Genomic DNA, 232,213 nt, shown 5'->3' on the forward strand with positions numbered 1-232,213 from the left:
AGTGAGCAAAAAGTGGATCAGTGAGATGAATGACAAGGACTGTTGGCTTCCATCCCACCCACCTCCAGTCTAGGAGGCTGTTGTAGGTTTAAAGATCACTAGCAATGGGGGTCCATCCCTTGGGCACAATAACTTATAAAGGAATATACAGAACTAGCAATGCACCCCAGTCCTTCACAGCCCAACTTGTGACCCAGGGGCAATCCCTCCAGGACTCACCTCCCTCTGTTTATACCCTCTTGCTCCTCCCCCAGAGAAGCAATGTGACTGGTGCCTCCCCAGCTTTCATCAAAATCTACCAGTCCCCTCCACTTAAACCTCAAATCCTTGAGATTATCTGAAATTGTCTCTGTAGAGAATGTAAGAGTGGGACAATCTGGTTTAATTCTTATAGAAATCACTGCAACCCTGGACAGGGTGAATTATCTAACTCAATACTGTAAGGTACATAGAATTGGGGCTAGTGATTAATGATACACTTATGCTTAAGTGCCGACAGTACTTGGGTGAGCATTTGAGATCTTCACACAAGGAGTACCATTACTGCAGTGCAAGTCCTTCAGCATATATACTCTCCCTGTCTCAATATGTATGTTTTCCTTGTTTTAGTTTTTATATCAGTTGAGATTTGTTCTATTGTATTGACTGCCTATAACTAGGAGCACTGGGTCTCAGAAAATAGTGATTTTTACATTTCTTCTTTTTTTTCTATGAATAGAAAATGTAATTTTATTTTATAACAGTTTAATTTCTTTTTTATTTATACACAGATAAATTTATTTATTTTATTTTTCTATTTACATTGTTTTAATTTATATTAAATAAAGGTTCATGTATTTCATATACACAGATTTAGGAATATAGTGATACTTCCCACCCTACCTTCCCTCCAGCCCATACTCCCACCCTCCTTCCCTTTCTTACTCTTTCTTTAATTTTCACATTTCTGATATTCATGGTAAGATGAGATTTGATGTTAGAGATTTGAAACAAATGATGTATGGAAAGAGAATGTGGAAATAGACACTGGTTGCTTTACCTTTTTAAAAAATTATTTAAGCATTTTGATCACTTTTTATATTTGCACACAGAAAATTTACTTTTGGGGGGTATACAGTTTCTGTGTAATACTTTGTAATTTATAAATACTGTGTAATTTCTGTGTAATACTTTGTGTTTTAACACATATGAGATGGACTTAACCACCACCCCGAAGTGGCTACAGAACAGTGCTATTACCTGAAAAATTTCCTTTCTGCTGCCCACTGATTATCAAACACACTCTTATTGCAAACCCTAGCAGCCACTGGTCTCTCTATCCCAATAGATTTTCCTTCTGCAGAATGTCACAAAAAGGAAACCATACAAGGTGTAACTTTTGGAGAACACTGGCTTCTTTCACTTAGTAACATGCATTTGAGATTTATCTGTTTTGCACCCATTAGTAGCTGTGGTACAGACGCACTGCAGTTTGTTTATTCATTTATTCTTGAGAAGCATATGAACTGTTTCCAGTTTAGGGTGATAATAAATAGTGATGCTATACACATTCATGCACAGGTTTTTGCATGAAGTATGGTTTCATTTCTCTAGGGTAATACCCAGGAGATAGTAAGAGGCCAATTTTCTAAGTATAGGTTTCACTTTCTATGAAATTGTCCCGTTGTCCAGAATGACTGTACAATTTTCTGTTTCTACCAACTCTATATGACAGCTCCAGTTGCTCTGCATTCTTGCTAGCGTATGGGACTGTCATGAGTGCATATTTTAGCCATCCTCTAGGCATATTGTGCTAAATCTCTTTTAATCTACATTTGTCTACTGAGTAACGTTGAGCGTACTTTCCATATGCTTGCAAGAATTTGCCATAGGTTTACCATGTTGGTAAGGAATCTGTCCAGATCTTTCATCTGTTGTTTTATTTGGATTATTTCTCTTCTTATTTTTAGGTTGTGAAAATTCCTTACAAATCCTGGTGACAAAACCTCCATTTCTTCCTCTTCTCAATTTTTGGAAGAGATTGTACAGAGTTAATGTTATTCTTTCTTATTTGTGTGATGGAGTTCATTACGAGCTTTTCAACTATGAGTTTAGTGTCTTTAATAAATATAGGACTATTCAGAGTATCTGCTGCTTCTTGAGTGATTTTTGTTAATTTCTGCCTTTCAAGATTTAGTCCACTTCATCTAAGTAGTCTCATGTATGTACAGAGTTGTTTGTGGTATTCTCTTATTGTCTTTTGTACCTGTGGAGTTTGTGGGGGTATCTCATCTGTCAAACCTTACATATTGGTAACACTTATCTCTCTCTCTCTCTCTAAATTTGAGTTTTTCAATTTTAGTGACCTTTTACAAAAACCAGTCCTGGTTTCATTGTCTTTTTTTCTCTGTTTTCTCTTTTTTAAGTTCCATTAATTTCTATTTTTTCATTATCATTTTATTCCTTTTGTTGCTTTGTGGTTTTTTTTCTAGTTTCTTAAGATGAAAGTTGGGGCCAGTGCTGTAGCGCAGTGTGTTAAAGTGGGTTTGAGTCCTGGCTGCTCCACTGCTGATCCAGCTCTCTGCTATGACCTAGGAAAGCAGTAGAAGATGGCCAAGTGTTTGGGCCCCTGTACCAGCGTGGGAGACCCAGCAGAAGCTCCTGGCTTCGGATCAGTGCAGCTACAGCCATTGTGGCCATTTGGGGAATGAACAGAAGATAGAAGACCTCTCTCTCTGCCTCTGCCTCTCTGTAACTCTGCCTTTCAAATCAATAAATAAGTCTTTAAAAAAAAATAAGATGAAAGCTTGGACTATTGATTTGAGATATTTATTCTTTTCTTTTTTTAAAGATTTATTTTTTAGATAAATCTTTATTTTTATTTTTATTTTTTGACAGGCAGAGTTAGACAGTGAGAGAGAGAGAGAGAGACAGAGAGAAAGGTCTTCTTTTTTCCATTGGTTCACCCCCCAAATGGCTGCTACGGCAGGCGTGCTGCGCCGATCCAAAGCCAGAAGCCAGGTGCTTCCTCCTCGTCTCCCATGCAGGTGCAGGGCCCAAGCACTTGGGCCATCCTCCACTGCCTTCCTGGGCCACAGCAGAGAGCTGGCCTGGAAGAGGAGCAACTGGGACAGAATCCGGAGCCCCAACCGGGACTAGAACCCCGGGTGCTGGCGCCATAGGCAGAGGATTAGCCAAGTAAGCCGCTGTGCCGGCCTAAAGATTTATTTTTACTTATTTGAAAGACAGAGTTACAGAGAGAGAGGGGAAGAGACAGAAGTGGGTGGGGGAGAGAGAGAGAGAGAGAGAGATCGATCTTCCATCAACTGGTTCATTCTCAAATTGGCCGCAACAGCTGGGGCTGGACCAGGCCGAAGCCAGGAGCCTGGAACTCCATCTGGGTGGCAGAGGCTCGAACACTCTAGCATTCCTCTGCTGCTTTCCTAGGCACGTTAGCAGAAAGTAAGCAACCAGGACTCATATGGCATGCTTGTGTCACGGGCAGCAGCTTAACCTATTGTGCCACAACGCCAGCCCTTTATATTTTTGTTTTGTTGTAAGATTAGTTTTATTTATTTGAAAGTCGGAGTTAGAGAGTTTTCTTTTCTAAAGTAAGTGCTTCATGTATAAACTTACCTGCAGGCCCTGCTTTAACTGCATCACGTACATTTTGATCGGCTTGTGTTTAATTACATTCAGTTCAAAATTTTTCCACTGTCCCTGAGACTTCCTTGTTGATCAGTCAGTGTCTTACAGGGTATTGTGTAAGTCCCACATATTTAGTTTTCTGGATATCTTTGGTTATTGAGCTAATTGATTCCATCATGTCAGGGAATCATACTTTGTATGATTTTGTTCTTTTAAATTTAATAAGATTTGTTCTGTGACCTAGAATATGGTCTGTTTTGGTGAAGACTCCATATACACTTAAAAATATTGGATATTACATTGTTGTCTGGATGGGATATTCCATAAATTTTAATTAAATCAAGTTGGAAGAGTATTGTTACATTTTCTTCTCATTGTTTTGTTGCCTACTTGAGCTCTCAATTACTGAGAGAATGAAGTCTCTATCTATAATTGTCTATTTTTCTTTCTCCTTTTGGTCCCTTCAACTTTTGTTTCATTTACTGGGGCTGTGTTATTAGTTATATGTGCATTAAAGTCTGCTATATCTTCTCAGGGTATTGACTCTTATTATATAATACCCTTCTTTATCCCTGCTCCTTTTCTTGTCCTGAAGTCTGTTTTGTCCTATGTTAACAAACACTGTCGTTCTTTTCACTTGTGACTACATGGCAGGGCTAGCCCTCCCACCTTTTAACTTTTGATTTTTTGACATTACTGTGCTTGAAGTGAGTTCTGTAACAGCGTATTATTGGGTCTTGAGTCTTATTTTTTTTTTTAAAGATTTTATTTATTTATTTGAGAGGTAGAGTTACAGCGAGAGGGAGAGACAGAGAGAAAGGTCTTCCTTTCATTGGTTCACTCCCCAAGTGGCCACAATGGCCGGAGCTGTGCTGATCTGAAGCCAGGAGCCAGGTGTTTCTTCCTGGTCTCTCATGCAGGTGCAGGGGTCCAAACACTTGGGCCATCTTCTACTGCTTTCCCAGGTCATAGCAGGGAGCTGGATTGGAAGAGGAGCAGCAGGGACTAGAACCGGCGGCCATATGGGATGCCTGCACCACAGGCGGAGGATTAACCCACTGCACCATGGTGCCAGCCCCGGGTTTTGAGTCTTTTTTTTTTAAATCTCATCTTTTAATTGATGTGTTTAAATCGCTTAAATTTTCACAATTATTGAAAAGGTTAAATTTAGGCTTAGCATTTTATTGTTAGTTTTCTATTTGTTCTCTTTTTCCTCCATTTTCTACCTTTTGGATTATTTGAATAAGTTGTTTAAACTTATCTACTGGCTAATTTTCTTTTTACTGTAGCTTTTTGTATAACTTATTAGTTATTTCTTTAAGAGTTACAATGTACATCAACTTTTTTCAATGCACTTATAGTGAATATTGATCACTTCAAGGAAGTGTATAAACCTTACAACTATTGTCCTTTCTGCTTCAATTGCCATATCATTTAATCTAAATATATCAAAACCTTATTATATATGTGATTATTTTGCTTTCAACAACCTTATGAAAACACAGGTATTACACAACTTTGCATGTCATCCTTTTATCAGGCTTATGCTAATCTTCTCCTTGTGGTTCCAATTTAGTATAGGTGCTGCCAAAGAAAGCAGTGAATATGCTTTTGAACTGCTATCCCAGTAAAAATTTATCCAAATCTTGTACCATTTTTGTGAAAGTGTGGGCTGAAATTAGTAGTACAGTGTTTTTCTCTGAACGAAGCTAGGATTGATTCTACTTATGCCTTGATATTAGAAAGTAGAAAAATAAGTCCTTTTATCTTAATCTAAAGCATCACATGAAATTAAAAACTAGAAATGTCCATAGAAATAGTTGATAACCAAAGCGAACTCTTACTTTTTTTTTGTCAACATGAAGGTTTATAACATCAAAGCTACAGGTTTATAATATCTAAAGGGATGTCCAAGTGGGAGAGATTTTCTAGAAACTATAATTACAGGTGAACTGTCCCATATCATGATAAACAGTAGGTTTTGGAGAAGAGAAAATGAAAATTAACCCTGCCAGGTTTGGGATTAAGGAGAGGAAGGTTATACCACACATTGTTTAGATCATTGCCAAGAAAATAATCATTAAAAATAAAACCTCAGGGGCATTTCATGCATGAATTTTATTTACTTTGGCCACATTGTTATTAAGATGTTGTGCACACTCCAGTGCATGGAAGTGGTGAGCTGATGCATCACACAGTGATGGCACCTGTCTCCGGCTGTAACCTTGGTCCTTCCCCAGAGTATGCAGTCATTGGCTCAGGAAGTACAGCTGTGAAGGTGACTGTTTATCTAAAGGCTTTAGTGATGTAAGCCTGAAACCAAGGGGGAGGAGAGCAATTAAGCCTCACTTTGATTAAGCTGTTGTGTACTAAGTACAAGTAGGGCTTGGTGACTGTTTTCTTGGGTGAGAAGGAGACATTTGCATTTGGAGTCAGTAGGCAAACAGCCTGCTATAAAGAGGGGTCAGGTACCTTGCCACCTTCGTCTGACCCTGCAGGAAGGTTACACGCCTGTGCCTTTTGCTCCGTAAAGCCTTTCCCTCATTCCACATCAACCTTGGGAAATAGTTGTCTACCAGCTAGTACTTACATTGCCAATTCATGTGTCTGCTTTAGTTGTCCTTTCTTGTGACTGTCATCCTGAAACAAACTGTGAGACCAGGATCACATCTTTGTGTCACCAAAGTGACTCGGACAAGTCTGCATTACATTTGAGAAGCAGTCAGTAAAGTAATCCAGAGCACAGGCTCAGTCTCTCTAGGTTCAAATCCTGACATCACCATCCTAGCAGGAGGACGGGAGAGTTGAAATACTCCAGTCTTCTGCTTCCTCATTCGTAACACTGGGCTCATGTCACTATTTGTAAGAGCCAAACAAGTTAGCAATTTTACCTGGCACCTAATTGTACTACCACTTTTTTTTATTAAGTAATTCATTTTTTCTTAGAAAACTGTGGAAAAATAAATATTGATAAGTAAGGAAAGGTAATGCACCGACAGGATTAACTAAGGAAAAGGCAAGGAAAATGAGAAGTTGACAAAATTTGGGGTGCAAAAGACTTAGTAAGTATTTTTAACTATTTATTTTAATTTTATTTATTTATACATAAAGAATGGGAGTGTATTTTGGTGCAACCACTACAGAAAACTAGCCACAGTGTTTATTAAGGACACTCTCTTACTCTATGATTCCACGTCTATGCACAAGAGAAAAATGTCCATGTTTCCAACCAAAAGGTGTTTAACAGAGGTATCCACGGTAGGTCCATCAAGAGAACAGATAGAGACGTTGTGTCAATGCACCACAGAACACACAGACCTCACAAACACAGCGATGAGCAAACGAAACAGACATCAGGTTCCAGGCACAACTACCCTATGGTTTTATTAATCAGAACTGGTTACCCTGGTGGAGGAGACGGAAGCAGAGAGGAGTGAGCAGGCAGAACTTGTGAGGGCTAGTGCCAATTGCAGGTGTGGGCTCAGACTATATTAATTCACTGAACACCTCTGGAGCATGCATTGTGCATGTGTATAAAACTCCTTTAAAGAAAGAGAGCAGAAATGAAATCATATTGGAAATTAAAGAAGGAAGAAGAAAATGAAAGAAGGCGGGCGGGGTGGGGTGGGGTGGGGGAAGGGGGCCAGAGGCTGAAAAGCAGGATCCTTGGCTCCTGCTGCACCTGCCAGGTTGGTCCACCCCTTTGCCTTATAGGCAACCCCTGTCTTGCCCTGCTGTTCCTCCTCTGTGCCCCACTATTCGCTTAGCTGGAGGATGGCAAAAACCCTGTGTTCCGCGATGTCTTCCTTCTGCCCTGCTGTCCTTGCCCTTCTCGCCTATGAGCATCCCTAAGGCTGGGACACTTTTCCAAGTGGGAACAGCAATGGAGTAACTTGGAAGAGCTAACATTTCATCAAAGAAACATCAGTATTGGAAGTCACCTTTTCCTCTCCCCTCCCCTCCTTTCCCCTCCTCTCCTCTCCCTCCTCTTCCTCTCTCTCTGTCTCCCCTATCTCACCCAGCATGCCTTCTTGGCCTTGGTGGTGGTGCCTGAGCCAGCCCTGACCACGCCTCCCACCCTGCCAGGCCGTGGGGCGTGGGCCAGGTCCTGACCGAGGCCGGAGCTCGCGGGGTGTCCCCACGCAGTCCCCGCCCGGCCTGACCCCGCCCCGCGGCCGCAGGCTATTTTGGGCGCGTTGGCGGCAGCGGGATCGCTGACAGCCTCGGATACTGTGACACCTCTCGGCGGCCCGGCACTTGTTGCTTCCAGGACCTGTTGTCATCCCTTAACCTCCTTCCTTCCCCCGTGCCCCCGGCCCCTCCTGACTCCTCTGCTGCTCCCGTAATCACTTGGGACACCGTTGCCCCAGTTCGAGAAATACACGATTTAAAAGAAAAGAAAAGAAAAACCTGCCCTGCGGAGCCCCGCCGTGCAGGAGCCGGAGCTCAGAGGGCTGGCCCCTGCGCTGCAGAGGTGGCGCCTCCGCGGCCCGGGACGGTGGCCCCGGGCGCCAACAGCACGATGGACTCGGCGACAGCTAACGGGGACGACAGGGACCCCGAGATCGAGCTCTTCGTGAAGGTAGGTCGGCGTCCGGGTGCCGCCGCACCTGCAGTGCCTGGGGCCGGACTCACGTGCCCCGGCGCCGATCGCTGTGGGACTCGGGCTGGGGGCCTTTCTGGGGGCCAGGACCTCGTTCCGGGAGCTCCAGGGCAGCATGGAGCGAGGGACAATCTGACAGGTGGAGGGCTGCTGGGAAAGGTGGCCCGCGGATTTGTCAAATCTGCAGCAGGAACGTCGGTCGCCGCTGGGGTCGGGAGCGCTGCCGCTGTGCACCTGGGGCTGGTCCAGGAGGACGTCTTGGGGTGTAGGGAGACAGCAGGAGCCCGGAAGGACGAGTGAACCTTTCTTCCAAAATGCCAGGAGTTAAGAGGGAAGGAAATCTTGGGGCGGTTATCTCCGGCAAAGAAAAAGACACACATTTCTTAAAATCCTCTTTCTTTCTTTTGCTCAAGAGTTACCGAAACGCACACAGGTGTTTTCTTACTTTGTGGCTTGCAAAGCAGAAAACAAACCCTCCACCCCCCGACGTTATTAGCCGGTCGTAATGACCGTGATGCAGGTAGTGTTGCGGATGCGAAGTAATTGGAACGAGAGAGCGAGGTACCTCCCAGGTCACCTGACACAGCCTGGAGCTGAAGGAAAAGTGTGCACGTTAAGTGGCCTTGCTCCCCCGGGCAGGCACAAGCTGACATGAAAGCGGCTACACTGCGTTCGCTGCGGGTAGGGGGAAGCTCGGCGGGCGAGCCAGGCGGCGCTCCCCGCGCGCCGGTGTAATGAGAAGGAAACATTAGATCAGTGCTCGGTGCCCACACGGCAGAGGCAGGGAAACCTGAGGCCAGCGGGGACTCGCCTCTAGGGCAGCCGAGAAAGAGCAGGGAGACCTGGGGAGGGGCGGCGGCAGGCTGCGGGAGTGCCCGCGCCTTTCACAAAGGGGCGAGGGCGAGGGGGATACTTCAATGCAAAGTTTCCCTCGAAATATGCAGAAGGCAGAGAAGGGAAGAATCCTTGGTATCTGTCAGGGATCTCAGGGCTGAATTTAAAAGTCCGTAGACTGGGCAACAGGTTATTTTGTCCAAATGATCCCTATCTACATGCTAATTAAAAAAGACTTTTTTTTTTTTCCTTCAAAACCTATTAATGTCTCCAAAAGCATGGATAACTGTCTTCTGGTCTTCTGTGTCTCCTAAAAATAACTGTAAAGTCCATCGCGACTGATTCTCTGCTTGGAAAGGGTCCTGTGTCCTCTCTCCCGGCCGACCCCAGAGGTTTGATAGAATCCCTCTGCTGAGTTTACCATCTTATTTGTATTTCAACATGACACCTGTCATTCAGTGACGCTTGCTCTTTTCAGCCCATGGGCTCTCTCACAGTAGCTGCTGTACCCCCGTTAGGTTTCTGGGACCCCTCTGGGCAGGACATCCACGTTCCCTGGCAGGACATAGACAAGGCCATATCCTCCCGGAGGCTGAGCAGAGTGGGGTGGTGGGGGCTGTGCCCAGTGCTCTGAACCCCCGTGTCTGGGCTTGCAGGTTGGAGAGTGAATAGGAAGAGCTTTAACAAAGCGATGAGTCTTGCTGCTGTCCTTGAAGAAAGCTGTTCTAGGACTTACTCAGATTCCCCAGGACTGCTTGCAAGGTGTCAGGTTCCTGGGAGCTGTTTGAAACATAAAGTGGTTTTTCAGAACCGCAGGAGCCCTGGGCCCTATGCCTAGGTATGGAGACCACTTCTACCTGCACCTTCAGGCTGGTGGCTTCGGAGATTTTCTCCAGTTATATGTAAAGCTCAGGGCACAGCTTCCAGTGCCCCTTTGCAAAGAATTCTAAAACGCTCGTGTTGTCTGTTCTCTCTCCTCTCTCCCTCTCTGTCTCTGCCTCTCTCTCTCAAGGAAAGAATTCATGACAGCCAGGCAGCAAGCCTCCATGCCTAGCTCAGAAACCAAATTGATGTGGGGAACAGAAAAAATCAGATAAGAAAGCTATTTAGATGCTCCCCCTACCCCAGCTGCACTTCTTGAGCTGCTTGTTAGTTGGCATTTACAGGGACAAGCAAAGACTTGAACATACTGTGATAGAAAGGTGCCACCAGGCCTTGAACTCTGTCATTTTAAGGAAGCAAATGTCCTGATTTACAGAATCAGATTTCTAAAGTTGGAGGTTCTCAAAGCTATAGGATTCCCATAAGAAGAAAAGCCTTCTGTTGATGGTGTCAGGTGACTGAGGTGCTTTTGCAAGGCTGGGCGGGTCGGTTTCTATGAAGCTTTCCAGGCAGAGCAGACTCCACCCAGAGTTAGGATGTTGGCCATTTTCAACACCCCCTCGAAAGGCCCTCCCAACCTTACCTGTCCACCGGGTCTGGCATTCCACACGGAGGTCAGCCAGTGAATTTCAAGGCCACGGGACTCTTTGCACCTGTGGATAAATAGACATTGTCTCTAACCACAGCTGCTGCCATTGCTGCTAACCATCATCATCTCCGTCATGAATGGCAGCATTATAGGACTTAAGAAGCACCTTCAAATGCCTTCTCCCACTCAGTCCTCAGCACCCTTGCTTATGAGGGTTGGTTCAATCGTGAAAAATAGAAATACACCTGATTCACAGTGACCTCGTGCAAGTCTAGGCTGGCGGCGCACCTGGTGAGTGGCAGTTTGCTCTCCTTGGAATAGTCCAGGGAAATACGGATGCTGGTGAAGCCCAATTTGTGGCTGGCTAACACCTGTGTTCAGAGAGGGCCTGAGAACTGTCCAGAGTGAGATAGCAGCCTTCAGACCCAGTCCTCAAATCCAGCAGGGTAGGATCTGAATCTCTTGCTCTTTTCCAAGCTCCCATTTGTCAGACATTTGTGTCTAATTTTACTCGTGAGACCCTCCTGTGCCATCCATGATGATGCTGATTTACAACGTACAGGTCCATGCTAATGTGCTCATCCCTGCTAAGCCCTCCAAGTCTTCCCCTTCTAGGGAACATTTAAGAGTTTGTTTCCCCAGGTGTTTAGTTTCTTTATCCATTGTCAAACAGGTCAGCCCTACCCTGATTCTGTAGGTCGGGCAGAGGTTTGGAGACACAGGATTGAATTCAAGTCTTGCTGCTGCCTCTAATTAGCTGAAGGACAAAAAAATTTCACTTCTATGAGCCTCAATCGCTCCTCTTAATGCAAGAGACTACTTAATGCAAGGGTCAAAGCCAAGACACTTCTGAGAGAAAAAGAGGATGCTACCAGCAATTCGTCTGGGATAACAGGTGGAACCCAGGGGTCTTCAACAAGTTCATAGAAAACATGTACTATGAAAAAACTATGCATGGATTTAAAAAAAATGTTGCACCAAAATAAACTAACCTTTCAGTTTCATTTTGCATGTGCTTTTCAAAATGCTCTCTTATATGGGGCAAATGGGAAGACGTGATCACTGTGGTTGTGAAAACATGATCACCAATAGACTTGCGAGGAGTCAACTGCAAGCTACAGGTAAAAGCACTTTGTAAAGTGAAAATGGCTATAAACACATTGACTTTGGCCATGATATGAGTTCCCCCGGAAGAGAGAACCTTGCTGAATCCGCAGGTCCCTGATTCACGTTAGGGAACAAAAGCCTGGCACCTTCCTCTCTGGCAGGGCTATTTTGAGAAGACATGAGATCATATGTAGCTTGGACTCTGATCAGACATGGAGGACAAAAGTTTATAGGATTGCCAAAGGCAGTGCGGGTGGTTTATTGAAGGGAGGAAAGAACAAGGAAGTCAAAGCAAAACAGAAATCAGTGTGGACAGACAAGCCCAGGAAGTGCTGAGTGTGTTAGATCAAGACATTCATCCCATCTGGATTGCCTCCTCCAGCCCCAGTCCTGCCTTGAGATTTCAGTATCTGTGGCCGACACACATGCTTCAAATGTTTCTTGGGGACAGGCACTTGGGTTTCTTTCTTTTTTTATAGAAAGCTTTTATTCAATAAATATAAATTTCATAAGTACAACTTTTGGATTATAGCAGTTCTTCCCCCCCACCCATACTCCCACCCCCAAACCATCCCACCTTCTATTCCCTCTCCAACCCCATCCTTCATTAAGATTTATTTTTAATTATCTTTATATACAGACGATCAACTCTATGCTAAGTAAAGATTTCAACAGTTTGCACCCACACAGACACACAAAGTATAAAATACTGTTTGAAGACTAGTTTTACTATTAATTCTCATAGTACAACACATTAAGGACAGAGGTCTTACATGGGGAGCAAGTGCACAGTGACTCTTGTTGTTGATTTAACAATTGACATTCTTATTTATGACGTCAGTAATCACCCGAGGCTCTTGTCATGAGCTGCCAAGGCTATGGAAGCCTCTTGAGTCCACAAAGTGGAAGTTCTCCCCTCCCTTCAGAGAAAGGTACCTCCTTCTTTGATGGCTACTTCTTTCCACCAGGATCTCACTCATGGAGATCCTTCATGTAGGTCATTTTTTGCCACAGTGTCTTGGCTTTCCATACCAGAAATGCTCTCATGGGCTTTTTAGCCAGATCCGAAGGGCACTTGGGTTTCAACAGAAACAAGTGGTTCTCTAACTTGGCTCCATACATGAATCCTTTAGGGGGATTTTAAAGCTTGCAGCACCAGGCTGCTTCTGAGGCCAATGACATCAGTCTCTAGTCTCTGTGGGTAGGACCCATAATCAGTATTTTCATCCCTATCCCCCATGACTCCAGCTTGTATACTGGTAGAGAACCTCTGAGTCATGACAAGAGGTGTGCCCAATAGTGGGCAGCATCTGACACCGTGGAAATAGGTGGGCTTGCTAGTGTGGGTTGATGTCTAGAATTTCCAGGGGCATCGTAGTCAGGAGTGTTATTGACAGAGAGTTTGTATCCAGACAGTGCTTGGTTAACAAATGCTGACAGACTATTAAGCCCTCTCCACAGAACTCCAGAACAATCAGTGCATGGGATTGATCTAGTCAAACAATCATCAATTCAGTGTAGGAGAAATAAAACAGAATCCTGCTGACTGTCTGATGGAAATGGCTCGTTGTTTCATTTCTGGAGTGACCTGAAAGGCTCTGACAATGGGGCAGGATGCAGTCAAGTTATGGCAACCCGTGGTGGGACCCTATGACTTCCAGAACAGACAAGATCCGACCTTGTGATGCTCCTGCTATGGCCCAAAGCTGCTCTGCTGGCTTGGTCACCTTGGCTAGCTCACCTAAGCACAGTGTTAGCAGTATGTTGAAGTTCTTTTTATCGCATTAAACTCCTCTGTTTTTCTTTATATATCTATGCTTTGATTGTGGTCAATAATCCAATAGCCAAATTCACATGCAATGTGCTGGCGAGTGCCTCTTTTGTGGGTATCACCCATGGGTGTTAGCGTTAAGAGTGGATGAAGTACATCTCAGATGCCATGGCAGGGGCTGGGAGCTTGATGGCTGTGAGTCTGCACATGCTGAAGTTGTTGACAGCAATGTCAGCTCTTGCCTACCTGCTGACTTGTGTTGTCTCTCTGGGTTTTATTGACTGCCTCCAGCTGGGGGCAGAGTCCATCAATTTAGACAGTAGGCCAAAAACTTTTCACACTTGGGTCCATTGAGTTGCCAGGTGCTGGGCCTGTGTCAGTGGTCGCAGAAGTGGGGTGGAAGAGTGACACTCTGGGGGGCAGGTTCACTAGCTATGTGTTCTGGACTGGCTATTTGTCCTCTTTGGGTCACAGTTTTATTACCAATGCAATGCTAAAATGAGTAGTCCATAGGTCACCAAATGAGCTGTGTATGATTCTAGGGTGTATGCAAGGCCTCCTCTGCAGGCCCTGTGTAGCCCAACTTGTGAAAGTGAAACCGTTAGACTTTCCTCCCTTGGTATGTACTGGAAGTCTCAGGCTCAGTCCTATCTGCTACTGGCTCCTTGCTGGAGTCAGGTGCAGACCAATGGCAGCTAGATCTCATCACCTCTGACTGGGCAGCCATTCTATGAACTGGAGGCCACCAGAGGCCACTGTTTAAAATAATGTGGTTGACCTGACCACAGGGTGCAGACCCCATGGCCACTGTTGGACTCTTCAAGTTCCAGGGAAGCCTGTTCCTTCTATCCATTGCTCTCTCACGTAAGGCAGCTCCCACATAGCTGCGTTCCCAAGGCTTCTGGTACCTGGGTGCATCAAGATGCTGGGGTCACTGTTCTGGTCTCCCCATGCAGCCTTATGGAGATATTATTTCTGGGCTTCATTTCCCTCCCTGCCACTGGGTTCTGGGGAAGAGGAGCAGTCTCTCAGGCTCAACTGAAAGGTACCTAAAATATTGACCCCTGGATGAAAAAGAAGGCTCTAGAGTGTAGTTGAAACTTGCCCTTCCCCCTCTCCAACAACCTTCCAGCATGGCATAGTCAAAGATACTCTCATAGAAAATGCACACAGACACACATTTACATGTATTATCTATGTGAATTGTAGGGAAACTGTAACTGGCCTCACTATCTGGTTCTACTAAAGCTATTACACAAAGGATATTCTCAGTTGTCTTTGCCCTCAAGACTGGAGGGACAGAGAATGCTGAAAAACAAGTGGTAGAGCATGAGTGTTCTCAAGACAGGGTATGTGTGAGGGATATATAGAAGGGTCTCTCCTGCCAGAATGATCTCACGCTACTTGTGGTCTGAGGGGTCAGCCCCAATTATGGGGACAGCTCCTCTGCCAGTCCCCTGAAAGACAACTGCATAGGGAAACCATATTTTCCTTCAGTGACTATCTTGGTTTTGGCTGTGAAATTCTTTAAAATAAATGAGATAGATGGTCTGCTGATGGAATGGAAATGAATCCTTCTCAGTGAAAAGACATAGAATTGTTCATTCTAGAAGTACTCCTCCACTCTGTGGGCCTGGGAAGACTATGAGTGGTAGTTATTTTAGCACTTGCAGGACACAGTGGCACAGCTCATGGTTCTCAGCCTTCAGTGATTGAAAGTCTATAAATCTTCACATGCTCTTGCCCAGAACTTGCCCCCAGAAATCAGATTTCAGAGGTTGAGTTGGGGCCCAGGCATCAGTATTCTGAAAAAGCAAACCTGGGGTGATTCTAAGGTTCATCAAAGACAGAGAACCCAGACCATGGCTAAACAAGGCTGGACTCCCCTGGAGGGCATAGTAGGGCAACACGCAGCTCAGTCCCCACTTGGCACATGAGCTCTGCAAGATGAAGGAGGCTGAAGCAGACACATTTTTTTTAAGGTTTTTTAATTTTTTTTTTATTTTTTGACAGGCAGAGTGGACAGTGAGAGAGACATAGAGAAAGGTCTTCCTTTGCCATTGGTTCACCCTCTAATGGCCGCTGCAGCCAGCATGCTGTGGCCAGCGCACCGCACTGATCCAATGGCAGGAGCCAGGTACTTTATCCTGGTCTCCCATGGGGTGCAGGGCCCAAGGACTTGGGCCATCCTCCACTGCACTCCCTGGCCAAGGCAGAGAGCTGGCCTGGAAGAGGGGCAACTGGGACAGAATCTGGCACCCCGACCGGGATTAGAACCCGGTGTGCCGGTGCCGCAAGGCAGAGGATTAGCCCAGTGAGCCGCGGCACCAGCCAGCAGACACATTTAATAGCAGGAATCACTCAGATTGATCTCCAATAAACCAGGGAAAGGGAAAGGGGTGTTTTTGACTTTTCTTTTGTAATTGCCTTCTCTTCCTTTGTAATTTCCTTCTCTTCCTTTGTAATTTTGTAAAAATTTGTTTTATTTATTTGAAGGGAGAGAGGGAAAAATGAAAAAGAGAGAGAGAAAAAGAGAAACACTCCCATCTGCTATCCACTTCCCAAATTCCCACAACAATTCCCAGTGGTACTAGGCTAAACCCACGAGCCGAGAACTCAATCTAGGTCTCCTACATTGTTGGCAGGGACTCAGTACTTGAGCTATCACTTGGTGTGGAGCCAGGATTTGAACCCAGACACTCCAGTATCAGAATGTTGGGATCTCAATTAGTGTCGTAGCTGCTAAACCAAATTCCTACCCCTCTTTTGTAATTTTTTTAAAAAGCCATACTTGGGTACATAAACAAGTTTGTGGAAAATGATGCAAAAGAATTTGAAGAACATGTGTAATTTTTTTCATAACATACAATTTCCTTGAACTTTTTGAAATTCCCTTGTTTAGCAGTGACAATTTTTCAAGCTAGGCACAAAGGAGTTATGAGTAAGATAAAGAAGTAGGGAAGTCAGGGCATTGAAAACAATCATTCAGTCAATTAACCAATTAACAGAAAGGTTTATGGGGCACTTACCCTGTGCCAGATTCTATGAAAGCTGTAGGAGCATGGGGGTGATCAAAGTAGACGATGGGTTCCAGCATCCCTTGAGAATGCAAACAAATATCAGTGACATATGAGTGACAGGAAGGGAAATGAAGGATGCAGATGGAGGGACCAGTGTGACCCAAATGAGGGCTACAGTTCTAGTTTGGGGGAGGTGGGACCTATTTTTTGCCTCAAAGAGTGATCAGGAGTCATAGATGTGTCTAGGAGTAGGTAACCATGTGGGTTCCAGCAAAGGTATGTTGGTGAGGATTTAAAGGCCCATGGGTGAACAAGGCTGGCTGAAGTGAATAGCCTATAGAATGGAGCAGCTAGAAATAGGACAAAAAAAAAAAGTAGTAGGAGGGGGTATTCATTGGCAGGTGAGTGACTGCTGCTTCCTTGCTAGGAATGGGGGGTAACCAGAGCTGTCTACACAGGGTAGGAGACTGATTTGCTCTGTGCCCCATGCTGGGTTGCCTGGGAGGATCAATGAACACAAAATAAGACTTGGGTTCCAAGCTCTGCTCTGCCACACATGGGTTGTGTGACTTTTCTTAAGGCCATGTTTTCTTTTCCATAAAATGGGATCAGCAATCATAAGGTCATAGGATTTCTGTTTTGCAAAACCTCTAGCTGCCATCTGATCAGATGCCCTGTGATCAGATAAATTCATCATCTAGCATTTTGGTATACCTGGTATGGGAACTCAAGGAAGAGAAGTGAGATAGAACACAGGCTGCTGCTGTTTCTGTTGTTGCCATTGTGGTCAAGTTCACTGTGACCACATTAGAGCAAGGATGGCCTTGAGGAGGAGGCCAAGGAGGAAATTCCAGGGGTCCTGTCCAGAGGCAATAGGAGTCCAAACTAGGTTTAGAAGGCAGAATGTGCGGAAGAGTGATGTAAATACAAAATTGGATCCACACCCTGGGAGAAATCTATGCAAATGTGTGAAGAATGCCAAAGTTTAAGTTTCAGTAGCTCACCTCTGGAACAGTAAATGGATTGAGTTTCAAGGTTCTTGATAAAGTGTATTGAGCTTCAAGGTTCTTTTAAGCCTATTAGTCTATGATAGAAATAGAACTGTGAGGAACTAGTGATCCCTCAATACTTTCAGGGGAGTGGTTTCAAGACTCACTTGGATAACAAAATAATGGATGCTCAAGTCCCATATATAAACACCATAGTATTTTGCATATAATCTATGAAATCCTCCAATATACATTAAAATATCTCCAGATTACTACAATACCTAAGATAACAAATATGCAACATAAGTAATTGTTTAGGGAACAAGAAAAAAAAGTATGCACCTGTTAAGTACAGATGCATTGTTTTTCAAATATTTGTGATCCATGGTTGGCACAACCCATGGATGTGGAGCACAGGAGTGACCATAATCTGATTTTTGAGCTGTTTAGTTGGAAGTACCGCCAAGCCAATCAAGTGCAGGTTTAGAGTGCTGGAGAGTCATCCCTGAGAGTCAGTCAGGCTAGGGGTACAGATGTGAAATTCTTCTTAGAGGCTCAGTTGAAGCAGTAAGTTCCCCAGAGGAGGGAACACAGAGAAGGAGTAAAGAAAGACTATGCCGTAAGAAAAGCCCACTTGAGAGAGAGAGAAACGGGGCACAAGAGGAGTCAGCAAGCATGGTGAAGCCATGAGAGCTAGGAAACCAATGTGATATCTGTAGTGAAGCAAGCTGTGTGAACAATGTTTCAGGGACAAGAAATGCCAGAATGTGCTCCAGAGAACTAAAGGTTCTGCTTGGTTTTGGTAAAGAAGGTGAGAGGGGATGCTGGGAAGACTAACAGAAATACAAGTCAGGCTTCTATCTTCATACATCTGGGCTGCTAGGACAAACTGCCATAAATGAGGTGGTTTAAAAACAACTTATTTTTCATTGTTCTGGGGACCAGAAAGCCTCAGATCAAGACAGCAGCAGATTCAGTGTGGGTCATTTGCTGTGTGTCCTCACACAGTGGAAGGGGAGGACTCTGGTCTCTTCACTCCTTAACCGGGCACTGAACCCATCAGGAGCCCCTCCTCTCCAGAACCTAATCACCTCCCAAAGGCTCCACCCTCTAATACCATGACACTGGTGGATGACCTCTAACACCATGACCTGGGAGGATGCAAACGTGTGAACCATAGCAGGCGTAGACTCTGATGGCAAACTGAGCAATCTGAACTTTTATTTGAAATTTTATTTATAATATATAATTTCATGTTCTCCTTGTGGAATAATCGTATTTTGAAATAGAGGAAAGTGATTAATTATGTAAGCTGGGTGTCTGAAGTGAGAGGTCTTTGCCATGTGTCTTGGGTCACCCACAGGCTGCAACATAGAGAAGTTTGGTGCTGGTTACCCTGCAGCCTGTAACAACTTCTATGGACCTTAAGGTGATGCTTTTCAGTACTGTTTATCATTATCCCCTGCTAAGAGGAAAAGGAACAAGTGTTAGACTGGAGAAAGAGAGGAGAAAAGCTGGAGGAGGGGAGGATTGCGGTGAATGGAGTCCAACTGGGAACCCATTACCTAGAATGGAGAGGAAGTAAAAACCATGCCCCAGTTTTGCTCTAAAAATTCAATTTGGGAGGTTGTCATGGCAACAGATGGAGGTTTCTTGATTCAGTCCAAGGCCCCTCTCCCCTCAATGCACACTTCTGCTTCCAGATACTGACAGAGAGCAAAGGCCCAGCAAACAGCACATAAAGGGCAGGGTCAGTCTCACCTGCCTTGGTTGAGCTCTGTTACATTTTATAGGCATAGCAAGAAATAGAGGGCTCATAGTGTCCTTGGGATTGGACTCAGAAACCAAAGGTGCCGTAGGTCTGTGACTCCTTACTGTAAATGCCTCAGGATGGTCTTGTGGGGTTACAGTCCTGCCCTCAGGACTCTGGGAGAAGGGAAATGCAGGGTGAGAATTGTGTGGTCTCTCCTCGTGCACGTGCTTCTGGATAATAGCAGGGATCTGATGTGTCTTGCAGAGCTGCTTTGAGGGTCAAAGAAGACAGGAAACATAAGCTGGAGCTTTCACTGTTCAAGCATCATATTGAACAGTGTCAGCCAACTGCGGATACAGCCACCAACCAGCTTGTTCACACAGTCGCTCGATACAGTGCATAGGAAGCAATCTTCCCAACTCAGGCTCTTTCTGCTCTACAGTTCTGCCACTCCCTGGGGCTTCCAACTCCTCTAGTGGACTCTGCCTTCAGCCAGCACAGGGAAGGGACTGAAGGGGGAGGATCACCCAAGAGTTCTACATGGTGCCTGTCTGGAAGTGGCCACATCACTTCTGCCTACTTTCCATAGCATAGAATTCAACCCAGTGGCCATTCCTAAGTGCAAGACAGGCTAGAAAGGGTCATTAGCTGTGTTGTCAGGACAAAAGGGGAGCAGATCTGGAGAATAACAATCATCTCTACTAGAGGAGTTATTTATTCCCTTATTTCTTATCACTACATCACCACAGATGGAATCCCCTTCCGCCAAAAGGCATCCTAGTTGCAGCCTCTCTCACCTCCTGTCCATCATGGTTAACATTATCTCCCTAGAATACCCTCTTTATCACACTGGTGCCTCTATCTGCTAGATCAAGTTCAACTACTTCTACGTAATACTGAAGATACTCCAACTAGACCTTCATTCATTTTCCCAGCCTTATTTCCTATATCCCTTAAAATGGTTCCTTGTGTGTCCATAGAGTTTTTGAAGCATTTTTGAATTGCTTATCTTTTGAAGAAGGAAGATATTTAATCCTTACCACATTCAAGATGGCATGCTAGGGGCCACATCCTGGTCTTTTCTGCCCAAGCTGAGAGGGAAACCCAGAGATCCTGAGTCTAGACCTGGGCACTCTCTCCCAGGACAGAGTGTCCCAGCCTTGCATGGCCCATGAGAACCTCCTGGGGAATTTTTAAAATTCTGGCTCACTTGTATGCATCAGGATCTTCAGGGAAGAGAATCTCAGATATTTGTAATTTATCAAGTGCTACAGGTGATTCTGCTGCAGTCTAGTTGGGGGAACATTGCCCATAATCTATCCAGGGTCCATGGGGTGTCCTGAACCAGAGAAGTGAACCTATTGGTGGAACTTTAAAGGACTATGACACTCAAACATAGAGGAATTTGGTCAGAGGTCTTGTGGGCTGCTCTCATCCCAATGTGCACAGCATTCCAGTCATCTTAAATACTTAAGTACATCTTAAATTACAGTCATCTTAAATACACACATTGACCCTTGACTGTCCCGTGGCTGTAGAATTGTAGAAATAGTTGTGAACTTGGGTTAGTTGATTGGTTTGTTTTTCTCCTAAATGTTGAGAAATCTATTGGAGGGATGGAAGAAGAAAAAAGGATTTGGGAGACACTGAAGAACGAGAGTGGCTTATGACACAGAAAAACCACTCTTCATTCTCCATTCTGAGTCTGTCTTTACTTTCAGAAGTCAGAGAATCCATTAGGAAACTGAATGATGAAGCAGCGGTTGTGTGCTATTCTGAACATCTTACTTAAATTAAATGCCCGAGTTCCATGGAGTTGGTCTTGGTATTATTCCCAAATTATAGATGAGGAAACTGAAGCGGAGATGGACTAAGACCACCGAGCTAGGACATCGTAGAGCCAGGCTTCACCCTTTGTCCCCAGCACTGGGCATTGTGCTGTCTGCTCCCTCACTTCACACGACCCTCCCAGCTTCACAAAGAAAGAGTGCTTTGCTGAAGCAAGAGATACTTTCTCCAATTTCCAGCTACAGTGAGATGACTAAGGTATTGCCCTTCCTTGGTTCTACATAGGTCACAGTGAAGGGTTCAAGGTCAAGTTCATGTCTTTCCAGTTAGGCAAATGGTCCAATTCCTGGATAGGATAAGTTAGTGTCACCTAAAGATCTAGTCTCCTTCGCATTTCTCATGAATTCCTGCCAATTGATTAATTCCATTACTTTAAGGAAGGCTCTCCAAAGGTCCTTTTTAAAATATAAATACATTACTCCAAATGGACTACATCTGCACCTGTAGCCCGGCTGACACATTAGCTGGATTACTTTATTAAGTCAGTAGACAGAAAGAAGAGGATCAGAGGGAGTATGTAGAGAGAGGTCAGGAGGACTTATGTGCACACTGGCATACCATATACAGACATACGTGTGTGTGTGTGTGTGTGTGTGTGTGTGTAGCTGATGATCAATTTCTGTCAGGGCATGGAGGAAAAGACAGAATTGGCTACCAAATCAGATTTTGTCCCTTGCCAATTTACCTAATTGCTTGGCATTGGCCAAAGTGCCTCAGTCTGGATTCCAGGGCAAGCTTTGAAACTCATATTTGCAAGGATGAAGCCCTTGACTTGAAAGAAATCTTATGTTTATTCCAGTTGACCCCTTCTCTCCATTTTTTAAGAACTAGACACATTTACAGGTGCATGGTAGAGCTACACAATAGAAATATTAAATAAAATGTAGGCAATAATTTAGGGTACTAGTAAGGAAGAAAATAACAATAAATCAAAAGAAATTTACCAATGTTATCTGTGGGATGCTAGAGATTCCATTGAGTCCTCCTGGGATTTCAGCAGCTTCTTGCCTTCTCAAAAGCCAGACAGGTTAGGCTATTACAATGCCACATGGCAGGTTGAAGTCTGGGATGAGAATAGTCCACTGGCTGCAGTTCATTCTATGGACACTCAGCCTCACTGATGCTAGACCTTTCTGAACAGCCTCATGGTCAAAGATAGCAAAATCAGGAAAAGCATTATAATAAATGCAATTTACTGAGCATCTACTAGGCACAAGACATTGTACAAGGCTCTGAACTTACCCCCGCATCCCCAGTCCTTTACAACAATGCCATGGAGTAAGAATATTATAACTGTTTTACAGATGAGCAATCTGAGCTCTTAAGGATCAGGTGTTTTGCTCGGGCTCCCATAGGAAATGGTAGAGTTGAGATTCAAAGTCAGGTCTCTGTGACTCACAAAGATCTTTTAATGTATGTTTTTTTTAAATATTTATTTATTTTATTTGAAAGTCAGAGTTACACAGAGAGAGAAGGAGAGGCAGAGAGAGAGAGAAGTCTTCCATTTTCTGGTTCACTCCCCAGGTGGCCACAACAGCTGTAGCTGCACTGATACGATGCCAGGAGCCAGGAGCTTCTTCCGGGTCTCCCATATGGGTGCAGGGGCCCAAGGACTTGGGCCATCTTCTACTTCTTTCCCAGGCCATAGCAGAGAGCTGGATCAGAAGTGGAGCAGCCGGGACTTGAACCAGCACCCATATGGGGTGCCAGCACTGCAGGCAGCGGCTTTACCTACTATGCCACAGTGCCGCCCCCTTTTAATGTATGTTAATAATTAAATGTAATATAGTTAAATTCAAGGTTCTTGAAATACATTTTTGTATGTGCAGATGTTTATTGAGACCCAACAGATGCCAGGCCCTAGGTCTGGTAGGGGAATGAGGAGCTGTACAAAGTAGATATAATTGGGCCTGGAGGAACTTACATCCTGGATCCAGAGAGGGCAGTGCAGCCATTGGACGTTTGCAGGGTCTGTGACCTCAAGGCAAGTCCAAGGATAAGGGGACTCAAAGTAAGGCAACCTCAGGATTACTAAGCAGAGTCTTGCAGTATAGGAAGACTAGGAATTAGGATTCACTTCAAGGGTTGGAAGAGAAGGGAGCACCCAAGCTAAGCACAGGCAAAGAAAGGACAGAAGTCAACTCCCTCTTCTCCATCCTCCCCCACAGACCTGCTGCCAATGCAGATTCCAGAGCTGGTGGCGAGTGGATCCCTGGTTCTCCAACCCTAGTGAGACCCCAGGAGCTTCCCTTGACACCCACCTCCCGCAGGAGACGGAAGACACTGCTAGAGAAAACTCAGAGACCAGCCTTTCTTGGCTCTCTCCCACTTAAGTCAGCCTGAAGGATGAAGCTTATTTTGACTTCTGCTTATCAGAGACTGTTCCCCATCTCTGTGTCAAGACTTACTGTAAATGAGGGTGAGGCACCTTTTATTCCAGAGAGGGAGACAGACAGCTGGTGGTGGAAATGCCTGGTAGTGAGCACTGTGGAGGGACGGATATACAGACAGCAATCAGCTGCGGAGGGGGATATCAGTGCACCTAGTGGGTGACAGGCTTGTCACATTGGAGAAGGATTGTCAACATGGAGCTGCAGAAAGAGGGCAGGGCTGGAAGATGAAGACCCAAGGGCTGAATCCTAATTTCCTTCATTTAGGTCCAAGGAAGCAGAATGGCCAACTAACTACACATGGCTAATTTGAATTTACACATCACATGGGTTCTCTCCTTGTGCTGGCTATTTCCTACAAAGAGCCTGTGTGGCATCTTTTTATTATATTATAGTTTCTCTCTCTCTCTCTCTCTCTCTCTCTCTCTCTCTCACACACACACACACACACACACACACACAATGTCTCCTGGTATTTGAGGTCCAAGACTGAAAAGCCCTCAGCTACACAATATTTGGCACACACCATTTACCCAACAACTGGTACTGCCATGTAAACTGGTACTCATCTTTGCATTTATTCTATATCCATCAGCTGTTGTGCAACTCAATGGCGTTCTGGAAACTTGGTTTTTGGTTCTGCTATTTTGGTCTGATATCACGGGTTTCTTCATCTCTAAAATAAAAGGCTGTGATGAAATGGTGTCTGAAGTGCTTTCCAGTTGGTTCTTTCTTCTCTTGGGTGCTGAGCTCCATACAAGGCTCTGTGGTAGGTTCCAAATTGGCTCTGTTCCCAGAGAGTTTAGGACATAACACGGGAAGGAGAGTTGTGCTCCCATAGCCTAGGTTGCTCAGCAAATGTACCCTGCAGGGGGTAACATGGTAAATATTTTGGGCTTTGTAGGCCAGCCAGGCTCCGTTAGAGCTACCCAACTCTGTCACTGCTGCATAAAAGCAGCCACCAACAATCACATATGAACAAGCAGTCACACCTGCCTTCTAAGACCCACTGAACTGAAGGCAGTGTGGTGCCCAGAGCTGAAAATGATGGTGGGGTCAAAAGTGCTGCCTTCCTTGGAGGTGGCCATCTTCTCCTGTCACCAACACCTCTGCAAGGCACTGAGGTCTGGCGACCCCACGGTTGAGTTGCAACATGAAGCATCCTGAATTTCTTGGAGGATGTTCCTCTGTGAATTCAACTTATGAATATCCCGTTCTGCATGTGATGAAACAGTCACAAGGGGAGGGGGTGGGAGATGTGTGGCCAGGCCCAGGCCCGCAGAAAGGTTTCTGCAGTGGCCTCAGTACATTGTGTGGGAGAGCCACATGTGGACAGAGCTCGGGCCCAGATTCTCCTGCCACAGCACTTCTTCTCCTGCACTGGGGTGTTGTCAATCAAACAATGCTGATGGCATTTCTTGTTTGACCTGGCTCCCACCAGGCCAGGTGCTGCTGACACCTGGTGCTTCTCTGGGCAGTGCCTGACATCTGTGTCTCGGGACAGGCAAATGAGTTTGCCTGGGGACATGACCCTGGAAAAAATAAAAATATAAGGATTGCTTCATTTCCCAAGGAATTTTTCACACTAAGTGTGATAGACAAGCCACTGAAACAGGCAGGCCAATCTGTGAGGCTTACACCATTGCTCCAGAAGACAGATTGCCTGAGAAGGGAGAATGTTGTCCCACAAAGCCACATAGTCCTAATGGTAAACACTTAGGCTGGTTTCTACCTTTGCCCTGCACCCTTGACCAAGGCCCTTGGCCTCTCTGGGGAATTTTTCAACTATGACACAGATGGAGCTACATTCCTGGGTCTGCTGGAACTGAGCTCCTATTCAAATTGTGTAAATTCATGGAATCCACTTATGGTCTCTGGCTTTTGTTGATTTATCTTGCTTAACTCTCACATTAACCAGTTCCACTCTGTGTGTGTGTGTGTGTGTGTGTGCTTGCATGTACACATGTATACACCAATGTCTTCATAATCAAGGCCTTGTTTTTTTTTAAAAAAAAATTTATTTTATTTATTTGAAAGACAAAGTTACAGAGAGAGGTAGAGCCAGAGAGAGGTCTTCCATCCACTGGTTCACTCCCCAAATGACCACAATGACTAGAGCTGTGCTGATCCGAAGCCAGGAGCTTCTTTCGGGTCTCCTATGCAGGAGCAGGGGCCCAAGGACTTGGGACGTCTTCCACTGCTTTCCCAGGCCATAGCAGAGAGCTGGATGGGAAGTGGAGTAGCTGGGACTAGGGATGCCAGTGTTGCAGGCCGGGCTTATAACCCACTGTGCCATGACTCCGGCCCCTAAGGCCTTATTTTTCAATAGTCTCAGATGCCAGGATCTGGCAGGAGACTAGCTCTTATGCTAACAGGTTAAAAGCCACTTTTGTCTTTGAACCAGATGTTTATATTTTAGGAATATTTTCAGGTTATTTCAATATTGACATACTAGGGGTTTTCAAAAAGTTCATGGAAAACATGTATTATGATAAAACTATGCATGGACTTCAATATTTTTTTTTTGGCCCCAAAGTAAACCTATGCTTCAATTCCACTTTTTTCTGCTAACTTTTTGGAGTCCCCTCATGTTGTAGATGTTTGTCATACTTCGCGTCAAGCCAGCACCACATCCACCCAGCCATTCTGAGGGGACAGCATCATCAAGGCAGAGGCCAGGAAATGTCTTTCTAGCCCCACTTCTTTTCTGCTTAAATTAGAGTGGGTTTTGTGGTGGGCAACAAAGAGTCCTGATCATGATTTCTTTAGGAAAAATTATAAACAGAAACTTTTTCGAAATCATACATATCCTATGATACGAATTATAATACATAGATTGAGTGCTTAGAAATATCCTATTAAAATATTCAACAGCAAGTGCTTGGGCTCCTGCACCCGCATGGGAGACCAGGAGGAAGCAGGAGACCTGGCTCCTGGCTTCGGGTCGGTGTAGCGCCAGCCATGGCGGCCATTTGGGGAGTGAACCAACGGAAGGAAGACCTTTCTCTCTGTCTCTCTCTCTCACTGTCTATAACTCCATCTGTCAAATAAATAAAATTAAAAAAAATATTCAATAGCAAGCATTTATTTTATGCCTCCAGTAAATTCCTTGGGATGCTTTTAATTGGGAAGACAAAGCTACAGATCCAGTATTGTATGTAGGACTTGTTATGAGCACAGAGCCATCTGGTTTGCTGGGTCAGCTAGGGTAAAGCAAATCATGTTGAATTCTTTTAACTCTTTTTCTATCTTGTCTTGTGCCCCCATAGTTTTTTTTTTTTTTTTTTCATAACATGCATTTTCCCTGAATTGTTTGTAGACCATTTGTATGCATGGATTTCAAAGTACATTTGCACTAAAATAGGCTTAGTTTTCCTTTCCATTTTCCACAAACTTTTTGAAGTACCCTCATAAACCTACAGCTGATGTATTTGTGCTGACATAAACATACACACATATTTTCACATCACACAGATGAGAGAGACTCAAAAGTTCATGGCAAATAGATATGTAAGAAAATGAGATACACATCTCACCTTTTGTGCAGCAAAATAAGCCTATCTTGGGGCCGGCTCTGTGGTGCTGCGGGTTAAAGCCCTGACCTGAAGTACCGGCATCCCATATGGGCACCAGTTCTAGTCCCGGCTGCTCCTCCTCTGATCCAGCTCTCTGTTATAGCCTGGGAAAGCAGTAGAAGATAGCCCAAGTCTTTGGGCCCCTGTGCCCATGTGGGAGGCCCAGAAGAGGCTCCTGGATCCTGGCTTCTGATCAGCACAGCTCAAACCACTGCGGCCATCTGGGGAGTGAACCAGCAGATGGAAGACTTCTCTCTCTGGCTCTACCTCTCTCTGTAACTCTGTCTTTCAAATAATTTTTAAAAAATCTTTAAAAAAATAAACCTATCTTTTAATTCCACTTTTTTTGTCAATAATTTTTTGAAGTGCCCTGGTACATGGGTATTTTTCAGGCATAAGCGTATGCAATGCTAGGGTTCCCCAGAAAGTGGAATTGATGGCAGGTCAGAGCTGAATCCTGTGCTTTTTCTGGAATCTTCTACAAGTAAAAATCACCTCCACTTTCCTATTCTCGTTAAAAATCACAGACACACACACACACCACAATACACACATTCACACACTATACAACACACATACACACACACACACATTATGAAGTGCTGTTGTCATCGTGACTCACAGATACTTGCAGTAGCATCACACAGTCTGCAGGCAGAGGCAACCCTTATTTGCTGCTGCTCTCTGGAGAGGCTGCCTGTTAGAAAAGAGCCAGGTCAACAATGCATTTCACCAGATGTCTGCTGCGCACCTCCTTGGTGCATGGTGTTGCAGTATATCCCATGGTGTGGGATGTGGGGGATGCAATGATACCTGCAGGTTCTGTCCTTGCCGATGAAGGATCATGGGTGCCCTGAACAGCCAGGGAAGGGGAAGGGCTTGCTTCTCAACTTCTGGAACTCTTCATACATTGCAACCCCTTGTCTACCTTATTCTGATGCCCTTCCTTCCTCTTGTTAATTATTTTGCTAGGGTCATACCTTGTGTCAGTTCTGAATGCCCTGAAAACCTTTTTTGGTATGTACAAAATTCGTAACATAAAAGTAAAGTCTAATGTAAAAAAGAAATCTTTTTAAAAATTCTGTTTCAGCTAACACGTGGTTTTAACCAGGCTGTCAAGAATCACTGTTGAGTTCCTTGCCCTGCGTCTCTTGAAGCCCCTTTCCCATGATGCTGAGCCTCTGCTGACCTACACCCCTCTGGTCACCTTGAGGCTGTGCCCAGCCCCCCTTAAAGAGCATCCTGGGAGTTCTCCCTGCCTCGTGCCAGTCCTGGCCCTACCCTGGACCAATGAAACGAGCATCTCTGGGGTTGGGGGTTGAGCTTCAGAATTTCTTCCAAGCTTCCCAGTGGTTCCAACATGCATTGCAGTTTATCCCACTGAGTCTCCAGAGTGACTGCCTCTGTAGAGCTCCTGACAGTTACAAGCCCCTGAGTTCCACACAGGAACTTGGCCGTGGGAAAGGAAACCTCCACTTCCTACTACCTTAACACCAGCTGTGAATGTCAGTCTCTGGCTTCCAGATGTGCCAATTTCTTTGCTTGAAATGTTCATCTCCTCTTCCTTCACCCTCTTGGAAACCAGCTCAGGATTTTGCAGTTTTACAGAAATCTCTTCCTGCTTGGTGCATACAATTTTTCTGAATCCCATGCCTCTGTGTTAATGAACAGAATTTGGATTTGCAATACTAACTTAATGTCGGATTAAAATAAGACTGATTTCAGAGATGCAAAGCGAAAACAGAATTTTATCAAATGGCGTATCTATGGCTTGGGGACTTGATTCTTCATCATCGTACTTTCATAGGCGTGAAGCCTCTGGAGCCTGCTGCAGGGCCGGGCACAGGGGGGAGGGATGCGTACAGAGATGCACTCCTGAAGGTGGGGCCGGGGGGAGCATTCACAGTGGCAAAATTGAGCATGCCTGGAGCCCTTCATATGGGCCAAGCAGCTGCCATGTGTCCTGCAGAGGGCACAGGATGAAGAATGTGGTCCCTGCCAAGCGTGAGCTGGTGCCCTATGCAGTATGGAGGCAGGCAGACAGCAATCTCAGTACCTCCCTTACAGCCTTGTTGGGAAGCGTACATGAGTTAAGAAATGCAAAGTGCTTCAGTCAGTGACTGGTCTCTGCTAAGTATGCAATAGGTGCCAATTGTTTTCATTTCTTGGCTTTGTGCATGGCCCCATACTATTCTCTTGTCTACAAAGCTCTATAGCATTACTTACTTGACACTTATGGTTTTATTCATTGAACAAGCAGGTATCCCAGTATTTCATCTATGTCAACACAGGTTCACCAAGCACTTTCAACGTCCCAGGCTGTGGCTTGTCTGCCCTCAGTCAGACTTTACTTCCTCACGCTGATTGGTGGAGAGTAGCCAGGGCTAAGCTCAAGTCCAGTGGAGCCACTGCAGGGATTCACATGAGGAGCTACCACTGAGAGTCAAGGAGATGGAGGAAGCTCCATAGAGGTCTGGCATTTGATGAAGAACCTTGAAAAGAGCAGGACTGGCAAGCCAAATGGGCCACACTTTTTATCCTTATGCCTAGAGCTGTGTTCAAGCCTCACTCGCACTGTCATTTTCCCTCCACCTTGGCAAGTCACACTTTCAGGACAGGGAAACTGAGGCTTCGACAGGTAAGGTCACCAATATTGTGGTTTGAAGGTGTCCTCTCCAAAATTCAGGCACTGCCAAATTGATTTTTAATAAGCGATGGAGTCTTCAGGAGATAGTTAGGGCCACGAGGGCTTTTCCTTCATGAATGGGATTAAGGTCCTTATACAAGAGGCTTCACGCTGAATTTGCTCTTCCCTTTTCTGCCGTGTGAGGACACAGGGCTCCTCCCCTTCAGTGGACACAGCACACAGACTCATCCAGGCAGCAGACAACAGCTCTCACCAGACAACCGAATCTTCTGGTGCCTTGATCTTGGAATTTCCAGCTCCAGGACTGTGAGAAATAAAACCCCATAATTTCTACATGACCTAGTCTCAGGGTTTTTGTTTGCTTGCTTATTTGTTCAGGATAGCAGCACAAAGTAGACTAAGTTTCCCAAACTCAGAATCTTGGAGCTGGTAGGACATGGTCAGGCAGGGAGCAGTGGGGAGTACAGAACTACAGTTAAAGGGAGCAACAGGTAATAAGACAGAAAGTGAAAGTGTGGAGCACCTGCAGAGGTCCAGTGAGACGCCCATTTTTGCTGTGCCCCAGGAAGAATGGAAAGGGGTAAGAATTACACTTGGAAAGGTTGGTGCCTAGATAATACTCAAATTACCTAACATTTGGCACCAATTGTAGTGCTGGGACAAGGTCTGGAGGCCCTAGGTCAGGCCTGCCAGTAATTCACTAATGCTGGGTTCTGTGGAAATCCAGAGGGTGCCGAGAATGGGGCAGCCAGGTGGCGTGAGGTGTTCTAGGACAGTTACTGCCCAACCAGTGCAGATATTTCAATACTAGAACCACTGCCACAACCCCGGGTAACAGCTCTGCTTGTAATCAAATCATGAGGTTCCTTGAATGTAAAGTAGAGGACTTGGCATTTTCTTCATAGGCATTGAGAAGCAGTGTTATCAGTCCTGGCCTTGAAGTTATTATGATTGTTAATTATTTTTGTTATGATCATAAAGTGTTTTGATTTTGAGTTTACTCAAAATTTCTTTGAAAGAAGACAGAACATATTAAATCAACAAGTAAAGACTAATTGCTTTAAAGTCTCCTGAAATCATCACTTAAGTAACTTTATTATTGAGGCCCAAGAACTGTGGAACCCTCTGTGAAAGTCAGTGCTGTTTGCAGACTGCATTAAGAGGCCTCCCTAAAGGGCCAGAGATCCTCCCTCTTCCTTTTCATTCTAACTTGCAAAAGCCTGTTTTTACAGTGATGAATTTATGTTTCCTTGCCCCATCTCTCTGAGACAAATAAAGCTAATGCTGTTGTACCCATTTTGCAGTTGTGAAAAACTGAAACATCAGCCACCGCCACCACATACAAAAATAAACACAGCTGACAATAAAAGACCAGACCCACTTTGCAGAATAACTCAGCAGCCAGTGTCAGGTGGCTTCTGCACAATCTCACAGAGATCTGGGCGTGATCACAGTGCCACGGTTAGGTGGGGTTCTGGAATGCTGTACAAGACAGATAGCTGGAGAAGCTTCCTTTCCCTTCCCTCAACCTCACATTCAACAGTTCTATAAATGGAGTACAGACAAACCTCATCTTCCTTCAATCTAAGCCTGTCTCAAGGAAGTGATTTCCGGAAGTAGAGGTGTATTAACTTTCTATTGCCATGTAACCACTTACTATAAATTTAACAGCTTAAAACAGACATGTTCATTATCTCACAGCATCTATATAGGTCAGAGGTCTTACAGTGGTTTAGCTGGGTCCTCTGCTCAGTGTCTGAGACTGCAATCAAGGTGTTGGCCGGGACTGCATTCTCATCCGGAGCTCAGAGTCCTCCTTCAGGCTCTGGTGGATTCAGCTCCTTACAGCTGTACAATTGAGGCCCTTAGCTCCTAGAGAGCCTGCCCCCTCCCACCCCAGTTCCCTGCCCCCAGTTCTGTCTCTACAGGCAGTTCACGTCACAGCAACTTCCTCGAGACCAGCAAGAGAATCGCTTCTTTCACAAGTTTTCACCCAATTAAATCAGACCATCCAGGATAGCTTCTTTTTTGGTTGACTCAAGTCAATTGATTTGGGACCTTGGTTGCATTGGTATAATTCCTTCACTTTTTTGTGTTCAATTAGCTAGAAACAAGTCATAAATTCCATCTACACACAAGGAGGCGTGGCTTATAAAATGCATGGACTCCAGAAGGGAGGAGCCACAAAGAGTCCTCTTAGGGTCTGTCTGCCACAAGTGGGTTGAGCTAACTCTCCTCCATGCACTCTGACAGCAGCCACTTTATCTTCCCAATGACTGCTTGAAGAGGAAGCTCTATAGGCCCATTGCACTAAAAATCAATCTGATTCTTTTTTCCAGGGTCACACAATTAGTAGGGACAGAATCTAGTTTGGAATCCAGGTTTGCATGATATCAAACCCATCAACCTATGATCCATGTGCCCCTTAAGGGAGCTGAGAGCCTTAAATACTCCTAGGATACAATTGTCTTAGAAACTCAAGTTTTATTTCCACCTTTCTGGATGCTCACCAACATTTATATGTCTGTCCAAGCTCAGATTAAGAGCACAGCCCTGGCCTTGGGCTTGGCATAGTAAGTGTTTTGAGGGAAATCAAATACTCTTATTATACATCAGGAAAGTTTTCACATGTGTTCACTTATAACCCAGTCTGCAGTGTGAATGCTTTTATTCAAATGTTTGCTACAAGAAACTGCACCTGCAGGCTCAGGGAGGTCATACAACACCATGCGTCTATTGTTGTTGGGAGTTCTACGGGAGATCCACCATCTTTTTATCACACATATTTCCATGGGTGCCCACTGGGCAATTCAAAGGGTTTTCTAGAACAAAAAGAAAAAAAGTTAGTCATGATAGAGGATTCTTGTCATTTGCTTTAGTCAGTTATATTTTTAAGTTGTCTCTTGAACTTGTTGATCTGTTGCTGGAATGGAAACTAGTGAGTTAAACATGAATGGAAACCACTTTAAAAAATAATAGCAGGACACTGGTGCTGCCTACAGTGAAACAAAGGTGAGATGTGTAGATGAGTGCAGAGAATCTACCCTGCTTCTTCTTTTTTTTTTTTAATCTGAATAACACCTTTCATTTGTAAAACACACTATAGCTTACAAAGACTATTTGACTAATGATGTAATTTAATTGCCCTCACAACTCTGTTCATATCCCTACTTTACAGATGAGGGAAAGGATTGCAAAGAGAGGCTCTGTGTCTTGTCCAAATTTGCACAGTTGGCAAGACGAAGAGCGGGGTCTTGTCATGGATGTTTGTCTCCATGCTCTGGCTCTTCACTTTCCTCTCCTGAATAGAGATGGACAGATATGTGGAGATGTCATTGGAGAGATCTCATGAGGTGAGATGAACCCCAGCACTGACCCACAGAAATGCCCGAGAGTTGACCCCAAAGTTCCATCTCATTATCCTGTTGGTAAAATTCCTCAAACCAGTAGCCCAAGGCTTGTACTTTAGCTATTGCCCCCTTCTAAAGGGTAGATGTGAGTTGTCCCGCACTCTGTTAGGGAATCTTGGAGTCTTGAACAGAATGCTTAGTTTGCTCTAGTCAATTTCATGTAAATTTTAATATCCCCTATTTACAAAACAGAACCAGGATGGAGGATCCTTTTAGAAAGGAAGATGGTCCTTTCTTTTTATGCCTTTCAAATGAAACTCTACTACCTGACTTAGTGTTTGTTGATGTTTGTGTGTAATGTGAAGGTTGTACCAAGATATTTCTCAAATGGTCAAATGAAGACAGAAAAAGTGGTGAATATAGGAAATTATTCCCAGTGATCTACGTTCTAATCTGGGATTCTCCTTAATGCTTTTACCAAAATATCAAAACAGCCCTGACTTTTGCCAGCCAAATTGATTCCTTCTTTACAGAGTTAGTATCAGGAATTAGGTTATTTATAGAACAAGACAGCCTTTACAGGACACTGGGGGTTACTTGTAGGAGAAGCCAGAAGAGAGTGTCTGAGGTCTTAGTGATGACAATTTGGAAAAGGTATAAAGCTTGCCCTAACAACACCTGGAAAACATCAGTGGGGGTGGAGAGAGTGTTCAGTATCAAAGCCAATCATGTTGTAAGCCTCTACCCACTGTGCTGACAAGAGCGAAACAAGATTCAAATGGATGTCAAGTGCAGCCTAGAAGGGCAGACCAAATCCACACATCAGCACTTCCAGGCTGCAGGGTAGTTCTACCCAAGTGAGCCTGTGATTCATGCTGCTACCTGGGAGGGGGAGAGCTTCAGACACTCAATACTGACCTTTTGTATTAAGGACCAAGGCCTCCTAGACAAAGATTGGCCTTTATCTTTCTCCCCAAGTCATTGCCTCCCACCCCACCCCAGCCCCAGCAGCTTCAGCAACACTGAACCTGCCAGAGGTCAGAGACTGGGTCAGAGCCTTGACCTGGAAAGGTCCTGTCCCCCTGCTGTGTACGTGCTATTAGCTAAGTGAACACCACACAGTTGAAGGGAATGAACTTGAGAAGTCAGTGACAGGCTCTCAAATGCTATAGCTTGAGTCCACACTCTTTGCTCATGTTGCAATAAATGTGACAGTTTGTTCTGAACAGAACACTGCGAGTATGGCTGATTGTGGATGCAACCTGTGGATTTAATCAGCCACCTCTGCAGAAGTCAGGGAGTGAGAGAATTATATGCGATTTGGCTGCAAACATGCACTATTCTTCAAGGGAAGGGAAGATTGTCACCAACAGAGATTCAGAGACCAGCAGATCTCCCTGCTCAGTTTCTAAGAGGTGGGCCTTGTCTCAGATTGAACAAGAGAGATAACCTCCAACCAGAGGTGTCAGGGGTGGGGTCACCATGTGAAGCATTGGGGCCAGGGCTTCCCAGAGCCTGTGAAATGGAACCCAAGCCTTGGAAGTGAGACCTCTACCTGACAGCCATGGATGCCAAACTGCTGCCCCAATGGACTCAGAAAGTAGGATATCAAACCATAATGACTACTCTCCAATGTAATTCTGATAGAATTGCCTTGCTAGGTTTTGGACTTGCTTGAGGTGTGTCACCCCTTTCTTCTTTTCTGTCTCTCCCTTTTGGAACGTCTAGCCTATCCTGCCCCACCACTGTATTTTGGAAAAACATAACTTGTTTGATTGCACAGGTGTACTGCCAGGGAGGAATTTTGCCTCGGGATGAATTATCTCAGGTCTCACTCTTACCTGATTTAGATGATATTTGGCTATGACTACTTTAGACTTTAGAATTGAAGACTTTTGAGGTTGTTGGGGGCAAATTGAACATATTTTTAATATAAAAAATGTGAATCTGGGGAGGATGAGATGTCTAAGGACTGAATTGTGCCTTTCTTCCCAAATGCATTGGTTGAAGCCTTGCTCCTCCGTGTGACTGCTTTGGAAATAGAGCCTTCAGGAGACAAGGCTAAATGAGAGTGTAAAAGTGGAGTCATAATCCCATAGGAGTGGTTATATTATAAGGAAAGGAAGAGGAAGACACTTAGAGAGAGATTTGCCATGTGAGACATAGACAGAAGGTGACCATCTACTCACCAGGAAGGACTGGCAACCAAATTGGCCAACACCTTGATCTTGAATTTCCCAGGCTCTAGAACTGCAAAAAATAAAATTTTGTTGTTTGAGCCACACAGTCTGCGGTATTTTGTATGGCAGCTGAGTGGACTGATATTCTTTTAAGACCTCACTGTTGTGATTATAACAAATGGATCTTATAGGTTCCTTACAGGTTAATTCTTACCGTCAGCCAATGAATTAATACACATATTCTCAGTTTCACCTGTGCCAAGCTACTATAGGGAATACAGAGGCATACACAACATGTTCCTTTCTTCAACAGAGACTTGTTTAGCAGAGGAGGGAAAGCACACACACACACACACACACACACACATCAACCAGTTTCTCACAGCAAAGGGCAGCCGAAGAGAGCCCTGGAAGTTGAATTCAGAAGAAGGAGCAATGACTTCTGGCAGAGGAGTTATCAGGAAAGGTTTTATGGAGTGAGAAGTGATGTTAGTGCATGTCTCCAGGAAGCAAACGTTTTGCAAAGCTTCCCACATCCCAACTAAGTTAATGGGGTCAAATGCTTGGGTTAAGTCCACAGCATCACTCATGTTGCTATTCTTAGCACCTTCCACTGGTTACCAATGGAAGAGGATCAGATCTCATCCTGACTCTCACATGAGACACAACCACCACTAATACACATGAGTAGTTCATAGAAAGTGACTCAGGTTAATGCCATCCCAGAGTCGTGCATGAATAATATGTCTCCAGCATCGTCTGCCCTCAACCAAGCCTCCTTCACGTTGGGCAAGGTCACAGGCACTGCCTCTTCGTAATCTAAGCAATGAAGTCCTTCCACAAGTGCTGAGCTACTGCTGCAGTACTGTGGATTGTAGTGAAGATCACATGTTTACCAGGCTCTTTACCTGGTGACTGAACAGAGGGGGAAACTCACCTCTAAACACCAGACAGGATCTCACAGTTTCATTGAACCCAGTCATTTTCAAATACTTCTTGAAGACAAGTAATTTTGTGTATGTAAAAATAAATCATGTAGGGGACCTCATTATGGAACCAAAGAAATAAAGAGGAGCTGCTCTGTCTCTGCCTCCATCCTAACCCACAGTGGCCCCTAAGGAACCTGCACAGAAACAGTGGGGCTCCAGGGACCTGGTCCAAAACCCCAATTCAAACTCACCTTTCTTATTTGAAGATACTACTGCCCTCTATTTTTAGGCAGCAAAGACTTTTCATCATAACTCATGCTGGCAGGATTTTTACTTTCCTGTGGTCACAGCTACTCAAAGACCAAGATGGGGGGCTGGCGCTGTGGCGTAGTGGGTAAAGCTGCTGCCTGCAGCACTGGCATCCCATATAGGTACCAGTTTGAGACCAGGCTGCTCCACTTCTGATCCAGCTCTCTGCTATGGCCTGGGAAAGCAGTAGAAGCTGGCCCAAATCCTTGGGCCCCTGCACCCATGTGGGAGACCCAGAAGAAGCTCCTGGCTTTGGGTCTTCCTAGCTCTGGTCATTGCAGCCATTTGGGGAGTGAACCAGCAGATGGAAGATCTTTCTCTCTCTCTCTCTGTCTCTCTGTAACTCTGCTACTCAAATGAATAAATCTTAAAAAAAGAAGGCCAAGATGGAACTAGAACTGGGTTTCCTGATGCCCAGTCTTGTTCAATGGCTCCTGAGGATTCCAACAACCTTGCATTCCTGTCACAGGAAATATTCCAGTGACAGTGGAGAAGTCATTGATGAAGTGCTAGAATCTCAGTAGAACCCACTGGTACCTCAAACTGGGCATGTGGAAGAGAGTTCAGTAAAGGAATCATTTGTAAAATTATGAGCTGGATTCAGAGGCCCCAACAAGACATAGTTGAGAAATGTGCCTGGGACAGTCACAGCAAGAATCCTTTACAAACCCTAGATTTGAACCTTTACCTCAGCCCAACAAGAGTCCCTGGAAAGAGGGTGGTTTTTGGTAGAGAGAAGCAGTCAACCCAGGGTGACCTGACAGGAATGGACCCAGGGCAATAAACACCCTGACTTCACGCCTCTTCAAACCTCTGATCTCTAGGGTAGACATTTAGCCTAGGGGTTAAGACACTGCTTAAGGTGCTCCCATCCTATATCAGAGTACCTGGGTCCAATACCCAGCTCTGGATCCTGACTCCAGTTTCCTGCTAATGCTTGAGACTTGATGATGGTTCAAGTGATTGGATTCCTGCACCCACATGGGGAGCCTGGATTGAGGTCCTGGCTCTGAGGGAGTGAATCAGTAAGTAGAAGCTTTCTCTATCTTCTCTCTCTCTTTGTCTATCTCTAATTAATTAATTATCAACAACAACAAAAGACTCCTGATGCTTCTTCAGCACCTCTCCCTGGTCTACCTCATCCTTAGAGGTCAGGGAGCTCTTTGGGACCATCCCCATTGTCAACCTCCCAGACGCCAGAGCAGAGTGGGACAGTGGAGAACGGTTTGCAGGGACAAAGATCTGCCTTGCAGGCAGGAGTCACATCACTGGTGTTGCAGAGAGCTTGTTGAAACACCATGTTTGAGGGGAGTCTACTTTTCCCAGAGAAGTAGCTATTGGAAGAAAGAAATGAGTCACATATATGCATTTTCTGCTCTGCTATACTAAGTGGTATAATAACTTTCAGATTCTACTCTGAACATTTTAACATGTAAGATTAAACTCTTCAGTTTCTGCTCTAGGTGGAAGGAGTTGTCTCATCATCTGCCTCCTGTTTGTCTTTCTGGGCCCATCTCTCACCATTCCTTACCTCACTGCCCAAGTGAGAGCCACGGTGAACAAACAGGGCTCCCAAAAGGGCCAGGCTCTCTTTCTGTCATGTGTTTTTCTCTCTCTACCTTGAATATCCCCCTTTATCTCCTCTTGTCTGAACTTACAGAAAACATTTCAGCCCTTCCCTCTAGCCTGCCAAAGCTGGGCTGGTGTCTCCTTGGCTGTTCTTCCACTGTCCAGTTCACAGCATCATCATCACTCAGATTTCATTACCTTCCAAGGGCATACAGAATGTTCTGTGTCTTCTCCCTGAGGAAGTGATGGGGTCAAGGATGGCCATTATTGATCTTGTTTCCCTGGTACAAAGATAGTGCCTGGCACAGAGCTACCCAATGGATGTTTGTAGACAGAAAGAAGGATTTCTTGAGCCCCAGTCTTCTCACCTTTGAAAAGAAAACTTTGGGCCTGGTGTTCTGGTGCAGTGGTTAAGTTGCCATTTGTAGTACTGGCATCCCATTTTGGATTACTGGTTTGAGTCCTGGCTGTTCTGCTTCCAATCCAGGCCCCAGCTAATGCATCTGGAAGGCAGTGGATGAGGGTCTGGTAACTAGGTGCCTGCCACCCCTGTGGAAGACTAGATGGGGTTCCAGGCTCCTGGCCTCAGCCTGGCACAGACCCAGCTGTTGTGGCTGTTTGGGGAGTGAACCAGCAGATGGAAGATCTCTTTCTCTTTCCATCTCTTCCTCTTTCTGTGTCATGCTGCCTTTCAAATGAATAAAACAAATTTTTAAAGAAAAGAAAGCATCATGGAAAACTCAATGAATTCTTCATGAATGGTTTTTAGTGGATGGCTATAATGTGGGGACTCACCTAATGATGTTTTCACTCTAAAGTCTTCTCCTAGAAGTCCATCTCGTGAGTAACCAACCCCAGTGAAGGCAGCAAGCCCAGGCTGGCCTCTCCAGGCAGGAGAGGCATGCTCACAGGAGGAGCATTCTGGCAATGTGTCACTTGGAAATATCTGGGCTTTGTGACCTGGTGTATGAAGCAGTTGTACCACATTATCTAGGCTCTCAAAACAAAATTGTGCGGTGGGGGCAGTTAGGACAAAGTCATTGACCTCATTTTACTGATAGAGAAAGCTTGATGCTCCCCAAAGCCACGTGTACCTTGTCCTTAAGTGACCTAGCCACTCACAGGTCGATGTGCTGAGCCTCCTGACCTTCCGCCTGACAGTTATGCCAGTCTAGCAAGCAACGCAGGTGACAGGACACCTGAAGACCATAAACTCCCAGCCCAGGGTGAGTAAGCGCTTCAGATTAATTCAGTTAAATCCTTGCATCTGGAACACATGGTGATTTAAGTTTCCATCTTGGTTGTTAACCCCAACACCCTGCGCACAGCCTTGTCACTGCTTGAATCCCTTGTCTTAGGAGAGAATACTATATTCTGTGTAATGGCTCCTCTGATGCTTTGTTTTTTGAATGCCAAATCCCTTTTTCAATCTGGTTGTTGTGGGGCAGGGTGGTGGGGGCTTGAGTTCAATTTTCCTGCTGCTTTTCCCTTTTCTTTACTATCCACTAGCTTCTTTTCAACCTTCTCTCTCTCTCTCTCTCTCTCTCTCTCTCTCTCTTTTTTTTTTTTGACAGGCAGAGTGGACAGTGAGAGAGAGAGAGAGAGAGACAGAGAGAAAGGTCTTCCTTTTTCCATTGGTTCACCCCTCAATGGCCGCTGCGGCCGGTGCGCTGCAGCCGGCGCACCACGCTGATCCAAAGCTAGGAGCCAGGTGTTTCTCCTGGTCTCCCGTGCAGGTGCAGGGCCCAAGCACTTGGGCCATCCTCCACTGCACTCCCAGGCCATAGCAGAGAGCTGGCCTGGAAGAGGGGCAACCGGGACAGAATCCAGCGCCCCGACCAGGACTAGAACCCGGTGTGCCAGCACTGTAGGTGGAGGATTAGCCTATTGAGCAGCGGCACCAGCCTTAACCTTCTCTCTCTCTCTCTCTTTTTTTTTTTTTTTTTTTTTTTTTTTTTTTTTTTTTTTTGACAGGCAGAGTGGACAGTGAGAGAGAGAGACAGAGAGAAAGGTCTTCCTTTGCCGTTGGTTCACCCTCCAATGCGCGGCTGGCACGCTGCAGCCAGCGCACCGCGCTGATCCGATGGCAGAAGCCAGGTACTTCTCCTGGTCTCCCATGGGGTGCAGGGCCCAAGGACTTGGGCCATCCTCCACTGTACTCCCGGGCCACAGCAGAGAGCTGGCCTGGAAAAGGGGCAACCGGGACAGAATCCAGCACCCCGACCGGGACTAGAACCCGGTGCCGCAAGGTGGAGGATTAGCCTAGTGAGCCGCAGCACCGGCCCTTAACCTTCTCTTTGAATAGTTTCTTGAATGAGTCAGTTCTCTTCATCTCTGTGAATAGATATGTTCATCCCAGACAAGTGTTTTGAAGTCCTACCATATGCCAGGCAGTATAGTAGATGCTGAGATTACGGCACTGAACAGAAATAGACAAATCCTCTGCCTTACCAGTCTTGTATTTGAGTAGATGAAGCACACAGGTGTAAAGAAACAAGTACCATGCATTTATATAAAGTGCTATTAAGGAAATAAGTAGGGAGCTAACTTAAGTGAGAGAAAGGGATAAAGCCCTGTCTGAAAAAAGGTGCTCTGTTTTAATCCACAAAGCAAGACATAGAATTTACCAGGTGCTAAGTGAATATTTGATGAATGAATGCATGTGTGCATAAGTTAAAACGAATGAGGGAAGGAAGGAGTCTGTATTCTCTTCTTCACCTGATATTCCCCTGATTACCCAACTTGTCTTTTGCTCTTACCAGCCAGTCCATACCTAATACTTCCATTGAGCCTCTTCCGCCCTTGATCCCCATGTACCTAGCAATCCCAGAGGTGAGCTGTGATGTACACAGCTGGGCTGAGCCCAGAGGAGGTCCACGTTCACTCTTCCTTTAGGTTGTGACAGCCTGCTCTCCGCAGTGCTACCCGGTGTGCCAAGTGCTGCTCTTCATGTCTTGACTCTTCCATGTTGACGTTACTCACCCAGCCCCAACCACCATTCAGGAGTGTAGGAACATTATACTTTCAGTGGCACTTTTGATGACTCTGTGCAAGACAGCACACACCCCATCCCAGAATGTCTGAGGGTACTTCAAAAAGCTCATGGAAAATGGAATTAAAAGACAAGTTTATTTTGCTCCAAAAAGCTTGAAAGCCATACATAGTTTTAATAATAGGCATTTCCATGAACTTTTGGAAGCCTTCATGTGTGGGTTTTTATGGCTTCATAGTAAGAATATTAACAAAGTCCTGCCCAGCCACTCCCCCCACATCTTCACTTGCTATGCTGCTGCATGAATTTTGAATTTGGTGAGATCAGGTTGTGAAAAAGTCCAGGTCTGAGGATTTAACAGATTTGAGGATTATGGACTCTCATTGAAACATGCTTCAAGGAAACACTGCTCCTCTATTTTGCTGGTATTCCATTTCCCTCCATGTCCCAGACTTTGCAGATTTATCCCTGTGCAGCTCATAAAAATAGCCAGCCAGTTCCAGTAATTTACCTTCTGCCAGGGTCATTTCTCACCTTTACCACGGCTTATTTCATTTCTGGATTTATCATTATTCTTTACAGCTCTTAAAAATTCCAACTGCATGTCATTTAGACTGGCTTCCAGATAAGAGATAAAAGTGTCAGTCAGTACTAAAAGCTAATTGTTGACTTCTTAAATGTCGCTTATTGAAGCCACTCATCTGTGTAGCCAAGCAATCTGAGACAGACTTGACCTCTGTCTTTATCTCCATGTGTGGAATGTTTCATTAGTCATAGAGCTCATATATTTGTAAAATCTATAATGTCATGAACTGATCCATGCTTAGCGATGAACGAGCTCAGTTCATAAGGAAACCGAGTTCCAAGTAAGAGCAGAGCAAGAAGGAGCTGCCAGACGGATGGGATGGAGTCAGGGAAAGAACAAGTGCACTTGTGTGGTTTGTTGTCTGTGTTTCTTCCACTGTCCAAACTACCGGCTCTGCAGCCTCTTTCCGCCTCAGCTTTGCCATCTCCCAGGATCCCAAGAGCAAAGCCTCAGAGGCATCCTTGCGTATTCCCTGTCTTTGGTCAGGCAGAGGAACTTCCTTCAGAGTGGTCTGCTGGGCTACACCCACAAGCTCAACAGAATTATGAAAGTGCATAGTTTTCCTCCCACTGAGGCCTGATTGCCACTAAGTAATCAGGAAAGCCCACATTGTACTTCATTGAGTGTCAACTGCTTATGGGAAAGGAATGCTGTGCATTGAGTGATAAGCATCTCATCAGATTTGCCAAGTCCTTGAACTTCTCCCTGGTTACTAACTATAAGTCTTGGATGGTGGGGGTGGGGTATCTGGTGTGGAGATTAAGATGTACCTTGGGATGGACACATTCCATATCAGAGTGCTAGGTACATGAATGTGAAGCTAATTATTTAATTTTGTTTGTATTGCATGCCTTACTTACTTTTGGCTACCTAGTTTCTAAAATGCTCAGAGCACCAGAAATTTTAGAATTTATACAGGATAAGAAAGGTCTATCTTTCCAATAAATAACCACATATAAAATGAAATAGCAATAAAATATAAAATGACAATAAAGACCATGTGAAACCATGATGTGCTTCAAATGATGAAGAAAGGTAAGCACAAAAGTTATAGAATTCTACTTCAGAGAGTGAATTCCCTATCCTGAATTGCTTAGAAAAAAAATTGGCTTTATCTATTCATACAAAGTTATTCTTGCTTTGTGAAAAATGTGAACATACAAATAAATATAAAGAATATAACTCATAATTCACCATCTAAAGATAATTTCTGAAAACTTTTTTTATTTCTTTCTTTCCATTGTTTTTTAATTGCTGGGGTAATACAACTTGCATGTATTTTTTCCCAGCATTTTATCACTAGCATTTTCCCTTAACCTTAAATACTCTTTTGTATGTGGTGCTGGGTGCTGAAGCCATTTCTCACATGGTGTTTTATGAGAACTGTAGGGGAAACACTCAGGGATATTAGGAGCAACATCATCAAAGCTTTTTTTTTTTAAGTTTACTTATTTATATATTTATTTGAAAGGCAGAAGGATGGTGAGGGAGGAGGAGAGAGAATCTCCCATCTGCCGGATCACTCCCCAAATTTCCTGCAACATCACATTGAAGCCAGGAGTGAGGAACTCAATCTGGGTCTCCCACATGGGTGGGAGCACTTGGGTAGCTTCTGGTGTCTCCCAGGTGCATTGGCAGGAAGCTGATTATAAGTGGATGCAGGACTTGATCTCAGGTCTTCAAATATGGGATGCTGGCATCACAAGGGGCAACTTAACTCAATGCACAGCAATACCTGTCCCCAGCAATCATTTTATAATAGAAAATTCACGAGAAAACTAGGATGATTCTTTCATCTAGTGATGCTTAGGGAAAAATTGAGGTCTTGACATTAAAATGTAATCTAGAGAGGATGATTTTCATAGGTGTGTGTCTTCCGTGGTGGGAGTGTCTAATCATCAGGAACCCAATGTGATTCATGATAAGGAAGAAGATCAGACAGTGTGTAGAACCCTGGTTGCCTTTAGTCTGCTGCAAATAACACTTCACAGAGATGGACTCTTGATTCAAAGTGATTTTAAAATTTTGAGCTACCAGGGAGTCTGTTCAGCTAGTTCAGTCTTTAGGTATTGAATAATGCCTTGGACGACTAGGAAAGAGATTTTTCTTAGAGAGTCTCTCTTCCACTCAGGGGGTCACTTTGAACTGGAAGAAGAGGAGGAAATTCTCCTGCCCTGACTCTGAGGTTTGGTCTCTTGTCAGTCCATATAATATTTTACATTTGTCCTGGTCCTCACATACTGTGGGATGTGAAGAGCGTATTCTAATTGTATCATGAATAAGGAAACCAAGGCTCCGAGGAGGTAAATGACATGTCCAAGGTCATATTCCAAAGAGTGATGGAATCAGGGCTAGAAATTGCGTTTTCTAGCCTAGTCCAGGGCTTGCTCCACTCTGTTCTATGTCTTCTTCAGACCCTGGCTGTTAGGCTTCATTGAAAGGCTGATCCACAGCCATCTCATAATCATTTTCAACCCCCAGCATCAACAAAGAGATTCTCAAAGTGTAGACTGAAGACTGGAATTATCAGCATCACCTGAGAATAGTTAAAATGAACAATCTTAGCTCCCACCCAAGGCCTGCTGTGTTTGAAGAAACCTTCCAGATAACTCCAATGCATGTTGAAGTTTGAGAACCACTGCTCTAGAAATTCAGTTCTCAATAAATGTCAATGAATACATCTTAGGATTCCCATGAGTTTCTCTAGAGTATTTAAAACAGTTAAGAACTAGCAATGACTGCTCATAAATTGTTGCTCATTAACCAATCCCCCTTTGGAGGGAGGAATATTTTATCACACAGTTAGTAAGAGGCCCAACACTGTTCTTATACATGAAAAGCAAAGAGAGAAGGCATCACCTGCAGAGACAGTATTGATGGACGTGTCAGACCAGCTATGCAATCATAGTATCAGTAATGTTTATTGAGCTGCTGCTTTGTGCCAAAAACTATTGCTGGATATTCTACATTAACTATCTCATTTAATGAGATATATATGATGTTGCTTTTCCATCTTACAGATGAGCAAACCAAGGCCCTGAAACTTGCTTAAGATTACAAAGCAAGTAAGTGGTAAAACCAAGTATGATTCTAAAGCCCAGGACCTCACCTGCTTTTGTCTCTTCTCTCCTCTGCTGTTTCTTCCAGAGGACAGCATGAGCACCATGGCAAGCCACAGGGGACAATGTGGAGGGGGGACTTGCTAGGCCTCCCTTACACTTGAAACAGAGTTGAGCACACTGTTGATGATTAACATTTGTCAAGTGAATGGGCGAAATGTACTCTACACAATTAATTCTGGTAGAAGTAGCCAGGAGAGGCTCGCCAGGTAGGGTGTCGACTGAGCTGGTATTTGAAAGTAGGGACAGACGGAAAATGGAATCCGAAAGAGGGAAATGGCACAGACAAAAGTGCAGATAGAGCAAATCTGAGCCCTGTCAGAGGTGGGCAAGCCAGTGCCTGGAGAGGAAGGGACGCAAAGGAAGAGATCCTGAAAGGGGAATTTTGATCCAATTGGAAAGAGAAAATGGGTATCCCTGAGGACCAACTCAAGGAGTTTGGATTTTATCATATTGTCTGTGAAAGGTCATTGAAAGATCAGAGCCTGGGCTGGAAAGGGCCAAAAACACAATCCAGACCCCTCCATCCTATTTGTTCAGTGCTTTGCATTTGACACAATGACAGAGAGAAGTTGTTTGCTGGGACAGAAACAAAGAAAATCATCTTTCCAAAAAGTCACATAGACGTTTTGATTCATTACAACTTGCACAAAGCAATAATTGCAACATGCTTGTCATTGAAGCTTGTGTTGTCATTTGAGAAAGTGAAGTTTCTGGTTCACCCTAGGAAGCCAGAAGTGCTGTCAGTGGAAACAGGGGTACAAAATCCTAGAGGCCACCGAGTCAAAAGCAAAGATGGAGAAGTTGTCACAATTCCTGTTATTCAGGCTAGAATGAAAGTGACTACTCAATCTGTGTACTTAACATAAACGTGTATTGCAAATGTTTATTACAAATCATCACATGGCTTAAACAAAGCACTGAACGGATGAATTTCCTCTTGGGAAACGTGGACAGCCCTGTGTGATCTACGTGGCCCATTCAGCAGTGGAAAGTCCAGTGAATGTGAGAATGCGATACATACATTGCACACACATGAACTCCAGCCCCAGAGAGAATCAACAGTATAACTTGTCTGTTGTTATTGGTGTTTTCCTGCCTTGCTGCCTCTTATCTGTTCTAGCTATGTTTGGAAAACAATAGGTCTCAGACATTGCAATGTCCATCATACATTTAAATATAATATAAGCAGAGTCTGGAGTGATTATTAATGCTGAGAATCTCTAGCCTTGATCAAATAAAGGGTGAAATCAAAGTGGCATGAACCAAAAGTACTAAGAGATGGTCATTTGAGATTTCCAGGTGGATTTGAAGTGAATGAGCTCTATTTATGCAGTGTAAATATCCATATTTAAGTGGCCTTTCAAACCCTTTTCTGAAAGTAGGAAAGGACGAGTATAGAGTGACCAACTCATCCCAGTTTGCTAGGACTTCCCCAGTTTTAAACCCTGACAGCCCTAGAATCCCCTCAGTGTTGGGCAAGCTGGGATGGTTGGGCATCATATGCATTCAACAAATGAATAAACAAGCAGATGAAAGTAAATAAATAAATCCAGAGAGGAAATGATGAAAGTGAAAGGAGCTTTTCCCAATATGCAAACCAGTAGTAAGCACTGATTCCCTAGATAAACTGGGACTTGTACTGACCATTGATTCTCTTCTGCCTTGAATAAAATATTACACAAATGCCTTTCAACTTTTGATGACGAACACACTGACAACTCCATTGAAAGTATTGTAGGCTGAAAATGCACTGAAAACACCTAAACTACTGAACATCATAGCTTAGCCTAGCCTACCTAAGACATACTCAGAACATTTACATTAGCCTACAATTGGGTAAAATCATGTAATATGAAGCCCTTTTCTTTTTTTTAAACTTTATTTAATGAATATAAATTTCCAAAGTACAGAATATTGATTACAATGGCTTCCCCCTCATAATGTCCCTCCAACCTGCAACCCTCCCCTTATCCACTCCCTCTCCCCTTCCATTCACATCAAGATTCATTTTAATATGAAGCCCTTTTCAAAGTAAAGTATTGAATGGATCATGTAATTTATTAATATTGCACTGAAAGTGAAAAACAGAATGGTTGTGTGGGGTGCACTTTTGTATCACAAAGTAAAAAAATCATAAGTCAAACATAGTAAGTTGAAGTCCTTCGGTATTATTTATTATTATGTTAATCTTCATATTTTTAAATATTTATTGATTTGAAAGGCAGAGTTACAGAAAGAAAAAGGGAGGAAGGGAGGAAGAGATAGGTAGATAGATAGATAGGTCTTTTCATCCACTGGTTCACTCCCCCAAATAGCTTCAATGGGTAGGGCTGTGCCTTCTTGAAACCAAAAGCCTAGAACTCTACCTGGGTCTCCCACATGGGTGATAGGGGCCCAAGCACTTGGGCCATCTTCCTCAGCCAGCCCAGGCACATTAGCAGGAAGCTGGATTGGAAGCGGAGCACCCAGGACTAAAATGGGTGCCCATATAGGATGCTGGCAACGTATATGGGATGCTTAACCCACTGCACCACAACATCGGGTCCTAATGTATACTATCCATGGCAATTAGATGCTGTAACCATTTCAAGTGTCAGAGCCCTTCCCATGCACAGAGTCTCATTTTACCTTCACTGCCACTCTGAGTGATGGGCAGAACAAGTGCTAGAGGCCCAGAGAGGAACAGACCCCATGCCTCAGGGAAGCATCTAGAACTGGCCCAGGGCTTCAGATGCCCAGTCTTTTGGTTTTTCCAACACTGCCCTTTGTGACATTCAGATTCTGATCCTTAGCCTACATAACACAAAGAGTTAATTTGTGATTACAACATGTGTTACCCAAAGGCCTTTAAGCGCATTTTAGCTTTATTGTACACCTTCCAAGTGAGGATACCGAATGGTACTGTAACTCCATTTCATAGTAAGAGAAGTAAGAGAAGTGAGGGCTCCAACTAATTTGGTTCCAGTTGCACAGCACTTGCAACTTTGAGACTGACAGTCAAAATATTCTCTGTTCTTTGGCATTTAAAGTTTGAGGATTTGTAGCACCTTTGAATGCATTGTTAAAAATCAGAAATGTCTAGGTTGATTAGGACCTACACAAAAGCAAATATTGGGGCCAGCCTGTGGTGCAGTGGGTTAAGCTCTCATCTGTCGGCTGCTCCACTTCTGATACAGCTCTCTGCTATTGTGCCTGGGAAAGCAGCGAAAGATGGCCCAAAAGCCTGGATCTCTGCCTCCCACATGGGAGACTCAGATGAAGCTCCTGGCTCCTGGCTTCAACCAGCCCAGCCCTAACTGTTGCAGCCATTTGGAGAGTGAACCAGCAGATAGAGGGTCTCTCTGTCTCTCCCTCTCATTCTGTAAGTCTACATTTCAAATAAATAATAAACAATTTAAAAAAAAAGCAAATATTTACTTGCCCAAGAGAGAATCACAATGATAATGTATTTGCAATTTTTAAACAAAGTAAAATAAAGGGGAAGGCAGCAAAGAGAGAGAAAACAGGAAGGGGAAACCCCTGTGATGTCCCCTGGGATGCTTTCACTGTTACCTCCAAAGGGGTCTGACTTAGAACTTGAGAGTGACCACGAATGTAAACCATCACTAGTCCCTGGCACACTGATGTCGCCTCCCCATGTGTGTGTTGGACTTGTCCTGCCAACCTCACACATGTGCATTTTAACTTCAACAAAAGCACAATTCCAGCACGTGACAGGAGCCAGGTAGGCATCATTTAGGAGGTGGCTACTCATCAGCAGCTAAGTTACTTTCTATTTTGGTACAAGTATTTCTTTTACTTTAGTCTTTGTTCTCCTGTATCTGCTACACAACAGGCCAGTGGGCTCGAGCTTACTAACATCTTAGATCCACAGGTCAGGCTTGTGTCTCCCAGAGCTACACCCTTGCTCTCCACCAAGTTCTAAGTCAGAGAGTTTGAAGGCACAAGAACAAGTACCCTAGGGAAGATCACAGGGATTTTCCTTTCCCTGTTTTCTCTCACTTTCGTCCCTTTCCTTTTATTTCACTTTATTTAAAATTATAAAACATTGTGACAAGTTGAATGCTAGATAAATACATTCAAATGTATTTGAAACAGCTCATAGGAAAATGAAATTAAAAGGTACTTTATTTTGGTGCAAAAACTTCGGTACAAAAAAAAGCCATGCATACAAGAAGTCTTCAAGAAATTTATGGAAAATGGGTTATTATGAAAAAAATGATGCATGGATTTCAGCAAGTTCTGCACCAAAACAAACTTGCCTTTTCTTTTTTTAGAAATTTGTTTATTTTTATTTGAAACTCAGAGAGAGATAGAGATAGAGATGATAGAGATAGATGGCAATGGCGAGAGAGAGAGACAGAGAGAGACAGAGAGAGAGAGATCTTCTATCGATTCACTCAACAAATGCTCAGAACAGTGGGGCTGGGCCAGACAAAAGTCAGAAACCCAGAACTCCATCTGTTTCTCAATGTGGGTGGCAGGAACCCAAGTACTTGAGCTATAATCTACTGCCTCCCAGTGTGCACATTAGCAGGAAGCTGGATTGGAAGTGGAAGCAGGACTTGAATGGAGGCATTCTAATATGGGTGCTGGTATCCCAAGTTGGTTTAACCCACTGCACCACAATGCCCACCCTAAACTTATCTTTGAATTCCATTTTCCCACAAACTTTTTGAAGCACCCTCATAGTTCCACAATATTTTACCTGTAATCCTGACATTCAAAACTACTCTGAAATTGGAATGTTCTTTCATAAATTTGTAGAGATTCATTTGGAGGCAAAATTAACCTGAACTTTTGGAGGTACAGAGTAGTCTCTTAAGTGTCGAGGTGAGAGAAGAGGGAATGGTAATGGACTTGACTGCCAGGTACCCCAGAGCCTGCTGCAGATGGGGGTGGAATTTCACATTTATATACGCAGCTGAATTTTGAAATGTATCTGGTCAAAAGGATTTCAGACATTTCTTTGCCTGAAACTACATAAAGAGAATATTAAGACTGTCCCTTAGAATCCTCAGCTTATCCAGCTATCATTCTCTCTACCACACACATACACATACATACACACACACATACAGATTCATGAACACATCAGGATTTCATTTTTAAATTATATTCACTGTTTTATGACTTACTTTGTTTTCTGAACATGATATTTTTTCCAAATAATATATAAGAAGGCAACTCATTATTTTTAATGGTTGTATGCTATTCTGTGATATGGCTGTAAGTTACTGCAGTCAACAGTTCTGCTATCAATGGACCTCTTGTTTATCATGTTTTGCTTTTTAGGCTCAAATATTAGTGATTATAAAAGAGAATGTTATTTACAGGGTTTAACATACATATGTAGGTGTGCTTAATGTGTGTGTGTGTGTGTGTGTGTGTTGGTTGGATGGCAAAGAAAAGTTTTCTCCCCATTACGTAAGTAGAAACCCTGACCCAGAGGACATTTATTTGAAAAAAGAAAAAGCTGAGGCAATGTATCAGCTGTCTTATTAAGCTGCAACATGCAGGCTTTCTCTGCACTGCAGTTTATGGGCAGGTAGCCTGCCAAGGCCCAGCGCTGCACAGCTGTGGGCACCAGGAACTCCCAGGCAGGTGACTTCAGCAGGCAGAGGTGAGGACCTGCTTGAGATGAACACGCTCAGTGACTCCAGGCTCGGCCAGCTTCAAACAGACCAGCAAAGTCATGGAATTTCAATAAATAATTTAACCTCAGCTCCGGTGTCAGCACCGTGTTCACTTTCAGCACCGGGCTGCCATTGTTATTTGCAAGCAGGTCCCTCCTCCACACGAGTAATGGGCCCTTGGCTGAGATTCCCTGACATTTATTTCTAGAATGCAGTGAGGCCAGATTGCTAGGTATAAGAGAAAAGATTTTTTTTTTCTAAATGGGAGTTATGTGAAATCCAGATGTGGAAAGATGCAATTTTTTAATAGAAAAGCTACATATCACTGATCTAGTGCATTTGTTATAAAGAAATTTGCACTGTTGCTAGAAGAGGTCTTTGTCTCCAAAAAGTTGGAAAGCCCAGTCTTCTCAATCCCTGGTAGGCATTCATCACTTAGAGACCTGGTAAAAATGCAGACTGTGATTCAGTGAGCATGAGGCGGGCTTGGGAGTCTACATTTCTAAGATGCTCCTATGGAATGCTGATGTCAAGGCTGTAGACAACCCAGAATTTCCTCCTCTTAAGAGGGCCGTGGCTGGAAGTTTTGGGGAAGACAGAAAGTTCTTAATGGCACTCAGTTGAGGTGTGCATTCATGTTCATTTTCTTAAGAGGGCTTTAGTGATGCAGAACATCGTGTTCCAGCTACGATTTTCAGTCTGCTGGTGAAGGACTGGGTATGGAGGTTGTAGGTGCTATTATTGTGCCTCATCCTTTCAGAGTACTTGCAGGTGCATTATCTCCTTTGATCCTCGCAGAGGAACTTGTGAAGCAGGCGGGCAGCTGTTATTATCCCCAGTTACAGATGAGGGAGAGAGCTTGGAGGCCAGTTCATGCCATTTATATTTTCCGGGTTTTTTTTTTTTTAAGTTATTTTCCAGCTGAAAGGATAGAGACAAGAAATGCCTTGCTAAGGGACAGTTACTTAACCACAATGCCATAGAGTGAAAGTCCCTGATGATTACACACTCCAGTTACCTTAAATCCCCAAGACCTTGCTTGTCCTCAGTCCCATGGTATGTCTCTGAGGCTGGGGTCTTTGCATGCAAGCTACACTTTGAACAACTAGAATGGATATGTTCCAGCCAGCCCTGAATGCTGTCACAAACTAAAAAGAGAAAAATCAAACAGCATCTGTTTTATGACTTAGTAGAAAGAAATCATGTTAAAGAAAGGCGTTTCAAGCATTATTTGGGAGAGCATAAGAGAAAGTGATGCTTCTCATATTAGCTTTGTCTCATTTCTTCTAAGTCTTCAGCACACCTCTTCTCTCTGGGTAAGCTGTCTACAGAACCCCATGAAAGGTCAGCATTATAAATAAAACATGCTATCACCAAATGATGTTCTCATTCTTTCTCACTGATCCCTGTTGAGACCTCAGAATGTTCTCCATGATGCTTCCATTAGGCTCATCCAATAGTTGAGAGGTAAAGCACAAGTTGCCATTCTTTTATCAAACGCTAATTGGAAGGGACTAGCCCTAAACATAGATAGCATCTGGCTGCTATTCATGTTTGAAGGCCATTGCATAGCATCATCTGTGCTAAACATAGCCCAACAATAGTGGGCTTCCTTCCTTAGCTGGATCGTGTGAGCAAAGGGACTTTGGGTCATCCTGCCTTACAATGGTAGGGATCGTCCTGGGGTGGGGACAAGATGAACACAGTAACATTTTTCATGAACAGGCACAGCTACTCTATTTGGTTGCCTCTATCTAAATGGAGTAACAAGTCCATGCTTTGATGACTAGCAACAGTTACACACACTTCTACTAGACCCAGGATGCAGCCATTTCTGGTAGAGCGGGAAATGCATTTTCCCCTCTTCTACTTTGCCAGTAAACCTTGATTTGGTACTCCCATCCTAATATGAGTATCCACGGAGTGGATCCCTCAAATCAAGGTTTACTAGTGCTTGTGAATTTGAGTAGCTTGAAAACATCATAGCAAATTCTGAGCCTCCTGGAAAGGTCCCGAAAGATGGGATAGAACAGCTCTTGTACCTCATCTGACTTGAAGTTGACTCAAGGGTACAGCTGTGTATCTTTATAGCAGCCACTTTCAGCTTTTTTCTCCTAGACATGAAGTGGAGAATTTGTGTTAGCACTCTTCAGAAGCAACAACCACTTCTAACTTTCCTGTGTCTGATTAAGATCGCTGGACAAGTGAGCAGACAGCCAGTTGGCAGAGTTAGGCATAGCCAGTTGTCCCTTCGTTCTACAGGTGAGGATGTGGAAGGCCAGATGGAGGCAATGACTTGTTCAGGGGTCTGTTTATTCTGCAGAGTAACAGGGAACTGCGTGCAAGTCTTCTGACTCCCACTGGTCAGGCAGAAAGCAGGTGGGCACTCTGTGTCTTGTTCCTGCAGAGAAGCTTGTGGTGGGTTCAAGAAAATTTGCTCTTCTGAGAAGAAACACTGACTCCTTCCTCTTAGATTGTGGCTTCCTGGGTGATGGCCTGGCCTATTGTGTGTGTGGTATAATTACTGGGGTAGGTTTATTTCTTTATTGAGGTGCAATAAATAGAACATTTCCTGCCTTAGTCTGCCATTTGGAAAAGGTTTTCATTTCCTCTTTTGGCTTAGGGGATTACAAAAGACAGACTCCTTTTCAATTATAGCTCAGCTTGAACTTGGACATATATCCCAGCTGAAAGCAAGTTCAGATTGACTTTTTCAAGGCAGAGAAAAAAACTGGTTCTCCTTGGCTTGGTTCCCATGTCTATAACTGGGAGGCTATTTTTCAAAGCTCCTTTCTCAAGCAGAAGATATAACCATCTGGGACCACAGTCTTCATGGTGAATTCCATAAGAACTCAAAGGAAATTAGTTGAGTGGGCTCATGTGACAGGCGCACATGGTTGATATGAACATTTCTCTATTACACGATGGTATAAAGGCTTTTCCTAGACCATGGCCTTTAGCGTCCTGGTTGGGGATGTTGAGAAGGAGGAAGGGTGGGTCTAGGGAGCAGAAGCACTGGGAAGACAGTCGACATGCTGAGTGCTTCTCTTGGCCAGGCACTGTTCTCCATCTTACTTGTGTCTCACCCTCCACTTACCTGTGGGGGGAAGCACAGTGTGGAGAGGAGTGGCCCAGACCTCTTCTGCCCTCCCCCAACCCCACCCCCAGGACCCCAGGAGTTGCAATGTCTCTGCTTCTTGTCTTTACCTTGGGTGAGTCCACCACGTTAGAACAGATGTGGATTAGAATCCACGCCCACCTATGACCAAAATATATTTTCCTGTGTCTTTCAACAGAGTGACAGGTAAGCAAGAATTAGCAGAAGTCTCTACAGTTGGCTTGTGGAGGAACTCAGTTCTGTCTCTCATATCTTCTTTGGTGGTGTCTAAATTATATACACTGATGATTTTGACGGAGACTTCAGCCATCTCCATTCAAGTGCAAATGCCACCCCTACCCATTAGTCATCTGTGTGACCTTGGAAAAGTCATCTGAACTTTTTGAAACTCAGCTGACCCAGTCGAAAAAATGAAGGGGTTGGATGAAGCTGGGGGATCTGGGAGACAGGGAAAGCCCTCCAAAAAGCATGTTTCTGCAACTGCTTTTTTAAGAAATATGCCCAAACCCTACTGAAAGGTGTTGGAGGCAACACGTGAGAAATCAAAGCCTTGAGGCAGCTGCTGAAGGTGTCACAGGTGGTTCTTGCTTTGTGGCCTCATTTTCCCTCCAATCTAAAGTGCTGGCCCCAGCCCCACAGGTCCTCCTGCCTGCCCACAAGCTTCCTAATCCCCACTGCAAACTTGTGTTCAGCCCATGCCATGAGCCAGGCAAGATGCTGCGTGCTGGGGGCTATGCTGGTTTAGGGATTTTCCACATAGCCATGGAATTCTCACAGGCAAAGAAAAGACTGAGTAACATCTACCTTCTTCCAGTCACATTTTATTTATTGATTGATTGATTGACAGGCAGAATTAGACAGTGAGAGAGAGAGAGACAGAGAGAAAAGTCTTCCTTCTGTTGGTTCACCCCCAAAATGGTTGTTACGGCCGGCACTGCACCGATCCAAAGCCAGAAGCCAGGTGCTTCCTCCTGGTCTCCCATGTGGGTGCAAGGCCCAAGCACTTGGGCCATCCTCCACTGCCCTCCCGGGCCACAGCAGAGAGCTGGACTGGAAGAGGGGCAACTGGGACAGAATCCGGCACCCCAACCAGGTCTAGAACCCGGTGTGCCAGCGCCGCAAGGCGGAGGATTAGCCTAGTGAGCCACGGCACCGGCCTTCCAGCCACATTTTAGGAACATTTTGGAATGTCTTTCAAGACCATCCCTTCTAATTCACCTACTTTAGAAATAAAAAGTTAAGGCCCAGAGAGGAGAAATTACTTGTCCAAGACCACATAACTTTTGCCAAAACGAGGTCTGGAATGTAGGACTCCCAACCCTCCACTTTTTGTTACACTGCCCTGTCTTACTTAAAGCGTTACCCAGACACTCAATTCATAGAACACCTTGCTTCTGCAAACATTCTAAGACCTTGTTGCATGAGTCTAGAGAAGCATAACTATTCCACATTCCTGGCATTCAGATTGAAGAACCTTCCTAGAGTCTCCCCACTCCCAGTTAATTAAAAATAAATGTGTTGTTGGTTGAAGTCTTTGCAGTATTTTAAACAGAAGATTTTAAATGGAAATTAAAGCAGTTTTGTGATCGGAAGTACCCCCTCCCCAGCCTGGGACACCCCTTGTATAAGCTTGGCATTGTGAGTTGCAAGAGGTACCAAGTCGGCTGCATCTCTCAAGAGATATTTTATGAGTTATGAAAATCTCTAAGCCTGGTTTCTCAAGACCTCCAGGAAGCTACTATTGCTTTTTCCCCTCCTTTCCCAATCCCTCACTCAGCTTCCGGAAGTGCCAGAAATCGCCCCAGGCAAGCTTCATCCCCTTTGTTTGCATCTGGACTATAACAAATAAAACTACCCTAGGAGGAGTAGGAGTTTAACAGCTCTCCACAGTTCTTATTCAAATGTGAATGCTTTCAGAGCTGGCATTCAGAAATGCCAATAGGGAGAGATCATGTTAGCCAAGGGCGACCAAGAGGGTTAGAGACCTTGAGGATGGGAGTAGTAGGCCCAGAGGACATGGGGCCCCCAGACGATGGACACTTGGCTGCTCTGTGGCTTTGTGTGTGACTAAGCTGGAGTCCTCAGAATAGAGGAAGAAAGGGGACTATAGAATTCCTAGCAGATTTTCCTGATAAAAACAAGGGACAAGACCAATTGCTTGTCCTTCCCTATACCTCCACATTGTGTAATCCAGCCTCTAGGCATATGCTAAGTGTGCTGCTGCTTCTGCCTGGATTTAATCATTTTTTTTTTAACCTTGAAATCTCATATAAGCATCATTGCTTCCCGCAAACATTCCCTGAACCCTCAAATGGGCTCCTTCACATGCCTCCCCTACCCATGTGCTGTCATTATCGCCCCTCAATTATGATCTGATCATCACCTCTCTACCTTCTGCTGCCTCCGTGCTATGTCTGCTTCTCTAGACAGGAGCCATCAGCACTACATCCACAGTCTTGGCACCAGGCAAGCTCTGGCTGAAGACACTCATTGGCTGTGTGAGTTGGCGTTAAAGCCTCCTAGTATTCTACATAGCCAGGAAAGCCACACACAGGACTTTTTTTGGGGGGGGGGGGGGAGTGGGGCTTCATGTTAGAAGCAGGCAAGTTTCTAGCTGTTGGTGGCCAGAAGAAAGTGACTGAGAGAGAAGATGTGGTTGACAGCTTATCACTCTACTCACCCTGTGAGAGCCTGAGTTTAGTGGCTGGGATTTTAGTACCTAATCTCAGTGTTCTCTGTCACTCTCAGGGAAGAGCTGAAGAGCTATGTGGGGGTGGCGGTAAGAGGGCTCCACCACAAAAATACCAGGTGGTAAGAGAAGCTTGTGGCATTGTTTAAGGATGCATTGCCTTGAGGGTTTCCAGATGTCTTTACCCAAAATATGTTCTCCCTTCTCTGAACATCTCAAAATTCCTTTCAGGGCCTATGCAGGAACTGAAAGGGGTGAACAGCAGCACAGAAGTAGGGTTGGAGGAAGGAGGGGACCAGGATATGAGGGAGCTCCTAGAGTCTCTGATTCTGTGAATCTACAGTGGGCTCAGGGAACTCTTCTCTTGGCTTGCTCATTTGGTTTTAAGGGTTTCTTGGGTGATTCTATTGTACGTTCCCAGTTGTGAGTACCACTAGGTCAGAAGTTGTCAGTCTTGGCTGAACATGACTATCACCTAGGGAGTGGACGCTTGAGTCCTATTTCAGACTAATTAAATCAGAATGTCCAAGAGTGGGACCTGGGCATTGCATTTTTAAATGAATATTAGGGTAGATTTTTTGAGCTCTAGAAACATACTTGATGGACAAAATGTACTGATTTTACCAAAAATATTAATGCTGTAATTTGATGACATTGATTAACACATATCATGATTCCAATTTTCTTTTAGTGGCATAGCTTCTAATCTCTCACATTTGTGAGTTGGGGGTTGATGAGTCTTAACTGAGTCCAGCGGGGGGATAGCATGACAGATTTTATGGTTTCTCTACAGTCTTATCAGATTATCCTATATATATATATATATATGTATATGTATATATGTAACCTTATAGTATATTCAAATCTCAGCATTTAGATGTCCAGAGCAGTGGGAGGATGAACAATAATTGAAGAGTCTCAGCTATCACAGAACCAATCCTTTGTAGGAGAAGCAGAATTCAATGCCCAGATACCCACGTGTGGCATGAAGATTGTAAGCATTGCAGGCACATTCCATGAATGCAGTCGAAGCAGATTCATGATCAAAAGTGGAGCTGATCTCTATAGCATCTTGGGTAACAAATAAGTAGTATGTCGAGGGAAGGAAGTAAAACTTCACAGTGGCCTCATTAAGTAGAAAATATGATTCCTGCATTAGGGTTGGAATTCTCTTGGGAAGGTTTACGTGAGAAGGTTTCTTCTCCAAATTAAACCCATGTGACTATAGATTTGTATCATTTTTTGGTTTCCTGTGCTTTGGTACATTGCTGGGGTAGAATTCCAGCTTTCAGTTTTCCTGATTCGAGCATTGAGAGCCATAATCAGGCCTAAAGAACTGCATGATTGCCCCTTATATATTTGTGACCAGGTTCCCAAATGTTGAGAGAGTACACTAGGCTTCAAAAGAGGTCTGCCAGAAATCGTTCACAGGCCTAGCGCCTCTGCTTCATGCATCTGTCTTCCTTGGGTTTCAACTCTTCTCATCCTTAGTCCCTGAAATCCTTGGAAAGAATGTGATTGGTGGGAAAATGTTGTCCTTCACAGCAACTCAGTGGCCTCATTAAAGAGCAGACCTGCAGGTACCTACAGCTGTACCAACAGCTAACCAAACATGAGTCACTCGTCCCCTCCCCCTTCACGGGGAATGCATGAGTGACCCAGGTTAAGAACACTCTTCTCTGGTCAGTGGCCTGTGGCTCTCGTTCTTCCTGTGTTCGTTTTCTCCATTGAACTTATGGCTTCACTCATAAAACTGTGGGTGCCAAGGTTGAACTTTCGTGCCCTCAGAAAGAGTTTTCATAAGGCCATGGCATTTCAGGCAAAGGAAGGTTCCACAAACTCTTCCTAAATGTTTGTCTTTGGTGGTTAGGATGCAAACTGTAAATTTATAAAGCAAACACTGTATGTTTTACATGTGTCACCGTGCAGTGGTATAACAGCCCTGCAAAGCAGATATTTCTACCTCTAATTGGAAGATAAAGAGCCTGAAGTTAGGCGGATGTGGGAGTTATCTGCTGAGTAACAAACTATCCCAAAATGGAGTAGCTTTAAACAATGGCAGCATTTATTTTGCCCATGAACATTCAGTTTTGCCAGGGCTTGGTGGAAATGGCTAAGTTTATCTCCCTATGTGTATCTGGGACATGAAAGCTGGTGTTGGGGAGAGCAGCAGGAATCATCTGAAGACTTTCTTTTTTGCATATCTGTGGTTGATGCCACCTGCCAGCTGAGAACTTAGCTGAGACTGTCAGCCAAAGCACCCCACAGTGCCTCTTCCTGTGCTCAGGGATTCCTCACAACATGGTGGTTAGGTTCTCAGGGCAAGCATCCCAAAGGGGAGCCAGGCAGAAGCCGCCACATCCTTTATGACTCGGTGTCAGAAGTCACATGCTTTGTCATCTCTGCCACATTCTAGTCTTCTAGACAGCCTCAAAGACTCTTCTCAATGCCAAGAAGAGAAATAGGGCCTCTGTCTCTGGTTGGGGATGTGAGATAGTTCTGGAGAGTATATAGGACTGGAAATAGTGCTGTCACCATTTGGGGAAAATGACATCTGCCACTCATTCCTGGTTGGTGACAGGCAGGGATTTGAGCCCAGATCGGCATGACTCTGTTCCATGCCCTTGACACTGTGCCACTGAATTCCTGATGCTGAGGATTCAAGCCTACCTCTTGTGCAGTGGAGTTCAGCTATTCAGTGTTACACCTGGGCTTCTGAGCCAACAGAGCCAAACTTAGAAGCTTTGGCCTTTAGGGCCTCCCAAGGCAAAACATAAGTTTATGATATTAGAGTATGAGAGCCATTTGCCTTTCAAAGTGCGATGGGAGCACTTGGAAGCCGCAAAAAGGCAATGAAACTCGTATTTCTTGAGCATCTACTGGGTTCTGAGAGCCCCACAAAATAAGAAAAACAAAATAAGTCAGCAAGTCACATGCATGCTAATGAAGCTTACCAACTAGATTGTTAGTAGGACCAATCTTTTGGTATTAAAAACAGTAAAAACAAGGAATATTATCTGACTTTTACTTGATACTCCTTAAGTATCTAGTAACTCACAAAATATCTCATTGAAATGAGAAACTCCAGGGGCTGGCTCCATGGCTCACTTGGCTAATCCTCCGCCTGCAGCACCAGCATCCCATATGGGCGCCGGGTTCTAGTCCCGGTTGCTTCTCCTCCAGTCCAGCTCTCTGCTGTGTCCTGGGAAGGCAGTGGAGGATGGCCCAAGCACTTGGGCCCTGCACCCATGTGGGAGACCAGGAGGAAGCACCTGGCTCCTGGCTTCAGATCGGCGCAGCACCACCATAGCAGCCATTTGGGGGAGTGAACCAACAGAAGGAAGACCTTTCTCTCTGTCTCTCTCTCTCACTGTCTATCTCTATCTGTCAAAAAAAATAAATAAATGAAACAAAAACAAAACAAAAAAGACTAAAGAGCAACAAATCATTATTTCTTTTCCATGCAATACAGCAATATAAAAAAATGAAATGAGAAACTCCAAAATAATATGTGATGTTGAGTGAGATAAAATGGGAAACGCAATTAATCTGGAGGACTGGGCAAGCAAGCCTTGCAACCTCTCAACCTTCTTCCTTCCTTCTTTCTTTCCTCAGTCTCTCTCTCTCTCTCTCTCTCTCTCTCCCTCTCTCTCTCTCTCTAAGCTCAGGGCAAATCACATGGCCTAGGGTCTAGAAGCCACCATTATTCCTGATGTGGGGGAATGTCATCATATTCTCAGGGGCAGATGAGGTCCCCAAAGGCACCAGGCCTGGAAGGAGAGGAGCAGTGAGCTGGAGAGCTGAGCAGGCAAAAGCCAGGGAGAGGAGGGTGTCAAGGAAACAGTGGAGAGGGCCACAGGCAGCATCCACTGCATAATTTGCAGGACCCCCTACAAAATGAATAGCAGGGGCCCTTTACTCAGAAATGACTAGGAAAGCCTAGACAGCAATAGAAGAGCATGGAGCCCATCCGGGAGCAGTGCTGAGTATGCGCCCCACACAACTGTGCAGAGTGTGTGTCCAGGAGGCTGTCCCCTGCCATGTGAAAGCCACCACGTGGCAAGGAGGCTAAGAAGCTTCATTTTAAAAGTAAGGGATAGGGGCTGGCGCCATGGCTCACTTGGTTAATCCTCCGCTTGTGGCGCCGACATCCCGTACGGGCACCGGGTTCTAGTCCCGGTTGCTGTTCTTCCAGTCCAGCTCTCTGCTGTGGCCCAGGAGGGCAGTGGAGGATGGCCCAAGTGCTTGGGCCCCTGCACTCACATGGGAGACCAGGAGGAAGCACCTGGCTCCTGGCTTTGGATCAGCGTAGCTCTGGCTGCTGGGAGTGAAACAATGGAAGGAAGACCTTTTTCTCTGTCTCACTCTCTAAGTCTATCTGTCAAATAAATTAAAAAAAAAAAAAAAAGTAAGGGATGAAGAAAAGGTCCAGTTATGAAACATCAGGTGGGATGAAAATACAAAGAGAAAAAAAATACAAGACTGGCTTAGCCTACAGAGATTCTGAAAGAGAATAATTTCAGAAGAGGTTTCTACACAGACGCAGGATTGGCAAGAGGTTTAAAAGAGACCCATTCACTCATTCAAAGAGGCAGACATGAAAGACGAGGGGGAAAGCCACGTGGGAGTGGAAAGAAGGGACTGGGGGAAGGGGCCTGGTGCTGAGTTGGAAAGGGCAGGGTTTTCCCAGAGAGCGTGAGTGAGGGCGGAGGGCGAGTGGAGTCACAGAGGCAGGGTAACAGGAAGCCCAAGGAGGCCTGAGCACAGCTGTGTGATGCACACATAAAGCTGCAGGCAGCCAAGGGCCCAAAGCCACTGACAGACCAGCCTGCTTTCTCAGGGCCAAAATGCAACCCTTCTGCTTCTGAGAATTAAGCCAGTAGTCTTTGGGTATCAGGGTGCAACCTACAAGTTCTTGTCAGGGCCTAGGCAACAGCTACATCCAGTTGTTTATGAAAACATCAGGTAAGCTAAGTGCTGGCAACAGACGATGTCACCTGTCTCAAGTACTGCTTTCACATTCACCTTGGGATGATGGCTTATTCCATGTGTCAACTTGCCTGGGCCAAAGGGTCCATATAGTTGGTCAAAAATTATTCTGGACGTTTATGTGAAGGTGTTTTTTTGGACGATGTTAACATTTAAATGGGATGGACTGTAAGTAAAGTGGAATATCGTCCATAATGTGGTGGGCCTCATAGAACAAAGGTTGACCTTTGCGGAAGACAGAATTCTGCTGGCAGGTGGCCCTGGTACTCCCAGGTCAGTCTTCCCTGAGTCTTCAGCCTGCCGGTCTGCCCAGCAGATTTTGGACCAATCAAGCATCCACAACTGCGTGAGCCATTTTCCTTAAGACGAATATCTATCTATATCTATATCTATATCTATATCTATATCTATATCTATATCTATCTAATATTTCTACCTGTATAGGTAGAGTATCCCTAATCCAAAAGTCTAAAAGTGTCCCAATTCTGAAACTTTTCGAATGCTGGCAAGTGTAAAATTCCACACTTGCCTCCACGTGCCTGGTTGCAGCCAAAATGAAAGTACATAAAAATACTGTATAAAATTACTTTCAGCTTCTGTGTGTGTAAGTGGCACATGAAATATAGATGAATTTACTGTTTAGACTTGGGACCCTTCCCCAAGATACCTCATTATGCACTCGTGAAAAATTCCAAAATTCAAAAAAATGCAAAATCGGAAATACTTCTGGTCCCTAGCACTTTGAATAAACTCTGCTCAATCTGTGTGTGTGTGTGTTTATACATATATATGGATTTAGACATAGATATAGCTATTACAGGAAATGCCTGTCCCTCTTGCTATTCATCTATCCATCTTCTATCTATCTATGTTGTCTTTCCCATTTCACTGGAGAACCATGACTAATATACTCGGAATGTTTCATATCACGTACGGGCAGCAGTCTGTATAGTTGATTCAGCCTTGATGCTCAGATTTAGATAAATGCTGACAAACCCCTGAAGCCTCAAATGTACCCTATTTTGCCACTTATTTATTAAATGAAAAACACCTGAGTGACCCTAATGAGTGAGGCTTATTGAGACTGTGGAGAAAAGGAATGTTGACTTCTTCAAGGCAGACCTTCTTATCTTCTTGTGGGCCACAAATCACCCAAACACATCCTTGCTAATGGGAGGCTTACTAACCAAATGATTGGAAGGACAGATTATTTGATATTAAAAAATAATCATAATAAGGAATATTGTCTGAATTACATTCATAAGAGTGGGCAGCTCCAAATATTGTCTGTTTAAAGAAAAATTCTCTTTCATGTGATACAAACACAGTTCAGCACTGTGAGTTATCTTATATTCAGGTAGACTTTACCAGATTGACACTATTTGCTATAAGATAGCAACAGCCTGTGTAATGATCTAGGAATTCGGAATTTTATCCCCAATTGTCCATGGGACCAGGCTGTGCAGCCATCGGTCAATCATTTAACTTTCCTAGCCCATTTCCTTAGCAGTAAAAAGAAACCTGGACGATATCATCCCAAGGGCAGTTCTAACCCCACTGTTGTAGAACTTCTATCTGTAAACTCAATTGCTTAATCACTGGACTCTTCAGGACCAGGAGTCATGGCCCAAAGCAATAAAAGTTGCTCTGTGCTGTAAATGGGGACTGACTGAGCTTGCTGGAGAAAAGTGAGGCTTCTTTCTTAAAACCTTATCGATGACTTAACTTTGCCAAGTGCTTTAAAGAATCAAGATGATAAAAATCTTGATTTTGAAATATCAGCCATCTAAGCATCTGTATGGTAGTCTGGATCCCATCAGGAGAGTAACACCAAGCAGTGGATTAAATACAAGTTTAACATAAGGAACTAACTATGATAAGAGACTAAGCACACATGTAAGGAAACTCTCTCTATGGCACCCCAGGGTTATGGCAGGGAAGCCAAGGCAGAGAGCAGGCAGTCAGCAAGGGTGGCCCAGCTGTGCAGTAGGACACAGGTGTCAATGGGACAGGAGGCCTGCAGGCCACATGGGCTTGCAGAGGGAGTGGCAGATCTTGTGGACACCTTGGCCACAGGCAGGCTGCATGGGGAGGCTTTGGCTTCTGTGTTGAGAGAGCTTTGGAAAGGTGATTCGCCAAGCTGAGGCTGCAAGTTCAGAGAGGGACTGTATGCTGGACCTGCAGTAGAGACCTCTCTTGGCCGTCCTCATACCCACACTGCTCATCCCCAGCTACTCTTCCTCCACCAATGTCCTTTCAGGGCTCTCTACTGAGAAAGCCAAACTTGGATCACTTAAAGGGGAAATACTTTTATGTTGTGATTATTTTTTAACTTTAATTAATTTATTTCAGAGGCAGAGAGACAGGGAGAAGCAAAGAAGTCTGCCATCTGCTGATTCACTCCCCAAATGCCTACAACTGCTGAGACAGGGCCAAGCCAAAATTGGGAACCAGGAACTCAATTCAGGCCTCCTATATGGGTGGCAGGGACCCAATTATTTGAGCCAATAATATTGCCTCCCAGGCTCTGTATGAAAAGGAAGCTGAAGTCAGGAGCTAGAGGTAGGTGTCAGGCAATCCACCATGGGATTTAAGCATCTTAAACAGTATCTTAACCAATTGGCCAAATACTTACCTAAGGAGATATATATTTTTTAATTTTTGTTCATCTATTTTCAGCTATTTGAAAGGCAGAATGAAAGAGAGAGAGAGAGAGAGAGAGATCCTCCATTGACTTTCCAGATACCTGCAGCAGCCCCGGAGCTGAAGCCAGGAACCCAGAACTCTAACCAGGTCTTCCATGTGGGTAACAGGGACCCAAGCACTTGAGCCACCATCTGCTGCCTGCCAGGATGCATTAGCTGGAAGCTGGATCAGAAGCAGAGTAGCAGACTCAACAGAACCCTTAGATATGGGATGCAGGTGTCTCAGCAGCAGCTTATCCTGCTGGCTGCACCACAGCACCCACCCCCAGAGGAGACATTTGTAAAGACATGCTCCCCGTTCTCACAAAGCCTGCATTGAAGAGTGAATTTGGAGCTGAGAGGCGATAGATCATTAACTGACACAAGCTTAAATGTCACCTGATTATTTCCTGCTATTCCTTCTTGGATCTTCTTGGAGTAAGTCTTCCCTCTTCCAGACCTGGGGACCTTCCCATGGCTTTTGGCCAATTATCAGCTTCCCCTCATGGTCTGGAAACCAAGCTCTGCATGCCGAGTTTCATCAGGGGATGTCTTAAACCAACAGTTCTCCCATGTTTTTCTTGGATCTCAGGGGGCCCCAAGAGGCTTTCAAGGGTTCTCAGAGGTCACAATTATTTTCAAAGCACAATTAAGATCGTGTGCTTCTGTCTCTGGGGTTGGCATTTCATGGATAAAACAGCTGATATTTCAGCACAAATCCAGGCAATGTAGAAAGGGCACCAGTAGTCATCATGTAAAAAAAAAAAGTCAGCCTAGGCTATAAATGCCCCTGATGAAGCAGTAAAAATTATATAATGTAATTAAATCCTAACCCTTGCATACATGTCTGTCAAATATTCTTGCTGATGGAATGGGAAATGCACACAAGCTCTTCGGCTGTATTCCAAAGTACAATGGTTGTTGAAGAAAAAAGCGCTGTGCAGCCCAGCTGTCCACTGAACCGGCTGCTTCCTTCACAGAGCACGGTTCTTATCTGAAAGAGCACCTGACAGAGAGACACGCTATGGCCACTGAGACTTAGTACTTGTCAGACACCAACTGGAAAATCAGTGAAATAAGCTTGTCATTTCAAGGACATTACTTGGAAGTATTTATTACCAATGATAAAATGCAAGCTTTCAAAAGGAAATTGGAATTTTGGAAAGCATATATCTGCCACCATTAGTTTTCTTATATTTAAGTTTTTCTTATGATATTGGTGGTGATGCTAATCAATGAAATTGCACACACACACACATACACACACATTACAATGAAATGTGTAGCACTGTGAAAATCTGCATAACTCAATGAAACACTATTTTCCAGATGAAAAATTCATATGTTACAAAAATCATTCCTGGGAAAAACAAGTACAAGTTTGGTAGGTTAGTTTTAGTGGGACAGAAAAAATTGCATGTACATGGTTTCAAATTGTTCTTATGTATCCACCTTTAAGAAACTGCTACTTGTTGAGTTTCGATGTGCTGTTAAAGAACAACATCTAGGCTGGTGCCACGGCTCACTAGGCTAATCCTCTGCCTGCAGCAACGGCACTCCGGATTCTAGTCCTGGTTGGGGCGCTGGATTCTATCCCGGTTGCTCCTCTTCCTGGCCAGCTCTCTGCTGTGGCCCGGGAAGGCAGTGGAGGATGGCCTAAGTACTTGGGCCCTGCACCCACATGGGAGACCAGGATGAAACACCTGGCTCCTGGCTTCAGGTCGTCGCAGCGCACGGGCCGTGGCGGCCATCTGGGGGGGTGAACCAATGGAAGGAAGACCTTTCTCTCTCTCTCTCTCTCACTGTCTAACTCTGCCTGACCCCCCCCCCCAAAAAAAAAAAGCAATATCCAATGTTATATGAAAAGACCATCAAAATACTCCTCTCTTATTGCCAGCAACATATCTGTGTGAGACCAAATATTTTCAAATGCATAAGCCAGCTTTTATTAAGCCAGATCTTGTAAAAATTAATCAAAATTAAAGATTGGCATGTAGTGTAGCGGGTTAAGCCACAATGTTGGCATCCCACATAGATACCCGTTCTTTTCCCAGATGCTCTATTTATGATCCATCTCCCTGCTTATGCATCTGGGAAAACAGCAGAGAATGGTCCAAGTGCTTGGCCACCTGCACCCACATAGGAGACCCAATGTAATGCTTGGCTCCTGGCTTCAGACTGAACCAGCCCTAGCCATTGTGACTATTTGAGGAGTGAGCCAGCATGTGGAAAATAAATCTCTCTCTCTCTCATTCTTTGCCTCTCCTTCTGTCTCTGTAACTCTGCCTTTCAAATAAATAGTCTTTAAAAGATAAAAAGATCATATAAAAATGTAAAACAATGCCACTCTTCTCATTAAATTTCTTTTGTTTTCGGAAAAGATAGTTGTTTTATACTAAAATGTTACTTGCATTAACATGTAAACATGTTCATTATTACAACATTTAAATAAATGAGTACATATTTCAAAATTTCTCATCATTTGGCTTACATATATGACAGTGCTTTAGAAAGTTTGTGGAAAATGGAATTAAATCATAAGTTTGCTTTGGTGCAAAAAATATTTGAAATTCATGCATATAAAGTTCCTTCAAAAAGTTTATGGAAAATACATATTATATTGTGGCTGGCGCTGTGGCGTGCAAGTAAAGCCGCCACCTGCAGTGCCAGCATCCTATATGGGCGTCAGTTCGAGTCCCGGCTGCTCCACTTCTGATCTAGCTCTCTGCTGTGGCCTGGGAAAGCAGTACAGGATGGCCCAAGTCCTTAGGCCTCTGCACCCATGTGGGAGACCTGGAAAAATTCCTAGCTCCTGGCTTCAGATTGGCACAGCTCCAGCCATTGCGGCCAATTGGGGAGTGAACTAGCAGATGGAAGATATCTCTCTCTCTCTCTCTCTCTATCTCTCTCTCTCTGCCTCTCCTCTCTCTATGTAACTCTTTCAAATAAATAAATATCTAAAAAAAGAAAAAGAAATAAAGTACATATTATGAAAAAACTGTGCATGCATTGCAAAAACATTTTGCACAAGCATAAACTTGTCTTTTCCACAGCTTTTTGAAGTACTCTTGTATGGTGAATATTGAGAGCCATAAATCACATAAGCAAAATCTCTTTGGACTCATCATCGTTAAAAGCACAAAAGGGGGACCAGCATTGCAGTACTGTGGGTTGGGCTGTGGCTTGCAATGCCAGCATCCCATATCCAAGGGCTTGTTGGAATCTAGACTGCTCCATTTCCTTTACATATATATATATATATATATATATAGAGAGAGAGAGAGAGAGAGAGAGAGAATTTATTTATTTGAGAAGTAGAGTTACAGTGAGAAAGAGAGACAGAAAGGTCTCCCATCCACTGGTTCACTCTCCAAATGGGCACAGCATGTGGTGCCTCCCCATCTGAATGCCACAGCAAAACACACCCCAGGGCGAGAATTGGGCTTTGGGTATGCATTTCTTTTTCTTCTTTACTTTCAAAAAAAAAATGTTAGTGAGTAATCATTTCTGAGTGTCCCTGGGAGTTTTTGCAGCTTTGCAAGTAAGCCTAGGTACCTTCCCTCCTGTGGCCCCTGTCAGCAGAGCCCCCCCCCCCCCCCCGGCACGGCCAGCAGATGGTGTCCAGGGCAGCCAGCATCAGAGGCCATGACCAATGGGTTATTCCTTCCTTTGAGCATCATGTCAGGGTCCAGGGAGCCACACGGCGGGCATGAAGGACACAGACCAGGCCTTGCACCGCTTTTGTTTGCTCATGTGTTTCACTTGACAGAAATTCCTTATAAAACTCATGGTCCTGCCACCTGCTCAGCAGTGTAGTCAGAGAGATGCATGCTTCAGATGCAAAACAAAAAACAGGCTGTTTTGAGTAGGGCCGTGAGAAGGAGAAATGAAACATGAGCCATCCACATGTGCTCAGCCATGCCACCATTCCTGTCCTACATGTTCCTGTGACCCTCATCCCCACCCCACCTCACAGAAGGCTGTGAGTCCCTGAAGAAATGTCTTTCTAAGTCTCCTGGGCCATCTTCTCCAGTGCCTTACACTCAATCCATAGTCAATGTGCTATTTGGTGAGTAAAAGGATAACTGAACCATTGAGTGGCTTACAGCAGTCGGAACCAAGTGGTGGCTTATTGATTGGTGCCTTGAGCCTGCTACCTAGCCTAGATATAGGGAAACAAGGTCAAAATCTGAGGCATTTGTACTCGTGATATCCTCATGGAGCGAGAACCAAAGTGTGGAAGGGGGTGAACTCTGGAGGAACATATTTTGGCTAGGTACAGCCAAAGGAAAGCACTGTTAGAACTGAAAGAACTGTTAGAGTGGTGTCCACAACAGACTGGTTGAGAGATACAAATGATTGGTTAATGGAGAAATTTAAGCATAGACCAGATGGTGTCTTGGAGGTTAAAATTTGACATGTAAGCATCATGTGCATTAGACTATGTGACTATGTTGGAAGTCTCTTGCCCTAAGAGGCTAAAGTTCCAGGGTTTAAGAAAGTTATGATTCTACAAAATCATCCTGCTGGAAACCCAAGTTCAAGTCTGCAGGTGTTTTTTGAGCCCTAACCCAGGGCCAGGAATTGCTCTGCACAAGCATTAGAAAGACGAAGATGACTAACAGAGGGCCATCCCCTGGCCATCAGGCAGGGACAGGGCTGCAGTAAGCTCTCTGCAGACAGGGCTTTGGCCCCCCCTGCTTCTTGCTGGTACACACGTGCTCACACAGGACCCTGCTTCTCTTTCTAGGCTGGAATCGATGGGGAAAGCATTGGCAACTGTCCCTTCTCTCAGCGGCTCTTTATGATCCTTTGGCTGAAAGGAGTCGTGTTCAATGTCACCACTGTGGACCTGAAAAGGTAAAAGACACTGTATTCGTGAGGAATATGTTTACTGCAAGGCACAGAGAACCTCTGGGGATCAAGGAAAAGCCTTGCCCTTCATCGTCCAGAGGTGTGTCGTGGGCATTTGGCCTCCCAGATGGGCCAGCTGCATCCCTTATTGGAGTGCCCGGGTCGGAGTCCTGGCTCCACTGCTATGCCATCTTCTAGCTGCAGAGATGGAAACCCACATGGGAGACCTGGACTGAGCTCCCAGCTCCTGGCTTCAGCCCCACCTATTGAGGTCATTTGGAATATGAGCCAGTAGGTAGGAGCTCTTGCTCTCTTTCAGCCTCTCAAAATTTGATTGATAGATAGATAGATAGACAGATAGAATATATATATATATGTATATAAAATCAGCATATATATATATATATATATGGCATCATTCAGCATCGGTAGCCATACTCTCTCCACTCTTCCAGAATGCATGATGCTGTTTCCTCTCTTCCACTTGTTTTTCACATGTGGAATAGCTGTGGCCCACTCCTTGAGCCTTCAACCTTCCTCCCAGGTGATCTTGGCATATCCCCTCCTCATCTTTAGCTGAATTAATCTGTATCCAGGGCTCCTTATTATCCCTGTCTTTCCATTTGGCTGTTCTGTTATGGCTGTAGACTGTATTGTCTAAGAGTTGGACTCTTCTCCCAAATGCCTATGTCCCTCCAGATTCCAGGCACTGGACTATTTGCAGCTCCTTTCTCTGGCCACCTCCATTTTTGATTAGCAGCTGAGTCCAGAGTATTCTCACATGGTACCAACTCTCACCCCCACACTCTGTTTTTCGTTCTCAAAGGCCACACAGTTTTGGTCTCACCACTGCCAACTTGACTGGTCTTCCTCCTTCCAGGTTTTCTTCTCTCTCTCTCTCTCCCTTTCTCTCTCTCTCTCTCTCTCATCCATTCTTTACATCATCCTAAAGTTGTGGCCCTTAAAATAGAGCTTTAACCAAAAGGCTCCCCTGCTCAGAAACACATATTGCCTCTGGAACAAATGTACCCAAAGCTGTAGCTGTTCTCTATCATTTTTTGGTCCCGCCCCCAAGTGTCTCTCAGCACTTCTCACTGTGACCTCTGTACCTGGCAGGCTGGCCTACTTTCTGTTCTTGTTCCTTCTAGAATCTAGCCCTCAGCTGGGATGCTTCCTCTATCTAAAACAGCTCCTCTCCTCATCTGAGCCCCATGCTCAGCATCAGTCCCCCCTACTCACTGAGGCCTTCTCACCCACCCCCACCACTCCCTCCACCCCCACCTAGTACACACTGTCCAGGTTGCCTTGTGTTGTGAGTTAGCACCTCACCCAGTTATGGTATCTGCAGTCCTAATGCCTTACAACCCATGAGTGCTTCCCCGTAAATAAAACAATCACATAAGGTCCAATCCTGTGAAGGAGGTCACTATTCTCCATTTTGTACAAGGAACTGAAGCATACACATTGCAATGATTTGCCCAAAGTGCCCAAGAGGCTGCTACTAGGAACCTTGGTTCAAACACTATGCTTCTCAAACATCAGTTATGAAGTTTGTGTTGTCTTCCATATGAGACTTTGAATCCCTCAAGGACAGGCTAGGCTCCTGTGTTGGGTTACCTTGTACCCTTCCTGTGACCTCAACCACTACCTGCCAAATACATGCAGGTGCACCTGCTAGGCAATCATTGTCTGTGAAAGCAAAAAGGCAGGATGCCTTTGTACAGCTGGAAGAACTGCTTCCTTCACTGGAGAATCAGAGGTCTTTGGATTATTGTCTGAAAGGGTGGACTCAACCATTCAGGTCAGAGTGGGAAAAGGGCCACCCCACATTCTTCAGAGGCTCTTTTTGCCCTTCCTCATTCCCCCATCTGATCCTACCAACATCCCTGTGAGGTAGAGCGGGCAGGTGGCACCACTCCAGTCTCATGGAGAAAGAAGCAGAAAATTGATTTCTTATCCTGGCAACACCATTTATGGCTGAGTGACCTTGAGCTTTTCTGGGCTTCTGTGACCTCACCTGGATGAGGGAGATAAAGCAATGCCTTCTTCATCAACAGTGTTGCAGTGGGGACTTGGGGAGGGGACAGCATTGCTCCTGGCCATAGCAAGTGCTCCCTTCACGTTGGCTGCTGCTGCAATTATTGCTGCACTCATGGAACTGGCGAGCGACCCAGTCAGGAAAGGAAGACAGATGCGCGTTAAATAATAAAATGAGCCCTCGCACTGTGAAATTCAAGGCTAATGATATAATTTCAAGTATAAATGCTGAAGGCGGGGGATGGTTTGCTAAAAGAGGGTTATACCCGACTGGAGCGCCCTGTTGAGCTGCAGCAGCCGTAGGCTGTACTTCCCAAGGGCATCTATTGGCCGTGCTTCTTTGGCGTCCCAGGGAAAACACAGCCACTGCTGCTGCTGCCACCGCCACCACACACTGTACCTTTCTGCCCCAGAGAGGTAACCACAGAGAACTTACATCAGCGTAGATTACCCCCTTGCTGTTGAGAAGGCAGCATTGCTGATCTGTGTCTGCTCCCCACGTGGGAGGAACAAGTAAAGAATGTCCTTTGGTCGTCTGAAATGCAGAACACACACAAGGTAAACAAAGGGACCAAGCCAGTCAGGCTTTAAACACTTTTCCTGGCTCCACCAAGTGCCACAGAATGTGCAGGGAGAGGGTGTGGGTCAGAGCAGGACCTGGGAGTCGCACCCTAATTGAAATTCTTCTTGTCCCCTCCCAAGCTGCTTACGCCAGGAATTTGTTTCATTCCAGCCTCCTCTACTCCCATTGTTTACTTTTTGACAGTTCCTCCTTCAAATGTTTTCCACGCCCAGCTCCCACAAGAAATGTTGCATGCTGGGAGAGAGCAGCAGGGGTGATCTGAGTTCAGGCCCTGCCCATGGAAGTCTCCGTCTTTCTTTCTCCTCTTCCTTACTCTTTTCTTGGTGCCACCATCCCCTCTCCCTCCCCAGTCCCCGCACCTGCCAGCCCTTCTCCCCTCACTTCGCTCCATCCTTGCTCTGGCATTCTGAGCAGCTGGCCGAATCTCAGGCACACACCCTGAACTGGGCCCCTGTCAAACACAAGGTGACTCCTTCATGCTCCAGCAACAGGAAGTCCCTACTCACAGGTGGTCTGTTTGCTCCCCGCAGCGAACCAGGAACCCCACTCAGCATCGCTGTGGGCAGGGACCCCAAAGTTCTGTGCATCCACCCATCCACTGTTCATTCATCCCGTTGGACCAGTGTTCCAGGATTTCACCCTATTCTCCATCATCTGAATCTTTCTGTCTGGATAATTTAGAACATCTATCTCTCTTCTTCCCTGCAGTGGGGTCGGGGGCTGCACTATTGGCTTTAGTTAGCTTACATCTCTCTCAGTGCCTGATTCAGATTCTTTCCAGGTACACTGAGACACTCTCTGTCTCCTTAGGGACTGAATTTGCTAGCTATTAAATGAGGGCCAGTGTTGTGGTGCAGCAGGTAAAGCTGCTACCTGCTACCTGTGACACTGACATCCCACCTGGGCACTGGGTCACACGTCCCAGCTGTTCCACTCCCCATCCAGTTCCCTGCTAATAGCTGGGAAAAAAACAGCAGAAGATGGCCCAAGTTCTTGGGCCCCTACCACCCACATGGGAGACTTGGATGAAGCCCCTGGCTCCTGGCTCCTGGCTCCTGGCTCTTGGCTCCTGGCTTCAGCCTAGCCCAGCCCAGCTGGCCATTGTAGCCAGCATTTGGGGAATGAATCAGCAGATGGAAAATATTTCCCTCTTCCTCTTCTCTCTCTCTAACTCTGACTTTCAAACAAATAAGTTAATCTCAAAAAAAAAAAAAGTTTGTGGTAAATGGAATTAAAAGATAAGTTTATTTTTGTACAAAAACATTTGCACCTCTCATGTATCTTGAATTGTAAGGCTTTCTCCTAGGCTTCTTCTTACCCAGTACCATGAGGTTCTTCATGCGGAATTCTTGGTGGTGGCCTAAATGCCATTTTGTAAGAAATAATATTGAACTTGGGCCTGTCAGACATAAGCCCATGAGTTTTCACGAGGATTTACAGTATGTCCATGTTCAAAATGTAGCAATAAAAAGCATTGTAGTCTCTATTTTTTTAAAATATATTTATTTATTTGTATGAGAGGCAGAATTACAGACAGAGGGAAAAACAGAGAGAGGTCTTCCATCTACTGGTTCATTCCCCCAGTGTCTGCAATGGTCAGAGCTGGGCTGATCCGAAGCCAGGAGCCAGGAGCTTCTTCCAGGTTTCCCACGCAGGTGCAGGGACCAAAGGACTTAGGCCATCTCCCACTGCTTTCTCAGGCCATAGCAGAGAGCTGGATCAGAAGAGAAGCAGCCAGGACATGAACCAGTGCCTATGTGGGATGCCGGAGCCAAGGCAGAGGCTTAGCCTTCAATGCCACAATGTCGATCCCATAGTCTCTATTTAATAGTTTTGTTTATTTTCATGGCTAACTGAAGGCCATATCATGGGCTGTTTGTAGATTTAAAAAAAATTCTTGTGAATCTGGCAACAGACTGAACAATGTTGGACCCTGGTTATTAGGTATGAAAATGTAAGTTCCAGAGGCTAAGGCTACTCCAACTTGAACAGATGGTCCAAACTTCCAAACATTTTTTTCCTCTGGTATTTGAAAATATTTCTGATGACAAAATAGGATCCAACTCAGTAGTTTCTAAAGTTATTTTTCTTAGGCTTATTAGTGAAAGAAGTTCTGAAACCAAAACCCAGCTGCTCCCTCAGGGAACGAAAGCTTGGAGCTGAGTGAGATACAGGCCTGTGATGCTCTCCACCTCCTCATCTTGACTCCCTCCCCGCTCCCTACCTTCCCCAGAACAGGTTTCCTACATTGCACCTCGTTCCTTCAGAATTCTGTCCACCCTCCCTGCCCTGCACCCCACAGTGCAGATCTGATTTTTTGCCAATGGGTATGTTGGATAGCACAGGGAGCCTCATTTGCAATAAATCTTAGGTTTCCCTGGTGTAAGCCAACACCTGAATCTTGCTCTCTCTACAGAAAGCCGGCTGACCTGCACAACCTAGCCCCTGGCACCCACCCGCCCTTCCTGACCTTCAACGGGGATGTGAAGACAGACGTCAATAAGATCGAGGAGTTCCTGGAGGAGACCTTGACCCCTGAGAAGTAACTAACTGCTTGTTTCTGGAGCTAGTGCATGGGGAGCCGCAGATGCCTGGGGTTAGCTTTGAGGGTGCAGATTTCCAAAGGAGCCTCAAGAACCCAGAGCACAGGGCCCTCTTTTCAAACCGAGAGTTGAGGACCACCCCCCGGCAAAGGGCTGTCAATCTCAACAAAGCACCACTCAATCCACAGGGCCTGTGAGTGGAGCCGGTCAGTCCCTCCCAAGCAGGGAGCGTTAGGAAGGTTACCACCCTACCCACACCCCAGAGGATGCCCCTCTCTCCAGTTCACTTTGCCTGCAAGACCTTGAAGGGTGTGCCAAGGCTCCAGAACAAGAGCTGAAAAGTTGACAAAATGAAAACAAGCCAGGATAGGGAAACCCAGTGACTCACGGCCACACCAAGGGCCCGTCCGGGTCTGACCCCACAGTGAGACAGACAAAATCCCTGACTGAAAGCAGCTCCCCTTCAGGAAACAGGGACAGGGAAGAGGGGACAGCCGGAGCACTGGAAGTTCTCGTTGGTTGGATAGCTGCTATTGATGGAAAAGAGGGGTAGCAAGAAAAGCGGTGTTGGTTTGGAAAAGTTACAGAGGCTGGGCTTGTTCCTGGCAGAGTCCCAACCAGCACCATCTGAAGAAATCTGGGGAAATGACACCGCATCCTGAGTCAGGCGTGGACTTTTTCTCATAGGACGGCCACCAAAAGGGTCTAAGCCAATGAGTTAGAGACTCAGTTTTAAGAGTCACTTGAAGGGATAGAGACCCTCCATCTGCTGGTTCATTCCCCAAATGGCCACAATGGCCAGGGCTCTGCCAGGCTGGAACCAGGAGCCAGGAGTTTCTTCAGGTCTCCAAGGGTGTGGGGTCCCGAGGACTTGGGCCATCCTCCACTGCTTTCCCAGGCACATTAGCTGGATAGGAAGTGGAGCAGCGGGAACTTGAACCTGTGCCCATGTGGGATGCTGGCACTGGAGGCCATGATTTAACCTACTGCACCACAGTGCTGGCCCTAGATTTATTATTTGTTTATCAGCACTTATACTTTTTATGTGGCACTTAACTAATAGGACTCATTTCATCCTCACTCAAGCCCTCGGCGGTAGGGGATATCATGCTCATTTGACAGCTGGGGCCCCCACAGATTAAGGACCTAGCCCAAGGTCGCTCATCTAGTGAGTTCCTGTTAAAAAATGAAAGCTCCTGGTGAGGCTGTGACTCAACCTTAAACAATCATACAGTCTTCCTTAAAAGTACTCTTTGTCATCCTGATTAGCTCAGTTTATTTTCACATAAAGCTGCCTCCGGCACATTGGTAGCAGCTGAGCACAGACTTGAAATAAACGCATTCATGAAATCAACGGGCCAGCCCCCTGTGTAACACTCAGCTTGGCCACCACAGGAAGCCACACACGTCTCTCTGAACAGGACACCAGCCAGCTAGCCAGCCCCTGGCTGGAGGTGCCCCGAGGGGACCCAGGCTCCACCTCCCTTCCCTGAAACTCCACCTCACAGCTGGCACTGGCTTAAAACCCACTTGGGCAAAAGCAAGGCTGTATTCAATAGCTGGACTTCAGACTTTGCCTGGGAGGCCCAGAGAAGAAAGCCCAGGGAGAAGCTAACACTTCCCTTTCTAGCAGTAATGCACTCAGGGCGACTCCTCCACCAGACCACTGGGGAACAGGAAGCTGAGGCCATGGGGGTCCACAGTCCCACGGGTCTTTTTGCCAGGCTACTGGACATTGAGGTGTGGGCCGGAGGTCTGCTCCTAGCTCTGCTGGAGATGTGCTGAGACCTCTTGCACTCATGCCTTCTGTGACCTTGGCCTCTGAAGGTGAAAGGTGACTCTGAAGGAGCCTTTCTGCTCTCAGATTCTTACACCCACTTAAACCAAGCTCCCAGGCCCCCGCCCACTTGGCAATCCAGCCACGCCTTTCGCAGGCTGTTTGTGTAACTCACGGGACTCCAATCTGCAGCCACCGTGGGGCCAAGGGGTCCCATTATCGTATGTTCCGCGTGTTTTTGAACTATCTTTCCGAGAAGGGTCATCCTCAGAGTCGCCACCGTCTCAGCAGATTCTCCACGTCAGGCAGTAGACTAAGCAGTAGTGTCTTGCACAACAACCTACTTAGATCAGCAGGCTGGACCTTGTTGCACAGGTGTTGTGTAATTTGCCTGTAGCAGAGACTACACATACTCAGTATCTATGGACTTCTCTATGTTCTCAGGCTTCTTTCCATTAGGGTGGGACCTGTGACTGGTTTCTGGCCAATGGAAAGGAAGAGGAAATGAACTTGGTTACATCTCTGGCCCTTACAAATGCTTGGCATGTTCCTTCTTCTTCCTTATTTTCCTGCTTAAGCAGCCGTGAAGGCTATGTGTTCCGAAAGCTACCAGATGGAAGAGGGCCGTTCTACTCGCTCACACCTTGCTGGAGTGAGAAATAAGCCTGTGTACTATTAAGCCACTGAGACTCTGTGGACAGCTTGTTACTGCTGAATAGCACAACCTAGTGGTGTGGATTTGAACCCTAGTCTCTGACATGTAAGCCACTTTCTCAGCCACCGTGCCACCCTGTGGGAGAGATGGAAGTTGGTCTCTTCTCCCTATCCGCTCCACCCACATGGCCTGTCCTGAACCCTGCTTCCTCTGGTTCAAGTCCTTCTCTGGTCTGCAGCTCTGCAGGAGGTTTTGGGATGTACATTTCTGCCTGGCTGGTGACCCAGTGATGCAGCACTCCTCAAAGCTGTTCAAGTGCACGTCCACCATGCTGAAGCCCCCCCAAGAGGGTCCCTTACATGTCTTTATAGCCATTAGCCTCAGGCAGGTCCCCCAATTACTTCTCAGTAAATGTTACCATATTCGTGCCACAGCCCCAGTTGACAGACCAGCTTCCCACAACAGGCTACCAGCCTGTGCTGCCTACCTCAACCTATGGGCTGAGCTGGGTGTCTTCTGAGGCCCCAAGAGCAGGACAGCCTGGCTTCCTGGTCCTGTAGGGGCAGCAAAAATGATCGTAAGTGTTCGCCAGACACAGGCCTGCCATGTGTTTCTCATCACATCATTGTTTGTCAAAGTTGCCAGACAGCCAAGATGTTGTGGGAGCCTTTTTTTTTCTTGCTTTAGCTTTATTTTCTAAAGGAGAAAACCACATACAAATGCGCCAACATTTTTTTAAATCGCATTTGATTCCATAGAGCATTTGGTGTCAAAACGAGGAATCCAGGAGGTCTTGAGTCTTGTCTTTTTTTTTTTAAAGATTTACTTATTTATTTGAAAGGCAGAGTTACAGAGGTAGATGTAGAGAGAGAGAGAGAGAGGTCTTCCATCTGCTGGTTCAGTCCCCAAATGGCCACAACAGCCAGAACTGCGCTGATCCAAAGCCAGGAGCCTGGAGATTTTTCCAGGTCTCCCATGTGGGTGCAGGGGCCCAAGGACTTGGACCATCTTCTGCTGCTTTCCTAGGCTGTAGCAGAGAGCTGAATCAGAAGTGGAGCAGCTGGGACTCGAATCAGCACCCATATGGGATGCGGGCACTGCAGGCAACAGCTTTACTCTTTATGACACAGAGCTAGCCCCTCAAGTCTTTGCTAAGTGCGACTAATGTGCCTCTGTTTCCGTGGACTGACAGAGTTGCAGCTCAATGAGGCAGTGTTGGGCTCAGGGCTAGGATGACTTTGAGACAAGCTGCCCTTGCCTTTCATCTCCAAGGAATGATCAGTTTCTATGACCTAGAATAAAGTCAGGAGATCTAGCTCTGGCCACCTCTCTGCCCATTGTAGACCCCACTGTAGGACCTTGGACAAGCCTCTCTCCACCTCAGATCCCACTTGTTTATTCATCTCTAAAATTAAGGTGGAAAAACTTCATAGTCTCCAAGATGCTTCTCAGGCCAAGTTCTTTTTTTTTTTTTTTTTTTTTTTTTGACAGGCAGAGTGGACAGTGAGAGAGAGAGACAGAGAGAGAAAGGTCTTCCATTGCTGTTGGTTCACCCTCCAATGGCCGCCGCTGCAGCCGGCGCACCACGCTGATCCGATGGCAGGAGCCAGGATCCAGGTGCTTTTCCTGGTCTCCCATGGGGTGCAGGGCCCAAGCACCTGGGCCATCCTCCACTGCACTCCCTGGCCATAGCAGAGAGCTGGCCTGGAAGAGGGGCAACCGGGACAGAATCCGGCGCCCCGACCGGGACTAGAACCCGGTGTGCCGGCGCCGCAAGGTGGAGGATTAGCCTAGTGAGCCACGGCGCCGGCCCTCAGGCCAAGTTCTACCAGCCTAGGAGTTTCCCAAAGAGCTCTCCCAGAGCTGGCCATTGTTTAAAATAATCCTCATGTATCAATGCTGTGATAAAAATTTAGGAGGGTAAACTGATAAAGCCTTGCAACACAGCATATCATTTCATTAATTTGCAAGTGTGCATGGAGTACACCAAGGTTCAGAACCTGGGTAGAATTTGGAAGATGCTTTGAGTTCATTATTTTTTAAATTGTATAGAGGGGCCGGCGCTGTGGCTCAGTGGGTTAAAGCCCCAGCCTGCAACGCCGGCATCCCATATGGGCACCGGTTTGAGTCCCTGCTGCTCCTCTTCCAGTCCAGCTCTCTGCTATGGCCTGGGAAAGCAGTAGAAGATGGCCCAAGTCCTTGGGCCCCTGCACCCACATGGGAGGCTTGGAAGAAGCTCCTGGATCCTGGCTTCAGATCAGCTCAGCTCTGATCATTGCAATCATTTGGAAAGTGAACCAGCAAATGGAAGACCTCTCTCTCTGTTTCTACCTCTCTCTGTAACTCTGTTTTTCAAATAAGTAAAATAATTCTTTAAAAAAATTGTATAGAGATAGCTCACAACAGTGAGCAGGAAACTAGAATGTTCTTCTAGCCTTGTGGGAGGTGGAGAAACAACCAGCTCCCCTCCCACAGGCTGGCATGGTGGCTGAGAGTGCAGCTTAGGTATCAGAGACCAAGGTTCAAATCCACACCTCTAGGTTGGGCTATTCTGCAGTAGCAAATGAGCCACAAAGTATCAGTGGCTTAACAGAAGCTGGGATAATTTCTCACTCCAGCAAGGTCTGATTGGGTAGCTTTGAACACATAGCTTTCGAGGCTCCTTTAAAAAAAAGGGAGAAGAGCAATTATGCCAAGTGTTTTTAAGGACCAGGGCTGTACCCAGTTGCATCATTTCCCCTTCCTTCCCATTGGCCAGGACCCCACCCTAACTGAGAGAAGCTGGGGACGAATAGCAGCAAACATACTGAGTGTGAGGGGTCTCCACTGCAGGAAATTATCCAGCACCTCTCAGTCCCTTAGTTCTCACAACTATAAAACAAGGACCGTCCTAACGACATTGGAGAAGTTACTGTGCAAGATACCACTACTTAATCCAGCACCTGACGTACAGCGAAAGCTCATTCAATGACGGCTGAAAGCATTGGAAAGGAAGGTCGCTGCCTCTTTTTTATCTCCCAGGAGAAGTCATATAAGGAGCACAGATAGCCTTCATCTTAGACCACGAATCTTTTGGGGATGCATTTCCCTGAATAAGCCAGACCCTTTCCAGGACCTTAGCCTTAAACAGCATAGACCAGATGAACTAGCACGCAGTTAAGGATCGGAAAACTCAGAAGCCTTAACCTGCTTCTCCCAGGAAGGGTCAGTGAAGTGAGAAAGCAGAATCAAGACGGGAGACCGACCCGGGCGGTCCTTCCACCTTTTAGCCCTTCTTAGAAAAGGAGGAGTCAACCCTCGGGGTGCCAGGAGAGTCTCCAGAATGAGCAAAGATCACCTCATCTCTCCCTTTCTCCAGTGCACCCCCCAAAGCAGGTGCAGAGCCTGGCTCCCAGTACACGTTTAAGGCATGTCGGTGACTGCCTGGGGTCCTTCTCTTCAGTGACATGGGGGCCTGTGTCAGGTCAGTGAGAAGTCAGCTGAGCCTCTAACAAATCGGAGCTATTGTAAGCAGCAGTCTTCTCAAATTTGTTGCTACTATTTTCTATCTTTAAAAAAATGTGTGTCTGTGTGTGTATGTGTGTGTGTGTGTGACTGTTTTGCTTCCCAGAGTAAAGCTTAAGTGCACATCTATGATGGGTGTGTTTGAAATAGATTTTAAAAGCAGAGTGGAAAGAAATTTCCATCATTTAGATTAGCGGTCAGCACACTTTATCTGTAGAAGGCCAGATAGTAAATATTTTTGGCTTTGTGGACTATCACAGATCCTGGTTTTGCAGTTGATACAGCTGTAGCCCATACATAAATGAATGAATGTGGCTGTGTCCTGATGCAACTTTGTGAACATTACAATTTGATTGTCATTTTTTTCACATGCCCCAAAAATGGTACTCTTCTCATTCTCTTTCCACCATTTAAAAATACGTAGCTTTTGTTAGCTTATGGGCTGTCCATCAACAGAGGTCTTAACCATAGTTTCCTGATCTCCAGGCTAGAGAAGATTGATTGTCATCAGCCCACATCTCAAGGTTAAATTTGAAGATATTCCTAGGGGTGAGACACTGTTTGCTAGAAATAGCCTGTAGCCCCCTTGTTTGCATATTTAAAATGCAGCACAAATATGGAGCTAAAATGAATGCACGTGTTAGCCCAAGTCAGGTACTCACATTTATGAGAGTCACATCTCAGAGACACACTTCTCTCAGGAACGAACTTCAGATGGAACGTTGTGCTGTACAGTGAGGTCCCCACAAGAGTCACAGCACTTAGGACACAGGATCACTCTACCCCAGCCCCCTGGGAGTACAAGGCCCTTTGATATCCATCTTGGATTGGGTGCCATGCATCCGTGTTGGGCACACCATGATAGTGAAGAAAAAGTCAGAATCCCAGAAGTTGGATCAAATGATTACCTAGAGCAAATATAGCAACCAACCCAAACAAATTGACCACTGAAAAGAATTTCCTATGCCCTTCTCTCTACATTATCAAGGAGAAACAGGAAGTACTTGGTATTAATGAATAATAATTCTATTTTAATAGCTCAGCAGATTCTATACGAGAAAGCCAAACTAGGGAGAGATGACGTAACTCCCCATTGTTCTGACAGATTACCTATCATCTTATGAAAACCTTGCCTCACAGCAGCTGAATTTCCTAATTCTCAGTTTGCCAGGAAGATGGTGTGCAGACTCTGCAGAGCGCCCCCTTCTGGTGGATGTGGACAGCTCCTCCACAGAATTCCACCCAGCCTTAAGGGCCTTGGGACTTTGAAGGTGCTGCAATTACGACGTGTGGGAATTGAGAGTAATAGTGCCAATAGAGTTGTAATGAATAAATCACAAATAGTGGTGGAGGGTTAGAACCGTGCCTGGCGCATAGCGGGTGCTGGGCATGAGTTAACTTGTACTGCTCTTAGAGCAGCAGTGTGACCCAGCGGGAAGAACACTGCTCTAGGGTCAAGGACCCAGGGTCTCATTGTCCCTCCACTATCTGTTAGCCTTGGGCCCTGAAATCCTCATGTAACTTCTCAGGTTTCCACTCACTTTCTCCGTGAAGTGAGGACACCCATGCCTTCCTGTCCGCCTGAAGGCAGAGGGCTGGACTGATGGACTGCTGAGGACTCCTCTGATGCCAGATCTCTGACATTAAACGGCCACCTGCTGTGGCCTTAAGAGTGGCCAGTCCCAGCCAATGGGCCAGTTGAAGAACAAAAAGTTGAAAGAACAACTAATCATTTTTCAATGTTTGCAAACTACTTAAGATATTAAAATAAACCAAACAACAACAAAAAAGATTTTGCTTTGTAAACATAAAGCACCCAAAGGGCTCAATTGATAATTCATCAATAATAATGAGAGCCAGGCCACCATCCTATATCTCCTCCCATGCCTGCCTCACCATGCACACCCACAATTTTAGTGAGTATGAAATAATAATTTTAATAAGAACTTTTGATGGTGCTAATAGATCAAAGCCACAACTCCCACACAAGCAAGTGGACCTCGTTCAGTCTCAAGGCCAATTGTTCTAACTCCTGCCTCCCTCTTGTATTCTTCTGACTTCAGAATGAAAGGCTATTAAAGGGGAGAAAAGGGCTGGGTCCCTGCAATCCTTTTGCTACATGTGGAAATAAGACCTGACCTATTGATAGAGCAAGGTGATTTTCACAGCATACAACTGCACACATGTAATCACCTATGAAGAACATGTCAGATGAGGGCCAGGTTGTTATTCCCTTAGATAAAAAGTATAGAGGACTTGGTACCAAGTGCCTCGCGTCTCCTTGCTCCTAGAGTCAGCTTTGTGCAGTTATCACAGAGCTGGCAGTGGGTGGCTACTTCAGAGTGGGTAGAGCCCCTCCCTGATACAGAGGTCAGCTCAGCTGGAAGTTGGATTAGAGCCTGTTCATTGGCACATCACTTGTTGTGGTCCCTGAAGTTGTCACACCCAGAGTCTGAGTGGCATTCCATCTCCTTGCCAACAGACTGTATTACCTTGGGCAACTTTCAGTGCCACACTGGCTTCTGGTTTCCTTGATGGGTGAAAATGGGCTAAGTGTCTACTGCCCTATAAAATGAGTATGAAAACCCCAACCCATGTGTAGATCCAGCTAAGAAAGGCAGTGTTGCCCATCCTGGTGGAGACCCACTCCCCTTTAAAGGAGCTCCAAGTCTCCCTGAGTCATGGAAAGCATGTCTTCCATTCCAGGTATCCCAAACTGGCTGCGAAACACCGGGAATCCAACACAGCAGGCATCGACATCTTCTCCAAGTTCTCTGCCTACATCAAAAACACCAAGCAGCAGAACAATGCTGGTAAGTGATTGTCTTCCCCCAAGAGTTCCAGGCAATGTCTGCTCCCTGCCCAGGTCATCTTCAGTTTGCCCAGGGCTCAGCTAGAGAAGCATCTGGAACAGTGCTGCTTGTTCTTTGCCCAATCCACATCTCCCACGACACAGGTAAGAGGCTGGGGATGCTGCTGTCTCGCTCATGCAGGAGGAAAGGCTGGTGGAGACTCTTACTGAACCGGGTTGCCTGATAGCTCAGCACCACACACCTCACGGAAATGTCCCCGCTACCATCGTTTGTCCTGAAGGCATGGCCCTGCCTGTGTTCACATTGGAACACACATTCCCCACTTCCTTCTGGACCCTGCAAAATCTCTCCCCGCATCACCCAGAGGCCACTTGGCAAACGCTGACAGCAAATGTCTGGCTCTGTGTATTCTCCCAGCTGCAAGTGCCAAGGGGCTGGAGAAGCTGCCTCTCCAAGCCTAGCTCAGCCTCCATTAGCTCCTCTTTTCCAACATTGAGTCTGAGCCCCTCATTCAAGCTCATGCATTCTCAGTTCCTCCTTTGCCACTGCCCATTAAGAATAGCTAAGGCTGCTTGAACAGGGCCATCTCATGAAGACCATGTTCAGCCCGGTGAGGAAAAGGAGGGTAAGTGAGGGTCCTTGCTCTCAGCACGGAAGGGTAAGGTGGGCTCACAAGCCAGCCACCTGGCACCTTGCTCAAAGCCAAGTCAAAGAAATAGCTCATAGATCTTTGTGAATGAACAAGCAGAGTGAGACATACCATGGACCACAACAAGGAAGTGCGTGCCAGCTACTGCATGAATTCAGAGGAGAAAGATACCTCTCTGGACCCAGGTAACCAGGAAAGGCGTCTGCGTGTGGATTAACAGAGAAGAAATGCTGGTGGGAATAGAGTTGGTGCAGAGGGAAGTCAGTAATTCTGTAGCAGTTCCTGAACCAGATTCTGGGAGCTTGAACAAAGGAAAACCATTCTCCCAGTCTTCAGTGTCAGCTGGTGCAGAAGGAAAGCTCAAATTTGCAAGTGAAATAACAAGACAAGGAGTACATGAAGGCTTAACTGAAGAGGCAGGGAGCTGATGCTGTCCAGGGGAAAGGACAGAACAGCTTCCGCCCAAGGTGTTCAGAGCAGGAAGAATTTACCACAGAGTCTTGGGCAATAACTTCACAAGGGGAATTTCTCGTAGGTCGTAAGGATTAGGGGGCGCCAGAGAACTGGGACCATGGAGTGGAGGACACGGGAAGGGTGAGAAAAAGCCGGGAACAGAGCCTGCAGTGCCAGCCTGGGAGGCTTGCCCGTGGACAATGGTAGCTGTTAGAAGTGCCCGTTGAGGGAACTGTTGGGGGAGTAACCGTTTGGGGACAAGAAGAAGACAGTTGGAAAATACTTCAAATATACTCAGCTCTTGTTCCTTTGCTGCTTGCACCCTGTGTAGTGGGCTAAATAGTGTCCCCCCAAATCCCATGTCCATCTTGAATCTCGGCACATGACCTTGCTTGAAAATACAGTCTTCACAGATGGAACTAGTAGGGATCTTGAGAAAAGTTGGTGCTGGATTTAGTGTGGCCCCCAGCACCAATGATGGTGTCCTTCTAAGAGGAGGGGACACACAGAGGTGCAAGGGAGAGAGGGGATGATGCTGCCATGGCCAAGGGACATGTGGTTGGCTTTGGAGACGCTGGACGAGGCAAGGAAGGGCACCTGCCGACATCTTGGTCCTGGACGCCCGTCCTCAGAACTGTAAGGGAAAACCTCACTTGTCTTCAGTCACCCAGTTTGTGGGACTTTGTTGTGTCTGCCCTGGAAAACTCTTGGGCCTCTTGGAGCAGGAAAGAGTGGTCAATGCCTTTTCCCAGCTGAGGACCCAGAGACAGATGAGAGAGCTCTGGGGATTTGTCCTCCCGCCAGGGGGCCAAGCTGGCTCTTCAACTCCTCCAGAGTCCTTTCATCTCGGCCACAAACATCTCTCTGTGTACTTGTCCAAGCGCCCTCAGAAATATTATCTCATTTGAGCCATCCAGGTTTTTAAAATTATAATTGGCATTTACATATTATCCGCATTTTCAGTTCTCTCATCTCAAAGCCAAAGCAACACTTTCCACTGAATACTGCATATCAATTTCTTATAAACTCAATACTCTCCAATTTTCATTGTTTCCCCTTCTTCTGTTTCACCATGTTTTTCTCTGTCATGGGTTTCACCCCTGTGACTCCTTCTTCCCCTAACTCATTTGCACATTTCAAAGCCCTGGCATTTTCTGCCTCCTCAGAGAGCCTGTCTCCCAGACGTGCTGCCCCACCCCACGTGTTCCTTGGTTGTAACCATCACTTGCCCACCCTTTTCCCCTCCCCTTACTTTCCCTTCTTCCCCTTGCTACACCTCCCAGTTGTGGTCAAAAGTTCTTAGGCTCAGCAAGGCAGAGGCCAAGGCTCCTGCAGGGTTTGCACCTCTGTGGAGATCAGCATTGTACCTGCAATGAGCTGGCTCCATGGTCGCAGCCCACACAGACCCCAAAACCACTGTCTGTGGTGTCAGAGCTCCATGGCCAGCGGCCTCCCCAGAGACCTGCAAGGGCGTCCACATGCGACCCCAGCCTCCCTGCACCATTGCCCGCTGGAACTTCAGCTCCGCATGTATCTCCCCAACATCCTGCCTTCACATTGTTCCTCTTGTGTTGTCAAAGGTTTTTCTCTTGAGCACAGCGCTGCCTCCCCATGAAGCCCCCAGCCCCCAGGCACACACTGGCTATGGTTGTGGCTCCTTCCTGCCCTCTCAAAAGGAGAAGAAAAAAAAAAAACACTGCAACATGTTTCTACAGGGTAGACCATCTCTCCCCTCCTCTTGTAGCTACAGGAACCACCATTCAAAATTGTTCTGTTGTTCCCCAGAGCCTCACAAGTTCCCATGCGTGGGAGAGCCATCCCCAGCTACAACCTAAACTGTCTGTTAGTTTGTATGTTCTGCCACTCAGTTATTCATTCCAAAAGCACAGACTGCATGGAGTGGCTACGAGTTTGAGTGTATTTGCCATCTTTCATCACTGTAACAATACCTAAGAGAAGCTGTTTGGGGAAGAAGGGAATTTACTTTGGCTCACAGTTTTGGGGGTTCACAGTCCAAGACCAGGAGACCCCATTGGTTTGGCATCTGATGAAGGCAGTGGGTGGCAGCATGCATGCAGAGGGAGGGTCTCCTAGTGAGCCAGGAAGCTCAGAAAAAACAGACAAGCCCCACTTGGCTTTTATACTCAACCCTCTGGAGCTCTACCCTATGAGGATGCACCCCCCCCCATGACCTAAGGTCCTCCAAGTAGACTGACCTCCCAGACACCGTAACTGGGCCCCTCGTTGCTGTCATAATGGGTGATTTTCCCAACTCAGGTGAGGTCAGTCTTTGAAGGCTTCCTTTGAACACCTTCTCCTCTCCTGTTCTCTCTGAGCTCCCCTTCTGTATCCCTCTGCCACGGGGGCTTCTTTCTACCTGACAGTCATGCTTCTCTCATTCCAAAGGGCTTGATCTACTCACAGGGATGTATCTAGCAGAGCAGAGCTGGGAGGAGGCAAGAATACCAATGAAGGAAAGACCCTAACGCAGTCACAGGCACTCCAAAGCCTTCATGCTGGACACCCATAGCAGGCAACAGGTGTGGCCCTAAAATTTGCAGCAGACAATGCAAGGAACAGACCCCTAGTTAGCTACAACCTGGTTTTCCCAGAAAACCAAAAACTAACTGGGCTCCCAGAAGAATAACAAATATTCTTGATGGGAGCTGCAGGCATGGGGGAGCTGCTGTTTTCATTTTCTATATATTTTAAAAGATTTATTTATTTAGGAGAGGCAGGGTTACAGACAGAGAGAGAGGTCTTCCATCCATTGCTTCATTCTTCAAATGGCTGCAACCACTGGAGCTGGGCCAATCTGAAGCCAGGAGCCAGGAGCTTCTTCCAGATCTCCTACATGGGTGCAGGGGCCTAAGCACTTGGGCCATTTCTATTGCTTTCCCAGGCCATAAGCAGAAAGCTGGATCAGAACTGGAGCAGCCAGGACTCGAACTGGCGCCCGGAAGGGGTGCCAGCACTGCAGGGCCCTGCTGTTTTCCTTTCATTTGGCTCTTCCCTTCTGTGACTTCCTCCCAGGCCGTGCTGACTGCTGCTGCCCCCACGCCTTCCCGCTCTTCCCCCAGGCACCATGGTCCCCCTGCCTTTGGGCTGCACCCCGCCCCCTCACTCTGAACTGCACCTGCATTCTTCCTGCACCTGAGGCCCATTCTCTTCTTTTTTCTCCTACCTTCTCTCAAAGACCCATGAGACATCTTGGAGCCCCAAGCCTGTGTTACCAACTCTCGGGCCTCTCTCACAGTTTGTCCAGGATGCACATCAGGCTGCCTGGGGGGGGGGGGTCCTTCTATCATGGCTGAGGGCTCCCATGCCATGTTTGCAAAGCGCTGCCCCTTTCCACTGCCAAGTTTGCCCCGAGTTCTATTTTCTAATGGAAGACTCTGCCATGTTCTAACCTACTCCTCCCCCAAATACTTGTCCTAATAAAGTGTTTCCAACTTCCTAAATAAACTCCTAAAAGTTTTCCTTGGTGCCTGTGACACGATGGACACAGGCTATGGGTTGAGGGTACAAGGGCTATGCTCATATTGTGTTGTTTCTAGCACTTTCCTTGGACTCATCATAAGTCTAGTGGTCATATTTTCCAAACTTGAAATCAGATGTCTAACAAATTGCCTTCATTGAAAATAATCAGATTATAGGAAGTTGAAAATCCAGGACACATGTCTCCAAATGAAAAGCACCTGGTGGGGCCGGGCCCTCTGCTCCACCCTCCTCTCCAGTCCAAATCCAGATCCAAACTCTGCCATGACTGCGGAGGGCAGGTGTGGGTATCACAGTTCCTACCATCTCCTGCCCTGAATCTTTTGCAGGACCAAATGAGCAGTCATTAGCCACGAAGGTCTCCCAGTAGCCTTGGCTCTGTTTCTTTTTTTCTTTTTCTTTTTTATTTATTTGACAGGTAGAGTTACAGACAGTGAGAGAGAGAGACAGAAAGAAAGGTCTCCCTTCCATTGGTTCAAACCACCCCCCCCCCCCCGAAATGGCCGCTACGGCCAGAACTACACCAAATGGCCATGCAGGTGCAGGCTTCCAAGCACTTGGGCCATCCTCCACTGCTCTCCTGTGCCACAGCAGAGAGCTGTTCTGGAAGAGGAACAACCAGGACTAGAACCCGGCACCCACATGGGATGCCAACGCCGCAGGCGGAGGATTAACCTAGTGAACGCCCATGTCCGCCCAGGCTCTGTTTCTGAGTAAGGGCCAAGGTTTCCTCTTCCCTAAGGTTTGCATCTGCAGCTCCACTTCCTGGAACCTGCAAGCGAGCAGAGCAGGATGCTCCCTGAGCTTATTCTGAGAAAACTACTTCCCGCAGCCCCAAAGCTTGAAGACAGGTTGTTGGAAGAACCTGAGGCTCATCTTGCAATGCGGAATCATATGCTGCCCTCTTCTGGCAGGCGGAGGAATGGGCTCTAGGGAGGGCTCTACGGGGTTTGTGCATTTCCAAGCTCTGGACAACCGCGCTGGGTTACACTTGAGTTTTGTTCGGAAGATCCTAAAAAGGCCAGGTCTCCTCGGGGGGAGCTCGAAGCCGCCTTCCTACCTGGCCCCCCCGCCGGGGGCACGGCATGTCCACCTGCATGCTGGGCCAGCCCCGAGGTCCCTGGCTGCCCTGCCTGGTCCTGCCTGTCCCCCCGCCCTTCCACCGCGGCCAGGCGTTCCATTTATGAACTTCCTGGAGCTAAAATAGGAAAAGTGTTCTAAAAGATCCGAGCGGCCTGGGAGGGCTGTCCGCCTAGAACTAACAAGCCCCTCATTATCAGGCCAGTGCCTTCCCCCCAAAGCACCGTGAAAGCCAAGTGCTGTTGGGGCCGGGCAGAGTGGATTTTTTTTTCTCCAGATCTCCAGGATGTGGCCAAAAGTGAGTGTGTGTGTATGTGTTTGTTATTCCAAACCACTTCCATAGCAAGTTGCTACAGGCCTGCTCCTCTCCCTCCCACCCAGACCCCGGGCCTCGTGCTCTGCAGTGGGGGACCTGTGGTGGACAGCTAAGGGACAGGGACCCGGCAGTAGGGGACAGGCTGGCATTACCCTGCAGCAGCCGCCGCTGGGGTAGAAGTGGCCGCAGTGACCCAGGGGGCTCCGTGTGGCTCTGTTGGGGACACGGGCAGCGGCCGGTTCTTTGGGAGGACAGCGGTGTCCCAACTCAGAACAACGGGTCCCCTGCGGGAAGACCTCAGGGACCGCTGCCCTGGGGATGGGGTTCCGACTGGCAGGGCCCACCAGCCCCCCACCCCCGGAGAAGGGAGCAGAAGGCAGCCTGGTGACTGTCGTGCCTCTTCCCGGACCCCTTGAGGCCGCTTGCCTTGGCCACTAGCCTTGAGCGCAAGCAGCTGCCTCAAGCATTTTGTTTGTTGGTCGGTCGGGGAAGAGGTCTGCTTTGATTAGCGTTCCTGCAAGGAAAAGCAAACAGCAGAAGCCGGGTGGGTGGAACCCGCCCGGTGGGACCCGTCCCGGGGTTTGGCGGGCGCTGCGGGGCAGCAGAGTCTTGGTTGCCCCCAAGGAGGTGTCCTGGAGGCCCGGAGCAGGAGGGAGGGGACGGAGCAAAAACTTCCTCCCGCACCTCCCAGGAGCTTCCCAGGGGACTCCTCCAGGGGGGCTTTGAGTTGGTTCCTTCTTGAGGCGGATGCTCGCAACTTCGCATGTAACACACATCGTTCCCCAAGCAAATCCCCGGGGCAGGCGGCAGGCGTTAAGCCGGCGGTGGCTGGCGGGGCTGCGCACTGAGTGGGGCGGGAGAGGGTGGGGGCGGAAGGTGGGTCCCGCGTGGGTGGGCGCATTCATTAGCGGAATTCTGCTGTGTGGGCGCCTGGCTGCAGCAGACCTGAGACCACCAACACCATTCCCTGGGCTGGAATTTCCCACTGTCTGACCAGAATGAGTGCTCCTGGCCTGGCCTGGCCTCCCATCAAGACCCAGGGAATAAAGGAACATTAAGTGACTAATTTGCAACCGAGAGTTAACTGCTCCTTCACCTCTGGCTACCGTTACCTCCTTGTGCACAAATGACAGTTCTTTGTGCCGGCTTTGCGCGTGCGCACAGACACACACGCATTTACACACACGCATGCACTTATACAGTCGTTTCTATGCACACCAAAGGAGATCACAGACCAGGCACCTCCAGAAAGTTCATAGAAAAATGTATATCATGCAAAACCGTGCATGGATTTCAAGATTTATTTTTGCACCAAAATCAACTTTGCTTTCGTTTTCCACGAACTTTTTGAAGTGCCGGCATACCTCCTTAAACAAGCAGGGTTAATTAATCTGAATAGAGCTTCCATGCAGTTATGTGAAGGAAGGGACACCATGTGGGTCATGAGGGATGCGAGGCCTTACTGCCAAGCTCAGTGGAGTCTAGGGCACAGAAGCTCCTGTGGGTGTGGGTGTGGGTGTGGGTGAGTCTTCTGCCACCATGTGCGAGCATCAGGGGTCCTATAGCTGGTTTGCAGGGTGACTGCGTTCAGAGCCGTCTTCTGTGACCAGCACATAGCGTTCAGGAAAGATTCTCATGTGTCTCTGCTGACTTTTAGTGGAGAATGGCTCTGGATAAGTTAGCCTGAAGATGGATTTCCCCTTTTCTGGGAGATCTGGGGCTGGGTATGACAAGACGTGAAACCTGAGGGAGGTGCTGAAGCTCCTAGCAAAAAACGTCGAGCACCGCAGTGTACAAACTCTTGATGTCACTTTGTCATTGCCCTTGTCCAGGCAGTGGAGGGACATTGTTCCAAAGAGCACGGTGGAGACCGTGGTGCAGCCAGAATCCGCCAGGCATGTCTCAGCTGTTAACCCTTTTTGCCACAAACTGCTATCACTAAGACAGAAGAATTGAAGGCAGGGGTGAAGACTTGTCTGGTATTCTGAATGTAACAGTAGCTTGGAGAGAATATTTTTTCTGGGAGAAAAGTACGCAGAATTTTGCCTTGACAACCTGTCTTTAAAATCCTGCTCAAAAGCTGCCTTGTAGGAAGGCACCTGACCCAGCTCCTGCCTGTTTAAGGGGTGGAGCCTGGTTGCCTCCTAAGCTAAGCACGTGCACATGTTGAAGACTAAAGGCTGGCCGGCGCCGCGGCTCACTAGGCTAATCCTCTGCCTTGCGGCACCGGCACACGGGGTTCTAGTCCCAGTCGGGGCGCCGATTCTGTCCCGATTGCCCCTCTTCCAGGCCAGCTCTCTGCTGTGGCCAGGGAGTGCAGTGGAGGATGGCCCAAGTGCTTGGGCCCTGCATCCCATGGGAGACCAGGAGAAGCACCTGGTTCCTGCCATCAGATCAGCGCGGTGCGCCGGCCTTGGCGGCCATTGGAGGGTGAACCAATGGCAAAGGAAGACCTTTCTCTCTGTCTCTCTTTCTCTCACTGTCCACTCTGCCTGTCAAAAAATAATAAAAAAAAAGACTGAAGGGTACGGTAGCGCTCTTTTTCGATTAGTTAGGCCTTAGCTGGATCATTTTCCATCTTGACGGGGAAGAATAACCCCTGTAGATTCTGAGCTGGGATATGGGCTCTGCAACAGAACAGAAAGAGCCGTATCCCAAACCACATCCCTTCAACACCCGCCACCCCCAACTGCCTATTCCTTTACAGGAGAGAGGAGGAAAGGGCCCACCCTGGCCTATCAGAGTTCAGGGCGTGTCCTCCAGGCCACTTCCTGTTCCAGCCATGAAGCCCTCGCCTCTCATACCTTCACCCTTTGCGTGACCTCTGGTGAAGCTGCCCGGTCCCCATGTGAGGTTGATGATGTTCTGTGTCTAGAATTAGCCTTGCACTGAAAACATACCATGCTTTTACAACCTGTTATATGGGTATGAAGTCGAGGTCATGATGGAAAAAGAAAAAAAAAAAAAAAAAGGGCAAAAGCAGAGACGTCTCCTTTAGAACCAATCAGGGAAGTGTAAGGATCTGAGCAGTTCTGCTTCCTAAGGTTGTCCGTGTGGTGCTGGTGTTTGCTTAAGTGGTATTTTGCTGCTTTTCACCTTTGTTTTTGCAACTACCGTCAAGGAAAATTATATTTGGGTGTTAAGAGCGAAACTTCACCGAGAGTCAAAAGAGCAAACAGAGGAAACTAAATTCTAGGGTTCTTCCTGCTAGGAGCCAGAAGGCAAATTATTTTTCTAGGAACCCTGGCACGGAGTTTAATGATTTGGATCATCGCAACTATGTCTCTCTGTGCCTGGGTCCAGAACCTCCTTATTCCCGAATATTCCAGGCAGGGGAGGGTTGTTCCACGTGATGGCAAAGTCGCAGCCCTGGGGTGGCCACGTGCCCTTGATGTTTGCTCTCACAGTTCCCCCACGTTCTGTTCCCACTAAGGGAACCCCCAGAGACAAGTTTCACTCGACATTTTGCCCAGGTCTGGCCCTGCCTCACTCAGCAGAGAGGTAGAGGTTGGCGGTGACGCACGTTCCCTTTCAATTCTGCTAACAGAGGCTGGGACCCGAGGCAGGGCATCCGAGGTCAGTCAAAGTCGGATGGTTTTGTGCACTCCCAGGAAGCCAAGTGCTGTCCTTACACAGAGGCCCCGAGCCACTCGGGAGCTTCTCCAGAGTCAGAGCCAGCTTTGCAGCACTGGAGACTTATAGAGTCCCCTGATGTTAGGGTCCCTTGTTGGTCCTCAAACCCTATTGTAAAGCCCATTCTTCCCGCAAACACTGATTCCAAACCAGGCACTGCATGAGGTGCTGTGATTAAAATGGAATGAAATACTGGCAATATTAGGTGTCCTGGCAATGGCTGCTTCTGGCTGTACACAACAGACATTTTTATTACAGCAGCTAAAGCAAATATTTATTTTCCCTTACTCAGCAAAACCGAAATAGCCTATTACTCTGTGCCATGCTTTGTTCTGAGCACTCTTGATAAATGGTTACTTCTTTTTATTTTAAAGATTTATTTTTATTCAAGACAGAGTTACAGAGAGAGGTAGAGAGGTCTTCCATCCACTGGTTCACTCCCCAGTTGGCTGCAATAGCCGGAGCTGCGCCAATCCAAAGCCAGGAGCTTCTGGGTCTCCCACACGGGTACAGGGGCCCAAGGACTTGGGCCATCTTCTACTGCTTTCCCAGGCCACAGCAGAGAGCTGGATTGGAAGTGGAGCAGCTGGGACTTGAACCAGCGCCCATATGGGATACCGGCACTGCAGGTGGTTTTAACCCACTGTGCCATAGCATGGGCCCCTTTGTTTACTTCTTAATAGAAATTTAATTTTCTTCCATAACAAGTCCTGAGAATGGAAAGTTGCAGGCTTAAAGAAATCATGCATCCAGCTCCTTATAGCTCCTGATTCTCTGTCTTTGGTGTGTGGCTGTTAGCCTCGTGTCACAATATGGTTGCTCCACTTCCAGACGTTCCATCTAAATTTCAGGCAATGCCAGCAGCATCCATCCCGTCTTTCCCAGAAGCCTATTGATAACATTCTTTTTATATCTCATTAACCCAAAAGTGATCCTTTGGTCTCTTCTAGCTGAAAATACAGAAGAGGAGTATTGTTGTCTGGACACATTTTTACCCTGAAAAAAAAAAAAATCTAGGTATTTTCTGGCCGTAACCCTGAAGGGGAGAATGAACTCTTGCATGTCATTCACCTGCAAGTGAGGGTTATTTCCTCCACCCACGGTGAAAATCTCTAGGCATACCAAAAAAGACAGTGTTTCAGGTTCTCTCCTGGGGTAGGCATTACCCGTCCCGGGTTTCAGGAAACAGAAGTACAAACGTGCACACTTGATTCGTTCCAGTCTTGCTTCAAACTTCAGAAGACATAAGACAGCCGTGCATGGAAAATACCCACTGGCCGGCTTCTCACCCACAGGGAGGGCGCCGAGGAACTGCTCCCTGCCAGCACGAGGCAGGTCTGGGAATTCTCTAAGGTAACGGCCACTCCCAGGCCCTAAGGTCGCCCGGTGCCAGGACTGTTAGCGGGAGGAAGTTAGGTGGCAGCGGGACCCGCGGTGCCAGCTGTCGAGGGAGCTGAACCCCCTGTTTCTGTTCGCGTTCCTGAAAGGCCAGAGTAGCCTGGTCTGCGCTGGCTTCCGACAGCAGAGGACAGGGCAAGCAGTCGTTTGGTCAGGCAGGACCACCAGTCAGCTTCTTGGTGGGCTTTCATTCCTGGACGGCAGCAGCCTCCAGCGCCCCCGACTGGCGCCGGCTCCAAGCGCCTATGGGGGAGGTAGGGAACGCTGTGATGTAAGGAGAGCTGTACTTCCATCTCTGTTTCGCGGATGGGGGAAGCTGAGGCCCAGGGGGATAAGCAGCCCACCCCAGGCTGGGGTATGTACCAGCCAGGATCCCAACGCGCGCAGCGGGTCCCCTGATCTGTGCTCTTGACCTGTGTGTCTAACACAATCGGTGATTTACGATGCATGCCGTGCTGAGTTCTTAAACAAGAGTAGCTCATCGAGGGACTGGGACCGAGTCAGTTCATACACCAGTGGGTACTCGTGGAATGACTCCCGTGTGTGTGTTTCCCTAAAAATCCACAACACGCCCAGCTTCACCAACACCATCCGGATCCAGAAATCCGTGAGGCACCCAAGGGATGCCCGTTTCACAAATGACAGAAGAGCAACTGGAGGAGACCTTATGGGATATCGACAGGACCGCCCAAACCAGTAATTATGGAAATTTCGAGTTGCAGGGGCAGGTAGAATTTGTGAGTCTGCAAATGGCTCTCGTATAAAACATGGGGCCAATCTGCAGATGAAGCAAGACGAGATGTGCTTAAATCCGGCAGCCTTTGTCTTTCAAAGCAGGGAGAGCTGAGAACGTCTCCAGGTCTCCACGCTGGACAAGATGGCCATAAAGTTAGAGTCCCCCTTGACCGGCTCATTCCAAGTGTTTGAACATCCGCAGTAAATCGAATCTATGGCCTCATGGTTAAAAAATAACCTGTTAGGAAGGAGCCATAAAAACCTCACAGATTTCAGCCTGATTCAGTCTGCTACATAAACTACAACCGGCATTAATAGCCTCAGTCAGCATTTATGTCGCTCTTTCTATTAGCACAATGGGTTTTACAACCATTTATGAGTTTCTGGAAAAGCTAATAGAAAACACACATGCGGGGTCGCAGGGGAAGCCGCGCAGGTTTTCTTGACGTAACGGATAGGCCAGAAGGGGTCGCTACCGGCCCGTGCCTGAAGCCTTGGCCGCCGGCTCTAATCAGGAACACATTCCCTCCTGAGGTTGCCAGCTCCCTGGCTCCCTCCTGCCCGGGCCAGTGGCTGCACTTTCCTTCTTTTTCACTGGCTCCATTCAGAGTCTCTCTCTCTCTCTCCTCTGTTGATAAATAAACATTTGGGAAGCTCCCATGGTACAGATTGTATACAGAAAAGGAAACCTACATTTGAAAACCCAAGTTAGAGATAACCTTTCTTTTCAAATGCCCTGTGGCCTTTTGATTGAGAACATCACCTGGATATAGAATTGACTACATGCGCCACACTGCCCCTCAGCCTTGAAAAACTATATCGTATGACAGGTATGTGGTAGGCTTCAGTTTTTTAATCATGGTGATTTTTTTCTTTCTTTTTGTATTAATTTTTTTGAAAGGCAGACAGGCAGATAGACAGAAAGAAATTTTCCACATGCTGGTTCACACCTCAAAAACCTCCACCAGGAGCCTGCACTGTGGCATAGCAGGGAATGCTGCCGCCTGCAGTGCTAGCATCCCAATATGGGCACCAGGTCATGTCCCAGCTGCTCCACTTCCAATCCAGCTCTCTGCTATGGCCTGGGAAAGCAGTAGAAGATGGCTCAAGTGCTTGGGCCCCTGCACCCACTTGGGAGATCTGGAAGAAGCTCCAGGCTCCTGGCTTCAGATCGGCCCAGCTCCAGCCATTGCAGCCATTTGGGAAGTGAACCAGCAGATGTAAGACCTCCCCACCTATCTCTCTCTGCCTCTGCCTCTTTGTAACTGTCTTTCCAATAAATAAATAAATCTTTAAAATAAAATTAAAATGTCCTGCAACAGCCAGGGTCAGGCCAGGCAGAAACCAGGAGGCTGGAACTCAATCTGGGCCTCCTAAGTGGGTAGCAGTGAGCCAGGTGCTTGAGCCATCACTGCTGCCCTTGCAGGGTGAGCAGTAGCAGGCGGCTGCAATTAGAAGTGGATCCGGGACTCAAACTCAGGCACTCTGATATGGGATAATTTAACCACTGCACCAAACGCCCCCCACCAAGCTGGTGTTTTAACCCCACCAAAGGCTCTTGCCTTTTATATATATGCATGTATTTTATGTATTTATTTTTACTTGTTTATCAGAAAGACGATTCACTACAGGGTCCCATATAGCTTGGGAAAGAAGCTATCTGGAGAACACGTCTCTTCCTTAGGGAAAAGTCCCTGAATTCCTTGGAAACATGGGGATCTCAGAAAGTGTCCCCTTCACTCAGTGATCCTTTGACCAAAGGAGTGAGGCAGGGCTCTCCAGCCGTGTGCTGAGCCCCAGTCCCTCCCAGCTGTCGTCCTTGTAAGACTTGAAGCCCGTCTATGGAGTGAGGAATCGTTAACTGAACTCTTACTGGGAGGAACCATGGGAGCTCTTGGCTTAATTCACCTCCGCCCCCATCCAAGGCCCAGATGGTGTCTAGAGCAAACCAGTAACACTGGGGGTGGCGCGTGCTCTGTGCTGCCCCTGGAGACGCAGCGTGAGGGAGCGGCCTGGGGTCGGTGGAGGTCCAACCTGCGCTTTGCTTCTCCGTAAACTTCCCTCTGTCTCTCCGCCTGTGCTGTTTTCACCAGTGCCTAGAGACGGAGGCCAGGGCAGTGCTCTCCATAGCGGAGCCCCTGGGTCTTTAACAGCCAGGGCCAACGTGACGTGGCCATGAAACCAAGTCCAGTGTTCTTGTTCTGATGCCAGAGCTGGCCACAGATCCTCCAAAATGTCAGACCAAGAAAACCGGACACATCCATGTAGCCTACAGAGAACACTGTCGAACCCAAAGAGATGGTTCTGGGCAACCTGAGACCCCGGAGTTCTGGGAAACGCAGGCATGAGCTGAGCTTCTTCCTGTGAGCATGCTAGAAAGTTCTAGAATGCACAGATAAACTTCACTTTTGTGGCTGAACTTCTGCCTTGAGATTCCCTTGCTCTCTGGTCTGTCACCCCATGTCTTCTTCAGTCAGCTCCTCTACAGCTATAATCGTAGCCATCTTTCATGAAGCCCCACTCAGCACCAGCCCCGGAGAAGATGCTTTAACAGCAACCTGTGTACAACCTAACCAAGCATAGGTTCAACTCCAAGTCTCCAGCATGCCCGGGGCAGGCACGTCCTCTCTCCCACAATGTCTGATCTCCCAGGGGAGTTTGGTGCACTGTGCCTTCTCTGGTGACACCAGTGACAGGTGATCATGGCCAGGGGGTACAGATGCCACAGAGGGGAACCCCAACAAGCCTCCTTCCCATAATCTAAGACCCTGCTACCATTTCTGACTTCATGTGGCCAGGGGACCTGGTGCAGACATGGTTCTAAGAGAGAAGGAGGCCATGAAGCTCACCCTGCCACCTGCTGTGCCTTCTAGAAGGGTCACTGTGAAAGAGAGAACCCGCGCCTCCACCTGTTTTATAATTTTACCTTTGTGTGGCATTTCACCCTAATGCAACCAAACTGGGGCTGAGCCAACTTAACTCTTCTCCTTGAGGGTTTCTTGCAATGGAGAAAAGTTACACGACTGATTCCCACAACCTGAAGAGGAATGTAGATCTTCATTCGTGAGGTTCTTTGCATTGCTCATCGCAAAGCCAAGCATCTCCAAGTCCCCTTCGGACACCCTGTCTCTCTGCCAAAGCATAGTCTCTCGGGCAGCTCCCACATTCCTGCCCACGTGGCTTGCACCTCCCCCTTCCCCAGTCTCCAGAGTCAGTGGCCAGAGAAATCTCCCCTTGGTCTCCCTCGAACCTGAGCAGAACATTTTCCTTTCTTTTGGCATCCCTTGGTCATATTGACATGATCTCAGAGGAGGAGATGAAAAGTAAAATATTGAATTTCTCAGCATCCAGATAGCGGTTTCTTTATGGCAAAACTCAAATCAATTCCTCACTTTTTATCCCAGTGTTCCTGTGTCACTCATGCGTGACAGCCTGGGCCCCAAGTACTCACACCAGCAGTCTAGGCTTCTGTTGCTGAGAAATGGTGCAAAGGGCCATGGTAGACTCTACTCAGTGATAACTCCTCCCCCACCCCAGTCATGGTTGTGGAAGTGTCCAGGGTTCTAGCTGACATCAACCAGTAACAGCAGAATGCAAATGTGCTATCAAACTAGCTGGGAGGCAGGGCACGAGAGGGTGAGAGGGTGATTTTCTCTTTTGCCAGGGGACAAAAAGTATGTGAGAAAGTCTGAGTCTGCCACGCGTGTCAGGCCATGTGGCCACCCAAGGAGCAATGGCACACATATGCACATATGGCACCCGGAAGTAGCCTTGCAGAGTAGGAGGAGTTTAGAGTTTGGAATCTAAAAGCCCTGTTTTAAATCCTGGATTTGCTCCTAACTTGTAGAGGAAAGAAAATATTTTTAAAACATGTTTCTCTTTGCCTTTCTGAGTACGTGATTCTAACGTGTCTGTGGCATCCCCTGCGCGGGGTGAGATTAAAATTTTCTGTAGACAGAATTGGAAGACAGAAAAAAGAAATTCAACAATCGGATTCTGATATTCAAAATAATATTTCCAAAGAGCCTGTAGCCTGAAACCTAAGCTATTATCTGCAAATTTTCTCTCTCTCAGTTTGTGCGCATCAATAACTCTGCTCACAGAGCCGGAAGAGTCGTTCTGTCTGTGCATCTAGGCTGGGAGATGTTGACTTGTAGCTAATGGACTGTGACACTGCAACACTAAAAGGAAGACCCCCTCTTTCTCTGGGGACTTTGGGATGAAGAAGAGAGAGACAGGGGAGCCAGGGAACCGGATATGTGTTTGGGAGCCCTGCATGGCACAAGGCTTGGGCTTTCTTCCAAGGTGCTGGAGGGGAGCAAGCAGCCCACCTGCGACCCCGACTCCAGGGCCAACATCCCCATGGTTGGTCTAGAAGGAAACAAACCAGAAGAGATGCAGGCCCTGTATTAGCTTCCCAAACCCTTGCACCCACCCCCCACCTTCCAGTATGCACGACTCCCGAAGGGCCATCAGATCACAGACAACTCCTCCCCACCCACCACAGCCTTCCTAACCCCAGCCCTGCTGGCCCAGGGAGGAGCAAACTCTCTGAGAAACTGAGCCTCTTGTGCCAAGGAGACTGAGACTTCTCTAGAGGGACTATTGTGATTGTTACATCAGACGCACTCATGATCCAGAATGGCCTGAATTACAGTTGTTGCTGTCTTCCCACTGGCCAGGAGTTGGGAGCTTGCGTAGAGACCATAGCAATTAAAAACAAGACGAGGTACAGGTCCATTGTGCAGGCCAGGAGCAACTGGAACAGCCTGCAGACTCAGTTATGTGTGTGCTCACACAAGCAAATGTGCCTTGAGTAATTCTAAGGCTCAGCTTCTTTATCTAGTACACAGCCTCTGTGTATCTCAATGACAGGTGGAGTGAAGCTCCCTGGCTCGCTCCAGGAATGTGGTGAGTGTAGTTATTTCCTGGCTTCTGCTAGGGAAGAGAACTAGAACCAGGAAAGGAACGGAGCAGGACAGGGGTGCCCAGGCTGGGGTCTGTGCCTAGTGGACTCCACCCCCTCTCCTTCTCCATGGCAGAGAGGAAGAGATGCCCATCCAGGCTGCAGACAGTGGTCACAGGTGGGCTCCTGATTCTTGTTTCATTACCAGTGCACAGGCCAGAGGAAAACCATGCGTGCGTAACTGCAAGTGTGGCCGTCTGGGTCCACAGAGCTGCTCGGGGCCTTTCAGAGGCCACCTTTGCCATCTGCACCTCTCCACGTGCGGCTTGAGCCCCGGGGGTTCTGTCGACCTTGTGCTCGGCAGTAGCTGTGCAGCATGGAGCTGCCAGCACGCCAGAGCGGAGGCGTGCTTGCAGGAGCTTGTTGGAGGCTGCTTAGCGTCTGGCTCCCCGGTCCCCCATTCAGCCTCCATGCCCTGGTAAGAGTATATTATTTTCTTAGCTCAAATTGCCGTTTCCAAGTCATTATTTCTCTACGATGAGAAAACAATATTGGGTCTTATGTAATATCAACCTCAATGAATCTGGAAGTGATCATGGAATGGGTGGATTTTTTTTCCTCCTTAAAAAAGAGAAAAATAAATTTAAGATTGTTTGCATATGGCTGAGAATATTTATGAACTATTCCCCTAGTTTCCTCATCACAGATTTGCCAGTGCATCTGTGTGTGGTGCAGAATAAATCTTTAGGGGAGTGGAGGCAGAGAGGGGAAGAAAGCAGTCACAGCACTGCGTATCCATCAAGTGAAGGGATGTGAGTGCTCCCAAGTCTCGGGTGCCGTGGTCATGGCTTCATTTGCTGCAGTCTGAGGGTTAGCCCGGACAGCTACCCGGAAGAGGGAGGGCTTCAAACCCAAGCACGGGAGGAATTAGCAGCTTCTCCGGGCTGGCTGTTTTCACACACCTCCTCTTACCAGAGCAGAAAGCCCAACATGAATGGTCTCAGGACCTGGGTGCCACTGTCAGCAGAGACCACTAAGTTCTCCGGATGGCAGATCAAGCCCGGGTGAGAGGAATGAACTGGCAATAGGAGGGATAAGAGCTGGTGGAGAATGTGTGGGTGCTGCCGCTTAGGATTTGACAACATGGCAGTGCTTCAGCACAAGGGCATGTTGCGTCTGCACCCCTGTGGGTGTGCCTTCCAACACAGCTTTTCACCAAGGAGGGTCCCAAAGGGGTGCAAGGGAGCGAGCTGCGTTTGTACATTAAGGAAATGAGAGCAGCAGAGCTACAAGCTGTGGATTTCCCTTCTAGGAACCTGGAACTCATTAGAATCTCGCATTTCGTGTTGAACCTCAGAATTCTTAGGGCTATACTGACCACATTCTGAAATGAGCTGACAGAGTATGGGGCAAGGGACAGACAGAAGATCAGGATGACCACCCCATTTGGCCTTGCAAGAGAGTAATTGTCGCTGAGGTTTTAGGATGGACCAGGCCCTGGGTCAAATACCTCTCTCCCCTCGTCTGAGTTAGGGATCTTTCATTATTGAGATAAGAAAACTGAAGCTCAGTGAAGTTAAGGAGCTTGCCCAAGGTCACGGTTAAGTGCCAGGACCAGGGACATATGAAGGATTTTTCTATTTCCAATCCTATCCACTGGTTTACTCTCCAGATGCCCACAATAGCCAAAGCTGGGTTAGGCTGATGCCAGGAGCTAGGGACTCAATTCAGGCCCCCCACCTGGGTTGCCAGGGGCCCAACTACTTGAGCTGTTACCTACAGCTGCCTCCCAAGTGTGCATTAGCAAGAAGCAAGAATTGGGAGTAGAGCCAGGACACAAGGCCAGGCACTCCAATTTGCACTGTGGACATCCCAAGCAGTTTTAACCACTGTGCCAATCACCCAATACCGTATCCAGGATTTGTAGGGGTCTGAAGTTAATACAATCAGCACAAATAAGGAATTTAAAAATCATGTCCAAGGCCTTGGAAGAGTCCCAGGCAATTAAGAGACCTTGAAGCTTAAGCCTCAGCGGCCAGACAGTAAATCCACTCTGGGCAACGTCAAAATTTAAACACAGGTTAGCTCCAGGCCGCATGGCCTCATCTCCTTTTCTCTCTACTGTGATTATATCCAACTCCAACCTCCACATTCCTGAACAAAGATGCACAAACACAAGTGATGAGGCTGACACCCAGACAACATCCCTATAACACGCCCACGTGGTGTGTTACATGATATGTTACACGCCTCTATTGTTGAACTGGAGCCTCCTAATCTCAACTGATCATTACAGACATGTTGACATTTATCCACAACTGGCCTTCCAAGGATCTTCAGTCACTGTGCCAGGCCTCTTTACCAAATCTCAAGAGAGTTCCAGACCCAGGGCCTTGTGTATAGACTTATACTGGGGTCTGCTCAGATCCCTTTGGGGCTATTGAAATTAGAACCTGCAATGTCTCATTTGCTTTTATATAAGTGGGTCCTTCAAAAAGTTCATGGAAAATAAAATTAAAAGATAAGCTTTGGGGCTGGTGCTATGTCACAGTGGGTAAAGCTGTTGCTTGTGATGCCAGCATCCCATATGGGTGCTGGTTCAAGTCCCGGCTGCCCTGCTTCTGATCCAGTTCCCTGCTAGTGCACCTGAGAAAGCAGCAGAAAATGGCCCAAGTGCTTGAGTCCCTGAACTCATGTGGGAGACCTGGGTGAGACTTCTGGCCCCTGGCTTCAGTCTGGCCCAGCCCCAGCTCTTGTGGCCTTTTGAGGAGTGACCCAGTGAGTAGAAGACCTCTGTCTCTATTTTTCTCCTTCTCTCTCTCTGCCTTTCACATAAATAAATAAATAAATCTTAGAAAAACTTAAGTTCATGCTGGTGCCAAAAAATTGAAATCTATGAATAGTTTCATAATACACACATTCTGTGAACTTCTTTGAAGACCACTCATTGTCTTTTCATATCCCTTGAATGTTGTCAGTTGGTCCAATGTTGACATGTTCTCTTTAATTTTTCCCTTTCTCCATTATAATCAAGATGTTTCCATCATCTTCATAACTGAGAAGGGTAGAGGGATTTGATTAAGCAAGTAAACCCAGTATAAATCGCAAGTGCTCCAGGGAGAGAAACATAATAAGTATTGTTTAGCGCCGACCCTCTGCCATTGCCCTTGAATGGTCTCATAATCCCACGCCTGTCTAGACAATCACTGAGGGGGAATACAAGCCTTGTTCCCAGCCCTGCTTGCTCACTCTCCCAAACTGGAAACGCAAAGCAGATGGTGAAGCCCAAGTTCAAATGCCACACCAGGGAGAAGGAAGTATTGAGAAACTCCATCCAACCTCTCGCTGCCTTTCAAACATTCCAGTAAGTGTTCCATTGATTTATCTTGGGCCAGTGTCACTCTATTGTCTTGAACAAAAGGCCTTCTATGAAGAGAGAAAGGCAGGTTGCTTGAGGAGTGGCTCATACACGGCACATGTGGGAAAATCTGAACCAGAGTATAGTCCTCTCAGCTTTTTCTCCAGAAGGCAACAGCAACCTTGTCTCTGCCTGAAATGAATGTGGACACCCATTATCTCAATGCCAGGCTCCACACCAGAGTCTGGAAAAACAGCTGCTGGGATAGGGCTGCTGACACAGAGGCAGTGGCCGATGGCCTGGCCAGTCTGCCTTCACCACTGCCCTCTACCCTAAGGTAGAAAGTTTCTATGCTCTTTTTTAAATTTATTTATTCATTTGAAAGTCAGAGTTACAAAGAGAGAGAAGGAGAGGCAGAGATAGAGAGAGAGAAGTCTTCCACCTGATGGTTCACTCCCCAATTAGCCACAACAGATGGAGTTGCACTGATCTGAAGCCAGGAGGCAGGAGCTTCCTCCTGGTCTCCCACGAGGGTACAGGGAACCAAGGACTTGGGCCATCCTCTACTGCTTCCCCAGGCCATAGCAGAGAACTGAGTCAGAAGTGGAGCAGCCGGGATTCAAACTGGCGCCCATGTGGGATGCTGGCTCTGCAGACAGTGGCTTTACCCACTCTGCCACATTGGCCCTAAATTTCTATGTTAATACTGTGATTGGGGTGGCCTGTGAGATTCCGAGTGGCAGACTGTGTGATAGTGACTTCCCACAGTTGCTCTTTCGGGTGCTTCGTTCTGCTCGTGTGTCTAAGTGAATGAGTTGGTAGATGATTATTAGGGCAGCATTCCCTTTGGGTCTTCATCCTTGGAGCTGCCTCTGTGACAGGTTTCCACACAGCTGTTACTGCCCACTTTCAGGGGAGCTTGCGACCTACTGTCCTGCTCCTTCTGTTTGCTACAGTTCTGAGTTTTAGAGAAAGTGCTTTGGATTAAACTCAAGTGTGCCTTCCTGGTACCCACTGTACCTCTAGGGGCTGTTTTATTTCCTGCACTGTGTCTCCTGGAGGTTTGTCCCTCCCCTTCTTGAGTTAGACATGGTTAATGCTCCCACAAAGACTGGTGAATATTTCTGTCCTAGAATGTCTATACAGCTTTTACTTATTTATTTATTTAATAGCCCTTTATTTCTATAACATTAATGTGGTTTTATTGTAGATTATTGACAAAATAAGAAAATAAAGGACTATTATTATTGCACCTGCTGAAGAGAAGCACTAAAAAAGCTTTGACATAAATCCTGATGGTTGTATCTCTACATACACACAGACATGCACACACACACACACACACACACACAGTACTCCAAAAGGTTCATGGAAACTAAAGTAGGAGTTTATTGTTCTGCAAAAAAGTTTGAAATCCTTGCAAAGTTTTTCATAGTGACCATTTTCCACATATCAAGAAAAAATTTATAGAAAAAACATTTTTTGCAGCACAATAAACATACTTTTAATTCTATTTCCCACACGCTTTTTGAAGTGCCCTCACGTGTTTTCTTTTTTTTAAAAAAAAAAGGATTACCTAACGTTCATTGTTTCACTATTTTTTTAATAAAGTAGACTTCTACTGAGTCAAGGTCATGGCTGCTGCCAGCTGTCGTGTATTGTGTGATGAGCTGGCAGTGTGATGAGAGGGCAAAATTCAAGAGGAGCTGCTCTACTCTGAAGACCCTGTGACTGTACTCAGTGCAAGGCAGTTGACTAAAGGCCCTCCGTTTGCTCTCCCACGCTAGCCCTGGAGAGAGGCCTGACCAAGGCGCTGAAGAAGCTGGATGACTACCTGAACACCCCTCTGCCAGAGGAGATTGACACCAACACTCGTGGGGACGAAGACAAGGGGTCCCGGCGCAAGTTCCTGGATGGAGACGAGCTGACCCTAGCTGATTGCAACCTGTTGCCCAAGCTCCATGTGGTCAAGGTAAGAGACCTCAACCCACAGGTGCTTGTAAGATCCAACCCCATCACAGGCCCATCATCTGTGTGTTTAAGTCAAGGACTGCACCCTCTGGGGGGTCGAGAACCCCAGATTCTGCATTCAGATGAATAAGGACCTCCGGTCAGCCTCCCCTACTTGCTGGCTCCCTAGCCTCTCTGAACTTCAGTTTTCATTTATAAAAGAGCCATGTCCTGTGTCTTCCAGGTTTGCTGGAAAAGCAAACACAGTGTGAAAGTCTCTGGCACATTGAGGGGCTCAAGATAAAATAGTTGCCATTGCCAGTCTGGTACATAGGCATATCATTCCAAAAAAACTCTCTCATTGGTTTCCATTGGCCTGGACCTCACATCTCCATGCCTGCATTCACATGTTCCCTTTGAGGCCAGGCCCGCCTTCCCACTTCCTCTAACAGCCCCCAGCATGGGTATGGATCATCTTCCTTGTCTGTCAGTTGAAGAAACAGAGCCTGCAAGAGGTGGTGTCACTTTCTTGCCACCATTGCACTCACTGACCATCTACAATATACAGTATCATCCTTTCCTACTCAACGGATCTTAGGATCTGAGAGTTGGGAAGAAGGCTGTTCAGGAGTCATCCTAAATGATCTCCCACCCCCAGCTGGATTGCTTTCTGCTCCATCGCTGGCAGGCTGTGTGCACCTGTGATTGCACATTTCTGACAAACCACCCCTACCACTTTGGATAAGTTGGTTATTAGAACATCCTGCTTTATAAGGACCCCAAGGGTGCTCCCACTCACCTCTCTGTTCCCTGAAGCAATAAGGAACAGCTCTGTTGGCCATCTCATTTGAAGACAGTTGTTGTATACCCCTAAGTTCTCTACATTAACACTTCTTTCCACATTCTTTCTTAACCCTCTCCAGCTAAGAGAAAAACACATGAGGTCATCTTATCACACTGCTCTCTACTTGTACACATGTCTGTAGCTTAATGTCAGTTGGAAAATAAGCCCCTTAAGGACAGGACCTTCTCTGAGTATGATGGTGTGTGCATGGTGACCCATTAGTAACTACTCATCAATCGATTTGGTCTCCTAGTGTACACATTAGCCACGGCCAGCTCTTTCCTACCCTTCATCAGGAAGAATCAGATCCCATCACGTGCCCTTTGTTTTTCAGCTGAAGCGCAGGCCTGGAAATGCAGGCTTCCCTTCGACCAGGGCACACACCAGCTTCAGTTGAGAGCACTTAGCTGTTGTTCACATGGGCCTCAAATCGAGCTAGAACTTGGGCGGGAATCGTGTGCCAATGGGGTGGGCAAATACAACCTATTATGATGAAGACACTCTGCCTTGAAGACAAGTCAATGTTACTTGTAGTTCCAGCCAAGCTAGACCTCTTTGAAGTTATGTGTGCCTCCCCCCACCACCAAAGCACCCATTGTTATCCTTTTCCTGAAGGACCAGCAGTTCCTTAAGGATGACATGAGTCCAGTTCAGTCATGCTGTGTCAGATGACATACCCAGGAGGCCCAAGTCCTAGTCCTATATCTGCCAAGGCTAACAGTAAGAGTTAGGGCAAATCACTCCATCTCTTTGGAATTCATTCTTCCCATATCTATAAAAAGGGGTGTGGATGACAGTGTTGCCTCCTTTTCCTCTCTTCCTTCCCTCTAACTGCAGCGTGCATTGACTGTCCACTCTAGAACCATTTGATCTCCCAGGGCTGCCGCACAACCCTGGGAGTTCTTCAACTCCTTCCATCTCTAAGTGACTAAGTTAAGGCCCTGCCCTTGTAGGAAGTTCAGTGGGTTGTGCCCTTGGAGAAGCTGAGGATCAGAAAGCGGGGAACAAAGGCTGCTGTCTCCTTGGATTTCTGCTGATCCAGCTTATCTGATCCCACGGACCTGGCCAACCTTGGAAATGCAGAAAGAGCAAAGGGGGAGCCAAGTTGGGCCTCCAGTTTGGCTGCCGACACCAAAACTGGATCTGGGCTGTGAGAGCTAACTGTTTTCATATGAAACAGCAAATTCAGGACATGAGCCAGGAAGTCCCTGTGAACATCAGAGCTATGGGAGAGAGAGCATTTTTGCCTGCTTGCTCCTGAGCTTTTGCTCTCTGGGCCCACATTCAGGTTCATCTCCATCCATAAGTGCAAAGCTGCTCTGACTCAGGTGCTAACTTTCATTGTCTGCCTCCCTCCTAGTTCTCCCCAAGTCAAGCCAACACGTGAGCAAACAATCAATCAGCTCCGTGGCCAAGTCCCAGGGGGCGTGAGTATCAGCAGGAAGGGCACCTGTAGGCCTTGCCCAGTTGGCCTGGTTGGACCCTGGCCCAGCGCAGTGTTGTATTCAGTCCCTGAGACCCACAGGAAGGGAGACACAAATATAGACACGAACATAGACTTATCCATTGCATTTCTGCTTTCTTAAAGCTAAGGTTCTACTCTATTAAAAAACTTGGAAACAAAATTTCAGCATGGCTAGATAGAGACAACACTACCAATTGGTGCACAGATAGATAGATAGATAGACAGACAGATTCTTTCATCTATCAAATATTTTTGATAGATTTCTTGATATATCTGTGGCCTTTTTTCATACACTCTGGCAAACTCTTGATCTGCATGGGATTTGCTCTTGAGCCAAGACAGACACTAGGAGAAATCCAAGGGACCCTCATCTTGCAGTGAACAGAGGAGGCCCAGGATGCCGGTGAGGTGTGCTGGCCCTGGCACTGTTGGTGGTGAGTACTCTGTGGAAGGACTCTGATCCCAACACCTTTGCTTATTGGCCACACTTAAGCTGCACAGAGCACTGTTGGGGGTGGCTTCCAGTTATCTTAACTGAGAGAATTTAATGTACAATGTTTTGTGAACTGAACAATTGGAAGGCAAAATGCCCCACTGGTTTCTACCTTCAGGAGTAAGTTACTACCTGGGATGAGGGGAAGGAAAAGAAGACGTTTAAGTTACACTAACGCAGAAACTTAGGAGCCATGCAGATGAGGAGCCCTGCAGATCTAGGCCTGGGACCTGGGAGCTAGGAGAGCTGCTCGGTTGGTGCTGGTCCAAGCTCAGAGGAGGAATCCACCAGCGAGAGCCCACCTCTGCAGCAGAGTCCCTGTCCTGTGATGAAGCTGGTTCCACGAGTGTTGGAAAAACACCAAACTGGACTTGGCTGCTGCTTCTTGCAGAAACTGGAGACTGACAGGCTGGGCCTTCTCCTCCCGTACGCTTGCAGGCTCTCTCTACTAACTCCTCTGGGCAGAACCCAACAGGCCTCCTGGGCAATGCAGAGATGTGGCCTGCACAGACCCAGCCCCAGCCTCACCAAGAAGTCAATAGAGGGTAGGTTTAGAGATAAGCAATGACAGATGAAGTACAGGAGGGACTTTAAGACCCAATTTGCAATCATGAATGTAGGACTGAGTGGACAGCAGGAAGAACTGTGGATTAGAAAGCAGGCAGTGTGATATACATGAACGATAACGCAATAAATGGTGGTTACTCAACACCTGGGTAACATTGTTCGAGTCACTTACTCTCTTGTGGGTTCAGTTTGCTCCTTGTTAAGGTTCTTCAGTGGAAAATTATGTTATTTTATTACATGTGACAAGGTGCATCTAGTGTCATATGTAACCACTGTTTATTGAATCTCTGCTTAGCCATTCTCTCTTTATTTTTTTTTTCATCTGTGAAAGGGGATATACTAGACCTTTCTTTATTGGGTTATTTGAAGACTTATGTATTTTAGCTTGCAAAGTGCTTAAAGGCGTACTCAATGAAGAAATGAGCACTCAATGAAGAAATGTCTGCTGCTGTCAATTCCCTGATCAACATCATAACTGAGGTTCCCAAACGGTGCAGAAACGAAGAAAGCTGTGGCTGCTGTCCTTACACTGCTCACAAGCTATGGAGGGAAAGATGGGATACTAAGATGCTACTTGTGATTCAGAATAGAGCTTAAAGTTCCATAGAAATTCAAAACCAGCTGAGGAGCAGGAGGGGAAATACCACATCCTCCGTGGGGTTTTGGACCTAACTCTGAGCATGTGCTGTTCATGCCAGAGGTCATCCTTGTCTCCACTCAGTTCAGCCTTCTGGAAAACTCCACACATCACTGGCACCGAACCAAAGATAAAAGCTCAGAGTGGCTGATCTGGGGGTTCTCATAGTGGGAGGATCCTGCGCCAATGGCCTGGGGTGCTCTCCACAAAAGAATATGAGGGCCAGAGTCAGCGATCAGAGCTTCAGGGACGAAGCTACTCTCTGCGACCCCCACCTCAGCCCCCAAAGGCTAGAGGCAGGACCAGCTAATACGCAGGCCCTCATGCGCCGTCAAAACAAGGAGCCCCTTGTTAAAAAATTATTAAGAATTTCCACACGTTGACAGCAGAACATTAAACCAAGAGCAGGGCCCTTCTGAGTGCAAAGCCCGGTGAGACTGCACAGGTCACATGTCCAAGAAGCTGCTCTGGCTAACAGACCTCATTCAAGACACAGCCCCTCCCCCACCCACCAAGAGAATGCCTGCAAAGGGGTAGAAGCTTGATCTCAATAAATGTCCACTGAGTACTTCTATTGTGCCAGGCACTCCTCTAGGCTTTTTATGTTGACTAACTTTAGTCCACGGTAGGTCGTGTGATGACCTATATTTTAGAGGCTATGAAGTTGGGGCTCAGAGAGGTTAGGCAACCTGTCCAAGCTCTCACAGCTGTTAAGTGGAGTCAAGACTGCAAATCCTTGAGGTTCAGAGCTCTTACTTTTAACCATTATGCTGCTGTTTCTCTCAAAACTACTCACTTCTCCAGGCCTCTCCTAGGACACATCCCCCTGACTGTGCCAAACCCAGGGAGAACAGAAACTACTACATACTCATGGCACGAACCTACATAGGCATTCCAACATCTAACTTACTTTTCATGTTTTTTTTTTCCTCCTATAAGTTAGAATATCATGTAAAACAAAATAGAGAAGGAAAAAAAGTTATCCAAAATTCTATCAATCAGATGGAATCCCTAGCAGCCTTTTGATTGGTAAAGATACTTCTAGTCATCCTACCTATTTCTCCAAATGTGCTATAATGAACTTTGGATGTCACAGTCTACCTTGGAGATTTTTCCCAATCACTGGATTTTCCTTGGCCTTTTGAACAATTCTGTACAAAGGGTCCTCAGAGAGTTCATGAAAAAATGCATATGATGATAAAACTATGCATGGATTCACATTTTGTTTTACATCAAACCAAACTTATCCTTTAATTCTTTGCCACCAGCTTGTTGAAATATTGCATATTTACACATGACAAATGTGTTTCCTGATTCGTGGACATGGGTGTTGTGCACCATTTTCTGCCATTCATTTTCTGCCATTCTAAATAGGCCTGTCATCCTAGTTGGGTGGCGAAATCTTTGTGTACATCCATAGTTATTACTAGAAGTGGAACCACTAGTTCAAAAGGCAGATTATATTTATTTAATAAGTAGATGAAGAAGGAATGAAAAGGAAGACAGCATTGCCACCTTGCCTTCCATGCATTTTGCCAGCGGCCCTTCATGAAGCATGGGGCTCTCCCGCTGTGCACCCCCATTTCCCCAGACACCTTGTGATGGCTTGTTTCACGCCTTCACGCCATCTCTGTTTTAGATTGTGGCCAAGAAATACCGCAACTATGATATCCCAGCTGAGATGACAGGCCTGTGGCGGTACCTCAAGAATGCCTATGCCCGGGATGAGTTCACCAACACCTGTGCCGCTGACGCAGAGATTGAGCTGGCCTACGCGGATGTCGCCAAGCGCCTCAGCCGATCCTGAGCACTGCCTGGCCCCATCCCTGCTGCAAAAGGACTCAGCTTCCCCCAGAGGACTCCAGCTCCACCAGCCCCTCTTCTTCATTGCCTCGGAAAACATTTTTTTTCTCTTGAAACCAGGTCACATTTTGCTGGCATCACCCGAACTCCAGCCCATGATCTTTTAAGAAGGTCAGTGCCATCCCCTGCCTCACCACGCAGGAGTCTGGCAAGCAGAAAAGATTGGAGCTAGGACTGCGTTGGCTGAGGATTTTGGGGCCCAGCTCCCTACTTCTGACGCTCCTGTCATTGGGCACTGAAGGCCAGATTGCAAAGTCTTTCCACTGTCAGCTTGCTGGAGTGTGAGAAAGCTGCAATGCTTTGGTGCACTTGACCGCGCTGCTGACCCTAGTGTTCATGCTGGCCAGGTCCTGCCACGAAAGGAAATGGGCAGGCAGCTCCAAACTGGGGTGACTGGGGAAGGGGAGTGGGGGGAGGGGGGCAATGTCGATGCCAAAAGGCCCACAGGGTCTATCAGCCATGGGGTTTGCTCGCTTAGGGGTAGTTGTTTGACTGGGGAGTACATGCCTGGGTTTGACTGTGTGTATCAGTAAGTGGCCCTGGTCCAGGAGAGAGCAGATGGGAGTAGAAGGGGAAGGATGGGTGAAGATAAAGGAGTGCTGTATGAGGCTTCCTGTCCCCTGGTAAACTTTTAGACAGGTCTTCTCTCTCATGATCCAACTAAGGCTTGGACTGGTGGTGTGGTTTCACCAGCAGCCTCATTGCAAAAACCCAACAATTGGCCAAAACCATCTCCCTGGTCTCTCCTAGTTGCTCCTGGATGTGAATCTGCTGGTTGGGTACTTTCAGGTGGCTACCCTTGGCTGACCCAGCTTCTGCCACTGATGGAAGACATACAGTCAGCAGGTGGCACTGTCATGGAACACCTGAGAAAGTCCAGGGGACTGTCTGACTGGGAAACCATGAGGTTGAACTTGAAGAAAACCATGTACCCATCTGGGTTAATTTTCCTACCAGTAGATTCAACTGCCAGATGAAAATTTTTTTCTTAGCTAATATTTCACTCCTTCGTCATTCTCCTTGAGTTTCACCTCCTTACAAACTCACCCGGTCTTAGCATTGGGGACTTGTGCAAAGGAAACTAAGAAAAATGAACTAATCATCGACTCCCTCTCCCGGTGAACGCCCTGTGAGAAAACCCATCCACCCCAGGGCCTCACCTGCAACAATCCTGCCTTCTGTGTTGCTTCTCGGTGGAGGGTGAGGCTCCCAAGTGCCGGAAAGGCCTTGGACTTGGCTCATTTCTCAACGAGGGCAGGACAGCACGGGTCCTTTCCATAGAAACATCAACAAACTCTAACCCAAGCAATGCCTGAACCCACCTGCCTCCAGGGATCTCTGAGGGAAAGAAGTGATCCATTGATCAAAACAGAGGACAGGAAGCAGGAGGCCTCCTCTAGGCCACTGAGGAAGAGGAAATTTCTCAGTAGGACATTTTATGAGCCTGAGAGAGCTTTGAAAGGGCAGAATGAGTTGATTCATTTGCCCCCTTTAAAGGAATCTTTCCACAGTCTCCCTGGAAACTTTGCCCCTGGGGAAGCTTAACAAGGAGATCTGGTAAGGCAACAGTCTTTTTACTGTAGGGAAAAGCCCCAAACTAGCCTCTGGGGATGCGAGTTCGAATGATTCCGAGGGCCTTTTCATTAGTGTGAAACCATGCTGGACTCAGAAATCCTTCCATGCACTTATGGCCAAGCGAGAGGACCTGGGAGGCAGCTGACTTTTCTGAGATCCATGGGTGGGCTGTTTTTGAAACCCACGTGTGAGGCACAGCACACATAATGAGGACCCCCCGGAGGACAGCACCGCCCCAGCGGAGGTGGCAGAAAGCTCAGGGCTCTGCCTTGATATCCAGAATTCAGCAGTTGGTGAGTCCAAAACCAGACAGACCAGACCAAAGCAATATGGTTGTTTCCAGATGTTCCTTCTGGGGTTGAGTCAGTTTGACATAAATAAGGCACTGGGTAGGGGTGTTACATGATCACTTACAACCATTTAGAATAGGAGAAAGGCATTTCTGGATACTCAATTCAGAACTATCATCTAATACAACTGGATATTGACTCAGAGTTCTGATGGCTCATGGCCAGACTAATCCCAGCATATTAAAATAAGAATATTAATACCTTCCACTGGTTGCTTTCTTTTTCCAGAAGAGATTCCCCTGCACTCCCCTCCTCCCCAATCTTTCAACCTCACTGGGCTTTGGCCATAACTGTGTCCCGGGCACAGTGTACCATTTCTCAGCAAGTGGGATGATGTCCTTAGGAGTCCCAAGAAACAAGTCAGGAAGGATTGAAGGGTTTGCAGCTTGGGTCCTGGGTGACTGCTGATCCCACCGAAAGCATTTCAGTGGCACAGCAAGGGGGCTCATTTGTGTTGAGCTCCTGTTTTATCTTGTAATTACTTATCCCCTTTGACTTTCCATCACTACTTTTTTGTAGGGTAGGGCAGTGAGAGGCAAAGGCAGAAATAAAAGTCAAGGTCAGAATGGCAGAATTGAACTCGGTCATCTCTTCAGGACTGCCTAGGGCTTAGTTTGGCCCAGAGCGAAGGTCCTGGATAAGATTTTAAAAACTATACAAGATGAGCTGGATGTGTAAAATCTGGAAGGAAGTCAAACGCCTGATGAATTTCGAATCACAGTACAAGTAGGACTGTCTTCTTTTATAGCAAGGGGGTTCAGAGTTCCCCTGCACCAAACAAATGAGTTGAAAACTGGGAAATGTAGACAATCAGCTTGTTTGGCCACTAGTTCTTAAACTAGTTTCAATTTCCCAGGAAATGGCACTGTTCTTAGTGTTCCCTCCTTGTGCTAGGGGTGCTTAAGAAAGATCTTGATCCTTCCAACTTTGCCAAGAATGAGGTTGCCTGGGCCACATTCTTTGTCCAGTGAAACAACAGAAGCTGTCCACAGCACCTGTGCGTGGCGACCACACTACAGACAAACCATACTGAGTGTCTTGGGATCGTCACAAAATGGAGCACATCTAAAATAGACCTTGGCCCTCTAAGATTCCTGGGAATCAGCAAGGCCTGGGCAGACAGCAGTGAGACAGAGGCAGAGACAGGAAGTTGGGGTTCTTCCCTGGGAAGAGTCTGCCCTCACTGAGAGCATCTGTGTCCAACGTTAAACTGATCTGGAAGCAGCAGGCATCCAGGAGGCACTTCTGCCGATCTCTATTCCCACTGGCCAGGAGCCATCTCCACTGTCCCAGATGCTGGTGTTACCCTCTTGGGAAAGAAGAAACATTAACTCATGATCACATCTACGTTCAGCAAGTCCCAAAGGGATTGCTTTCAAATTTTTGTATGTCACGTCAAGAAGAATCTTAAAGTACTAGAAAAAGTATGCACATGGAAGCCTCTGATCCCGCAGCACACAGGCCACTATGGCCTTCCACCTACTGCTCTTCACCACTCAAATCAAATAGCACGTGCCCTCCTTCTGAACACACACTCTTCTTCTCCCAGGTTAGTCTCAGGAGACTGTCATCTCAAGTCACATAGTTGTATTTAATGCCCTCTAAGGAAATAGATTCAATCCTCCCCACAACCAAAGATAAATAGAATATTGCCTCCATACAAGGTGTAAGCTAATGGATATTTCTATAAAAGCAATCTGGTTTTTGGCAAAGCGTAGTTTTCAGGATCCAGTCATCCCAGATATTTTGTGTACCGTTAGAGTTTTCACACTATTGACTACGCATATGTTTCACATTTAAAATATCCAGCTGATGTTTGAATTTATCTTACTTTCTTAGCTATGTGGTTGCCCTATTTTATAAACTAGGGAGCTCACCAATCTAGCAAATGATGCCTAGCTTTTATAAAAGAACAAGTACTTCATTTTACAAAGTCACTCCCCATGATGGCTGCTTGATTTTCACGAGACCTTCAACTGTGTTGATCAAATAACCATACTTGCTTTCCAGCCTTAATAAATATAAAATGCCTTTTAATGAAGATATAGTTGAGTGCTTTCCTCATGAATCTGAACCAGTTATAAATTTGTTTCCCAGACTTGAGTGGTATTGACTGATTCAAATAAAGTTGCTTTATTTTCAATTACTATAAAAGCGATCATCAGGTTTTTTATTTGAGGTGGAAATTTCCTATACTATTTTAAATGAGAAGTATAATAGACCTCTTTTTTTTTTTTTCAAATAAAGATTAGTTTACTTTCTGTTGTAAAAGAAAATATGCTTATTCTTAAAAATCAAAGGGAAATCAGAAGAAATAGGGGAAGAAGTAAAGGAAAAACAAAACACTTGTGACCCAGTCATCCAAAAACTGAATTTTTTTTTAAGCAAAGCTTAAAAGTCTTTCATAGTGCACAGGTTAAGCAAAAACATAGGGAAACTCCTTCAGGTTTTTCATTTCCTGTCTGTCTTGTCTTATCTGAAGGTAGGTCAGCAGTGAGAGTCCAGGTTAGGATTTAAATGATACCTTTTAAAACCCATCTACTGTGCCTGCAGCTTTCTTTTGGCTCGAAGGGGCTTCTCCTTATCAGCATTCCTAGACTGAAATTCCCACTGGGAGCACCACCCTTACCGCCTCGCCTCCGGGCTAAGTGGTCATTATACCTGCAGCAAACAAAGCTCCTGACACAGCCTCTAAGAGCAGTCCCATTGCTGAAAGGTACCAAAGGTTTGGCGCCTCCTGTGGGCTCCATGCCAGCAGGAGAGCTTCTGGTTATCTTGGAGAGATGAAACGGCTGACTTGGGGTGAGTCCCGGCTGGGCAGGGCAGCTGGGAGCTCAGGGCAGGTGCAGCAGATACAGTCTTCTGCACCCTGACCACCACATCTTCTTCTGGCAGGAGCTCTGTTCCGGGCGGGAGTGCACCCCCTTACTCACACATTTCTCCCTCTCCCTCCCTACACACCCTTCCCCCTTCCTGTGATTCAGGTGAGAGTGATTTCATTCCCAGTTCTAAGAGCAAATCAGAGATGGTCCAAACCCCTCCTCTTGGCTGACTTCAGAGTGGCCCCTGACCAACTTCCAGCCAGTGTCGCAATGGGCTACTAAGATTCCCTTGTTCTGGCCGGTGCCGCGGCTCACTAGGCTAATCCTTCGCCTTGCGGCGCCGGCACACTGGGTTCTAGTCCCGGTCGGGGCGCCGGATTCTGTCCCGGTTGCCCCTCTTCCAGGCCAGCTCTCTGCTGTGGCCAGGGAGTGCAGTGGAGGATGGCCCAAGTGCTTGGGCCCTGCACCCCATGGGAGACCAGGATAAGTACCTGGCTCCTGCCATCGGATCAGCACGGTGCGCCGGCCGCAGCGCGCCGGCTGTGGCGGCCATTGGAGGGTGAACCAACGGCAAAGGAAGACCTTTCTCTCTGTCTCTCTCTCTCACTGTCCACTCTGCCTGTCAAAAAAAAAAAAAAAAAAAAAAAAAAAAAGATTCCCTTGTTCTGCAGAAAGTGACTCCTTACGTCACTGCCTCTGGCGCTGCCACTGGTGTGAGGCCTGGAAATGCTACGTCTCTGGGAACCATGACGAGCCAAACTTAGGATGAAGTCAAGACCATAGACTGCAAAATGCAGCAAGAGATGGGCGCTCCTAGGCCGCAGTTTCCTGAAGGTAGTTATGAAGGTCCCTTGTCTATGTGATTCTACCATCTCTGATGACAGCACCTGTTCAAGCGCAAGGCCATGTCAACCTACTGGCACATTCAATCAGTTGGAAGATCTCTGTGGTGTCCTTTAACGGAACAAAGCTGGCCATCAGAATATACAGAGATGTTAGGCATTTGTCTATGTGGGGTTTTTATTTTAAAGTAAATTTTAGGGGTCGGCATTGTGGCTCAGCAGGTTAAGCCACCACTTGTGGTGCTGGCATGCAATATGAGAAAGCCAGGAGTTCCCGCTGCTCCACTTCCAATCCTACAATATACCTGGGAAAGCAAAGGGCGATGGGCCAAGTACCACCATCCCTGTGGGAAACCTTCATGCAATTCCTGGCTCCTGGCTCTTGGCTTCTGCCTGACCCAGTCTCTGCTGTTGTGACCATTTGGGGAATGAACAAGCAGATGGAAGATACTCTCTCTCTCTCTCTCTCTTTCCCTCTCTCCCCCCTTCTGTCACTCTCTTTTTACAATAAATAAAATAAATCTTTTTTAAAAACTAAATTTTAGAATGTGACTTGAAGTCAATTGACATCATATCTGCCCTCTATTTTTTGATATGTTCAGTGATATCTATGTCTACATGCAATGAAGGGGATCCCAAGGCCCAGCAATTAGGTTCATCTATTGCAATGATTTTTACAGAAAGTAGGATTCGAATTTTGGACAAGTTTTCATTGAAAATGTGTAAATGAAGACATGTTTTCAGTTTGTCTCCTTGAGCTCCAGTATCTCAATGTTCCAAGCCTTCTTGACGCCACCCTTGAATAGGCCCTGGAGTCTGCACCATTCAAGATACATCACACACATATCCTTAAGAGACAAGTGGAGAGCCAGGGACTCAGCCCGCTGTGAGGAAATGCTTGGTTTTACTCCATTTTGAATCTCTAAGGAATGGTTTCCTGTGTGTCAGTCACTCCTCACTGCTCTTTCCCTGGTTAAGGCTATCCAGTCTTGGTGTCATGCCCACCTCAAGTGGCACTCAGCAAAAATTAGATCTTCAAAAATATGTATTGGTGATTGACTAGAGAGGTCATGAGGCAGTATTCTCGACTTCTGGGTTGACCTTGGATCTCACTGTTCATTTTCGTCTAGTCCCTGACACTCACCAAACCATAACTCTGAAAATGGAGGGCTAAAAAGAATTGAGGAAAGAAATATGTGTCTGTTAGTTGAATATGATTCCAATGTATGTCTGAAGAGTGCATCCTTTTAAAACAATCTATGAAGGATTTCTCTGAGTGGAAGGATTAAAAGCTACCTAACACTCATTGAATTGCATAGTTAGGGGATAATTTATTCCCTTTTCTAGGTTGGCCACAAAATTGTGCCCACATTAGATATTATTTTTTAAGTGGATGAGAAGGGTGGGCGTTTAGCCCAATGGTTAAGACACTTACATTCCACATCCGAGCACCTGGGTTTGATTCCCAGCTCTAACTCCCGACTCCAGCTTCCTACTGATGCACACCTTGGGAGGCAGCAGGTGGTGGCTCCAGCAGTGGGATTCCTGCCAGCTGCTTCCACCATTTAGGTAGAAGACCTGAATTGAACTCCCCATTCCCAGCTTCAGCCCCCAGTTGTTATGGGCATTTACGAAGTGAACCAGCAGATATGAGTGCTCTCTTAAATAAAGTGAAGTTTAGAACAAAATAAAGTGGACTATAAACTTTGAGGTGAGAGTGATTCTGGATAGTAAAATCTAATTAAAGTAAAGGCTAATTAAAGGTTAAACAACTACATCATATATATATACATATACACACAATATATATATATAGAGAGAGAAAATGTAGAAAATACAAAAGCAGAAATTAAGTTATGCCTATAATTCTTCCATCAAGAGGTAACCACTTTTCATTTTTAATTATCATTCCAGCCTTTTTCTAAGAAGATATATTTATAAATATGGACCATTTTTAAACACAAAAGGAATAATATTGAAAACTGAAGCCAATGTACTTTGTTGTCTCTATGATAAACAGTTCTGGAGTAAAGTATATATACTTTCTATTTCTGTGCCAAGCAATACTGGAACCAGATAAAAATAACTTTCTGCTTGCTCAGCAAATATTTGCTTGCTCGACAACAATTGCTACAAGACCTCCCCTTATCATGCCCGTCAGTCCAAAGCTATTATGTCATAAACTCTGCACAATCCATCCAGCCCCTTGCCTTTTCAGACTCTCCTTATAATCCCTGGGCTCTGGTCCTAAAATCTTGTAAATAACCTCCCCTGGGGCCAGCGCTGTGGTACAACGGGTTAACACCCTGGCCTGAAGCATTGGCATCCCATATGGGCACCGGTTCCAGTCCCAGCTGCTCCACTTCTGATTCAGCTCTCTGCTATGGCCTTGGAAAGCAGTAGATGGCCCAAGCCCTTGGGTCCCTGCACCTGCATGGGAGACCTGGAAGAAACTCCTGGTTCCTGGCTTCAGATTGGCGCAGTTCCGACTGTTTTGGCCAATTGGAGAATGAGCCATTGGATGGAAGACCTCTCTCTCTCTCTGCCTCTCCTTCTTTCTCTGTGTAACTCTGACTTTCAAATAAATAAATAAATCTTAAAAAAAAATAACCTCCTCTGAATACTTCCTTCTTACATACTACTAAGATTCTGTCAAGGAGGTCTCTTTATTGAGATAAATTTTATAAACTTCACGTTTCTTAATCAGTAAATTTTTCTAGCATTATTTTAAGAATTGTCAGCCAACCTCTACATATTGTTTTTTTAAGTATACTTATTTATTTATATTTATTTTTAAGGCAGAGAGAAAGTAGAAAGAGAGGTCTTCATCCACTGGTTCACTCCTCTGTTGGGGCTAGTTCAAGTTGAAGCTAGCAGCCCAGAACTCCATCTGCCTTTCCCATGTGGGTGGCAGGGTCTCAAGCACTTGAGCCATCAGTGTGCCTCTTGGGTACTCATTAGTGGGGACCTGGATCAGAAGCAGAGGGAAAACTTAATCCCACTCTGATGTGGGATGCTGGATATGGACATCCCAAGCTACAGCTTAATTTGCTGCCTCACAACGCTCACCTCCACATACTGTTTGTTAATCACTCATATCATGAACATTCTTATATGTTCTTTTCATTTATATAATCAGTCTCTGTATCATAACCCATTTAACCAGCTTCCTATTATTTAGATTTTAGGGCCTTCCTAATTTTTCACTCTTATAATCGATGCTAGAATGAGTACCAATAAGCTAGATTTTTCATTTTCTCCATTAGCCTCTTAGAATAGAGTTCTGGAAGCAAGATTGCTAAGTCAAAAATCATGCTTGCTATAAGCCTCCTGTTATAGATTGCTCGATTTACTTCCAGATTGTTCCAACTTAACTTTGGCCAGCAGAGTGCTTATTTTCTCACATCATCACTAGTACTTAGTGTTATCATTTTTCAATTCTTCTCTTTAAAAGATTTGCTTTGTTTATTTGAAAAGTAGAGAGACAGAGAGAGAAGGGGAGACAGAGGAAAAGAGATCTTCCATCCACTGGTTCATTCCTCAAATGGCAGCAAAGGCTAAAGCCAGGAGCCTGGAACGCCCTCAGGGTCTCCCCTGTGGGTGACGGGGCCCAGCTATTGGGTCGTCTTCTCCTGCTTTCCCAGGCACATTAGCAGGGACCCCAAACAGAGCGGCTGGGACTCCAACTGGAACTAGATTCAGAATGCCAGCGTCACAGGCACTGGCTTAGCCCTCTGCACCACACCACCAATCCTCATTTTTCAATTCTTTTCAATTTGATAAGTGAAATATAACTCATGATTTTCTCTTTATTTATCTACCTGTGAATATCTTTCCAAAGTGAACAGTCCCTTTCTTTACTGTTTTTAATGAATATCAACAGAATATATTTCATGTGGTTCATAGACACAATTCTAAGAACATAATGAAACTCCCCTCCCTCCCTCCCTCCCTCCTCCTTAATTTCTTTCTTTTAATTTTCGTGATAACATACTTTCAATTTACTTTATAATCACAGGCTTACTGGGCCACTAAATAAAGAGGCCAACAAGTAAAAAAGTAGAAAGACCACAGGAATATAGACAAGGGCTAAGACAGGAATCAAATCACAAGATGCCAATGTCACACATATAAATTGGTTTTTATATTTTTTTTGGGGGGGGGGGATGGTACTGTGTATTAGCTTCTATACATCAGAGAAAACATGTGGTACTTCTGTTTACTGCATTTAGGTCCTCTGTTTTTTAGAGGAAAGTATAGTTCCTCTTGCAATTTTTAGCTACCACATACCCATGAGGTTACATCTTGGAAGGAGGTAAGGATGGACTGACTTGAGGCAGTTCTTGCTCCTCTTTGGACTTCCTGGTATATTTTGAAGTAGAACACAGAACAGATAGTTCTCTCTTTACCTAATATATAAGAAATTCAAAAAGAAAATCTTCCTTACTTTAGGCCACAAAAGGACTTCAATCCTAGATCAAACCCAGTAATTGTCTTGAGGGTATTAGAAACATGTTATTGGGTAGGAATGTATGTAGGGGGAGGAGGGGCAAGTTGTCCTCTCTGCCTTATGAGAGTACTTCCAAAGGTTCATGGAAACTGTATTAAAGAACCTTATTTTTGATACAGAAATAAATTGAAATCCATGCATAATTTTTCATGATACATGTTTCCATCAACTCTTTGAAAACTATTCATATCATATATATTTTTTAAAGATTTATTTATTTGTTTGAAAGGAAGAGTTAGAGAAAGAGAGAGAGAGAGAGAGAGAGAGAGAGAGAGAGAGAGAGAGATTGAGTTCTTCCATCTTCTAGTTCACTCCCCAAATGGCCATAACAGCTAGGGCTGGGCCAGACCAGGGCCAAGAGCTTCCTCCGGGTCTCCCACATGGGTGCAGGGGCCCCAGCACTCAGGGCATCCTCTGCTGCTTTCCCAGGCATATTAGCAAGGAGCCAGATTGGAAATGGAGCAGCCAGGATTCCAACCATTGACCATAAGGGATGCTAGGATTGCAGGCAGCTGCTTTACCTGCTACGCCACAGTAGTGGCCACTCGTATATGTTTTCAAATCAAAATAAAGTCATATTTTAATTCCGTATTTCTATCAACATTATACAATACCCTGTAGCTTTAGAAACATTACATTTACAATGATTAGGCTGACTTGGGAAGAGCTATTCTCTAGTATAAAATTCCACCAGAAAGTCTCACAACTCATGGAGCATTTAGCGTTCAGGGCAGGGTCAAGTCTGTCCAGAAGGAAGTCAAATGCGGGGACAGAAGAGAAAGATGTTGGCGGATCCTGCACTGGGACACAAGGAAGTGACACAGGGGAACCTGAGCCCCAAGTCTATATTTCTAGAGTATCAACCTCCAAAGCACTGCAGCTTCTAAAGTAAGAGCCAAGAGACAGGCAGGTCTTCAGCCCTGAATCCTAGATTAATTAGTGGTGGGAAGAGATTTCGCATTCAGCCAGAACCCAAAGACATTTGGGAACTGAGGATCTTCAATCTTTCCTTTTGCCTTACCACATGCTCATGCATCCCACAACTCCACAAACACTGTCTCCTATCACACTGTCTAGCATTCTTAGGAGAATCCTCAAAAAAAAAAAAAAAAAAAAGGCCAGGATGGCCCTACCTCTCATGCCTTGCATTGATCCAGATGCCATGCAACCTGAAAACAAAAACGAGGAGAAAGGGGATGGTTGTGCAAGAGCATGAGATTCTAACTGAACCTCTACGTAATAAACACCACAACAGGGCCAAATTCAACATCCAAAAGAGACATGGAGCCCAAAAACCATCATGTGGGTATTTAATTCTAGAAAAGGGAACTATATGAGAGTGTTGAGGAGGATAATGAAAGGAGCAGTTAAAATGTAAATTGCTCACTGGAGACTATTTTAAAATGCTTTTTTTGAAGTACTATGCAAGGAGCTCCAAAGTCAATACTGAAAGACGCTATAAATTCATCAAGGCAGAAAGCCAGCTAGATAATCAGGGAGACCACTTGACCAGAGCACGCTGGGAAACAAAAATAAAGATAGCACGGAGAGGCAGCTATTTTTCTTTTTAACAGTGTAAAGGTGAAGAAAGACGACATGGACATCCTGACTTCCTCTTTTGAAAGACACTGTTTATAAACATGCACTCAAATACAAATGGGTCTAATGGCCTGATGGCAGCAGACGGCAACAAGAGACGTCCTGAGAGTGAAGCTACTGGGGGAAACACAAATGGTTGCAGGAGGAAACAGAGCTCCTGTATGAGGGGCAGTAAGATGCCTCCACACAGCCCAGATCCAACCACAGAATCATGAATTCTCAGTTATCATTAGCAACCAAATCTTTGAGATATGGGCCTAAGGCTACTGTGTTCAAAATGACCAGCCAAAAGCTGGACTTCTTCTGGAACAACCTTGGACATGACACACAATCTCTTGGCTCTCCAGGGGCAAATCCATGGTCTGTTGACTTCTATCCGCAACATTTCTACCACATCACAAGAAATACAAACAATGGCAACAGCCACAATGGTGAAGGCGTACCTTAGGACAACATGTTCTAAATAGTATGTATTTATTAAATCTTAGGTTCTTACAACATTCCAGTGATGTCATTGATTTCTCATTTACAGAAGGGATCTAGAGCCTGCAGCAGTTGGCTTATAACTCAGGAGGAGCTAGGAATTGATTCCAAAGACTAGCCCCAACTCTTACAGGTGAGGGAGACAGGCTAAAACAAAACTAGTCTTCCTTAGACAGAAAGGACAAAATGGAACATGACAAAACCCTATGAAATGAAAAGGGTTGTGAGTTGATGGTCAGATAGAATATGAACCAGGTAGCGTATAGGCAATCCTGAAGCAGCTAAGATTAAAAATACAAAATTGCTTAACAATGGACTTTGGAGACTTTTCTATGTAAGTACATAAAGAATTTCCTCAGTTGTCTGTTTTATGGATGTATCATTTTCTTTAGTAAGATTACCTTTATTTATTGACATGTTTGTAAATATTTTCCATTGAAAAGTAAAGTGGCTTGTGCCATGGCTCAATAGGCTAATCCTCTGCCTGCAGTGCCGGCACACCGGGTTCTAGTCCCAGTCGGGGTGCCAGCTGTCCCGGTTGCCCCTCTTCCAGGCCAGCTCTCTGCTGTGGCCAGGGAGTGCAGTGGAGGATGGCCCAGGTCCTTGGACCCTGCACCCACATGGGAGACCAGGAGAGGAGAGGCACCTGGCTCCTAGCTTCGGATCAGCGTGATGCATCAGCCGCAGCAGCCATTGGAGGGTGAACCAACGGCAAAGGAAGACCTTTCTCTCTGTCTCTCTCTCTCTCACTGTCCACTCTGCCTGTCCAAAAAAAAAAAAAAAAAGTAAAGCATACACGCATTTCAAGGCAAAGCATCCAATTCAAAAGGCATTATAGCAAAAAGTGGGCAACTTTCTTACCCCCAATCATTCTCGCAACCTTCGCAGAAGTCACCGCTTGTATTGACACCTGGAAATTTCATATACTCGTACAATCGCTTACGCATACATCACGTGGCACATGTGCATTCTTTTTTTTATTTATTTATTTGAGAGGTAGAGTTACAGAAAGTGAGAGGAAGAGACAGAGAGAGGTCTTCCTTCCTTTGGATCACTCTCCAAATGGCTGCAACAGCCAGAGCTGTGCCGATCCAAAGCCAGGAGCCTCTTCTGGGTTTCCCATGGGGGTGCAGGGGCCCAAGGACTTGGGCCATCTTCTACTGCTTTCCTAGGCCATAGCAGAGAGCTGGATCAGAAGAGGAGCAGCTGGGACTAGAACCGGCATCCATATGGGATGCTGGTGCCAAAGGTGCAGAATTAACTTCCGGCACCACGGCGCTGGTCCACATGTGCATTCCTGATTAGTGAGAATGCAGGATACCTGGATGAGTCTGTGTGCATACATCATGTTTATTCTATCAAAAACAGAAGCACAGGGGCAGACATTTAGCCTACTGGTTAAGACTCCCACATCTCACATGAGAGTGCCCTGAATTCAACTCCCAGTTCCAGCTCCTGACTCCAGGTTCCCACTAATGCAGACCCTCGGAAGCAGTGACAATGACTCTCAAGTAGTTGAATTCCTGCCACCTTTGTGGGAGAGTTGGATTGAACTCCAACTTCAGAAGCCCTACCTGTCCCCCACAACAATTGTGGGCATTTGGAGAGTGAACCAGTGCAGGTGGAATGATCTCTCTCTCTCTCCTCCCCTCAAATACATAAATAATTTTAATGAAAATACATTTTATATTGAAATTTTTTACTTAATGTATCTTGATGTGCTTTCTATATCAATACATGTTTTATATTATTTGTAATGTCTACTCAGTGTTTGCTATATAAAAATAACTTAAACCAGCTAACCAGTCTACTTTTAGCAGAAGCTTCAGTCTCCTGTTTTTTTCTGTTGGAATCATGATGTAGTGAGCATCCTTGGGAGCATCTTTGAACATGGTGAGAAAATATTTTCAGGATAAGTTCCTGGAGGCGCAATTATCACATCCTATGCATGTATATTAAGTTAGTAAATTTTATTTTATTTTAAATAAGAAAAGCACTTGAGTGATTCAAAACTTAAAGTAGTATAACAAAATAAACACTGGGAAGTCTCATACTCTCTCCCTGACCTTGATCGTTGTACTTCCTTCACTCGCAGTAAATAAAGGCTTCATTTGTTTCTTGAGAATCCTTTGAGATTATTCTTCATTCAGATGCAAAAAATTCACATGTTGTACATATGAGAGTACTGCAAAATGTTAATGAAAAAAGATGGATTTAAAAAATATTCAATTTGGTACACAAAAATTTTGAAATCTATGCATAGTTTTTTCACAATACTCATTTTCCATAAATTTTGAAGACATCTTATATGCATGAATTTCCAAAAAAAATTGTACCAAAGTAAACTTGCAATTGCTTTTTCCAAAGAGGATTTTTTGAAGTACACTTATGTTCTTACCTCTGTTCCTATCCCCAAAGTACATACTACATGCATTGTTCTGTGTCTTACATTTTCACTTAATATATCCTAGAGATCTTGCTATAGACTGAATTATGTTCTCCCAAAATTCCTGTGTTGAAATTCTAACCCTCAAGGTGATGAGGGAGGAAGGTGCTGAGGTCATGGAGGTCGAGCCCTCTTGAGTGGAATTGGTACCATTATAAGAACAGACAGAAGAGAGCTCTCGTCTCTTCTCTCCACCATGTGAAGATTTAAGGAGAAGATAGCCATCTGCAAAAACAGGAAGAGGGTCCTCACCAGGCACCAGATCTACTGAAACCTTGATCCTGGATTCTCCAGCCTCCAAAACTGCGAGAAATAAATTCTTGTTACTTATATGCACTCGGTTTATGGTATTTTGCTATAGTAGCCCAAACAAAGTAAGACAGATATTTCCATAAAAGCACACCAGGATCTTCACTCTGGTTTATAGTGGCATACTATACCATAGTGTAGCTATTCCATAGCTTAATTAGTCTTTTTGATGAATGTTAAAGTTATCTCCAAATCTCTGCTATTGCTAATAATACTGTAGCGTATAAATGTGCACATACTTCATTTAACACCCATGCAAAAAGATCAGGGAAAATGCATTTATCACGATACCATTTGTACAAAAAATAAGATTATATAAATAGGATTATATATCTACATTGGCTGACAAGTTGTAATAATTCCTTGGAAATATGAACAAAAACTGTGTGTTTTGGGGGAATGCTGGGAGCTGAATGGCAGGAGAACAAGGTGGGAAGGAGGTTTTTCTGTTAACTTTTTTTATGTTTCATTATTTAAATCATGTGATTCTGCAACAGCGCCACATAGCTATCTTGGAAAGTCTGTAATAGGAATCACATTCTGTTAAGGACAAGTTTTAGATGAATTCACAAGGGGTCATCTTTGTAAAGGGATTGTTAAGTGCATCTTAGTGCCCCACCTGGCTCATGGCATCACCATCAGCGTCAATTCCCATGAGTTTTCTTCCCCATGTAGTCCATTGGCTATAGATTGAATTATCCTCCTTTTCTTTCAACTCAAAGAATATCAGAAATATGAGGAGACCTCCAAAAGTTCATGGGGAAAAAAGGAATTAAAAAGTAAGTTTGCTTTGGTGCAGAAATTCTTGAAATCCGTGCAGTTTTTTCATAATATACATTTTTATGAAGTTTTGGGAGATCTGTATTTATAATATACTATTTCCAAATTTGTCTACACCAAGATAAACTTTCTTTTAACTCCATTTTCCACAAACTTTTTGAAGTCCTCTTGTATAAGTTAACACACACTTCCTAATGAATTGCATTAAGAAATGTAAGGGCTGGCATTCTTGGACAATAGGTTAAACCATGCTTGCAATGCCAGCATCCCATATCAGAGTGCCATTTTGAGGCCCAGCTTCTCTGCTTACGATCCAGCTCTCTGGTAATGTGCCTGGGAAAGTATCAGAGGATGACTCAAGTACTTGGGTCCTTGACACCCAGATAGGAGATCTGGATGTAGTGCCACGCTCCTGACTTCTGGCCCAGACAAATCCCAGTCACAGCTCCAGTTCCAGCTGCTGCAAATGTTTGGGGCATGAACCAATACACGGAAGATTCTCTCTCTCTCTCCCTCTCTCTCTCTCTCTCTCTTGTTCTGTCACTCTGCTTTTCAAATAAATATTTTTTAAAAATATATAATTAATAGAAAATATCTTCTATCACACATATATCCAACATGATGCAAAGAGATGAGTAAGGCTACGGCAAACTCCTGGACAGCTGTGGTTTACAAAGCCCCATTCATTTGGTCCACGTGTAAGATCCACCCACACACTGTCTAGGCCTCCAGCCTCAGAGGTCCCCTGGGGTGGAGCCTTCTGAAGCTGCTCTCACTTCAGTCCTCTTCTCTGTGAACAGCCAACCTTCTCCCTCGATTTGGACTTTCCAGAAATGTGAGTCTCAGCCACTGTATTCTGTGCCACTTTGCTGGTTTTTCTCTTACCCATGCTCCATCTTCAACAAGCCATTTTTTTTTTCTTTTTTCTTTTTGACAGGCAGAGTGGACAGTGAGAGAGAGAGACAGAGAGAAAGGTCTTCCTTTTTTTTTTTTTTTTTTTTTTTTGACAGGCAGAGTGGACAGTGAGAGAGAGAGACAGAGAGAAAGGTCTTCCTTTGCCATTGGTTCACCCTCCAATGGCCACCGCTGCAGCCGGCGCACCGCGCTGATCCGATGGCAGGAGCCAGGAGCCAGGTGCTTTTCCTGGTCTCCCATGGGGTGCAGGGCCCAAGCACCTGGGCCATCCTCCACTGCACTCCCTGGCCATAGCAGAGAGCTGGCCTGGAAGAGGGGCAACCGGGACAGAATCCGGCGCCCCGACCGGGACTAGAACCCGATGTGCCGGCGCCGCAAGGTGGAGGATTAGCCTATTGAGCCACGGCGCCGGCCAGAAAGGTCTTCCTTTTGCCATTGGTTCACCCTCCAATGGCTGCCGCGGCCGGCGCACCGCGCTGATCCGATGGCAGGAGCCAGGTACTTATCCTGGTCTCCCATGGAGTGCAGGGCCCAAGCACTTGGGCCATCCTCCACTGCACTCCCTGGCCACAGCAGAGAGCTGGCCTGGAAGAGGGGCAACCGGGACAGAATCAGGCGCCCCGACCGGGACTAGAACCCGATGTGCCGGCGCCGCAAGGCGGAGGATTAGCCCTGTGAGCCGCGGCGCCAGCCTAACAAGCCATTCTAGAATCAGTAGAGGGTGTTGGAAAATACAGCTCACTAAGGTTCTTTGATCTTTTTCTCCTTCCTCTTGATCCCGCCCCCCTTCTCCTAAGAGCCCTCCTCACAACAGTTGGGTCCCCAGGAGCTCTCCAGCCCCTCAGGGCTATAACTCTCTCTGTCCACATCACCATTGTATTACATGTGACTTTATTACATGTTGCATTGTATTACATCATACTAGAGTATTGCTTTTTAGAATTCAAGCAGAAAGTTAAAAAGTCATCACTCTAGCCGGATGTGACAATGGTTCAAGTTTCCCTGGCATTACACATAATCATACGGTGAATCAGGGGAGATAACTTTGTGTTTAATACACCCATGTGTTATAGGTTGGGTTATGCCTCCCTGAAAGATGTTTTCATCCTACCCACCCCGTCTCAATCTGTGTATGAGGTCTTATTTAGAAACCGGGCTTTTGAAGACGTCATTGGGTTATAATGAGTTCACGCTGGTTGAGGGCGGGCCCTAATCCAATGGCGGCTGACTTTATAATAGGATGACAGATTGTCCACAGGCAAACCCAGAAGGAAGATGGCCATGTGAATGGCCGGGGCAGAGGCCGGGGCGAGGCTGCCAGCAGCTGGAAGAGACAAGGATTCCGCCCTACAGGCTTTGGGGAAGAGTGACATGCTGACTCATGACTGGTAGCCTCTAAACTGGAAGAGAATAAAATTCCAACTACCACTACCCTGTATTACCACCCCTCAACCCACGGGGTTCTATTCCTAGGCCCCCAGAGAATACCTGAAACCAGGGGAAGTGAAGCACTCCATATAAGTGCACTTTTAAAAGTTCACAGAAAATGGAATTACAAGAAACATTTAATAGGGCACACAAAAAGATTTTACATTTGTGCATGGTTTTTCAGTCTGCATTGTCTTATGTACTTTCTGAAGAAGCTTCATGCATACGTATGATAGAGTTTAACTTATAAATTAGGCATAGTGAGAGATTAACAATAATAAAATAGAACACCTGGAACTATGCCATAATGACAGTCAGGTGAATGTTCTTGCTCTTTCAAAATACTTCGTGGGGCCAGCATTTTGGCACAGTGGGTTAAAGCCCCAGTCTGCAGTGCCAGTATCCCATATGGGCATGCGTTCAAGTCCCGGCTGCTCCAGTTCCAAACCAGCTCTCTGCTATGGCCTGGGAAAGCAGTAGAAGACAGCACAGGTGCTTGGGCCCCTGCACCCACATGGGAGACCCAGAAGAAGCTCCTGGCTTCAGATAGGCACAGCTCCAGCCATTGTGGCCATGCGGGAAGTGAACCAGGGGATGGAGGATCTCTCTATTTCTCTCTCTCTGCCTCTGACTCTCTGTAACTCTGCCTTTCAAATAAATAAATCTTAAAAAAAATATTTTCTTGTCCTGCACCATAATGGGCTGTGGGGTAACCAAACAGGTGGATAAAAGGGGACTACTGTACCAGGTATGGCAGGGGAGCTTCCAAACAGTTTGTGGAAAATATGGGATTAAAAGATGTTAATTTTGACGAAAAAAATTTGAAACCTATAGATAGTTTCTTCATCAGATGCATTTCAGTGAACTCTGGGGAGATGCCTTGGATTTGTTCATTTCTAAACATGTTCAGCCCGTCTGTTCCCTTCACACAATCCGTGCCAAAGCAGAATGCCCTTCCAGCATGCCAGAGAGGCTGTTTGCTGCCACCACAGGGGACTGCAGCGCGCTGTGCCCTGGGGTCTCAGGCCGAGGGGCTGGGCCACGCCGCCTGGCTGCCAACATTGGCGGTAAGCGTTTCAGAGCCTCGGCACTGAACCGGGCATGGGGAAGCTCCCGGGATGCACAGGAGACCAGAAGTCTGGCTCCATGGAGTCATTTTGCACATAATCCCCCACATTCAAAGGGCTTCCCAGTCCTGTCTCGCTCTGGCTACCGGCATTTGGAAAACACATCTTCCTTTGCCTCCCTCCACCTCATCACACAGGGACGCAAACCCATTAGCTTGGGCGGCCCCAGAGTCCCTTGAGCTGTCCACTGCCTACTGGCAGGAGAGGCCCATTTTCAAAGCCAGTCGCCTGCAGAGCACCTGGAGGACCAATTTGGCCGGTTCTGCCGTCAGATTTCCTTTCAGGTGATCATGGATTTGGCAGTGGGGCACTTGGCTAATCCTCAAAGAACACAAATCAAAACGCCCCGTTCTCCCGCCCCGTAATTACGTTATCCAGTTACTCCCATGAGCCGGTGATAAAAGGAAATCTACTGAGTGGGTGCTCAACAGGTGGCCTTAGATGGTTTAAATTGCCACTTGAGGCAGGGCTGATGAAAGGGGTCTGTGCAGGTGTGACTTAGGCGGACGAAGACAGGACACACTCGCCCAGGATGGGGCGGCTCCCAGCGCGCACGCCCCGTGGTAGAGGATTGAACAAGTATCTTGCCTGTGGCTCACCTTTGGTTACTGACCCAGTGGCTGAGGCAAAGCCTGGACCAGTGTCAGGGCTGGGGCTGCAGCTGTGGGGGGAGCTGAGGACCTTGCACAACCTGCCCTGGGACCACGGTCTGGTCTATTTCATTACCATTCTGACGAGACTCAACAGAGCATCTTCCAGTTGCCTTACAATGTAAAAAGGATCAACTCATCTAGGGTTTAATCTTTGAGATATTGTTCCAGCCGACTGGTGCTACTCTTTAGCATCCAGTTATGACCCCCTGCTTTCAGCCTATGGTTATTTACTGAGGAAGCTCTGAGCCATATTGGCTTCTTTACACCGGCACTCTGCTTCCTCTCAGATCTCATGTTTTTGATGATATTCTCAGAACTTCAATGGTCTCCTGTCCCTCTTAGGCCATTTCCACATTTAGGAGTTCTTCCCTTGGTATCACGTTTATTTTTTCTCTGAACTTCTTGAATATATACAAGGGTTCTTCAGCTGTGGCACAGCAGGTTAAAGCACTGGCCTGAAGCGCCGGCATCCCATATGGGCGCTGGTTCTAGTTCTGGCTGCTCCTCTTCTGATCCAGCTCTCTGCTATGGCCAAGGAAAGCAGTAGAAGATGGCCCAAGTCCCTGGGCCCCTGTACCCACATGGGAGGCCGGGAAGAAGCTCCTGGCTCCTGGCTTCGGATCAGCGCAGCTCTGGCCATTGCTGCCATCTGGAGGGTGAGCCAGCAGATGGAAGACCCCTTTCTGTGTCTCCACCTCTTTGTAATTCTGTCTTTCAAATAGATAAAATAAATCTTTTTTAAAAAGTAAGGTTTTTGGGGGCCAAAAATTTTTGAAGTGCATGTGTGTTTTTTTAATAATATGTATTTTCTATGAACTTTTTTGAAGACCTCTAATATGCATGGATTTCAATTTTTTTTTCACCAAAATAATCCTATCTTTGAATCCCATTTCCCATGATCTTGGTGAAGCATCCTCATATCTCCCTAAAGTCTACTGTAGACATCCTAACAAGCCCAGTGTTCCCTTGGGTATTTGTAGCTCTAGAATGTGGTAGACCAAGTACACATTGTCCTGTGGCCATTGGTTTACACCCTGTCTTCTGCATGATTGGAAGCCACTTGAGGACAGGTTCTGGGCACCCAACACAGTACAGTACAGGTTCATAATAAATGTTTCTTGAGTCAGCAATCAATAAAGCCTTTTCTCCCATAGATGACCCCCCAACCCTTCATGGTGAGAGCCCAACACACCACTTCCCTTAGCCTTTGTCACCCCCTCTCGTGCATTAGTTCTTCGTTGTCCTATGATTCCTGGAAGACTCAGGTTGAAGCAGAGACTACAGTTTCCTTAAGGTCTATTACAGCCATGGCTATTAAGGGAAATAACGGATGCTAGGAACAAACATCTTTAGGAAAGCCTGTGGTAAATACAACTTCGCTAAGTCCTTCCCCAAGGAACTTCCCAGAGCCCATCCTATGCTGTGTTGGGGATCTCTGAGAAAGGAAGGTGGCAACATTTCTGAACACTGCACCCCATATAAGCCCCGCCCCTTAGAGTGTGCTCTCGGACTGGGTTTCATGGCACATACTGTGGGACCCTCGGATCTAGTCCCAGTGCCTTTTTCTCAGGAGAGAATGTACTGCCTTGGAGCACACCCCCAAGCTGGAGTGGGCTGCCCGCCTGCCCACTCAGAATCTCTTCATTCCACTCTGTGGCTCCATCTTGATCTTCTCCACCACTTTCTGGCCACACCACTAATTTAGCACTTTGCATGGTTGGTCATGTACGCACTTATGTCTAGAACTAAATTATAACTTTCTCAAAGGGAGGGATCTCTTCAACACTCTTCCAGTCTCACTGTGCAAAGAGGCAGGCGTGTAGTCAATGGTGTACTCTTACCGAAGATCAAATGGTGAATGAATGAATGAGAAAGATAAAAGTTTATCACGTTGTTTTGAAAAGTGACCACATCTCCCTGGGGACCAGAATAAATGCACCATTATTTTGTGTGCATAAAAAGGAAAATGCTTTCCATGACCTCACCACAATAATTGTTGATCATCAATTGTAGGGAGAATCCTAATTTCAAAGCTGTTAAAACAAAAACAATGTGTATTTTTACAATTAATGAAATCTAGTAAAGAACTCTACTCAAAGCACAACTTAGTTCTACAGATAACCTCATGCAATTGGAGACTCATTTTAAAATTGCTCAAAGCCTCAGAGTGGGAACGGAGTGGGAAGGAGGAAAGACCGGGAGTCACAGGATCGAGGAAGAACAGCTAGGAAAGTTCTGCCGAGGGCCAGAGTTGTGACTGCCTTGAGGTTTCTGAGGGTGGTGGCCATTGCTGTTGGGCAGCCTCCAGGAGAAACCCAAGAGGCAGGGCACACAAATGGCATCAATTAATCCGAGATTGGTAATGACATGTTTGTTTTGGATTGAAAGAGTGCCATTATGGCTTCCATGCAGTGGTTGGGTTGCTGTGGATGGAGGGTGGGGAGATTCGTGTCCTGGACATGGTCATGCCATGACCGTTGGGAGCCATCCAGGAGGGTTCTGGGGTGTTCGGGAGTACTTGGGAGTCTCTGGGTAAAATCGTTTTCTCCAGGAACCTCCAAGGAAGACAGCCACCGCACGTGATGATCCTTTGGAGCAGGGGTCACTGCTCACCTGCTGATGGTCACCAGCCATTCCCAGTGGACCCGCCTCATTTGTTGGCGGGAACTGCAATGCTCTGGAGTCGACCTGCTCATCTTCACCTTCTCTCTCTCCCTTTTAGGAAGGTTTCTTTTTTTTTTTTTTTTTTTTTTTTTCTGTGTAAACACTGGGGCAAGGGGAAGTCATTTCCCCATTTCCAGAACACAGTCCAAGTTCACGAGTTCGTCTTCTCAAACCAGAACCCATGCCCTTGGTGGTCAGATTGGTTTTCCTTTGGCCAAACACAACCTTCTGCACTTGGGGAGGGTGGTCTGGGCTGGAAGGGCACTTACAGGGCTTATTAAAAAGGGCACCTAAGTCTTCTGGGGGAAGAAAATAGCTCTTTCCAGAGAGATTTTCATGATTAAGTGCAAATGAATCTGAAACACATGGATCGAATTTCCCTGAAATTACACACAGTTTTAAAAATTAAGGGGGAAATGGAATGGTTTTTTTGGTAACCCCAAAACATCTGAAGAAGTAACACACACACACACACACACAGGCAAACAAAAATAAAGCAAACAATGGAATCTGAGGCCTGCTATTGGTGCCGAATCCAGCTGAGCTTGGCCTTTCTTGGTGAGTAAGGCCAGGCCTTCACCTCTGGGCACCTAACAGGGAGAATCTCTGGCTGGAAAACTTTCTCGAGCTGAATGCACTGTAATTTTGAAGAGGGAGGCAGGGGCAGCTGGGAGGGGGAAAGCCCATTTTCTGTCAGTTAAGCCGTTCCATTAGTTACCTTTACCTCTATGAATGCTGTTAAGATTTGGGCTTTAACATACATAACTTTAAATCAGTGATATCCTTCATGGTCCCATGATTTGTCGGCTCCATATGTAACCTCTTGGCCCATTAAATTGGCTCCAACTCAAATCCTGTTGTTCTTTTCCTTTCAGCTTTCTCTTTGCTGAAAGAGAGGGGGCATGGAGTGAAGGAAGGAGCGAGCAGAAGAAATAAAGAGAAGCTAGAGAAAGCAGAAAAATGGGATTTCTTTCTACTGAAATTTCTAAATGTGGAACTCATTGTCTGTACTGGCTTTGAGGCAGAAAGAAAAAACTAAGAGTTTAAATATTTGTTGAAGTCTGGATTTCTCCCTGCACCCGTCCTCCGCCCCCATTCCCTCTTGTAAAATTAAAGCTGAAGCTAGCAGTTCATGTCTAGCTTTTGAAATGTCACCAGCAATGCTGCTATTATTCCGATTTTCTGGGCAACGCCCGTCGGTTCCCTACTGCAGCTCAATTAAGCGAACTCTGCTTCTCTCAGATCTGGCCTGACAGCTGCATTGAATTTGGGTTCACTGGGTGATTTATCGGGCCTGCTGATGTACAGCCACATGATTTAGGAACGCAAAAAACCCCGGCATGCACCAAGAAAGCAATATATGCATTATTATTAATAATAATAATAAAGATAAATGTCAGCCCCAAGTGGCTCTGGTGGCCCTTGCCACTCCATTTAACATTTTAACAGTGGCATGTGGCTCCTGCGTGGCACTTGGTTCTGTCTGGTGCCTTCGAGGAGGCTAAGAAAAGGTTATTTGTCAAGCGCTGGATCGGAGAGCAGGGGGGATATTTTCAAAGCTCTGGGTCAGACCAGCCCAGCTGCATTCCTGTCCCTGTCATTGAACGAGCTGAACTTTGTCACATTATTAAGCTGTCAGCAACGCCAGGGCGTTGTTTAGATTTCTGGTGGGAACTCCTCACACATGTTCTGGGGCTCCATGGGGATTTTATCAACACCATTGTAAAACATGCACAAATGAGCTGTGCTGGAATTGCCCTGGGAAGACCGGGCTCCCTCGGCCTCATCAGGCAGGAATGGAAATACCAGAGCCAGGCTCTGGTGCCACCCACGGGCATCCTGCCCGGTGCCCTCTGCAAATACCCACCACAGAGCAGGCCCCTTGCCTGCCAGGGCACTGCTTCCTGGCTGTTGGTGGCTGAAAGCTTGGCCTTGGCCTTGGCCGGATTGGAGGGAGGCAGAGAAGCTCAGAGTTCAGATGCACGTGGAGCTGCTGTGGCTCAATGGGACTATGCGGATGGTCCAAGATTCACCCTTCAGCTCCACTGTTTATTCCTCACCCCTGAGGTCCACAGGTTCTCCTATTGTTAGTGCTGCAGGCTGGGAGCTGGGAAAGCTCCAGATACAAATTACAGAAGCTGACTTGTCAAGAGTTATGGGGTGCACTGTCTCCGTGACGGAGGCCTGCATCCAAAGGGGACTGAAAGCAAGAGCCACGCTTCCAATTTTACCTCTCAGCAGCAAGACTCCAGGCGAGGGGTTCAAGCTGGAGGCTTTTCTGCAGCCTTCAGACACGCCACCGCACTCAGCCCACACTTCACGTCTGCATGAAACCGCCTCCAAAGAGCGGCTCTGCAGTGTGCCGAGAAGGGCCAGGGAAGGAATAGGCGGAAAGGAGGACCCTGCATCACCTGCACCACAGCTCCAGGAGCCCTCAGGTCTTTGCAAAGAAACAGCGAAGCAGCGTTTCCACCCTGGACAGCCCGCCAAGGCAAACTCCAGGATGGCCCCAGCATGCTGGGGAGCTGTTAAAACACAGGGCTAGTTTTGGACAGTGTGAAAAATACTGTCCCCTGCTGGCTCTGCGACTTCAGGTCATCCCATCTGTACCATGGATATAACAATAACATGCGGTGAGGATCAGGGAAATGAATGCAAATAACGACGATGAGTTTCCTCCTGGACAGAGTAGGCACTCAATAGATTTGGCTGTTGTTACTCCCCACCACAGGATGACCGACTTTTTTCTCTCGTGACACCTTTATGAATATAGAACGGCAAGAAACAGCCTCCTCCTACTGGACCACAATCGCCTCACATATTCTCACTGTCCTAACCCTCGGACGTCTTGGAGGAATACTATCACTAACCCGTTCTTAGAACCTACTTCTAGACAACACTTAAACCTTAAAACATTACACAATATTCAAAATTTTGTAATGGGTTAAGGAAAAGGGTGAATGGATGACTATTTGGGCTTCATGGATGAATAAAAGGAGATAGTGCAAAATAATTCAAAAAGGTTTTGGAAAATGAATTAACAGGTAAGCCTTTTTTTAGCACAAAATGCTTTGAAATCCATGCAGCTTTTTCATAATACTCAATTTCTATGAACTTTTTTAAATACCCTCGTTGGTATGAAGCACAATATTAGGGAAAGCATTTATGAATATATTTTATACATATGTACATATACACATGAATGGATGGATGGATGGACAGAATATATATTTTGGATGTGGTATGTACTAATGTACACATACATTTATCTGTTTTTATATACGGACATGTTTACATAGGTGACAGATGATGGATGGATGGATGGATGGATGGATGGGACAGATAGGTAGGTAGACAGAGATAGGTAGATAGAATTCAGGCAGACAGATGGACCTGTTTCAGATGATTCTTTGACTTCTGGAGTCCCAAAAGTCTGCCCCTCCATTTTCTAAATCTGGGCCTGGGTACTTCCGGGCAAGTCTAGATGCTTCTGCTTTGTTGCATGGCTGCTCTGCCATCCACAGCTGTGTGAACCCTTTGGCCACTGAGGAAGGGTTACAGATGACTCAGTCCTCCTCCAACTTCCATGATTCTTTGTCAGCTCACACGACCAAAAACAGAGCAAAGGAGTCAGGGCCAGTGTTCAGAATCCACCAGCTGCATAGGGCTGAAACAACGTAGGCAGTGACACTTACACAAATGAGCGGCCCACACCTAAGTAAAAACACATGGCTCCGTCCCCTCCCCTTTCCAGTGCACACAAACACGTGGGTGGTCTGCACAGGGAAGTGGAAAAGAACCTGTACCTGCTTGGAGGATATTTTCCACCCCAGACCTTTCTCCAGACCTCCCACGGCTGACGATTGGTCCATCATCCGGCAAAGAGCTCCTGAGGGAGGAGAAACGTCTCCTAACAAGGTTCCTTGTTTCCACCATGGGGAACTGGCTAACAACCTCATTAAACTGAGTCCAACCAGGCCTTGGGACAGCTGCCCTGGATGCATCACCCCAGGACATGCAAGGCAATGCAGGGTTTTGCTCTGAATATGTGGTGGTGGACGTTCTTAGTAACAATCAGAGATGTCCACTCTGGTGCCTGTTAACAAACAAAGCCACTGAGGGCACTGAGATACTGAGACAGATCATGGCTCAGTCTTGGATTGAAATTGAGGAAACTCAAACTACATGCTGGTTCTGCTGTCATGTAGCTCTCAGTGAGCGTCTCAGCTGCAGAATGGGGATAAGGTTGATTATATCTGTCCTACCTGCTCCCCAAAGGGGCTCTGGTGATTAGGAATAAAAAGTAGAAATGGGGTTATTAACCATCACCTAACTCAGAGAAAATTAAAAACAAAAATTTGCATAAAATTCTTGATACAAAGGCTGATGTACAGAACTCAATACTTATTTGCTGTTACTGTCACTGTCGATATATCTACCTTCTAGATGTAGTTAGTGCTGGAGGCAGAGCCGAATGCCATAAAAATGTGATCTCATTTAGTCCTCACGGCTTGCAGGAGAAGCTGTAAATGTGTACATTTCACAGGTGGGGAAACTGAGGCTCCTGAGGCTTCCACTGAGGGCTGGGGCTCATGCCCAGGCTCTCTAGCCCAAAGCTAGCACTTTCTCACTTCCCACTCAATGATGGAGTGGTGTGGGAGTGCAAAACTGCTGATAACTCGCTGCTGCTCTTCCTCGAAAGACCCTGGCTTCTACTGTGATCCTTGGCAGGGAGAATGCTCTGGGTGCACACAACGGGCTGCACGCTTACCTGCATTGGCTGAGCTCATAAAGGCATTCCATAAACTTCCATAACAACGAGGGCAGCAGGTGCTTCGAGCACTGATTGTCGCTGCATGAAAGCAGAACACTGATGGTTTGGGTCAGCTCTGAGTCCTTTGAGGCTGTTACAACAAAGTATCTTAAACCGGGTAATTTATAGAGAATAGAATTGTATTACTCAAGTTCTGCAGGCTGGGAAGACCAAGATCAAGGAGCCAGTAGCTTCAGTGTCTGATGGACACCAGTTCCTCATTACTGGTGACGTCCGTGCGTCCTGTCATGTGGCAGTACAAAAGGGCTCCCTCAAGTCCCTTTATATGAGTTCTCTTCTCACTCACAACAGTGGAGCCCGCAGAACCTAAGTGCCTCCAAGATGCTGCAGTTCCCAGCACTGTTGCACTGAAGATTGCCAAATAGGAGTTTGGGTCAGGGAGACACAAACGTTCAGGCCACAGCAAGTCAGTATTTCCATCCTTCTCCGGCCTCCCCCCTCCCATGGCTGCAAGATGGCTGCCAAGGCCCAAACATCACATCTGCACACTACAGTCTCCCTGAGAAAAGGGAGCGATTTAAAGTGATTTCCCTTCCGTACCTCCCTTTTTCAGAGCCCTGCAGCAGAATTCTGCTTGTGTCTGATTGGCAGAGTTGGGTCACACCCTCATTCCCAGGACAATCACCAGCAAAGGGGAAAAGAGTGGGGCTGGCACTGTGCTATACTGGGTAAAGCCGCCACCTGCATGCCGGCATCCCATATGGGCGCTGGTTCAAGACCCGGCTGTCTCACTTCCGATCCAGCTCTCTGCTATGGCCTGGGAAAGCAATAGAAGATGGCCCAAGTCCTGGGGCCCCTGCACCCGCGTGGGAGACCCGGAAGAAACTCCTGGCTCCTGGCTTAGGATCGGCACAATTCCAGCCGCTGCGGCCAATTGGGGAGTGGACCAGCGGATGGAAGACCTCTCTTTCTTTCTCTCTCTGCCTCTCCTTCTCTCTCTGTGTAACTCTGACTTTCAAATAAATAAATGAATCTTTAAAAAGGGGGGGGGGGTGGAGGGAAGAGTGACTAATTGAACTGGAACAGTCGCATCCATGCCCTGAGACAAGAAGAAACTGGAGTTCTCCTTAGAGCAGGGGAAGTGGGACAGACTAGGGAGTGGCCAACAGCTCCTCTACACAGCATTCGGGTTCCCACTCCTCTCCCTGCCCCAGAGCCCACTCCTCTTCCGATGCCCTTCCTTGTTCTGTGGCCCTGCTGGACCCCACAAAGGCCAGCCAGTCTCCTCATTACTTGACACACCCCCTGGTCAGATCCCCTTCCACTTTATCCTCTTGATGTTCCCTCCATTTACCGTGTCAGTCCAATAACCATGCATAAACTTCTCCAGAAATATCACGTTTCGGTGAATCCAGGAGCAATTACTCTGTCAAGAAGAAATGATGTAAGGCAGTAATTAAAAGCATCGCGTCTAGAGCTGCCCTGATGGTGTTGGAATCCTGCCTCTGCTATCCTCTAGGAGTGTGAGCTTGGTTTTCCTGGGCTTCATATCCTCATCTATAAAGATGGGGTGAATAATGACTCCCCCTTGTAGGAATCTTGTAAGGGCTAAAGGGATTACTGTCAAGTGATGTTAGTGTCTGACACACAGCAATGAGCACTTCCTTCTATTATTAAACCATCCCTTTCACTATCTCTAGATGATAGGACTGCAGGACTTAGGGACATGAAGGGCTGCAGAGTGTTAAAGTGACCTTTTCAAGGTCAATGGTAGGCAGTTGCACACTGCAGGCAGGTTATCAAGGTGTGGTCATTTTGTGAAAGCATCAAAGTGCTCTTGAGAAAACTTCGTAGAAAATGGACCAGGGTTTCTAAAAGCACAGGACTTCAGCATCGCCAGAATCCCCTGGGGGCCTTGAAGATGATTCCTGTGATGGGGGTGGCATGGTGGTGTGGCAGATTTAGCCACCCTTGGGACACCTGCCTCCCATGTCAAAGTGTCTGAGATCGAGTCCCACCTCGGCTTCCCCTCCAGCTTCCTGAAGATGTGCACTTTGGGAGGCAGCAGATGATGGCTCAGGTAATTGGGACTCTGCCACCCATGCTGGAGGCTCAGACTGAGTTCCAGGCTCCTGGCATCAGTGTGGCCCAGCCTCAACTGTTGTGGGCATTCAAGGAGAAAATAAAAATCAATCTCTCTCTCCCTCTCCCTCTGCCTTTCAAGTAAATAAATTAAAAAAAAAAAAATGATTCCTGGACTCTATTGCAGACCCTCTGAATCAGGCTATGTGGGAGTAAGGTTCAAATCTGCTATTCAAACAGATGATTGATGCAGTAAAGATTGCAGCATAGCAGGTTAATCTACCACCTGCTATGCCAGTAACCCATATGGGTGCTGGTTCAAGTCCCCACTACTCCACTTCTGATCCAGCTCTCTGCTAAAGGCCTGAGAAAAGCAGTGGAAAATGGCCCAAGTGCTTGGAGCCCTGCAATCCATGTGGGAGACCTGGAAGAAGCTCCTGGCTCCTGGCTTCAGCCTGGCCCAGCACTGGCCATTAAGGACATCTGGGGAGTGAACCAGCAGATGGAAGATTTCTCTCTCTCTCTCTCTCGTTCTCCCTCTTGCTCTCTCTCTTTCTGTCTCTCCCCTCTCTCTCACTCCCCCGTCTCTCTCTCCCCTCCCTTTCTCTTTCCCTAACTCTGACTTCAAAATAAATAAATAAATCTTTTTTAAAAGATTGGTACTCGCTGCTGGAGGGGCTGTTATTTCCTCCAGACACAAGGATGGCGTGGACAATGCCTAGGAGAGGGAGACAGATGCCCCTGAAGACCAGAGTAGACTGCTGTGGGGATGCAAACCCAGACTCGGACAGGAGGGCACGCAGGTAATACAGGTTTGGCCCCGTGCAGTCAGCATCCATCACAACCCTTCAGGATGTTGGAGACGAAGGGTTTGGCCAAGGCTGTGAATTTTCTTGAAGAGCTTGTGTTGAAGGATGAGATAAGATAGGAAGGGGCCACTCTCTTGAGACCCAGCTATCACTCAGCTCTCAATCCGGGCATGTTTCCCAGAGCTAATTCCGTTTAAAATGTTACTGGGGAAGCCTATAAAACGTGGAAGACAACTAGGATAAAAGACCTCAATACTAGATTGCTATTGCTGTGTTATAAATTGCCATCAACTGGGGCCTGCACAGTGGCTCAGTAGGTTAAAGCTGCAGTTTGCAGTGCCGGCATCCCACATGGGCACTGGTTCAAGTCCCAACTGTTCCACTTCTGATCCAGCTGCCTGCAAATATGCCTGGGAAAACAGTGGAGGATGGAAAGCAGTGGAGGGTGGCCACAGTGTTTGGGCCTTTGCACCCACATAAGAGACCAAGAAGAAACTCCTGGCTTCAGCCTGGCCCAGGCCTGGCTGTTGCAGCCATTTGGGGAGTGAACCAGTGGATGAAAGACCTCTCTCTGTCTTTCCTTTCTCTCTGTAACTCTGCTTCTCAGATACATAAATAAATCTTTGAAAAAAAATTGCCACAGACTTAGAAGTTTAAGGCAACCCACATTTGTGATCTCAGAGCTTCCATGGACCTGGACCCTGGGCACTGTTCAGCTGGATACCCTGCATGGGGATCTCTCACAGGGCTGAACGCAGCTGGGGCTGAGGGCTCACACCAAGGCCTGACCTGGGGAAGACTCAGCTCCCCTGCTGAGATAGCTTAGGGCAGCATTCAATTCCTTAAGAGTCATTGGTTTGAGAACCCCAGTCCCCTGTTGGCTGTTAGCCAGAGACTGCTCTCAGGTTCCTGCTAGATGGGCCTCTCCAACATGGTGATTTACTTCACCAAATCCAGCCAAGGAGTCTACAGAGGGGAGCAAGTAACAAGCCAGGTAACTGAATCACAGAATCCAATCAACACTGCCATATTCTGATGATTAGGGCGAGTGACCCAAGGAGGGAATTACACAGAATGTGACCATCAGGACTTGCAGAGCCGGGGGACCATCTTAGATGCTGCCTGGCACAACCCTTGTGTTGACAGAATCCTCTGTTCACCAAAGGGGTTGAAGCCATCAAAGAGAACTGTGGGAGGTGCACATACATGACATGGGCAGGGTCATATTCATCCTGGTGTATCATCTCTCAAATTACTCTTGTACCTACTCATCTCATAATTATTCTTGAAGTGTCATTCATAACTGCCTAGCAAGAGGTGTCGCTAGCATACACCATGAGTGAAAGAGGAGACTGCCCTCAAGATGTTTAGTCCGAGAGAATAGATAAATCGTGACAGTACCTGCTGTTGAATTCCTATCGCCCAGCTCCTCACTCTGAAGCAGCCTCTGGGAGCTGAAGCACAGGTTCTCTCACAGGCTCCTCTGAAATGCAAATAGGTCATCCCAGGAGGGAGAAACCTAGGGACACATTGTGTTTTAGCAAAAATTTGGCTGACAGTCACAGGGCAGGTACCCAGACATGGTGGCAGGATGATGAGGCAGCGTTGTCCAACACATGGAGAATTTTGAATGGGCATGAGTGTGTAGCACCAAAAGGACATTTTCCACCAACAGTTTTGGCTGGGGTGAACTCAAGTCTTATCCAACAAAAAGTTGGCCAAGAAAGGTGGGACAAACTGAGCTGCAGAGAGGAACAAATCATCGTTTGAAAGGAGAACTGATGCTTGCCTGCTAACATGTGTACCAGCACAGAGACAGGATGCCAGGGTTCCTCTATGCCAGGGAGGAGGCAGGAAGGGGGTCTCCAGCTCAGGCTCCTGAGTGGAGTCAACTGCTTTGTGTTCTCCAAAAATACAAGTTAGAGGAAGAGAGGAGAGAATGTCAGCCCTGAGCTACCTAACTCTTGTATTTTAAGCCTCTACATCTATTAACAGCACAGGTCTATAGTTGCCCAAACATTCTAATCAGAACCACACAAACGGAGCAGGCATTTGGAGCAACAGTTAAGGTGTTCATTCCCATGTAGAAACATCTGTGTTTGAGTCCTGACTCTACTCCTGATCCCAGCTTCCTGTCAATACACACCCTGGAAGGTAGCAGACAGTAACTCAAGTAGTTGGATCTCTTCTACCCATTTGGGAGACCTGGGTTGAGTTCCCAGCTCCTGGCTTTGGCCTGGCCCTGGATGTTGTGGGTATTTGGGGAATGAATCCAGCAAATGGGAGCTAACTCTCTCTCTCTCTCTCTCTTTCCCCATATGTCTTTTTGCCATTAAAATAAGTATAAATACATAATTTGCATATATGAAATGCATGAGGTTTATATTCTTCAAATAAAAGGCTTCTAGGCTAAAAAAAAAGGAGAGTTCCTGGAACAATAAAAATATTAAAATTAAAATTAAAGCTAAAAAATCTTATCATTTAAAGAAACACACACATTATTATATTACATAAACTCAACTACCAACAAATCTTCCCCACTAACCCCTGAAAAAAAAAACTCAGAACTTCAAACAGTCTTCACAAGATGGATTTATTTTGCTTAGAAGGCCCATCACCAACAAAGTGGAAGTAGCATTGCTTCTTGTGTCTAGGAAGTTTTATGGTAACCATTTTCATGCATCATAAGAAATTTAGTTTCCACCATTAAACATGAATAGAGCAACACACCAATAGGCACCCAAGTTAGTTATTCTGGGAGCTAAAGGAGAAGCCCCACTTCAGGTGGGGGTCTGGGCCAGCTGAGCATCAAGGAATGTATGGGCCAGAGCTGGCTGCTTCTCTCGCTTCCAGGAGGCTAGGAATTACAGGTCACCTCAAAGACCCACTACGAGCCAGCACTCCACCACCTATCCTCTGTCTTTCCCTTTATAAATGGACCTCCAGGAGTTTGGTTCAATCCAGTGAGAAGCACTAAGCTAAGCAAATGGCCAGCCAGAATTATCCACCCGACATGTTAGTACAAGATGTGTGCCTGACACTACAACAGAAAAGAAAGCCTAGCCTTTTCCTCTCTAGGATGACATAATCCCTCAGGAAGACTTACCGCTGCTGTCTTTGAACAAATGCAAAGATCTTTTCTTCTTTTTTATTTCAATAGATTAAAAAATAGATCAGGGAAGGCATCACAGTGCAGAGGGCTAAGCTGCAACTTAGGACACCCATATCACATACTGGAGCACCAGTGTGAATCCAGGCTATTCTGCTGCCATGCCAGCTCCCTGCTAATGCACCTTAGGAAGACAACAGATGATGGCTTAAGTACTTGGGCCCCTGCCACCCACATGGTAGACCCGGATGGAGCTCCCGGCTCCTAGCTTCAGGCTGGTTCATCTCCAGCTGTTGCAGTCATCTGGAGAGCCACCAGCAGCTAGAAGCTCATTCTCTCTTTCTCTCTCTCTCTCTCTCTCCTCCCTCTCTGTCACTTTGCCTTTCAAATAAATAAGTAAATAAATCTTTAAAAAATATTAAACTAGAAAAAATGTCAATAATAACTTTAAGAAACAGCCTGCTGTATCTCTTAAAAGTATATTAAATTAGCTACATATATAATGAGACCTAAATCGTCATGACTGTTCTGCAATCAGGTAAAAAATCACATTTTTAAAAATCAGAAGCATTGGAGGCTGGTGCTCTGGCATAGAGTGCTAAGCCTCCGCCGGCAGCACCAGCCTCCCATATGGGCACCGGTTCCAGTCCTGGTTGCTCCACTTCTGATCCAGCTCCCTGCTAATGCACCTGGGAAAGATGACTCAGGTGCTTGGGCCCCTGCCACCCCCAAGTGAGAGAGGTTTTGATATTTGTGATCTTTACATGCTCAGAGAGCAAACAAGTACATCACACATGACACAACTGCCTATGTTAGGTTCATATAACATCAGGATTTGTGCTGTTCCACAAGCACAAGGCATAACTTGCTGCCCACAGATAGTTTCTCTTCTGGACCCTGAAGAAAAAATTGGCGGGGTGCCAGGTTATGGTACGTGAGTACTGAGAGGGGTATGCATGGAGCCAGGAGACACACGTCCTTCGAGTCCTTGCCACTGCCTGGATGCTATCCTTAGGACCCGGACGGAGCTTCTACAGGATGGGCAGAAAAGTTAGAAAAGAGAAACCTCGGAAGTTTAGAAGAAGCCTTGTGGAATTCCTCTGTTGCCACTCACTCTGCTCAGAAACTGTGAGAGGGTAAGTGATTTCCCCAGGTCCCAACAAACAAGGAAGCAAAGCCAGGATCCAATGCAGGTATGTGTGGCTCCCAATCCCGAGTCTTTCTCCAGGCACAGCTGGCCTGGGGATATCAGGCACTGACACCATAGAGCGGTTCCGGCATCCAACACCTTTGTTCTCAGAACTTTTGTGATGACCGTTTTATACAAAGTTAATGGAAAATGTGCATTAGCTTTTAATTCCATCTGCCCGTGAATTTTTAATGTACTCTTAGGAACCATCTCTGTCCTGTCCTCCAGCAGACTCTCTGTCCTGACCTTATGGTGTATCCTCCCTGGTGTTCCCTTATCTGCCCAGCCATCTCCTGGACCCCGGTAGACAGATGCTTGGCCGGTGGAACTGGACTTGGAGACAAAGCACTCACCCACCCCTCTGTTCTAACCTTCCCTGGAGCCAACATCTAACAACTTCTTACACACACACATACACACACACAGGAGAAGCTAGCAACAGTGAGCCCTAAGAATCTGAACCTAAGGAAATGTGAATATTCACAATGCAGAGAAGATATTTTTGCTCATGGAGCAGAGCTGATCTGGAAATAATCTGGTTTCGATATGCCTCTCGTGTAACCCTTTCAATATAAGAACTCACTATCTCTAATTTCTTTTGTTGCAATTTTCCAATAAAATCTGGCAGTGGCCCAAGTTCTCAGAGGACTAATAAGGATAAGAATGTCCCTGATTTTCCTTCAAAATGAGAAATCATTTCAACGTGAGGAGTCCAGCCACAACTGGCACGGTCCCCGTGCGTCTCTGGATTTCAGGAAGGCGACCGGGCCTCTCTCTGGCCATCCCAGCAGCCTCTCAGACTTATAATTATTCAGTCAGCAGCCCAGAATTGTGGCCTACTTAGTTTTCTCTAAAAGCACTTAAGGACAGTTTAATGAAAGGAAAGAGCAGCAGGGAAAGGGGAAAAATGCTTTTTTTAGGAACTGAACAAAATATCATGTTTTCTTCTCTCTCTCTCTTTTTTTCTCCTTTTTGCAATATTTCTCCTCAGAGAAAATTATAGTCTGCTGGGCCAGTGATGTGCTCTGTATGTTTTGCTTATTACAGTGGTTAAAATGAGAACCATGGGTGATGCAGTATCATTATAACATTCTTGATACTCCTGATATATTTGTGCAAACATAGTTGCGGGCCATGCATGCACAATGATGAGCCGGTGCTGTCTGGAGCAGTCTCTCCCCAGCTTTGTTTATTTGCACAGCCTCGTGCCTCACTCTGGAATCCATCGTTTGTGTTCTTTTTTACAGTTTCTGCCTCTTCAAACTACGCCTGTCTTTAACTTATCTTTCTTTCCACCCCGCTCAAGCAGGGTTGAAATGTTCCCTGTGCCAAACAATTTGCAAAGGAAATGGTTCAAGTTAGAAATGGAGGAAAATGGAGGTTGTAATCACAACACAGGATTTCTACTTGTTACCACTTCATTCCCTTTGGTTTACATCTGAATCTTTTCTCTGTTTTCCATTCCTGTCCATAAGAGCACAAGAAAAAGCCTCTTTTTCCCATATGGAGAGCCAGAAAGCCAAAAGACCTAACCAAAAAAAAAAAAAATACAAAGCTCTGAGCTAAGTGCTGCAGGAGCACAGAGGCCCTGCACCTTCCCTCCACCCCATTCCCTCCCTGCCTTACAATAAAGGCTTTGAACGCACGGAAAAGGAAGATGTGAAATGTTAATAGGGCCAGCAACTGAAGGGCCACAGGAGTTCAGAGAAATGAGAGCCCTCTGGAGGCTGGCAAATTCAAGGAAGGCTCCATGGAGGATGGGGTCCTTGGAAAAGCTGAGATGGCAGAGAGAACCTTCCAGAAAGACGGAGCAGTGGGACTGGAAGGCAGCACAAGCGGCCACCATTGTCCCCTGGAAGAGCTCAGCACTAGAGACCTGTGGATGCCCCCCAGGGGTAGGACTTAGATTCTGTAGCAAGTCATTGACCCTCTTTGTTCGCCTCTAGTGCTAACAATGCATTTTTGTGAGGCTGGAATCCTCTTTTAAAATTGTTTTCCCCAGGACCAGCATTCCATATTGGAGTGCCAGTTTGGGTCCAAGTTACTTCTGATCCAGTGCCCTGCTAATGTGTCTGAGAAAGCAGCAGAAGATGACCCAAGTGTTTGGGTCCCTGCCACCTGTTTGGGAGACCCAGATGGAGTTCTGGGTTCCTGTCTTTGGCACAGCCCAGCCCTGGCCATTGCAGTCATGTGGAGAAGGAACCAGTGTATAGAAGATCTCTTTCTCCCTCTCTCTCTCTCTCTGCCTTTCAAATAAATAAAACAAATCTTTAAAAAAAATAAAATTCTGTTCTAATGCATTGGCTTGTCACTGGATTCTCACTGGGTGATGGTACAAACACTTTGGGATTCTGACAAAAACTATGGACACCGTCCCCAGAAAAAAAAATGAACATAAACACAAAATCATGCTTATAATTTATGTTTTGGCTAAAATGTTCTTGAAAGCAAAGACTGATTTTTATTCACCTTGGTGGTCAATGCCAAGGACGTAAAAGGTGGTAGATGAAGACTGAAGGATGTGAGAACGAAGTGTGATACCATAGAGCAGGAGAGGACCCTGGGGAATCTCACTTGTCTGCCCTCCTTGGATCACAGACTCATTTCACCTAGGGATCCCGAGTGCCCATGGGGAAGACTCCTAGGACCTGCTCATTACACTCTCGGCTCCTGTCCTGGTATCCCAGAATTTCCCTTTGCAGGTGTCTATTTGCCCCTCTTGCGTCCGCTGTCCTGACAGCTGGGCTGTATCTGACATCGCAGGTGGTGGTGATCAGCACAGGGAGTCCATGTCGATATGGAGAAGGAAGAGCCATCAGCAAGACTCTCAGTCCTCTGACTCCCTTCCCAGGGAAGACACGAGTATCTTCCTAGTGGCTTCTGTAGGCATGCCTCAACATTATTCTCCAACTCTGAAATGTCTCCGTGTCTCCATGTGAGGGGGACCGAAGCCTCATGGAATGTGATGTGTGCCCTTGGAAGGCAAGGGAAGATGCCTTTGTTGTGGGGGGGGGGGGTCACTCCATATTACAAAGGCAAGACTTGGAACTAACCAGAAAGCTAAGGGAGCTTCCTTTCAGAGTCACCTCAGAGTCTTCTTTGGCAAGACTTACTGAGAGGAGTCATGTTCTCTCCTCGGGAAGTTTTGGTTTTGCTTTGCTTTGGGATTTTCTTTTTTGGGCATCTTTAATATTTACTAAGAGCCCAGGCTGCATAAGCTTAAATGTTCATCTGTAGAAAATGGATAGATTGGTAGGGATGCAAGTGATTTCTGCCTGGTGGCAAAGAGAACTCCAAAGGTTCTGGTTTTACATGAACTAGTTTTGTAGTTAAACTTTCCATGGTATGTTAACAACCTGTTTTTTCGTTGATTATATATGCCACCGCAGTTTCTCACATTCTCTTTTAAGTAAGCTTTAGCATCTTGCAGTATTCTTGATTAATAAATTCACTACATCCTTGGACACTCCTGCTCACTTTGCAATGGCATGGGAACTTTTAATCTTTGGAAAACTATCAATTGTATTTCAGCTGTGGGCTGAGGCTGGTGTCGGAGGTCGTGTGGACACCGGAGGGCCACAGGGCAGCTCCAGCAGCCTTTGGGGTGCCCACGAGTCACCCGGGAAGTGGTGAACAGGCAGGTTCCGATTTGGTGGTTGTGAGGTAGGGAGCTCCTCATGACCCCAACTCTTCAGGGAAGCTGTTGAGTCCAACTGCCTTCACCAAGCCTCCGGCAAGCTGCCTCCCCAGCCCTGGCCCCTATCCCCGCCCCGTCCCCCTGCAGTCACAGCTCAACCCAAGACCCCTGACTACCCAAGAATCAGACTTGGACTTGAGAACTCTTAGCGGGGAGGCCTCAGTGAATGTAAAAGGGTGCGCAGGGGAGGGTGGACAACAAAAAGGAGAGGAAGTGATTCATGCTCAGCTGCGATTGCCTGGGCACCAAATCCGATCAGAGGGAAACCCAATCTCCCCAGAGCAGAGGGAAGTGTCCCACTTGGCCTGCTGCTCTCTAAGCAACAAGGCCTCCACCCTCCAGGACGGGCTCCACCCAGACTCTCCACCGAGTCCCTCCAGGGCTGTCAAGCGCATGGCAGCTCTCAGACCTGTTTTTTCTTTTCTTTTTTTTTTTTTTTTTACTCTGTGGCGGTTGAGCTGTTTGCACCTGCTGTGGGAGGAGGAGGGGTGGGCCCCTTTCTTTCAGCGGCCATATTTCAATGCCGTGGCGGCCCAGCTGCTCAGCTGCGTGCTGTCTACATCACAGCGCACTAGGGTTTTTAATCCTTTGCAGTTCTTGGAAGCACAGAGATCTCAGCGACTCCAAGAAACACACAATGGGTGGAGTTCATGGCTACCCAGGGGGTTGAGGCAAAATAAAGGGTGTGTGTTCCCAGCGAGGATGGAAAGCTCCCGTGGCTCTTGAAGTTCTGTTTAAGGAGTAGGCTGCATGGAGATGGAAGAAAGGAGAGAGAGAGAGAGAGAGAGAGAGAGAGGAGGAAGGGAGGGAAGGAGGGAGAAGGAGGGAGAGAGAAAGGAGAGAGAGAGAGAGAGAGAGAGGAGGGAGGGAGGGAGGGAGATGTGGAAGGAGAGAATTACTGATAAAGCGAGATTTATTCCACGAAGGAGCTGTCCGTTAGTCTGAGAGTACGTTCTGCCTTTTTGGAGGTAAGATTAAAGGTTTTCACTGGAATGATATTGGTAGTATGCGGCAAGCATTTTGCTTTCTGTTTTTGTATTTCCCTGTTCAGTAAACTAAAAAGTTGACAATTCTGTGTCCATTCTCCAATCAATCACTCTGCTCTGGAGAACCACACACCCAAGAATCTCTGGGCCTGGGCCTGCATGTGAGATGCCCACGAGTAACAGTGTCCATGCCCAGCTGTCTGAGACTGAGCAGCAGTGCCCATCTCCAGCTGTCTGAGAAACCAGCCCCTTCTTCGTCCTGGAATAGGTCACTTTTTTGCGGGACCAGAGGGAGTCCCCAGTTGTCTCCGAGGGAGCAGCCCTAGAAGAAAGACAACAAAGCCCATTCTGCATTTGTTTCCTACAAAGCGCGAGGCTGGGAATGAGCAGCTCTGGTTCCGCCACTTTAAAAGCCCATGAACTTCCAGCATAATCTTTTGGAGGCTGAAAAACGTTCGGAGTTGCCAAGATAATAAAATCAGTAACATACATAAAGCGCTCTGTAAAACATAATGTAAAAGAGCTGTGAAAATACAATGTATGGTTACACAAACCCTCTCTCCCTCTCTTTCACCACATTTCTTCCTGCAAGTCCAAACCCTGCAGAGTGGTTAGCTAAGGTTTCTGCTCACTGTACTCACTCTGGTGCGGGACAGCTCAATGAAGTTCAAGGAGCACAAGCTGACTTTCAATTATTCCTTAGACCGTATTGATCTGGGATCTGTGAGGGCTTTGGGCTTCATGCAGGTAGTTCAAATGTGTATCCAAGAGCACTAGCCACTCCTTTATAGAAACTGAGCAATAGAAAAGCTACACTGGGTGGTGGTGGGGGGTTGTCTGCAAAAGTTCATGGAAAATATATTTTATGAGAAATCTATGCATCGATTTCAAAAGTATTTTGGTCAATTTCCATGGAAACAATTACAAAAAAGAAACACAAATACAATGAAACTGCAACAATTATAATCACTAATTTTCTTGAATGCATTAATGCTTCACTATCCAAAACTTGCTTTTTTTTTTTTTTTTTGCCCCTGTAAACTAAATATAAATGAAATGTCATGTATGTTTTTTGTGAGGGCTGGTAAATGGAACTGCCCATACCTGAAGGGTTAAGGAAAATATTTCTATGTGATTCACACTGAACATTAGCTAACTCTTTAGACTAATATTGGACATTGTCCCATCAGTGTAACGCACGCATCTGTTACTGATGCTAACCATCTAATTTGGGGAGTGGAAATATAACATAATAAAGAGAATGTATACACGAGGAAAACTAAACTCCAAAATACTTTAAATTACAACATGATGCCTTCCACTTTATTTAATCAAATCCTTTCTTATAACTCAGTTAAAATAAGACACAAGGAAAGCCATACTAAAATTCATCCCTAATTTCAACTCTGAAGTATACAATAATCATAATGATTTGGTGAAATATTTTGACATTTCCAAAGCAAAAAAAGAAAGAAAGAAAGAAATAGCTTTGTGTTTTTTCTCTGTAAGTTCCCTCTTCAAGACGATAAGTACAGGCATTTTACCTTAATCATCTTAATATTCTGACCTAGGAAAATTGAGATATGGTCATGTGACTATGTGTTGTAGAAATGGGTCACAGTGTTGGATCTGAACAACAAGGGTCAGTACAAGAAGGTTCACTGGAGTTCTCAAAAACTTATCAACAAAGACAAATGGAACTACTTCTGTTGTGCTGAAGGGACCCATGTGTAGACTCTGGCTTTTGGAGTCTATGATTGACTTAGAAATGGGAAGAAGAGGCAGACAATAAAATCTTAGCACTTATAAATTCCTTATCTTGTCTTTTCTTTCCTCCTTCCAAACCCCCCTATCCTAAAGACATCAAAAATGATGGGTACCATGCTGCCTCATATGGCAGCAATGGAAGGCACAGACACTCCCCTTGAGCATGTCCCCATCCTCAAGACAGGAAGCGTTCAACTCAAGGGACCTCCATTAGAACAGGTGCACTGAATTACTTCTGCTTCTCTGAATAAAGTTGCATTGGAACTTAGCCATGCTATTTTGTTATAGCACTGCTTCTGCATTACCAAGGCACCAAGGCAGAGTTGAATGGTTGCAACTGAGACCACTCGGCCACAAGGTGTAAAATCTTTACTGTCTGGTCCCTTGCAGAAAAAGTGAGCTAGGCCCTGTTCTAGAGAGAACTCCTGCTGCAGAGCACCGAGATTGGCACTTTAAAATCTCTAAAGCTGTGGTTCTAGATCTTTCTGCAACCCCTCCACACCTGAGGGAGAAGGCACTCCCATTGCACACACAGCCTTCCCCCCTTAGTGGAGGCATGTCTAGTGCAGACATCCATGAGAAAAGGAGTAGCCGTGAAGCTGGGGAAAGTAAGCTTCAGGGGTCACTCACTTGTGTCAGAGGGGCTGTAGTGACGTGTTCACATGGGACTACAGCTGATATACTTTGTCCCTCAGGGTTCACGTGGTGAAAGCTTGCTCCTCTGTGTGGCCATGTGAAGAGGTGGTGGGCCCTTTAGGAAGTGGAGCCTGTAGGAGGTTGTTAGGTTATTGGGGGTGCTGCCTTGGAAGAGATTAAAGTAACTCTCACAAAAGGATTGTCACAAAAGAGCAAGGCTGGCCCTTTCCTGCCATCTCTGTCTTTCTGTCTCTCCAAGAGATCCTTCCCCCTCCCTCACACTCGCCATGGTGCCGTCTGTGAGGCCCTCACTGGTGCTGGTGCTATGCTGTTTGCACTTCAGCCTCCAAAATTGTGGTCAAAATAAAACCATTTTCTTTATGAAGTACCAAGCCTCAGGCATTTTGTTATAGCAACAGAAAACTGATTAACACCTATGGTTTTATGTTTTCATAACATTTGAAAAAATAAGATCTAGGGACCATTGTCTTTTCCCATTCCAACTTTGCTTCCATCAGTCTTTGTTTTTAAAGATTTATTTTATTATTTATTTGAAAGGCAGAGTGGCAGAGAGAGAGAGGAAGACATATACATACACACATACACACACACACACACACACACAGAGGGAGGGAGGGAGGGAGGGAGGGAGGGAGGGAGGGAGATAAAGAGAGAGAGAGAGAGATCTTCTTTGTGTTGGTTCACTATCCAAATGTCTGCAACAGTCAGGGCTGGGCCAGTCCAAAGCCAGTAGCCTGTAACTACATCCAGGGCTCCCACACGTATGGCAGGAGCCCAACTACTGGGGCCATCACCTACTGCCTTCCCAGGTGCATTAGCTGGGCACTGGATCAGAAATGGAGCAGCCCAGTCTCAGAGGCCAGCATCCAGCAGCAGCTCACCCAACTGCGCCGCAGTGCCCACCCCACCACCATCAGTCTTGTCCGTGTGTTGCAAGGTACAAAATGCCTGTAGGGATTTTGAGGATCCAACAAAACAGAAGGTGAATTGGCACCTGGAGATCCATCTAGTTATGGTTTAGTGAGACATAGGGAGAAAGATAGAGAGATAATTCATAGCCATTTCTTGGTCTGGTTAAGTCATTGCTGGTGCTCCCAAGATAGAAAATTTATGGGGGTCTTCCTATTGCTGACCAATTTGTGATGCTAACGTGCAAGCTCAGAGGTCTTAGCACTCTCTGAATATGTCCTGTGATACCTCTCACTATAAACAGGGGGGTAGTAGGGAAGAAAGTGGTTTTGAAATGCATGAAGCCAGAAGCTAGTCTATGGAAAATTCCTCCAAGTCTTTCAGTTCATCTAGGAAAAAACTTAATTGATTTTTCCCAAATACAACAGCAGTCTTAAAATGTTTAATTACACGATGAATAACAAGTGACAAGACTGAAAGAAATTTTTCTATCAATGATATTTAGAAGTCTCAATCAACAATGCTAACAAAAGAAAAAATAGATTTTTCTATTTCTCTCTGCAAAAAAAAAAAACATTACAGTGTTATTGTAAGAAGACATAACCAGAGTATGGAGCCACCAAATGAGGGGCACCAGAGTGTATCATACTGCTCATTTATTTAATAAAATATGTTTTCCAGACTTTTTGCTCAGTTTTTCTTAATTACTAATTTCTTGTCATTTCTTTTTGTTTCAAAAACTTCCCATCATCATTTTGATACCCTTTTTCATAAATGTCTCCCACCCCCACCAGGTATCATGCAAGTTTTCGGCCCACAAAACCTGTCCTTGCACTAATGCATGCACTTATACACAATTCAAACCATCACTTCTTTCTCTTTTATTTCTGGTGCTGGTCATCAGCCCCGCCCCCGCCCCAAATCTGGATACTGTGGTGTCCTAGGAAGGGAGTCCTAGGAAGGGAGTGTCAATGAATTATCAACTTGTAGAACTCCCTTGCTAATCAGAGCCGACCTCATTCTGAGCTACCCTGCTCCATGGAGGGACAGAAAGAGCACACGTCCCAGACAGAGCTCAGCTGATCCAAGTTCGAAACCCAACATGGTTGTTCTTGCTAGATGGGTTCTTGAACATAGCATCTGAGTGTTCAGACCCTCTGCTTCTTTTGCCATCCAGTTGGGGGAAACCACACACACTTCGTAGGGTCTCAGAGAAGGTAAAATTAGGGGGGATCCTGGGTCCAGGACCCAGTGACTTGCAGGTCTTCAGTGCCCTTAGCTTCCCCATTCACGTCTCCCAAGGAGCCCCCTGTGGCTCACGCACAGAGAACGCAGCTGGCAAAGAGACATTCAGGGGAAAGCCTCTGTAATTAATGTCATATTCACTCAATTTCAAGTCTAGACAATATTTTTCTAAAACAATTGCTTCTGAGGGCCAGTAATAAAAACAGAACAATGTCAGTCATCAGAACTCAGAAAGGGGAGGGTAAATACCGCCTGACGGGTCCGTTCTAACTTTGATCCGAGATTCCGCATTCCTCTGGGAGACTCAGAGTAAATGATTTCCACACTTTTCCTCGCTGCTGGTCCTCGCTGGCTGCGCGCGCCCTGGGTCTGGGGAACAAAAGGCAGGAATGCAGGCAGAAGATGACTTGGAGATTCTCCTATAAAGGGCTCTGGGGCTCAGTAAGTGGGGTAGCAGAGATGAATTGCCCTCCGGAGACCACTGTCCTTGATGAAGAGGAAGATGGGGACTCAGAAAGCTGTAAGCAGGGGCCGGCTCTGTGGCACATCGGGTTAATGCCCTGGCCTGAGGCACTGGCATCCTATTAGTGCGCTGGTTCGGGTCCCCGCTGTTCCACTTCCCATCTAGCTCTCTGCTGTGGCCTGGAAAAGCAGTAGAAGATGGCCCAAGTCCTTGGGCCCCTGCACCCATGTGGGAGACCCAGAAGAAACTCCTGGCTCCTGGCTTCGGATCGGCACAGCTCCAGGCGTTGTGACCAACTGGGGAGTGAAACATTGGTTGGAAGACCTCTCTCTCTCTCTCTCTCTCTCTCTCTGCCTCTCCTCTCTGTGTGTAGCTCTTTCAAATAAATAAATAAATCTTAAAAAAAGAAAGAAAGAAAGAAAGCTAGCTAGCTATAGGCAGCCCCAGACTTCCAACCCAGAGTAGTTCCCTGATCTACCTTGCAGGGAGCAGAAATTCCCACCCACCTGCAGGCAGCCACCTATCATCTGCAGTGGCAGAGAACACGAAAGGACATCTATTTCCCTTGTCGTGGACCAGTGGAAGGGGTATCTCTACTCTCGCTCTGTCCTCACTCTTCCTCCCTAGTGAAGAGCAGAGTGCATGGAGGTGCCAGCCACAGCCACCAAAGTATCACCACTTAGGATGACAATGCAAATGACACCCCCTAGAAATGGTCAAAGTTGTTCAGGTGCTGGCATTTGACTCTCCCGTCCAGAGATGGTACTTCACCTCTCCATCCACGGAGAGGGAAAACTAGAAACGGAGGAAATATAGATAAGCTGACAAGAGGGAAGGTGGGGAGAGAGATCCAGAGGGCAACCAAGCGAGGACTCAGGAGCCAGAAGCCGCTGAGAGGCCTCGGTGACAGTCCCAGGGAACAGAATTCAGCACAGCAGCCAGCAGACACTCGCGTGAACACAGGGCACGGCCGGGGGACAGACCAGCTGGCACTCAGGCGGGCTCCTACCCCAGAACCTGGCTTTCTCAGTCACAGGGGCTCTAGAAACCTGTGCATCTCAGATGCCAGAGTTGAATGAGGACACACCCTCTGGGGTCCAAAAGGAAGCTCCGCACCCCATGCCCGCCTCCACCCCTTGCTCAGATTTAGGATAACGAAGGCACAGCTCAACCCCAAGCATTGGGTCATAGCCTAGGCATACTCCCTCCCCAGTCACCTGGCAACCCATTTTAGAGTTGCCCTCTGACCTCCCATAACAAGTCTTCCTCTGATGTTCCAGCTGAATCGAAAAACCCCTTTCCTCTTGGGAAAGTACAAGGCAGAATCCAACCAAATCCTCCTCAAATGTGACCTTCCTCAGCCCTCTCTGGATCAGTCACGCTGCACACAGCGGCTACCAAGGAACAGAGCCCCAAGCGGAACCTCTGATTGGCAGGCTTCCCTGCCGGGTGGTTAAGGGCACAGCAGAGCTTCAGCAAGCATAGAAGAGAAGACCCAGCTGGCCTCCTGGCTCCTTAAACCACATCATGAGGGCAACTGCTTACTCCATCTAGGGCTAGAGCTGCTCCGGCTTGCAGGCAGGCACAGCTCTCCTTGGATCTGAAGTCTGCCCATCTCTTCCCTTCCATAACACTACCAAAGCATCAGGGGCTGGAAGGCAGTGGCTCTCACAGTGGAGGTCCCAGGCCAGCACCAGCTTGGGAGAGTGTAGGATGCACCTTCTCAGGGCCCTCCCTAGACTGAATCAGAACTCCGGGGGTGAGGCCCAGAAGTGGGTGTTTCCACAGCCCTCCAGCGAATACCAATGCAAGAAAAATGTAGAGAACCACCCATGGTGAACTGGGAACCTTCTTCTCCCACCAGCCTAGCAACTCAGTTAACTCTGAGAACTTCAACGTCCCCAAATATAAAACACTGGGATTGGATCTCATCAATGTTCATGGAAAACGAGTTTCTTCAGATGCTCCAGGAAGAAATTATTTTATGGCCAAATACTTCTGGGAAATCCCTTCTTATGTAGCCATCCTACATATTAGCCTGTTACAGACACCAAAAATCCAATAGGAATGAAGAATCTTGTGTAATGGTGTTTATCCCCGTGTTTGCCCGATGCTTTTGACCACAAATTGTCTTTCCTGGTCACATCCATGACCTGCAACAGGAGGGTTTAGGTGACGGCCGGGGTTGCTCCCTCTGCTGACTGCAATATCCTGCAGGTTCCAGAAGGACTCCCCAAGTCTGCTGGCATGTTTATAAATTCAGCTCTGATGGGCTTTGTTCAGCCCATTCAGAGCCTGTGGCCTGCACCAGGGCTAATCTCCATGATGATCTACATACGTTCCCTGTGGCTGTGCTGCCCACACTCTGGCCTTTCCTTGCCACAAGGCGGAGAGAGGCATTACCCAGTTTTGAGGGCCAGAGGTGAGGTGAGTGGGGAGCAGCGGAGGAAGTGAGGAAGATGTCCGGGAACTGGAGAGGGGTGCTGGAACAGGGACTAGCAAGCCCAGGTCAAAAGGAAACCAATCAAAGCCCTCAACTCTCTCAAGACTGCTAGTATCTGGGACAGAGCTGTGGCATAGCAGGTAAAACTGCCGCCTGCAGTGCCAGCATCCTATATGGACACCGGTTCGAGTCCTGGCTGCTGCACTTCTGATCCAACTCTCTGCTGTGACCTGGGAAAGCAGTGGAAGATGGCCCAAGTCCTTAGACCCCTGCACCCACGTGGGAGACCCAGAAGAAGTTCCTGGATCCTGGCTCTGGATCGGCAGAGCTCTGGGGAGTGAACCAGTGGATGGAAGCTCTCTCTCTCTCTCTCAACCAGTGGATGGAAGCATGCTCTCTCTCTCTCTCTCTCTCTCTCTCCCTGCATCTCTGTAACTTTGCCTTTCAAATAAATAAATAAATCATTAAAAAAAAAAGACTGCTAGTGTCACATCATAGATTCTTATTTCTCAGACAGCAGAGAAGATGAGTTCCCTGCACGGAACTCCCTGACCTCTGACAGCAGACTGTGCCAAACAAAGAAATTGCTCATGACCGTGACAGCACTGTGCAGTTCAGCACGTGTTTCTGCACAGATTCTTCGCTAATCTTTGCTACAACAAAGCTGCAAAGTGTGAATGACTTTCATCCTCCTTTTCCAAGCGAGCAAACGGAGGCTTTCTTGGGAACTTCTTCTGAGGCTGAATGGCTGGCAGGACACCAACACTCTTTCACCAAGGGCCGTAATCTCCTCTTCTAAAGCAACTTCCACCCAGAAGTCCTTGTTGAGGTATACAACGTTGAAGTAACTTCTCCATAGCCATGACAAGGACAGGATGGTTAAGAACATGGTTTCTGGAACCAATCGCCCAGAACTGACCCCAGCTCTTCACACTAGTTGTATGATCTGGGGTTTTGTGAGACCAATTTTCTGAAGAGCTTAGCCAGTGCGTGACATTTGAAGTTGTGTTCACTAGGTTTTCCTTACCACAACGAAACACCTAAGGCAGTCTAACGTCCTAAAGGAAAGGGGCTTGTTTTGGTTCATGGTTCTCCAAGTTCACCATCCAAGATCAGGCCCAACTGGCTCAGCCTCTGGAGGTGCTGTTCTTGCATGCAGATCCCAAGGCTACACATGGCAAGAGCCAGCGAGAGCTCGTGTCTGCCTATGTCTGTGTGATCTCCTACAAAGCAACCAGGATTCAGGGACAGGGCGGCACTTTGATGAGCTACTCCAATCCAATCATTTCCCAAAGGTCCCACCTCTACAGGTCGTAACGGAACTAAGTACCATTAACATCTAAGACTCTGGGGACTGAACGCCTAAGTGCTGGGAAGCAAATATTCAAACGACTGAATCCGTGCTCCCTGATGGCTGTTGGCACTGCGAGAACACAGGCCTTGGCTGAGTTCAGACAGCAGGAGAGATAGTAAGTGCTGGAGTGATGAAAAGCCACGAACCACGCCGAGTCCCTGGAGAAGAAGACTGAAAAAAAGGTGCACACAAAAATGAAGACTTGGGGTGGAATCTCACTTTGTTGCTTAACTCCAGATGACCTTGAGCAAACAACTAAGCTGCCTCATTAGGGTTGTACTGAGTGACTTGCTTTTTTTTTTTTTTTTTTTTTTTGGACAGGCAGAGTGGACAGTGAGAGAGAGAGACAGAGAGAAAGGTCTTCCTTTTGCCATTGGTTCACCCTCCAATGGCTGCCACGGATGGCGCTCTGTGGCCGGCGCACCGCGCTGATCCAAAGGCAGGAGCCAGGTGCTTCTCCTGGTCTCCCATGGGGTGCAGGGCCCAAGCACTTGGGCCATCCTCCACTGCCTTCCCGGGCCAGAGCAGAGAGCTGGCCTGGAGGAGGGGCAACCGGGACAGAATCCGGTGCCCCGACCGGGACTAGAACCCGGTGTGCCGGTGCCGCAAGGCAGAGGATTAGCCTAGTGAGCCGCAGCGCCGGCCTGAGTGATTTGCTTTCTATATAGCCTACCTGAAGTCTGCACAGGCCAGGCACCACCACTCGAAGCAGACACTGTTGGCTGTCTACATCACAGTCACTCAGCCAGAATTCTTCTTCTTCTTTTTTAAGATTTTATTTATTTGAACATAGAGTTACAGAGAGAGGGAGAGACAGATAGAAAGGTTTTCCATCTGCTGGTTCACTCCCCAAATGGCTTCAATGGCCAGAGCTGAGCCAACCCAAAGCCAGGAGCCAGGAGCTTCTTCTAGATCTCCCAGATAGATGCAAGGGCCCAAGGACTTGGGCCATCTTCTACTGCGTTCTCAGGCCATAGCAGAGGGCTGGATCAGAAAAGGAGCAGCTGGAATACGAACCAGTGCCCATATGGGATGCCGGCACTGCAGATGGAGTCTTAACCCACCACGCCGCAGTGCCAACCCCTCACCCAGACTTCTTGATAACTGAACCCTGATTTTTTTCGGGTCTGTACTTCTTCCATATGGTCACACACTCTAGGGGATTGTTCTCTTTGGTCTAAGCTCATAATGGTGGCTCCATCCCCTCTGCCAGTGACTGGGGAGAGGAAGGACTTGTGATGCAGTCCCTCTGAGGCGGGGGTCAAGGGCAAGCTTTGCTTGCTTTTCAAGGGGCCTAAGGAGGAAGTGGTATCTTCTGCCCCTGGCAATGGCCATATCTGGATATGATACTGGTCCAGCTGCTACAGATGTCTTGCCTACATAAGGAGACATACTTAAGTATAAAGTGGAGTCTCTGAGGATCGCATGGACTCACACAGATGGATGATCTTCAGAAAGTTTGTGGAAAATGTGTATTTGCAAAAAACTATGCATGGGTTTAAAAAAATCTTACAACAAATAAATATCCTTAAATTCCATTTCCCATGAACATTTTGAACTTGTCCTCATAGAATCTAGGTGCAAAATGGAGCCTAACTGGGCCTTGCAGTTTATTTTCCTTAAGTTTCATAGTTCAGAACTATGCCTCCTCCATTTTGTATGTACAAATGTTCCAAAGGGGAAAACATACACATACATACAGATACATGAAAGATTACAGAGATAGATAGGTAGGTAGGTAGGTAGATAGACAGAGAGACAGACAGACAAAAAATTATGATACTTTACCAAATCCATGTATCCTCTCCTTTGCCACTGAGATTTCCAAAGATCATGCACATCTATTGTACATTAGAACATGGGCATCCCAACTGGGTAAAATAATTTGAAAGTCACAAGTCCAAGTACTTCTATTTTTTTAAGTGAAATGGAAAAATGCTGGCTGCACGAAGTGTTCCATTTTCTAAATAAAATGCTTTATTTGGCCAGACCAGATATGACCTAATGATGGAGATTCAATTGCATCTGAAAGGAAGATAAATTAAAATATAAGCAGTGAAACTGCATGTTCTTACTGAACTGAACGTGGTACAGGAATTTTTTCTTCTAATAACTGTTCACGCTAACTGTTCTCACTGGTTTGACAGCAAATGGTGAATGTCTTCGAAATTATTTAAAATGTTATGGGACTGTGTTTATTTTAGATTTTGGATTGGGAAGGCAGACAACTGTTCCTGGTAAAGAATCAGGATAATGTCACAGGACGTCTTGATTGGACTTGCAACTCCCAGTAATGACAGCCCATGTTTGGTTCTGGCATATGGTAAGTGCCCAACAAATACTTATTGAAGAACTGGAGTACAATATCCTGTTCCTCTTAAGTGAAAGACCCTACAGATCCCCAAAAGGTAGCAGTTTAATATTATACGGAGAGGTTTGAGATCTAAGTTGTAATAAATTTCTGGAATAAGCAATAATAAATTGTATTCATTAGAAACATCTGTATCTTTCAAAATTATGGAAGCCTGGTAATTGATGTCTGTGATGAGCCCCTGGACTCTTGACCCCAAAGCACCTTAATTGGAAGCATTATTATAAGGAGTGGAATCAGGAATCCAATCACCTGGGATTCTGCCTCCGATTTTTCCACTGACTGGTTGCATGGCCCCAAGCAGGAAATTCAACCTCTATATCCTAGCTTCTCTAGAGGCCAAACAGACAATGATAGTAGTGCCTATCTTATAAAATGTGGTTGTGAGGACTGAAGGAGACAGTTCATCAAAAACACTTGCCAGCCGGCGCTGTGGCTCAATAGGCTAATCCTCCACCTAGCGGCACCGGCACACCGGGTTCTAGTCCCGGTGGGAGCACCGGATTCTTTCCCAGTTGCCCCTCTTCTAGGCCAGCTCTCTGCTCTGGCCCGGGAAGGCAGTGGAGGATGGCCCAAGTGCTTGGGCCCTGCACCCCATGGGAGACCAAGAGAAGCACCTGGCTCCTGCCTTTGGATCAGCGCGGTGCGCCGGCCACAGAGCGCCATCCGTGGCAGCCATTGGAGGGTGAACCAACGGCAAAAGGAAGACCTTTCTCTCTGTCTCTCTCTCACTGTCCACTCTGCCTGTCCAAAAAAAAAAAAAAAAAAAAAAAAAAAACCACTTGCCAAGGCATCTGGCACTTCGGTTCTTATTAGGACCACTCAAAATATAATGAATTAATTAATTAGCTAACGTAGGCCATCACCTTTGAATCCAATCGATGATACGATAGCCCTCTTCTGTGTGATCAATCTATGGATGCCACCCAAGGGAACTCAACTAACCAGACTCTTTGCTTAACCAGGGCACGCTTCTATTGTTGTGCGCACCTGCCTGCGTCATCATTATCTGTCTACAAATTTCTCTATGGCTCCAAAGTGCAGATTAGAGGAGCATGAACCATATCCATCTTGGTATCTTCAATACGTACTCCAACATTTGGCACACAGTGAGCACTTAATAACCTCTGTAAAATGAGTCAGCGAGTGAGAGAGTGAGTGAAGAAAGAATTTTGCCTCAGGCCAGACCTGTGTTCTGTAAAATATTAAATGATTGACAGGGAACTCATTGGCAGTCACTAAGACAAATCAAGATGAAGCCACTACAGAGAACCTTCTCTGAAAGCTAAAAACTATAGGCTCCTACAGCCCGCCCTGCTGCCAGACGCAAACCACATCTCGTGGCAATTTACATTGTGTTCTCCTAACATTCAGGGATTCAAGACAGCCTGGCTCCTACCATCTTATGAACAATTCTGCCCCAACACACTGGCTACTGTTCTCTCTATTGAATTGCAACTTTTTTTTCCCTGGGTATCGATAAACAGCTGCAGAGTCAAATTAGTACTGTTTACTGTCAAATTATGATGGAAAGCGATCCTCCCTGTTCTTTGTTTACAGCGCCTGTATGGCTTGTCCCAAGCCTCCAGTGTAACTAAATGCAAGTGGACGGCTTCTGACGGTGGATGCTATCCCAGATCAAACAGAAGGCAGATTTTGTTTGTCTTCTAAAATAAACTATCTTTTCAGGTTCATGGGCTCGGAATAACAGCTATCATATTTCGCCAGCTGTTTTTTATTCCTTTCCTAATTTTACAGCTTGGTCTTTTAGAAGGAGGGCTCTGTCTTTGTTCCATTCCTATGGTGCTGGTTCAGTGCCAGGAGAACAGAATATTCATAGAAGCTTAGGAAGCCAAGAGAGAGAGCGAGGAGAGTGTGTTTGTGATTTGGACTGGAGGATAATAGTGTTCTGAAAAGTCATCATGAAATAAACAGTGTTTATTGTCAAAACCTAAATACTGTAGCAATCTCTAAATAACAGTTTTAAAAATCCTGGTCCTGTTACCTAACATCTATTTTCCTCCCAAGCTCTTTACCACTTGCATATTAAGTAAGTAGATCTCCTAAATATTCCTCTAAATCCTTTTCTTAAAATATTGAACAAGACAGAGATCAGTAGCGCGTCACTTAGAAACCATCTGCAGATTGTCGTGATTTGAGCCATCATTACTTTGGGGACATGGATATGCAACCCCTGTTTAAATCAGCAAAAAAAAAATTGTACTACTTGCATGTTTGTGTCTTGTTCATCAGTCTGTTATGATGAAGAATCTTGCAAATTACCTCATTAAAATCCAGATCCTCCACTTTTGTTGCATTTTTTGGATGGGTGAAGTAACCCTCACAACAAAGAGAGTGCTCTCAGGAGGGCATCGAGAGTCCTCAAGGAACTGGCTGGCTCCAGGTGATTCCCAGTTCTTTCCTTTGTGCTCTCAAACTGGTTTGTAATGGTTTGTAATGGCTTGAGCCTAACCTTCGAGCTGCGTCACACTGATTGCTCTGTAATTAGGAACTATTGCTATACCAGTTTTGAAAATGGGACCAATAATTTCCCAAAGTCATCCATCACTCATTCTGCAATGATGGACTTTAGTCTTCATGATGCTTTTGTAAGGCAAATACCGTATCCCCACTTTGTAAATGAAGAAACTGACACTCAGCAGGGTAAGTCCCGCAGCACGAGTTGAAAGCTGTTTGCCATTCGTCATCTGGACTCTCCTGTGACTGCCTTACCTCCCTTTCCAGCAATTCAAAGTCTCAGCCTGGTTTCTGAAGCACCTCTGATACAGCCCCACTCTTGTGTTGTAGTGTTCTATCTTCTGCCTCTACGGTTTGAACGCTTGTCCCTCAGAATTCACACGTTGGGAACTTAATTCTGAAAGTCACATGTCAATCATGTTTGGAGGCGGCACCTTTGGAAGGTGATTAGGGCACTGGGGCATTAATCCATTCATAGACTGAAGGGTTAAAGAGGGGTGGCTTTGTTATCAAAATGAGACCTCTGGCACATTTGTTCCATGTAGCCATGGCGTGCCCTGTGCCAACTCTGACCTCGCCAAATCTGGCTTACTCCTCTACCTTGGAGTTCCTGGCCTCCAGAACTGTAAGAGAAAAAAAAAACTAATTTCCTTATCAATTACCCAGACTCAAATATTCTATTGAAGCAACAGAAAACAGACCAAGGCATCCTCTGTTTGAAGCTCCCACCAAGCTAGGCTACTCCCTGAGCCTACATAGGTCTGATATAATTCCAGTCCTCACTGCATAAAATGAAAATAAAATAAAATGAAAATACCACAGCTTCCACGAATCCTTCCCACACGAATACACACAGAGTTATCACCATTGGCTGCTGCGTCATCCCTCTGTGTGCTGGAACCCTTGTTATTTGCTTGTGAGAAGTGACAACTTCTTATGCCCTCTACCACTCATTCCATCATTCCTTCGATACGAATACACTTATCAGTTACCACTGAAAAACACCAAGGAGAAGAAAATGATGCTTGAGAAATGGTCCCATAGCTCAGGAGTTTATAATTGGGTGTAAACATGACCTCAAAGAACACAGATCAAGGCAACTGTACACAAGGGTCTTATCAAGCACACAAAATCAAAGCACTCTCCGAGTTCAGAAGGGAAGATCTTCTCACCGGCTGTAGAGTCAAGCTGGAAACCGAGGAGTGAGGAGGACTAGAGGAGCAGTGATACTTGAGGAGACACATGTGTGAAGGGGGGAGCTGCAAGAGGAGTTCAGGCAGTGGTGAAGGATCTCTGCTCTGCGGCACATACCACCTGCAAACCACGGGGACCGGCACAAGAAAGACTGAAGAAAACAGTGAGCACCCAGCTGCACGCTGCACCCTTGTGCAGAGGGGATGGAGAGCCACTGCGGGCTTCTGAGCTGAGCCCTTGGATCCGACATAGCGCAAAGTTCATCGTCATCATCCATAGTAGCAGTGACATCACCACCAACGCACTCTCCACTAGGTATTGCCATAGACGCATCTAAACCTTCCAATACTGTACGTCACAGAGAAGTGGACGAGCTTCCCACTTGATCAACATGGGGTTTTGATTCTGGATTCTATTTGGTGCATGCGTAGTCCAGACTCAGATGAGAATTTCCAGTATACATCCTGGGAACCAGTTCATAGTGCCAGTTGGGTATACTCTGGGTTTCTGGTTTGACTCTATCTTTGGACTTGATTTGTATCAAGATCTTTCGTTCTTTCTTCAAATATTTCTTGAGCATCTGTGATATGTCCAGCATTTTGGTGAATGAAACAGGCAGGTTTCCTGCTCTCACAGACAATTTTTGCTTGGAATGCTAGAAAGTAGAAACATCCATCCCCTGCTCATCATAAGAAGGATATCTGGGTGCAAGACCTGACTCAGATGATAATTATTCTGGGATCTTGGCCAAGCTTGAAACTTCCCAAGGCCTCAGTTTCCTTGTGGTTAGCAAGACCGAATTCACCTGGGAGGGTCTCAGCCTTCCATTAAAGACTATGATTTCAGGGTCTCAGAGAGTGAAGTTGCACTGCGGTTAGATGCCTGCCCTGCCTGCTGCCTCCACCTTTTGGCTACCAAGGCTGTAATGTCCAGGCTGCAGTGGCGTTGATGTGCCTCCCTGCAAGCCCTTCCCCTAGTGCTGATCAGAGTCATTCTCAAATGGGCACCCCTATGTCTCCAGAGGGTCTGACAGCTCCAGCCTGGCTGTTTGCTCCATGTCACTCTGAATCTAATCCTGTCCCATTTTAATTGGACTGCTTCTCTGTTTGCTTTACCCAATAAGCAAATGATTCATTCCATAGAAATTTCATTTTAGAGATGGAATGGAATTGGGTATAAAGGAAAAACCTCTTCTCTCAACTCTCTGCTTTACTTTTCTTGAGTCTAGGAAATCAGACTGAGAAATGGTGTCTTAAGAAAAGATACATGCCAGCTGCCATTGTGGTCTGGCACATTAAGACCCTCCTGTGACACTGGCATCCCATGGTGGCACCACTTAGAGCCCCAGCTGCTCCACTTCCAATCCAGCTCCCTGCTAATGCATCTGGGAAAGCAACAGAAGATGACCCAAGTGCTTGGGCCCCTGACACCAACATGGGAGACCCAGATGGAATCCTAGACTTCTGGCTTTGACTCGATCCAGTCCCAGCTGTTGCAAATATATGGGAAATGAACCAGAGGATAAAAGACCTCTCTCTCTCTCCCTCTCTCTCTCTCTCTCTCTCCTATCTCTATCTCTATCTCTCTCTCTCTCTCTCTTTCCCTCTAACTATGTCTTTCAAATAAAACTTAAAAATCTTAAAAAAAAAAAAAAGACACAAGTGGGAAAGAATAGATGGCTTTTGATTGATTTGGTTCCCAGTAAAAACCCAAAGGCTTAACCTGATCCAATCCCACAAACATCCAGTGAGTGCCTATTAGACACATTACTATGCAGTGCGGTAGCTTGGATGGAGCTGGGTTCTAGTCCTCTCTCTGTCACTAATGGGCTCCCTGCTGCGCACCAACTCCGAGGCCTCTCTAAAGGGGGCTGGAGGAGTCCTCACTAACGACTCCTCCAGCACTAACATGTTGTGATGCTAATGAGTGCAGGGAAAGAAACTGAAAACCAGCTTCTGCTAAGATGGAATCGCTTTGCCATTTTTGTTCTTTATTTGACCACAATTACTGGAATTATTTAGAACATATTTCCATGTTGAGGTCTAATTACAGAATTTTCTAATTTTATGTTTTGTTGTTGTTGCCGTTTAAATCCCACTTGTTTTGTTCATTTCCTCGGGTGGAAACTTTTAGCACTGAGTGCATTTTTATGAGTATCTTTAAAAGAGAGATTTAGATGCACTCCCTCTGCCTTGGTATGGAGTTCCCTGAAATTTACAGGAAAATAAAACATCTAGTCACTTTGAATTTAGGTCAAACCAAATTTTAATATCTAAAGAATTTAATCAGAAGGCTGGAGTCCACATTACTACTTTAAGATACCAGATTTGGCACATGTTCTATTTTGTTATAAGGCCTCTACCCATCTCAAGGCTAATGCGGTACATATTAGCATCCAAGACCTCAAGAAATCTCATTTTGGTTTAAATTTAACTCTATATATCCTAGATTTGTTAAAGAAACCCCTGCCTCAGATGTAGTCTCCGAGATCATATCAGATTTATTGACCTAGTTTAGGGCGATTCAGGAGTTATCAAAGCGCTCAATCCACCCCAAACGCAGATACGATAACACCTCATTAATTTGGATCTCACTAAATTAGAACGTATGCGCCTTGCAGGTACAAAGGCAAATCTAAGCAAATAGTAGCATAAATGAATTTTAAGGATTGCTTTATGTTCTTTAGAAGACATTGGCTTAAGTAAATTACACAGTGACTTGGGGGAGTGGCTGTTTAGCCTAGTGACTAAGATGCCCGTTCAGGTTTCCCCAAACTTGGACTCACCCTCCAAAGCTTGCTTTTGCTCCATAGCATCTGACTCAACGACAGCCCATAAAGATCCAATGACGGTGGAGTAGCGGTGGGGACATCCGGGCCCTGCCACATTACGTACACCCACTCTTCTGCCTGTGTCCGCCTCCTGCATACTAGTGACCCAAGGTTAAGTGGACACGGCGGGGGGAATGTGCTGGCAGATGGCTGGAGCAACCTGGGGCTTCCTCCAGCTCAGCTGAAGAGCCACAGGCCACAGTCACCTGATGCCTGAAATGTTCACCCCGGGTCCTGGAGGCTGTTTTCTTTCTGGTTTGTGTGTATGTGTGTGTGTGTTTTTAATAAGGTCCCAAACAACCAGCCAGGGAGGAGGTAGGGAGAGAAAAAGAAAATGAGCAATGAGAGAAAAGCCCTTACCCTTCCAAACCAGGCATTCATCACAGGCATTCACACAACGGCCTCAAGGAAGGTCACCGCTACTTAAAAATTGGCCATGGTGCCGTGGTGAGCACCAAAAGACGTTTTTGGTCAAACAAGCCAATTAGCCAATGATCGTATCCACTTCCTTGCTCCTTCCTGAATTTCTTAAACATGTGTTTCTTGGAATCTGTCTCTTTTGCCACAGAGACCCAAGTGACAGATCATCATTCCCAAAGAGCCAGGGCTTACAACAGACCAGGAACATGTGGTGTCGCCGCCAGAGGGCCAGGCTGTGCCATAAAGCCAGACTCCCAAATTTGGTTAAGAAAAAAGAAAGCAAGGAAAAAGGGAAAGAGAACACGAACCTGTTTGTCCCAGCTAAGTGGTGTGTTCCAAAGTACAATGAGGGCCACTCGGTTCATCCAGAATGTCCTGGGACCTGTTTACAATCAAGCGGAAGCTTGGTAAGGAGGAGAGCTCTGGCCGGGGCGGGCTGGCTGGCTCCCAGGGACGCTGTGGCTTGGTGAAGCTACCGCAGTCCACACAGCCATCCTCAGCGTGGCCGGCCCAGTGGTTAGATTCAGTCTGCACTTCCCCAGAGGTGGAAGACGAGCTGCTTGCCCACCAACACATAGGGCGCTGATGTGGAAACGCAGGGCACAGTGAGTGGTCCCCTTCAGGAGCTGCACATGAGCGCCCCACCCAGCCTTGTCTGCAATGCACTTACACGGGTGCCCGGGCACCTAGGAGTCTAAAAGTAGCCACGCAGGGAACGGTGACTCAGGGACGCAGGAAGAGGGCCTTGAAGGGTCTCCTGCCCCAGCTAAGCTGCGTGTCTTCCCTAAACAGGTCTGGACGAGCCCGCACGTTTCTGTCTTCCTACAATTCCAAGATGCCTGCTCCCCTAGTGTTCTCATTCTTTCCTGGAGCTGCTGGAGCCTGCTGGTGGGAGAGCCACTATGTGGAGCCATGGGTGTCTCCCCCAAAGGCTGCACCCTCAGCCACTTCCAAGATGCCCTTGGATCTTCAGAGTCGGATTGCTTCCCTTGCTTTGGTCATTTGCCTTCAATGGAGAAAGTGAAGGGCAAGGCCTCTGCTGCCCATGTCATCCATGGCCTGGGTGACATTTCAGGAGCTCGTCCTCCTGCCTCACAGGGAACGCAGGTGTCTAGTGACAGAGCCTTGCCTGATCCGAGCACAGCTTCAGCGCCTCTGTAGAGAGAGCAGGGAGCCAAGGAGGGAAGGACACAGTGTCACCCGTGAACAGGGGCTCCAGGAGTGAGCTGGGAACAGGGCAGCAATGGCAGGGCAGAGAGCAGATGGAAGCTAGGTTCAGAGTCTCACCGCGGCTGGCCTAGGAAGGAAGCCTTGCACCATCTCAACTAAGAGAAGACCTGAGAAGCCAGCACCTAGAAAGACGGCCAGAGAGGTAGGCTGGGGGAAGTAGGCGCCTCCTCAGGGCTGCCCAAGGATGGTCCCCTACTGGGAGCTGTGAAGTCCATGGTGCTAACTCCGACAGGAAGTGGAGAGGGTTGAGGAACCCTGGCCCTGGCTCCACCCTCCCCCCCCACCTCAGCTGGAGTGCTTCAGACGGTGCAGATAAGATGATGGCATGGTTCCAAATACTCTGACTCCACACCCCAGCCAGATTCAGCTCATGTGGAGCCTGAAGCTGATACAATTAGATTTTATTACAAAATCAATACAAAGTTATGATACAAGTGATGAGTTTGGTTGCACATCGTAATGCACTACACATGTGAGTTTTTATGTAGAATGAGAAAGGACATCACAACACTACAAAAGGCTAAGAAAAGGTTATCAAACACCATATATATCACAAAATTTAAAAATTGATAAAATGAAATTTTACCCTCTAATCTGACATCTTCTTCTATTTGTATATTTTTAATCTATATTCTTCTTGATGCATCATTTCTTTCTTTCTTTCTTTCTTTTTTTTTTTTTGGACAGGCAGAGTGGACAGTGAGAGAGAGAGACAGAGAGAAAGGTCTTCCTTTACCATTGGTTCACCCTCCAATGGCCGCTGCGGCCAGCACACCGTGCTGATCTGAAGCCAAGAGCCAGGTGCTTCTCCTGGTCTCCCATGTGGGTGCAGGGCCCAAGCACTTGGGCCATCCTCCACTGCACTCCTGGGCCACGGCCTGGAAGAGGGGCAACATGGACAGAATCCGGCGCCCCGACTGGGACTAGAACCCGGTGTGCTGGTGCCACAGGCGGAGGATTAGCCTATCGAGCTGCGGTGCCGGCCCTTGATGCATCATTTCTAAAAAGCAATGATTTTTAAAAAGATTTTATTTATTGGGGCCGGCGCTGTGACACAGCAGGTTAAAGCCCTGGCCTGAAGCACCAGTGTCCATTTTGGGCACTGGTTCTAGTCCCGGCTGCTCCTCTTCTGATCCAGCTCTCTGCTATGGCCTGGGATAGCAATAGAGGATGGCCCAAGTCTTTGGGCCCCTGCACCCACATGGGAGACCTGGAGGAGGCTCCTGGCTCCTGGCTTTGGATTGGCGCAGCTCTCTCTCTCTCTCTCTCTCTGTTTCTCCCTCTCTCTGTAACTCTGTCTTTCAAATAAATAAAATAAATCTTTTTAAAAATCCCTTTTAAAAAGGTTTTATTTATTTATTTGAGAGGCAGAATCAAAGACAGAGAGAGGGAGAGACAGAGAGAGAGGTCTTCCATCTACTGGTTCACTCCCCAAATGGGCACAACAGCCAGAGCTGGGCTGATCCGAAGCCAGAAGCCTGGAGCCTCCTCCAGGTCTCCCATGTGGTTGCAGCATCCCAAGCACTTGGGCCATCTTTTGCTGCCTTCCCAGACTATAACAGAGAGCTGCATCAGAAGAGGAGCCGCTGGGACATGAACCAGTGCCCACATGGGATTCCAGAGCCACAGGCGAAGGCTCAGCCCACTACACCACAGCGCAGGCCCAAAGCAATGATTTTTAAATGTGATTTTCTTATATGTAGAAAAAAAATGCATTTCATTCTTCTACCATGGTTAACCAAGATTTGTTTTTCTCTTTTTCAGGATTTTCGAGTTGCAGTGTTGTTGCTTTGGTGTCGATAAGAACTGAATCATCCACTTCAGAGACACTGAATGGTAGTTTCTTGCCCCAGGTATTTGCATCTTGCTTCCCCTCTGCCACCCTCATCCCATCTGTGCCAGGTGCCCCACAGCAACCGCTAAGATACCCCAAGAAGGCTGAACTAACCCCCCTACAGCGATCCCCAAGATGCCCAAGCCCCCCCATCCCCGCCAGGGAGTCTAATGAGAGACAGGTGGGGAAGAAAAGGCCTGTGTCCTTCCTTTAACTGGTTGTGTTAAAACCGCTTACTTTGGCAAATTTTACCAAGAGGTATGAGCGTTAGGGCCCCTCCCATGCAAGTGGTGGTGGGGCAGTCCTGCAGCTTGAACTTCGTCAGCCTCACAGTGAACCCAGGCCTTCGGTCTGCAAACACCAGGCTTGCTGATAAAGCTGAATGCCCCCTTCCCCAGCTAGGCAGGCTCACCTGGTGTCTGCACAAAGGAGCTATCTCAAGTCTACGGCTAGGGTATAGCAGTGGGGTGGTCCCAGATAATCCTTAAAATGAATCCATATGTGGCTGGATTTGTCTGATGAAGTGGGGAGGAGGGTGAGGGGCCGAAACCAGCAAGCATCTATATCCAGGGGCTGATTAGCACCATGGGAGGGGTGAGTAGATGAAAGCGGGGTCCTGTGTCAGTGTGGGAAACTGGATGGAGGGAGGAGAGCACGCTGTCTGACATGCAATGCACACACATGAACACATGCGTGCACATCACCCAATTCCAGACTCGGGTGTGAGCAGTGTGCAGACAGAGGCTGTGATGTATAGCTGGAACAGGGGCTTTCTAAGCTCTCCACGAGCCTGGGGCCTCTCGTGTCGCCCACTGGCCAAACCCCAGCAGCCACAGTGTGTGACAGATGGGGTAGTGGCCCGTTCAGGTGTCAACAGAACATCACGTGGCTCTGGCATCTTGAGGGCCGGCAGCTCTCGGAGATGACATGGCCCTGAACGTGGGCCCTTGGTATTCACTCCTGCAGTGGTACCACAGCAGGGGAGCGGGGAGGGCAGGCAGCTGAGGAGGCCAGGCAAGCCCAGGACATCAGCAGGAGGGGCCAGAGTGGGAGAGGAGGGAAACAGAGGACACTGCAGGTGCACATGGCTGACACCCGTGAGACATTCCCCTATAACTCTGTCGGGGTCTTGCATGAGGAGGAGGGGGAAAACCCAGGGAAGACAGTGTTGTTATCACCAAGGCCAGGAACATCGAAGGCCCACCTCACTGACACCAGCAACCCAGCCTGCTGAGTAAGAACCCATCCAAGCAACGCCAGGCATCTGAGACTGATGGTTAGGCAAGGGCACGATGATCCTCTTCAGGCCCACCCTGTAGGCATAAGAAGGTCAGACTGCAAGGAGTCTACTTACTCATGTATTCCTTCATTAAATAGTCATTGAGCTTCCCTCACGTGCCAGGAACTGTTGTGGGATGAGACTGAGAGTTCTGGCTTGTAGACTGCCAAGGGAACTGGCAATAGCCAAGTTGCTGCACACACTGCGGCAGGCAGGCAACACCACATCACGGTCAAGGTCATAGAATCTGGTTTATGCTCAGAGCCAGTCCTCACCAGCTGTGAGAAGGCAGGTGAGCTATTTAACCTCCCAGAGCCTCTGACACGGTGATCCTTCACTGTAAAATGGGAACAGGAACAAGATTTACTTGCAGGGTGAGCAAAGCCTGAGGATTAAGCTGTGCAGCCCTGTCAGTGCATAGCTCTGTTCTTGGTGCACAGGAAGTGCCTGGTAGTGTGAGCTGTTCACACCCTGTGCTGTCACAGTTCTCTCCTGCTCTGTGTTGTGGAGCTGCACTGCAGACCAGACCTGTGACCAGCGCACGTACAATTGGAGGAAAGAAAGCCCAGTCTGCAGCAGGCAACAGCAGGATCCCATCCTGGGTCTTGGCACCGCACTAGAACCCACTGTCTGCAGCAGTGAGGACATGGTGGCCAGCTCTTCAGAGTGGAGAGGAGATCAACAAAGGTCGTGAGAGAGAGAGAGGTGCACCTGCAAACCCCTGGTGGAGACTCTCAGGAAAACTGGAGGAGGGGACCCTTGAAGTGTGGCTGGGGTTCCTGAGCTGTAGGTGGGGCCAGAGCTGGAGGAGGGAGCTTTGCTGCTTATGTTTCTCCCTCCAGGCTGGAGGCTACATCAGAAGTGCCTCCCACACAACTTCACCAAGCCTGGGAAAGGTGCCGCACTGACTGGGTGCTGAAGAATCAGTGGGAGTTTGCCAGGCCGGACACCAAACGTTTTCAGGAGTCATCATCACAGTCCTACCTGGGAGGGATGGGCATGGCAGGAATGGGAATGAAGTTGACAAGTTCAGGGGGGGCCAGATTGTGCAAAGCCTCCTATGCCAAACTCTACTCAATTTCACAGGGCAAGGGGAGCCACTGGGATTGGGAAAAACCAGAAAGAGAAAGCAGGAGAACACTCAGAAATGCATCAATTAAGGATTCCAATAGCAGCATGGGAAGGAGACTGTGTGTGGGGTGTGTGTGGGGGGGGTGGAGATGAGTAGGTATGGGGATGTGTGAACTCATTAACAAAGAGTCCCAGTTAACTGTAGCAATGTAAGGGAGCAGCAAGCGAGCACGTGGGGGTGTAGTCTTTTCTCTCTCTCCTCTCTCTCTCCCTCTCTCTCTCTCTCTCTCTCTCTGCAGGTTTTCTAACCTTATTTCCTCTCCGACAGAAGGAATGTGCTATCAGCTCCTCACTGGGAGCCTCCTGTAGGGAGGCTATGATTCCTCATCCCAAGAACACCTTAGGAAGCCTGATGGAGTCTAGGTTTCTGTAAGCGCAGAGCAAGGCCACCCCCAAGACAGCCAAGGAGCAGGAGCAGGCAAAGTAAGTCAGGTTGCAGAACAGCTTGTCTCAAAGCTGTCTTTCTAATACCCTAGATGCCAGAGTAAGCCTGGAGCACACCGCAGGGCCCCCAGCCGTGTTTGTACGTGCAGAAAGATGAGGGCGCAAAGAAATGAACTGAGAAGGTGCAGAACAGCTCCTTCATGCTTAAGTTGATTCTCTCTCTTGCACGGATTTGTCTGTTAGCTGAGAAACAAGCACAGACTGTGATGATGGGTCTTTGCTCTTGCTTTCTCCAGCATTAGAACATCATGGATGGTGGGGAGAGGGAGCTGAATGCTTTGGGTTGGACCACAGACCTTGCAGCTCTCCCCACCCCCCACAATGCACGGGCCCTTCAGAGCCTGGCCCCCTTATCCAGCCTGGCCCACACCTCAGTCCTGCTGTCCCCACATGTCAAGGGCAGCACCTGGGAGCAGGACTGCAGCCATGCACAGGACAGACGGGTCCCTGTCTGCCTCACCTCATGGGGACCCATTAAGAGGCTGTTCCCTCCACTAGAAATGACATAGTTTGAGGCTCAGTGGGCTAGAGACTCACCTCCAAGCCTCTGCCTTGGGGAACAGTGGACCCAGCAGAGGCACTGTGACCCAGGGCTCATCTCCTGCAGCCCCATAGTGGCACCATAACAGACCACAAGAACCTATGATCATTTCTTGTTTGGTGCGTGAAGGATTTATCTCCTTCACCGACGGCAGAGGTTTACGCAAAGACCCAACCTTCGTGTCATTGTTTCCCACACCACCTGGTGCCAAGCTAAGCCCCAGATGCTTGGGGAGTGAGACAAGGCCGCCTTATCTGGCTCTGAAGCTCCTGGCCCCATTTTTTTTAACCCATAAATTAAGCAGCAGACGGAGTGGCTGTGGGGGTCCTGGATACTGCCAAAGCTCCAGAGGAGCGTGCAGAGCCCACCCACTTTTAGCCTTGCAGCAGCCCCTCTTATGCTATAGGAGGGCTGGCTATGCAGTGGCTATCAGGAGTCTCCTGAGTGTACTCTTTAGTCATGCCACGTGTGCCAGGCGATTGTGGCATCCTTGATGTCACCCAGGTGAGTCATGCAATACAGATGACTCCTATAGCGCGGACCCCCTGCCAGGCATTGTTCGGCGTCAGCCTCGGCCTCACCTGGGAACCTGTTGGAACCACATACTACAGGGGCCCTCAGGTGGGTTCAGTCATCTGTGTTTTTACAAGGCCTCCAGGTGACCCTGAGAGCACCAAAGTGGAGAGCCAGTGTTCTAAGGGCTTTTCGTGGATTAATCTGTTTCACTCTCATCCCAACCCTAGGAGGCAGGCGCCATTGTGAACTCCACATTGTAGCTGGGGGAATTGAGGCAGAGAGCAAACTCACATAGGTAGAATTCAAAACCTGGTAGGTGTGCCTCCAGTGCCCAGGCAGGGGAGAGAGGGCTTGAGCTCAGGGAGCTTGGAGACCTAAGAGGAGCTTGGGGCAAAGGCAGGAGATGGGACCTGCCTTCCACCCAGGAAATACGTGCAGAAGTGGGGGTTGGAGGGGACCAGACAAGGCTGCCCTAGGAGTCTGGTTGGGTGGTGATGTGTGAGCCACAGTGGAACCCAAGGCAGGAAAGAACAATTTGACAAAGTGTTTAAAGGTGATGCAGTAGAAAAAATAAACCATCCTTATTTTTAATGTTTATTTATTTATTTTATGTACTTGAAAGAAAGATAGAACAGGAACAAGAGTGGGGGTGGGGGTAGAGAGGGAGCAGGAGTACTTCCATTGTTTGGTTCACTCCCCAAATGCTCATAACAGCTGAGTCTACACCAGGATAATGACAAGAGCCAAGAGCTCAGTCTAGGTCTTCCACATGGGAGGCAGGGACCCAAGAACTTGAGCCATCATTTGCTGCCTCCCAAGGTGTACATGAGCAGGAAGTTGAAATGAGAAATGGAGCTGGGAATTGAACCCAAGGATTCGGATATGGGATGTGGGTGTTCCAAATGCATCTTAACTGCTCTGCCAAATGCCTGCCCCTGAAGTGTTTTAAAAATTGTCTTCTCGGGATATACAGCAGACTCATAGAATGGCAGATGTCCTAAACAGCACTCTGGCCTCAGAATCAGCCCTTAAGGCATTCAGATCTGGCTAAAGAGCCCATGAGAGTATTTTAGGCATGGAAAGCCAAGACACTCTGGAAAACAAACAAACAAACAAACAAAACAACCTAAAAGAAAGATCTCTGCGAGTGAGATCCCAGTAGAAAGAATGGGCCATCAAAGAAGGAGGTACCTTTCTCTGAAGGGAGGAGAGAACTTCCACTTTGACTATGACCCTGTCGGCATAAGATCGAAGTCAGTGAACTCAAAAGGCTTCCATAGCCTTGGCAACTCATGACTAGAGCTTAGGGAGATTACTGACGCCATAAACAAGAGTGTCAAATTGTTAAGTCAACAACAGGAGTCGCTGTGTACTTACTCCCCATGTGGGATCTCTGTCCTTAATGTGTTGTCCAATGTGAATTAATGCTTTAACTAGTACTGAAACAGTATTTTACACTTTATGTTCTGTGTGGGTGTAAACTGATGAAATCTTTACTTAATATATACTAAATCGATCTTCTGTATATAAAGATAATTGAAAATGAATCTTGATGTGAATGGAATGGGAGAGGGAGCGGCAGATGGGAGGGGTGCGAGTGGGAGGGAAGTTATGGGGGGGTGGGAAAGCCATTGTAATCTATAAACTGTACTTTGGAAATTTATATTTACTAAATAAAAGTTAAAAAAATAAAAAGTCTTCTTCTTCCAAATCCAGAATGTTTGCTAATGTGCTCCACTCTCAGCCTGAAACAGCAACTTTCTAGCCTGCACTTGCTTGATTCCAGTGACAAGGGAGCTCAGTAGGATGCACAACCCTTGGCCAGGGAAGGATAGCATCAATCTTGGCCCTGAGGCCTCATTATCCCATCACTGCAGAATGACTTTACCCAAAGAGAAATGGCTGAGATGGTGAAAGACATCCAGGAGACTCCACCACTGGGCTCCAGGCCCAGCTGGGGCTCTCCACCTGGGGCCCTGGGGGAGAGCTGCAGATGGCCATGGTGAAATGCAGCACATTCCTGAGGCCGATACCATGCAATTGTCTTTAAAAGCATGCTTAAAGATTTTGCTAGCTTTGTGGGTTGAGACAGGAGCAGGGAAGAGACAGAGCAACCACAGAGAGAATCAGAATAAAGATGTGAGACTGGGGTACTTCAAGTATAGTAGATATAAACTGCTTCCATTTCTCTTTCTTTGCTGGTGCATCCCCTGGCCTCCTTTCCAGAGAATGCACACTGAGTCAGGTGTTCTCTGTGTTGATCTAGTGTCACCACTTCCCCCAAGGCACTGTCATCATATCCACTATGCAGAAGATGAAACCAGGGCTCAAACTTGCTTCAGTTTGTCACCAGCCCCACACTTTCTGCTACGTCAAATTATATCAAGTTCTCTTCTGGCTACAAGACATGTCTGCAGACATAAAAATAACTGGTGCTTTAAAAATGGATGAAGTAGGTCAGTGCTGTGGCACAATCAATTAAGCCTCCACCTGCAGCCCATATGAGCTCCAGGTTGAGTCTTGCTGCTCCACTTCCCATCCAGCTCCCTGCTAATGTGCCTGGGAAAGCAGTGGAGTATGGCCCAAGTGTTTGGGCCCCTGCACCCATGTGGGAGATCTGGATGGAGTTCATGGCTCCTGGCTTCATCCTGGACCAACCCTGTCTATTTCAGCCCTTGGCTGAGTGAACCACTGGATAGAAGATATTTCTTCTGTACATTTTAAAAATAAATCTTTTTAAAGCATTTGAAGTATCTTTTTTCCATCCTCACTGTCATCCCTGCACCACATTCCTGTACTTTGCTCTCTGTCACTTCACTGCTACATGGGCTGATCAAGTTAGTGAGTCCAGACTGGGATATGCATTTATTCACAGTGATATGAAAGGGTCTTGTTTGTTTGCCATGGGGACAATGAAGGATGCAAGTGCAGGTTCTCTGGCCCCACCAAACCCAGGAGGTCTCATATTCATTCACTTTAGGAACACTTATTCACTTCAAATTAAATCCTGAAGTTCAAAATGATAGACTAGACAGCTACATTCTCCTTCCTCCCCACCCCAATCCATTGAAATAATAATAAATGCAAAAGATAACCCACAAAAAATGAGAAACATGTTCATTAGAAATCCAGAAAATTTATGAATGCTTGGAAGATCATGAAGATGGGAGCACATTGGCAGGTAAAGCCAATTCCAAATACACATGCAGGAAAGGAACCAGCCTGGAGGGGGAGCTGCCTTCGCTGTGAAGCCCTGCAGAGGTTCCCAATTCAGAGCCTCCAATACCTCTTTGTACTAACAGTAGGGATGGACCCTGGGAAATTAATTAAAGGCCTTAGCAAGGCTGACAGCTCCCACTCTCCTCCTCGGAGAGCACTGGCTGCCATAGCATTTGCCCATGTTGGCTTTGGTTCTGGAACATTCTCTGCAGTGATATAGACTTGGTCATACTCGTCAGTTCTGTAGTACAGGATCTTTTCATGATAAACACGCTTACATCCTGTGGACTGCTTTTCAGCTTTTCAAAGCAACCTACCTGTGTCAGGACTGTTCTGGGCCCTTCTACCCATCAAGGAACCAAACAGACCAACTTGGCCCCGGGCCCTTTCCTTTTAATAGCAGGTCAACAGATAGGACCAAAAAGTGGATGAATCACATAATGAGGATTTAAGTATATTAAGGCCACCACAGGAGTGATTGAAGATATCAATGGATATGAAAGTTCATAGAAAACAAGAGTCCGTGTAAACATGCTAAAATCACCATCAAAGCAGGAAGAAGCAATGCAGTTTAAATTGGACAAATCCACAAGACAGGTGCATAAGGCAATGACCTGGGTCTGTGGTGGGATTCACCAAGAGTGAAAACTGACATGATGAAGGATGTGCATGCAGGGCACGAACCCAGTGCTGGCGACAGAGACTTATTCTCCAAGAGCCCTTGATATGTTTCATTCATGTGCATGCATTATGGTGAAAGAAGGAAGGAAAGGAAAGGAAAGGAAAGGAAAGGAAAGGAAAGGAAAGGAAAGGAAAGGAAAGGAAAGGAAAGGAAAGGAAAGGAAAGGAAAGGAAAGGAAAGGAGAGGAGAGGAGAGGAGAGGAGAGGAGAGGAGAGGAGAGGAGAGGAGAGGAGAGGAGAGGAGAGGAGAGGAGAGGAGAAGAGATGAGTGGGGAGGAGAGGAGAGGAAAGGAGAGGAGAAGAGAGGGGAGGAGAAGAGAGGGGAGGAGAAGAGAGGGGAGGAGAAGAGAGGAGTGGGGAGGAGAGGAGTGGAGAGGAGAGGAGGAAGGCTTTGCAAACTCCAGGAGAAATATAAACTTTGTGGGAAATAGATAATGTGAATTTTCCCTGACTCTTTTGAAGCTCCTTTGCATTCCCTTCCAGTTTTATACATGAATAAATGGAAGCCCCGTCTTGATCCCATGCTTGTGATTAGAAACCAAGTCTCCTGGCCACTGGCTCCAAGTCCCACCTCCTACTCAGGGCCCTAAACCTTCTGTTTGGATACAGACTGTCATGGATTGGGATCCTTGATTCTTTGCTGTGAGCCTGGGAAGCCGTGCCCACCCTTAGGGGCAGCAGAACATGAACACACCCGAAGGTCTGGGGTGAGGGGACACAGGTCTCTAGGGAGTCTCAGTTCCTTTTCTCCATGTTGCTTTTTTAACCCATCCAAAATTCACAACATGAATATCATTTGTGAAGTACGGTGCCTTTCACATCACTTCACGTGAATTATCTCTAAAATTCTGACCGAACTAACAGTAGTTCATTATAATGTGCAGGCTTGGCCGTATCAAACTCAGCAAGGTAGCAAGTATAAGTTTAAAACATTTGGCAGGAAGAGGTGATGGTGTTGACACACCCAACCAATGGTCCAGGTGGGTGTTGATGGGCCTTTGGTGTGAGGGGTAATGGGAAGGTATGGCCCTTCATCCTCCCAGATACCCCTGTCCCGGCCGCCACCACTGTGCTGTCACCCACAGACATTCTTTAGACCCTGAGGAGCTCTGGATTCCTGTTCCCTTGTGACCATGCACTGAGGGGAAGGAGCCAGAGACCACCCCACCAGCTGCCAGGCTTCTCCTGCTTGCTGGGACGCCTCCCAGAGACCCTGGATTAGCATCCAGGAGCTCACATGGATCAAGCACACACTCTGTGCTAGTGCTTCATCGGTATCAACTCAGGTAATCCTCGCAACAATCCCAACAGGTCGTCACTATTGTTATTTCCATTTTACAAAGAGGTTGTGTCTCATGTGCAAGTGATACAGCTCCATGACAGGGCCTGGAAATGAGCCCTGACAGCTTGAATCCAAGGCTGTGCTTTCATCGCCACACTAGAAACATGCATGTACAAACACACACGTGCACACACACACCCTCGGAGGCCTTTAGGGGGCTCCTGCCTGCCTTTAAGGGCTGCAAGGTGCCAAGTTCTGCCTTCCAGAAGTAGTGAGACGATGGGCACTCCTTCTATGGCATGTGGATTTCTCCTCTGTCATTGCAAAGGAAAGACATCTGTCATTCCAGAGGAATGATGAGTGGGACTTCGAGGAGGCAGTTGGCAGCTCAACATAAGCAGTATAGGAAGAAGAAAAAGGGCTGGGTGGTAGGTAACAAACTCCCTGTCAGGGGGAGTGTTTTAGCTTGGACAGTGGCAGTCGAGGGATGCACAGATGATCACTGCCCTGGGGACAGACTGGAAGAGATGGAAACCCAAGCCCCGCCCAGCCCAGCCCAGCAGTCCATTCGAACAAACGTCTCCAAATCACTTCTGGAAAGCAGCATGCAGAGCCAACGGGAGCTGCATGAGAAACAAAACCCATGCTGGCCTCTCTGCAGTGGACACTGAGATTCTCAGTGTCTCACATCATCTTCATAGAGTTTCCAGAAGGAATTTAATAAAGAACAGCGAGTAGTCCTTCCTTTCCTCTCTTCAAGTTCGTCCTGACCTGCCCAGTCACCTCTCTCTTCCCTGTCTGCTTCTAGACAGCAGACAAGGGGATTCAGGCTTAAAGACAAACACATGCATGATACGTTCTGCACCTTTGCCTCTGCAGAGGAAATGCTCTGTGTTACTGTAAATAATAATTTGCAGGTCAGTGAGGGTTGTTACACCCCCTGATGCTTTTTCTCACTTCCCTCCAGACTCTCATAATTACTGTTGCTCTGAACCCAGTGGGAAGGATGCAGGTTTCTCTGTCCAGGAAATGATAGCAATTTGCACTCTTCTCAGTGTGTGGAGAACCAGCATGTCTGTGGACTGGACCCATCACAGCCCATGTTAGAGCCCATGCAAGTGACCCTGTGAGAATGTAGCAGGCAGTCATTCCCAAGGCCTAAGCTCCTGGTTCTCTTTGATTTTTTATTAAAGATTTATTTATTTCTTTGAGAGGCAGAATTACAGACAGAGAAAGAGAGGTCTTCCATCTGCTGGTTAACTCCCCAGATGTCCACAATAGCTGGAGTTGGGCTGATTCGAAGCCAGGAGCCAGGAGCTTCTTCTGTGTCTCCCACCTGGGTGCAGGGGCCCAAGGACTTGGGCCATCCTCCACTGCTTCCCCAGGACATTAGCAGAATTGGAAGAGGAGCAAATGGGACAGAAACCAGTGCCTATATGGGATGCTGGAGGGCAAGTGGAGGCTTAGCCTACCACACCACAGTTCCAGGCCCAAGCCCCTGCTTCTAAAGCTGGTTCTGCTACAAGACCTTGACCTCAGATGAATCGTGGAGCCCACCTGGGTCTCTGTACAACACTTGCAGAGATGAGTGAATCCTGTTGCTGTCAGAATTCACTCTTCCATTCACTGTTTCATTCAGACATTTGTGTATTGTCACTTAGGACTGGGCACTGTTACAGTGCCTGAGGGTGCAGTAGAGAAGAAGACATGTGGAAGTCTTCCCTGCCCTGGAGTTCTGTGGGGGAAAGCAGACCAAAAAGTTAATAGAAGCAAAACATGAAGGATTTCTAAGAACTTTGGTGGAAAGGAACACAGTTAAGATGACTGGGGAATGCGGGGGAGAGAAAGGAAGGCACTTTGAAAGGGCGCCATGGAGAGGTAAGGAAGTGAGCTGAGAGCATTTGGGAAAGAAGAGCTGCAGTGGTGGATAGCAAGTACAAAGGCCCTGAGGCAAGGGCGAGTCAGGCATTGTCAAAGGATCAGCCGGGGCACACCGGGTTCTAGTCCCGGTCGGGGCGCCGGATTCTGTCCCGGTTGCCCCTCTTCCAGGCCAGCCCTCTGCTGTGGCCAGGGAGTGCAGTGGAGGATGGCCCAGGTGCTTGGGCCCTGCACCCCATGGGAGACCAGGAAAAGCACCTGGCTCCTGGCTCCTGCCATCGGATCAGCGCGGTGCGCCGGCCGCAGCGCGCCGGCCGCGGCGGCCATTGGAGGGTGAACCAACGGCAAAGGAAGACCTTTCTCTCTGTCTCTCTCTCTCACTGTCCACTCTGCCTGTCAAAAAAATAAAAATAAATAAATAAATAAATAAAGGATCAGCTGGAATAGAGCGACTGGGAGGAACACAGCAACTCTGAAGTCAGAGGAAAGCAGGACCAAACGCGGTAGGACCTTGCAAAGCTTTTGCCTTTTACTCTGAATGCAATGGGAGCCACTGGAGAATTCTGAGCAGAACAATATAATCTAACTTGTGTTTTAAAAGGATATCTCCAATTGCCGTCTGTATCTAGAAAAGAGAACCAAATGAAATATTACCCGAGGTGTTTCAAAAGCACAAAGTGCAGCCTGAGAATGATGTCCAGTGGAGACCCAGTCTTCTGGATTCTTCAGGCGCAAGTTGTTCTAGAGATCAGGTGTGGTGTATTCAATGGGGCCAGCCGTTCATTGTCACTTTACCCACTGAAAAGTTGAATGAATTTCTCCACCCACTGAGTATGCTACTTATCAGCAAGATGCTCACCAGGTCTAGGCCCAGTCTTTCAGAGGATTGGGAGTTTCCTCTCTTGGAATCCTTGATCTTGGGGTTGCTCCCCCAGGACCCAGCTGCCATGCTGTGAGCAGCCTACATCATATGGGAAGGCCAGGGGTAGGCACCATCAGCTGCCAGCCATGTGAATGACCTGTATCAAAACTTTCCAGGTCATTCAAGCCCCCAGATTATTGTAGCCTCAGCCAGCATCCTTGGGAGCTGAAGAGCCTCCCAGCTGAGCCCATAGCATCATGGCATGTATTAAAATAATGGTTATTTTAATCCAATACATTTTGAGGTGTTTTCTTGTGCAACAATATATAACCAAAACCTCAGGGTTTTCTAGAGAGATGAGAGCCTATGCAGTTAGGTATCAACCTGAGAAAGAAAATTATAAACCATTTTGAATGAATAGTCTTCTGGAATAGAATAGAATACACATAGAATACATATTTTCCACATTTTCCTTCCTTCTTTAGAGTTCACCCAAAATGATGGATTTTTCTTTTCTTTCTTTTTTTTTTTTTTTTTTTTTTTTTTTTTTTTTTTTGGTGATTCAAATTTATCAGCACAAACATCCATGTGTGTTTCTCTTGTTGTATAATGCAATGATGTCCTAAGAACCTGTCCGAGTACTCGGGGATTTTCTTTTTGTTCAAGCCCTGTGCCTGCTTTCTGTGCCCCTTATCATTAACTTTTTCCATTTGTGCCAGCTCCTCCCCACACCTCTTCTAATTTTTCTTTGCATTTTGAGTGGAAGAAACTTTTTAAAATAATCTGATGAGTATGAATAACTGGGCTCAAGGGAAAGACCCAACTCTATAAAAGGATTGGGCTTAATATCTGTGGATTTTGTCACAGCTCTTTTGCTTATTCTCTTGTTCTTCATCGTCTTCCATACAAATAGACCTGCTGGATAATGGAGCTTAGGGTTGGGGGTAGTTTTTATGTTATTTCTACAAAGATATTAAGTACTACTTCACAGCATCCAAGCTGGAAGAAGCCTTCCAGGTGTTTACAAGTTCTGTCCAACAACTTGTGGATGAGACTTAGAATATATATTGGCTTGTATAAAGCCAAAGGAAGTGTTAATAGCAGAAAGAGGTCTAGAAACCAGACCTCTGCCTCCCAGGCCAGTGTTCTCCCAGCAGGTTCCTTTTAGCACAATTCTGTCTTGTTGATCTGTAAATCCCTAGTAGGGCCAGGAAACCTGAGAAACCTTCCTGTGAGAGTCTGTGAAGCATAGGGTAGATGCTATGCTCATGCATGCCAGTAATCATCTGATGAGGGCAGGCTGCTTGGACCCTCTGAGTCTAATTATTCAGCATAGGAAATATTCCAGGATTGATGAGGAGTAAACAAGGTAATGCAAATTCAGTACCTAGCACCATGTCTGGTGCTCGAGTATTATTCACTCAATTATTATTATTCACTTAGCTATGATCACTCCTTTGTTGTGCCCAGTGTTAGCCTCAGCTCTACACACACACACTGTGGGGCTCCCTATAGCTTTAAGTCTGCACCAGCCTTTCTTCTTCCCTGTAACCTAATCTACTTGGCAGGCCTGTTCCACCTCTAGGCTCTCCCTCTCTGAAGATGGCCTTGCAGAGGTGGGAGATTGCCCAATGGAAGCTTCTATAAGATGCACACAACTTGGGGAGGTAGAGGAGCTGCTGAGGGTGTCCAGCCCAAACAGAATGCAAGCTAGCTGATTCCTGCTGATGGGTCCCTCTGCTGAATAAGGACTTCCTTGGGGATTGTGCAGAAGAATGGCTCGCCAGAAAGTGGAAAAAAAGAAAATAACTCAACCCTAGAAACCAGCAATGAGATGCAAATACCCCCGGCCCTTCTACATCCCCTCTCTCCCCACCAACAGCTCCCTGAAGACCGTGAGGCCCTCAATACTTTTTTTGGAGAGAATTTAGTCAGTGTTCAGAGGAAAGAAGGAAGGAAAAAAGAAGAAGAAGGCCAGTAAATCAATAACAGATTTTTCTTCCCATCAGTTGGTTTAAAGTATTGAGCCAATGTCAACCCAGCTAGAATTCCTAAGTTGTAAATAAAAAAATTGAATGGTAAGATTTTTATCTGAGCTGTTCCATGAAAGCCACTATTCAGAGTCTGGATTTATCACACTCCTCACATAGTCTGAGCTAAGATACAGGGGCAACACCTCAGATCAGTCTTGGGAATTCAGTAGGAAAGTTTTCATGGCTCCCTGGCTCAAGCTACAGTGCTTGGACATTGCACTTCTACTGGAGTCTCTTGTTTATCCTCCAATTTATTTCCCTCAACAGACTTCTCACTCCCTGAAACATCCAGGCCAGTGAAGGATACTGCAGGCCCCCGGACAACCTCATTGTCCAGGATTCATTAGTTAACCTATTACATGCTCAGCACTGTACTGTGGAAAACTACAAAAACAACAACAACAACAATCGGAATCATAGTTACTTTTTATTGAGAATCTACCCTGTGCCAGGCACTGAGCCAGCCACTTTTCTCATAGTATTTCTGATTCTTCCAGAAAATGGACAAAGTAGTTATTATTACCTCTGTTTTATAAACAAATAAACTGAGACTTAAAGAAGTTAGGTAAGTTGCTCAAAGTTCTGCAACTGGTAAGAATAAGAAACTATATGATAATTTTCTTGTTCTCAGAGTTTGAAGAAACACCATCTCTCACCAATTATCTGGGAATGTTTTCTTGCTTCTAGCCACACACTGACATTCATACAGTCAATGAATTTTTACAAAGTGCCTTCTAAGTGTATCTGCAAATACAACCTTGACATTAGGATCATTTCATTCAACTCCATGGAATGTAATAAAGGGTCAGAGAAAGAGGACCATGTGGGCCAGAGAAACTAAACAAGCTTGGAGGATGAAAAAAATTTAGTCAAAGGGCATTCATAGCCAGAATCAAATGCGTATGGCAGTGGTATTGGGGTAAGCATGGCAGGAGGAAATGGAAATAAGTCTTAAGTGGAAGAATGAGACTATTCTGACCCCCTACCAGGATTGGGCAAGAGGATAGCATTCATCTTGGAATGTTACTGGGCTATTGAAAATGATCATTCCAATTCTTTAAATCTCTTACTCTCAGACTGTTTGAAAATACATTTAAAAGTCAAAGATGAATGAAAACCACTACTCTGCATTAATACTTGGATCACTAACATGGTTATGAGAGAAGCAGTCTATCAAACTGGGAGAGTGTTCCTACCCCTTCTTGATGGAATTTCTCTGAGAATTAATCTTTGTCCTCAGAAGAATCAAGTTTGTATGTGTGTGTGTTTCAACAATACATTGGAAAACTGGAAATACAAGAAAATGTAACTAAAACTTCACCCTAATGTGGAAAGTTCAACAGAGACCAGATGTACTATGAGTTAGATCCTGGAATGTCACAGGCTACCACCCTGGTAGTCACTATTTCTTCTATGATCCTACTTCCTTTCCCAGTAACTTCCCAGGAGGGAAGATTGTTTAAAAACAAACAAATCGGCCAGCGCCGTGGCTCAATAGGCTAATCCTCCGCCTTGCGGCGCCAGCACACCAGGTTCTAGTCCCAGTCGGGGTGCCAGATTCTGTCCCGGTTGCCCCTCTTCCAGGCCAGCTCTCTGCTGTGGCCAGGGAGTGCAATGGAGAATGGCCCAAGTGCTTGGGCCCTGCACCCCATGGGAGACCAGGAGAAGCACCTGGCTCCTGCCATCGGATCAGTGCGGTGCACCGGCCGCGGTGGCCATTGGAGGGTGAACCATCGGCAAGGAAGACCTTTCTCTCTGTCTCTCTCTCTCACTGTCCACTCTGCCTGTCAAAAACAAACAAACAAATCAGATTTAGGAGGAAACTCCTATGGGATCCTAGGGTGAGAGAAACTCCTGAGAGTGGGATGGCACATCACAAAAGGTAGAAATTTACACACTGGGAGTGGAAAGAAGGCCGTGCTCTCAAAAGGGGGCAGAGACAGGAGGCGCAAGTTGAGAACATCTTCAGGGGTTTTCCTAGGGTGGTCCAACATTTGGGGCGTTCTTATACTAGGGAGAATTAATACTTTCGGTACAGTTTTCAATGGTTTTCTTTTGTGACAGAGACAGTTAGCTGTCCACCTTGTGCTCCCCTTCCATTATACAAAATTATTTCTAGAAATGACTGCTCAATCAGGGGTCTCATATCTAAGCTTCCCTTGATCTAAGTGTGGTCATGTGGAATATCATATGGAAGGCATCTCCCAGGGCTCTCTGACTGCCCTGGGAATGGAAAGATCTTATTCCTTCCCTTTGCTTCTTCATAGGTAAACGATTGCTAATAATATTTCAATCATCAGATAACAATAATGTTACATTAAAATTAATAACAGTGTACAGTGTTTGTCCACGTACATACTCTCATTTGATACCAAGAACTCTATGAAGTGGCTATGGCACCCATGATTGTCCCCATTTTAGAAATGGGGAAACTTAGATTCATGTCTTACCAAAACGTAGTGAATGGTAGAGCTAAGACTTGACTGGGTAGATGCTCTATAATAGAGAACTGGTGGGTCATTTTCAATGGAATGTTTTGCTTTCTTTGCTCCTTGCCATGTTGCTGTCATGGTGCCTAGTTTTCTCCCCTTTTGATTGCCCCCTCTGAGACAGTTGTCTCCCATTTTCCCAACCAATTGGTGAAAAACTAAGAAGGCCCTGATGCCTGTGGTTTACTTCATAATATCAAATAAAAATGATCACTGAATATGAGAGCAGTTCAAACTAATGACACCATGGCAGTTGGCTAGATCTCTGATTATAGGAATCTCTGTTCATGTTCATTGTCTGGCCGTGAAGTGCCAAGGCCTAGCAATCGTGTAGGAATGTTCTGTGACCTCTAGCCACACATTATATTCAGCCAGTCAATAAATATGCTTAGAGCAGTGTTTATCAACCTTTCTACATCATGATTCCCCCAAGGAGCCTTTTAACATCATGAAAATTTAATGCTATGGGTATATTATATATCTATTTCTGTACTGCAGCTCTTTGAAGGGCCACAAACCATTCTAGGAAGTGTTTTTTCCCACAATCTCTGCCCCCAAAGCCAATTTTCATCCCTTGGAGACATTATCAACCCTGTTGAAGATGCTTGGTTTAGATCAGTTTGTGTATTGTATGTAAAGCGTGGAGATCAACCAGGTCCTTGCCCTCCAGAGCTACAGATGGGTATGAAGTAGGCTTTATCTGGCATCATCAGCACCCCAGGAATGAGAGAAACCAGAGGCCCTGAGAAATTTTTGTCTAAACCACCAAAGGTGATTTTAAGACCCTTCTCAACCCAGGAGTTTAGGAGCATTAGATTAGATTTCAGTTCTGAGCTATTGTCGGTGGGGGCTCCATGTACAGAAAAATTGGCAAAGACCTAAGACCTGGGTGGAAATATGGTTGGGAGGCATTCACCACACATTTATGGCATGAAGAATAATTTTTACTCAAAAAAAACTGTTTATAATGAAACACAAGACAGAATGGAACACATTCCTCCAAAATATGTTTTTTTTTCAATCACTTCTATTGAAAAACCATTCAACAGGATTTAAGTAGCCAATCCTACTCAAGATAATGTTTCAGTTTCTTTAACAAGGGAAAGAATTTGAAGCCGAAAAGTCAACTGCTACTTCATTACTTTAATGGAAATCCCCTTGAATGCTATGTACTCACTCATAGGCTCATGGGTTGAGTCACAAAAAAGTAACAAATGCTAAGCAAGGAATTGAATGGGAAAGTCATTCCATTTCACATTAGCACATTAGGACATGTTACTTTAATGTTTCTGGTGGCAGTGGCACAGAAAATTAAACACATGCCACACTCCTTCAGCCAGCAAATATTTATTAAGTGCTACTGGGTACCAAGCATCATGTTAGGTGTTTTTCAAAAAGTCCATTAGGGAAAGATTTGAGATTTCTAGAGAAGCAACAAGACTGGTCTTGTATTTTGTGTAGAGGCAGCAGAAGATCCGGTGTTGGATCTGCCTCTGGATCTCTCTCTGTGGGCCTCTGTCAGCTATCTGATATCTCTGGGACTTGTTTTCTCCATCAGCAAAACATTAGTGGACTATTCTAGCTAGTGGCTCTCAACCATGGCTGTCACCTGGGAAGCTTGGAAGAAATAATGATGCTGGGTCAGAACTACTGACTCGAGAGTCTCAGCTGGGAGTATGTAGGTATTTGTAAAAGCTCCCCCAGTGATTCTTTCAGCTCTGTGTTCCTTGATGAAGACCCAGGACAAAACTCTAGAGATGAGCACAGCAGAAGACAAGATGGCAGCTCCAACTTCCTGATCAGTGAAACAATTCTCAATGTCAAGAAGAAAAAGAGAGGTTTGCCTCCAGTACTTCCTGTTCCTATTTTATCATATTTCTGCTTTTCTTCCTCCTTTCCCCATTACCATCTGTTTCCTGATCCCCTTTCTCTTCTGACCCACTTGCTATGGCCCAGTGCTTGCTCTACTTTTCTTCTGCTTTTTGTAAAACATATGGTAGCATTCATTTGCAGCTAAAAATGAATTCGTTTCAAGAGTTCCTCCTCTCATGAAGGGTAACCTACAACAGTCAAATGAAAGGCTCTGTAACCTTGAGAAAGTAATTACAAGCTTCAGGCAAAATAGGTGGCACATTCACGTCTAAGCATCAGGAGAAATGCGGCAATCAAGCCACATAGAATAGTAACTTATCTGATTGTACGTAAGGATCCCATATATTTGACCCCTAGTGGAAAATCTGACAACCTCTCCTCAGGATTTAACCTAAACTGCTAAGAAATATGGGACAGATTGAGATTTTTGGTCAAAAACAGCCACCTAACATTTGGGCTCCCAAGCACATTATGACACTTTTACTTCATGTCCAATTTGTGGATGTTCCTCTTAAAAACCATAGATTGCATTCAATTAAAATGTCCTTTTGGAATTTTTCTATGCTGAAAACTCTGGGTACCCATAGAAAGCCCACTTGTTTTATCTGCCTGAGCACACACACACACACACACACACTGAGATTTCTCGCTCACATGCACAGTAATTTGAACATGGAAGGTGTACAACTACTGTTTCCTTCTCTTCTTATGAAGGAAGTGCACTTCACAATGCTAAAGTAAAACAAGGCATTTTTAACAAAGGCTTTGCTTTCATCCCCCAAACCAAAGACTTTTCAGAGAAGAGAACTCCCATTGAACTTTCATTGTCTCTCTCTTAGCAGTGTTTGTCACTGGAATGGATGAATGGGTGAATGAACAACCCCCTGAGTGATGGCGTTTTCTGCAATTTTCTCTTGTATAAACCATTTCCTCCTCTTATTTTCAAGCATGCGTTATTTCCCATCACAAGAAGACTTGAACTACTTCAAGACTAAGGAATCCCATGGCCATACTGTCTGCACGGTAGCCACCTACCACCCTCCTTGCTCCTCCCAGGTACCCCACGGAGTTGGTGTCTACAGAGATGTTGCTCTCCTTTGTGGGTCCCAACTGGCCATATGGAGATCCCCTGTGTTATCCAATTGAAGGTCACTGATTCATTCTGTTCACATTCCCTGAACTATTTTTCAACTTTGGTTTTTGAGTAATTCTGTACTCACAGGAAGTTGCTGAAATGTACAGAGTGGTCCTTCATACCCCTCACCCTCACCAGGTTTCCTCCAATTCACCGGGCTGGCTTGCAGCCTGGCACGGGAACTTTTGTTCTGTGTGCTCATACAAAGGGGGTGGAAAGTGGGGTGACCAACTGTCCTGGTTTGCCCAGAACCGAGGGGGTTCCCAGAACTCATGAGACTTTCAGTTTGAAAACTGGGACAGTCCCAGTAAACTGGCAGGAGTTGATCACCCTAGAGATATCCATGTACAATTGCTAAGTCAGCAATATCTATTTGGGACATACTTGAGCAAGTATTTTGAGTCTCGAAGAGGCTTGTTTTGTGCTATGGCTGATGCTGTCAGTACTTTCTCCTTCTGTCTTCAGCTTTCCCTCCCCACTACCCGGTTCTGACTTTTCCCCCAGACCCTTCTTAGAATTACCCTCTCACATTTTCCTGAAGCAGCCTTTGGTTATCAAAATTGGCCTTTATCCCAATGCAGTGAAAACAGCTCTGGATGAGGTGGCAGGAAGAAGGGGTTCTTGTCTCTCTTCCATTTTGCTTTGTGCAAATACTCTTCCACCTCTGAATTCCTTACTCAGAAAATAGAACTAGTCTAAAACAGCTTCCTCACTGACATGTGGGGCCCAATGACATTGTCCCAGGGGGCTGTTCTCTGCACTGCATCCCTGACTCCTGCCCACTAGAGGCCCAGAGCATCCCTAGGTTGTGACAACCAAACATGTCTCTAGACATCACCAAATATCCCCTGGGGAGTAGACCCAGCCCTGGCTGAGGACTGGCCCAAGACAGATTTTAAGTGCCTTCTAGTTCTGCAAGCATTGGATTAAATGAATCCTCAGTGAAGTAGGAGTCATTGTTTCCCTCAGCTCTCCAAGAATATTTGCATTTCCAAAGTATTACTTATTTGTAAGAAAGTCTAGAAGACTCCTCACTGAAAATGAAAAGCTAATTTCTCAAGGTTTAAATTTCCCTTCTCCCTCCCCCCTCTCTTCTTCACCTCTACCTCCTCCTCTTCCCTCTCCTCTTCCTCCTCCTCCTGCTCCACTCTTCTTCTTCTTCATATTCCCCTTTTAAATGTAATACCTATATGATCAAGCATTACTTGAGTTATTAAAAAATAAACCTGGATAATGTTTAACCCCAAAGAAATCAGTTGGTGGAACTTTAATGCAGCACTGCGGAGCCTGGGTTTAAACAGGAGAGATTACAGTAAAAACAGGGCCTCACAAAGTCACATCATTTTGAGCTATTTAGATGTTTTCATATAGTTGCATTTACTTTGAAACTTTTATGATGTATTTATCCAAATCAGATTGTTTTGGCAAACAAACAAGAGTTTTGAAAATTCTGTTCATGCCAGAAGCAGCCTTCAAGCTCAGGCGGCCTCCACCAGCATCCAGTCTCAGCAGCTCTCACCTCCCAGAAGCAAAGTCAACCCAAAATGCTCTGCCTCTGCCACTGGGCCTGCCTGCTTGGAGCAAAGTCCTAGAGAAGAGACTTTCTGGAAAAAATTTAATGACACTTCCAGAAGCTTCTGGACCAGCCAATTCATATCATGCTGAAAAAATTAACTGGACTCCATGAAACTGTCCATCATTATCTCTTTCTGACCTAAAAAATTATAGTTTCTTATGGTTTTCCCTAGTACTGCCTGATAAATTGTCAAATAAGGCAGGAACTCATCCATCAGCTGCAATGGTCCTGCCAGGTGCTTTGATATAGGAAATGGGTGGAAAGGCAGAAGGAGATGGGAGTCAAGACTAGCAAGGGTCAAAACCCTGGGTGGCCTACTCTGCCACATACTGAATGTTGGGGAGCAAAGGGGGTACTGTGACCCCACAGGCTGACTTGACCCATGAGGCAATTGCACAGTACGTAAGCCCTTTGAGGGCAGGGACTGTGTTTCTACCTATGTAGCTCTGTGGGTCTCACATGGTGCTGCTCATACTTGTGTTACATGCAGTGAGGACCCAATGCTTCACGCTGCTGAGCTGTTATGTGGGTAGGGACATCTAAATCATTCAGTGCAATGAAATGATTCATTTTTAACCTTCATTCACTCATGGGTTCCTTCATCCAAAATGTATTTCTTGCCTAGTATTTGCAAAGAAAAATGTTAGATAATGTGGTTGGTTCATTAATTTTGTTCCAGGTCTCAAGATATTTCTATCCTATGCAAATTGGGCCAAAGGAAGTAGTTGGTGCACCGGTATCCAAGTGCAACATGGTTCCCTGTGAATGGCTTCATCGTTGAAATATGTGGCCTGGAGTGGGGGTGGGGCGCCTGTGAAGTTATGCCTAGGACCCCTGCTGCTCTGACAAATGGACAGTGCAAGCTAAAGTGAAGGAAAAAGTCTACTTGGAAGAAAAAAATATATTTATGTCATTAATGATTAAATGTTCTCCTGCTTTGCAAGTCATTTGTGGACTCTCAAAAACCAGGACTTTGGCCCTATTGCCAAAAATACACATTAGTGATAAATATTCCAAAAATATCCTAAAATGTCAAAGTCAAATTGAAGCCATGAGAGGCTTAGAACCTAAATTTTTGGATTATTTTGGAGTGCATTTGTCCTTTTATAGTATATGTGGCTGATGAGCAGAATTAAGTGGATTCAGGCCTTCTCCTTGGTGGAAAGCCAGTTAGGATCATTCCTAACCATCAGACTGCCGTTAGTTTTGACTTGAGCACACAAGAATAAATAAGCCATAACCCAAGAGCATCTCGGGCTGTTCAGGCTGCTGTAACAAAATAGCAGAAGCAGCAGAAATCCAGTCCTCAAAGTCCTGGAGGATGGGAAGTCCCAGAGGAGCAGATCTGGTGTCAGGGAGGCCCCCTGTGGTTCCTGGACCGTAGCTTCCACTGCGCCCCCGTGTGGTGGGAGAGGCAGGCACGCTCTCTGGTCCCATTCGTGAGGGCTCCATCCTCATGACCTACTCACCTCCGAAAGACTGAGTCTCTCAATACCATCACCTAGGGCATTAGAATTTCTACAGCAGAATCTGGGGTGGACGAATACCAACATTCGGGTCACATCAGAGGGGAGGACCGTCTTCCATTTGCTAAAAGACTTTCAGCAAATTTCTCCAAGTCTGAAAGTCCTGAAAGCTTTGATCCTTTTCCTGTTTTGCCCTGCCATTTGCCTTACTAATAGCTTCTTTCAGCATGGCTGTGGCTGACTTGAAGTGACTGTTAGAATTGGGTGGGACCAATGGTAGGAGGTACAGCCTCGTATTGACATGCATTCCTGCTCCCTGGAACTTGACTCTCGGGCTACCTGTCACTCAAGTTCAGTCTCTTCTCCTCCTCCTAAGAGAGTTTTCCAAGTTCCTCTTTAGGCAGCCAACATCCCCAGAGAAGAAGGCTCCCGGAGGACAGAGGAGTGTGTCAGTGCAGAGCAAAGGGACAAGAGCCCAGAGCACAGCCCACCCACCCCCTCTACCTGCCCACCTCCTGTGTTCCTGAGAGTGTGCTGCCGTCACTCACCTCATCCACAAATTGCAGGGGCTGAAGCGTGTAACCCGGAAGTCACTTCAAGTTCTAATTCTTTATAATCCCATGCCCAGTTGTAGGGGGAAAAAAAGTGTGTCTCTTGTCTGCTCTCCCTCCTTCCCTTCTCTGCAATCTTTCCCTCCCTCTCCCTCTTCCTGCACCCCTTCTTTTTCCATAGGGCTTGCTAGGGGCTGGCAAATGCTTCCCAGCAGCCAAGTAGAAGTCATTACCAGAAGCACCGCAGCTAAACAGTGGGAAATGTTTAGGTAAGCATTATAATGGGCATGGAAATAAAGAGACCACAATTCAAAGCATAAGTCAGCCTAGATGAGAATGCACATGTCTGGGGCTAGGTTTATGAGAAGTGAGCGGGACGATGCTGCGCTGGCGAATCCCTGGGCCTGTGTTTTCTTAATGCCAGGAGTGATTTATTTTCTGGTAAACAGTTTTGCTCAAGTAGGGCATCCAATTACTACAAACCTTGTTTGGTATAAAAACTAACTGCATAGAAAAATATTGCCTTAGCAAGGTTTAACTGGTTGTTAATCCAAACATGTGGCGGAGCCCGAATTCCAGGGCTCGAAATATCCTCCCGATGTGCAGCCACATCCCAACGTCCAGCAATCACGCTCATCACTCTCAATGAGGCATGACTCAGGGGTAGCGTATGGAAAGAGGACATTTCCAGAAAGATCATGGTATAGGAACCAGGCCCGCTGGGGGAGGCATGGCCTCCCTTAGGTAGAAGCTCTGCTCAGCTCCTTTGAAGTGCAAGGTTGGGCTGCTTCAGGGGAATGTTAAGAAAGATGAAAAAAAGAAAACCTTTCAAATCCTCCCTTCCTCACAAATCTCTTCATATACAGCACAGGGCCCTGGGATGTTTCAACACCTTAAGGAATATATTTAAAACAGACATTGGTAAGAGGATCTTTTTTCAGAAGTGAAGCAAAGCTCTGGACTTTCATTTTTTAAAAAACAAAAAAATTTTAATTGCTTCCCTTAAATTCTCCGGGTTTGCCTCCTCTCGGCATCCATGAGACCTAATTGTCATACTTTAAATATTTTGTTTTCAAGTGAGAGGGGGAAATAAAAAGGCTCAGCTTGAAAGAACCCAAGAGAGAAATGAAAATGAAAAAGAGAGAGGGAGAGTGAGGGGGAAGAAATCAAGAAAATCCAATTGATGTGTCAAAAATAGGTTTCAGGAAGAGAAAAGGAGGAGCCGCGGGTAATATCCCAGTGTTCCCCTTCCCCACTCTCTTTTCCGCAGGATCCCCGCTGTGCTGTTTTCAGTGGGCTGTAGGAGGTGTCCGGTGAACATGTATTCGGAGCGCCCGTCCTGGCGGGTTTGTTTAAAATACTTTCCTTATTTCAAGGTGGCAGCTGGCAGTGAGAAAGATCCTAAACGACTCTGGAGCCATTTGAGTCGAAAGGAACGTGAAGTGTCAGCTTACCCCAGCGCACAGAGGCAGCCGCTTGGCAGCAAGGCAGCGGGCTCCTGGCTCCGCGCTCTGGGGTCCCTGCCACCAGCAATAGACTCAAACTCGCAGAAATCATGGCGCACCGTGGACGTGGCCCACACGGTCCTGGGCGCAGCTGCCCCTCGGAGGGCGAGCTGGCGGATAACGAGACCCCTCCATGCACGCAGATCGCATTCATCTTAGAATGCCAGAGATGGGGATTTCAGAATCCTTCTCGTTGTTCATTCCAGGCTCCAGGCTCGCCACCCTATCAAGCAAGACCTTCTTCATCTCGCCCTCATCTCCCCTGCTGCAATTCCAGCCTCTTGCGTTTTTTTTTTTTTTTCCTGTCTTCACTAGAAATGAAAAACAGCTGGACGCCATCTTCTGCATAAAAACCCTCGGTAACTGGGAGGCTATCCCTGGTCTTCTCCAGGTTGAAAGACGCCAGTGCCTTCGACTTTCCCTCCAAGCTGCCCATTTCTTACTCATTGTTGTCCTGATTCTCTGTGTCACTCAGATCGTCGAGGACCAAACTAGAAACTGTATGAAGACTTGACTCAAATCAAGTAAACGTGTGTGTGTGTGTGTGTGTGTGTGTGTGGGAAGGCAGTTTAGCTCCGAGTCCTCACAAGTTAATTTTTAAAACTTCAATAGTGAGAGATATCAAAAAGTTTATAGAAATCCAAAGCACAGCTTAAAAACCAACTGAAAGCAAGAATCTCTGCCACTGTGTCCCCCCACCCCACCCCACCCCCGAGCCCTGACTTGGTGTTTGATTTTGCTGTATTTGAGCCGGGGGAGAGGGTGGTTCTATTTTAAATTACGGTCACTAGCCAATCTCACTGATTGTGTTTTTGAAACAAATGATACTACTGTAACTCTTAGACATGTTAGTGAGAGCCGCTTTCCAAGCTGACAGCTTAGCGGAGGCATCCGATGGCCCAGGCAGAAAAGGCTGAACACAAATCCCAAAAAAAAAAAAAAAAAAAAAAAATCTTCAAATGTGGAATGTTTTCAACGAGCCAACTTTACTAAGAGTCTAGTTCCCTCTTATTGAAATATTCATGTCTGAGCTAAGACACAACATTTTCATCAGGACCTGTCAGGAAACAGACCATTTAATCATGTCTCTATCAAATGTTGCTTGACAGTATCATTCCCATCACTCAGACACGCTGCCAAGAGGCAGATGGGCCTGGGATTCGAGCTCCTCTGAGATTTATTGTTGTGGATGCTGTACTTCTTATCAGTCAGAAAGATACCACTCTATGAAAACACCTGAAATGCAGCAGCAGCAAATCACTAGTATTTTGCATGTTTTCGGGGAAATATGCTAATGAAGTACCCTTTCATCATTGATCCTCAGCGTGTCATTTATGATCAGTCTGAATCTTGGCTTGAATCAAAAGCCAAAGCGTTTCCTGGACGTGTAGCCACAGCCTTTGGTTCCCTCGACATGAAAGAGTTTGCAAGTGCTCTGTCTGTCATCCACACCAGGCCTGGACCCTGATCTCCCAAGAAGCCTCAGTTTCCCTTCTCAGCTCTTGGTTGCTAACGTTGCATGTTGTAGAAAGGAATCTGAAATAACTGCTAACCCAACCAGCCTTGTGTCTATTTTTACCTCTGACAGACAGGTAATTCTGGCTTATTTTGTTTGGTTGGTTGGGTTCCCACTTACCTCTCCTGCAGGTTAATTCCAGTTAACTTGCTTTGTGTTGGTGGGTGCTTCTCTCCCAACTTGATTAAACTTTGTGACTCAGAGACAAACTCATTTTTGTCTCTTTCAAGATTCCAGATACCCCAAACCATCTTTGAATAGACCCCAGCTGACTGTAGCACACATTCCCCGGAAGTTGTACACGGTTTCCTTCCTGAACACAATCCCTTTATCCAATCCCTACACTTTCTCTTGGCTTCTGGTGAAATATTTTTAAGCCAGCTCCATGCTCCCTGACAAATTATAAAGGCTACTCATTTCTCTTTTTTTTTTCCTCTTGTGAATGCCTGTGTTTTATTCTACTTCCTGTTGCAAAAATTGAGAAATATGCAAGATGTTTTTTCCTCTATGGTAATAATGTCCCTGTGAACAATTTTTGCAAGGATGTCTCCCCAGCTTTAGAACCAAGGCCAGATTATTTCTGACCCTTCCAGCCACTCCGGACTCCAAAGAGGGCTGGACCCAACAGCAAGCTCTGTGCAAGATCCAGGTGGGAATGACCCGTTCTACCTGCGCTAAAAAAAAGAGAACCTTGGCCAACAGGGCCACCCACCTGACACCATCCTGGAGCTTCAGCCTGGCCTTTTAAGAGGGAAAGGGGGAGGCAGAGAAAAAATAATATAGCAAAACTGATCTCAGCACTACCCGTGGAGTCATTAATGTGGTTTCCAGCAAACTGCTCATAAAATTCATGGCAGCAGCTAATTGCTACCATGTTCTTCCTCATAGACTCCCATATTAAATTTGAAAGAAAGAAAGAAAAGCTCTTTCAAAGCCATATTAATCCATGCACAGCAGTGGAATGCATGATCTAAAGTAAGCCTTTCGCATCACCACAGCTATGTGGGCTAGCTGTCAAACGGTGGATTTCATGTCACTCACAATACAATGAACAATGCCTTTGCCAGCCGCTGGCTCTGCCTGAGCCCAGCTCCTCTTACTCCCGGCAGCACTAACCAGCACGGAGTGCCGTGTGGGCGCATACATGTGCATGTCAGCATATCAGCCTTCGACCGTCTCCAGGGAATTCAAACAAAATCTTGGCATGCATCTTTCTGCCTCTCCCCCCACATAGGCATTTGCTCAAAAGTCTACAGCACAAGAGTGATGGCCAGTGGCCAGACTCCGGCTGCTGCCTTACCCCCCATGATGAAGTTTTACTGTATGTGCCATGAAACAGGCTAAGAAGACCAGCCTTGCCTCAAGGAGTGCTTGCAAGGACTTAAGGAACCACAAACTCAGCCAGCCTATCCTACAACCTGAAAGTCTTACCAATAGGAGGCTCCTCCTGGAATTAGTTGTTCCAAGCATTCATCTGAACTGGCTGCTGTTCAGCCGATCTGCACTGGTGGGGCTGTAGTGGTGGCTTGGGGTCAGCTTCCATTAGATTGGTCATGAGAACAAATCTGATTGTGTGTGGCATCCAGTCTGGTAGGTCTTAGCATTCCTTCTGATTGTTCAAGCCAGTGGCAACCTGATTATTACATACTGTGAATGTACTAAATGCAGGAAGTCTAGCCAGAAAACCAGTATGTTCAAACAATACATCATAGGAATTGAGTAACAGCTAGCCAGAGGCATAGCAGGGGTCTACACTGAACAGTTCCTCTCAGAATTTCCTGGCACCGTATGAAAATAGAAGCCTCGTCCAGGTGCATCAGGGCTGTCTTTGCAGGATCACTACAGGTGACTGTGTCTTGTCTTAACCCTTTATTTTCACCATAAGAGTTTCCTTTTTCTCAAAAGTTAATTCTGCCACATTCATTTCATATGTGGACATTATATACATATACTCATATAATGCCTTTTCTTGAAAACAGGAGTATTAATACCACAGAGTCAGTGACTCAGGACAATGATCCTATGAGTGGCAAGAAGGGCATATTGTCATGTTCATGGTATGATTTGGTAAAGTAATATTCATTTCTATTTCAATCCTTCTTGAGGGTGAGCAGGTGCTCCAAGGACTGGTGTAGGCCTCCCTGGTGGCAAAGGTTGAGCCAGCCTCCCCTCTCTGGTGAGTACCATAGCTGTCTTTTCTGCCCCAGCTTCATATACTGGAGGTCCTGAACACTTTCCACTGACATCCCAGGCCCATTCTGGTCCTAGTCAGCCCTAACTGAACCAGGCAGTAATTAAAAACCTCTTCCCTATCAACGGCATGTTTGGAGTTGGTGGGGAATTAGTTCTACAAACGAGTGAGGTGAGCACTCTGGGTCTGCCATGCTACTAACCTCAGCCCCATCCTCTCAGGTGATGTTCTTGTGCATCCCATTGTTTCCTTGGAAGTGGGCTCTGTGCTCTGAACCACAGCCCTGGCAATGACAGTCGCAGCTTCCCACCTCCAGAAATAGCTCAAGGCTACTCCTCTTCTCCAGGAGGCTTCTTCATGCCCCTCAAACCTCTGTCTGCTTCCAAGAGGAAGAGTCCCAAAATCGTGGGGTCCCAACACAGTCTTGGATCTCAGACCCAGGCAGTGATGCTTTGGGTGGGTGGAGATCTAATGAGCATGAGCATGGCCAATTCTCTTTCTTATGCCTCCCTCTTTTAGTGCTCATTCTCATATTAGAGTGGTAACAATAAAACCAGATATGAGCCCTCAAGGGTCAAAGAGGTCTGATGTTAGTCCAAGTCTTGAATCAGAGGAGAGAGGTGAGGGCCTTACAGTTTACACATAACCCAGCCCAGTGGCTCGGGGGTACAATGAGATAACTGTGGCCAAAATCTAAAGTAGAAAGAAAATGCTTCTCCCTTGCCCCTCTCCTTCATGAACTTGTAGCAATGATAAGCAGCTGGTCAAGCAGAGAGATTTATAATCTTGAAGGATTCTATTTCAACAAATGCATCGTTCTAGTCAGATCTCTTCCCCTAGGTTCAAGGGCCTATCCACCTTACTCACCTATTGGCTGGGGTTCTCCTTCTAACAGAGTTCCTGGATGCAAAGGCAACCATTCTCCAGATAAAGAATATTGTCATCCCCCACCCCAACCCAATACTCTCACTTCTGAGCCCCAAGCACCATATTGGCATCTTAGGATGTTTTTGTCAACTCATGTCCAACCCAGGTTCAGGCACTGGCCTTGTGACCTTGGCCATCCTCCTGTAGGTCAGTTCTAGAGCTCACACATCTTGTCATAGTCCCCTTTTCTGATGCCCTGTCTTGGAAGGTTCAAATTGTTCTTGCAGCCATAACAATGGAAATTCTTAGTGTACCTATATGTTCAAAAGTAGAATTGTCCCTGACTGTAGAGCCACTACGTATCAGTGATCATGCAAGAGCAAAGCCACAAAACAACAAGAGAGGTTATTATGTGAATTAAATTCTCGGTAGAAACTGAGATCCGATCAATAGCAGAATCCATATAAGTCAAAATCTTCCCTAAATTTTTTAGGTTGCCTTTATTTTTGTCTATGCTACTGTAACCAAATGCCACAGTTCAGGTAACTTATAAACAATAGATATTTGTTTCTTCCTGTTCTGGAGGTTGGGAAATCCAAGAACAAGGCGGTGGCATTGGGATTCTGGTGAGGGCCTTCTGGCAGCATCCCCCACTGCAGAAGAGCAGAGGGCAAAGGGCATGCAACACTGTGTCCTCGCATGACAGCAAGGGCAAGAGCAAGCTCCCCTCAACCTCATGCCCTTTTTTATAAAGGGATTGGTCCCATTAGTGTAAGCAAAGCCCCATAACTTAATCACCACCCAAAGAGTACATCTCTTAATCCTGTTGCACTGGAGATGAAGTCTTGAGTTTCAACATGAGTTTTGGAGGACGTGCCATCCTTCATCCCACAGAAAGTCTGTTATCCACAGGAAGGAGGTTCTGATTCATGACATAACCCAGCCCACCCAAAGCCCTACAACCTTTGGGTATTATCTTTCTGTTCAATATTCAAATAGAATAATTCAAGCTTTAATCTGCTGCAATGGTGGGAAATTAGATGCTTCTCCAATATTTCTCAAGATTCTCCCACAATATTTACATTCTTCCACACCACCACCCCTACATATAGATCAGCCTCCTTTTAATCCCCAACACACAGTTGGCACTCACTTTGTGTGGAACAGACAACAGAGGTTGGGTGATAACTTAGTGGGCTTACAGCACAAGACAGGAAACACGTTAAAACCCTACCTCAGACACAAGTGTCAACACTTGGTTTCTAAGACATTCATGTAGAACACTTTAGGATGTCTCTGTCCTCCTTGGGCCTTGACTGGCCACCATGTGGCTCCAAACTAACTCGTTACAAATTATAGAGTCTCTTTTCTCATGACCTTCTACTCCAGGTCTCAGTCTGCCATGCTGCCTTCCCCCAGTAGTGATTTCTTAAGCTTACCCAAAGGACACTGAAACTTCCATAAAAATTATGCAAAGTCACTTTAGACCTCTCTTTGACTCAAAAGCTTCCATACAAATAAAACATGATGCATAACCAGGGCTTATTAAAATGTTATCATAAGAAAGAGAAGTTCTCCACTTAATACAGAAGATCTGCCCTTCCTCCAGGAGAGGGCATGACTGTAACTCTGAAAAACAGTATCTTTCTTTCTTTGGTTCCACTGTGATAGGTTAATCCTAGGATTTATTCCAATCAATGTGGAGGGCTTTCAGTGTTCTTAGTTTTCTTAAACATTTCCAGGTGGAGTTTAAATGTGTCCTTGTATGTGGAGGAGAGAGGAGAGACCCTGCTTACAAACTAAGATAGTCTTTTGTTTGATGCGTAAACAAAGAGAGGAGGATGACAAGGGCTATGTTTCTTAGAGATTCCCAGTTCTTAGCAGGATGGCCTTGAACCTGGGAGGGAAAGAAAAGGACATTTTTTTTTTTTTTTGGAAAAGGAAATTGAGTAACAAAAGCCAAGGCGAGAGACAATTGCTTTAAAATTCACCAAGTTAAGTGAAATGAGCCAGTCTCAGAAAGACAAACATGGCATGTCTTTTCTTATTTGTGGACGTTAGTATGGAGGTTAAAAATTGTGAGGATGTCATATCATTTGGTATGTAGTTATAAATAGCGCTTCATTGAATTGTACCATTACTATGATCATTGTCATGAATTTTTCACTTTGTGATACTAATATCTCTGCTTTCAAGAACAATAAAATACAATTTTGAAAATGAGAAAAAAAACCCACAAACTTGTAATAAAAACGTTGCTACAGCACATGTGGGAGTCAGGGGACAAGGACAAAAGGAAGGACATTGCAGTGGTCAGAGAAGGCTGTGGTCAGCCAGAGTATGCATGGTACTATCCAGACACAGGTGATGGTGATGTGGTGCAAACAGGCAGGCAGCTAGTCAGGTCTGAGAGAACTGGAATCCTTGCAGCCCTGCAAAGTAATGTTTACCTCTTTAACTGTCAGCTTGATACACCCACTTTCCCAGGATGGCCCTATCTCATCCAGGACCAGGGTGCACACTAAGCCCCCACTCTGTATAGCTGATTAAGGTGCCAGCCCCAACCTCATAAAAAGAGGCTGAGCAAGGGGGAAAGGTCTCCTTTTGCCACAGACCATGCTTAGAGGTACTGCTCTCTTTTTTTCTCTTTCACAGGCAACACTCTGACCCACTCATAGTGGGTATTTCTCCATGTGGGGCGGCCCACACTCATGTGTGATTATGTTTATTCCCTCACTGTTAAATAAATCTGGTCTCACTTGTGAGACATATCTATACACGCTTGTTTCTCCATTTAGATACGTGGATGCTTCCGCTTTGAATTCTCATGTCTTTAGAATAGAAATTAAGATCCTACCCAGGCCCACATCAAAGGAACACCCCAACAGCAGAGTACCTACCAGATGCTCTGACTGGAAGGCGTTTTACCATCATCTCAAGGCTCAATTGGGGAACATGTATCAAGGAGGGTGGGGAATTTTAAAAAGGAGTGGAGAAGCAGTTAATTCTGTGTTTTGAAAATTACATATCAATCCAAGTGAAAGGAGAAAAGGAAATGTCTAAAATAAGCAAATTGTTTACTGGGTGTTTTGAAAAAAAATTATCTGTAACCCATAGTACTGATTCCTGTACTCCCTTTTAATAATAAGGGACTTGTAATTTCTAAGAAAACTAAAAGTAACTTTTGAGAAATTCATTATCCATATAAAGCCAAAGAATCATAGAGGAGACAGGCAATATGTTGTCCCTGGTGTGCTATAAATGTGTGCGTTTTGATCAAGACTAACACAGATCTCAAGAATTCCCTTCTCTTACTTCAATACAACAATCTTCTCTGGCTCTGGTCCCTTCCCAAGATAACACTGGAATCACCCACATCAGAGGGTGGAAGCAAGAGAATCGGGTTGGGTGATATTCACGGAAGGCGTGGGGTAAAATGGAGATATTTGTGAGCACTAGCTCTCTTACTAAACATCACCATAGCACTAGTTTGCTTGATGTTTGCATTTCATACCTTTCTGAAGATGAATGTTAACCATATAGAACCGACTTTTGACTAAGAGAATGACACAAAGTATTCTAAGACACTAAGGGGTAACCCTACATACTAGGTAAGTCAGACAGCCAACACCTTGCTCACTACAGAAAGGCAGGAGAATAAAGCACAGACGGATCCTGGCAGCTCCGATTTCACACCATTGTGCTTATGTAGGAAGGCCCAAGGAGTCATCGATTCAGTAGAAGTCACGCAACATCTCCATCTGGCTTTAACAAGGAAAGCAATTGAAATAAATCAGCTTTCTTACATAGGGAGCTCTCAGGAATATTTAAGAGGTTAGGCATAAAAGATGATCATTAAACATGAAAATGCAAGTCTGGCTTACCTCCTAATAGGATGACCTGGCCGGCGCCGAGGCTCACTAGGCTAATCCTCCGCCTAGCGGCGCCGGCACACCGGGTTCTAGTCCCGGTTGGGGCGCCGGATTCTGTCCTGGTTGCCCCTCTTCCAGGCCAGCTCTCTGCTGTGGCCCGGGAGTGCAGTGGAGGATGGCCCAGGTGCTTGGGCCCTGCACCCCATGGGAGACCAGGAAAAGCACCTGGCTCCTGGCTCCTGCCATCGGATCAGCTCAGTGCGCCGGGCGCAGAGGCAAAGGAAGACCTTTCTCTCTGTCTCTCTCTCTCACTGTCCACTCTGCCTGTCAAAAAATAAAAAAAAAAAAAAAATAGGATGACCTGACATTCCAATTTTCCTAGCACCAAGGACACACCCAGAATATGGATCTTCCAGTGCTAACCCTGGGAAATTCCTAAACAAATCAGGGCATTTATTGCGTTGGTCCACAATGAGCAAGGCCAGTGGCATTGCAAGAGTCTAAAGAGGACTGCTGTGGTAAGACTGGACCACCTACACAATCGGAGAGATTGCTGGGGGCAAGGCTGTATCTGTGAAGGGTGATACAATGGAAGCAGAGCTCAACTTTGCCTCTGTCCTGTCTGGAAAGAAGAATGGCCCTCAAGCCAAGAGTAGCACCTAAAAAGTGAGTAAGGGTCTACCAAAGCTCAAAATGGATGTAGAGTGCCTTCAAGTTGATTCAGCTGCCCAGAACGAAACTAAGAGTGACAGCCCAGAAACATTGACCCCGAGAGAAATTGCAATGGAAGCCACCAAATCTCAGTGGACAATCTTTAAGGAGGAGACCTCAAACCTGAGTGTGCATCATGTCTTCCTGGAAACCTGCTGAGAAGGCAGACACCAGCACCCCACCTTCAGAGTCTTATTTGATGCCTCTGATGTTCAGCAAACACTCCAAGTGATGCTCGGAAACATGGGTCTACAATGGACTACTCTTGGAGAAACACTCTTTTTATTTTTAACAGATTCAATGTGCTTTGTAGATACAATTCTAAGAACATAGTGATATTCCTTTGCCCCCCCCTTCTCCCTTTTTTTTAATTTTGGGATAGCATATTTTAAATTTACATTATAGTAAAAAAGGCTAAATACTTTACTGACTAAGATGTTTCACAAGTAAAGACTCTAGTTCAGTAGGAATGCAGACAATGGCTGTAAATAATAATTGAATGGAAAAATGACCATTTCACCTAGATAAAGTAAATTTTAAAGTAATCACAGATCATTAAAACTATAGTAGTATAACATTCTTAACCAATGGTCTCAAAAAGGTATAAAACAAAGTTTCACAAAACTATATTTGCAGGGCCTGTGTTATGGCGTAGCAGGTAAATCTGCCACCTGTGATGCTGCCATCCCATATGGGCACTGACTGGTTCAAGTCCTGGCTGCTCCACTTCTGATCCAGCTCCCTGCTAATGTGCCTGAGAAAGCAGTGGAAGATGGCCCAAATACTTCGGGAGATCCTGAAGAAGCTCCTGGCTCCTGGCTTAAGATTGGCCCAACTCCACTGCCATTGCAGCCGTTTGGGGAGTGAACCAGCAGATGAAAGACCTTTCTCTCTGTCTTTCTGTCTCTCCCCCTCTCTCTGTGTAACTCTGCCTTTCAAATAAATAAAACATTTTTTAAAAAGTAACTATATTTGCAGCAATATTGATACACACAGACCTTTCTTTTCTTCTTCTTTTTATTTTAGTTCCCACATATAAGGGAGAGTATGCAGTATTTATTTTCTCAGTCCAGCTTATTTCACTCAACATGATATTCTCCAGTTGCATCCATTTTGCTGCAAATGGTAGAATTTCATTGTTTATTATAGCTGAATAATATTCCATGTATACATACCACGTTTTCTTTATCCATTCATCTGGTTATGGACATCTCAGTTGATTCCATATTTTGGCTATTGTGAGCAGTGCTGTTATGAACATGGTGGTGCAGGTATCACTTTGATACATTGTGTTCATGTCTTTTGGGTATTACCCAGCAGTGGGATTGCTGGATCACAAGGCAAGACTATTTCTAGTTTTTTAAGTGGCCTTACTAATTTACATTCCCACCAACAGTGTATAATTGAGGAACACACACAAATATTAGATATTTAAATATGTGTGCCATTTTAATTTTATTTTTTTCTAAATATCTACTTTATCTTTTCAAATGAATCATATTTCAAATATAGAAATACAATAATTTGCTGAATAAATTTAGAGATATTAATGCTGTTTAAAAGATGTCATTCTAAATAATTTTCCCACAGATATCTTTGTATATAACTCATTGAATGCTTGTTAGATTAGCTCTTTTTTTACTTTCTCTCTCTCTCTCTCTCTCTATATATATATATATATATATAAACATAAATAAAATTTCCATAAATGAAAGAAAACATGTGGTATTTGTCTTTCCAGGTCTGGCTTATTTCACTTAGTGTAATGATCTTCAATTCCATCCATTTTGTTGCAAATGTCAGGATTTCATTCTTTAAAAAAAAAAGAATTTATTTATTTATTTGAAATGCAGAGTTAACAGAGAGAGAGGGAGAGACAGAAAGAGAGAGAGAGAGAGAGAGATGTCTTCCATCTGCTGGTTCACTTCATTGATGGCTACAATGGCTGGGGCTGGGCCAGGCTGAACCCAGGAGCCAGGAGCTTCATCTGGGTCTCCCATGTGGGTAGCAGAAGCCCACGTACTTGGGCCATCTTCTATTGCTTTCCCAAGCCATTAGCAGTAAGTTGGATTCAAAGTGGAGCTGCTAGGACTCCAATCAATGCCCATATGGGATGCCAGCATCAAAGGCAGCAGCTTAATGCACTACACCACAGCATCAACCCCTGGGTTTCATTCTTTTTTGTGGCTGAGTAATGTTCCATTCTCTCTCTCTCTCTCTCTCTCTCTCTCTCTGTGTGTGTGTGTGTATGTGTGTGTATAGATAGATAGATCGACCACATTTTCTTCACTCATGTATTGAGAGACATCTGGGTTTGATTCCATAACTTTTTAACCGTTTGAATTGTCAAATAAAAAATTTTCTAAGGTCGATTTCACTAAATGCAGCCTACTGAGCCTCCCACTGGTTCATATTAGACATAGGGCAAAGCCCCTGAGAGCGAGGACAATGCAGTTAGTGATCGAAGGGCCTGGCCCTGATATCCAGTGCTTCCAGAGAGTTTTGCTCTGAACATAGCTAAGCACTGCTCTCAACCAGCTGTTGATCTGTTTGGAGTCAACATCTTCATGCAAAAGATCGACCCTCAGGGTAAAAATCCAAGACACTCTGGCGAAGTAAAGTGTGATACTGGTATGTGTCACTGGGGTGTATTTTTACTCATCGGTGGGCTAGACAGCGGCAGATATGCAAATCAAAGTCCTGGAAATCACACCGCCTAAAATGCCTGGGCTGGTACCTCCCTGCCACTCAGCTAGTCCACGTTCTAATAATGGCATTTCCTCCTACCTGGTAGCTAACTCTCTGAGATGCAAAGAAGAAACAAGAAAAAAGTGAAAATGTGGCATGTCAAATAGCTCCCTGGAAATCAATATTCCTCCCAGATTGAAGATTATTTTTTTAATCTTTTGTTAACTTGGTTTCTGAAATAATAACTAATATGTACATGGTGCTTTAGTCTTTAAGAAAGTCCTTCCATGTATGTTATTATCACGTTTTGTCCTCCCATAAGCACCGTGAACTAGATAGGACAAATGGTTTAGTGACCATTTGTCACTAGTAGGCTTAGGTCGGAGTGGAGCTCAGACAATCAGAGCTGGATCTCAACCTCCATCTCCTGCTTGCAAATCTGAAGCCACAGTTCCCCAAGCCAGACGGTCTCTCCTTAAATCCTTTGTGGAAAAAGTGCAAATTACTTAACAAGCTAATTCATCCATTAAAGAAGTGGCTCAGTCAGTTGTGGCTGCTCTCCTGATCACCATGGTATTTGTGTTTGCTTTTCCTCAAAGTCTCAAAATTAACTTCATTATTTTCCAGAGTCCTCGAATGCCAACATGTATCTGCAGGAAATTACAATTCTGGGCTGGAAGGAAGCTCCCTCTTGGATGTCTCGCAAGAGCCATCAAGGAACCTGATGGAAATTGGATCTGTCATTAATGAGACAGGGCAATTTGGGACACAGGAGGAAAAAAAAAAAAAAACTCCCAAAATGACTGTGTCAGCAACCTCATTGCAACCCGTGCTGACACAGAGCAGGGACCAGCTCTCAAAGGGTAAGGGACCATGTGACTAAACGCTCACATGCATCAAGGTACCTAGCTAGTATGGAGTCCACAGGTTAAGTGGGTGCCGAGGAATATTTGTGAAATGAACAATTCAACATGACCATGTGCTGAGTGAGGTAGAAAGAGGTGCAGGGAGGGGCCAGTGCTGTGGCATAGCCGGTAAAGTCGCTACCTGCAATGCCGGCATATGAGCGCCAGTTTGAGTCCTGGCTGCTCCACTTCTGATCCAGCTCTCTGCTATGGCCTGGGAAAGCAGTAGAAGATGACCCAAGTCCTTGGGCCCCTGCACCATGTGGGAGACCTGGAAGAATCTCGTGGCTCCTGGCTTTGGATCAGCGCAGCTCTGGTCATTTCGGCCAATTGGGGAGTGAACCAGCAGATAGAAGATTCTCTCTTTCTTTCTCTCTGTCTCTCTCTCTCCCTCTCCTTCTCTCTGTATAACTCTTTCAAATAAATAAATAAATCTTAAAAAAGAAAAGAAAGGAAAAGAAAAGATTAAAAAAAAAAAGGAAAGAAAAGAGGTGCAGAGAACAAGGCCAAGTAATAATAACAAAGCACCTGAGGGTGATCCTCCCAGATCAGCCTTGTCCTGAGAGCATGTTCCTCTTTCTGCTGGGTAAGGCACTCTCACCAAAAAAAAAAAAAAAAAAAAAAAGAGGGTGAACTAAGCATCTTACTTCTCAATCATCTGTGTAAAATCCACCAGATGGGGTTAGGCAAGAAAAGCAATCAAGGCAGAGTAGGTTAACCACAGAGGGGGAGCAGGTCAAATCCATAACTGGGACCACAAGGCATCTTCAAAAAATTCACGGACGGTGAATATTATAGGAAAAAAAAAAAAAACTATGCATGGATTTCAGAATTGTTTAACCCAGATAAACTTACCTTTTAATTCCACTTTTCCACAAACTTTTTGAAGAGCCCTCCTACAAGGGGAAAATAAAAAGAGCTTGCCTTTGTAAAATGATCCTGGTTAATGCAAGGTTGATGCCTGCATGAGGGTTAACTGCATTACCAGCTGGCAAATGACCTTCTCGAGAGAGAAAGGGGAAGCCAGAGAGGCCAAGGCTTCAGAACTAACTTGTTTAATAAAAATAATCTCCCCCTCACGTTTCTGACACCACCGGGCAGTCACACCATCCTGCCTCGGGTCACCAGACGCAGCTCTGCGAAGTCAGAGGAAATTGCAGAAATCCATCATGGCTGAGTTTTCTGATCTGGTTATTACTCGCTGCTTTGTATCTCCCAAACGCTCCCCAGATTTAATTGCCTCCTTGTAATGGATTAACCTCTGAGGTCCACAGTAGCATTTGTATTGTGTTCAAAGGGAAGGCTCAGGTTCTGAGCCAGTTTTCAGAGAATGCTTTTATCAGAGCAAAGCCTCCCCTGCTCAGCTCTGGGTATTTCCAGCAAACACTTGTTTGCAGGGTCACATAAATGTCCACGCAGAGAGAAACACAGACCTGCTCCTTTGACCTGAAGAAATCAAGAAATGCATCCCCTTTGAGCTGATTTCAAGAGTAAAGAGAAGTAGGCAGTGACCATGGTGGCAGCAACTCTGCAAATAGATCTACCTGAAAAGCATTCGTTTTAGAGGAGGAATTGCTGTGGGTCTTAGTCTCTCCTGTCTTATTTAGCTCTACGTTTCTTTTAGATCATCCCCACCCACAAATAAACAGACTCCACTAGTTCCCATCTATAAAAAGTGCCTGTCTTGACCCACATCCCTATTTCTTAAAAATAAAATTCTTAAAAAATACTACCTACACAGGCACCCTGACACTCCTCTGCCACTCCACTGAAGCTTCTCTGTCAGAGGCACCAGTAATCTTCCATGGAGCCTGATTCAATAAGCACCTTGTGTTATTCACCTTCATTCCCCCTGGGAGTGCAGTTGCTACAAACTATCCCTGCCTTCTTGAAACAGTCCTTCCTGATGGATTTATGAGACCTGCCCTCTGCTGGTTTATTCCTACACTTCTAGCCAGTCCTTCCCATAACCCTTGGCTGACTCCACCTCCCCTGCTTACCTATCAGCATCCGTGTTCTCTCCTGGGTCCTCTGCTCACTTCTCTTTGTCTTCTTTCCCTGAACATTCCTTATGCCTATAGTGTTCAATGCCACCTATACATACACTGAGGATTCTACATTGTACAGCTCTAGTTTCTGACTTCTTTTCTGAACTTCACACTAGCATATTCAACTGTTTATCTGACATCATGGATGTATCCCAGAGTGATCACAAACATAGACCTAAATCTATTTCCTTGAGTATTCAATGTCTCAGTAAATGACATCACCATCCATCCAGTTGCTCAAGTCAGACCCCAACTAGGAGTCACCCTTAAGGAGACCTACCCCACTCACTGCCAATCAACCACTGTCTCCCTAGGGTCATTGATAGTCCCTCTGAAAGAGACCTCCCATGTAGAATCTCACTGGGTTCAGAGTCAGGGACTTGAACCAAGTTCATTATTTTTGGACAACTCCTCTTAGAGGAACTAAAAAGCATGAGTCACCCTAAAGCACAGTATGTGTTGGAATTGAAAAGGCAGAATCAAGAGAAGACGACGTGGAGGAGAAAAGTGTGTCCTGAGTTCAAAGCCTATAGACATGAGTAGTGGGAGACAAGTTCCGAGAGAATGGGAAGCTGCAGTGGTCACTAGTGCAGGGTCCATATCCAGTCCTTCCTCTTCTCAGTATCCAGTCATTTGCTCCGTAAAAGTTCATACAACACCTCCTGTGTACCAGGCACTGTCTTGGAAGCTGGAGAAAGTGCTGGAGAACCCAGGAGACATCATCTCTGCCCATTTGGAGCTACAGCCAAATGGGAGAAACAGGTATTTACATATCAACACAGAGAAATGTCTTATTTCCTTGATTCTCAGACATCATTGATTGCAAGGAACACTATCTCACTGTATGTACTTACAGGTTGCAGGATGTAGCCCAGTTTGGAAATGTTAAAGAGTCCTGGGGATGGGGATGTGTTTCTTAGAATGAAGCAGATGTAGCATGTGATTGCATATCTGTAAGAAACACTACAAAGAAAGGACACAGAGCACTATAGGAGATGCCGGTGGGGTGCAAGGAAGATGAAGAATTTAGACAAGGCTTTCTCTTGAGGTAAGTGATGTTCCACATGAGGTCTGAAGGATGCAGGAAGAGTTAGGCAGGTGGAGAGGGGCAGGTTAAGGAGCCATCACTTGAGAAATGTCCCCGGCAGGACTCAAAGCAGAGATCTAAGGATTTGAAGGGCCAGTCCGGTTCCAGTAGACCTAGTGTGTGCATGAAGATGGGGGGACAGTGTGACATGAGTGTTGGGGGGCAACAGTCATCACGTGGCCCCTCACAAGCCATGTTAAGGACATTGGGTTGTATCCTGAATTCATGGAAAGCCATCAAAGGGTCTTAACAGAGGAGTAACATGGTCCATTTCTTGGTTTTTTAAAGTTACTATTGCTGTAATGTGGGGAGTAGAGTGAGTGAGCAAGAGCAAGAAGACCAGTAGGAAGACAACCACAGCAGTCCAAGAAGAAAGGATGCATTCTTAGACTATGGATATGGAGAGAAGTTGATGATAAAGTTGATGAAATAGCTCTTGAGTGTTTAATTGAAAATACTTGGTGATATTTGTATTTGAAAGGTGGTAGACTTAAGAATAACTCTCAGGCTTCTGACATGGGAACCTACATCACGATGATGTCTCCTATTGAGATAGCAAAGGACAAAATTTCGAAGAGAAGCTTAAGAGATCTTTCAACACATAACAGGTTTGAGATGCCTGATAAATGCCAAAAGAAAGAGTTAACTGTTTGGTCGGTGCTGCAGCTCAATAGGCTAATCCTCCACCTGCGGCACCAGCACACCAGGTTCTAGTCCCGGTCGGGGCGCCAGTTTCTCTCCCAGTCGCTCCTCTTCCTGTCCAGCTCTCTGCTGTGGCCCGGGAGTGCAGTGGAGGATGGCCCAAGTCCTTGGGCCCTGCACTCGCATGGGAGACCAGGAGAAGCATCTGGCTCCTGGCTTCAGATCAGTGCCATGCACCGGTCGCAGCACGCTGGCCGCAGCGGTCATTGGAGGGTGAACCAATGGAAAAGGAAGACCTTTCTCTCTGTCTCTCTCTCTCACTGTCTCTCTCTCTCTCACTGTCCACTCCGCTTGTCAAAAAAAAAAAAAAAGAGTTCACTGTCACTTGGGCACTTAGGTGTGGATTTGGAGTACAGAAGAGAAGTTTGGGTACTTCCAGGTCTATCACAAATGCCTTGAGATTGGGAGTTGTCAACACAAATGATATTTAGAATCCTTAGAGCAGGTTGTATAGGGAAAGAATAAATAGTAAGAAAATGACCAGGATAAGTGTCAAAGGTACTCCTGCATCTAGAGGTAATGAAAAGATGTAAGTCCAATAAAAGAGTCAGATAAAATGGCCAGGGAGTGCGGGAGGGGAGGCATGCATCCTAGAAGGGGGCCAGGGGAAGAGAGTTCTGAGAAGCAGAGAGTGATCAATTATGTCAAACATGTCAGAGACAGTCCAGAAATAAGTTTCCTCTGGATTTTGCATCAGGGAGGCCGTATACCATATTAGCAATAATAGATTTTGGTGATATTCCACATGAGGTCTGAAGGATGCAGGAAGAGCTGACTAATGACATAGGCAACACTTTCCAGAAGCTTGGCTAATGATGTAAACAGGATACAGTGGAAGCTAAGAGTGATGGGGTCCAGGGAGAGTATTGGTTTGCTTTTGTTTGGAGAGTCATTTGCACAAGTGGGAGGCTATTATAATGATCCAGACAAAAGTGATGAGTTGAAGATATGAATTAGATTATTAGAAGAGTAATATCTCAGAGACCCTGGGGACCATTGAGTCCACAATATAACATAAGCCACTTATGTACTTTTAAGTGTCCTAGTAACCACATTAGAAAACATATGACAAGGAATGAAACTAATTCCAATAATATATTTCATTTCACACTGTATATTAAAAATTCAGTCATTTCAACATGTAGCTAATATAAGCTTACTAACATTAATTAATGAGATATTTTTCACTCGTTTTCACACTAAGTGTTTTACATTTACAGCACATTTAAATGCAGTCTAGATGCATTTCAAGTGCTCAGTAAGCCACACAGGGCTGATGGCTGCCACACTGGACAGCTCAAGTATAGAGCATGGTAGAAAGATTGGCCTTTGGTAGAGTAAAGGACATTTTCTCCATTGAAAGAATGGAAGGAATAAGAACATAGCTACAGGAAGGTTTGAAGATTTGGTGGTGGATGAATGTGGGAGGACGGGGAAATTATTAAACATCATTCAATGGAACTGCCAATATGTCCATCAAACACTGCTTATCCCTTGAAATTCCCTTTTACTTCCTTAGTACTTCAGGCAGTCACCAGTTTTCTTGAGTCAGAATAAAGGTAATTTTTATGTTAGAGAGCCTCCCACAATATCTCAGGGAAACCTTTTTGAAGGAAAGGGTGACTGACTTTTTACATCTTCTCCTCTCACGCATTTGGAAAGAGAAAGTCTCATTCTGTGGCAAAGCAAGCGTAAGTTCTGGGTCCTCACCCCAGACTTGCCACTAACACTTCATGGTGCTGGGAAATTGGCTTGAGAGAGACAGACTGGTCAATAAGCATAATAGAAAAAGAAACAATGTGAAATACCAAGAGGCCACATCACAATCAATAATAATAACAATCACAGCAATGACAAAAATATACCCAGGACCAACTGCATCCTCCTGGTGTTGGAAGCTGATGAACTCCCTAAACCTATCTTGCACCTAGAGAAGAGAAAAAAAAAAAAAAAACCCTACATGTGACTGCCTGTGTCCTTTCCCACATGTTCTTCGAGGTAAATCTAATCCACATGTTTCTGATTCATTTATACTTAACTCATCATACTGTTGTTTTCTAACAGCTATTTGATGGCCAAGAAGTCTTTCTTAAAGTTCTTTCCTTACAAATAGGATGTTGCGGTTTGCCAATAGAAAGAGAAAAGAAAAAAAAAGCTGATTCCCAAAGGTTTGAATTCAACTTGAAACTAAGAAATCATGAAGCTCGGATCAACTCTGGCCCAATGTCTTCTCATTTTTCATAATCATCTTTGTCCCCCAGGTGATTTTTCAACTTGGTTCCATGATGGACACAGTGAAAACGCTTGCACCGGATTGCATTTGAGACAAGTTGAACCAGAAAATGGGATACAAGCAGACAGGATGCCTGTCAGTGGCTTCGTGCTCCCGCTCTTGACGCCCCCTGTACCCCCTGGCATCTCAGCAGCTTTCTGCTCGCACAAACTGCTCCCCTAGGGTGGGGCTACTCCTGGCACTTGGAACCAGTTTCTTTCTTCATTTCCTCTTCTCAATGAAAGCTCTGTGTCAAAGGCTTCAGAAAAACAAAAATCCCAGAGCATGAAGAATTTCATGGCCCTGCAAAGAAACAGAAGATACATTAGGTCAGATGTGAGGTTGATAAACTCACCAACTCCCTTTAACTTAAGACTTTAATTAAAATGACCCTTGTGCGGGGGATTAAAAATAAACACCCATTTATGGTTTCTCACAGAAACCCTGTAAAATCTACACAAATACACCGCTTCTGGTTTATTGTAGCTTCCTAAGACACCCTGCCAAGATGGATCTTATTCCTGCCATTTGGAATTAAGACAAATCTTTAGCAGCCCTCACAAGCAGAGACTCTGATCTTCCTCCATGTTTGTTTCTCTCTGGGCAGCTTGAAGACATGGGCCATTGGACGCATGTTACACTAGTAAGATGAGTTCATGAGGTCTCTCTGGTGAAGGAGCAAACTGTAGTCCAGGAGCAGTAACTAGGACACAAGAAATGTCTGAGGCTGGCGCCGCAGCTCAACAGGCTAATCCTCCGCCTAGCAGCGCTGGCACACGGGTTCAAGTCCTGGTCGGGGCGCCGGATTCTGTCCCGGTTGCCCCTCTTTCAGGCCAGCTCTCTGCTGTGGCCAGGGAGTGCAGTGGAGGATGGCCCAAGTGCTTGGGCCCTGAACCCGCATGGGAGACCAGGAGAAGCACCTGGCTCCTGCCTTCAGATCAGCGTGGTGCGCTGGCCACAGCGCGCCAGCCACGGCGGCCATTGGAGGGTGAACCGATGGCAAAAGGAAGACCTTTCTCTCTGTCTCTCTCTCTCACTGTCCACTCTGCCTGTCAAAAAAATTAAAATAAAATAAATAATAATAATAAAAAAGAAATGTCTGAAAAATATGCATATCTATATCAACAAAACTCAGAAGGTCTCTAGACCTAGTGGAATAGAGAAAGATGAATGGTTTGCAAAGCAAGGGAAAACTTTGAAAGACTCTGGAGGGGACTGGAAGGAAGAGAGCTGCGTGAGAAGGCTTGCAGTAAGTCACTGTGGAGACAGCTCCAACCACTGTTGTCCCAGTGAACAATGAATGACCGTCTCTAGCAAGCTTGACCAAGGTGACCATGGAGAAGGTAAGGTAACTCAGACCGTGTGACACATACCAGGTGAGGGCTATTTTGTTATTATTTTCTTGGAACAATGTGAGAAGACCCCAGTTTGGTGTATCTAAGCGGAATTTTTATTTTGAGGGGATCTGATACACTCACTGGGAAGCAGGTAGGACCATGGAAGACATGAAGTCGAATCTTTGGACTCGGAAGGAGGATTTTCCTGGTTCTCTCAGAGGCTAGGCATTCACTGTGCCCAGACTCTGAGACATGGATCCCTGGATCCACTCTAGAAGTGAGGATGAGCTGTCCCTGGGAAGGTGGAAGGAGCCGGTAGCAACAGCAATGTGGCCATTTTTGGGCAGCCAGGGTGCGGGCAGCGTTGTGATGGCCCACAGACACGAATGGGTGTGTCTGGCGTTCCAGCACCAGCTGGGAGGTCAAAAGCGAGCAGGCCTGGCCCTGCGAACTCGAGGGCTCCATTCTGAGGCTGGAGTGAGCTCATCACCAGCGGACACCCCAATGGGAAAGCAGAGGCAACGTGAGCTCACTGCACATGAGCCAGAGGCAAGATAAGAAACCAGAAACCCTGCTGGTCTGATCTGAACGCAGACTGCCGCAAAACTCAGAAACACCCGAGTGACGTGTGGGAAGTGGCATCTGTCCAGTAAGTATGCAAGCAGGGACGCGTGCTCTAACAATTTTGGACATTAAGAAAGCAGAACTCAGTTCTTTAGAACATATGTATGAGAGCCTATGTAGGTGGGGGCCCCAGCGCACTGCCAAGTTCTGTTCTTGAAGACTTGCACTTGAGGGTTGATTTGCATTTTTTTAAAACGTAAAGAAGGCAGAGTTTGTGTTAGCTGAGTTATACTCCTGGATGGCCACAGATTTTCCAACCTGATGGGGTGCTCCTTCCTTGAATTTAAAAAAAAAAAAAACCACCTGAATCCCTATTCCACACCCAAGAGGATGCCAGCTCCCTCACTTGGGGCCAGCCCCCGCATGCTCCTCTCACTCCCCCTCCTCCTCGGGCCAGTGCTGACTCCCATTTCCAGTTGGCCCTTCCTTGAGGGTGCTGTAGCTCTCCAACTCCATCCTCTCCTCGGTGGGGATACGGCATCTCCCCACACCCCTCCCACAACATGCAAAATCCCCCTTGCTTCTCACAAATTGTGATGGACTTGTGGTATGTATGACAGGAAAACAGCATTTACTTTTTCGTTTCTGCCCTCCACCTCTTACAGAGAGTATATCCTAGGAACTGGAAGATCTTTAATAAACTGAGTCCCAGGTTACCATCCTCAAAATTCTGATCTTTCACATATCGATGGCCACATGATGAAGGGAATTTTTATAGCTTATGGGTAACTTTGGGGTAGATCATAGATATTTAAGGAGGATTTGCATTGTTTCTTGTCTAAATTTCCAGTAGAATCTACATTCCTTATTGTAGAAATGCTCTGTAGCTTGAGTTAGCTTGGTAGGAGGAGGGAGTTTTATATATAAGAAAGTGCTCTAACCTGGGCCAGTGTTTTGGCACAGCAGGCAAAGCTGCCACCTGGGACGCAAGCATTCCATATGGGTGCCAGTTTGTGACCTGGCTGCTCCATTTCTGATATAGCTCCCTGCAACTGGCCTGGGAAAAGCCAATGGACAGATGGCCCAAGGATTTGGGTGCCTGAAACCCACATGGGAGAGCTGCAAGAAGCACCTGGTTTCAACCTGGCCCACCCCTGGCCATTGCAGCCATCTGGGGAGTGAACCAATGGATGGAATATCTCTCTCATTCTCTCTCTCCCTCTCTTTGTAACTCTGATTCTAAAAAAAAAAAAAAAAGATTTTTTTAAGTGTTATCCCTGATCCAAGGCTGGCAGAGGATGAAACCAGAGGCTTCTCTCGCAGAGTGGAAGCACATGCACTGTGTATATTAAAGGGAAGACTAACTAGAATCCATGGAATTCAATACCTTAGGAAGTCAATAGAACTCAGAGAACTGCAGAGGCGGCAATGGGAAAGGGGCAGTCAGGAGGACTGGGGCCTGATCTAGGATGGCCTCTACTTAGCACAGTGACTCATGGAAGTCACTTCACCACCTAACACATGGAAGACTTGAGAGCTGTTCTAAGACCCCATCCACACATCTCACTGTCAGTGACTCCTACATTGTATTTTTTATCCTTAAGATATTTATAATCTTTAGGATCTCCTTCTTGTGGGTCAAACAGAATTCTCTTTGATTAAATGAGAACTAGGGAAGCCTCCATCCTTGGAAGATCATCTTGGATGCTTTATTATACATATACATGTTCCCTGGTGTACACACATGCACACACACACACACACACACCCTGGCCATGAACGTCCTGTCTATCTGGCTTATCCTTCGTGTCCATCTCCAGCTGGTCTCCACCCCAGGAGGCTGATGTGTGCATAGATTCCATCAACAGACTCCCGGGTCTTCTACTTCCCACTGGGCCATGGCGTCGCAGAGAAGGAAGAGAGTGAATTCTGAGTAACTAGTCTACCTGACTTACGTGAGGTATCCTGGGAACTTATTACCTGAACTACCCCTCTCCCCCTGTAAGGTGTCCCTGGGCTGCTCTCTCTCACTCTTCCTCTCAGAGTCCTCCTGCTTTCTGGTTCTGACAACGTCCTTCCCCTTCACACTCCATCCCCTCCTAGGGGTCTAGCGGTGGTAATGCCTCTGCTGCTTCCAGACCTTGTTCCCAAACCTTCCTGTGCGGTTCCTCTGCCTGCCGCTGCCTGCACCTGTGTAATTAGACCTTGCAAATAAACTCTCACAGAATTATTCTAATTGCAGGCCACCATGTGTCCCTATTGAAACCTTATACAGTGAAAGATTTATAAAAGATTTCCAGACTTCAACCTTGTGAGCTGGTGACAGAAAGGAAAAAAAATCCAATGAGCTTCAGTTGCTTGAGAAGAAAATGGTATATATTTTTAAAAATATACATGTTTTACATGAGTTAAAAAAAAGTTTTATTTTTCAATAATATTAATAAATGTAGGTTAGGGAAAATAAAAAGAGCTAAAATTATTGATAAAATTTGGGGGAAAATACCAGCTTTTGAAATGGGACAAAAACTTGAGTCATAAATTTTATCAATAAGCACTCATGACTTTTTATAAATACATCTATTTCTATGGTCATATGATCCACATAACTAGGGCACAATGTTTAGTATGCACACAAAAATCCCACCACAATGAAGAAGTGTAGTGAATTAGGCTATATATCTATTTTTGCATCAAGGTTTTTTTAGACTAACGATATCAATGAAGAAACAACTACTGAACATTTCATTACTTAGGGGTATATGTGCATTTCTACTGATAATTCAAACTGTATATTTGGGATAGTGATAATTCCAAAGTTGAAAACAAGTTATGCACTTGCTCCTCAAAAGAAAAATATACCTGACTGTCTCAGGAAGGCAAACAGTCTTACCCAAAGGAAGAAGTCCATAAAAGAAATAGAAACAGAACTCTGAACAGCGAGAGCACAAGCAGATTATAAAAAGTGCACGGCTGAGAAGCCCCTGTTCCTCTCCTCTGCTTCTCCCATCCAAGTACTAACCAGGCCTGAGCCCGCTTAGTTCCGAGATCAGAAGAGATCCGATGCATTCAGGGTGGTATGGTGGTATGTTTCTTAGGCCTTGTCCATCACACTTGGCTCAGAGCTGAGCATCTAATGGGTCTTTAGAGCATGAGCCTGATTGCTGACCAAGTGACACATGCACACATCTGCAGCCAGATTAATACCTCATTTCTTTGCCATATTGTCAGTATATTCCCCAAATAAATAAAACTCTTGCATTTAAAGTTATATTTTTAATGAGATCATAAAAGTTTCTAAAAGAAAATACACACTACTCTAACTTCTTCAACAGAAAATTCTCTACATAGTGTAAATTGTAAACAATGAGTCGTGATGGTTCTAATTATGAGCATCAGTCATTTTACGCAGCCCTCACATTCTGTCAGGGGTCTTTAGCAATCATCGGCCTATTTATTATCTTTAAACGGCTTTCCAAACAGCTGAGCCAGTGAAGCCTCTTTCCCAGTCTCTAGAGACTTCCATCTGCTGGCACCTTTTGGTCCAAGAATAAAACCTGAGAGTTGGCATTTACAGGAAATAGGTTTTCTGTCTGGGAAGGACCCAGAATTGTGGCTGAAACCACATTAAAGAAATCTTTTGGAAGTTATAACCATTACCACCAATGAGATTGTTAGGGAAATAAAAAGACAGCTCCAACCAGGAGTAAAATACACCGAAGGACAACACCCCTAGCCTGAAGCCCACTTGAATTCACCCTCCATGGGTTCTCCAAGCTTCTTCATGCCCATGAACTCTGAATGAAAGCTCATGCTCTGCTCACTACATCAGAGAAGCAGCCTGTTGCCCTGGTTATGGGAGAGCCCATTGGGCAAACAGCTCTGCACAAAAACCAGGAAAGCCTATGACTAAAGCTTATCCAACATTGAAGAAAGACTGATCCCATAAAAGAGCAGGATCCAATAAATGAAGAATTCAGTTTGGGGGCTGGCATTGTGATGTAGTGAGTTAAGCCACCACCTGCAATGCCAGCAACCTATGTGATTGCTGATTCAAGTCCTGGCTGCTCCACTTCCGATTCAGCTCCCTGCTAATGAGCCTAGGAAAGCAGTGGGAGATGATTCAAGTGGCCCCTGCCACTGCAGTCTATTGGGAAATGAACTAGCAGATGGAAGATCTCTCTCCCTCTCTCCATCTGTCTCTCCCTCTCACTCTGTAATTCTCTATGCAGAGAATACAAATGATAGTTTTTAAAGATTTATTTATTTTATTTGAAAGGCAAAGTTAGAGAGAGGCAGAGGCAGGGAGAGAGAGGTTTTCCATTCCGCTGGTTCACTCCCCAATTAGCCGCAATGGCCAGAGCCGTGCCAAACCGAAGCCAGGAGCCAGGAGTTTCTTCCGGGTCTCCCGCATGGGTGCAGGGGTCCAAGGACCTGGGCCTTCCTCTATTGCTTTCCCAGGCCATAGCAGAGAGCTGGATCAGAAGTGGAGCAGCTAGGACTCGAACCAGCACCCATATGTGATGCCGGCACTCCAGGCAGCTGCTTTACCCATTACGCCACAGCAGCAGAACCCAAATGATATTTTTAAAGGTAAAATTGGTATTCCTAGAAAATTAAGATGACAATGCAGTAGAAGCCAAGAACAGGTTGGTACAGAACAAGAAACATTTAAGAAACAAGAGTTCCTGGAAATAAAAAAAAAGTAGTTTTAAAATAAAATATATCAATTATAGAACAAAGTAGCCTGAAAACCAAGGTGGTGGTCCAGAATCTGTAACTGAACAAACTTCTCAGAATGAGGAGCAGTACGACAAAGAGATGGAAAATATGATAAGAAAGGTAAGAGGCATATATATGCAATAGGAGTTTTAATGAAGAGAGCAGAGACAAGGAAGAAAAAAAAAACTCCCTGAAAAAAGGAGGAATCTTCAGATTGGAAGGGGCCCATGAGCCCTCAGAAGAATGCCTAAGAAGGTCCCACATAGGAATAGGAGATTGATCAGAATTTTAAAAAGTAAGATATAAAGGCTTTTAAGAGAAAAAGACACTCTCATAAGATAATTTGGATCAAATTCACATCAAACCCTTTGTAGCTAATGGTACCTAAAAGAAGTCAGTTAAGCAATGCGAATGCCAGCAGCCTTCAAAGTGTTCATTAAAAATGGAATTAAAGGCTTTATTTTGGTGCAAAAACATTGGAAACCCACACATGGTTTTTTCATGATCTGCATTTCTCATGAACTTTTTGAAGATTCCCCTCGTACACAAACGAGACAAGCAAGGGACTCAGAGAATGCACCTGCATATCATGTAAGGAGGCTGTGGGCTGTGGGCAGTTTCTTGCCAAATATTACTGCTAGCTTCTTTTCCTAAGAGAAGCTCAATTTCTTGGTGGTGAAGAGGCACTAATGTACCCAGATAAAATTTTTCCTGATGCCAGACACCCTTAAAGCTAAGAATGGTCCTGTGGTGGTGAATGTTTGGCACAGTTGACACTGCTTGGTGCACTCACATTCCACAAAGAACCTGGGTTTGGCTGGCGCCGCGGCTCACTAGGCTAATCCTCTGCCTTGCAGCGCCGGCACACCGGGTTCTAGTCCTGGTTGGGGTGCTGGATTCTGTCCCGGTTGCCCCTCTTCCAGGCCAGCTCTCTGCTGTGGCCCGGGAGTGCAGTGGAGGATGGCCCAAGTGCTTGGGCCCTGCACCCCATGGGAGACCAGGATAAGTACCTGGCTCCTGCCTTCGAATCAGCGCGGTGTGCCGGCTGCAGCGCGCCAGCCATGGCGGCCATTGGAGGGTGAACCAATGGCAAAAGGAAGACCTTTCTCTCTCTCTCTCTCTCTCTCTCTCACTGTCCACTCTGCCTGTCAAAAAAATAAAAAAAAATTTTTTTTAAAAAAAAGAACCTGGGTTCATTTCTCAGCTTTTCTTCCAATTCTAGTTTCCTGCTAATGTGCACTCTGGGAGTCAGCAGGTGATGACTCAAGTAGTTGGGTCCTTGCCACCCACATGGGACACCAGGATTGAGTTTCTGGATCCTGGATTCAGCTTGTTCTAGCATTTGGAGAATGAGCCATCAGTGGAAGATCTCTCTCTCTCTCTCTCTCTCTCTCTCTCTTTAGATAGATAGATAGATAAATAAATATTTTAAAAAGAGTGCTCATATGGCCCAGTCCTAGCCAGTGTGTGTAAGCAGAAATTGATCATTGCAACTCTCTGAGTAGACTTTTCAATGTCTGATTGCTTCATCCTTTTGCTCTTCTCCTATCTACTTTTCAGAACATGGACTTGATGCTAGAGGCTAACATCATGTTGTGATCAAAAGGACCAAGGCCCACACAATACACATGCTACCAAAAGAAAAGACAGAGCCTGGATCCCTAAGGAAAAAATGAAATCATAAAAGTAATAAAAGAAATGTGGGGAAATTAACGCTAAGAATTTTAGAGGAGACAGGGTCATTCTAGGTATGACTCAGAAAAATGAAGATTAGTTAACTTGACAAATTGCATTTTTAAAATTTCTGCATGGAAAAAAATAACCCTAGGGAAGTAAAGTAATTGCAGGCAAATTGGAAAAAAAATTGCAACTCATATCATAAAAAGCTAATTTCCTCAAATACAGTGAAGTTCCTACAAATTAAATAGAAAAAATGACTTGACTCAAATAGAAAAACAGGTGAAAGATAAGAACAATTCACAGGAAAAAGAATATATTCACTTTTATAAAAAAGATATTCCACTCATAAGAAGATTAATGCAAACTGAAACTATGGTGAAATACCATATGTATACTCCTGTCTAAGTTTGTATATTCAAATACTATTCAGAGTAGATAAATAGGAAAATCGCCTTTGGATAAAAGGATTGGATAGCTAAGAGACAATGACAGATGAAACTTTACTTTTCATCAAATACTCTTCTTTTAAAGTTGAATGTTTTACTTTGATATAATTGCAGATTCACAGGCCATGGTGAAAAAAAAAAAAAAGAGAGAGAGGTACCCTTACACTTCATCCAGTCACCCCTCAGGGGAAACAACTTGCAAAAATACACAGGGTCACAGCTAGGACACCGACAGTGAGTGACACATTCAAGAAGCAAGCGGGGCATTTTTATCACAGCATCGCTCCCTTTCACTTACCTCTCGCCCCCAATCCTCTTCACTACCTGGCAGATGCTAGTTTGCTATTTCTATAACTTCGTCATTTCAAGAATATCATACAAATACTGTGTGGGCTGCAGGCTGTCCGGCTTGGCTTATTCCACGTTTTTGCTTCCTAGCATGAAACAATTCAAAGTGGAAAGTGTGTATGGGAAAGCAGGATTTATTTAGAGTAAAACCAAAGTGCACACTCAGGAAATAAGTCAGGCCTGCTCCAGAGACAAAGTCGCATGAACAAACAGCCAAAATGCAAAAGACCCCCAAACAAGAAAAATAAATTAATAAAACCTTGTCTACAAGGGGAAAAATAAACAACAACAAAGCAAAGCAAAGCCCCCCTTGACCACATGGGTCCTTCTCTTTATACACTTTGGGGTTCATAGCTGGTGTTGGCTGGGGTAGAGCCTAACTGGACAGATTTTGGGCGAGGCTCAAGCACTGCTCCAATCTCTGCCTTTTTCTGGAAATACCGGAAGTCTCATGGTGCATGATGCGAGTGGGAGTGCCCCCATGGTGATTTTATTATAGTAACCTAAAGGTCAGGAGGCAGGGAACACATCCTGTAGGTATATTGGATTCTTCCAGCTAGCATATTGTGAAACCTATGGTTTGCAGTAGGGAGGGTGGGGGCATGGCGGTTCCTGGAAGGTGGGCCTGGACGGCACACAGAAAGGGAGGCTTAGGTTGGTGCACACAAATCAAGGCAGCTTGGATGGTGCACAGAACGAGATTGTCACACAGGTGCAGCCAGTGTGTTATGCAGGGCTGGCCACAGCTGTCCCACTGCAAGTCACCCCCCAGGTGACAAACCACTTACCAATCAGCAGTCTTTGAGGGTCTCTTGGAGCTGTCCAACAGCTCCTCCACCTGCCTACAAATCATCTCACAACCACACACTATGCAGTCTTCGGGAGTCAGCATTTATATCTCAGCATACTTCTCTGGAGATTCATCTAAGTCCAGTGGATCAATAATTTCTTCTATTTCATTGCTGTGATACTCCATGATACAGACACACAACAGATTTTTTAAAAAATATATTTATGTAAATAAATATTTATTTATTTGAAAGGCAAAGTTACAGACAGGCAGAGACAGACACAGAGAGAGAGAGAGAGGTCTTTCATCTTCTGGTTCACTCCCAAATAGCCACAGTGGCCGGGGCTGGGCCAGTGCCCCATGTGGGTGCAGGGGCCCAAGAACTTATTCCACCTTGCACTGCTTTCCTAGGCTGTAGCAGAGAGCTGGATTGGAAGTAGAGCAGATGGAACTTGAACCGGCACCCATAAGTGATGCTGGCACTGCAGGCGGCAGCTTTACCTACTATGCCTCTGTACCGGCCCTCAGATTGATTTTTTTAAAGTGTTCATCTGTTGCACTGGGGTCACTCTTAGGTCTTGACTATTTTGAATAAAGCTTTTATAAACACTGGTATATAGATTTTTGTGTGAACACAAATTTTTCTATCTCTGGGATAAATTCCCAAAGGTGTAACTGATGAGTGGAATGATTTCTTAAGAAACTTCCAAACTTTTGTAGCTCCATCATTTTACATCCAGGCCATTAATGTATGAGTGATCCAGTTTCCTCACACCCTCTCCAAATTTGGCTATGTCAATACTTTTTTTTTAACCATTTTGATAGGTGTTTAGTTGCTTTAATTTTAATTTTCCCAGTGGCTAATGACTGCTGAGCAAACTTTTCATGTGCTTCTCTACGGTCTGTATATCTTGTTGGTGAAAGTTCTCTTCATATATATATATGTGTGTGTGTGTGTGTGTGTGTGTGTATTCTGCCCATGTGTTGTTTGTGTATTACTGCTGACTTTACAGAGTTCTTTACATAGTCCAGATACTATGTCTTTGTCAGATATGTCATTCGTAAGTTTCCCCTTCTCTGTAGCCTCTTAACAGAGTCTTTCGGTGAGCAAAATTTGGAATTTTAATGAAGTTATCACTTACTCTTTTTTTTTTTTTTTTTTGACAGGCAAAGTGGACAATGAGAGAGACAGAGAGAAAGGTTGGTTCACCCTTCAATGGCCGCTGTGGGTGCGCTGCGGCCGGCGCATCGTGCTGATCTGAAGCCAGGAGCCAGGTGCTTTTTTTCCTGGTCTCCCATGGGGTGCAGGGCCCAAGCACTTGGGCCATCCTCCACTGCACTCCTGGGCCATAGCAGAGAGCTGGCCTGGAAGAGGGGCAACCAGGACAGAATCTGGCGCCCCGACCAGGACTAGAACCGGTGTGCTGGCGCCACAAGGTGGAGGATTAGCCTATTGAGCCGCGGCGCCGGCCATCACTTACTATTTTACAGATTACACTTTTGGTGTAAAATTTAAAAATTCTTTACTAATCCTATATCCTGAAGACATTATGTCTGCTTTATAATTTTAAGCTTAATGTTGAAGTTCATCCTCCATTTTGAGTTAACTTTTGTGTAGGTCAAGGTTATTCTGCAGGGGAAAAGTGCTCTCTAGATGGCCAATGCCCCAGTTTCATTCATTGGAAAGGCTGCCCTTCCTCCTCTGGATGGCTTTTGCAGCTTTGTCAAAAATAAGTCAAGCATCATCATTTTAAAAAAATCATCTATTATTGTTCACTTTATGTTTCTGTTTGGGAGCAAACTGTTGAAATCCTTACTTAATGTATACTAAGCTGATCTTCTGTATATTAAGATAATCGAAAATGAATGTTGATGTGAATGGAAGGGGAGAGGGAGTGAGAAAGGGGAGGGTTGTGGGTGGGAGGCACGGTATGGGGGGGAAGCCATTGTAATCCATAAATCGTACTTTGGAAATTTATATTCATTAAATAAAAGTTAAAAAAAAATAAGTCAAGCATATTTGCATGGGTCTAATTCCAGGTTCTCTATTCCGTTCCTGCAGTGTATGTGTCTGTCACACCACCAGCAGCCCACGGCATGTGTGGCTGTGAATCTTTCAATCAGGTGCACTCCCGGTCTGGTCTTATTTTTCAAAATTGTTTTAATTATGCTCATTCTTTTCCTTTCTAGGATTTTGACAGGAATTGAGTTAAACCTGCCTATCAATTTGGGGAGGACTGACATCTTTACTATCTTGTCTTTTGCCATTCAGATAAGGCCCCGTAGGGTTTTTGCAGATAATCTTTTTTTTTTTAAGATTTTATTTATTTATTTGAGAGGTAGAGTTACAGACAGTGAGAGGGAGAGACAGAGAGAAAGATCCTCCCTCCGTTGGTTCACTCCCAAAATGGCTGCAAAGGCCGGAGCTGCACCCATCCGAAGCCAGGATCCAGGAGCTTCTTCCAGGTCTCCCATGCGGGTGCAGGGGCCCAAAGACTTGGGCCATCCTCCACTGCTTTCCCAGGCCACAGCAGAGAGCTGGATCGGAAGAGGAGCAGCCAGGACTAGAACCGGCGCCCATATGCGATGCTGGCACCACAGGCAGAGGATCAACCCACTGAGCCACAGTGCCGGCCCCTGCAGATAATCTTTATTATCCTGTTTTTAAATCCTACTCTGCTTTTTTTTCCTACAAGTTCATCATGAATGGTTGTTAAACTTTGCCAAATGCTTTCATTGGGACAGTTGATATTCTCAGGTGATCCTTTTCCTGTGGACTGTTAATATAGAGAAATTGTGTTCATTGATTTTCAAATATTGTAATAGCTCTGCATTCTTAGAATGTACAAAAATCAAGGATTATTAATGCAAACCAGTTGTGTTCTCTCTAAATTTGACCTAAAGCGTCCTTTCCCTGACCTCACTACACGTCCTCACCTGCTGGAGAAGTTACCCAGACTGGCTGGCTTTGATGGACACTTATCCAGGCAAAGATCACAGGACTGTGATGCTAGTACAAATCATGGGGTAGCCAGTGTTCCAAAGAAGACTGTGTTGTGGACACATCAGGTTAGAGAAAGAAAAATGAGGGGCACACCATGCCAACCTTGCTGTCTGTAAGACCCAGTGATGGACAATCATTCATTGGCCAACAGTGCTACTGGAAAACAATGCAGCTGGTTAATTATACCTGCATCCATAAGCATGCAGAAGAGCAGTAAGGGAGACCATATCAAGCTGTTGTTGGAATGTAGCACTCATAACCCAGAAATGCTCATATTAGCTTAATTTGCCTTGCTACAATCTTAGAACTCATTCTCCATTTTTATAGGTGTGGAATAAATTCTTTTCATCAACTTCCACATTAATTCGATGCTAGGTCCTAAAAATAGCCATAGGCCTTGAACATTGCTAACAGGCTAGGTTAAGGCAACTGTGAGAGATGAAACTTGGAAGCTGCTCCTTCTAGCCCAATGTCTGTATAATATTTAAGTGGCCTGGAAAAAACAGGCAAGGTTTGGTGTGCCTAGTCTCCTTCTCTGGATCCAAGACCTCCAGGGAAGCCAGAAACAGAGGCAAATCTCCACTTGGAAACAGAGGCCATCTATAAATCTGATTCTCTCACATGAGTCATCAAGGCAGGAATTTATATATGCCTATGAAAGTGGAAAAACATTGTCCAGCATTTTAAGTTAAGGGGCTCTCTTTTCTATTTTTCTTCCTTAGATTAGTGTTTCTCAAACTCCTTTCATTATTACTCCCACCAAGGAGTAAGGCAGCTGCTTTTCTCATCTTTCTCATCTTCCGCCACCTTCAGGAACGTGAGCAAGCACTGATAAAGTTAGGCACTTGGCTTTGCCCACTTTTTTTGATCCATTTCCACTGGACATGAGCAGCATGGTAGAACCCAGGTAGAAGGAGGCAGGGAAACAAAAGCTAAACTGTGCTGTGGTCCTAAGTTTTGCAGGGAAGGTGGTGGCTGAGTTTGAGGGAACATCTAACATTCTTCACCAATTGGTGTGATGATTCCCTGAAGGATAAACACGGAACTGCTTCCTTTATAGAATACCTTCTGTCAACTGGGCTCTGTTGAATTGCCCTTCTTGCCTGGGTGAAGGCATTTTTAACAACATCTGAGGCTAGAGCATACCTTTCCTGTCACCCTTAATTATCAATGCAGTCTCAGTTCTGCGCAAGTCAGGGCTATCAACTCTAAATCTCGGCATTACTCCATTTTCCATGGATATAAAGAAATAGCTGAGGCTGACTACTTTATAAAGAGAAGAGGTTTGTTTAGCTCACAATTCTGCTGGTTCAAGCACATGGTGCCAGCATTGGCTTGGCTCTGGTGAGGGCCCTATGCCAAATGGCATCACAGCAGTGGGAGCAGACCGTAGAGCCAGAGATAAGCGAGAGGCCGGGCTTGCTCTTTTTGTAACAACTCACTCTCATGAGAACTAGATCAATTCCTTCCAAGGGTGATGCCTTCAATCATGTCTCACTAGGCTGCACCTCTTAAAGATACAACCACCTTTCATATCCAGCTTCAAACACAAGGATTCTCTGAACACTCACTCAAATCATATCCAAACCATAAGTGATCTCCAATTCTGTATTCAATGGGAAGTTCTTCTCTTTTCATCTCCCCAGCTGCCCTTGGGGCTCAAGTGACCTATCCAGGGATGGGGTACGGTCTGCCCTCATACGCCTCCGTCTTCCTTTTCCTCACTCCTGTGTTGAGGTGGCCAGTGCAGGATAGAAGGCATGCATCTCATGTGAATTGCTTACAGTGAGAGTTCAGATTTTTTCAGGCTTCACCTGAGTGAGTTATAACAACTGACTCAGTCCATTATCTATGAACTCAGCCTTGAGGTGGTTCCATCAGCTTTGGTGATGGGGCGCTCAGTTTAGGGAAGTTCCCCTGGGCACAGGTGGCCCCTTGAGAGACTAAGAATGTACCTCACTTGTCTTCCAGTCAATGGATTCATCTAATTGCTCTGATAGCCCAAACTACTTTGGTCTCTAGAAAGACTGTTGCTCCAAATCAAAATTATCTTTCTTAACTCCAATTCTGGGGCCCATGGCATACACAGGGCCCATTTTACATACTCTCAGGAAGCAGTAACTATAGAGAGAAAGTCCTCATCCCTGCCTGGTGGCATACCACATAATGTATCCCCAGAGTTCTTTCTGCTGCTCTAGTGACCAAGATACGGATTTTCAATCCTGGTGATCAGACATCATAACCAAGGGTAAAATGTTCAGCTTCTATGGTTGCATCCTGTGTCTACATGAACACTTAGGAAGGCTTCCCTTGCAGTCTCTAGTTTTTGAATTCAGAGACAGCAGAAGCCTCCTGAAAAGGAGAAGGGAGAAGGGTGTGAGGGGGCTCAGGGCACTCTTTCAAATAGGCAGCTTTACCCCACTCCCAGCTGCTTCCTGATAACTGCTTGGAATAAAGGGTGGGAAGTAGTAGAGGCCATACTTCTTGGCAAGCCCAAGGGGGTAATGCCTGAGCCATTAATAAAAAAAAAAAAAAAAAAAAAAAAAAAAAAGATCTCCTTCTCCCTCCTGGTTTCTCCCTGAAGACTTTGGTTGCCTTGCTCCCATGATGATGACTTGCAAACGTGCCTTTAGGTTGTTCCTGTAACAGACGCAGCCACCACTCCAACAGATTTCATTTCCACTGCTCAATCCTATGTGGCTTGACCTCTGGGTCTCAGGACAAATTTTCAAGAGAGGAAATTGATTGGTTCTGCTTTGGACAGAGGCTCACTACCAGCTATGGACAAAGAAGCAAGTCATTGGGTAAATACATGTCTTCATGGGCCTATTTATGAATGTGGGCCTACGGTTACAGAGTCTGAATCATCACTCCAACCAAGCTGAGGCACCTTGGAAACAGAAAGGTGGAGTCACTAATAATCCCCCAGGGACAAGAGGCATGAACCAGGACTGTTCTGAGTCAACCCAGATGCATGCTCATCCTCTCAGTAGAAACTTCCAAAGACAGAAGAAGAGATAGGTTTTCCAGGTACATTTATGCCATAGTGGGACACAAATCATTCAAGAAGTTCCTTGAGAGCAGGAAGGGTACCTTGTATCCCTTTTCACACTCGGGTCTAACACAATGTCTGTCAGATGGGGAGTATTCAATAAATACCTGTGGAATGGACAACAATTTAACAAATTCAAGGATCTTTTTTTTTTTAAAGTTACTTTTTACATGTGAACCTGGAATAGTCTTCCTAAGAAAAGGAAAAATGGGGCCAAGTATCTGGCATAGTGGTTAAGATGCCAACATCCTATATTGGAGTGCCTGGATTCAAGTCCCATTACTACCTGCTATACGTACCATGGGAAGCAGCAGGTGATGGCTCAAATACTTGGATCTGGGCCACCCACATGGGACACCTGAATTGGGTTCCTGGCTCATTGCATTTAGGGAATGAGCTAGCAGCTGGAAGATCTCTCTCCCTCTCTCTATCTCTCAATAAGAAAACATTTTAAAACAGAAAAGGAAAAGAAAATTCTCCTTAGAGGCATTGTTATAGCCTTGTCAATCAAGTTTCCTATGTAATGCATTGAGGATTTTAAACCTTAGAATAATGCCCTTCTTTATAATTCAGCCTAAAACAAACCTGCACCAATGTTGATCCATAACATCTTTTATTCCTAATGAGAAGCCTCCATTTGCAACCTTGGTGATTCTCAAGTTGCAGTCAGAATGGTGGCCCTTGTCCACAGGGTTATCTTGGCATTGCCTTCTCTCTTTCTCATGGTTGCATAATGGCACCTACAGGGAAAACAAAGCAGGGAAATAGAGTATGATTGGGAAGAAGGGAGACAGAAGAAAGAAGGTAAAAGGCAAGAAGATTCCTAAATACAGGAGCAGCCTGGAAAGTCTATAGCCTGTCTCTGCAGCATGTCAGATACACGGTACAGACTCTCAGCTGCCCTCTCGCTCAGGGCCTCTCAGCTCCTTTCCCAATCCAGGTTGTCCCCAGGCATCCACAGCCATCGTGAAGCACGTGTCTGCAGGCACCTCCAGGACTGACATCTTCATAACCAGCAGAGGCACCTGCATGAAGCGGGGCGGACCTACCTGCAACCATCCGCCATTCTTCTGACCACTTGGATGACACAGCCATGGACCCCTCACTCTGTTAAAAATGACTATCAGCACCACATAAGGAAATGTCCCTTCTTCATTTTAGAGGGTGAGGCCGCTACCTTATCATTTAGTATGCTTTTTATTTTTTTTTAAGATTTATTTATTTATTTATTTGAAAGTCAGAGTTACACAGAGAGAGAAGGAGAGGCAGAGAGAGAAAGAGGTCTTCTATCCGATGGTTCACTCCCCAAATGACCGTAACAGCCAGAGCTGCGCCAATCCAAAGCCAGGAGCCAGGAGCTTCTTCCAGGTCTTCCACACAGGTGCAGGGGCCCAAGGACTTGGACCATCTTCTACTGCTTTCCCAGGCCATAGCAGAGAGCTGGATCGAAAGAGGAGCAGCTGGGACACGAACCGGCACCCATATGGCATGCCAGCGCTTCAGGCCAGGCTTTAACCCACTGTGCCACAGCACCAGCCTCCCTAGTATGTTTTTTAAAACAAGCTTATATTTGACAGTTTTCTACAAAAATATGATCTGTACAATGAAGAGAAATCAAAAAGACATATAAAGAAAGAAGCAGCACCTTCTTCCCTGTCTCCCCCTTCACATTTTGAAATTACATTTTTTATTTCTTTAAATTGTCACACGTTATCTTTTGTTGCTGTTGCCTCTGAACTGTAGCTTGTTTTTCCTTCTAAGATGATATTGTCTGGACTGAAATATGGGCTGAGTTATGCCAGTTTCTCTAGGAGGAGAGCTTCCCACCCCCCGACCTTGTTCCGTGGGAGACACTCTCATGCCAGGCATTTCGCCTGCCTGGGTGGCAGCGCCCTGAATCTCAGACATAAAGCCTCAGCGTATTTAACTTGGCTTTCAGAAGCCTCCTTGCAAACTCGAACTTAATGAGGACAGGAAAATTATTACAGAAGTGTTCCTCGTGGAGCACAGAGGGAGGGCGCATTTGCCATCAGTCGGTGACAACGGGCCACAGCCCACCATGCGTCTCTGCCAACTCAGCCTCCCAGAATTTCCCTGAGGCCTCCCTGCCTCAAAAACACAATAAACAGTCCACGCTGTTTACTGGAGAGGGCTCTGACTCTCACCCACCATTCACCAAGGCCCTGGGTGGCCTGACCACCCTTGCTTTTA

At 45.9% G+C, this 232,213-nt stretch overlaps 1 protein-coding gene, 1 long non-coding RNA gene and 1 other non-coding gene across 3 annotated transcripts; 1 reads left to right on the forward strand and 2 right to left on the reverse strand.

Moving 5' to 3' along the window:
- Positions 1-5,121: 5,121 nt before the first annotated feature.
- Positions 5,122-5,226, reverse strand: LOC127493336 (U6 spliceosomal RNA). Its single transcript, XR_007923389.1, has one exon. It is a non-coding gene; the product is annotated as a U6 spliceosomal RNA (small nuclear RNA).
- A 2,511-nt stretch (positions 5,227-7,737) lies between these two features.
- Positions 7,738-114,478, forward strand: CLIC5 (chloride intracellular channel 5). The gene is made up of 6 exons (XM_008263000.4): positions 7,738-8,209; positions 68,539-68,648; positions 73,679-73,804; positions 82,448-82,554; positions 104,368-104,552; positions 110,176-114,478. Exons 1-6 carry the CDS (start codon positions 8,150-8,152, stop codon positions 110,341-110,343), a joined length of 756 nt encoding a protein of 251 aa, XP_008261222.1. The 5' UTR covers positions 7,738-8,149; the 3' UTR covers positions 110,344-114,478.
- LOC138849659 (uncharacterized) lies at positions 32,287-35,713 on the reverse strand. Its single transcript, XR_011388672.1, has 3 exons — positions 35,549-35,713; positions 35,175-35,235; positions 32,287-32,457 (listed from the first exon to the last, which is right to left on the reverse strand). It is a non-coding gene; the product is annotated as an uncharacterized lncRNA (long non-coding RNA).
- Positions 114,479-232,213: the final 117,735 nt, after the last annotated feature.

This window comes from Oryctolagus cuniculus, chromosome 5 (assembly GCF_964237555.1).
Source record: "Oryctolagus cuniculus chromosome 5, mOryCun1.1, whole genome shotgun sequence".
Taxonomy (NCBI): domain Eukaryota; kingdom Metazoa; phylum Chordata; class Mammalia; order Lagomorpha; family Leporidae; genus Oryctolagus; species Oryctolagus cuniculus.

Bases quoted from the DNA above. Each gene is read 5' to 3' on its own strand.
- CLIC5 (XM_008263000.4), top strand. From the start codon at position 8,150: ATGGACTCGGCGACAGCTAACGGGGACGACAGGGACCCCGAGATCGAG. The intron at 8,210-68,538 runs GTAGGTCGGCGT...TTCTCTTTCTAG, and splicing joins AGATCGAGCTCTTCGTGAAG to GCTGGAATCGATGGGGAAAG. The intron at 73,805-82,447 runs GTAACTAACTGC...CTTCCATTCCAG, and splicing joins GAGACCTTGACCCCTGAGAA to GTATCCCAAACTGGCTGCGA.